At 51.6% G+C, this 206,440-nt stretch overlaps 5 protein-coding genes across 19 annotated transcripts; 2 read left to right on the top strand and 3 right to left on the bottom strand.

Annotated features, from left to right (window-relative positions):
* Positions 1-5,709: 5,709 nt before the first annotated feature.
* On the bottom strand, positions 5,710-18,518 carry SLC4A1 (solute carrier family 4 member 1 (Diego blood group)). The gene is given in 19 exon segments (XM_050911679.1): positions 5,710-7,292; positions 7,738-7,911; positions 8,152-8,321; positions 8,409-8,662; positions 8,778-8,944; positions 9,066-9,155; positions 9,422-9,589; positions 10,361-10,555; positions 11,149-11,297; positions 11,520-11,784; positions 11,786-12,037; positions 12,683-12,867; positions 13,433-13,508; positions 14,379-14,520; positions 14,741-14,876; positions 14,958-15,135; positions 15,347-15,420; positions 18,046-18,142; positions 18,270-18,518. Coding segments are annotated over 19 exon segments (2,871 nt in total). The 5' UTR covers positions 18,288-18,518; the 3' UTR covers positions 5,710-7,211.
* Positions 18,519-23,275: 4,757 nt separating this feature from the next.
* On the top strand, positions 23,276-29,212 carry RUNDC3A (RUN domain containing 3A). Of its 2 annotated transcripts, none has more exons than XM_050911767.1 (11): positions 23,276-23,382; positions 25,227-25,342; positions 25,544-25,677; positions 26,699-26,784; positions 26,919-27,008; positions 27,119-27,199; positions 27,324-27,489; positions 27,709-27,866; positions 28,316-28,453; positions 28,627-28,733; positions 28,986-29,212. In XM_050911767.1, the coding sequence occupies exons 1-11, from the start codon at positions 23,276-23,278 to the stop codon at positions 29,126-29,128; spliced, it is 1,326 nt and encodes a 441-aa protein (XP_050767724.1). In that variant the 3' UTR covers positions 29,129-29,212. The 2 variants fall into 2 exon arrangements, with proteins under 2 accessions (XP_050767724.1, XP_050767722.1); XM_050911765.1 differs by having other exon boundaries at positions 25,514-25,677.
* A 1,016-nt stretch (positions 29,213-30,228) lies between these two features.
* LOC127026486 (probable mitochondrial glutathione transporter SLC25A39) lies at positions 30,229-37,248 on the bottom strand. Of its 3 annotated transcripts, none has more exons than XM_050911775.1 (12): positions 37,212-37,248; positions 34,357-34,465; positions 34,221-34,280; positions 33,535-33,579; positions 32,702-32,811; positions 32,498-32,565; positions 32,241-32,365; positions 31,882-32,055; positions 31,619-31,728; positions 31,358-31,439; positions 31,175-31,255; positions 30,229-31,099 (listed from the first exon to the last, which is right to left on the bottom strand). In XM_050911775.1, exons 2-12 carry the CDS (start codon positions 34,451-34,453, stop codon positions 30,981-30,983), a joined length of 1,071 nt encoding a protein of 356 aa, XP_050767732.1. In that variant the 5' UTR covers positions 34,454-34,465; positions 37,212-37,248; the 3' UTR covers positions 30,229-30,980. The 3 variants fall into 3 exon arrangements, with proteins under 3 accessions (XP_050767732.1, XP_050767731.1, XP_050767733.1); XM_050911774.1 differs by lacking the exon at positions 37,212-37,248 and adding an exon at positions 36,928-36,973; XM_050911776.1 differs by lacking the exons at positions 33,535-33,579; positions 37,212-37,248 and adding an exon at positions 36,928-36,973.
* Positions 37,249-44,204: 6,956 nt separating this feature from the next.
* On the top strand, positions 44,205-97,296 carry MAPT (microtubule associated protein tau). 8 transcript variants are annotated; one of them, XM_050911756.1, is made up of 15 exons: positions 44,205-44,266; positions 68,611-68,699; positions 70,084-70,170; positions 71,581-71,667; positions 73,290-73,355; positions 80,082-80,137; positions 81,372-81,551; positions 82,810-82,942; positions 83,589-83,639; positions 84,202-84,365; positions 87,684-87,776; positions 91,711-91,792; positions 92,424-92,536; positions 94,597-94,743; positions 95,244-97,296. In XM_050911756.1, exons 2-15 carry the CDS (start codon positions 68,627-68,629, stop codon positions 95,457-95,459), a joined length of 1,548 nt encoding a protein of 515 aa, XP_050767713.1. In that variant the 5' UTR covers positions 44,205-44,266; positions 68,611-68,626; the 3' UTR covers positions 95,460-97,296. The 8 variants fall into 8 exon arrangements, with proteins under 8 accessions (XP_050767713.1, XP_050767711.1, XP_050767715.1 ...); XM_050911754.1 differs by having other exon boundaries at positions 84,100-84,365; XM_050911758.1 differs by lacking the exon at positions 81,372-81,551 and having other exon boundaries at positions 84,100-84,365.
* A 4,078-nt stretch (positions 97,297-101,374) lies between these two features.
* KANSL1 (KAT8 regulatory NSL complex subunit 1) lies at positions 101,375-202,543 on the bottom strand. Of its 5 annotated transcripts, XM_050911735.1 has the most exons (16): positions 202,489-202,543; positions 202,242-202,401; positions 181,644-183,030; positions 131,090-131,231; positions 125,845-125,949; positions 120,559-120,674; positions 118,872-119,067; positions 115,665-115,830; positions 111,202-111,387; positions 110,624-110,785; positions 110,147-110,298; positions 107,607-107,725; positions 106,298-106,355; positions 105,613-105,725; positions 102,826-103,072; positions 101,375-102,349 (listed from the first exon to the last, which is right to left on the bottom strand). In XM_050911735.1, exons 3-16 carry the CDS (start codon positions 182,945-182,947, stop codon positions 102,077-102,079), a joined length of 3,339 nt encoding a protein of 1,112 aa, XP_050767692.1. In that variant the 5' UTR covers positions 182,948-183,030; positions 202,242-202,401; positions 202,489-202,543; the 3' UTR covers positions 101,375-102,076. The 5 variants fall into 5 exon arrangements, with proteins under 5 accessions (XP_050767692.1, XP_050767696.1, XP_050767695.1 ...); XM_050911739.1 differs by lacking the exon at positions 110,624-110,785; XM_050911738.1 differs by lacking the exon at positions 125,845-125,949.
* Positions 202,544-206,440: the final 3,897 nt, after the last annotated feature.

Here is a 206,440-nt window from a genome sequence, read left to right as displayed (position 1 = left end):
AGCAGGAGGAGGAGGAGGCGGGGGAGGAAGGGGCCGGGCCGTCGGGCGGAGGCGGGGAGCCCGCACATGCCCTGCGCCGCCGGCCAGCTCCAGTCTCCTCCTCCGCCAGGCAGCAGGAACCGGGTGGGACCGAGCGCGGGCGGCCCCGGCGGCGCCTCCCCGGCCCCCTCCCGCCCCCGGTTCCCACCCGGGCGCCAGCGAGCCGAGCTCCGCCGCCTTTCCCCCCTCCACCCCCCCACCCCACCCCACCCCTCCCCGCAACACCCGGGCAGACAATGGAGGCGAGTCCGGGGGCCGGCGGAGCGGAGAGGGGTGCTCCCCGGCCCCTCTCCGCTCCCCCGGCCCCCGGAGCGATGCGATGCGATGCGCCGCGGCTTCCTTCCCCCCCCCCCCCCGCGGCTTCCCCATCCGCCATCCCCCCCCATCGTTACCGGCCGGCGCGGCCGCTCTCCGCCGCGGCACACAATGGCCGGGCTGCGCCCGCCTCCGCCCGCCGCTCCTTCCCCTCCACCCGTGCAGCCGGCGCGGTTATAAAGCCGAGACAAACCCACCTCTCCGGGCTGCAAGGGGGAGGAGGAGGAGAGGAGAGAAGGAGGAGGAGGAGGTGGTGGTGGTGGAAGGAGGAGGAGGAGGAGGAGGGGGGGGGGGAGCTCTAGCCGAGCCGCCGCAGCCCCAGCCCCGCGCCGGAGCCGCTGGGGGAAGAAGAAGAAGAAGGAGGAGGAGGAGGAGGGGGAAGGGGGGGCGGGGATGCCCGGCTGGGGGCGGCCGGGCAGCTGCAGCGAGCCGGGCGAGGGCAGCGCGACCTCCCCGCACCGACCCCCGGGGAGCGGCTCCTACCCAATCCTTCCCCCCCCCCCTCCTTTCCCCACCACCGCCGCCCCCTCCTCTCCTCCCCACCCCCCCTACCACCCCCCCCTTCCCGCGACCCCTCCTCGAGCCCAGAAACACCCACCCACCCTGCGGGGGGCTGGAGCCCCGCTCCCGGTCCGGAGGGAAGAAAGGAAGAAAGAAGGGGGGAAGAAAGGCGGAAAAAAAAAGGGGGGGGGAAGGAAGGGGGGGAAAAAAATATATATATTAAAAAAAAAGAGAATAAGGGGGGGGGGAATAAAGCGCGGAGGTGGGGGGGTGGGGGGGGGAGCGGACGAGCCCGGGCACGCACCCGCCGGAGCGCGGCGCCGAGCTCCCCGCCGCGGCGCGGGACTCACCCGGGCTGGGGAAAAACAACCGCCCAGCGCTGGAAGCCTGCCCCCGAAATCCAGCTGCGGCAGCCGGGGAGGGAGGGAGGGCGAGCGGGAAGGAGGGAGGGAGCGAGGAGGAGGAGAGGGAAGGGAAGGGAAAGGAGGGAGAAGAGGAGGAGGAGGGCGGGGGGGGGGGCACACCGAGGCCGCCGAGCCGTGCGCTCCCCCCCGCCCCGAGCCCCAGCGCGGTGCCCCCCGCCGGCGCGGAGCGGGCCGGAGCGGGCGGGCGGGAGAGCCCCGGCGGCGGCTTCCTGCCCGCGGGGCCTGCGCGAAAACGAGCCTCTTTTTGTTTCCTTTATATTAAAAAAAAAAAAAAATATATATATAATTCCCCCCCCTCCCCCCAAAAAAACCCCCTAAAAATCCCCCTTTGGCGGGCGCGAAACCCCCTTTCCCGGCGGAGCGGCGGCGGCGCCTTACCGAGCCCGGTGCGCGGCGGCGGCGGCGGCAGCGGGAGCCCGGGGAGGAACAAAGCGCCTCCTCCAGCCCCGCCGGCGGAGCGGCGCGGCGGCGAATGGCGAGCCCGGGCGGCGCGGCACGGCACGGCGCGGCACGGCGCGGCTCCCCCGGCGCAGGCACGTACCTGCGGGCCCGCGGCTTTGGGGGGCCGCGGCTCGGCGGGGCCGGGGCTCGCTCGGCGGAGGCCGGGGCGGGGAAGCGGCGGTTGAACGGCGGCCAGCTCTGCAGCGCTGGCCCCGGGCGTGGACGCGCTCCAGTCCCCGCAGAGACGATCGCGCTTTCCCCCGCCTCCATGGCGCTGCGTTTTCTCTTCCAATCAGCCGGGCTCTGAGCGCCGGGGTCCGCCGCCAGCCTCCGCCGCTCCCCAAGCGGCACCGCCGGCCGCCGCCGCCGCCCCGCGCTCCCGCCGCTTTCGCCGTGTTTTTTATTGCTCTTTGCTTTTGCAACACTGTGGCGAGAAGAAAAAGAGGAGGAGGAGGAGGAGGAAGGAGAGAGGAGGGAAGGGGGGGGGAAAGGGAGGAAAAAAAAAAAAAAAATCTCCTTACATGTGCAACAATCCTCGCCCGGCGTTTGCATAAAAAAAAAAAAAAAAAAAGGGAGAGAAAAAAAAAGGGGGGGGGGGAAGCGGAGGGGGGGGGGGGGAAGCCGAGCCGAGCCGCCTCCCGCCCTGGTGGGTCCCCTCCGACACGGCGGGGAGCGGCGGGGCCGCGCTCCCTGCCCGCCCCGCGGCCCCGGGCAGCCCCGGAGCGCCGGGACACGGCCGCGGTGGGGGATTTCCCCGGCGGGGCGGGCGAGGGGCAGTTTCCTCCCCTCCCTCCGCTCCCCTCTCCCTTTCTCCTCTCTCTCTCTCTTAATTTTTTTTTAATGCAATTTCTCCAACTCCACCTTTGTTGTGCTGGGCGTCATTCCCCGCAGCCAATCCCGGCCGGGCAGCTGCCTGCAAATTACCGGCCATCCCAAGCTGCCTGCAAATTACGGGCCATCCCAGGCTGCCTGCACACTACCGGCCACCCCGGGCTGCCTGCACGGTACCGGCCGCCCCGCTTGCCGCTCACACGCAACCGGCCGACCGGGGCCGGCTGCGCGCTATGGCCACAGGCCACCCGCACGCCATGGCTGCTCCAGGCCGCCGGCACGTTCCCGGCCGCCTGCGCGCTACCAGCGAGCTCCGGCCATCTGCACGCTACCGGCCGCCTGCGCGCTACCGGCGAGCTCCGGCCATCTGCACGCTACCAGCCGCCTGCGCGCTACCGGCGAGCTCCGGCCATCTGCACGCTACCGGCTGCCTGCGCGCTACCGGCGAGCTCCAGCCATCTGCACGCTACCGGTTGCCTGCACGCTACCGGCCAGGCCGGTGCGGGCAGCTCCGGTAGGCACCTGCCACAAGACAGTGGGGAGCGGGAGGCAGCGGGGAACCCCCCCACCCCCCCAGGGATGGAGGATGAGGCCTGGGAACGCGGGGTCAGGCCCCGGGGCTGCCCGGCTTGGCTGGCTGCGGGTGTCTCCCCGGCTGGCTGCACGGGAACGGCCAAAATCCGGGGGATTTTCACCCCTGTTTATATGGAAAAGGAAAAAAAACCCCAAACAACCCAAAATCCCCAAATGGGGTGCGGTTGGCCCCCCAGACTGATTTGGGGGTGCAGGGGTGGTGATGGGGGAAAGCCTGGCTGCGCATGTGGCTTATTTGGGCCTTATCCCCAAGCGAAGGATCGGACGGATGGACGGACGGCCCCTCCGCCACGTCCCACGGTCCTGCCTCCAGCCGGCACGGCCGCCAAGGTGTGCCAAGCCGCGCCAGCCAGCTTCGGCACCGAGCAGTTAATCCCTCCAGTGAAAGCTTGGGGAAAAAAAAAAAAAAAAATTATTTATTCTGCATGGAAAGGGCCCTCGGCTGAGCTGTTTTCCCTGGCCTAAATTAGGTGAAATGTCACTGTTTTGCAAGAGGGAAAAATTGCAAGAGAAAAAAAGAAACCAACAAAATATTTAGAGACAATGAGGCCAAACACGTGAAAATCAACATTTTTAACTTCTTTTTTTTTTTTTTAAACCAAAAAAGCCATTTTGGATGGGGCATGCAAACACGCTGCGGCCCTGACGGCAGCTCAGATCCCCCCTGCGATGCGGTTGTGTGGCTTTTGCCACCGAGGAGGGACACCGGAGCCCTGGAAATCGGCCACAAACCCTGCAGCAGGTGGGCCAGAAACGGGGACTCCTCAAATACGCACCCCAAACGCTCCCCTGCTTGTTCTGTGCCCTCCCCAGGACTTGCTTCTTACCGAGGGAGTTTTTAAATTGCTCTTATTTCTGTAGATGAGTATTTTTTGCAAATAAAGGTGCAGTAAGATGGCGCAGCTGCAGCCTTTTTGGGTTTTTTTGTTTGCATTTTCGCTTGTTTAGTCCACAAACAGTAACAGAAAGCTTTCTGCTGCACACCCGGAGGAGATCCAGGGCTGTCGCTGGTATGCCGTGGCCCTGCCTGCGACGGCAGAAGTGCAGGCAGCACAGCCGAGGGCAGCTCGGCCGCCTGATGTCACGAAGCACCCTGTGATGCTGCGGGCACCCTGCACCCCACCGGCACCCTGCCAGCACCAGGGCTCTCCCCTTCCAGGGATGATGCTACAACGTGACCCAGCTCTCCAGCTCTGTGCTCCCCTACTCCTCGTTAGCAAACCTATTATCTAGGATTTTTTTTTTCCCCCTTGCCATGCACACCCTGCCACGAGCCACCGCTGCGGGTCCCCACCACAAACCAGCCCCCAACCATGGTTCGCTGGGCTAAGTCAAGCTCAAATGAGAGCTTGACCTAAATCCCCTCCCTAAACCAAGCCGGATTCTGTAACAGTGACCTCGCTGACATCTCCCGGAGAATAAAAAGCTCTTCCCGGGTGGAAAGCAAGAAGGACGGGGTGCAGGCAGGCTGCCCCAGCTGCAGGCAGATGCCTTCCTCCATCACCGGCGTGGCAGCACCAGCTTTCAGAGGCAGGGATTGCAGGAACGGGTCCGGCCGGCAGCAGCGGCATGCAGAGCCCTCCTGATGGCACGCGGCATGGCATGCCCACGTGAGCCTGGCAGAAGGACAGGCAGCTGCCAGATCTGTAGGCCTTGGGCTATAAAACACCGGCCGTGTACCTTCATCTCCAGAAAACGAGGGCTAGCGGCTATGCCAGGCTCAGAAAAAGCTGGTGACCACGATGGGATTTATCCCAGCCCCACAGAGAGCCTTTGGGGTCACAGGCAGGAGCAGTCGCAGATGCTGACCCTGATGTCTGCCCCATAGAAATGCTCGGGGCAAATGGGTCCATCCCTTCCCACGGCCCTATTTACAGGCCTGGGCCACGGGCAGGTGTCTTCCATGGGGGCAGCAGCCCTGCTGATTGCTCTCGTTAATGAGATTACAGGTAATTGGGGTCAATTTAGTGCCAGCGTGGTCTGGAGGCAGGGGCTGGGGTCTGCTCTGTGGGGTGTTACAACATCCCTGGGCAGGCGGCTCAGCGTGTGTGTCCCCCCCCCCCCCCCCGGAGCGGGCACAGCCGTGGGTGTGTGGCCGGCAGCAATAGGGCAGCACCCTGGGTGCAGGAGGGGTGAGGGGGGGGCTGAGCATCCCGGGATGGCTGCAGGGAGCATCCCGGGATGGCTGCAGGGAGCATCCTGGGATGGCTGCAGCGAGCGTCCTGGGATGCCAGGATGCAGCAAGCATCCCGGGATGGCTGTGAGGAGCATCCTGGGATGGCTGCAGTGAGCACCCCAGGATCCCGGGATGCAGCGAGCATCCCAGGATGCCATGGCAAGCATCTTGGTACAGCTGCACTGAGCGTCTCGGGGCGGTGGGGACAGACACCTCCAAAGGACGCTGCTGCTTTTATTTACGAGGGGGGCAATTAAATAAGGTGACACCCCCCCCAGCAAATGCCCAACCAGAAAGAAAAATCCCACTTCCTTTCTGACGTTATTAATTTCTTTATTAAAGCCTGATACGGAGGTGGGTGGGGAAGGGAAGAAAAAAAAAACCCCAAAGCTTGCAACATTGTTTATTTCGGACACATAATTAATAAAACTAAACGAACCTAAACAGGAGGCAGCGCAGCCCCGGGCACGGCTGCCCTCCCTCCGCCGTCCCCCACGCTGATTTTGGGGTGCCCCTCGCTCCGATTTATGCAAAAAGGAACAAATTCGCAGCCTGATCGGGTGCGCTGTGCCCTGGCTGGATCCGGCCCTTGGCTCTGAGCAGGGCAGGATCGGCCCCACCAGAAGGAGGGGGATGCTTGGCCAGTTTGGGAGCAATCCCGGCGGGAAGGGGGCAAGATGTGGTCAGCAATCAAGGGAAAAATCAAGAAAAAAACTACATGGATTTAACTGAAATGCTAAAAAAATAAAGAGGAATGATACTAATACTAATTCATCAGTTAAACGACGCTGCTGGACTGGTCCGTAGAGTTTAGGCCCTGACCAGGATCCTTTAAAATAAGCCTTTCTAGAAAATTGTAAATTTTTATATAGTTTCTCTCTAGTATATACACACACACGCACACGGCCCCCGCCGTGGGCAGGAGCACAATCAGCCTTTAGAATAAATTACAAACTCCCCCAATCGCTAGCATCAAATATACAGATCACTCCTTGCAGCTGCTTTTTTTTTTTCCTAATTTTTTTTTTTTCTTTTTTTAAGGTGCTTTTTTGGCCTTTTTTGGGGATTTTCGTTTGGTTCTGAGTGAATCCTACCTGCGGAAGCGTCAGCGTAATTTTTTTGGGGGTGCTTTTAGCATGATTATCTTCATGGCAAATATATAAACCCCCTTCGCTGGACTATTTACATCCCGACCCCGGGAGATGCTGTGAGCGGCCGCGAGCGCAGCGGAGCAGCCGGGATGCTCTCGCCGAAGCAAACGATGCAGAAAGGGGGGGGAAAAGGGTTCTGTGGGGCGAAGGATCTGTCCCAGCTCATGTTTGTTAGCACTGAAAGTTCCTATGGGGAAGCGGGGCCGGGCAGGGGGGGACTCCCTGGGGGAGGCAGCGAGGCTGGGGGGAACGGAGGGGACCCCATCCCGCTGCGTCTCCATCCCCGTTGTGTTGCCCCATCCCTGCCTTCCTCCTCCCTCCAGGCTCGGGCATCTTCCTCCGGCTCCTTCCCATGCTCGGCGCCCGGTCACAGCCCCGGGGTGGCCTTGGGGATGGGACAGTGGCACGGGGCACGGGCCATCCCGCCCTGCCACGGGGTGGGGGGTGGCCCGTGGGTGTCCCCCCCCCCCAGCCCAGGCAGCCTCTTCCCCAGCGGGTAGCAAAGTGCGGGCGAGATCACGCCATCCAAAATATTGTAAAAAAAAGGGGAAAAAAAGGGGGAAAAAAGGGGAAAAAAATAAAAATGCTCCGTTCACAGGGTGCGGAGGTGGGGGACCGGGGCTCTGGGGCCGTGTCCCCAAGTTGTCCTCCATCGCCCAGCGGCCCTGGGACGGCAGCAGCGGAGCTATAAGCGGGGCGGGGGGGGGGGGGGCCGGGGGGGCGCGGGGCAGCGAGCCCTTAGCTGGGCATCTGCACCTCGTCGTACACGTCCATGCCCTCCGTCTCTTCGAAGGTCACCGTGGCGTCGTCCGCGTCCAGCTGGAGGGACGGGAGAGGGTGTTAGGTGGGACGGGGACGGGGACAAGGATGAGGATGGGGACAGGGAGGGGATGAGGATGGGGACAGGGCAGGGACGGGGACGGGGACAAGGATGGGGATGGGGACAAGGATGGGGATGGGGACAGGGAGGGGATGAGGATGGGGACAGGGGCAGGGACGGGGACAAGGATGGGGATGGGGACAAGGATGGGGATGGGGACAGGGAGGGGATGAGGATGGGGACAGGGGCAGGGACGGGGATGGGGACACAGATGGGGATGGGGACAAGGATGGGGATGGGGACAGGGAGGGGATGAGGATGGGGACAGGGGCAGGGACAGGGATGGGGACACAGATGGGGATGAGGATGAGGACAGGGATGGGGATGGCCACAGGGACGGGGACAGCACTGCGGCGGCTCCCAGCCCGTGCTGGGGCTACGTACGCATTTGAGCTCGATGTCCCGGAAGATCTTGGGCAGCAGGAAGCGCCGCAGGGGCACGGTGAGGATGAGGATGAAGGGCAGCGCCAGTGAGGCCTGGGTGGACTTCACCGCCCACAGCACCACGAGGACAACGATCTGGGTGAAGGTGAAGAGGTGCATCCGCCAAGTCTTCACCTGCGGGACAAGGAACCCAGCGGGGTCAGGGTGGTGGGTCCAGCATCCCGCACTCTTCCCGGGGTGCTGGGTGCTGGGAGGGGCAGGACTGGTGGCCCAAAGAGCCCAGTGAAGGTCAGCACTGAAGGAGGAGGCTCTTTGGGGAGCCCCAAGCAATTGCAGGCAGCACCGCGGGGTGCAGCAGCCCGGGACACCCCCAAGCCCATGGCCACCCGGCCGAGTGACACAGGGCTCACTCACCCGGGTGACGTAGGGCTCGCTGGGGTGGTATTTGGGTGGCATCAGCAAGAGCAGGATGCGGTCGAAGAGCTGGATGCCGAAGAGGGAGGTGACGCCCATGTAGAGGAAGATGCCGAAGAGCACGGCCAGCGGGATGTACTTCAGGATGGGCTCCAAGAGGATGGAGACGCCTGCGGTGGCGAAGGAGAGGTTGGGGAGAGCCTCCGGGGGCACCCAGCCCTCGCTGCCCGGGTTGGGGGGGCATCTCCCCAGCTCACCGATGAGCACGGCCACCAACAAGCCGCTGACACGCTGTTCCTTGACCTCCAAGATCTGGGACTTCTCGCCGGGAGCGGTGGTCTTGCTCATGACGGTGAGGGCGTTGGCGTGGGTGATGGTGCGGACGGTGGTGGCGCTGAGCCAGGGCATGCCGAAGAGGGCGGCCAGCCCCCCCATGGCCACGATCAGCAGCAGGTCCAGGTGGAAGCCGGAGCCCTTCACCAGCTTTCTCTCGGGCTTGCTGACGATGAGGCTGCCGGGGACAGAGCGGGGAAGAGTCGGTGGTGGGAGGTCCCCTTCCATCCCTGTCCTGCCAGGCACCCCGCAGCCCTCCCCTCCCTCCCCGTATCCCCCCCCCTGGTCCTCACGTGGTGATCTGCGTCTCCAGGAAGATGAGGATGAAGACCAGGAGGGCGGGCACCACAGAGGCGAACATCATCCAGATGGGGAAGGTGTTGTTCTTCCCCATGGGGTTGATAAACCAGCTCCGGGCAGACGCGTTGGTGACCTCCAGCCCTTTGGGGACATTCAGTTTCTGGATGGGAGCAGAGATGGAGGAGTGAGGGGACGGGGCACAGGGACGAGCACCCGGCTCCACGTCCCCTTGTTGGGGACACCCGTCCCTCCCCAACCCTGCCCTCCCGCCGCTCCCGGACCTGCGTGTATGTGTCCTTGATGAAGAAGTCGATCAGCGCCATGATGAAGATGGAAATGGGCACCCCGAAGTCCCCGATCAAACGCCGGGCCTGTGGGGACACCGTGACTGCGTTAAACCCGCCTGCGTCCCCACCCAGCCGAGGGGGTCCCCTCCTGCTGCGCCCCCCGCCAGCAGCGAGCTCTAGCAAACACCTCTGCAGGAGCATGCAATGAGTTTGCACGGTCTCAGCCAGCCCTTTCCAGGAAACCGCACCCGCCGAGCCCCCGATTTGCCCCCAGCGCTGCCCCCAGGTCCAGTGGGGTGTGGGGGGATGCTGCCGTGCTCTCCCCCCCCCCCCCCCCCCGCCATCCTCACCCTGCCAGGCAGGAAAGCGCTGTTCTTGAACTTGCGGAGGAAGAAGGCCAGGAAGAAGGTGCCAGCCATGAGGACGAGGGACAGCAACGCCGTGTTGGGCTCCGGCACTTTGGGGTGGACCGTGGACTGCACGTTGTAATGCCGCTTTAGCGGGTGATCTTTGAAGATCTGGGGAGAGAAGGGGAGAGGGTCAGGGAGGATGGGATCTGCGTTAGCGGGTAGGGATGGGGGATCCCCCTGCGCCCCTCCTGCCATGCCGGGAGCCCCACGGGTGCGTGGGTGCAGGGTGCATGCTAGGATGAGCGGCAAGGCTGGGAGCTTGGCACACGGTGAGCGGGGGGATTATATTTAGGCTTGGTTTTCTCCATGCTCCTTCAGAAACGGGGCCGGAGCAGGGGCTGGGTGGCACGGTGGGGACGGACGAGCATGGCCCTGCTGCAGACCATGCGTCACCCAGGGTGGTTGGGGCTGTGCCGAGCTCGTAGAGGGGTGCACGGGGGCATCTCGGTGTGATGGGGGTCCAGGGTGTGATGGGGCATCTGTCCTGCCTGTCACCTCTCCAGCACCAGAGATGTCCCTGTGGGCACCCAGTGCGCGGGGTGACACCGTCCCATTGCTACCGGCCAGCCGGGAAGGGTCTGAGCCAGGGGATGGGGGAAGAAATGAGGGCTCTCCAGGCAGTTCCTGGGCAAGGACCATGTTTGCTGCAGCCCAGGTGGGACATCTGCCTGGGCTTCACCTCCCTGCCCCAAAATCCCCCTGCAGAGAGAAGCACGAGCTGGGAAACACCTGGGAAGGGGGAGAAAACACTGGGAGATGGGCTGCATCCCTCACCCGCATCCCTCGCCCAGCTCCCACCGTTTCTATGGAAACCTCGGTGATGACCACAATCTGCAGCCCCCTCCCTCTTCCCCACCACGGGACCCCCGCGCCCCTCACCGTGACGAGCTTGGAGAAGGTCTCGTAGATGAAGATGAGGGAGATGAGGAAGGAGAAGATCTCCTGGGTGTAGCGGGACAGGTAGCGCACCAGGAAGCTGGCCTCGCAGGCCACCACCACCAGCACCAGCAGGATCAGCCAGAAGCCGATCCAGACCCGGCCCACGATGTACTCCATGTCAAACTGGTTGCAGAACTGGGGAGCCAGAGGGCACAGCCTTGTCAGCCCCCCCGGAGCCCCTGGCGTGGGCACCTAGGTGGGCTGGAGCCCGGGATCCCACGGTGGCCCTGCACCTCCTGCCTGGGGGCTGGGGGGTGCCGGGATGGGGATAGTGGTACCTCGGTGTGGCAGGACCCCTGCGGGATCACCCGCCCGGCAGCACCCCAATAGCAGCACCTGCCTGGCATCACCCATGCGGTGTCACCCATGTGGTGTCAGCTATTTGGCATCACCCACATGGTGTCATCCACCTCGCATCAGCCCTGTGCCATCACCCGGACGGCTCTACCTGCATGATATCACCCACGTGCCATCGCCCACGTGCCGTCACCCATGCAGCATCACCCATGTGCCATCCCACCAGTGCCATCCTGCATGTGGCATCACCCCTGTGCCACCCCCCATGCGCCATCACCCACATGAACATCCCCTCGTGGCAGCACCCCTGTGCCATCACCCACGTGGCAGCACCCTGTGCCTCTGCCAGGGCTGGTGGGGACACCACGAGCCCGCTGTGGGGACCACCGGCGGTGGGCAGGGTGCACCCAGGGGGGCAGGGTGGCACCCACCGAGTAGAAGGCTTCCTCGAAGACGAGGAGGGGCCCCGAGAAGCCAACGACGAGCAGGGGCTGGGCGCTGAGGATGCTGAAGAGGATGCACTGCACGCAGGTGGAGATGAGCAGCTCCGACACCCCCATCATACCCTTGGTCTTCTCACCTGGCGGGGAGCAGAGCCGGTGGGTGCTGGGGGGGGGACGACCGCGCTGTGTCCCCCCATCCCACGCTCCTCGGCACCAAGATTTGGGGGTGCAATAACCACCCCCGGGAGCATCCCCAGGGGATGGTGCTGCAGGCGGTGGCACCCTGCTCCCCCAGCCCCATGCCCAGCTGGGGGACATCCCCGTCCCTCAGTGTGGCCCCAGCCTGTCCCCTCCATTACTCAGCAAGCCTCCAAAGGTGACAGCAGGTGACAGCGCCGCGAAGTAGATGAAGATGACGGCGGCCAGGCACTGGGGGTTCAGGGCGTCCTTGATGTCGCTGAGATATTTGGGGTACCGGCGGCGGATGTCCCGCACCAGCCCCCCAAAAGGTCGCCCCGTCCTACGCAGGGGGTCGTCCTCCTCCGGCACCTCCTGCCCTGGGGACACAAGCAGGCTGCCATGGGGGGACCCTACGTGCAAAGGGGGGGTCCCGCCAGCCATGGGGCCAGGGGATCCCAGGGGGGGCCGGGGTGGTCCCCGCCATACTCAGGTCTTCTAGGAAGCTCTTGCCCGGCGCCTTCTCGGGGGGCTGGTAGCGGCGGCGGAGCAGCTCGTGCTGCAGCGGCACCAGGCTGCGGAGGAGCTGCTCGTCCGGGGTCTCGGTGGGTGGCACGACGATGCTGGCCTCCAGGAAGTCCTCCACCCCCCGCAGCAGGTCCTGGCGGCTCTCGGCCAGGTAGGCGTCCCGACGAAAGACCTGCGGGGTGGCCCAGGGACAGGCAGTCAGCCTTCTCTGGCACCCTTGGGTGCTGCTGGGCACCCACCCGGCCCCTGAGCATCCCCGTGGGGATGGGGCTTCGTGGGTACGTGGGGACATGAGGACATGGGACATGGGGGCATGAGGATGAGGGGGGCATGGGGACACAGGGGCTTGGGGACAGGGGACATGGGACCACAGGGGCATGGGGACATGGCGATAAGGGGGGACATGGGGACATGGGGGACTTAGGACCACAGGAGCATGGGGACATGGTTGCTTGGACACATGGGGACAAGGGGACATTTGACCTCAGGGGCATGGGTACATGGGGACACAGGCGCATGGGGACATGGGAGCATGGGGACACAGGGACACAGAAGTGTGGGGACAGGGATGCGTATGGACATAGGGACAGGGGTGCATGAGGACACGGAGACCCAGAAGGATGAGGACACAGGTGCACGGGGACAAGGGGACACGGTGGCATGGGGACACAGGGACGGACCCAGCACAGGGGGATGAGCCCTGTTAGAGGGTGCAGCACCAGCGCTGGGGACTTCAGGGTGCTCAGGGGGACCGGCACCCTGGACGGCAGTGCTGGTGGCGGTGGCAGTGCCGGTGGCAATGGCGGGCGAGCCGTACCCTCTCGGACATCATGGTGGCGACGGCGCGGCCGATGTCGTGGTAGCTGACGTGGGGGGTGTCGGGGCCCAGGACCACGAAGAGGAAGCGGACGGGTAGGGGCACGTCAAGGACGGCATCCAGTGACACCGCGTCCTTCAGGCGCACGAAGGCCAGCGTCGGCTGCTCCAGGAAGGCTGCACAGCCTGGGGGAGGTTGGGACGGGACGGGGGTCACGGAGGGCCAGGCACAGGGACACGGGGCACAGGGACATGGGGACACAGGAGCACAGAGACATGGGGCCATCGAAACATGGGGACATCAGGATATGGAGACAAGGTGACACAGAGGCATGGGGATGTGGAGGGACAAAGGGAATAGGGTAGGGGCACAAAGACACGAGGACACTGAGGCACAGGGACACACGGACACGGAGGCACAGGGACATGGGGACATGGGGATAGGTGGGCATGGGAGCACAGGGACATTGGGGCATGGGGACACGGGGGCACAGGGGAGTGGAGAAATGGGACATGAGGACAAGGGACGTGGGGACACAGGGCCCAGAGCGCAGCACTGAGCGGCAGCAGGCGGTGGCGAGGGCTGAAGACGGGGAGAGTCAAAAAAGGTGCAAGAAATGCAGCGAGTGAGCAAGCGGGCAGCGACGGGCAGACGCCAAAGCTCCCCCTGGGCACCCCGGCCCCGCACCCACTGTCCTGACCCCACACCCACCACCCTGACCCTGCACCCACCTCCCTGCTGACCACTCACCCACGAGGACCAGCGTGGCCTCGGCATCCTCAGGGACCTTCGCAAGGAGCTGGGATCTAGTGGCCCCGCTCGGGCTCTGTTGCAGGCAGACGAGTGGCAGGAATCAGCCAGCCATCCTTGGTGGCCATCCCCTGCATGTCCCCCTCTGTCCCCTGTGTCTCCCCCTCCATCCCCTGCATGTCCCCTGCCATCCCCTGTGTGTCCCCTCTGTCCCCTGTGTCTCCCCCTCCATCCCCTGCATGTCCCCCTCTGTCCCCTGTGTTTCCCCTCCATCCCCTGCATCTCCCCCTCCATCCCCTGCATGTCCCCTGCCATCCCCTGCGTGTCCCCCCTCTGTCCCCTGCAAGCCCGGCTCCCTCGCCACCACCTCTGCATCATCCCACGGCAATGCCTCCCCTGCGTGCACATATGCACATGTATGTGCGTGCATGTGCACCCGTGTGTGTGCATGCGCCTGCAAGTGTGAAGGTATGTGCGTTCATGTGCATGCACGCGCCTGCATGCGCCTGCACAAGTGTGCATGTGCGTGCATGCGTGTGTGTGCAAGTGCATCTGTGCATATGTGTGTGAGGGCAATAGAAAGCGGCGTGCGTGGGAGTTTGGGGGGGTGTTTGTGCCCGTGCACTTGTGCATGCTCGTGCCTGTGTGAGTGCATGCGGATAGGCGTGCAAGTGTGCACGAGTGTGTGTCAGTGGGTGCGTGCACTCCCCAGGGATGCACAGCATGGGGGTCCCTGCAAGAGACTCCACACCGCTTGTTGTGCAACTGTCTGGTGTGTGCACCCGTGTGTGCCAAGGTGTGTGTGCACACATCCGTGTGTGCGTGTCCACCTCACGTGCATCTCCCAGCAGCCCTCCCCACACCCAGGCTGGACCCAGCACCCCTGACCCTGCACCCCAATGCCCCCCTGCCCCCCCGTTGCAGCCCCCCCCCCGCCCCGGCTCGCCTGCTCGGCCCTGGCCAGCCCGTGCATCTCCATGGGCTGCTGCTCCTGCAGCAGCGGCTGCTCCGTCTCTGCCTGGCCCGTGCCCGAGCGCTGCAGCTGCGCCGGCCGCAGGGTCCTGACCGACTCGGCCTTGTTGGGGTGTCTAGAGCAGCCGAGGGGGTGGTGTCAGACAGGCCAGTGCCACTGACCCCCCCCAAAACCCCATAAGACAGCCCCAGCCCCGGGGGTGCACGGGGACCCCCAAACTGGGCTGGGAAGCAAAGCCAAAGCGCAGAGGGACTTTTCCATCCCGTGCCAGGCTCCGGTGGGACTCGCTGGGGCTGGATCCAGCCCGGACACTGGGGTCCCCCCCCCGGACGTACTTGTGCTGCAGCAGCAGCGTCCTCAGGATGTCCTCATGGTCCTGCGGCTTGATCTGCCCCTCGTAGATCATCTGGTCGATGAGGATGTGGGCGATGGCTGCCAGTGAGTTGGCCGCCACGTCAAGGAGCACAGCACCTGCAGGGACAGCACCGTCACCACCCGGCCGGCCAGTGCGGGGTCCCCGCTGCCATCCCAGCCCCAGTCGGTTGTCCCCACCTTTGGCCAAAGCCCGTCGGATCTCCAGGAGGCTGCGGTAGGTCAGGAAGGAGAGATGGGGCTGGCCCCAGTGCCCGTCTTCCTCGAAGTCCTCCTCCAGCTTGAACCAGTGGCCGGCCTCCATCCAGCACAGCTCCTTCGTGCTGTCCATGACCAGCTCGTGCAGCTCCACATAGCCCTGGAGGCAGAGCCGGGGAGCGGGGGTGTGTGTCAGGGTCCCCCCGCTGCACCAGGGACCCCCAGGAGACCCAGAGCTGTGGCTCCTGTGCCAGCATCCCCCCATGCCCTAGTGTCCCCAGGGCTTGGTGTGAGGTTGGTCCCCGAGTGGCCACAGTCTGCCTGCCCCCAGGAATGGGGAGTGAATGGGGGTCCCCGGGGGCAGCACCCACCTCATGGGTCTCCCGCTGGGACACGGGCCTCCTGCTCCCCGCCGCCTCCAGGTCCACATCGGTCACCGACGAAACTGCGAGCGGAGCCACCAACGCATTAGCTGGTCCCTGCCCCAGCCCGGACCTCCCTGGGATCTGTTGGAGGTGTCTCCCTCCCATGCTCCCATCCCAGACCTGGTTGGGGTTGCCTGGATGTGTCCCCTGCTCCGTCACCCCCACCCCAGACCCCGTTGGGACTCGCTGGACATGTCCCCCTCCCATTGCCCCATCCCAAGACCCAGCTGGGGTTTGCTGGATACGTCCCCACCTCTATAATCCCCATCCTTAAACCCAGTTGGGGTTTGCTGGATGTGTCCCTCCGTCACCCCCCACCCTGCCGGTGCCCACCTCCAGCCCCTCGCATCCCCGCAGCCCAGCTCCTGGGGCAGGGTGACAGTCTGGGGACATCACCGGGGCCGCGGTGAGAGCAGGACTCGTGGTCACACTCCGCCCCACCACCCTGCCACTGCCACAACCCTGACCCCAGCACCGAGCACTGCCCCTTGAACTGGGATGGGGACAGCACATCCCCGGCCAGCCAGACCCCAGGAGCTCGAGGTGTCCCCGTCCCCATCCCCCGTCTACCTGCAGCCCCCCTCCTGCGCTCCCCACGGCCCCGTAGGCTCCAGCCCTATAAAGCGGGGGCCAAGCCCCACGCCCCGCAGCCGCCCTGTGTGCACCGTAAATCCCGGAGCACTTTGCCTTTGCTGACAGTAAACACTAGCACGGCTCCCGCCCGCCCGTGGCCACCCCGGTGCCGGGGACAGGCTCACCCCGGCACCCTCCACCCCCGCTGGGGACCACCGTGGTCCCCTCGCTGCCCCCAGCCAGGTCACCTGCTGGGGTGATGCCGCAAGAGCCGCATCCCGCTCTGCCGGCTGAAGGATGCTGCGCCCACGCGAGCAGGGATGGGGCACGTCGTGTGTGTCCCCCCCCGGTGTCCCCGACAGCGCTGGCCACGGCACGTGGGCACGAGCCTGTCCTCGTCCCGGCCTGCTGCCGCCACCACCAAGCCGCCCGGCGCCAGCCGGCGTTCAGCCCCAAGTGGTTCTTGTCCTCACCCCAAACAAAGACTTTATTTATCCTCAATCAGCGAGCGATTACGGGCAAGCGGCAGCGGTCACCCCGCGGTGTGCCCTGACACCCGGGTGATGGTCACCCCGCGGAGGGCAGGGACGGGGGCGGCAAAGCTGGGGCAGGCGGCGCGACGGAGGGCTGGGGGGTGGGGTGGGGGGGAATGCCGGGGCTGGGCTTCGTTCCCCGGTGCCCCCACGGTCACTCACGCTGCCCTCCGCCACGGTGGCTCGCCTGTCCCGGGGGGCCCCGGCCGCACGCCTCCTCCCATCCAGGTCATAGCATCCCCGGCGGCTGGGCAAATACTGGCTGCAAAACACACACCGCCGGGATGGGGAGGGGGGGGGGGTCAGCACCGGGCACCCATGGGCACCGATGCCAGCCAGGCAAGTGGGGCAGCTTCTGGCCCCCTCCTCGATTTGGGGGACTCACCGCAGGGGCGTCAGCTCCTCGGCTCTGGCCCTCCACGCGTGCAAGGGGGACCCAGTGCCGGCGCCAGCCCCTGCGCAGAACAGGCGGCAGCGTTACCCTCCGACCTGTGTCACCCGGACAGAGCCCCGAGGGTCTGGATGCTGGGAGTCGGCCCTGCCCAAGCACCCCCTCGGGGTGGCAGCTCCGAATCCACTGAGCTTCAGGCAAGGGGATGCTCCGGGGCACACAGACCCCCCCAAACTCCCCTCACCTCCCTCCCCAGGGGCTCTCAGTCGTGGCCTCAAGGACCCCGGGTGTCCCCGAGCTCGGCCTCGTCTCGGGCACCCACGGCCCTCGCGCTGGAGGTGGCACCTCAGCGGCTCCGGGGCTTCGGCAAAGGGTGTCGCTGCCTTTGGGTGATGCGATCCCGAGGGCTGCGCATCCCTGCCTGACCGCCCCGGGCTCCGAGCAATCCCCACTGCCTGTGCAACGCTGGCACCCGTGCAACACGTCTGTGCAACGCTGGCACCCGTGCAACACGTCTGTGCAACGCCGGCACCCGTGCAACACGTCTGTGCAACGCTGGCACCCGTGCAACACGTCTGTGAAACGCTGGAACCCGTGCAATGCTGGCACCCATGCAATGCTGGTGCCCATGCAACACTGGCACTCATGCAGCATGTCTGTGCAACGCTCGTGCCCATGCAACACACCTGTGCCATGCCGGCACCCATGCAACGCAGTGCCGATGCAACATGGGTGCCCATGCAACGCTGGCACCCATGCAACACTGGTGCCCATGCACTGCTGGCACCTATACAACGCCGGCACCCATGCGATGCCGGTGCCCGTGCAACACTCCTGTGCCATGCTGGTACCCATGCATAGCTGGCACCCACGAAACGCTGGTGCCCATGCAACATGCAACCTTGAACCACCAGTGCCCCTGCAATGCTGGCACCCACCCGGTGCCGGTTCCCGTGCAATGCTGGTGCCTGTGCGGTGCCATCACCCATGCAACACCGTCACCCATGCAACACCGTCACCCATGCAACGCTGTCACCTCTGCAACGCTGGTGCCCGTACGACACTGGTGCCCGTGCAATGCCATCCCCCATGCAACGCCGGTGCCCACACATGCCCGGTGTCCCTCAGCACCCAAGGGAGCCACTCACTGCTTGTCCCCTCCAGCGATAGGTGGGAGACCTTTATGCCGGGGTCCTCATAGCCCTCGGGGTCCAGGCTCCTCCTCATCCTCTCCTCGTAGGCCTCCTGCAGGACAGAGAGAAGGGGGCTCAGCGGGGACCGGCACCCCCAGCACCTCGCTGGGGCTGTGCCGGGGGTGGGAGCCGGCCGGGGCGCAGCAGCAGAGCCGGGGCTCGGGGCCGGGTCTCCCTACCTGGCCGGGCCCCTCCATGGCTCCGGGCTCGGCCCCCGCTGCCGCTTGGCTGCGTCCCGGCAATCAGCCCGGCGGCACCATAACCTGGTGCTCTGCGGCGTCCGGGCGGGTGTGGGGGAAAGGGAGAGAAAATATGTTAGGAGAGGCCGGGGCAGCGCTCGGTGCCCCTCGGGATGTGGGGTTTGTCCCCCGGGATGGGGCTGAGGCCAGATGCCGGGGCTGTTCCCACAGTCCCCCCCTGTGTGACCCGCTCCCCACGGGCCGGGAGGTCCCGGGGCCGGGAGTCCCCGGGGAAGTGGTGCCCTGCCCTGCTGCCGTCCGGGATGGGAACCGACGTCAGGCGATGGCAGAGCCCCGGCAGCTTCCCACCAGGGACGTGGCATCCCGCCCCAGCCCACCCGTGCCCACGCATGCCAGCCGGTCCTGCCGTGTCCTGCGCCTGGGGGTCAGGTCCCCTATGGACCCCATCACGTGGGCTGGGTCCCACGCGACCCTTCACATGTGAGTGGGGTCCCATATAGACCCGCGCACATAGGTGGGGTCCCACATAGAGCCATGCACCGGGGCTGGGGTCCCACACTGCACTGCCCGGGGCCCCCCAGCAAGCCCCCCCCAGCCCCTGGCAGAGCGCTGGGGTGAGAAAGGGGAAACTGAGGCACAGCTGGGCTCACGGGGACATCGCAAAGCAGAACGGCGCAAGCAACCCCACAGCACCCCAGGGTGAGCAGCCGGGGGGGGGGGGCCCTGCTGCCCCCTCCTCACTCAGCACCCAAAGCCTCTGCAGCCCCCTGGGTGGTGGGTGGGTGCCTGGAGGTGGGAAGGTGCAGCCTGTGCCTGCACCCCCCCCCCCTGCACCCCGCTGTCCCTGTCCCCCCCCATGGGCTGCCCCCCCGCCCCCCCCCCGCAGCTGCCCCGGGGCCATGCTGGGGGACAACCGCCAGGGGGCGCCCTGCCCCCGCACGCCGCCCCCCCCCCTCCCCCCCCCCCCGCCCCCCCGCCCCGGGGCAGCCCCGGAGGGACCCAAGCGTCCGGGCCCCCCCATCCCCCGTGACCCCCCACTCCCCGTGACCCCCCACCTGCCCCCCAGCCCAGAACCTCCAGGGGGGGGTCCTGCCCCAGGACCCCCAGCCCCCCCCCCCGCCCAGCCCCCCCCGTGGGGACCCCCCAGGTTGGGGGGACAGGGATCCCGGCTGCCCCCCGTCACCCCAGCCCAGGGACCCCACATGGGGGGTTTACGGGGGGGGCTGCAAGATCAGGGCATGGGGGGCTTTGGGGGGGGGACCAGCCCCCCTAGATCTCACCAGGGTGATGCAGGAGCTCGCTCCCGGCTGGGGAGCCACAAGAGCCAGGGTGGGATCACGGAGATCCCGCTGGGGCCACGGGATCCCCGATGGGGCGCGGGAGCCGCGGCGGGGCCACGGGAACCATGGTCAGGCCACGGGAATCACGGCCGGCTCCGGACCCGGCCTCCTCCTTCCTGCCCCGCCTGGCCCCGTAGCGCCAGCGGCCCCCGGCCCCCCAGGCCGGCCTGTCCCGGGGCCCCCCCGGGTCCCCCCCAGCCCCGCCGGTGACTCTTGCATCAGCCCGGTGTGCCGGGCTGCGCCCCGCTGATAACGCCCAGCCGGTGTCGGCCCCCGCCCCGCTCCCCCCGCTGCCCCCCGCATTGCCCCGGGGCCCAGGCGGCGCCCCGAGGCCGGGGTGAGGGGCTGGGGGACCCGCGGGGCACTGGGGCACCTTGCAGCCAGGTCACCCGAACCTGCCGAATCCATCCCTGTGCCACCTTGCACCATATAGAGCCCATATGTCCCATACCGTGTGTGTGCGACATAGAGCCCACGCCTCCAACCCCAGACGTCTCGCGCGCACAATATAGAGCACCTCCTGTACGATACACCCCATGTGCACAGTATAGAGCCCACACCTCCCACATCATGTGCATGGTATAGAGTCCATACCTCCTACACCATACACCCCATGTGTGCAATATAGAGCCTGTATCTCCTACACCACATAGCCAATGTGCTCCGTATAGAGCCCATACCTCCCACACCATGTGGCTAGCATGACTCAGGACTGGACTCATGCCTCCTACACCATATATCCAGCACGGCTCAGTATGGAGCCCATACCTCCCAAAGCACGCATCGCAACACGCTCAGCATGGAGCCCATACCTGCCACACCATCCACGCAGTGCGGCTTGGTGCAGGACCTCCCTCCCACAGCAGGTACTCAGTATGGAGCCCATACATCCCATGCCATCCATGCAGTGTGGCTGGGATCCCTCATGCAGCAGGTACCCAACGTGGCTCAGTATGGAGCCCATACATCCCATGCCATCCATGCAGTGTGGCTGGGATCCCTCATGCAGCAGGTACCCAACGTGGCTCAGTATGGAGCCCATACATCCCATGCCATCCATGCAGTGTGGCTGGGATCGCTCATGCAGCAGGTACCCAACGTGGCTCAGTATGGAGCCCATACATCCCATGCCATCCATGCAGTGTGGCTGGGATCCCTCATGCAGCAGGTACCCAACGTGGCTCAGTATGGAGCCCATACATCCCACGCCATCCGTGCAGCGTGGCTCAGCTCCGTCCCGCAGCGGGTACCACTGTGGCTCAGTATGGAGCCCATACCCTCCTGGCCCACAGCATCTCCCACCCCAGCACACCTACAGACCCCACCCCACGCCGGGGGCACCCCAAGGTGCTCCCCCAGCCCCGCCTGGCCCCGCCGTCCCCCCGCCCACCCCATCCTCCACTCCCTGCACCCAGGGACACCCCAAGGTGCTGCCGCCGCCCGTGACCCCGCACCTACCCCTGGGGTGGCTCCGCGACGCCCCTGCCCTCGCTGCCAGTCCCTGCCTGGGCTCTGCCTGCTGCTGCCCGCGGAGAAAGAGCCGTGCGGCACGGGGGAGCGCACCCAAATGCCCTGAGTCACGCTCACCTCCCTAATCTCCCCCCCCTCGGGCTCACCCGGCCCCCCCGGGGCCCCCCGTAAACAAGGTTATCGGGACGCAACATCTTGCGGCGTCGAGGCTGCGCCCTGCCTCCTGCCTGCCCGCTGCTTGCCCGCGCCCCATGGCCCTCCCCAGCCGCTCACCCTGCCCCGACTCGGCCGTGCCGTGCTCCCGGTGCCCCCCGCTATCTTGTTTACGAGGCTCCGGGTTTCCCTGCGGGGAATCCCCGGGAACCCTCTGGCTGAATCCCTCCTTCATGCAAGGTTGGGGTTTTCTCTTTTTTTTAAAAAAAAAAAAAAAAAAAAGGGGGGTTCCTGGGGAGGTTCCCCCCGGGGGAGGAGGTGCGAGGTGCCGGCAGGGCCCGGCGGGGACGGGGACGTGGCCGGGCTTCCGTCTGTCCCCTGGGATCGCTGTCCCCGGGGTGCACTGCGGGGAGGTGGTGGGACAGGCACGGCTGCTTCGGTGCAAGGCGAGGGGTGTGCGCGTGCACGCCTGTTTGTGTGTGTGTGCATGCGTGAGTGCACGTTTGTGTGTGCACGCGTGTGTGTGTGCATGCACGCACGTGCATGCAGCTGTGCATCCATGCACGTGCGTGCATGCTCAAGTGCGCATGCGTGTATTTGCACACCTGTCTGCATGCGCACGCGCATGCACGTCTATGCATACACATATATGCACGTGTGTGCATGCACGTGCGTGTGTCTCTACAGTTGCAACCTTCCTAAAGGGCTCCTGACCCCCAGCCCCAAATCCCAGGGTGCAGGGAAGGGGACAAGGGTGAGGTGGGCAAGCCTTGCCCGTGCACACGCACACACGCACACACGCACAAGCACACACCAGCCACCCCAGTGCTCGGGGACACCCGCAGGGACGTCCCAGCTGCTGGAGCATGGCTCGTGCCCCAGCCGTGGGGCCAGGACGGCGCTGCCCCCCTGTGCCGGCCCTGGCTGGGGGGGACCATCCAAACTGGGGGCCGCGGGCTGTCCCACACGTTGGGGACCCGGTGGCACCCGCTGCGGGGCCGCGGGGCCGGGAGGTGCGATAGCTGCGGGCTGGGTGCTGCGATAACGGCCCCCAGCCTTATCGGGGTGCTGCCAAGGACTCCCCTCCCTGCAGCAGCCCTGGCCATTTTGGGGGGTCTCTCCCCCCCGGGGCACCCCGCTGCCCCCCGACTGGGTGCTATGGGCTGGGTCCTCTTTGCAGGGACAGAGGAGGGTGTGGGGCACCCCGGGGAGCACAGAGAGGGGGGATGTGTCCCCATGGGCCGTGGCCGGGGGGGTTGCCTCTCTCCTCGGGGTGACTCTGATTTATCTGGGTGCTGGGAGGGGGGGACGTGGGTGCCTGTGGTATTCCCCCCCCCCCCCCCCGATCTCCCTGTCACATCAATGGGGAAACTGAGGCATGGTGCAAAAGTAGGGTGCTGGGAGCATTGTGGGGCTCCCCCCCCCGGCACAGCCAGCCCCTCGGGGGCTCACCCCCCCCCCCCCAGCTTGGGGGTCCCACGCACCCCACAGACCCTGTGGGGAGAGGTGATGCTCAGCATCCTCCCAAAGCAGGGATCCAGGGCAGGGAGGGGGGCAGCCGAGCTCAGCCCTGGGGGGGGGGCAAAGGGTCCCCCCCAATTACTCCGGGGGCTGCCCAGGGTCCGGTCGGAGCCTGTGTCCCCCCCCCCCCCACCGGTGGCACGTCATGGCGAGGGGCTGGGCCCTGCAGGGAGGAGGGCCCCCCCCTTGGGGACCGCTGCCCCCCAGCTTCATCCCCCCCCTTTATTCCCCCCCCAGGGGACAGATTTGGGGGGGCCAGAGGCGGGGAGAGCACCAGGCCCCGCATCCCTTTATTTTTTGGGGGGGGGGGGGGGGGGAGCGGCGCACGGCCCGTTGGCGTGGGCATCGCCGGGGGGGGGGGGGGGACGGGACGACGACGGCGGAGCAAAGCCTGCGCGGTGCGGGGGGCCGTGGCGGTGGCGCGGGGGGTGGGTGGGGGGGCCCCCACGGGAGAAGGGGCATCGCCCGTGGCCGTGGCCCTGCCGGCTCGCCCCGCTCTGGATGGAAGCGAGCTGCGTGCAGGCTGCCATGGCTCTGGGGCTCTCCTCCAAGAAAGCCTCCTCCAGAAACATCGCCGTGGAGAGGAAAAACCTCATCACCGTCTGCAGGTGGGGGCTGGCCTGGCTGGGGGGGGGGGCACCCGAAAATAGAGGGGGGGGGTCTAGGGTGGGGAGAGGGGCGAGAGAGAGGACCACTGCTGCTGGGAGTAGGGGGGGGGGGGGGGATGGGGAGGGGGTGGGGAGGAGGGAGGGGGGGTTCATCCTCCCCCCCCCCCCCGCGGCCCCTTCACCCTGGGGGGGATTTTTTGTTGTTGCTGCAGTCGCTTTTTGGGGGGGGGGGGGGGATTCAGATTTGGAGGGGGGAGGGGGAAGGAGGAGAAGGATGGGGATGCAGGGAAAGGGGGGCCGGGGGGCTGCGGGGCTGCGGGTGGTGGGGTCGGGGCGGTGGGGCTGGAGGGGCTCCGGGGGGGCGATGGGGGGGCTGGGGACACAACGACAACATGGAGGCTCCCGGTGCTGGTGATGCTGGGGGCAGCTGGCGCGGGGGGGGGGTGTGTGTGTGCAGGGCGGGGGTGGAGGGTGCGGGGGGGGGGGGGGGGCTGGAGGCAGCAGGGCCCGGGGGGGGGGGGGCTGGGGCCGGGGACCCCCCTGCGGATGGGGGGCCGAGGAAGTGACGTCAGGGCCCACTCCGGGCGGCGGGGATGGAAGGATGAAGGCGGCGGGGATGGAGGATGAGGGTTGTCATGGCGACGCCCAGCTGGACCGGCAGGGGAGGAGGGGTGGTGGTACAGGGATGGGGTGGTGGGGACAGGGGTGGTGGGGCTGGTGGTCCCTGCCTGTCCCCAGCCCGCAAGTGGGGGGATGGGGTGACGCTCCCCCCCGGCCCCGGTTAGGGGCTGCTTGCGCTGGGCTGTGACAGGAGCCTGGCCCCGGGGCTGCTGGGGGGGATGTGGGGGGCACCGAGCCTTGGGGTCACTGTGCCAGGGACCTCCAGGTCCTGCTCTTGGGGTCTGGGGACCCCAGGGCTCTTCGCCATGGCACGGGGCACCTCCAGACCCCACTGTCATGACATGGGGACCCCCAGGGCTCCTTGCCATGGCACGGGGCACCTCCAGACCCTGGTGTCATGACATAGGGATCCCCTGAATCTCCTCGCCATGGCACAGGGCACCTCCAGACCCCGCTGTCATGACATGGGGACCCCCAGGGCTCCTTGCCATGGCACGGGGCACCTCCAGACCCCGCTGTCATGACATGGACACCCCCAGGGCTCCTTGCCATGGCACAGGGCACCTCCAGACCCCGCTGTCATGACATGGAGGCACCCAGGGCTCCTTGCCATGGCATGGGGCACCTCCAGACCTCTCATCCTGACACCAGGATGTCTCCAGACCTCACTGCCGTGCCACGAGGCACCTCCAGACCCCACTGCCATGATGAGACACCCTCCACCTGCTGTGGAGGTGGACATGGGGATCCCCAGTCTCACCCTCCCCACGTGTGGCCGTGACCCACAGACGGGGCGATCTGCCCCCCCGTGCAAACACCTGCCCTGTCCCCCGCTGTCCTGCCGGGCTCAGCGGTTTTCATGTCTTCAGCATCTCTGTCCGCCGAGCACGAGCAGCCGGGCGGAAGGGGAAGCCATCACCGCCCGCGCACGGCCGGGGAGGAAGGGGGCCTTTGTTTGCCCTTCCTGGCCGCTTGCACAGCAGGGGAGCGGCGGCCGCCCCGGCGGGCTCCCCGGGGACGCGGGGACAGGGGGGGTCAGCGAGCCGCAGCCCGCAGCTCAGCCCGCCGCCCTCTTCCCACTGCCAGGCTCAAAAGCCAAAGTCTCCAAAAGCATTTTGCTCTGTTGCTAAACCTAACGTGCACTGGGTGCTGGGTGCAGGGTGCTCGATGCTGGGTGCAGGGTGCCCATCCCCTCCCACCCTTGATGCCCGTCCCCCCGCCAGGTTCTCGGTGAAGACCCTGCTGGAGAAATACACGGCAGAGCCCATCGACGACTCCTCCGAGGAGTTCGTTAACTTTGCCGCCATCCTCGAACAGATCCTCAGCCACCGCTTTAAAGGTAACAGTGGCCCGCAGGGACACGTGCCCGTGCAGCCCCTGGCACGTCCCCATCCCCATCCCTGTGCCGCATGGTGGATGGGGATGCATGCGTGCACGTGCTGGCACCAGGGAGCATGTCCGGGCTCTGGCTTGGGGCTTTCCGGGCCGATGGGGTTTGCCGGCACGGCAGCCCCCGATCGCAGCCCCTCGGTCCCCGCAGGCCCCGTCAGTTGGTTCAGCTCGGATGGGCAGCGCGGGTTTTGGGACTACATCCGCCTGGCCTGCAGCAAGGTCCCCAACAACTGCGTCAGCAGCATCGAGAACATGGAGAACATCAGCACCTCCAGGGCCAAGGTCAGGAAGGTGCCACCCCAGCCCTGTCCCTGTCTCTATCCCTGTCCCCGTCCCCATTCCTACTCCTGCCCCTGTTTCCATTCACACCCTGTCCCTGGCACATGGACCCATCCCTATCCCTATCCTCGTCCCATCCCCATCCTATCTCCATCCTCATCCTCATCCCCATCCCATCCCCATCCCATTCCCATCCTCATCCCCATCCCATCCCCATCTCCAATCCATCCCCATCCCATCCCACCCCATCCTCATCCCCATCCCCATCTCCAGTCCGTCCCCATCCTCATCCCCATCCTCATTGTCATCACATCCCCATCCCCATCTCCATCCCATCCCATCCCCATCCTCATCCCTGTTCCCATCTCCAATCCATCCCCATCCCCATGATCCCCATCCCCATCTCCATCCCATCCCATCCCCATCCTCATCCCTGTTCCCATCTCCCCATCCCCATCCTCATTGTCATCACATCCCCATGATCCCCATCCCCATCTCCATCCCATCCCATCCCCATCCTCATCCCTGTTCCCATCTCCCCATCCCCATCCTCATCGTCATCACATCCCCATCATCTCCATCCCCATCTCCATCCCATCCCATCCCCATCCTCATCCCTGTTCCCATCTCCAATCCATCCCCATCCTCATCCTCATCACATCCCCATCCCCATCATCTCCATTCCCATCTCCATCCCATCCCATCCCATCCCCATCCTCATCCCTATTCCCATCCCCTCTGTGCCCCCGTCCCCATCCCCTCTGCCCTCCCTGCCCTCCTGCAGCCCCATCTCACCCCATAGGACCCCACAGGGTCACTGGGCTGAAACAGAAGCTGTGGGTCCCCACGCGGGGATAACGGGGCCGAAAGCAGCTCCCGGGTGGGGACCACCCACCTGCCGGTGCCCAGAGCCCCGGGGGGGGGCAGGCGGGAGCGTGGGGGGGGGCAGCTGAGGGTGGCACCCGATGAGCAGCCGATGGTGGCACCCATCCTCAGGGCTGCCCCGCGGGGCGGTGCCTTGCAGGGCCGGGCCTGGATCCGCGTGGCGTTGATGGAGAAGCGCATGTCCGAGTACATCTCCACGGCGCTGCGGGACACGCGGACCACCAGGTGAGCAGCCCGCGGCACGGCCGGCCACGCGCACGCCGGGAGGGCTTAGCCCCGGGAGGGCTAAGGGTGTGCGGGTGCTGCGGTGTGTTTTGGGGTGCCGGTGGGCGCACGCGCAGCCGCATTTTTCCCCGCAGGCGGTTTTACGACGACGGGGCCATCATGCTGCGGGAGGAGTCCACGGTGCTCACGGGGATGCTCATCGGGCTCAGCGCCATCGACTTCAGGTAGGGGCGGGCGGCACGGCGGGACGTGGGCACCCTGCCCCGACTGGCCCCCCCCGCCGGCCCCCCCGGGGCTGCCCTGATCCTCTGCTCCTTCTCCTGCCGCCGCTCAGCTTCTGCCTGAAGGGCGAGGTGATGGACGGTAAAACGCCCGTGGTCATCGACTACACGCCCTACCTGAAGTTCACACAGAGGTAAGAGCTGGGGTGCCCTCCCTGGGGTGGGGACCCCCACCGCCTCTCCCCTGGTACCCCGGTGGGGCTCAGCTGGGCTCCCCCTGCCGCGGTGCCGTCCCCACTGAGCCCCTGTACGCCCCAGCTACGACTACCTGAGCGAGGAGGAGGAGCGGGGCAGCGTGGAGAGCAGCACGAGTGAGGACAGCTCCCCCGAACACCCCTACCTGCCCCTGGTCACCGACGAGGACAGCTGGTACAACAAGTGGCGCAAGATGGAGCAGAAATTTCGCATCGTTTATGCCCAAAAGGTAGCGGGAGCCGGGATGGGGCTGTCTGGGTGCCAACCCCCCTGGGATGCTCTATCCCCCCACTGCATCCCCGCTCCTGCAGCCCAGTGGTACCCACAACCCTTCATCCCGCTGCTGCGGTGACCCAGCCCTCTCCTTGTCACCCTGGGTGGCCCTGGGGACGTGGGGGGGGGGTCCGGTGGGGGGCAACGGGGTGCTGCTGACAGTGGTCTCACGCAGGGGTACCTGGAGGAGCTGGTGCGGCTGCGGGAGTCGCAGCTGAAGGACCTGGAGGCGGAGAACAAGCGGCTGAAGCTGCGCCTGGAGGAGGTGATGGTGCAGAACCAGCTGGAGAAGAGGGAGCTGGAGGGCGTCATCCTGGAGCTGCAGGAGCAGCTGTGAGTGGGCACCCGCCGCTGCTGCCGGGCCTGGCCGGGCGCGGTGGGTGGGGGGGGTCCCTGGTGCCTGGGTGCTCCATGGGCTCTGGGTGGGTGGGGGGTCCCCAGTGCCCCACTGACCCTGAGGGGCAGGGTGAGTGATGGTCCCCGGCACCCCATATGCCCTGTGGGGTGTGATGGGTTCCCAGTGCCTGGGTGCCCCATATGCCCCGTGGGACACAGTGGGTCCCCAGTGTCCCATGTGCCCCGCAGGATGTGATGGGTGGCAGGTCCCCAGTACCCAGGTGCCCCATATGCCCTGTGGGACATGGAGGGTGCCCAGTGTCCCCCATATGTCCTGTCGGACGTGGTGGGTCCCCAATGCCCCATATGTCCTGTGGGCCACGTCACCCACGAGGTCCCCGGCACTTGCGGCCGTGCCGGGTGCTGAGCACCCACCTTTGCCGCAGGACGGGGCTGATCCCCTGTGAGAACCCGCAGCTGGCCCAGCTCTCCAAGGAGATGGTGACACCCCTGGTGAACCAGTGGCCCTCGCTGGGGACGCTCAACGGCAACGAGAGTGGCTCGGACAGCAAGCTCTACAGGAGGTAACCCCCCGGCAGGGGCAGAGCCGCCCCAACCTGCGCCCAGTGCCCTATCCCACCCCGGGGGGGGGGTCTGCCCCGGGCAGGGGACAGGGAGAAGGGCTGGCCCTGGCTGGCAGGGCTGTCCCGGCCCTGGGGGCTGCGGCGCGGGGGGGCTCAGCGCCGTCCCTCCGCAGGCACAGCTTCGTGAGCACCGACCAGCTCTCGGCCGAGAACAGCCTCAGCTCCGACTCCCAGCGCCTGGGCGAGGGCAAGCGCGAAGGCGAGCCCTGGGGGCCCTTGGGTAAGACCCCCCCCCCCCACTGTAGGGTGCCCCACGGGCCTCAGCACGTCCCCCAACACACACCCAGGCGCCTGGACCCCCTTTGGCCCCCCAGCAGCCATCCTCCTCGTGCCGGGGATGCTATCCCAACAGTGCAAGGACACCTAGGTCCCTCCCAGAGAGGTGGTCCCCCTCTCCGTCCCCCCGCGGCAGGGCTGGGGTGCGAGGCCGCAGCCCCCCCCGCAACGCCGGCATCCCACTCTGTGCCCGCAGGGAAGGACCCCACGCCCTCCATGCTGGGGCTCTGCGGCTCCCTGGCCTCCCTGCCCAGCTGCAAGTCCCTGGCCAGCCTCAAGTCCAACGAGTGCCTGGTGAGCGACAGCACCGAAGCCAGCCCGACCCGCAGCCCCAGCTGAGACCCCCGGCCCCCTCGCCGCCTCACGGCCCGGCCGCCCGACCCAGCATCGCGGCAGAGGACTGACCTCATCCCCCCCCCGCCTCGCCACCCCGGGACCGACGAGGGACTCGCCGAACTCACCGGGGAGGCTGGGGATGGGCGGCCCCCTCCCCATCTTGACACCCCACCCTGGCTGCGCCTCGGACCCCCCAGCCCAGTCCCTGGCTGGAGACATGGACCCGTTGGGATGGGGGATGCTGGACTGGGACCCACGCGAGCTGGGGATGGGGGATGAACTGTGCCACGGGGGGGGGGGACACACTGGGAGCGACCGCTGCTGGGGAAGCAAGGGAGGGGGGGGTCAGGGCCAAAACCCCTCCAGGGGTGAGGGTCCGGGCACAGCCCGGGTGTCTGTCCTGCTCAGCCCACGGGCACCGCTCTTCCCTTGGGCGCCCACCCGGGCTTTGCCTGCCCTCTAGTGCCCAGCCTCCCCCCGGCCCCCCCCTCGCACCCAGGCACTGCGGGGGGGGGGGGGCTGGCCCGTCCCTCCCTTTGGGGACCAGCTGTCCCTCCTTGCAGCAGCATCCCCACAACAGGGATAACCCCCCCACCCCCCTCATTCCCATCCTCGCCTGGGTTTCGGGTTGTTTTGGGTGATTTTGGTTTTTAATTCAGCCCCATCTGCCTTGTTGGAGCAAAAGGAATCAATAAACGCAGCAAAGCGAGCTGGCCTCTGTGAGCTCCCCCCTCCCAGCAGGGAGAGGGAAAGGGGGGAAAAGACCCCTTGTGTCCCCAGCCACGAGGTCCTGTCCTAGGCAGGGACATGAGGGGGGTCCCATGAGCCTCTTCCAGCCCCCCCCCACCAGACCACCAGGGCAGGGAGAGCACCTTTGGGACACAGCAGGTCACCTAAGGATGGGGCACCCCTTGCCCCATCAACAGTGGATTGCTGCTGGAGGTAGCAGGGAGGTCCTGGGGTCTCCTTACCCCTAAATAAAAGCCCAGCAAGGACCTGGTTGATGACAGCATCGTGCCCACATGGCAGGGACACGGCTGTCACCCATGGGGATACCTTCCGCAGCCCCAGCATGCAGGGAGCAGAGAAAGAAATCCCTGCCCTAAGAGACAAATAATATTTTATTTAAGAAAATAAGAGAAATTCCCCCCTGGAGTCCCGGGGCAAGCTGGGGCAGCACCCACAGCGGGCACAATGCTGGGGCAGGCCCTCGCAGTGAAGGGACAGGGCACAGGCAGAGGTTTGCCAGAATGCCTGCCAGCTCCCCCCCCCCGGAGCAGCAGCGAGGTCTGTCCCCACACAGGGTCCAAGCCCAGGATCTGGCAGGGGACAGGGACACCCTGAGTGGGAGGAGAGGTCCGGAGGCAGGGAGAGGGTCCTGATGTGTCCCCATGCCATGCAGAGCCAGCAAGGGGACGCTGTGCGTGACTGATGGCGAAGAGGGGCAGACCCTGGCTGGAGCAGGGCTGGGGGGGCCCAGGCAGGCACGCAGAGAAGCCCCCCCAAGGGTTTGGTCCTCAACAGAGCTCCCATCTCCTGCTCTGCCGAGTCTCCCAGGGCACCCCATTTTCGCCAGAGCGTCTGTGAATCCAGCAGCAGCATCTGTCCAACCTCGAGGGGGGGGGACTCCACATCAGCAGGCACAGACGTCCCCCAGTGCGGCTGGGGATGGAGAGCGGGGCCGGGCTGGCCCTGCCTCCGTGCGTGGGCAGCAGGGAGGCAGAGTGCAGCACGAAGGCACTTGGGCTTTGCACAGCCGAGTGCGGTTCGCTGCTCCCGGGGGCACCTCGCCGGGAGCAGGGTTGGCACTGTCCCCCGAGGCACCGGCCACATCCAGCCCTGCCCCAGCCCCGGCTCACAACCCACGCAGCCGCCGCTCCTGGTTCAGCTTCTGGAAGAAGGTCTTGCCAAATTCGTAGGTGCTGATCATGATGGCGCAGGCGGGTGCCACCTTAATGACACGGGGCAGGAAGCCTGCAAGGACAACCCCGTTAGCCCCTCGGTGACACCAGGGCACCGGTAAACCCCAGCCCAGGGGCACGTCCTTACCTGCAAACAGCCCCCGGGTGCCAGACTCGGCACGGATGCGCCGCATGAGCAGCCAGGTGGAGGAAGACTTGGAGGCTGCGACTGCAGGGAGAGAGGAGCGGGTGAGGGTCCGGGGATGCCCACGTACCACTGGCGAGTCCTGGTTGCCCCCCCAGGCACCCACCCGGAGCCCGGCCAGCTCACCTGGGTGCACCTCGCTGTTTCCCAGCTCAATCTGCCGCTGGGTCTTCACCACGTCGAAGGGCAGCGTCAGCACTGCAGCCACCTGCGGGGCCAGCAGCCGGGCGGTGAGCTGGGACCTCGCCGTCCCTGCCCAGTGCCAGCTCTGCCGTCACCTCCTGCCGCCGTCCCAGCCCCATCCCTTGCTCCCAACAGGAGCCATTCCCCCCCACTCACGGCTGAGCGAGCCCCAGCACGGTGCAGACCCCAGGGCCCCAAACTCACCGTCCCGGAGATGGCCCCGGATGCAAAGCTGATCATGAACGTGGCCTCATCCAGCCGGGCCTGCCCGCAGAGCCATTCCCTCACCAGCTCATAGTTAAACCAGTAGAGAGCTGGGAGGAGATAAGAAAACACCAGTGCTACAACAAGGCACCCCCAGACACACCAAGCTCCCCCCTCCCCACGCGCAGGGCTGCCCTGGCCCATGCTTGTGTCCCCCCCCATCTCCCAGTGCCACTGCTCAGCCCGTCCTCCCGCAGCCATACCCGAGAAGGGGACATCTCGCAGCACGGTGGGTCCCCAGCCCCTCCACAGGGACAGCCAGCCGTCCTGAGCCACCGCCGACTGGATGCAGACACCCAGCTCCCGGTAGCTGAGCTGCCGGGACTGCATCTTGGTGCGGATGAGCTCCAAGGGGCTGATGACCGTCACAGCACCCACTGCAATGGAGGAGACATCGGGCGTCAGTCCCGTCCGCTCCAGCAGCCGTCCCGGAGCCATCAGAGCACCATGCCAGGAGAGCCAGGTGCCCAATGTGGGCACCAACAGCCAAGAGACCCACTGCGCTCTCCTGCAAGGACACAGGGTGGGCACGGGGGGACCCCCGGAGAGGAGGGGTACTCACGCCTGGCGAGGGCCCCGGCCAGCAAGGGGATGTGGTGCCCCCGGCTTCCCGTCCGAGCGTGCAGGTAGTCCCGGAGCTGGTCGTAGGTGGTGAAATAAATGACGGTGGCTGGCACAGCCATGACCCTGCCGAGGAGGAGGGGTGTCAGGGGCATGTGTGCCCTCGCCGGGGGCTGGCAGGAGGCTTGGGGCTGATGCCTGTGTGCCCAGGCAGATGTTAGCACCCAGACTTCCCCCCTAGGCAGGGTCCAAACTCACAGGGTGGGGGGCAAGCCGCTCCACAGAGACCTGACGCCCTCGTAGCGTGTGATCTTCACGAAGGCATCCTGGGGAGAGAGCAGAGCACCAGGGAGCGGGGTTGGGGAGGGGAGACGGGCAAGCACCCCCCCCCAGCAAACACCCTGACCCCCCCTCTGGGACAGGGAGGCTCCTGCCCACCCTGCCTGTGCCCGCAGCCCCTACCAGCGTGCCGGTGAAGTGGGTCGGGGCCTTGTACCAGGCGGTGCAGCCGTTGCCGTTCTGGCAGACGTACAGATGGTCCATGAGCCCGTTGCAGTAGAGGAAGCACTTCCCTGGGGTGGGAGGCAACAGCATCACCGTTAGACAGGAGACCCTTCCCCGCAGCCCCGTGCCCAGCCCATTTGATCCCCAAAACAATCATCTCTTCCAGGAGAGAGCCGAGCCCTCAGTGGCTGAGCCTGGTGGGGACCAGCCCCAGACCAAGGCCAGAAGAGGGATAACCCTCCAGCAAGGGTCTGACCACGGCCTGACCCACGGGGTGCGAGGACGGGGGCACGACAGGAGCCATTGCCAGCGGCAGGAAAGGTTTATGCCTCACTCGGCATCAGCTCCGCTGCCCTGGCACAGTGGAGATGCCATCGTAGGGAGCCAGCATGGCCTCTCCACTGTGCTCTCGGGCCAGGCACGGGGATGCCAGGGAGCAGGGAGCAAGCAGGGCAGCGGAGATCCAAGGGGACTTTGACGTAGCAACGAGACAGAGTGACAAGACAAGGCAAGGACAGGGGGACCACAGACAGCCAGGCCTGTTGCACAACAGACCCCCAGCAGACTCCCCGGGCAAGGACCCAGCGGGGACGTTGCACGGCCAGCCCCAAAGCGGGGCTGCAGGAGCAGCTGCGGGGCTGGGGACGATCGCAGCCCCCACACCGGAGAGGGATGTCCTCTCAGCCAGAGGAGCCCGAGCCGCCACCAGCGGGGAAACAAACCAGGGTCAAGGCTTGGGAAAGCGAAGCCGCTGGTGGCAGGAGCTGCCCGGAGCCCCCGGGCGTACTCACATGTGGCCTGCTGAGTGCCCCAGGGCACAGACTGCACTGGCAACGCTGAAACACACAACGGGGACATGCTGAATGACGACACGGGGGACATGCCACCTCCCCGGGCTAGGGCACACGCGTGTGCCGCAGCTCGGAGCTGGGCAGTGGGAGAGCTCCGTGGGTGAAGGGGCTGGATACCCCCGCAGCCACTTCCCAAGCAGTCCCTGTTGTCACCAAACCAGTCCCTTGGGACCAGCCCCAGCCCGCTGACCCCACAGGGAGGGGGGCAGAGCCCATGGGGTCTTTCCTGCCCCACGGAAGCTGTGGGGAGCAGCACAGAGACAGGCACAAAGGCAGCGGGGGAAAGAGCAAGCAGCCGGAGTGGGCTGAGCCCCACCGCCCCGCTCCCCAGCGGGCAGGGGGCTGCCGGGCACAGCGCTGACCCCACTCGGTGTCGGCACGGGGCTGCGCAGGGGGAAGGACGGAGCCAAGCATCGGCCCAGCTCCCCCAGCAGGGCCCCCCGAGCCCGTCAGGACGAGGGGCCCATGGTAACCTGCCACCTCGCGATGGCCCCACGCTCAGGAGCCGAGACATCCCCGCCACCGGCTCTGCCAACCAAGACATCCACGTGGGCTGCTCGCTGGCTGAGTGGGGTGGGGGGGGGATGACTGGGCAGAGACCCCCATCCCGCCCCGAGCGGGGTTACCTTTGGAGAAGGGGGTCCTCTGGGCCTGCAGCCGGATCTTCACCACGTCCAGCGGTGTCACTGCAACGACACCATCCTTTAGCCATGCCGCACCGCGCCAGCCCCCCGGCGCCCACCCGTTCCCTGTGGTCCTCACCGAAGAGGGAGGTGAGGATGGCCCCCGTCCCCGAGGCCAGCATCTGCTGCAGCGGCGTGATGCCCCCGCCGGGGCTCGGCAACATCTTCTCAGCCATGGCGCTGGCCCCCTGCAACACACGTCGGGGGGGGGGGTGGTGCTTGAGGCCAGGGGTGCTCGCCGGGGGGGGGTGTCCCTGCCCCGGGACAAGTGATGGCTCCCCAGGGAGCCCCCCCAGCATCCCCACTCCACCGGTGCGAGGACAGGCGTCCAACGTCTGGCTGCGCTATCGGCATGGCACAGGGCAGGCGCGGCCCCCCCCCCGTAATCGTGCTGCCCTGGGGGGGGGGACAGGGACCACTCCTGGGGCTGGCTCAGCCCCGATAACACCCCCCCCCTCAGCCCCCCCGCTGGCAGTGGGCCCAGCCTCGCTGGAGAGGTGGGGACAGTCCAGGCCAGCCTTCTGCGTCCTCGGGGAGGGAGGATCATCCCCTCCCCGTGCTTGGAAAATTAAGGGGCAGGAAGGAACAAAGTCCAAAGACCAGCCACGCCACGACAGCCCCCCCGGGCCCGGCTGAGACGGCAGCGGAGCCCAACGCAGCCATGGGGGAAATCCCCCTTGCACAGGGCGTGCAAGCTTGCAACAAGCACTCCAAAAAGCGTTCGCACGTCCAAAACCTCCTCCCACCCCTCCACCCCGAGGCTTGGCAAGGCTGCGGCCCCCGGGGCCAGCGTCTCTGCCCTCGGGAAGCGGGGGATATCGCACCCTTCCTGCGGGAGGAGGACGTGGAGAAGTGAGCCTAAGCGTGCCGTGCACACTCCGGACCAGCTGCTCCCCCTCGCCGCAGCCCGGGGATGGTCCTCACACCGGGACCGGGCCGTGGCTACGGCCGGCTTCCAGGCCTCGGGAACCCATGGGTTTTTTTTAAAGGCAGGGAATGCAGCAAAAAAAAAAAAACCAAAACCCTTCACCATCTGACTCAGCAATTTGCAAGGTCAAAGAAGTCATAAATCTCTCAATTACAGGCTTTGGACTTGTTAGGTGCCCAAGGCTGCGAGCAGGGACAGGTCTATCCTGGAGCTGCACACGCCAGCCCCACCGGGAGAGCTGGGTGCTGTTTGTGGGGTGGGCACGGGTCCCGCACGGGTCCCATTGTGCCCGTCACGGGACGGCGGCGAGGCGGCGCAGCGCCCTGGCACGCTCCCCGCGGACCACGCAGCCGTTGCAAAACCGTGCCGTGGGCAGGGCGTTCGCCCCAGCGCCGGATCCTTCCCTCTGATCCAGCCCTTCACGTAAACTCTTACGCAAGCAGGGAGAAAATCTCTCGCTCACAGCACTGCAACACCTGAACAGCTTAAAACACGCTATTTATACATGCCACAACACGGCCCTCTCCCCTTCTGTAGGAGGGAGCGGAGCACCTCCAGGGCACCGGTGAGGGCTTCCCGGCTGCATCCAAGCTCCCTTCTCAGCTGAGAACCGCTCCCTTTTCCATCCAGGAAAAAATAAGCCCCTAAAACCATGACCCAGACCCCACTGCTTGGTTTGGAGCGCTGGTGGGTCTGGGTACAGCACTGTGATGCTCGGTACAAAGACGGGGGGAAAAAAGCAATGCATGTTAAGATGATAAAGGCAAGAAACTCCAGGGGACACGAGGAGCTCAGCAGCCTCTTCCCACGCAGGAAGGGCCCAGCTGGGTGTTCGAGCTCCGAGCAAGAGGGAATGCCGACGGAAACCCTGCGGGCAGAACCCTCCGGTGCTTCCCAGCACCTGGGCTGCTCCAGCCTGGGGCTGCGAAGCTGTGTCGTTGTCATCCTCCCCCTGCGCCGTCCCTGGAAGCGCCTGAACAGCACCAGGGCCCTCATCCTGCCTGGGCGCACCCCCGCCTGTGCTGCCCTGGCTCGGGCAGGACCCGGGCGCTGCCCAAACAGGCAGGGACGGCTGCCAGCCCTTCTGGGGAGGGCTCGACCGCAGGACACACTGCAGCCCCCCCCCCCCACCCTGCGGGTGGGCTGAGGGACAAACTGTCCTCCCAGGGAGCACGGGGATGGGTGCTGTGGTGTCCCCTAGGGTGCACAGGCACCCAGCCTGGCCGCCCGCTGCCCCGTGGAACCCCCCACGGACAGAGGCACCACCCCCTCCCATCCTGGAGCTTGCACCTCTACCTGGGGTCTGCAGCCCCCCTCCAAGGTTTGTATCCCCTCCCTCAGGGCTCGTAGCCCCCCAGCCCAGGGCTGTACCCCCTCTGCCAGGGTTTGCAGCCCCCCCGTGCACACGACCCCCCCCTCCCCGGGCGCTGCACCCCCTCTCTCGGGGTCTGCAGCCCCCCCCCCCCCCCCCGGCACTTGACACCCCCCCAGGCTTTGCACCCTCTGTCCTGGGGTTTGCCCCCCCGCCCCCCCCCGGGGCCCCGCTCCCCCCTCCCCTCCCAGCAAGGCCGGGAGCCCGGGGGGGCCCCGCGGCCGCCTCTGACCCCAGCACAGCCGCACAACCCCGGTACCGGGGGAAACTGAGGCAGCGGCCCCGCGTGCCTGGCCGCGAGGGGGAGTCACGGGGGGGGGGGGGATCATCACCGGGGGGCCCCGCCCCACCTGTTCATTCCAGCCACGTGCGGCGTTTCCCTCCGCCGGCACCGGGAGGGGGCGGGCGGCGGCGCCTTTAAGGAGCCCCATGGGCGCTCCGCGCCCCACCGCCGCGCGCCGGCCCGCGCGCCACTTCCGCCCGCGCCGGCAAGCCCGCGCACGCGCCCTGCGGCCCGCGCGCCCCTGCGCCCCCTGCCGGGCCGGGCGGCTGGCTGCATCCGCAAGGGCAGGCGCGTACCGGGGAGCGCCTTGCACACTCACCGTGCTGGCAGAGGGGCGCCTTGCACACTCACCGCACCAGAAGCCTTGGGGCTGTCACGCTCACCATCCCGGGGCCAGCGGGGTTTGCACACCCGCCATGCCGGAGGCAGGCGGCACTCAGCGCTCCCTCCGGCGCCGCTGCCTGCAGTGCGTGCAGGGGCAGGTTGGGACACGGGACTCGGCCGGGGCCCAGCGCGCAGGAGCTGCCCCGTTACGCGCAGGGTGCCACGCTGCTTCCCACAGCACCGAGCCAGGGTCTGCGCTGCTCCACTGACTGCTAACGAGGAACAAAGCCCGTTAGTTCCCTCCCAGGCAAAGCTGGCCCAGGCACAGCAAGCACACAGCATCTTCCCCTTCCTTCTGCAGTCTGTCAGCTCAGCTCCGCTGTGACCCAGCGAAGGGGGTGGATGTTGTCCAGCACTGGAAGTTAGAGAGGCCAGACCCTCACGCACACAGCCTGGGTGCCAGACATGGCTGCAGAGGATTTGGGGTTTGCCTGAGCATAGGCAGCAGCATGGCGGGTGCAGCGCAAACCTCACCCCATGAGCAGAGAGGCAGCTTCTGCGTGTGGAGCAGCCATGGCTGGGGCTGCAGTGAGGATGCTGCAGGGCAGGTGCTTCTGCAGCCTGATCTTACTGGTACCAGGACTAGCAAGGAGGAACCAGCTCCTCCAGGGTGCTGCTGAAGGGAAAGTGAGGCACCAAGAGCCAGCTCCCACCCCACTCTCCCTTGTGAGGCCGAAGGGGAAGAGGTGGGGGCCAGCTGAGGCCTTTTAACCCCAAACAGGCTGAGGAGGTGGGGGCGTTGGGGCCTATATAATGCTGGCTGCAAGAGCCCCTGGGGAGGTGGGTTGTGGGTTGGTGTGTGTGTGTTGGGGGGGGGAAACTGGGGGTTAGGGCCTAAAAAAGGGAAATGTGGTATGTTAAGACTTGGGGTGGTTTTTTTGATATTTTGCTGTGTGTTAGCTAGCTGGAAAATCTCTTTTATTTGAAGGGCTACAGGTTATCTCTTGTGTTTCTAGCCCTTCTACTTGAGAGTGGCTTTATTCATGAATAAGCATGAGAAGAGGGTTTTTAAGTCCCTTTTCTGGCTTTAGATGATGTAGTTAAAAATGTGTTTTTATACTTAGGGGTGTACCCCTCAAAATGGGCTGCTGTAGTGTCTGGTAGTGGCAGTGGCTCATGTCTCTGTCAACAGGTACAAACACTGGAGCCTTCTCTGTTACTTCTACCTGGTCCTGTAAGAGTTGTGGCTTAACTTAGGGACCTGCCTTATCTGGGAGGCTAAAATCCTATCTCTGCTTAAGGTAGTTGTTAAATTTTGGTCTTTGTACAGTATTGGAAGTGCTAGTGTTTCCTGTAGAGAGTCCCAAGTCTTTTTGTGCAAAGAAGTGAGCTCTCTGAGGTGGTCTGATTTCTGTTGGCATTTTAATCTAGAGAAGAGGCTTTAAGCTTGCTTGTTTGTGGGCTGGTGGGAGAGTAGCAGAGCCGTGCTGAAGGGTGTCCTTGCACCCTGCCCGATGAAGATGTTGCCTGATGCTGTAATGTGAGCTGATAACAGCAGATGGCTCTCAAAGCCCCTCTGAAACCTGGATGGACGCTTCCAAGGAGCACAGGCTCTGGCCTGGCCCTGTACGGCCCCAGCAGGTAACAAGCGGTGGCTGACTGTGGGTGCCTGGGGCAGAGGAACTGGGACGAGAGCACAGTGGTGCTCCAGCTGGTGTGTCCTCCTGGTAACCTGCAGGCTAGAGGTTCCTGGTGACTCTGTATTTGTGTGCATGCGATAACCTCACTGCAAAACCTGTTAGTGGTGCTATATAATGCAATCCTCTAGCTTACTTTAGAGTAGGGTTGAACTCTTGCCCTGACTTAAACTCAAGGACTAAAGACTGCACTGGTGCCTACACCCCTCTCCGCTCCTCCGTGGGTGCCATCCTGTGGCAAGAACGGGAAAGACTTCAAGGACAGGCAATCTACAGATGGCCACCACCAGCAGACTCTGCCTGGGGTAAGCAGCAGCAGTTTAGGGCTTCAGAGTCTGCAGACACAGTGGTATTTGGTAAGTAGCCTGTCTCACCCCGGAGTGATGTTCCCTGTCTCTCTGCAGAACTGGCAGAGCTGTGGTGGCTGCTCTTCTCCAGCAATAAAGTCCCTTCTGGCTGCTGGCATCTCTGAAGTTTGTCAGCGAAGGGGGCAGCTAACGCCAGGAGCAGTGATCAGGCTTCAGCCCTGCGAGCTGCTGGTGGCATCTGGGCAGAGGCTGTAAGCACCCCGGGTTTGTGCTTGAGGGAGAGGAGCTGCTGGGGCTGTTAGCCTGGGTGCACAGACACAAAGGGGATCCCAAATTCTCTGCAAGCGCTTGCTGCCCTTCTGTGATACCAGGTCCAAGCGAGTCTTGACTTTATGTGACGTGAGGCCAGGAACCTAATAATTCCCACAAGGTCATGTAAGTGAATACATCCTGTAACTCCCTAATGAGTCAACTCTGCCTCTTACAGATACACAGGGTTTAAATGATCTGGAGAGCGTCTTGTAGCAGCCAACTTAGAAATAGAATAATGATTAATTAAAAAAAATATCCTTGGGGTATTGGGTCTTAGATTTTCTATTTGTGGGTGTTGGGCTCTGCATGCCTTCCACACTGCTCAACCAAAAAGAAAAAAGAATAGTCTTTTTCCAGCTGGGGTGGGGGCAAGAGGGAAGTGTATAAGATGGTGTGAGTGCCTCAGTCTTAATTTGTCAGGTCTCTCCATTTGCTAAAGTGATCAGAGGGCAAGTGGTGAATTTGTTTTTCCTGTGCTCAGTGCAGCTGAGAGGCGAGGACCTTGCTGGCTGGCTCTTTCTGCTGAGTCATGGCCTGCTTGCTGCCTGCGCCATCCTAACACCGAGGGTGTTTCTGTCTCTGATTTACATCTTTACAGTCCTGCTGGCCTTGGCAGGGGTTATAGGGGTGTATCATGCTCCGATTGCCTGTGAAAATGAAATGTAAGTTGACTTCAGTTGGAGAGAACTGTGTCTGAGTTGCAAATATGTGTGTTTGGTTTCAATTTGTGAGGAACGGAGCCAGCTGAGCTCTAATCCCCTCTTGAGCCGCAAAGTTACATGTGGAGTTAGAGCTGCTGGGGGAGGTTTGCGTGAGTCTTGTTCTGGTCTGCTCAGTGCAGGCCTGGGTAATGCCCGCTGTTACTAACAGCGTACAAGCATGGCTGGGAAAACCGCTTGTGTAATGCCCAGCTCCCTGCTGCGATCTCCATGGAGAGGCTTCAAAGCATGGCGAGCTTATGAAACCCAGCTGGCTCCCTGGTCCGATGCCATGTCCGCATTAGCGGCTGTGCCCTGGGAAGCCAGCCTGAGGGCTGCGTCTGCCTGGGGCTTCCTTATTTAGGAAGGGGTCATCCTGTGGTCTATCAGCATGCAATAGCATCTGGAATTGCTTCAGAAAGATCAATCCTGTCTCCTTGCTGGAAATAATTTTGAAAGCGATTAGCCCATTTCCTTTTTTTAGGTGAACTTTAAGGGCCAGATTGCAAAAGGGATCTGAGTAGTACTGTAATGGAATTAAGCTAGTGCAGAATTTGAGTATTTATTTCAGCTAGGATCATTATGGTTTTGCAAAAGCCATCCTTAAGCTGAATTAAGTGACTGAAATGAAGCAGCTTGTGGACAGATGAGGCCCTGGGGACATCAGACTTAAAACAACTATCACCCAGAATTCATAACACAGCTGCAGTTCTGCAGGTCAATTCCCACTGGAGGTGAGATCTGAGAAATCCGTGTCCTACCTTCTGTAGCACCTGCCAGGGAAAACCTTGATACAGTTGTGAAACAGGTTACAAAACTCACCTGTGAGGAAAATGAGCCTTGTCTTATGGATGAAGAAACAGGTATGGAAGATAAAGGCTTAATGCTTTCCTCCCTAAAGGTTTCCTTTATAATTAGATGTTAAAAATAGTGTCTTGTTTCCACCTAGCAGCAGTATGGGCCAAAAGGAATGGAGGGGAAGAAAGAGCCTGGACTGAGTTAGAATGGTGGGATAAACTCATGATTCTTTTTCCTATAAACAAAACCACCCTATGAACATGAAGTGGCCAGAAGAGCTCTGTGCAGTAATTAAAGTCTACATTAGCTGTCAGCCTGCTGTGCGTACAGGTAAGAAATCTGCCTACAGAGTGTTTCTCTGCAGTTCCTCTTGGGCAGTGCAAGATCTGTTGATTACCGTGAGCTCATTCCACTTGGGGCTCGGAGCACTCAGCTGTACTTTGGGAGACTGCGCCAGCCATTCCCGTAACGCTCGGTATTGCTGCAGCAGCATCCTGCATCCATCCAGTGCAAAACAGTGTGTGCCTGCCGGTGCAGGGAGCGGAGGTGGAGGGCTGCTGTACCTGAGATGTAGTACAAAATGAGTGTCTTGCTGCACAGTGGGGCTTTGCATCAAAGGCATGGATCTGCAGCAAGCTAGAGCTGTGTGTGTGTTAAGATGTGGGGAGTGAGGGCACCTGAACAAGGAAGGGAGTCTTCTCCCAGTTGCCTCCCCTCTGACATGGACATTCAGCCCATGTTTTTGGCCCTGCAGGGTGTTGGTGAGGAGGAGAAGCTGTATGTAGATTAGATTATTTCTTTGCAGTAATCTTGTTTGCCAAGAAGATCCATGTGCTTCTATTTCTCTAAACACAGATGGAATTAAACAGCAAGATGCTGGGTCTTTGCTCATTGTGCCTGTTCTAAATAGGACTGCTTATGAGTCTCTTAGCATTTTATTTTCGAGTACTGTGCTGCCAGGCTTCTGTGGCTGTGCCCTGGGCCAGGACAGGAAGGTGCTCGCTTGTGTGATTGCAGTCTTCAGGACTGTGGGGGAATCATTGCCATTTTACTTGAGGCTGGCAGTACTGTGGTCCATCAGCTGACGCATTTAATTCTTGACTAGCCTTTGCCAACAGATCTTCTTAATGGCCAGAATGTGGTAAGAGTGGCTGTGCCTGAACATCAGCTAGGACTGGCTGATGATGCTTCCCAGGCCATGATTTCTTGGATCCAAAAGGGACTCGGTGCCTGGTGAGCTGAGAACTCAGGCAGGCAAAGCTGAGCTTTGAGATGACTTTAGAAAGCCAGGTGCTATCATCCTGAGTACTTTGTGTTAAGAAATGAGGGTGGGGAGTCCCTTTTGGTTTTGTCGTCTTTAGATGAAGAAATAGTCCTGTTAGAGGATGCTCAGCTGTTTCGCAGTCAGTCTTGTGTTCCTGGTACATCTGTACTGCCTGTAGGAAGAGCTGCTGTTCCAGAATTGGACTCTAGCTGCTTGCACTGGAAGTTCAAATTCGGCTTGTTCTGTGTTGTCTCGCAAGGATGGATCCCCTTGTAGCACTGTAGTATTTATTTTACAATTCCCAAAGCAGTGGTATTTTTTTGAGAGAAGATGTGTCTACCCTGGGAAAATTGTGCATCTAATTTATAGTGGGTACTTTTTAGCCAGTTTAAAAATGGGTGGAAAAGAGCTATTCCCCTGGTTTTAGATGCCTCACCTGTTTCTATTGACCTGAAAAAAACCTATCTCAGTGCTGCATGTTCATAAAGCCAGATTTTTTCTCTCATATGACTGTACTTTGTGCTTCTGCAGTTATTGATACTGTAGTAAGAGAAGGACTTTGACTCTCCACAGGACTGCAAGACACCTCGAGACCTTTATTCCAAGCAGAGATGGACTGTTCCCAACCCAGTCTGCTTTTGTAAACCTCTGGTGCTGCAGGGTCCACATCTGTTTCTCTTTTTCCCTATTGAGCTTTCCCTGTCACCATCTCTGCCAGAAGCCTGTTCTTGGACTGGATACTTGCCCTTGATTTGCACCTGAATGTTTCTCAGGAAAACCTGGAGCCTGTCTGACAGAAGATCCCTCCTGCAGTTTCTCCACTAAATCCAATTACCAGGGATAGTAGCCCTGTAATGCAAGGCAGCAATTCCACTGAGGGGTCTCCACTGTGTCCATAATGTTCCTGAGCAGAGCATCTCATTGCCTTTCCAGATGAAGCAGGCAAGGTGGAGAGGGATCTTTTGGGAGTATGCCTTGTTTCTTCAGCCTTCCCTCCACTTTCCAGTGCTTCAGGCTGGGTTGTGGGTTCTGTATTGGGTGGTGAGAGAACCCCAGTGCCCCTTTACACCACTGCCTGCCTCAGGGTGATTCATGTCACCTGGTGACTCCTTCCCCCAGGTGTCTGCTGAACCAGATGCAAATTGAAGCTGCCCACCACTGTTCCTCCATGCATGCTGTGGGATCCCAGTGCCTATCCATTGTACACGTAGTTGGAGGTGTGTGGGTAATGGCAGCAGAGCTGCCTGCCTTGGGTAGAAGGCTCCTTCCCTTTGTTAGTGTGGAGCTTACAAGTGGATGAAATTAAACCTGGATGGCTGCATGCTGTAGCTCCTGTCAGGGGCTGGTGAGGAAGGTAAGGGGATGCTGTTAGCAGCTAGTGAGCTGTTAGTATTTTCCTCTCCTTCCATTTTGGGGACAGCGGCTGACAGCACAGCTGGGCCCGAGGTGGTGAATCCAGCCCCTGCAGCAGGTGTCTGTATGGGATGCCTGGCTAAACGCAGGCCGTGCAGAAAACAGGAGCCAGGGCTGGGAGAGGCGGTGTCTCCCATCACCCCTGGGCTGTGACCGGCAGTGCCGGCCGGGCGGAGGCCGGTGTGGGGCCGCAGGACACCCCGCGCCAGCCCCGGCTCTGCCGCCCCTCAGCGCCGAGCACAAAATGGCGCCGGGGGCGGTTAGAGAGGGGGGGGCCGCGCGCGAGCGCCCCCTCCTGGGCGGGGCCGCGCGCGCCCGCTTCCCGCAGACAAAAGACCGCGGAGGCCCTGCCCGCCCGCCGCCCTGCGCACCGCGCATGCGCCGACCTCAGCTGGGGAGAGCGCTCCTGGGAGGGGGGGTACGAGCCGCGCGGCGCATGCGCGCTGCCGCCCGCCCCCCCCCCCCCGCCGGCTCGGCGAAGGTTCCGGAGCTCGCGCGCGCCCCCCGCCCCTCCCCGCCCCCGGCCCGCCCCGCCCGCGCCGCCGCTGTCACTCGCCGCCCGGCTCCGGTGCGGACTCCCCTGCAGCGGCAGGTAGGGGCACGGCCTCCGGCCGGCGGGAGGGAGGGGGACGTGTGGGAAGGGGTGCTGCACGGCCGGACCCCTCTCTCCCCGGTCTACCGGCGCTGCGTTTCGCTGTCCCCATGCCGAAAGCGTGAAACGGGTGGAGAAGGGGGGGGAGGAGAGAGGGAGAAAAAAAAAAAAAAATCCATACCCAACCATTTCAGCCCAAAAAATCGCCGCGGAGGGGCGTGTCACCCCCGGTGCCGGTTTACCCGGGGGGCCGCCTCGGCAGCCCGCTCGCTGCAGCAGTGCGAGGGGCGTCCCCTGCGGCAGCGCTGCCGCCCGGCTGCAGGTGCGCGGCGGGGCGGGGTGGCCGGTGGGGAGAGAGGGTGGTGGTGGGGGAGGATTCCCCCCCCCCCCCTCTTTTTTCCTCCGGTTTTTTGCCCCGTTCCCTGCGGCAGGTGGGGCCGGGGGCTGTGCCGGCGGGGCTGCGGCAGGAGGGGCGGGCAGCGCCTTCCCGCCCCGGCGCGGTGCCATCTTCTGCAGCCGCCCTCGGGGATGGGGGGGAGGCGGGGGGGGGCAGGTGTAATTAAAAGAGATAAATTAATCAATAACAGAAAACCATGAGGAAAAGGCATTTCAGAAAACGGAGCTGTCCACGCCCAGCCTGAAATTTGGGGGTGGCAAGCGTTATTGAGGTCATGGCACCCCGGAGTTGCCTTGCTTTGTTGCATCCCCCAGATGCCCGGCCAAGGGATTCCAGTATTTGATGTTAACAGCGCCAAGGTGGGTTCCTGTGCTGTTAAACCCCGGGTGTTTTCCAGCCAGGCTGGGGATGCTGGTGCCGAGCCCTGTGGATTTGGGGCTGGGGTGGTGCTGCTTGGTGTAACTGGTGGTGTTGGCAGTCCCGGGATGTGCCTTGCACCTCGCAGGTATCCCTATGTTGTGCTGAAATTGCCCCCTTGTCCCTTTCATTAGCCTCTTTCCATGCTGCCTGTTCTTTCTTGTCCTAAAATCGCACCAGGTGGGGTGTGGGGCTGGCCCCCTTCCTGGGGTTTGCCTTTTTTTCCTTTTGCTGCTGGGTATTTCTTTGTTTTAAGTCTTAACTTCGCAGGTGTGAAAAGGGAAGTTTTCTTGCCAGGTGTTTCCAGGCGCGCTGCATGGCACATCTGCCCTCCTGGCTTGGAGCAATTAAACCCGTAAGGAGTAGAAGCAGCTTACTTCAGGAGAGGGATGGAGATTTCTGCCTGCATCCCTGTTTGCCGTGTTAGCACAAGGGAGGGTTCGGTTAGGGAAGATGATTTTTTTTTTTTTTTTTTTAACACCTACAAATGCAATCCTGTTGTTCATTCGCAGAGGGCAGCTGCCATCACTTTAAAGGGAGTTTCTTCTTCCATTTGCTGGTGGTACCACCATGCGAGGTGCAGCTCCATTTGCAGCGAGAGGCTGGTCTTGCTTAGAAACAGGCTTGCTGGAACGAGCAGCTGAGATGAGCTAAGCTGTCACTTCAGCAATTTGTATGCAGCATATTCCTGAGCTGTCCTGTGCTTATCTGCATGGATCTGGGCAGATGTCTAATGTGTCTGAATGAGTGGAACAAAATTCACTACTGAGAATCATTAATTTGTTCTGTCGAGCAATGGCTGCTCTCTTACATCCGATGAAGGGTTTTTGCCTTTGCTGCCAGTACCTCAGATCTGGAGTGTTTAATGGTTTTCCTTGTGCAGTTCAGGTTTTTTGCATTTTTTTTTTTTTTCTCAAGGTGGTCAATCAAAACAGGTCTCAGTTGGGCGTTTACAGGCTGGTCTTGAGAGAAGGATAATTAGAATCTCATTCTCTCTAGAAATGAGAAATAGTCTAACCCAGTTACACTTTCTTCCCTCTTGATATGCAGAATGCTTGGTTTTTACCCCAAGATGTCCAATTTAAGGAGAAGAGCAAGGTGGTGGCTGACTTACCTGTAGTGCACAGAGGTTTTCCAGGCAGATAATTCACACCTGATAGAAGTATTGCATTTTCCCATTCTTGCTCTAGATAGAGTAATGGTGTTTGGAAGGAGGTGTAAGGCTGTGGCTTACTTCCCTGTGCCATCCCCCGGTGTTAGCAGAGGTACCTCATGCTACTGAATGCCCGTGGAAATGAAGGCTTGTGTTCAGGGCTTTGGAATTAAGATGCAGGTGGGGTTTGTTTTTTGAGACCCAGCTCTTGTGCTCTGGGGAAATGCGATGCCAGTCCCACAGGTTGGTTGCTTGGGTCTCCATCCTCCATAAGGCTTGATTGCAGCATGAGAGGATCCTAGGACAGTTGAGTCTTGAACACATAGAGCGTAAAATGAAACACTTGGTGAGCTCTGTTTGGTTTAAAAGGTTATTAGGCCATTAGTGTGTGCATGGAGGTGTCCAGTGCTGTGGGTCTGTCTTCATCTTGCCCAGCAAGATGGCCAGAAGTTGACCCTTGAGAAACTTGAACTAAACGAGCTCTGCCTGTTTTAATGAGTGAAGGTGCGAAGCATGGTTGTCATTGTTTGAAGCCTTTAAATGAAGACTCTGTTTCTTTCTAAAAGAGGACCATATGTTCAGCCCTGCTCTGGGACAGCTCGCTGCTGATCTGCAGCTTTCAGGTGAACTTGTTGCAAAGGTCCCATCTGACATGAACGTGAGACACCTCAAGATGTTGTGGTCTCTGCCTGGGAGAGCAAGGCTGTTAGCTACTGTGGAAGGGGCAGGTGGCATCACAGATAAGATACGGACAATTATCCTTCATCAGCTGGGATTAGCTGAGATGAGGACAGAAGTGACAGGACCTCTGTGTGCCCTGTGGGGAGCTCCCATGGAGAGGAGATGGGTCCAGTCCCTTCAGGTGACAAGTACAATAGTATGGGCTTTGTGCCTCTCCTCCCTCCCTCCCTCCCTCCCTCCCTCATTACTGGCCCTTTTCAAGTACTGTGTTAAGTATTTACGGTCAGGCTTCTAATTTAGTCTTCCTCACCCTGCATCAGTTCCTCTGGGTCGCCTTGCTGCCCGCTGCTTCCAGCCTCTTCCTTCCCAAGGCATTTCGTTCAAAATGTCCCATTCCCTCTGTGCTTAATAAACGGCAGTTTCAGCAGGACCCAGCTGGACCAAGTAAACATACTTATCTGTCCTGAGCAAGGAGCGCTGCAGCTTTCTCACTTCCCGAAAGCCATGGGGAAGTCTGCTCCCCTGGCCAGGAGAGCAGTCCTCATAGGATAAAAATCAGGGAAATGTGACACTGCAACTGCTCTTTCCATGTTGAGGCTGAGCCTGGTGTATCTAGTCAGGGACACTTGTAGCATGCCAGTAAGGTGGTGTCGTGGTTTAACCCCAGCCAGCAGCTAAGCACCACGCAGCCGCTCCCTCACTCCCCCACCCCCAGCTCCCAGTGGGATGGGGAGGAGAATCGGGAAAGAAGGTAAAACTCGTGGGTTGAGATAAGAACGGTTTAATAACTAAAGTAAAATATAATACTAACAATAATAATAAATATAATAATAATTGTAATGAAAAGGAATATAACAAAAAAAAGAAGAGGGGAAAAAAAGGAAAAAAAAAGTGATGCACAGTGCAATTGCTCACCACCCGCTGACCGATGCCAGAGCTGCGATCCACCCTTCCCGGCCAACTCCCCCCAGTTTATATACCAGGCATGACGTTCCATGGTATGGAATACCCCTTTGGCCAGTTCGGGTCAGCTGCCCCGGCCGTGCTCCCTCCCAGCTTCTTGCACACCTGCTTGCTGGCAGAGCACGGGAAACTGGAAAGTCCTTGACTTAAGTGCTACTTAGCAACAACTAAAACATCAGTGTGTTATCAACAGTATTCTCACACTAAATCCAAAACACAGCACTATACCAGCTACTAAGAAGAACATTAACTCTGTCCCAGCGGAAACCAGGATAGGTGGGTGTCTTAATCTTCTGCCTTTCATGTTCCTCTGCTTCATTTCGAAGAACCATGTTCTTCATTGCATCCTTGTTGATCTATGTTGCATCATTGTGTTTTTTCAGGGTTTTGCCAGCCATGGGATTTGGAAGTGTTTGGGTACCACCTGGCTCCTTGCATATTTGCTGGGGCTTAGCTGAGTGGTTCTTACAGTGTAGTAGTGGGGAGCAGAGCAAATCGCGCCTTCATGACGTTTATATCCTCATTTGGAAGTTTGGCTTTGCAGCATCATGAGGCTGTTCGAAATGGCTGGGGAAAGCCACGTTGAAAATGCTTTTGAGATGGTGTCTCTGCCGTTTCTTCTGAAAGCCTGTGTTCATCAGCATGGGAGTAACAAATTGTCCTGACACTTACAGCAACACAGCCGTAACTGCTTTGCCCGTCGGAGCGTCTGTGTGTGCCTGTGCGGGTGTTTGGCATTGCCGTTTGAGATGCCGGTGCTGGGGTGTGTCCACATCCAGACTTTCAGACAAATCCCTTTTGTTGCGAAGCGTTGAAAATTGGATCATGAAGCAGTGTCTCAGGGGAAGTGCTGAGGGTGGCCATTCCCTTTTTTTCCCAATAGGAATGTTATGCAAAAGCTGGAAGAAAGCTGTAGATTTGAGTTTGTCTTGAGCAGAATAAGCTTATTTTGCCAGCCCAGCGCACTGATGAGGCTTGGTTGTTGTCTCTGCATCTTTTGAGGGAGTGCTGCTAATTTAGCTGTAGCAATGCTCTGACACTTGATGAATTAGTCAAGAAAGAATCAGGGCGCTGGCTTCCACCCAGCTCCCAGTATTTTCCAGTTTGCTTAGCCTGCTGGTTGATGAGGTCAATTGGCTAGTAGGTTGGCTTATTGCTTCCTAGGCTGTGCGCTCGCTGTGGGGCTGGACCGTGAGAGTTGGAAGCTCGTAGTGAAGTGTCCTGGACTTGTGACAGACTTGTGGGTCCTTCATCTAGGTGATGCTGAGACAGTGTGTGGCATGTCAGAGCTGTCTCTGGAGCTGCTGGAACATGGCACAGGTTTAGGAGGGTCGTGGCTCTGCACGCAGGTAAAGCAACCATCCCCTGAACAACAGGGTCGTGTGTTGTGCTTTCTGGGTATATGGCTTGCTGTAAGATCTGCAGACCTATGTAGTCTGTGAAGAAGCGCTGTGAGCCCTTTCTTGCAAAAGCAAAATGGACCTCTCTACCTGTATTAGAACAGCTGAGGCTGTTAAACAAAATCAGAGATGATTGTTTCCCTTGTGTGCCTGCCCCGTAGCCAGGTGGAGGGGGAACCCCAGACTCAGCATCTTGGCTATTCCCAGCCTCTGTTCAGAGAAGCACTAGCTGATGTCTTGGGAGAAGGACCGCAGCTCTCAGGGGATCTCTCACTAGTACTGCAGTCGCATCGGAGCTGGGCTGGCTTTTTAGGATTTTCTGCCCATCCAGTGTAATCTCTGCTTTCTACCTCAGGAGCTTTGCTTGCTTAACTGTGGTGTTTAGACTCCAGAAGTGGGCTGGCATGGTGTCTGGGGCTCACCCCAAGGGCAAGCCCTTGCAGTTGGGGGTGCTCATCAATAAAGTAGGCAGTGCTGTAATGCATGGGTTGCTGGCAGGGCTCTGCATACCTGTGGAGACAGAAAAGAAAGGAAGTAATTGCAGGAGTAACTTGAGCTGGATTGCTCATCCTTGCCGAGCAGTGCAGGGATGTTCCCGCTCATCTCAAACCAGTCCTGAGAAGAGAATTAGGGTGAGTGATCCTGGGCAGACGCGAGTGGGCTGTTTGGTGGCAGGCAGCCCTGCCAAAACCTTGCAGAGCACCAGGCTGGCTCAGCCTTGCCAGAGGTGCAGCCCTCAGTTTGGATCACTGATCCTTCTCGGAGATCCACAAGTGGTGTAGTGTCTGCTCTGTGCAGCATCGCTCCTGCCTGGCTCTTTAGCGTGAACAGCCCTCAATCCCAAGCTGTCTTTGCAGATCACCCCAGGATGTGGTGGATATAGCAGAGAATTGTGGCCCTTCAGGTAACCCCTTGTGTGGTTTTTGAGGTGAGGCGTGAGGACTGAACGAATCTCTGAATCTGTTCTTGCAGCAGGATGAATCTCTTCCATCTGCAAGTTGAAGCTTTGTTTCTCACTGAAATCTGCTGGTTGTAGGCTGTTTTTTAAAGCGCCTGTGGAAAGCATATGCAGTTTATACTGGAGTCTGGAGGAGATGTATCTGTGCCTTCAGACTTGAGTGGATTTTCTTTGCAAGTCTAATGAGCCTTCATGCTCCTCAGAAATCAATCCACTGATTTTTCCCTTTCCCTTCCAAGCAGTCTGATTAGTAAAGGCAGTTATTACATGTGGTGTGGCTCCTGTTTTCAGTGACTTTTCTTTAAATATCTAAGGAAAGGGAGCACCAAGGGATACCTTCTGTTAAGCTAAAAGGATTATCGCTGCAGTTGGGCTAATTATTTCCATCTTTGCAGCCTCCCCACTGTACCTGCCCTGACCTCTCTTCCTAGAGCAGATCTGGTATCACTATCTGTCCATCTTTGCCTCTGTGCCCTCCCTCAGCACTCTTCTTGAATTGCTTCAGAGCGGTTGGTGGGATTGCACCATTAGAGCCCTGGGAAGGCGGGTGGATTTGTCTGAGCTGTGCTGTTCGGCTGGTCGGTGTGTGTGTTGCTCCAGGTGAGCTGTGGCTCGGCTGTCTGTGATGATGCTCTCGGGCACATGGGAAGGATGAAGGCTGATGGGGGTTATTGCAGGATGAGGTGCAGTCTTAAGGGACAGATTATACAAGTCCAGAGGAAGGACTGTATTAAACTCTGCTGTTCATGGAGAAACTTCAGCATGTACAAGAGAGGTGATGAAACCACTTGTATTCCTGATTTTGAATAGTGTGTGTGTGACTTTGAGTGCTGTGTGCTACAGAGTAGCAGGGCTTTCTGCCACTTGTCAGCATTTCACTTTACGACTCCCCATCAACTCCTGTCCCAGGCTGTCTGCCTGGAAGTGCCTGATGTAATTTCAGATGGATTTCGTCAGTGTGTCAAGTCACTTGCTGCAGAATGAAATTCCTTGAGGTGTTTGTAAATGGCTCAAAAAATCTCAAGAAGCCTCTCCCATGATCCGTGAACACATCCAGCTCAGCAATGTACATGTTTGTGCTGGCCTGGAGATCTGTTTTTGAGCCATCAACTGTCTTCCATACATTGGAAAAAAGTGTTTGCTGGGATGCCCTTTTGAAGTTGAAATTGGAGAAGTAGGGGGTTGTTCAGAGTGGTGAAATTCTTCCCTGCCTAAGAAACATTTAATCTTTCATTTGATCAAGGCTTGACTTCAGTCCTGGGTGTGTTGGCTTGGTCTTACCATGAAGGTGTGTGTGTCTTGCTCACAAGCAGCTTTGCTCCTTCTTTCTCTCAAATGTCACTTCATGTGAGCTTCCTGGTGCAGGGAACACATCTGGCCAGCTGTGCACGTTCTCAGTTGAGCTGAGGGCAGAGCGGGTCTGTCAAAGTCAAGATACGAGGCAAAGTGATGGGCAAGGAATGTTTGTTTTGGCTGGCTGCTGTGGCTTCGCATATCCAGGTAGCAGGGTGAGCCTTTGGCAGAGGGTGAAGGGGATTATTCTCCAGTGGCGGGTGGTGAGCGCAGGGACCACGTGAGCTCTCATCAGGCTGAGATGCAGCAAGATGTGAGTGGAAGGGGGACAAGAAGGGGGCCAGAGAGATGGAGTAAAGCTGGCTGAGGGTTGAGGGGATATGTGCATACTGTCTTCTCCCTGGGACCCTGTCCTGGGAAGGGGCTGTTGGTCCTCGATGACTGGAGGTATGGTAGTGGGAAGGCTTTGGGAGTGGCGATCAGCAGCATGTCTGCATGACAGTGTCAGAACTGTGTGTCCAGGCTGAAAACTTGCTTGCACTGGGCTTATAGGGGACAAAATGTTCCTGTCCTGGTTTGCAGGGCTCAAGGTGAGTGTGTTCATTGTGTCGTTAGTTTGAGGACACAGTGATGACAGAAGGGGTGTGCCGGAAGAGACTTTCCCAAGAGAAGGGATAATCCAGCGGGATGAGCTTCCTGGAGGTTGGTTTGTAGCTCTAGCCTTTTGTGAACGCTCAGGGTTATGTGTCAGTGCAGGCTGGCAGGAGGAACCTCTGTATAAAAACGCAACTTTTATCTGAAAGTGTACTTCACTTTGGTATGATCAGAAGTAAAGGAAACCTAAGATTTGTAAATGTGGCTCATGTTCCTTTCCTAACGCTGACCCACCTTGTACAAAGTGCTGACTAGCTCCATGCGGGTGCTGAGTATTTTATTACCCTCCCACTGCAGATCCTGGATGTGATGGGGTAAGAGTTGCTGGGACTGAATTACCTTTGTGGTTTAAGGTGAGACCTGTGATGAAGCTGGCTTGTGTGATTGTGTTACAGAAGTGGAGCTTCACGTGCTCTCTGCTGGTAGCTGTAGCTTGTGGTGTCAGACATCAGGTGTTAGTGAGCCCAAAGCTGGGATTTAATCCGAAGTCAGAATTGCCTTTTGTGGTTCATTTTCAGCTCTTTGAATTCAAGGGCGGACTTTACCCTAAGCAAATTCTGCCCTCTGAAGTTACTTCTTCATATGTGGTTTTACCTACTGCCTCATCAGCATGACAAACTATGCTGCCCTGGAGCTAGCTGGAGGGGTTTGTAGAAGTAGCTTTTAACAATGGACATCTCCAAATTGGACAGAAAACTACATGCTTTTCCCTTGGCATCTTCCGGTGTAATAATGGAGAGCCTAGCAGGCATATGCAAGCAGAAGTAATAAATGTTGCTGTTGGGTACAAAAAGGAAAGCAGGTAAAAAGTCCAGCTAAAGATCTACCGCTCGAGCTGTGGTGTTGCCTGTAGTCACTGTCCATCAGTAAGCAAGAGAACAGATTCAGAAAGGATGGGACTAAAATGAGGGTATTGGACCTATCCTGTGACAAAGGGAGTGACTCGGGCTTGCAAAGAGGAGACTTGCAGGGGTTGTGGTGGTGGATGGGTGATATGAAAAGGGCAACTGAGCTGAAGAAAGGAGTCTACCACGATGCTCCCAGGTTTTGTTCTCATCCTGAGCAGTGTGTGCATCTTGGGCACCTGCCAAATCGAGGCACCATGTGCACATGTGGGCGTGCTGTCCTGTCTCCTTTCCTTTCTCATCAATCTTTCCTGTTCCTGACTTTCCCTTCCATTTTAAATCTTGCCCAGCAGACCCAGATCCATGTTCTTCTGCAGTGCTCCTGGGAGCCTCTTCGCTGAGGCAGTTGGTGCTTGCCTGGCCCTTGCCTTGGGCAAGAGCTCGGCAACTGGACTTGCTGACAGCAAGATGGGGGCCCAGCTCCCTGCAGGATGTTCTGGGATTCCAGCATTGGTGATCTCTCGTCTGCAGCCCTGCTGAGCTGTCATCACTGCATCCTTATTTTATGGTTTTGTAGCCTACTTTGCCTGAGTTTTGCCTTTCCCCTATTTTAGTGTTAGCTGAATTACCTTGCCAGCTCCTCCCTTCCCCCAGGTTCCTCCAGGCGAGAGGGGAAGAGCCATGAATACTGTTTAATGTGAAGGCACTTATTAATACTTAATCTCTCAAATATGTCACTGCTTTTATTGTGTCTAATAATAGGGTTTATTGTCATGGCTGTCTGAGGTCCATGCTCAGCTCCAAAGCATGTTTCATTAGTTACTGTTGCTCATGTACTCACCTTATGGAGGGGTTGACTCCGTGGGTTGGTTTGCTCTATCAACATCCAAGAGCCTCTTGGTGCTTAGAGTGCTTAAATGGAAGAATCCGGTACTGTCGCTGTAGCAGTGTTTGTGTGCAGATGAAAGGCACCTGACCAATGCTCGTGGCAAAATAGCTTGAAATGGCCTGGGTGAAATACTAGAAAGTCCTTGTTAGCAAGAGGGAGCTGGGCATCCCTGGGTGATGCTGAAGGGAGAGCAGTGTGTGTAAAATAAGTTTTGGAACTGAGTAAGGATTGCAAGGCATTAAAGTCCTGTAGTCTGCGGAGAGAGAAATGCACTGAACGCTTCCCATCTGTGAAAATGGGCCGTTCTGTAAGACGGGTAAAGCTGTTGGGCTGCAGTGGGGTTAGCTTTGCTGCTGCCTCAGCTCAGTGTGAGAAGAGAAGCCAGCGTCTCCCGCCGGCAGTAGACTGCTCTCTGCCTCCCTCGATAAGGAATGACAAAGCGCTGTGGCTCTAGGTGTGGTCAGAGCCTCTTCAAATTGTCTGTCTGTCTCTCTATTCATGCACGGCAATAAAAAGAAGCGCTACTGAAATACTGGCAACCCTGTTTATTCCAGCCTTTGTATTAGTGATTTAGAGAGCCTGTGACCTTACCGAACATGAATGAATCCCTCGTAACCTGAGACCAGGAGCAATATTATTTTAAGCAAGAAGTAAGGCTCTGAAGCAGGCTGTCCTTTTATACATATCATGTGTGTGACAGCAGAGCTGCGTTTAGAGCTGAAAGGGGATAAAATCTCTGAGGAGACTGATTGCACCTCATTTATTTTTAACAAATGTACTGGGGAAGATTGAGCCTGAATTCCTAGACTTGGGGCGGTCTTAAATTTGGACAATTTCCACTCTTCATCCCTGTGGAAAGGAAGATGGGCACCAACTGGGCTTCCAGCTAATTCCTGGGGAGGATGAAATGCACATGGATTCTGATTTTTTTTTTTTTTTTATTTTTATTTAAACTTGCTCCTCCTTTAGCCTTTGGGTTGGGAGGGGAAATAATGGTTTTACAACTCTTTGGCTGAATTTATGGTCTGGATTCCCATGTGGATTGTCACTATTCACGCTGCCTGCATCTGCTTTTGTTGCAAATCTGCTCATCGGCTCGATAAAACTAGAATCAAAGCAAGACAGATTGTTACCTGATTGTCATCCTGAGTGGCCCAAACTGGGCGAAGACCAGCTGGAGAGAGACATCCGAGTGCTCAGTAGGGATGTGTTTTGTGTATAAAGGGTTTTATTTGCTGTTCCTCCTTACCCGAAAATCCTTGTTTGTCTTGTGCCTCAGCATGGTTCAAACTATGCTCCCTCATTATGAAAAATAAGGTGCAAATGCAGCTTCTGTTGGATTTTTAGTGTTTTGGAAGCAAGAGCTCTGGCTCTCAAATTCTGTTAACTTGTGCTGGGCGTTAGGAGTCACTACCGTCTCCCACCGCACCTCTCACTTGCTGTTTGTGGCATAGTGTGTGAAACTCGGAGCTAAAACAGGCACCAGCACCCTTGGCTGCACGGTGGCCACCCATGAGCAGTCTGAACAGCCACTCCCTGTGACCGGGGCAGCAACTTCCCTGTGCTCAGTGAGGTGTGAACCTGTTGGGGTGCCCACCCATTTCCCCATCGCTCACTGACTTGGTTGGCGTGTCCCAGTCCCTCTGTGTCAGGAGTTGAACGATGCGCTCATCCCTAGGTTGTGCTCTCCTGCTGATGTTTTTTTCTTGAGCTCCTCCAGATTAGGATTTTTTTCTGCATTTATCTCTTTACTGCCCCTTCTGATACAGATTTAATAAAAAAATGCTGCTTTTAGTTTTTAATAAATACTGTTGTGAACATTTTGAGGGAACAGTGTTTTTTTTTTTTTCTGCCATTATGCAATAACATGACAAGGGAGATGTAAGCATAGCAGAAATGCTTGATGAATGTCCTATTGTTTGTGTCTTTCGGCCTTAAAGACATTCAGGAAACACACTCTGACTTTTGACCTCATCTGAAGTCTCTTAGTCATGAAAAGCAAAAATAATGCAGAAAAGCTAGACAGAAGCTAAAATTGTCTTCTCTGAGCCCTGTCTTGTTGCATAGTGACTGCTGGGGTGAGGACAAGTCCTGCTAAAGCCCTGAAAGCTTGTGAGATCTGGCATGTTTGTTTCTTTCTATGGTAAGAAACCAGTGTGTCAAGAATGCATGACTCTCTCCTTCCCCTGTATTTATAGAGGGACTGTCCTGATAAGGCATCCTGCTGCATTCCAGTGCTGTCAGTCATCTTTGGGATGCTGGAACTGGACACTATGGGGCCAAAGAGTATTTGGTGCCCAGTTTGGGTATCAAGTGGCTAAAAGTAATGGCTTGGTGAAATAAGCACTGTGGACAAACTGTGTGGTGATGGTTTGTCATAGGAGTGCGCAGAGACCTGTGTTGCTACTGCAGCGGTAAGCTGTGATTTTTCAGGCAAGCTGGTAATGCCTGTTCCTGCATGTATGTGTCTCGGATGCTTCCCTTGGGCTTCTCACCGCTGCTGAGGGCAGTGAGCGTCGCTGCTTAACCCAACTTCTGGACACCCTGTCCGTCCCCTCCCTGTTCCTTGTGGCAGTAGGGCAAGTCTCTCTGCTGTAGCACACCGGACACCGCTTCTGCATTGGCAATCTTTGCAGCCAGGAGCTCTGCGGGCTTGGATCCTGTAGAAGTAAAATAGTGCTCCCTGGGAAAACTCACCTGACTTGGCTTCTTCCCTGGGACAGGCTTTCTGTTGCTGCAAGTGCGATGCCAGCCATGGTGGCGTGGCAGTAGCTGGAGCAGATGGTGCTGTTGTCATCGTTTTAATTTCTATCCGTGTGTTGAAACAGCTCAAAATAACTAAAGAAATGAAGGCCCAATCCGAGAATATACCTTGAACGTTTTCCTTGCCCTGAGAAAATCTCCTGCAACATTGGTGTCCATAGCACTTTCCTGGTTCTGTCGCATCCACTCTGACTAGGATCACTCGCATTTGTGGGCTAGAGCTGTGGCATGAAGAATCTTTTATATTTAATATCTTCATTACTGTGGCAGCATTGAATATTCAGAGAACTTCTGTCAGGGTGCAGCAAATGTTGTCAGCACTGTGAAATCAAAGAAAGAGGAGCAGCTGAGATCAAAGTAAGCAATAAACGCATACCTTGTGTCTCGACAGCGTCTTTTTCAAGTCGGAGGCAAAACCTGGAGGGGCTCAAGGTGCAGCTGGATGGTGGCTGGTGCTGGCATGGCACTGGCCTCCCACGCTTTCCCCCTCTGCTACGTTGGTGCTCCAAAGCTGGGGTGAGATGACCCATAGCACTACTGTCACGCAGAACTTCTGCTTGTGAGGGGTTCAGTTTCTGCTGGTTTAGCGCCTTGAACCACCTCCCAGTGGCGTGTTGGAGCAGTGCTGGTGGTGTAAGGAGTAAGGACCAAGCAGTGTGATCTGAGCCTGGCTTGTTGAATTGCAGTCTTGCTTTGCCCAGTTTTGAGGTAGGGGCCTTGCTCTTTGGCTCTTTCCACAAGCAAAACTTTGCTGCTCTGAGGCCAAGGTATCTACTTTTTTCACCACGTATTTTGGGCCATTCCTGTGGTGCTGCACCAGTAACATGCACACATGTTACTGGTTTGGTTAAGGTGGAAGGTGATACCAAGTACCCAAATCTTCAAGTCCATTTGCAGGTGTAAATGAAGTTTCCTTCTCATAAAATTCTCTTAATTTATAAGGCTTCTAGTTGCACTTTGATCTCTTCTCAGCATCATTTGAGCCTAGCACCAAATGCAGCAGCATCGTCTGCCTTTGCACATAGAGAGGTAGGGGAAGGAAGCTGGTGTGCAGCTTGCTCACTGCTTGCGCTGAGGCCAGCTGGCTAGAGCAGCTCCTGGGAAGTGCAGGATGTGGCCCTTCCCAGCAGAGGAAGGCTTAATCCTGCTTGTGTGTCCCTGAGGGCCCTGGCTCTGTGCACTGCAGCAAAGGTGGCTGTTTTCTCCTGCAGCACAGAAAGAAAAGATTCATGGGGCTGGTAGGAAGGCAGCTGAGTACTGTAGGGGGTTTCTGTCTTTGCAGTAGACTCTGCAATTTTTGCTCTTAAATGCAGAACATTTAACTTAAGTCTTCAATGCAGAGTGTGCTGATGGTGTGTGCACTCTGCAGATGGCTCAGGGCTTGTATTTGATCCCATGTTTACACCAGGTTTCAGACATTTCTCTAGCCTGTGGCTCTGGTGCACCAAATGGATGCTGTTGTACCTGTGCCACTATAAAAGCCTGCGGAGAAAGGAAATTAGCAGAGCTTCGGTTCTCGCACTGGCAGTCGTCTCTGCTGGGTCCTACAGCACATGGCTGTGCTGCAAAGCAGTAGGTTGTAAAATGGAGACGGTGCGGGAGAGCTCGCGTGAAGATGAACAGCAGAGCTGCTTTCAAGGAGTCGCTGTTCAGTAACCTGCTAGAAACACCTTTATCTTGTGCTTCGGTTGATCACGTCGCACACCTCCTAGGTGGAGTGAGCGCCTGTCTGAGAGCTCGGCTCCACGCTGTCTCGTCAGCCAGCATGGGTATTTTCACCCTCCTGTTTGTTTGAGGGTGTTTGGTGTCCGGCTGGCTAATAAAGAGTGACTTTTGGGGTATTTCTCAGCTCTTCGATTGACTGAATTGCATTTGAGGAGCTCTGTCTGGGAACCCAAGACAGGTGTGACAGTGCTCAGTGTCCTCCCAAATTGGCTGTGTTCACGAAAATGAGGGTGATCCTGTATCTGTCAGCCTTTCCCTGCCCTGGGATGTGGTGTGGTATGCACTGGAGCACGAAATAAGTCCTGTCAGTTTGTTTCTGACCTCATATTAATGAAGAAAATTGTGATAACCATGAGAAACTGCTGGCCATGCTAATAGTCCTGCTTGTGGTAGATTGCAAGTGTCCACAGACCAGATGAGCCCTGCCAGGCTCCTTTTACCACTGACTGCTGTGTGAAAGGGACCTTCCTCGACTGCTTATCATGGGAACATCCTTTATAATTGTTCCACGTGAGCAACAGAGAGGAGTGTGGCAGCCGTCAGTTAGTGGGATGGATGTCTGTTTTTCTTTCTTCAGGCAGTGCAGTCTCTCAGGAAAGCAATTTCTTCCTTCTCGTGGTGTAATTTGCTAGCCAAGGTAAAGGAGACTTTTGATGGGGCAGAACGCTGTCGTGCCATCAACTGTCCTAATTCATTAAGACTCCAGCAGCATTTTTGGGAACTTTTCTTTCCTCTTTTCCCTCTCCCCATCCAGGCACACATAAACATTACTTTTCTGCTATTGTTGGAAGGTAGCATGCTAAGAACACATTGACTTGTGTTTCCTTCCCTGCTGGATTCTTTTCGGTGGCAGCGGGCAGGCTGGGGGAGCAGCTCCTCCGAGCAACCAGTGAGACTGTCCGAGGACTTTGCTGTACTGCCATGCATAGCAGTTCAGCCACATCTCAGCATGCAGCGCAGCCTTTGAAAGGCAGTGCAGGGGAAAGACTAGGCTTCCACCATTTTCTGTTAAGTGAATAATGACTTGGTACAAGCCTGAATGCTGGTGAGCCCGCCTTAAAACCTGCAGCAGCTGCTCTGATTTCCAGCGGGTTGGGCTGAGCCTGGGATGGGAAGAGTCAAAGAGAATTAGCTGGTAAATAAGATCTCCTGCCTTCTCTGATCCGCTCTACATGTTCAACTGCTTAAAGGCTTCCCAAGCAAGCAGGATTTTGGGGGAGGAAGAATTTATCCACCCATAGACCATCTCATGGCTCTGTGAAATGCATGACTGCAAAATACTCTAGCAGGGGGTTGGGAGGAAATCCGAAGGTAGCCTAGTAAATCCCTGCCAAAGAGGCTTCTCTTCCTTCTATTCACAAAGAGCCTGCTGAAGAGACAGGGCAAGCTTTAAAACTACTGTTGCTTCCTTTTTTGCTGCCGTGTAAGCCCCTCTGATGAGAGCTTTAATCTAGCTAAAGTTAGTGGACTTAGAGACAGCCTGATCTTTGCATCATAGTATGGAATGAGAAGGGTGATCCAGAGTGCTGACACCTCCCTGGGCAGTGGTTGCCCTTAAACGCCCTCCTGTAAGCTCACAGAGAAAGCTGGGGTGGGACGGCCTGCTGTAGCAATATTGCAAAAGGTTGGTTTTGACTTGGTCAGATAAGCCAGACAAAAAGCAAAAAAGAAGGGTAAGAAGGGGTAAAAGATCAAGGAAGGAAGATAATAATAGCGGCAATAGAGGCTGCAGGTTGACACAGAGGTGAAGATGGAGCCTTGCTGCCCTTATGTCCCTGTAGTGTCCATCAGGAGCTTCCTCTGGTTTCTCTACTCAAGTGCTGCTCCAGAGAGCCCTGCCTGAAGGAGAGCAGTGCAGGTGGGAGCACACAGGTTGTGGTGTCTGTGGGAGCCTGGCTTCTACTCTGGTTTGTCCCCAGCCTGCTCCATGACAAGCCTTTTCACCTCTGTTCCCCTTGCAGGGAAGATGGGAATAACGATACGTCTTCGGTAAACCACCTTGTGCTTCTGTCAGTAGCAATTGATGCAAGATTTAGGATTAATATTCCTACGTTGCGGAACACTTGTGTATGTTCCCTCAAGCGATTCCCAGTGCATTGCTGTTCCTGTAAGAGGCCACATTTGCGGTGCCCTTTTATTTAGGCAGAGAAGAGACATGCAGATAAAACCATTTCCCATCTCCTTAGTCCAGCTACTCTTGCAGCTCAGGCCGTGGGCTGGAGTTGTGTGCCTGGATAATCTGGTCTCCTAATTGCTGTCCTGCTTGGAGGCAGCTGCTGAGCTGGGCGTAAGCTGATTTGGGATGGCAAATTCTGTTAGTTTAATTCTCAGCAGCACTGAGGAACTTGTCAGCACGTGAGTATCCCTTGGCTTTTCTCTAGCCACAAGCGTGCCCTGGAGACCTTTGCCAGCTGGTAACCCCCAGCAGTTAGCTTGCAGAGCTCTTGGCTGTGGAGAGGTTAGATTTGTAAGAGCTATTTACTGATGGTTCCCTGAGTTCTTGTGTCTTTGAACCCAGCTTTTCTATTCCCTTTTGATGCTGTTTGTACAGAATCATGGCATCTCGTGCATGGGGCTTCCTTGCCCTGTTACCACCCTCACCTTTCCCCATCTCCTTTCCAGACTTGGTAATATGCCGTTAGCTGGTGTGGGAGTTGTTTATTGCCTGGTCTGAGTAACCTCTGGGTCCCAAATGGGTGTGCGTGAAGCCAGCGTGACCACCCTTGCTGTGATGAGACTCCTGTGCCTCAAAGCTGTTCTGCTGTGAACCCAAACCCATCTCAGGTCTGCATGGAAGGTGTCTAGCCCCCAGAGAAAGGTGTCAAAAATTCCAGGTCCCCAAGGAGTCACTTAAAATATGACATGGAAAGATGTGGAAAAAAAATGAAGAAAGATGCATTTTTGAGACTATTTCTTTTGCAACTCCCTCCTATTGCTCTAAGAGGCATTTGTCTTTGAACCTGAAGGAAGTTTTTCTAGCCTCTTGACTAGATAACTTGAAACGCCATGTAATTTCTCAGCTCACTGCATATTAGGCAGTGCCTGCGATTAATGAGATCACCGTCCATATTCTTTCCTCTGTCAGCTTCTCGGAAAAACAGTACTTGGAGAAGTACACAAAGGAGATGAAAAGGAAGTTGCTTATGAATTATGAACAGCCTTTCAGGCTGATGTTATTTCATGGGGCTGTCACTCCGTTTTAATTAAGTAATTCAGATGGAATGATGCTTTTTTCAAAACCCTGTTTGTGTTTGATCACCTTTCAGAGGTAACACCTAGATAGCTCATGTTTGTTGAAATTTCATTTTCAAGTAACAAGAGTGGGTGCTTACTGCCCTTACTGATTAAATAACAGAGAAGGAAGACACTGCTGCGGCTGAGCACAAGACACGGTAGCCAAGAGGCTTTACTCTGCCCGTATCTGGAAATTAACTGGGTGATTGCTTGGACATTTTGTGGCCGATGTGAAAGATGGAGCTGTGTGGTTGGACCCAGTGATGAGTACCAAAGTGTGCAAATCCAGCCAGTATCTCTCAAAGCATCGCACTCACCTTCTGCTGAAATTTCTCATTCCTCTGTTTTCTTACTAGTGTGTGGCTAGTAACCTCTGCACCTAGCCGCAAACAGATCTGCCAACGCCTAGTTTATTTTGGGATTTGTGCATATGTAAATTGAGCCATTAGTTCCCAGACTCGTGATCCCTGGAGCTGCACAGTTTGAATTGCTGCAGATCGAAACTCTACCGCTTCCTCTGTGATCGGGGATAATCCCACGGCCGTTCAGAAACGGTGGCTGTCGGATTGTGTCCCATTGATCCTTGGGCTGCGGTTGTAGCCCTGCGTGTTGCTGGGCCCATGGGTGACTGGGGTGCAGCTGCTGACCCACTTTCCTTGGATGGGCATCGTGGGAGCACTCATCTCCTGGCACCAGAAGGGTTGCGGGGATGCGTTTTCGTGCTTCTTTGTGACAGTGCTAATGATGTCGTCTGGCACAGATTACGCAAGGCTGAGTGCCACCGAAGCACAGCTGTGTGGTCCCCGGCATCTGCTTTCTTCCCCCTCCGCCACTGGGCCACTCTCAATAGGGTACGTTGTTTTCAGCCCTGGTTTTATTTACCTTTCATTGCGGAGAAACCTTTTGCCAAGGGATTAAGACTTTGGGCTGCCCGACTTAATTTGGGATCTAAATCTTCCCAGGCGGAGAGTGCTGGAGGCTTTGTGCGTGGTTTGCTGGTGGTTAGCCTGAGCGGCAGCGGAACGAGGGCTCTGCTGTGTCTTTGTGCTGGTGGTGATGTGTCCTGACTGCGCTCCAGAAAGATGTCTGGGGTGCCTGTTCGCTGGCTGTGCAGGAATTGCTGCTGCAGACTGAGCGTGGGGCTGTGTAGTGCCATGTGGCCTCATGGTCTGCAGCGCAGAGGGGTCACCAGCCAGGAGAAACGTGCTGCTTTACAGGAGAAATTTCTTTCCAGCACCTGGGGCTGGTTTATGCCCTATAAACAGGGCTTAAATGTGTTCTAGCCAGGAACTTCTCATGTGTTTTGTTCATTTATTGATTTAATTTTCTTTTTTAATCCTGGTTTGCATAGGCCTTCCCCGTTCTCCATCCCTCTTTATGAAATAGTATTTGTAGCCGTTGTTACAGTTCCTCTTGGAGGAAGGATGCAGAAGTAGTTTCATTTGGACCAGTTTTCACATGTGTGGGTTGTGCTGGGGCGGGAGGTTGCCATGAATTGAGCAGTTGGCTTTACTCGAAACAGTGCCACCCCAGCTGTGCTCTAGTAGCTTTTACTTCTGCTGACAGACCAGACCAAGCTATTTTATTGATGCTTTCAAGCCTAACAAGCTATTTAGAAAATAAATTTGCAGAATAGGCAGTGGAAGAAGAGCAGTGCTTTCATTTCTGGCTCAGTTCTCCTGGGCACGAATGCAGGACGGTGCCAGGGATGTGGCTCTGGTGTCTTGACTCACGATCATTGCATCTTGCAAATGAAGCAAGGTCAGGCTGGCCGCAGGCAGGCACAGAGACCTTTGTGGGTTGGACAAAAGGGTTTTGCAGGCAGTATGGGAGCCGTTGCATAAAGCTGGTAGGCTTTACTGTCAGGTCTCTGCAACCTCCTGTGAAAGGAGTGATGGTGCTTTCAGTATCCTTACCAAACTCCACAAGGAAAATTATATTTTTTTCCTCTTTAAATGTCTTGTGGACCTTGAGCTAATAGCTTTCACTTCCTGACCTAAACTTCAGTGCTGTCGACGGCTGTTAAAGGTTTGCATCATTTCACTTAAGGCTTTTCCTTACTGGATATGTGGTCCTGCATGCTTTGGGCTCTTTGGGGTGTAAATTGCTATTTTGGCTTTTAGCCCCTAACATTTTGTACAACACAGGCCTGCAGGGACTGTTCTGGGGCTAGCTTCAGCCATGAAATGCTGATGAAATGCTGTTCAAATGCTGTGAGAGTTGCTCCTTGTTACCACAATGTTGCGCTTAGCTGGCTGAGTTGTGAAGCGCATCTGGAGTCGCCCAGTGAATGCCACAGGCCGCCCTGCGCTCCCTCTGCTCTGCCGAAGGATCCATGCACACCTCCAGCCCACCCCGGTTCCAGCAAATTGGAATATCTGCTCCTCTCCAGGTTACACCGGTCTGAGGGTGGGGATGGCAATATTCAACTCTCAAACCAGTTGGAGTCTTGGAGGCCACTGTTTTGTAATCCTTTATCATTGGGAAAGCAACTCCAAGTCTGGGAGTGAAATATGCTGTGTGCCAGCCTGCATCTCATCTTAACACTGATGCAAATGGCAAAGCAATTGCATTTGGTGGCAGGAGATGGCCAGGCTCTCACCAGTTAAACTCACCTCTTGGACAAACTGGGTTTATGCTCAGGGCCCTAACTAGGTTGCACATACAGAGCAAACACCAGAGGTACTGGTGGGCTGAGCCTACGCTGCCAGAAATGAGCCTGTTTCTTCTGCTCCTGGGAACAAAAACTTTGCCCCCCATTTGCCTCCTTGTGTGCCTTGTTGCGCAGCTCAAAATGACTGCTCGATACGCCTCTTCTCTCCAAAGGCGGGCTGCGGGTTTGAAAAATGTGAGGTTTGGAGGAGCTGTTAATTATGGGATAGGCTGTTGCTTTTTAGATAGTGTCCCTGGTTAACAAGAATAGTTCTGCTGGAAGTGGATAAGATTCTTAGGAGGGTTTGTGTTTTATCTGTCATGCAGAGGGTGCTGCCGAAGTTTATCTCTGTGCAGCTATCCTTGGCGTAATTATTCATTACTGAACCATTTCTTCAAGGTGGGGCTGGTTTTACAGTTTTTAGAACATTTTTTCCCCTTAATGTTATCTCTTCCCCCAAGAGGGATTTTCCCCTTCCCCATTTGAAAAACAAATAGAATTATCATTATAGACTTTTTTCAAAATTCAAAGCAGTTTTTCAAATGGGCAATTTTCAGACCATATTTGTTTAAAAAGTCTAATGTAAAATACGCAGTTTTAACTTATGTTTAAATACCTTATGTTTAAATTCTCTTTAGTCATGTGACTTTATTACCTGAGTGAAAACCCAAAGCAAAGCTGAGACTTTCCCTCTAGAATAAGAAGGAGTTTGCATATAGGCAATTCAGTTTTGCTTCTTGGTTTCAACAGGACCAATCTGTCCCAAAACCGTGTGCATCATCAGTACGGTTTTGAGTGAGCAATGCTTTTAGCTGACGTCTACAATGGATGAAAAAGAAAGAGGGAGAGAATGAAGTTCAGCATCCATCGGAGAGGCATATAATGTCTTTATAGATGATGTTCCTGGTGAATAGGACTGTATGATTATATGGCCTGTGTATTTCAAATTCTGCTGGGAAAGCTTTGCAGCTTAGAGATAATGGTGGTGGCGGCTCACTCGTACTTACCCATTGAATCGCTTTGTGCGCTTAATGTCATTTATTTGCTTATCTGGTGCTGATGAAATTTCATCAGCCCTATTGTAATGGGTTTAAATCTCAGCCCTGCCAGGCCTCGGAGGGCAAGCTGTAGGAAATGCTTCCCGAGCCGCACGGGAGGGGCAGCGCTTGTGAGAAAGGCATCTGTTGAGTGGGCATTTCTTCAGCTAAAAGCAAGATGCTGTGGGAACCATGTGGGAGCTGGATCCCCCTCCCTGCCCCTTGGCTCATGTCAGTTTGAGGAGTTTTTGTTGTTCTCCACCACTGACTGCTGCACACAGTGGCTCAGGCGCAGAGTGACTCTGCTCCTCTGCCTGCTGTGCTGCAGACACAGTGGGAGGACATTGTGCTTCATCTGCTGGGAGATGCTTCTGCTCTCCATAGCAAACCGGGCATCGGCCCCCAAAATCACTGTGTCCAAATGAATGAGCATCCAGGGCATTTTGTAAGCTGCAGCCAGGTTTCAGGTGCTCTCAGGGTCCCATTGAGTGGTTTTCTGATGGATCTTTGTGGCTTTTGGTCATGCTTTTTTCCTTGTAACAGAAAAGGCAGCTCTTTCTCTCGTCTGAAAAATTAATGGCTACATCCTCCTGAGCCCATCTCCAGTCCTTTAGCTCCAAGACGGCTGAATCCTGCCATGCATGGAGCTCAGTGGGAACGGGGGCTGTCTCTGCCCGGCTGTGAGCAGCACAGCGTTAAAAGCCTTCTTGCAAAGCTCAGACAGACAGCAAGATCGTCAGCTTCTCTGAAAAACACCCGGCTGCTGCTTTGTGCTGAAAAGCCCTGGCACTGGCAGGTCAGCGGGAAGTGAGGCGACAGTCAGCCCTGCGACCAGGCGGCCTCGCACGCCCGCCAGCAGATCCACCGACCTTTGCTGAATCATGGCTCACTGCTGCTGTGCCAGGGTTGCACAGATGCTAAATGCTCTATTCAGGGGAAAAGTGGAAGATCTTTGGCTGGGTCGGATGCTGTCCATGGAGCCAGCAGATGAGCCTCCGGCGGGGTATGCGAGCTCACTAGCTGTTAAGCTAGGAGTCCTTTCTGGATGGTGTCCCAGGAAATTCTTGTCCAGAGGCAAGAAAGGACTAAATGTATCTTTCCAGGGAGACTGAGGGAGACACTAATCGCTCTTCTCCAAAAAACGGGTGGGAGGAAGAGAGAAAAAGAGGCAGAATAAGGAAACAGTAAGCCTCATTTAAATCCAGCGCAGCAGATTTGTGAGTGGTTTGCCTCTGGATCTGCAGTTGGGAAGCAAAGATGTTAGTATCTGTAGATGTTTAGTGAACTGAGCTGGGCTGGGAGGACTGTTAGGGACCACCAGTTGTGAGTCAGGTAGGAACTGCTTCTCCCATCCACGTTTTCCTACCAACAGACAGGGCAGTGCATGGGGAAAACTGCTGTACCGAGTCCTGTGTGCGCGTTTGGGGCAGAGAGGTCACTCTTCTGTACATGCATACACACAAACACACACACAAGCAGCACATTTGTGTGTCATTTTACACTCATGTTCATACCGAAGATGCTTTTGTGGCCTGTACACTAGGTTAACATTATATTTTAGTATTTCAGTGCTAAGTAGACCTGTAAATAATATCAAGTGGTGGCCAGATGAGACCAGGATATAATCAATATGCTCCTTTGAGCTCTGGGAGGAGGGCAGCCATATGTCCAAATAATTAGGGCCCACCATTTTGGGGGCAAAAATTAAGTACTTAATTCTTTCCTATTTTATACCTCCATGTTTATGGGTGATTTCCTTTCAGGGCGACTTCTTGAACTTACTTGGTGCAGTTCTATCAAATCGCTTTGTAGCTGTCTAAGGGAAAAATTAAATTGCATAGTCATCTTGCTAAGGCTTAAAAAAAACCTGGATGAGAGATCTGGTTACTAGCATTGGAGTTTCTCTTGCATAGTTCCATATATCCAGTTAATTTATTGCCAGCAAACAAAACCACATGAGTTTGCTTCCTTGCTGCTGGTAACCTGAGCTTCATTGCTGGATTCGTTCGCTCCTGATGGTCATGGAAAACGTGCGATTACACTAATAGCTGGTTATTAATCACTGCCATTGGCTGTAGTTATATCAGCTGTTAGGAAGTCAGCTAAAAGCAATGTCTGTGCAACCAGCAAGGAGAATAAGGAGAAACACGGTCCCCGCTTGACAAAAGCGGGTAATGTTTGTTGGCAACTTTATTTCCTTTTGCAGATAGATGCACGTTAGAAAAATAACTCACAGAATTTTAGCAGCTTTCTAATTCCACTCCGGTGTCCAGACCTATTTACTGTGCCTTGCTCTGTACCACGGTGTTGGCTTTCTGAGCACTGCAAGAAGGATTCAGGGTTAAGCAGCCGTTGTGCTGTCCTCTCAGACCCACAACCAAGTGAGACCCTCTTCTCTAAGAGTGCCTGGTCCAAATCCATCTCTGGAGAGTCCTGGTTTACCCCTGTATGTCACTTTTGGGTTGCTTTTAAGATGATCAGTGTATCGTTACAGCTGTGTATCCCTGCTGGGTGTATCCACAGGGGTAGAAGGCATCCCTTCCTACAGCAGCGTCACACCTTGCCAGCAGACACTTCTGTTGAGAGACTGATTAAATTGGCAAAGGCAGAGTTTGGAGCATGCAGCAGGAGTACGTCTGCTCTAAGCATGCTGCTCTCGGTGATCACCTGTGACAAAACGGTGGCCGAGCAGTGTCCTGTGTGCACCAGGATGGTCATTTTGCTTGGGACATCTTAAATACCTGTGGAATTTTGATGTTGCAGCTGGGCAGAAGTTGCCTATATTGTTGTGACCTCCTGTGCTGAGAGCTTGGTGCAGCTCTGCCAAAGAGTGGTGTCTGGCTGGGGCAGCCCTTTTAGATCCCAGTTTGGCATGTTAGCACTCCCTTCCCGCTGTCCTCCTCCATTTGATGACTGTGGACAAAACATGCTCCTGGTGGATGTGGAGGCACTACCGTTAGATGCTCTGGGGAGTATTTCAGCACTGGTGTGAAACCCAATAGGTAACGTGTATCTTGAGCTGTGACCTTCCCTGAGCACAGCGGTGTGATTTCAGGGCTCATCAGGAAAAGGGAACAAAGTAGATATCTTCTTACAGTGGCTGAAAAGATGGTTGGCTGTTGTTGGCTGATTGCTTGCAATAGGATGTTTAATGCTGCTGGAATTTGGCTGACAAACCAAAATTGTCTCGTGGAGCAGTAGATGGGAGCGCACCAACTGGGCTCCAGATGAAGGCGCGTTGTGTCAGGTTTTGCCTAATGGGTGTTTGTTTTTACTCTCCAGGTAACTTTGCTGAGAGATGGCGGAGCAGCGTCAGGACGTCACCATGATGGAGGATCACGCAGCTGGCCAGGAGAAGCATATCCCATCAGGTGAGCACCTCCAGGAGGAGACGGTGTAAAGGACCTGCCTTGCCCACTGCTGAGAGAATGACCTAAGTGGGGAGAGCAGGGCCTGCGTGCGAGGGGTCCTTGGGGATGGCCAGGAGATGGTATGTGTGTCTGGAAGGTTACCGTGGATGAGCTGGCTGCAGCCAGTGCACAGTGGGTAGCCCACAAGATGCTCTGATGTTCATAATCATAGGAAAATGCTGCTGTTTAATATCATTGCCCAGCAAGAGCAGAACAACCCCTAGTATCCAGACTAGTGATGATCTTATTGCTGCAGCTTTGCAAATGTGTGTTTCTGTGTTCACTCCTTAGTTCGCTATAAAAATGCAGCACTGCTTTTATTTGGCGACACAGCTCAAGGATGCTGCTTGCTGCCTGCTTTTCTCACCTGCACAGGGAGATGGGGGGAACTGAACAGAGAGCTCTGGGAGAGGGGCCATGCAAGAGTCTTTCGCCCCATATTTCAGACCTGCATTTCTCAAGAAGCCTTTCCTTTCTCATTCCACCGTGCTCCACAATTGAGCTTGGAAACCCACATAACGCCCGCAGTCCTGGTGGGACTCACTCCCGGCTATGCTCCATATAAACATCATCTTAATTTTCTTTTCTTGAGGTGCTTTGGACACACCTTACACCAGAGAAATGGATTGCCTCTGTCCTGGAGAGAATCCATAGCATCCATTCATCCCGGGTTCTGTAATGCATTTCAGTCTGATAGCTCCTCTCAGCTTGTAGCCTCAGCTTCGCACATCACAGGTTCCCAGGGATTTTGCTTGTCCTAGTTTGAATCTTCTTTTCCAAGTCATTTTCTCCAGTTCTCATTATTTTATTTGCCCAGACTCCTTGCAGAGAGGAGACTTGTTCCTCTTGCCCTGCTCTTCCAAAAGATGACTTTTGCAACCAAGTCTTCGCACAATACGTTGTGTGCTACACCAAGCCCTTTACAAAGACTTGCTGGTTTGCAATGATTAGAATTAATGCGTCATGGAAGTGTTCAGCAGCCTGCTCTAGGAGGGAGACTAATGGCTCCAGAAATGGCAGAGAGGACAACAGTGACTCAGAAGTTGTACATCTTTTCTGATTACGTTGCTAAGATCTCCTTTCCTGCTTGTGCCATGCTTCGCTGTTTCTAGCTGTCCGGTTCACTGGGCTTTTCTTTTGCTGATGGGTTTCCGCTTGTTCCTTTTGGTGATGACACTGGTGCTTTTGGTTGGCATTTTTACGCTTTGCTTGCTTATTAGTTAAGGTGTTTTATCCTCTCCAATTATAGTTTCCTGCTGCTGTGGATCTGGGCAATCAGAGTTCGTAACGCACAGGCCATAATTCATAGCCAAGGACTTGTTCTAAGTATTTGAATGTTTTCCAGGCTATCCCCTTCAGATACCAGTCGATGATGGATCGGATGAGCCTGTTTCTGAAACATCTGACGCTAAGAGCACCCCAACTACGGAAGGTGGGAGCTCTTTGACTTACTGCTTTGAAACCATGATGGATGGGGTCGTGGTAAACCTTGCCGAAAGACTCGCCGTGCTGTGTTCTGGTGGGGTTTCTCAGGAGGAGTGTCTGCACTCTTGGACAAATGCTCTTCATTAATCTGATCACAAGTGATGTTTGCCACTCTGCAGAATGAGATAACGAGCTTTAAAGGTGGAGAGTGGGTTGGAAGGCAAGAGAAGGTGAAGTGTTTATTATAGTTCAGGAAGTTGCTTGCGGTTTGTTTCCTGAAGACTTTTTACACAGTGACTGTGAGCTCCCGTTAGCTCAGCACAGCCGGGAGCAATCCCATGTTGTGTGCTCCCAGGGCCAGAGGTTTGCATCGTTGTACTCCCCCAAGATACCGACAGCACGTCCTGGTCGCTGTGTTCCCTTTCAGAGTTAGCTGTACCTCATAGCGCTTTTTTTGCCCCCTCTGTATTTATATGTTCATTAGTACAGCATGATTCATGCTGGAATGATGAGATGGGCAGAGTCTATACATAAAACAAAACTTTGTGCTGATGTAAAGGTCATATTGGTAGGACTCAGGGCATGTGTGTGCTGCTCCAGAGTGTTATCTGAATGCCATGTTTGTAGAAAGAATCTCATTCCGAAGTGGTCTAGAGACTTGTTCACCGTTTTAATTAACTGCACTTTTTGTGTTCCTCTGGCTGCTTTAATCCCAAGTATCTGCCTCTTGGAGACTTCAGGTAAAGGCATTAGTTTGCAAAATTTATCTAAAAGAAAGGTGGACAGAGATGCTGACCAGTTCCAGCCCCGTCCCGCTGGAGGTGTGGGCCAACTGATCATCTGTGAAGCAGCTCTGTTGCTGTGTATGTGGCTCAAGAAATCAGTACGTAAAAGCTGGCTGGTGCAGAAGGGGATGTTGTCCCTCTTTCCAGTTAGATCGGGACTGTCATGATGAGCAGACATCCCTCTGGTAGATGGAGCCAGGTATCTGTCTGTCTAAGAGCTGCCCAGAGTGCGACGCAGTTGCGGTGCTCGGATGGTTTATGAAGGTATCCGATGGGAGCTGTTCTTTCCTGCTCCAGACCATTGATGTCCCCGTGCAGATAGCATTGCCATGCATGCAAATCAGGCACTAGTGGCTGTCTTTAGCTGTGCGTTTTCAGACAGCGTTTATGGTAAAGCCTTCAGCTGCATAAGGAGTACGCTGGAGACGCGTGGTTTGTGTGGCAGAGGGGACAGCTCATGGCATCCCTGCAGTACTGGCTTTGCTATGTCATGCTTGGCTGTCTCCCTCCACAAGCACTGTCTCAAGGGAGGGAGTTGGGTGCTTTTCTGAGGAAAAAGTTCTTCAGGCATGTCCTGGCCTCCACAGGGTTTTGCCACTCAACAGCTATGTGAAAGCTGCGTTGTTTTTCAGATGCCACAGCACCTTTAGTGGAGGAAGGAGACCACGAGGATCAGGGTGGTGTCGAACAGCACGGGGAGATCCCAGAAGGAACCACAGGTGAGGGAGACCAAGGTGCAGTTTCATCTCTTGATGCAGACAGAGCAGAGAGCTGGACTGGTTAGTGCTTAAAAATAACACTGCAAAACCTCTCGCAGGCATGCTTTGCTCCTGGTGCGTGCTTCTTTCTTCTCCACGGCCTGCAGAAATAATTCCTAGCTTACTATTGTCCTCTTGCCTTCCCCATCCTGGGGGAAACTCGCAGCCTTTTCTTCTTTCTTTCTCAGCTCCACATCTGACAATCTTTCTATCTGGTGTCTCTGTGGTGGCTTTGCCTCCCATCTTCAGGCTAAGCGCTTACCTGCAGATCCCGGTCATCTCTGCCCCTCTGCCAGCAGCCCCGCTTTGCTGGCAAGGCGAGGCGGTCACCGCAGGACCTTGCTGCTTGTCTCACTGGCGCTCTCGCTCAGCCCAGCCCATGCGGTTGTCTTTGAAACGGCAGGTGAAAACCAGGCCACTGCAGCAGTTCTGTGGCTACTGGCGCATTTTAAGGATAATGCAGAGGAAGTGAAGTGGCTAATTCAGCCTGAATGCTCTGTGGGGAATCACTGCACCTGGGCCTGGTTTTCCAGGGAGGGATGAGGGTCTTTGAGAGGCAGAGTAAGAAGGGAGTGAGCTGCAGCAGTGCTGTGTGTGTACAAGAGGGCAGGAGCTCCTGGGAGAATCAGGTCTGTATGTGAAAAATGAGTATGTGGCCCCTGTGCGCTAGCCCTGGAAGCATCAGGCAGGACCTGAGAAAGGTAGTGGGTGGAAATGGGCTTCTGCCAATGCCTGAACACTGAAACAAGCCCACAGCACACTCCCTCGGGCAGCCAAATTGTCTATCCTGCATCCAGTCCCCAGGCTGCTGGTGGAGCCCTGGTCTGAAATGCAGAGTGGCTCGCCTGCTAGCAAGGATGCGCAGTCTCTGGTTCAAGATCTGACTGTACCAGGGAGCCAGGAAGAAGCAGTGTGTCCTGAACTCTGGAAAAAAATGGGGAAAACAGAGAAGGTCCTAGTTTGACTGTAGAACTGTGACATACAAATATAATTGATTAAACTGGTTTGGAAGTAGTCATATAATAAATTGAAAAAATTCTGACAGAGACAAACCATCATTGCTGTGAAGAAAATTGTGCTTCTCTAGTGTACCAGTATTCCTGAAGTGTCAGATTTATATCAGACTCAGATTTACTGGTGTCAGATAGCCTCAGCAGAGTTCATTACAGTAAGCTACGTAGTAGACACCAAGAAGGTAGGGCTCAGGTAAGAGACGCTCATGTGAGTGCTGCCAGCAATGTAAACACTAGGTGGGGGTAGAAGAGGGGATATAAATCCACAAGTTTCCCTGCTGCTTAACAGCCTGTTTTCTGCACCTCTGCCTGAAGGAGCTTGTACTAACCTGCTACCCAGGATGTGTGAGTTGGTGAAACGCTCCTCCAGTCTGGTGCAGCACAAGCTGAATAAATCTAGCTAGATCCATTGTCGTCATGGGTTGATTTCCTTTCTGATACTGCCCTGCTCATAATACAGCGCTGATGGGCAGAATCAGCAGGGAGGTAAATAAATTCTCCAGACACACACCTAAACTTCATTCTTTTTTTGATCATGTTTTTCCCATTCTTTGTCTGAACTGGGACCAGCTGAAGAGGCAGGCATAGGAGCCACCCCCAACCTGGAGGACCATGCTGCAGGAGATGCCGCTCAAGGTTAGTGAATCATCTGTGACTGAGGTCCAGTTACTGCTGCCCACATGTGCCGCTGGTTGCTAGTGGCTTGGGAATTTTCTTCTGTAATGCAGATGCTCTGCACTGTATGAGCAGTTGTGCAGTTCTCCCTCTTCCTGACAGGGGAGGGTCATACATGCTTTGAATGTTCCAACATACTCATTTCAGGGAACTGCAGCTTTTCATGCACCAAATTTCTCTCTCAGATGGCTGAAGCCCTGGTGCTGGTTTGTCCAGTTGCAAAACAGGGCATCCTCCAGGCTAGAAAAGGTAATAAACAGAGCCGGGATGGTGCAGCTAGCCAGGAGGAACTGCTCAGCATTGAACAGAGTCAGTTTTGGGCCGTGCATGTCACACATGAAATAAGTGAATTGTTTAACTCCAGTTACTATGTCTCTTTGTAATGTCAAACATGTCTCAAACCTACTCACTGATGCCCTGACTTTAACATTAAGGGTGTTTTTTTCTCATCGCAGTCTTAGGGAATGTGACTGACGAAGCCAGGCACAGTGAGCCGTGAGCGTTTTTAGAGCATTAATTGTGCGTCTGCTCAGATGAGCCAAGAAATTATCCAGGGACCTCTTGGCTATCTGGAAAGCCTCTCTTGACTCTGCTCAGTTCAGACTTGATGGAAAACTTCAGGATGGGATTTTCCCAAAGCACCCAGTGCTACCTTAATTCTGTGCCCAATGGGGCAGACTTATGGGTTCAAACTCACTTTGATATTGCTGTCTTGCTAGCACTAACACACCATAGCGCTAATTTGACGCGCTGTTTAAAATCTTAGTTAAACTCCATTTTGTAAGGTAGTTTTCTGCGCAGTAGACATAACAAATTCCTCCAGTTGCTTGGGCAGCGTCTTTCCTCCTCATGGCTGCATTAGTGCATTTACAGACATCCATGTCTTTTAAAGAAGTAAATAGGTCTTTGCCTTCTCAGCTCAGGGCAGAATTCAGGTCGTCTTTGCTTTCCACACACAGATGAGCACAGTTATGTGCAGTCTGCTCCCTGCAATTAAAATAAAACCTTTGCTTGCCTCTCCAGTGGTTCTTGGACTAGCAACTCTTCTGTATTTAAAATTGTGGTGCCACTAGAAAAAAGAAATCAAGACTGTTAGCAGGAGGGGGGTGAAGTTCTCTCTTCTGTCTGCCCTGTTCAGTCTGGTTCTAGCTGCTGTTTCTCACCAGATTTTTAATAAGACCTTTCTGTACTGTCCTGGGATCTTTCAGCTGTCAGATATGGGGACATACAGCTAGGTAGAGCTCTGATATAACCTGTATATGACATTTCTAGGTTCTTATGTAAATTGTTATTTCTCTGAAAGTGGACTTGTAATAATGCGCTGCTTCCTTCTAATGGTTCTCTTTGATGCGGAGGAGAATGCGATTATCCATACACACACAGAGTCTTGGATATCTTGTTACTAGCTACCTTCATTTTTCATGTTGTGGGATTTGAAAAAATGATCTTTGCAGTGACGATGGAGCATGTTAAAATGCCTTTGGAGTCTCAGGTGGAGAAGCGTCTTCTGATTCCCAGTTTTCGCTCTGCTGGCATTCTGCCAGCTCCTGACCTTGTGCTGCAGGTTTGCCTCAGAACCCCCAACAGGTCCTGGAGGATGGAAGTACAGCTAATGAACTGACTGTCCACATCTCTGCACCAGCGGTCGTTAATGGTCATGCTGTTTGTTTGCAGAAGAAATGAGCCAGGACGGTCTTCTGGCTACTGCATAAACACCCTTCAAATCCCTGTGGTTATAAGAGGTGTCTCTTGGTGCCACATTTCAAATATTACCTGCCAGTAGGTGCCAATTCAGGATTTCTCTTAAACCACAATTTCCGAGGTCTTTGTGTGGTAGTTTCACCTAACCATCATGGTTAAAGTGGGGAGAACGTTGATAAAAGACCGAGTCAGTCTTGACTACTTCTTTTCTTGTTTTAATCTTGTTTGTTAATCTAACAAAGCAACAATTGAAATCTCAGTACTGAAGTGCTCTGACCTAGGCTTTTTAGTTTATCCAATCAGTGCTCAAAAAGACCAAAGAGTATTTGAAGCTGGACAAATTCATAATATAAGATAGCACATTCTTACTAGGGCAGTTGACTTTAAAGCAATTGACATATGTTCAGGGTGAATTCTCCATTGCTCAGTGCATCTTTGCTTCAGTTGAATGAATTTCTAACAGAAAAACTCCAACTCAACCAGAATATATGGCTTAATGCAGCGATTGTTGGATGAAATTGTAAAGGTCTGTGTCATGCATGAGATCAGCGATAGAACATAATTCTCTCTTTTACCCCCCGCCCCCCCCCCCCCCCCCCCCCCCCCCCAAAAAAAAAAAGATCTGTGTCTCTGTGACCTTAAGTTTTGGGTCTTAAATGTCACACTTTCTACTCTGCCCAAATGGTGGCGGCAGTGCTGGAGCTCTGATAGCCTGAGCGGGTGCACAGTCCAAAATTGCTGTGGCTGTGTGGCTACAGCCACATTTTTACTTACAGTCCTTTCCACTGAGGCTGTCTGCTCCACTGGCTGTTAAAATATACAGCAATAAGAGAGAAGACATAGGAGTGCTCTTCCCCAAGCTCATTAGCAATAGAAATGTTATGGAGAGCAAAGCAGAGATGGTTTGAGCTCTGGGAAGATGTAACTGGTGCCGTGTTTGCATGAACATTTCCTGCAAGGGAGGAGAGGACTTGAAGGGATTTTGTAAGCCTGTGAAAGAGGGGAGGGTGTCTGGCCCGTTTTGTTCAGGCCCTTGAGGCAAGAAGAAGAGATCACTGACCAGCAAACTGACGGTCCAGTGGTGGTGTTAGATTAGAAAATGGCTGTATTCTTGGCTTCTGAAAACCTCTACAGCTAAACCAGCTCATAGACGATGGGAGTGGCAGATGTTGGCCTTTATGGCACATGCTTGGGATACCCCAGCCACCTCCAAGACCGGGTCCAGGGAGGAGTCTGGTCTCCCACCCGCTGTGGCTGTCGCTGTTCCTGATTCCCACGGGGATCAGAGTTTCTTTAAAGGCAAAAGCCACTGTAGAAGTGAGTGGTCTGTTCAATGGGGCGATGTGGGACTTGCTTTTTTCCTCTAGATTGATAGTAGAAATCCTTAGTCTCTCTTGAGCATTACATGTCTGACTACTTACTTGACATGCCTGTGCTAATTGTTTGCCCATGCTTCGTACTCTGCGTCTTCAACTCCAGGGAGCCAAGCTCTCCGAAGCTACAGCCTGGCCCTCAGGAGCGTGTGGGAGATGCAATAAAAAGAGAAAGCCAGCCCACAAAGCAGGTAGCTGGGGTTCTTCAGCAGCCTCTTCTGTCGCATGAAACGAAGGCTACAACAGCAGCTCCCACCAGAATCGAGGTCACCATCCCGATACCCCTGGATATGTACCAAGACTCCAGAGCATCTGAAGACAACAATGAGTTGTGGGATCATCGAGGCAGAGAAGGCATTGGTGTGGATCCAGCGCTGGGAACAGAGCTAGGGCGTGATGTGCGCACTGAGGGGTTGGCAGGAGCAGGCGGCACAGATGACTCCCATATTAAAGGTGGGCCATCTCCTTTATATACCAGAGCTCCGTTAAAAGAAGATGCCAGTGGACAGGAAAGAGATGAGGACCGTGATATTGATGAAACTTCTGCACAGGATTTGCTTTCCGTGGTGGGACAGCATGTTTCACCAGGACCTGAAATAGGCTTGTGTCCAGCAACAGCCAAGGAAGCTCTTGAAGAATATGCCTTTGAAGAAGACAAGTCCAAAGATGTCCTCAGAGACATACCAAGAGAGGCACTTCTTGTTGAAACTGAATCACATAAAGCAGGAGAGGACCAAGAGGAGAGGAGACAGCCATTGAGGGGGGAAGAAGAGACAGATGTCACCACATCAGAGCCTTCTGAAATCATCTCCCAAAAAGAAGGAGAGCCCAGGGAGGGAGAAGATTCTGGACCCTTGCTAGAAACAGCCAAACTCCCCGTTGAGTTAAAAGATGATGTGGAAGACAAAGATGCTCCTTTGGAAGAGGCTGTGCCAGATACAGGAGAACGCCGGACGCCCAAGAAGAAACCTTCTGCCCACCTTGCAGATAAAGCTGTCAGTCACGTCCCTCTCCTAAAAGGTGTGTGCAACATTTGCCTGCCCTGAGCTCACATTGCCGGTGGCTTGCTCACAACAAGGCTGCCTGAACTAGTACTTCAGCTTGCTGCCACCTCGAATCCTGCTGCTTGGGAAACGGCCTGGACCTTTGCTGTGAACTGATCTACAAAGCGCCGCTGCTTCTCCCTCCCCCTCCTTCCCTCTTTAGTTTAATCCTGGATGTCCTGGCATATTTGCCAGACCCTTACGCTTCGGTTTTGCGTCCCTTGCATGGTGCTGGCGCGTCCCCAATCATGCTTTGTTCACCTATTTTTGTTTTGATTTCCTTGGATCTTTGGGGTGGGCACCTTAACTCACGCCTGGCACCTTCCCAGAGAAGATGAAGACCGGATGGATGTTGTTCTGGCATGTTGGAGTGGGGCTAACCCGGCGCACGCTGCAGCTTGTTCCAGCAAGACACGTGCCATCTGGTTTGCATGTATCCGCTGTCCGGTCCGATAACTCTTTGTATTGGCTTTCCGAAAGAGGAGGGAGGAGGAAAAAGGCAAGTGAGATGGCAGGTCTAACCATGGAAAAGGCCCCACATTGGTTCTGTTTCTTGTACTTTTCCCTTAAATATCCACTACTGACTGCTGTTGGAGGCAAGGTCTGCAGCTAGCTGGACCTTTGCCTGCTGCAGGGCATGTCCGATGCTCTTAACAAAGCATCCTGCTCTGATCGCGGTTCTGAACGGCGTGTCCCTGGGTGATCCAACGCGATGGCTGTATTTGGGGCGTTCTGCGGGAGCTGCCTGTGTGTGTGGAGGCCTGGCTCTTGGGTGCATCTAACAGCGTGTGTGTCTCTAGGATAGGCTAGGCTGGGAGGGCAGCCAGACCCTGGAGCTGCTGTGTTCATGCAGCAATCTCAGTCTCAGCCGTCTTGGGTGAAGGTCTGACTTCACCGCTGAATGCACGAGCATCCCTGCCAACAGAGCAGCTCTTAGACCTTTTCTTTCTCCAAGGGCTATTTTCCACGTTTACTGGGGGTCAGAGGGATGTCACTAGGGGCCCTGCTCGGTGGCCAAATGCAGGTTTTGCAGTGAGTTGTGTTAATAAGCTGGGGCAGCAGGACACACGTTAAAACCCGATGGTGTCTCACCGTGTTGAACCTCAGCTCTGGCTGTCCAGGGTCTGGCCTGGGTGAAGCTCTGCCTTTCACCCCAGTGCCGCATCCGAAAAGCTGGCTTGGCTGCTTCCATTAGCCTGGAAATGCTGCTCTGGTTTGCAGCAGAGAGAATGTGCTCTTTGCTGCGCGGGGTTCGTGAAGAAATTGTTGATGTAGCTTTTTCCATTGGAGCTAAAGCTCATAACATATTTCTTGTTGTTCACTACCTAATAAGCCAGCGGGAAGCTTCGCACACGTGCTGCAGGGCATTGGCATGGCTTGCTATCGCTCGCATCGGAGCCTGAAAATGATGGCGGGTTGGGGATGCATTGCACAGAGTCAACCAGTTTCTCATTCAATAGGAGGAATTTCTTTAATTATTTAATGGTCTTTTCCTTCAAAGACAGAGATACTTTGTGGCTGTTCAGCTCTAGCCTTGCTCCAGTCTGCAGTTTAACTGAATTTGGGAAGGGTAGTGCATCCAGCAGCTCTGGGAGTGGCTGCTGGGATGGGTCAGTGCTGGATTAACAACATTGTTCATGTCACTGGGAAAGGGCTGACCCCCCAGGACAAGTTTCCAAAACACTGGGGAGAATATCAGCAGCTTTTCCTCCCAGATTAGGGAGGAATTAGCTGAGGACGGGGAAAAGGGGCTTTATTATGAGTGCCTTATAGTACAAACATTGCTTCCTCCCTGTTTCTAATCTCCTAATTAGCGATGCTGCAGTCTGTTGTGCTTGTAGACTAATGGGACAAAACACTGAAATATTGTCAGAGTCACTGTAAGCTTGATACGAATCAAGTAGGACAACAGCTAAAACCTTAAGACCCTGCAGGGTCTGACCCAGATAGAAGGCACACTGTCTGCTGGGGAGGCAGAAAGCAGTGTGTCAGGAGAGATGGGAATTAACAGCGGCCAGGTATAAAAATGCTTTGCAAAGCTGACACACTGAACAACTACTGAACTAACAATTTTAAATGAGATCACAGGCAAGCTGGTGCTGCTAGGATTGAGGCATCCTTCAATTTTAGTCTTTATTTATATGATTGTTAGAACCAATGGGTGTTTTGGAGAGGGAGACTCATGTTTAGGGAGACTCATGTTTAGGATTGAAGAAAACTGTTCTGTCCTAAACTGAACAGATGCTACTGGAACTGAGTGCAAATCTGGGCAAAATGGTCTCGTACTAACCTTGTTGTGTGTGTCTGATGCTCCAGTGATGACTAATACACTGTTGCCTGTGCACAGGATAATCTGTTAACCCAGAAAGAATGTGTTTACGATGTGGAAGTATTTCTGCAAGAAATGAGTGACTTTGTAATATTTCTAAGAATAGTATTTAATTTAAAGGAGAGCAGGAACATGGAACACCCACCCAGCATGCATGTTGCTGTAGCACAGGCATTATCATCTCTCTAGAGTTTACTGACCAGTCCCAAGAAGTGTAACTGTGTGTGTTACCATTTGTCAGGTCGTGTTGACAGGAAAGACAAGGAAGGGACTGAAGCTGAGGAAAAGAAACCGAAGGTAAGCTAAAAAATAAAAGCAGAGGTGACATGAACCTACTAAGTGCTGTGCATGTTCCTGACTCCCTCTCCTGCTCTCTTGGACTGCAGTTGGGCCTCTTAGGAAACCTTGCCATTATCTTCCATTCTTCCGTCTGTCTTTCAAGAGTGTTTTTATTTTTTCCTTCCCTCACCCCGGTTTGGATGGTGCAATCCATGGTGATCTTTGAGGGCGAGGAAGCGAACCAAATCTAAAATAAACATGTGGCTCATGGGGTTGGGTGAGTGGTTAGATAAATCATTTTCTCAGCCCGAGACCGGAAAGCAGAGAGCTGGCTTTGCAGGGCCAAACTGGTGCAAAAGCAAACTCAAAACTGGATTGGGCTGTATTGGGTGCAAGCAGCATAACAGTGAAAAGAGCAAGACATGTAATTAAAAAATTAAATTAAATAATCTAGGCCTTGCAGATGCTGTGTTCTGGGTGAGGAGCAGAGTTTAATAGTAGGTAAATTCCAGAAGTTTAAAGGTACCTGTCACACTGCTAATTTGGAGGAGGTTCAGTTCAGCTGGCCATTAGCCTGGCTGGTGCCTGGGCAAGATAATGGACAAGCTGATGGACAATTTAGTGGGTGAAGAATTAAAGGTGGGGAATATAATTATTTTCAAACAATGTGAAATCGGGTCTAGGGAGGTCTGGCAGGGTTGTATCAGGCTAGGCATTTGACATGATACCAAGCAATCGTCTAGATAAAAACAGCGATCCATTATTGACAAAGCGGATATGGTGGGGTTGAGAGACCTGGGAGCAGTCACCTGCATCTCCCAGAAATGCTGGTGTTATTAGTGCTGTACCTGCAGCATCTTTGCCAGTGGAGCACATAGAGAGTTTGGGAGTAAATAGAGCAGTTCAGATGGTAAAACGTGCCACTAGTATGGAGGGCGGCGGCAAGGGCAGGCTGTCACGGGATAACGCTTTCCCCAGAAAGGGGCTTGGGTGTTTCTGCACCCTGTGGGAGGAATAGAGCTGAGGTATCCCATACTTGCCGGTGCAGCCATGGGATCCCAGCAGTGCCCTGGGCCCCACAGCTCTTGCCCAGCTCTGCACTGCAGGGAGAGGGCAGTACCAGCCATTGCCTGTCCCACACCCAGTTCTGTATTGCACCTTCTAATCCTATTTAATGTCGATGATCCCCTTTTGTTTCCATCCCATACTGATTTTTTTTTTGTTCCAATTTTATTTTGTTTCCATGTTTAAGAAATCCTCACCTTCCACTGCCAAACCCCCAGGCGATAGACCCTCCATCCCCCCCCAACGACACACCTCCTCTAGCACAACCCCTTCGAAAACACCCTCCAGCCCTGCTTCCATCTCTAAACGAGTCTCTTCTGTCACATCCCGACCTGCCAGTACAGGAGTGCAAGAAACAAAAGCCAAGGTAAGGAAATGGGATGTGAGAGAGGCAAAGCTGCCTTGGGGAATACCTTAAGGCATTCCTGACAGGTCTGATTGATAGTGCGTGGCTGGGCAGTCTCTCCGTGTGCCATTCGGTAGAGGTGGGATGTGCTTCCCCTTCACCTTCAGTGGCTGCGGCCAGACTTGGCTCCAGTTTTGGTGTTTGAAGCAACTGGGTCCGTCTCACCAGCACGTAGGCCTCTTGCTCTGCTTTACAGCAAAAATATCTCATTGCTGCAGGGTGTTACCTGGTCTCCCTGAGTCACTTCCAGGTCCCTTTATGCTCTTTCGTGCTCTTCTTTGTTTTGCAGCTTTATGCTGTGTTTTATGCGTTGGCTGTAAACAGCAGATGTATTTGAAATGTGCTGGAGCCAGATCTGCCAGGTGCTGCACAGGGAATAGGAAATGCACACACATCTGTGGCTTATTCTGCAATGTAAAAAGTAGCTTGGAGTTTCCCTTTGTGGTGTTTAGTCATACAAATACACCCGTGGTGAGGGAAAGAGCAGAGATTGCAGGTCGCAGACAATGGGGTATGGTTTTACCGTGATAGGGATTGCGATGGCTCTGCTCTGGTTCCCTGCTACCTTGGGACCAGTCAGCTTGTAAATTGTCACTTGCATGTTTTTCACGAGCTGTTGTACACAGACCAGCATTAGAAAGCAATAGATTTGGGGAGGCTTTTCTGCAGGATCAGAAGACAATAAATAGCATATTGCTATTTACGTGCCATTACAGATGATGTACATGTAACCGTAGTGTATTACAGGTGAGGATAAAGGAGGTGCTTCTCTGTGTTTGGAGTCTGGCACTGTACTCCTGAATGGAGCCTCTGGTCTAGTCAATGCATTTATTTATCTTCTGTACAAAATTTTAGCAGGACAGGGGAAACAAAACGATGAAATTTAGAGAAAGACAAAGGAGTTGAACATACTTTTTAACCAGCCCTGAGCGTGCAGTGAATAATGTACTTGAAGCTAAGGGCTCACATGGGAAGGCGGCACAGCCACTCTGCCAGCCCCAGAGTGACTGTGCAGCAGTTGTGGCAGGCGCCGTGACGGGAGACGGGGTGCGAACAGGCACGTCGCAGATGCCTGCATGTGGGGAAACCTGTGGGAGCTCCTGCGGGCTGTCAGGGTAGGAAGCAGGAGGGTCTCGTGTGGCTCTGATCCATGAGGGGTGATAGCCCATCCCTGGACAGATCTCCCCTGCATCAGCCTTTCCCCCCTTGCATCCCCAAGGGCCCGGAGATGAGAGGTGGCACGAAGACGGCCACGCCGCGGTCTGCAGCTGGGCAGGCTCAGAGGAACTCGACCAATGCCACGCGCATCCCAGCAAAGACACCCACGGCCCCCAAGACACCTCCCAGCTCCGGTAAGTGATGGCGAGAGCGGCGTGCTGCTGCCTTCCCACGGTGTCTCTGACTCTAGAGGCTCTGCTTTGGTGGTCTCCCAGGCTCTCCATGCAATTATGCGGGGGTAGTGAACAAATTTGCTCCAGTGCAGGCTGGGGTCATGCACAGCGCTAAGCCAAGGGCACGGCCAGCAGGCTGAGGTCTGCGTGGTGATTCGGAGTTGCTCAGCCTTGTCACGGGGCTGTGGGTGCAGAGCTAGGGACTGTTCCTCTGAAGTGAGCCTTTCTGGATGCTGCTTTATCTGCTCCGTTCATAGAGATGCGAGTGTGTAGGAGAGAGCAGTTGCTTTATCCCTTTGGGATTTCCTCCAATTTGGAAGATTTAGGCAGCTCCATTTTTTTAATCCATCTATTCCTTTTCTCTTGACAATATTTCACAAAGACCAGGGGCAAGAGGATCAATTCTTCGATTGCAGGAATGGAGATTAGCCCGTTATTCTCAGAGAAGAAAACCCCAGAAAGCATCAGGCATTGTGAATTTCCATTAAAACGGTGCATTTCACTGAATATATGTATTTTTCATACTTAACCAGAGCTGCATAAAACCTTAAATCAATTAAATTTCCAGCTTCATTATGTTTAAGCATCTTTCTCATTCATTAAACAGGCAGAAAGGAGCAGAAAAAACCACCTCCTGCAGCAGCAAAGTCTGAGAAAGGTGATGTTTAAGGGTTTTCTTTTCTTCTTCCATTTCTTTTCAGACGGGGACAGTTCTAAACTGCTCAGTGATCAGCCTTATTTAATTACATAAAATAATTTTGTAAGAGTGCTTCCAAATTTCTAATAGAAAAGTGGTTTTGTTTGAGTGTCTTTTGTCTGTAATTTGTCATGCATGCTAATGCCACGCTCGGGTGGGGAGTCTTACCAATGATCCAGACAATGAAGACCATCTTCCTTCTGAGATACTAGGAAATGGCCTTTAATCACAGTTTTCACTTCAAACTGAAGTAGAAGAAAGTGCATCCATCTCCCCCCCTGCTGATGGTCTGCACTAGGAGTAGCGGGTGGGCCTTGGGACCAGGCAGATCAGCCCCATGAAGGCAGGCAGTGAGTGGGGAAGGGATTGCGTACCCAGATTGCTTATCCTGTGCTTGCCTTCCTCTGTCTGCAAACTTCAGGTGAGCAGCCAAAGTCTGGAGACAGAAGCGGTTACAGCAGTCCCGGCTCCCCCGGGACTCCAGGCAGCCGTTCCCGCACTCCCTCTCTGCCCACCCCACCAGCCAGGGAGCCCAAGAAGGTGGCAGTGGTTCGCACACCACCGAAATCTCCTGCATCTGCCAAGAGCCGCATCCAGCCGTCAGCCGCACCCATGCCTGATCTGAAAAATGTGAAGTCCAAAATTGGCTCGACTGAAAACCTGAAGCACCAGCCCGGAGGTGGCAAGGTAAATGTGGACTCTGCTTTCCAGGGGCCTGTCTGCAGGGACAGCGGGTGCTTGATGCTGCGGCTGGGAGAGGAGAGCCTTCCCTGGAGCAGCAGCAGCAGCCCAGCTGGGGCCAGAGATGCAGCAGTGGGCAGCCATACTTCAGCTGATCTCCAGCCTGATTCTGATTTTGGAGTTTTTTGGGCCGATTGGGTTGGGTGCTTGTCCTGAAATTGCTTGCCTGGCTTAGTGCAATACAGCTGTCCCGCAGAGAGGACTGCAGAGAGCTTGTGATGTGGCTTTCATGGGGTGGTACGTCAACGTATGGACTGGCTGCTAGGGGAATGACATTCCCTCGTGGTGTCCAGTTTAGAGAGAGCAAATTGTGACCTGCAGCCCTAAAGAGTTGCAGGATGAGGGTTGTGTTTCTGAATCCTATACTGTGTGATCTGGAGCAGCCCCTTCAACACTGCCTCCATTTCTTCGTTAGCAAGCAGACAGGATGGTCTCCTCCCTGCGAGGGTCCCAGGCTCGGCACTTTTTTCAGAACGTTGTGATTTTGGATCCAGCTCTGTTGGCAAGGTTTTGGATTGTGTTCTGCGATCAGGTGCTGTCTTGCTACATGATGCAGTGTGGCACGGCCAGAACTGGTGGCACTATTATCCTTTCAACCACTAGTACTTTTCACTCGCAGAGATGCTGTTTCATGAGCAGCAAAGTGAACTCTGTGCTCCAGGTGCTTGGGAATGAGCGTCTCATGTTAAATTTTGCAAGCCCAGCAGAGGAGAGTTTGGGTGAAAGAGTGGTGTGAGCTAATTCATCCGTGCAGTCCCAAGAGCAGCAGTGTGCAGTTACACGGATCCAGCTGTGGTGTTGGCTGCTCAGCACCCATCTGAGCCTCTCTGCGCTGCTCCATTGCACTGTGTGGGCATGTCCTGAGGCTTTTATAAAATCCTCCTTGCTGCATGGGTGGAGACATGAAAGCACCTGGTTCCTCTGACTGGTCAAGGCCCGGTGGCTCTCACACAGATGTTAAATGACGGAACTGCACATCTGATGGCCAGTGCAGTCAGGAGTCCCCGTGTGCTTGTGCTTGCCTGCCCCGGGGGTGATCGCTGCCTTGCAGACCTTGCTCTAGCTAGGCTACAAGGTAACAAATCTTCCCCAAGTGCGGTGGGTGCCATTTTGTGCGACTAGGTAGCTCTGTGGCTCTGAATGTTCAACTTCGGCATGGGGGGAGGCTTTGAGATGGCTTCTCTTCACCATCTTAAATACCAGTGTGCTTTTCCATTTCCTTATGTGCATTTTTCGCTGGCGATTTACTGGACAATGCACATTTTGCTTTGTACTGGGAGGGCTCTGGAGCCTGGGCAGGGCTGCTCTGGCCATCGGTCATGACCAGAGCAGCACGTGTCCTTCCAGCTGCCCGTGTCCCGGGGCCTCAGCCCTCCTGCCCACTTAGCACAAGGCGTAAGTTTTTCCTGCTGCCCCCACAAAACACTGCTCTTCAGGGATTTTAGAAGGAACCCTTCCATTTACTGTAAATCGGTTAAATTGTTTGCTCGTTCTTTTTAATCCAGCTTTTATGAGGTTTTTTTTCTCTGTCTGCTTCTCCGTCAGGCAACATGTTTATTGTTGTCACTGAAAGAGTAGGAACAGCTGAATGTGGGACAAATCATTGCTCTTTGCAGGGGAGAATGGCTGGATGCTCTGTTGGGGATTTTGTAGGACATGAGGCTGCTCTTAGCAGAACGGTTGCAGCTGGAGCAGAAGGGGCTGATCCCACAAGTTTGATTTTAGGGTGGCCAGAAGATGGGTCTGGAGCCTGCTCTCCGTGCAGATTTCAGGCCCCCAGGTACATGGGGCACACATGCCAGGAGTCACCCAGGCCACATCTCTTCCAGTATTTCTGCATTGTCTGAGCACTTTTGTTGTTGCTGGATCACTGAATACTGCTCTGGCAAAGCCTGGTCTAGCAGAACTGGGTCCTAATTTGCAGGATTAGACATGAACTTGGAAAATGACGCTGGGGGCACGTGTCAGCCTTGGTGCTTCTCATGCTAAAGAACCAGGGTATAGCGAGGAGCTCTTGCAGCAGCAGGCCGGGGACATGCTGAAATGGAGGGCGAGGTTGGCTGCTCAGCCAGCTTCGTGGACGTTGTCATCCAGGGACTGCATGTGCAGTGTGATGTGACGCTGCTCTCTTGCAGCATGCTGTGTCTCTTTCCCCCTCATGAGGGTTGTGCTTCAGACAGGCTTTCTCCTGAGGGAGCACAAGCCTGTGTGCCTGCTGGTTTTTACCTGCATTTACCTCTGGTTTATACCTGCATAGGTTGTAAAGCCAATCCAATCCACGTAGGGGAAGGAGCAGGGACTGTCTTCATCTTTGTCTTGTCTGGAATAGCTGCTCCTATCCATGGGGTCACTCCAGCATAGCTGCCCTTATAAAACCCAAATAGGGAAAACAAGCCCTAAAGGGAAACAGCTTAATTAATTAGTCCAAAAATCTGTGTGTGTGGGGAGAGGGCAGACAGGCCTTGGGACTGGAGGGTGAGGTTAGCATGGTACGTGGCACCAAGCCATTTCCAGCCTCTCTCCCACCCGAGATGGCGTTAGGAATATGCAATAGAGCAGGCTGCCTTTGGGGTTGGTCTGTGCTGCCCCTTTCATCTCATCTATACAGGAGTTAAGAAAACTGCAGGCAGGGGACTGCATCCCTGGCAGCATTTGCTTTTTCTCTTTGTAACTGCAGAGGGAGTTTGAGCCCTGCACAGCGCAGAGCTCAGGCATCCTCTCCCAGACCGTGCTGGACACACAACTCCTCTCCAGCCTGCTGCCCCGGCCAGCTGCACCAGTTTGCCCAGTTTGCTCAAGCTGCTGAAACGTGAGGCCATGTCTATCTGTCCTAGAGAGGGGGCATGCTGCCTGGCACAGGAGGTGGGGCTGAGCAGGCGTTTTTCTCTCAGCTCCATCCTTCCTCCTTCCACTGGCTCTGCAGAAGCTGAGTCTCAGAGCACTGGTGCCTTCCAGCGTGTTTGCTGCCCAGCAAGTTCCCCATTTTGTTCAGTGAAAGAAAACGGGGTGAGCTGGCTTTTTTGGTAGTGTTTCTGGCCTGGAAAGCAGGGCTGCCTTGCTAGCCAGATGTATCCAATCTCTAGCTATAACCTGCCCACCTCCATCTTCAGTTTCCAACCCGTGAGTAGACAAATCTGTGCAGCAAGCCAGAGATTCTCCTTTGCTCTTGGCACTGGAAGGCAGGTTCCTGGTTTTAGTGATATAACGCATGGTCAAGCTGCAGATGGTCATGTTGTTTCTCACACTCTTTTCTGGCTACCAAAGGTGCAGATTATTAATAAGAAGCTGGACTTTAGCAGCGTTCAATCCAAGTGTGGCTCAAAGGATAATATCAAACACATCCCAGGAGGAGGCAGTGTGAGTACCTTCACACTTTCAATGCACTATAATAGTTCTTATTATAAGTGGCATGTTGTATACACTAAACCGCCAATGCTATCTGCAGCGACCCTGCCGTCAGATAGCTATTGGTGAAGTGCAATGACTCTTTTCTGGCTACCAAAGGTGCAGATTGTTAATAAGAAGTTGGACTTTAGCAGCGTTCAATCCAGGTGTGGCTCAAAGGATAATATCAAACACATCCCGGAGGAGGCAGTGTGAGTACCTTCACACTTTGAATGCACTGTAATAATCCTTATTATTAGTGGCATGTTGTATACACTAAATTGCCAATGCTATCTGCAGCAACCCTGCCGTCAGATAGTGATTGGTGACGTGCTGTCATTTAACCCCATTAACCCAAAAGACATGGTTAGATGAACCCTAACAAGTCCTGTACATGCCTGACATGGACAGAACTAACTGACCCGTGTAGAAACCATGTCTGTAACAAAACATCCCGTTAACTCGAAGGTTTTCCACTACCTGGAAGGCTTAATGCCTCATTGTCTGCAGGATGGGTGGCCTCTAGCAGACAGTGATGTAGTTGCTGATGCAGTAGATGGATAGATTTATAAGCAAACGTAGTCCTCGTTGCTTAATGTACTGCTAAATTGCACATGACTCTGTACAACACGTGAAAGCGCAGGTTCCTGCCTATTCCCATCAGGCAAGTATGATCCATGCAAATATTAAGCTTCTCCTTGCTAATGAATGTGTCCGGAGTGCCCATGGAGGCTGAGCCTAAAGTAATATTGAGTTAATTGATTTGAATGCTGGCATTTCCAGCGATTCCCAGATAAATAGCTGGACTCAGCTTTCAGTTACTGTGCCAGAAACCTGGAGAAACTCCACAGAGGTTGGTGGATTTACACCAGTCTCTCTGGAGACAGTTTGGGTCCAGGAAAGCTAACGAACCAAGGAAGGCGCATCACTGAGACCCCAAACAGTGCGACCCAGGGTCTGTGGTTGCCTGCTCTGCAGCCACCTGAGGAAGCTATCTGGTGCCTCTCAGATGTTCCCGATGGATTTTCTTTGTGCTGTTTTTGATCTCTGTGGATGCCCTCCCTGAGAAACTGAGCACTGCAGAGGGCTTGGCACATAAGCATTGGGACATAACTGGGTTTGCAACCTCCGCCTTAAGTTTGATGTCATTCTGCATTTATTTAACGGGCCAGAGGAGCTGCTTTGCGGAGGTCAGACCTCTGTGAAGCACGTTCCATGCTTGTTCTGCTCTTTCTTACCCCAGGGTCCTGCACTGGCTGGACTACCTGGTGCGTGGTGGACCACTTGTTACGCCAGGAGTTAGTGTTCGTCACGAATCATCTGTGCTGTGGCTGATAATTAGCTTCAGCACAGGGTGGTGAGCTCATCCTTTTCTCCACTGAGAGCTCATACCATGGGCAAGAGTTTGCAGCTGCAGTGGCTGCAGTGGATTAAGAATTATCTGGATTTTTGGCTGGAGGTTGTCATCCCTCCCCACGCTCTGCCAGCAGTGAAAATCGTGTGATCACTGCCTGGCTGCGTTGACACGGAAAGCAGCAGCTTAGCTCTGGGTGCGGGCGCTCGGAGCAAAGCCGTGTGCTGACGTGGCCAGAGCGTGGCTGCACAGGCTGTCCTGGCGGCAGAGCTGTGCCTTGGGGCTCCTCTGATAGAGGGGCAGCAAGAGACCACGAGGGTTCGATGGCCGTCATGTCTTAATCCTCCACGACGCTGTCAGCAGTGACTGCCTGCCCAGCCATTGCTGCTTCAAGAGGAATGAACTGTTGCTACAGTAACCTGGGGTTGGTATCTTTTTTTGTTTTTTAAGCCAGTGGACGCTCTGACAAGGTGATGCATTAGGCAAAAGTTGACCTCAGCATTGCTGATGCTGAGAGGTGGGATCCCCAGGTCTCTGGCACTGGTTTCCCAGGCAAGCAACTCTGTGCCCCTTTTCCTTTCTTGCTAAAATGGGGAGGACCCTTCTCTGCTCCCCAGCAGGATGGTAAGGGTTAATGGAGTCCTGTCTGTAAAAAAAAAAGAGAACTGGAATGAGAGCAGAAAGTGTTTCAATCGCTGATTGCTTGCTCTGGAGATGGGAGGTCTTTCAGTCCCCGGACCGGTGGTGCCCGAATTGCTCATAGGCCCTTCGGGATCATGGCTGGGATTAGAAAGGCGCCAGCTGTCCTTCTGGGGTCTGTTTCCTGCCTTCTGACTGAATCTACCTCTCCTCCTGCCCGGTGCATTAAACGTGTGATCTTTCCCCAACGCTGTCTTCATGTCTGTGTCTGCGATGTGCTCCCAGACCCTAGGGTTGCTTTTCTCCCCTCCCTCTGTCTCCACTCTCTGTCAAATGTGCCTTTTGGTATGCATGAGCATCGGAGACAAGGCAGGCCCGCGTGCGTGGTGCTGGCTCCGTGCTGGTGGGACGGTGGCACCGAGCCTCTGTTCCCCCCCTCCTTTTCCTGGCTGCATGATGGAGGGGGGAGTGTTTTTCAGTGGTGTGCACAACCACGGTCCAGCACCTAGCTCTGAGGGCGACGGGGCCGGTGGACATGGGGTCAACATGAGAACTGAAGGATGCACCTTCACCCCGGGGTTTTTGAGTCAGCACAGGGCGCTCAGGTGTGTGGGAGAGCGGTGGCTACGGTGAATCCTTTGTGCTGGTTTTTGGCCACGTGGGTCCAGAGGCTGCCTGGCTGCTTGGAGGAGTCAGCTCCTCTGCAAGGGTCCCTTTGGTGCTGGCACATCCTTCCCGAGATTTGTGAGAGCAGCACGCCCACCATGGTGCTTCGTGAAAACGCAGAGAGCAGCATAACGCTCCTCTTGAAATCCAGGCTATTACTGAGAGCCGGACGCTTCCCGGTGACTAGGAACCAACCTTGAGATGTTGATGATCCGATTTCTCCTGCACAGCCCCACTAACTACAGCAATAGCTGATTCACACACAGGTGTGAGTCCAAAAACAGGGTCCAAGGTACCTTCTGGGCGTATGGGGATGTTTTCTCACCCCCTTGTCTCCTGCTCCTGATGTAGCTGGTGTGTATGTGCTGTGGTTTGCCGTCCCTGACACGCCTGATGGTCCCAGACCTCTCCAGTCGTTGCTGTTTTCCAGTGTGATGTTTAACTGCTAACGTAACCACTAAACAGCTCCACGTTAACCGTTCCTTGTGTGTACGTCTCGTGTAACCTGATTGTCCACGCGCAAGAGGCCGCCGGCCCCACGCCCGGGCACGCCGCAGCGCCGTGGCCGGTCTTTGAATGGGGCGGTTTAAGTGGAATTGCTGGAGCCCATGTTCAGAGATGTAATGGGTAAAACAAATGAAAAACAGAGCATAATATAATGAAATACTGTTGTGGTTCAATATATTGTAATTGCCATTTTAATTTATATTATGTGAACTCCTGCCAGATATTTAGACTTTGTTTTGCCTTTTTTTTAACCCTTATTTCCGTTACAGCATTTTTCAGAAATGCATATTTTGGTCACTCTTTTAAAAGTTCTGTGCACATTGATCATTTCTGTTCTTTCAGTTTTTGTGGACATAAGCTTTATGTTTTACACCAGAAAAGGTATTTATTTTTTACGTTTTCTCTCTGGTATATCTCCTCCTTTTGGATGATGTGTATGCAAATCTTAATTAATTACCACTCCACTTTCTCTCTCACTTAAGCACTTTAAAATTGCCTCTACTTCCCCCCTCTGTGGAGAGGTGATCTTGTGCATGCTGACATGTTAAGAGAGGCTACTGCACACGGGCATTAATGATCTCCCATTTCTGATGACAGTTTCTTTTGTATTAATCTTGCTGGGGTTTAAGCTGTCCTTTCCCTTGAATCCAGATCAGGTGCCGGTGTGTGTTGTGCCTCCCCCTCCCCAGGCTGCCCGTGGTGGCAACAAGCTCATTGCCTTTTCCTTTCTCGTACGGACAGGTTCAAATCGTTTACAAGCCAGTTGACCTGAGCCACGTGACATCCAAATGTGGTTCCCTGGGCAACATCCATCACAAACCAGGTACCCTTTGACTCTGCAGCATCCGGCAGCACCGGGTGCTGGTCCTTGGGAGCTCGCAGGCTGCGTCGTGGTCTGCATCTGGAGACGGGGAGAGGGTTGGGGTAGTGCAGGGAGCGAGGGGAGGCACGTGGAACAGTGACCGGAGCATCAGAGCGAGCCCTGGGGTGCTGGACACTCTTCCCACCTCCGTCACTGCCAGACCCTCTTCCAGTCTGCCTGACCACTCGGTAGCAGGGGAGGGATCTGGTGTGATCCGTGGACACCCTCGTCTGTGCCAACACATCACTGTAAATGGGAAGTATTTAGGAATAAATAGGGGGGACTGCTGGTGTTTAGGGGAGTAAGGTTAGCTCCCTGCCCTGGGTTCTGTAAAACATTGAGATGTCTGTCAGCTCTGCACAGCATCCTTTGGAAAGTCTCTTTACCCTGGTTCCCATTTGCCCTGGCTCCTGGGTTTCCCAAATCACCATGGGGTCCCTCTTGCTGCCGTTTTCCTGGTCCTCACCCTCTGCTCAGCCTCAGAGAGCTTTGGTTGAGCCGCCTCGGAGCGGCAGCTCAGACCTCAGCACTTTCTCTCCAGCCTGCCCTGGCTGGTACAAGAGCTAACCCAGCTCGTGCTCTTCTCTTCCAGGCGGTGGCCAGGTGGAGGTGAAATCTGAGAAACTGGACTTCAAAGATAAGGTGCAATCGAAAATCGGGTCCTTAGATAACATCAGCCACGTCCCTGGAGGAGGAAATAAAAAGGTAAAGGGGCACTAGGTCGAGAACAGGCATGCTGTTCCTCTGCAAGCGTCTGTCTGCCCTGTGAGCAGGCAAGCAAGCAAAGAGCGGTTGAAGTCTGGACTCGGAGAAGGTCCTGCTCACCCAGCTCATCTTTAGACCACACGGCCTCTCCTCTCTGCTTGCCAGGCAGCACTTCTTCCCCAGCGTTTGAAACGATTTGCTGCCGATGTTGTAGCGTGGGGTGGTCTGTGCACACTTGTCCTTCAGAGGACAAAAAGCGCCCTGCCCGGGGAACAGGCTGCTCAGCCGCTGCCCAAACAGCCAGCTTGCTTTCCTGCCAGCGGCTTGCTGCAGGCGGGCAGAGCCGAGGGCTCCTGGGCTGCATTTGCCAACCTGGAGGACATTTGCTGGAGCACGGCTGTGGCAGAGCTGCGAGGACGGCAGTCTCTGTCCTCTTCCTGGCCCATGGCCACCCGAATGAGCGTGAGTGTAAGCGGTATCCTCTCCTGTGGTTTCCTGCTCTTTCTGCTGTTCTTTGAAGTTAGCGCAGAAACATGTTTGTGTCTCAAACCTTTCACATTAAGGGAGGCCAGCGTCGGCAACTGCTTTTGCACTCTGCGTTGCCAGTTCTTCCCAGCAGTGTGGCACAAAGCTGGCAGCTCAGGGTGCTGCATAGGTGTTCGTTCCCCAGTGAAAGTGGAGCATTAAAGGCTTAGCTTTATTTAGAAGAGGTGACTTTGCAGTAGGCTGTCACTTCAGAAGAAAGATGATCTCTTCTTACTTCAAGTACGTTTGGGGGGATTTAAATTGAAAGACAAAAGCCAATCAGGTCAGGTGAAATTCTGAACTTGGGGTGAGCCATTCCTGCCAGAGGCTTTGATGATGACTTCACAGTAAGTCTTAGCTAAGTAAAACACCTCTACGACCTCGCTTGAAGGACAGCCAGGTCCCTTGCAGGCAGGGGAGCAGGGAGATCAGGTAAGCACAGAGTTGAGACTCCAGCCTGGTGACACGCATGGTTGAATTTCTCCAGGGAAAAGTGGTTTTTGTCTTGCTTGTTTTTCAAACACTTTTTTCTGAATGGGAGGGGAAAGTTCTCTTTCGGCTCCTGTATTTTGGCACTTTGTTCTTGGCCACGTTTTCTCTGTGCACCTCCCAGCTCTTCATCTCCCAGCGGTGCGCTGGCCTCTGACTGAGGGATCGCTTGACTTCCTTACCCTTCTCTCACTGCTGCTACGCATCAGACTGCCCTGTGCTTCACTAAGCCCATTTTCATCGTTTTTATGATTACAGTGATGATTCTTTCATATCCTGGCGCATTCACTGGGCCATAGCTTGAAGAACTTGCCCTTTGGAGGGGGAATTTATTTGCAAGGCTGTGACCCAGCAGTGGCATCACCTGCCTCAGCCTTCCTGTGTGGCAGTTGCCCGTACCCTGCCTAAATCCACGCCTGGAGGAGGTTGTTGCTGTAACTTGGGTTCAGATACTGCCTCAGATTGCTTCCCTTGCCCAGCCCATTCCCATTCGCACCTCGGCACCAGGGACCATCCTCGGGCAGTGCTGCTCTGAGCTGGGACGCTCTGTTCGCAGGGAGGGAACAGGACACAGTTGAGCCCCATCAAGCCCTCCACGTAGAGCGGCTGTGGGCAGCTCCGCTGCCCCTTCCCCAGCCTTTCCCGTGGCCCCAGTCCCCTCCTTGCTCTGTGACACAGAAGATCCAGATTTGGACACATGGTCCACAGCTTTTCAGGCTGAACGCTGGTTCGTGTGCCACTCTTGCATTGGGTCTCCCGTGGGGAGCCGGGGTGCTCTCTGCTCTGCCAAAGTACCTGTGCCGGCAGCATCTGCTCGCCTTGGCTGCACATGGAAAGCTTTCCTCCCCGTCTCCCAGGGCAGCTGCTGTTCTTCCTGTGAGTCAGTGAATGGCCCTGTTTTTCAGATCTTTTTTCTCCCCAATTTTCTATTTCTTTTCTTTATTTTTTTGTCTTTTTCCTTCTGGTTGACATTTATTGGATCTTGTTTTTTGTTGCTGATGCGTTCTTTGCACCCCACCGCCCTGGGCGGGTTTCTTCACCTGTAGAGAGAGAAAGGCAAGGAAGACAAGACCCGTCCCCAGGCTGCTCGGACCCCGAGCCCAGACCCCGCTGGGCTCCAGGCCCTGGTGCTGGAGCCGCCCACCCCCCGGAGAGCCAGCTCCCAGCCTTGCGCTCGGCTGGGGAGGGCACCAGTAAGTAGCAAACCCCATCCACTTCACCTCCCCTCCCTGGCCCTCGCGCTCGCAGGGAGAGAGGGGTTTTGGCTCGTGGGAGCAGCGTTTTGTCCCCAGCCGGGCCGTGGGTTAAGGGGCAGCCTTAGGCGCCATGCGGGGATCCCACCCCCTCCGTAAATCCCTGCCAGGGGACTGGGAGCAGCCCAGGTTGTGCTGTCTGAGTCCTGTGCCTGGGACCCACCGCCACACCGGGCCTGGGCGCTTGGGAAGGATTTGGCAGCATCCCGAGATGCTCCAGTCCTGCCATCCCCTCCGGTTGTGCCCGTTCCCTGTGTGGGCTACTGGAAGGGACGTGCCTGAGGACTGGGAGCACTGGGGGCATCAGGCCAATGATGAACTGACCTTTCCTCCCAGCTGCACTCCAGCAGTGACCGAGCGGACAGTTTGCAGGTAAAAAACAGCCTCTCGGGATGCTGTCCCACATCGTCCCCGCTCACTGCCCTCTCCTCTCGTTGCAGATTGAGACTCATAAGCTGACTTTCCGTGAGAACGCCAAAGCCAAGACCGACCACGGCGCCGAAATCGTCTACAAGTCCCCCACCATCTCCGGAGATGCCTCCCCACGCCGCCTTAGCAACGTCTCCTCCACCGGCAGCATCAATATGGTGGACTCCCCCCAGCTCGCCACGCTAGCCGACGAAGTGTCCGCTTCGCTGGCCAAGCAGGGCTTGTGATCGGAGCACGGCGGGCAAAGATGAGAGAAGACAAGGGAGAAAAAAAGAAAAAAAAGAAAAGAAAAATAATAATCTGGCCTTCTTCCTCTGTTCCTTTTACAGCTGCTTCCCCATCCCCTAACTGGTTAATGATTTAACCTGCTTTTACTGTTCATTCAGCTCTAGCTCCAGGACTTCAAAATCAGTGACACTATGAGGTACAAAACCTCCTCTCCCCCTGCTCCTCGGAGCGCACAGCCCATGCCCGTCCCCCGCTCCCTCCCTCGTCCCCCTGCGAGGTCCCTCGCTGTCCCAGCCCTGGCAGGGACGTTCACCGCCCCCGGGAAAGCGGGGAGGGGGATAGAGGGGGCAGCCACAGCACCGAGCACCCCACACCGCCGCGCAGGGCAGCGGGAGGTCCTCACGGGGAGGGGATGTGACCTTCCCACGCTCGTTACCCTAACGATGCCTGGGCTGGAGGCAGCACAGGTAGTGGGTGCTGCAGCCAGGGACTGCAGGGAGGTGCCCTCCCTTTCTGCGTTAAATTTGCCTGCTGATTTGGAAGAAACCTTTTGTTTTTACCTCCGAAAGCCGAGATGTGTATGAAGATAACTGCCAGGTATCCCCTAAACCCGCTCTCAGCTCCGGCAGCTGGAGTACTGGCGAGGCCGGGGTATCCCATTGCGGAAGGGGCCCCGGATGGCCGTTCCCCTCTCCGTGGCTGTGCTGGAACCGCTGAGTGGATGAGTAGAGGCTTTTCCCCATTCCTTTGGCAGCCCCTCGTGTCGTAGAGTAGATTTGTCTGTATATGCTTGGACCGTGCCAGGGTGATTGTTTTCATAAACGAGCATGTGTTTAAAAAAAAAATGCTGTAAGTAGTTTTGAGCTGCCCCGCGCCGGCTCCGCTGCAGCCCAGCGAGGCGGGCTCGAGGGGGAAACTTTGCCCAGCTCCGGGTTGCACCCAGACCCGGCACCGATGGGGCAGCCCGGCACCGCATGTCTGCCGGGCGCGTGGGTGGACGCAGAGCCGCTGCCCTGCTCCCTGGGGAGGGCCGGGGGCTGCGGGGGGCTGCGTCGGGGCTTCCCGGCTCTGCGCTGCTCCCCTGGGGCTGTGCACCTCCCAGGGCCCCCGGGGATGTCGTTATGAGGGGCACTCGCAGCTCCAGGGCTGGGGTGGCCCCTGGATTTGGGCACAGCCTGTAACATTTTTGGGTTGTTCTTTTTTTTTTTTTTTTTTCCCTGCAAGGTCAGCTAAGAGATCGCGGAAGTGGCAGCTCCATGGCTCTGCTGTTCTCGTGCCGTTGGCAGCGGTAGGAGACAACCGGGAGGACGCGAGGGGAAGGCGCGGGGGCCGTTTTAGCTGGTGCGTGGTGGCAGCTCCCCCGGGTCCCAACCTGCGCTCAGGGGCCAGAGGCTGCTCCCTGGCACTGACCCCCCCCAGGGCGCTCTCCTGCTTTGAGTTTGCAGCATGTCACCCCTCACGGCGTCTCCTTCACACAGCACTAACCACCCCCAGCAGCACACAGGGGAACAGAGCCGATTTCTTTCTTTCTTTTGCTGCTTTTGTTCCTGGGGCAACCTAGGGAGCGTGAGGGGGTGGCCCGGGGCTGTGCTGCACCCATGGCCGTCCCCACGCGCCCCTTCCTTCTACAACCAAAGAGGCTGAGATGCGATCAGTGCAGCTCAGTGTGCGTCCTCCCTCCCTGTCTCCCCCCCGAGAGGCACCAGCCGGGCCGTGGGGGTATTGCTGGCAGTGGGGGTGAGGGCGGAGGGGTGCTCCGTGGGGCCGCAGACCGTGCACCCCGAGGGCCGTGCTGCAGGGAAAGCCATGCTTTCCCAGCAAGGGGCCAAAATCCTGCTCTGGCTGGGAGGGCGGGGGGGTCTCACTGGGGCACAGGGCTCTGCTCGTCCTTGGGATGGCGGCTGGGTGCCACCGCGGCTGTTTCAGCAGCTGTTAATGGGGGCAGAGCAGCGGTTCCTCCCCGGACAGGACCCACTCCCATCCTTAGCGGGAGCCGATGAACCTGCCACGCTGCTGCCGCCTTTGCACACCCTGCGCGGGCTCCACCGGGTTTTTCCGTGCAGTGCTGGGCTCCTGCCGCTGCTGTAGGCGGGCTGGGCAGCTGCCTATGCTGGAGGCCGGTCCAGTGCCGGAGGAGGACGGTTGTGTCTGGGGGGATGGCGGTTTGGAGGAGGGGGGTCCAACCCTTGTCTCTGCAGCCCCAGGAGCTGCTTTACTGCTGGGGAGAGGCTGATCCAGCAGCAACACAAACAGATCAAGCGCAAGCCCACGTCCAGCTTGTCACTCGCTCCGTTTCAGTTGACTCTATGATTGTAAGACTCTGTACTCCAGTCTGTGACTATCTTTGTATCGGTGTAGGATGTAGGAGCCGCTGCGGTATTTTTGTCCTCTGTAAAACGAGCAAGTGGGAGAACCACCGAACGCCAGTCAGTCACCCTTTTAACCCTTTGTGGCTGCAGGACAGCGCGTAGCTGAGCTTGCCCATCCTGGCCCTGCCCCGTGCCACCCCCCCCGGCCCCTCCATGCAGCTCCCGAGGGACACCAACGCCCCGGGCCAGGGGCGTCCTTAGCGTGCGGCGAGCTCCAGTGAGCAGCCCCTTCCCGCTGCGAGTGTCCTCAGCTGAGCACGCGTCCCCAGCCCCGTCTGCCATCCTCCTCACACCCCCGTCCTCCCCGCGGGGGCTGCCGCGGCTCCCCCCAGGACAGCCCTTTCCATCCACCGCGTCTCCCGCTGTCCCCTTCCAGCAGCCCGAGCCACGTCCCCAGCCCCGACCGCGCGTTCAGACCCAGGCCTGAGGGTTACCATGAGCAGCTGCACAGACTGACCCATGGCTTTTCCTTTACTCCACACACATCTTGGTCTGAAAAGGGTTAAAACCGGCACTGATTCAAAAAACCGTGTTTCTGCACTCAAAATATGCTTGTTAAATGAACTTCTGGTGTCAGACTGCCGGTGGTGCTGGCAGCCCCGTGTTCCCCGCGGTGCGCTGGGGAGGGGAGGGAAGGTTTGATCTCAGTGTATCATTCTAGCTTAGCTTCTGTCTGTGAATGTCCATAGTGTATCGTGCGTTTTAACAACTGGTTTACACTGTTGCCGTAAAAGTGAATTTGGAAATAAAGTCATTACTACGATAAACGCCGCCTTTTCCGCAACGGGGGGAGGGAGCCGGGGGGAGCAGGAGGGAGCTGGGAGCCAGCACACGAGGGCTTTCTCCAGCACCCAGGCTGGGGCTGGGTTTTGGCCCACCGAGGGTCCGTCCTCTCCCCTCCGCAAAGCGGCACGCGCTGGGATTGCCGATCCCCCGGCAGCCGCGCCAGCGCACGGCAGCTGCAGGACCAGCTGCGGGGCGCGGTGAAGATCGGCAGGGACCGTGTTTGTCTCTTTCCAAGTACCGGCCAGCACTGCAGCCCAGGCTGTAGCTTCACCAGCTCCCCTTCCCAGCACGCAGGGAGGCCGCGCTTCTTCCTGCTGCGAACTGGGGTGCAGGAAAGGGAGGCCCTGCCCAGTGGGCAGCGCAGGCAGGGCAGGCAGCGCAGGCAGGGCACAGGCCCTGCAGCCAGGAAGTGCAAGTGTTATTTTTGGCTCATTGTGTGGACAGGACATTTTCTCAGCTGTGGAGCGCAACTGAACACAGCTCTGCCCCCACCGCACCGGTGAGCACCGGGGCCGTTCAGAGGCTGCTTCGAATCGCAGCAGCGCCTTCCCCAGTTCCAGCCCCCCTCCAGCCCATTACAGCTGCAGCTCTTGCAGCCCAAGACCCCCGGTTACCGGCACCGCGGCGGCCGTGAAGCAGTGCCACCATCCCTTTGCTCCGCACCTTCCCCAGGACTCAGTCGCCTTGTGCAGGCCAGAGAAGTTTCCAGCACAGCGCAGCTGCTTGTGCGGCCGCAGCCGCCACCGTTTGCTTTTCAGATCGGGTTTTTCCTCCCCTGTTAATGACGTAACGAACCGGGTGATGCCCAGGTTGCTGCCTCCTACTTCTTTGATCATCTGGCTAATGATCACCCAGCACCTTCCTGCTTCCCATCCACTCGGGTAACGAGGCACAAAGTATAACTCTTATCTTGGAAATGTAGGAGCACCCAAGGAAGTCGCCTCCCACCACTCGCCTCTTGCAAACATTCAACGTCCACAGCAAAACCCGCCACGAGGGCAAACAATTTGCGCCAACGGTACCTGGGCGCGAATCAGCAGCAACCGGTTAAGCCTGAAAATGGAAAATAAAACCCTCGCCCACCCGCGGAGGTTTGAGCGAGCAACACGAGGCAGAGCTCGCTTCTCGTGAGCTCTCCCAGGGAAGCGCCACCGAGCCCCGGCCCCGCTCCATCACACATCCCAGTGCAAAGCCCAGATCCGGAGATCCCGCAGAACAATTCCTCTTTTCACTAGCTGACAATAACTGCCGGGAAATGATGTTATAAAGGAAAAAAAAAAAAGAGGCCATGGAAACGCGGGGCGGGAGGGAAGCGGCCGAGCCGCCCGAGACCCGGCTGAGCGCGCAGAAGGGCCCCTTCCACTTCCCAACCCAGCGTTTCACAAACACACTTTGCATAGCGTATTCTGTTTTAATTTTTTTTTTAATCTTTTCTTCTTTTTTTTTTTTTATAAGCACCCTTGTGCTTTGCCAACAGAATCAAGACATTAACAAAGATCAGCTTCTCGGAAGAAAAGCATTTCTATATAACAAGGACATTACACAGCTCAAAGCAGGAAAAGAAAATATTTACAAAATACAAGGTGGTTTTTTTTGTGGTTTTTATAACGCTAAAAGGGTTATTCAGAATTTTCAACCTTATAAATAGAAAAGCACTTATGCAGAGGGATATGGTAGCATTGTTGGTTTTTTTTTAAAGAAACGATGACAAATCCTTTAAACTAGAACAGAACCAAAAAACACTAGATAATGTTGAAAATTGTGAAAACCCCAACCATTAAGCAGTTTAGCTACTATTTCTTTACGATTACAAAATGGAAAAAAAAAAAAAAATGTCCTTTGTATTTTTTTTTCCTTTTTTTTTTGGTGATGTGATTATACATAAGACAGGCACAATGCTAGCAACAGGACAGGGACCAATAGCCACACCGTTGGGATCAGAAAGCATTACAGATGGGAACGGTGTGCGGGATCCGGGAGTCACTGCGGGTGCGGAAGGGCCGGGGGGGGGGGGGCAAGGGAGGGGGAGGAAGGGGGGGAGGGAGGGGAGGAACAGCAGCGAACTCGGTTTCAAAATAAAATACCTGTCAGGAGGTGGCACGTCGGACCGACGACTGCAAATGAAACAGAACGGACACCTGGTCTCGGACCGTGTGTGGAGTGGAGCGAAGCAGTGGTGACAGATCCCGATCCCCCCAGCACCTCAGCGCGGCGGGAGCCCCCCCGCCCGCCCCCGGCCCTCCTTCCCTCTCTTCTCTCCCCTTTTCTGAGACCAAACCCACCTACGGGGACCACCCTGGCACCCCGACCTGCCGCATCCCGCTCCTGGCACGGGACGCTCCCTCTGCCGCCCGCCGCCGTCGGCGGCTCCTCGGTGCCGCGGCCCAGAGCTGCCCTCACCCCAGCTTTCCAGCCCTGCGGGGGGGGGACGGGGACGGACGGACAGGGGACGGGGACGTGAGAGCAGAGCTCAAGCGTCAGTCGCAGACCCCGCGTTTCCCAGCTGAAAGCTGCTGCTGGCCTCTGCCGACGGCCGCGTCCCCAACGGCGTCCCTTCAAGTGCGTCGTGACTTCTGCTCCTGCTCGAAGCATCCGACCGCACCGGGCTGGGGACTCTCCCCTCCCTGCCTCCGACCCAGAAGAAACACGCGAGCTGTGAACAAGGTTGCTTCCGAAATCCCACTCCTCCCACGCGGAGCTGTGCGTGAAGCGGCTAAAAGGGTCCTTCCTTCCCCCCCCCCCCCCCCCCCGCCCCCGACGGGCAGGGCAGCCAGACCTCGGCACAGCAAACGGCTGCTCCCAAACCAGGGGAGAAGGAAGGAGGAGGTGGCGGGCGGCCCCGGGGGCAGAGGGGAGATCGGGGAGGTGCAGAGTCACCCCGCGGGATACCTGGAACTACAACCTAGGGGAGGAAAAGGCCGGAGGGTGGAAGTGCAGGGTGGGCACTTGCCACGTGAGGACAGACAGACAGCTAGTGAAGGTTGCAATCCCAAGACATCACTTTTCACCACTAATTTCACTCCACTAAAACCTTTCAGGGAGGGGGGTAGCGGGTTAAGAGAAAAGGACACCCTTTTGCTTGAGAAAAAACTATCCCCGAAGTCTGCTAGTCAGCTAAATCCTGTGCTCTAGTTTTATACACCTAAGAGGGGAGGGGAGGAAAGAGGGAGGGGGGTCTGGTGGGCTGCTCCCCTCCCGAGGCTTCACTCCGCTGGGAGGAATCTGGGGGCTCTCATTCGTGTGACAAGGAAACATGGAGAAGGAAGGAAAAAAAAAAAAAAAGAAACCAAAACAAAAAAAAAAAAGAAAGAAAACAAAAAACAGTTTCTAAACTCCTTAAATTCACTAAAAACTGTGAAAATTCCCGGCAGGATGTTTGAATATCAAACGCAGATTTTGGAAGCTTTAATGCCAAGAGTTAGTTCTGTGTGTTGGTTTTGCTCATGTCTTCCCGTATGTCTCTATCTGTGCGCTGGCCGCTGAACTGCTGCGGAGGCAGAGGAGGAGGAGGAGGAGGAGGAGGAGGAGGAGGAGGGTGTCGCCAGGGGGGTTCGGCTCTTGAGGCTGGCCAGGTTGGGCAAAGCAGAAGTGCCATCGGTCTCCCGGGAGGATTTACTGCCCGACGTGCGCCGGGTACAGCGCGACAACCGGTCTTGGGGGTCAGATTGGTCCTCGCACTCTGTCCTGGGATCGTACGAGAGTGGGAAGGTGCGTCGCTCCCAGGGCTGCACAGCCTACAGGGAAGAGACACCAGGCTATGGAAAATCCTCCGGAAAAGCTCTTCTGCTCCCTCTCCATGCGCGACTCCGGCTGCCTGCAACGGCGGTCGGAGCAGGCAGCTCCGTGGTGCCGTGCCAGCCACGGACTTAGCTCAGCCTCATTAACGGAGCACGGAAAGCTTTAGCACACGTGGTGAGGATGCGGCAGCCTCCCAACTGAACCAACTAGCTGGAAGAGCATCCTGCTGCCCATGCCGAATGGCACCACGCTCTCCATCCTGTCTGGCCGAGCGTTCGGACAGAATTTCCCACGTGCAGGTTTTCCAGGCTGCCTCCCCGCAACGAGGGGGATAAAACAGCCGAGTCGGAGCGTCAGATTTACCTCCGTGCGTCTGCAGCAGTGGCTGCAGCGACAGGCAGCGCTCGGCCCTTCCCACCAGCCTCCAGGAACCAAACTAGAGCAAAGGGCCACGAGCGGAGCCAGCACCCACCTGCTCATCAAGGCCGGCCTCCGGCGTGGAGCAACGGGTGTCCTCGCTGGACAGAAGCCGCATGGAGTCGCGGGAGAGGGGGGTGAGGGGGGCAGAGAGCAGTTCGGGGCTGATGGGGCTGCGCGGTGAGTGGGTGTGGGACAGCTCCGAATGGGGGTGGCAGTTGCCCACGTCAGGGGATGCCGGCTGGGGAGTCGAGGGGTTCCCCAGCTGGGGGGTCGTCCGTCCGTCTGTCGATCTGTAAGACCTGAGACAGGAACACAATTGAGAGCCCGGTTTCAGTCCCAGCTGCGCTCCCACCGATACCGGGGCCCAGGCCGCTCGCTGCCACACGATGCCACGCTACGATCCTTTCCACCGCCCCCTCCTCGGCAGCAGCCGTAGGATGGGCAACGCCGCGGGGATTCGGCACACGCAAGCAGGGAATGCTGCAGCCCAGAGGTTAGACTCATCCAGGCTCATCTTTGTCCCATCTCCACTGTCTCGATGCAGCTTTGCAACACCGACGCTGCTCTCCTAAGGTTACGTGTCCCACACATCTCCTACGCTGCGAGTGCTGCATAAATACCACGATGAGAAGCCACCCTATGAAATCAGACACTTCAAAATCGGTTTCTCCAAGTGTTTCCACCATCCACACGCCACGTGACACCAGGCAGTTCAAGAACCAAGCATAGTGAATCAGTAACGCTGAAAATGCTGCAAGTTCAACAGTTGGGCGTAGGAGGAGCACTGTAAAACCCCTAGACTTCAGAAGATTTAAACCAAGAATTAAGAAAGTTTGAGCACCTACACAGATTCCCAGATAAAAGACCCACAAGCTGCAAACAGAGAAACCTAACTGGAGTCCCCACATCTGTGTGCAACTCTTCAAGATGAACTGCAACAGCAAGTGGCAATCAAGGCCTGCCAAGGATCAGATTCCAAAATCTACTCTGGCCAAAGCGTTCATCAGAACATACAAACCCAGCCCCAATTAGACTAACAAAACAGCTACACTTGCAGCAAGCTAGATGGAGTCAATGTGCTGAGTCAAGATGCAATTTAAAAGCTGCTACAGGAAAAAAACAAATCATTCTGTTACATACACGAGGCAGGAAGACCACAAGACACTCAGCAGATCTGCTGGAGCAGGTCACAGAGAGAATGACATTTAAGGGAAACTAAGCGAGTTTACCCCAGCGTTTACTGGTATTACCTGGCCCAGGTACTCCACAGGCAGGGAGCAAGGTACTGGCTGAATCACAGCAACAAGAAGTTACCAGGCCGTGAGGGGATCCAACAATTTCTAAGGAAAGCCTAAAGCAGCCGCAGAGAACAACCCCAGGATGGGAACTGAGGGACTGAGCAAGGATCCTGCTGAGGAGGAGCTCGGGACATGGCGAACGCCAAGCTGAACTCGGCCAAGTCACCCTCAGCACAAACGCAGCAAACCACGTCCCGGGTTGCACTGAGGAACGTGGCCAGCGGAGCAGGGACGCTTACATCCCCATCTCTCCCTGCTGGGGAGCTGCACTGGGATTCCCCAGCTCTGGGGGAATCTCCATCCTTGGAAGCGTTCATGCCATGGCCAGACAAAGCCATGGCCAACCTGGTCTTCTGCTGGCAACAGCCCTGCAGGAGGCTGGGCCAGAGACCTCTGCAAGTCCCTTCCCACCAGCGTTCCTAAGCGTATGAGACGAAGTTTGAATTCACCTCAGTGACCAAGCCAGGACCTCAACACAGCATCTTTCACCAACACCCTTATAAAAGGGTCTTTAGAGAAACAAAGTTACGGTGAAGTGCTATCAGATGTGAGAAACTGGCTGAAGAAGTTTGCAAAGAAACACCAAAATGTCCCACACTCCGCCAGCACGTGGAAATGCAGCTGCAGATGAAACAAGGCAGCAGCAGCACAAGTGGGAGTGTGACAAATGCTTTGCATTTGCAGAAGTTCTTGCAGAAATAACCTTGTACCATCGCGCACACTCGACAGGGCTAGACTGAAACCACAACCAGACTAAGACGACCGGGTGCATGTTTGCATGCAGCTGTAGTTCAGGAAGCATTTCTGCCCAAGCGCAGAGTGGTTCAAAACCAAACAAGGCATTGGAAATCAAATGGAGAAGAGCCAATCTCTTCTTATGCAGGTTTATGATGAGATCAACAGCTGGAAACTGTGCTGTTTTAGACACCCACTCACAAAAAGACACTGCAGAAAGGGAATCAAGTGTCAAGTGATCAGAGGAACATAAGGACACGTATATAAAAGGAGCAGAGAAACGGCATTGCTGAAGCAATCGAGCAGAGATGCGATAGACAGCATAACGCTGAGAACAACCACTGTTCCTTGCTCCTGCACGAAGGATGCCCATCTCAGCCCTTTTGTTTTTCTCTGGACTCCTGAGCTGATGTACCAGCCTCCACGCTTCTAGAGCGGTGAAAGTGCTTGAGAAAGCAGAATCCAAACAGGATCCAATCCAATCCAAGTCCGCAACTTAACTGGTGTGTAACTTCACCCCCACCTAAGCAGACTACGCCCCATTCCTACATGGGCTCCTCAAAGCTGCTCTTGTGGACGGTGATCAAACTTTCCAACACCAGCACAAGCTTTTAACCATTTTTATGGATCAGCCAATCTAATAAAGCCTCCACAACCTGCTCCCAAGAGCATCCCACTCTGTTGGGAACGACACATCGGCCAAGAGAAACCCACTGCATCCTCTCTGCACTCGAGTGCTGTCGGTGCGCTGGAGCAGCCCCTGCCAGTGCCGAGGCGGTGCGGAGGAACCGTGCCGGCAGGCGTACCTGCTGCCCCGCCGCTGCGGGGGCATGCTCGTGCTCCAAAGCCACCGGGCCCGCTCCATCTCTTCACATTTGCCATGCCGAGCAGCGAAGGCCGAATCAGACAAGTCCTCGATCTGGAAAGGGAAGGGTAACAGGGCTCGGTCAGAGCTTTCTTATATTAAACACGCATCTACGTGCAGTTTTTCCAGCATTAGCTACAACGTGAATTTAAGTAAATGTTTATGTCCGGAGGGAGGCAGATGCTATCAGTGAGTGCGAGAGTACCTTGTTAAACTGAGTCTGCATTGCTTAGGAAGAGATTAAGAACCAAAGGAAAGCCACTTATCCCAGAATGAAAGCACTTGCACAGAGGTTTAAGGAAATGCCATCATTATCAGTTTAGCTAAAATAATAACTAGTGGCGTGACTGGTCGTGATTTCTTGATTAGACTATTCCACAAAAAGACTGCTGCCCAGAGAGGTCTCCTGACGGCAATGAGACCTCAGATTCAGCTGTACCCAGCCAGTTAATCCAACTTCTGCCTTATCACGCCTTTCCTGAAAAGGAACCAACACCAGCCTGGTTTCTGCAAGGCCAATTGTGCCATTTTGCTGCAAAAAAGGAAGAGTCCACTCCCTTCCGTGGACACTGTTCAGCCGCTACCAACCCCATCCCACATTAACTCGGAAATAAAATTCTTCTTACCTCCTCACTGTCTTCATCAGAGCTTGCTTTCAGAGCGCTGATATCCACTTCACGCCAGCTGCAAGGCACAACAGAGGGCAGTCAATCACAGGCACAGCCAAGCACAGCAGCACATGTCCCGCATGCACTAACACTGTCTTTTGGGAAAGGAAAAATACAAGCCTGCCACGATGAGCAACATACTTAGGCTCAGTTTTAAGCCAAGCGGCCACATTTGTCTACCAAAATCCCTCCTGTGGTATCAGAGAGGGGTTTCTCCCCTTCCCCTGTTAGCCTGCTCCATTTTGAGCACGTCTTTTTGCAGTGGGTTCGCACCCACTGAGCGCAAGGCTGGGGGACAGGCAGAAGACATCATTCCACGTTGGGAGGGTCAGGAATGGAGAGCAAGGCTACCAGCGTCCTCCCGCTGCAGCCCTTCCTTTCTGCCTCCCTGCCCAGCTCCTGGCGCTGGTCTGGCAGCGCAGCTGAAGCCTGCCAAGGGCAGAGGAAGCAGAGCAGATGCTGCACCATTTCCTCCTCTTCCTCTGGCTCATCAACAGGCTCCCTCCCTGCCCTGCTCTGAAACGGGCCTGGGAAGAGCATGTGGGACCAGGAGGAAGAAAGAGGTAAGTTGGGAAAGAGGCCTGGAAAACTGGGAGGGAAAAGGAGGACTGGAAACTGGGCAGTTTGGATGAAGAAGCTGCACCAGTGCTGCAGCATGTCAGCACGCTCCCACCGAGCAGTCAGATGCAAAAACCAGCAACTGATCTCATCCATGGTGTTAATCCAAGAACATCCAAACAAGGGGCTGACAGCTCACGTCCTTGCACTCAGCTTGGGCAGAGAAAACTTCTGATTCCTACCACTGCCCAGGCATGGGAGTGCTTCTCCTGGCTGGTGTGACCCAAGGCCATGGCCCTCCTCCTGCACTGCAACGTTAAGCCAGCCCAGGCACCCACCGCCCAGCCCGGACACGTGCAGAGCTGGGAAACCACCAGGAGCTTTGGCTCAAGGTACTCGGCAGCTTTGCAGCGGGACAGAGGACAACCAGGATGACTTTAGGTTGGACAAAGAGACCTGAGCAGGGCAGCTGGCTTTCATGCACGAGGGACACTCAGAAAACATATTCCCTAACTTAGCAAGTCTCCGTCAATGGTATGATTAGAAGTTTTCCAAACTTTCTCTTATTTCCAAGGAAGAAGAAAGCCCCTTTCCTCACCAGCACTGGCAGCCACTGGGAGCAAAGCCCTAGGCCAGAGCTGACAAGACAGTTGCACGGTAAAAGCCTGGCACATAACAACCCCGCGGGAGCCGGGGATCAGGCACGTACCTGGGTGTGAGGATCTCTTTGTACTGCAGTTTCTCCACACGAGTCGTTGCAGCAACGGACATTGGGATGACAATGTTGTTAATATCGAATGAACTTTCGCCTCTCCTCCTCCTTGGCTGCTGTAACATGAAGACAAGAACCACGTGAGAAAGGGCTGTAGGTTTTGTCACGTTAAGTCATTGATGGAAAAAGGACGTGGCCTCTTACGAAATGGCCTCGTATGACCTATGGAGACTCCACAACCAACAGCAATTTGCATCAGAATGGAGTTCACCTACTGCTTGCTGGAAGTCCTCTTCCCAACCAAAAATCCTTAGTTTGGAGGGTACAAACAAGGGCAAGGGCTGCAGTGGTCCTGCAGGCACTGCAGCAAGGTGAGCAAGGGCTGCTGAGCTCCAGCCACCACCTCCACACTGGCACCAGCCGCTGCACAGCCAGGTGGTCAGGAGATTGATCCGGCTGATAAACCGAGCCAGCAAGAAGAAAAGTCTCCCATATAATCCAATTCCCTACTGCCAACGTAAAGAAAGTAGTGAGACCATCAGGAAAGAGGGAAGAACCATCCTGTTTGGAAACAGCCCCCCTGCTCACGTCCCTGCAGGGGTGTGGACCCACCACAGGTGACACTGTGACAGGAGGAACGTGAAGCAGTCAGACAGGAGTTCATCTCGAGTTTTGACAGCTGTACTAAGAGCCTAACAGCTTCCATCGGTATTGTGCTTTTGACTGGAATAGATTTTCTAAGACAGAAATAAGCTCCACACTTATCTACTTAAACCTGGCTGAACGCTGGGTGCTCTCCTACCATCTGTCTATCCAAAAACCTCACCCAAACCTGTGACAGCAGCACTGACGGTACAGTGACACGAATCCTCATGGATCGGCTTGATACACAAACGGCCCATCTTCCTAACGGAGTCACCTGCAATTTACCATGTTCTCCATCTCCTTTGATCCCCGCAGCTTTCAGTGTAAAAACATGTGGGAACAACAACTGCCAGGGACCTGCCACGGCCAAACCCCAGGACTCGCGTGAAGCTGGCTGCGGATGGAGTGGGTGGGCAACTACTGCCACAGCGGCAGGGAAATCCCAACATGTCACTGTCAACATGAGGCTTGACCCATCGGTTGGGGAGCACATGCAAACCCGCGCCAGAGGGGGATGCGCGAACCCAGGACCCCGTCCCTTAGGCCCAGAGACCAGACCCCAGCGCCGGCAATGCTCTGCAGGACTCGGCTGCTGAAGGGAAGACACTTCATCGTGTTTTTCTGAACGAGCTTGCAAAAAAGCAGCAGAAAAAGCAGGAAGAGAAGACCAAGACATGTGTGTGAAGCACAAGGAAACGTCATCTTGACACGCCAGAGCTGCTGAGAAGAGCTGTCCTCTTCTCCAAAACACCTAGCACATTCAAGCCAAACTACCACTGCTTGCTGGGTTCTGCAGACACTCCGTTCCATCGCAGGGTACTTCACTGATGTCACAGCTGATGATGCAACAGCAAACTCCGCAGTGAAGGAACACAGCTGGGACCTGGCAGCCCCAGAGCAACAAGCTTGGAGCAAGGACAAGGGCACACAAGGTTGAGCTGGAAGTGGTGTCCACAGCTCTGCCATGGACAGATGCCTCTTAACCACCCTGGTTTCACTATCAGGGTTCAAGGAAACCCTGTTATCCCTTGGTCACATCCAGCTTAGGTTGTGGCACAAACTACCAACTGGAGTGGCCAGACAGAGGCCGGGTTCTTCACTGGGACACTTAAGAGTTCAGCAGAATTCAGTCCTTTAATCAAGGGCTTCTGTTAACGTGGGTCAGGCGGTGGGAGGATGGATGACGTCTGGCGGAAGGAGCTGTGTCATCGATCTGTCCCAGAGCACAGTGGGAGGGAGTTACGGTCCTGCTCACTGACAGCTTTTAGACACAGCTTCATCAGGGTCCCAAATCCTGTCATCCTGTAGCATTTTGGGAGGCTGAGCGTCTCTCAGAAGACAGCACGAGTTAAGCAACTGCTGAAGCGTGTGTATAGGTGAAAGTTAAGATCTCAACCACCACTGCTGTACCACTGCCCTGTGACTCAGCCCCAACCCCATTTACAGCCCAGTGCCACCGAGGCGATTAAGGCAAAGCTATCTCAGTGGAAGCACCACTGTACCAGCAGCCGCACACTGCTGGTGCTCAGCTCTTCTACTCCTCTTCCTGGCATCCCCAGACAACTTCAGAAACCAAAACCCGGACGTGGAGCAAAGCCAGGGGACTATCGAGAACAGGAACATTTACCAGCACTTACCGAGCTGACAGTGAACCTGTAATTGCAGCTGACTGGCTCTCTGCACAGCCAACATCAATCCAGGAACCCCAGCAGACCCAAAGTCAGAGTGAAGAAGAGGGCCAGCAACCCTACCGTCAGCTGAACCAATGGGTCCAGCATGGTAAGAGAAATACTAAGCACTCTCAAGCCTAAGATGCCTGAACTGCTCAAAAGCTGAGACCCCATGATGGAGCTGAGCTCAGAAACCTCTCCAGAAAGGCACTAGATACTTACAGCTGTGCTGGAGGTGCCCTGTGAACTCGTGCTGGCAGGAGCGGAGCCTTCCGAGGAGGTGGACAGTTGCCGTGCTATAGGGCTGTGAGGTGTAGGGGTCGCAGCAGCTGACAAGTAACTTGGGCCACCGACGTCCGTGTGATGCTTCAACACTACACAAGGAGGGTGGGAGAAAATGAAGAATGACATTAACAAAAAAACCAAAGGGAGGTGGTGGTGGATAGAAAAGGACCATGTGCACCAGAAACGGCCAGTGCTGAGGAGCACTTTGCATGAAAGAGAAGCACCTTCTGATGGCGGCTGCCAGCTTGAGAGGCCCTGGGGGAAGAAGCAGTTAGAGCACACGAGGCATTGCTGCGGTGGCGACAAGGCCCAGAAGCAGTGCGTTCCCCCCTTCTCCGAGGCTGAAGAGGGAGAGAGGCTGGATATGCAGCAAAGCCCAAGCTCCCCCCGAGAGACCTGGCCGTGGGAGCCTACCTTCACTCCTCTCAGATGAGCAGTCTCGCAATCGCTTTTTGTCATAGGCAGGAGGCTGGACAAGCGAGCGCTCTGGCGCTCTCTCGGCCTTGGACACGGCCGTAAAATCGTCTAAAGGCGGCCTGTGTGCCTTGTCTGGTTGGATTTTTTGATGTGAGCGCTCTGAGGAGGGGAACAGAGAAAGAGCTATGAAACGCCTGTTTTCACCTCTCTTTCTGTTGGCACAGGAGACTCGGGCAGAGTTTACCAGCTCCATAAATCCAGACAGGTTGGGCTCAACACCATCAGGGCGCTGGAGAGATGTGCTCAGAGCAGAACAAGCTGTAGTACTGCCCGTGCCAGCGTGAGCACAGCCTCAGACTGATCAAGAAGAGCTCCCTACAAACGGAGACCAGCCTGAACTTCACAACCTGCACACACTTCCCCTTCAGCCCTGGCCTGCAATACCATGGCCTCATTCCTGAGAGCTGAATTTGAAGGCTATCCTCCTCCTCCTCTCTCCTGCCAGATTGCACGGCTGTCGGGTAAAAAAACCAGGCAACGTTTCTGCATGCGGCAGAGGCAGGGAGGACACTTACTGGCTGCAGTGAAGAAGGAATTCACCAGCTTGTGGCGGTCCTTGCGAGCAGGGTCAGACAGGCTGCTGGTAGGCATGGGGGCTCTGTGCTTGAGCGAGAGCTTTTTGGGAGGTTTAATTTTCTCATAGGGTTTGTTCTGCCACTGAGATTTCAACATGCTCTGGAAGTGCAGGCTCGTCGGTACATCTGCAGAGGGATACAAAACACGGCATTCAAATTAACAAAATTATGCCCCAGAAAGCTGCGGTACCATAATCTTCTCCCAGTTCCCCAATAAGAACAGCCCTCGACAAACATACAGGCATTGACCATAAAACCCAGGCTTGCGTACGCCTTTCTCACGTTCAGGGAGGACCTGCAATGTTAGGACCCAACATTTCTAATCTGAAGCTCTTTGAGAGAAGGACATTCCTACAGGATTCACAGCCCAAGTATATCCCGGCAGGAGAACAAAGCCTTTGTCAGAAAAACCATACATCTTTACCACTGAAGGTATCTCATGTACTGCCAACACTCAATTCTGCTATCTCAGATCTGACTTCCAAGAATCTGAGATATCTCAGCACATCAAATCTACAGAGGTACGGGCTGGAAGAGAGAAATTCAGCTTAAATCCTCAATTTCAGGTCAAGTCAAAAGCCAACCAAGTACTGTATGACATTAATCTGCCTGATGTGGCACCTCAATCATCTCACGAAAGTTGTATAAGTGAGCACACTTCAGAGGCTCAAAGAGCCAAAGCACTGCTGCTTGCCGGGAGCTCCCCAGGCAGTGCCGGGTCACGCAGCCATCTGCAAGCAGGCAGACTCACGGGTAATTATCTGGGTAACCGATGCATTTCAAGCCTGAGGTTTCTGTGCATACCACAGATCACGGTAATCCAGAGTACGTGTCCCTATTTAATCCTGCCGTCTCACAACGAACACAAGTATGCTGTACTGCTGTGAAATCCGGCAGACGCTACTTTTGCTCACATTCCTCAAGCTTTGTTTCTCCCGAGTCCCATACAAAGGTGCACTCCTGATCTTAGCCGAAAGACAGAACACTAATAAGATTATTCAGTGTATTTCTTGTGCAGATAGGCTAAGGTAGACTATAAAAACCATTAACTGGAGTAGCAAACTACTCCAGCCTCAGGAGTCCCACAAATAAGCCTTCCTTTCATACTCATAGCTTCAAACTTCAGATTTGATCACCAAATACTGCTGCCTAAGTCTCCTCCAAGACCCAGCTCTCTTTTATATGCCTGAGGGCCAAAATCCTAGTTCAGAAAAGCATTAAAAGCTTTAGGGTTAACAGGAGAACTACTGAGACATGAATTTATCTTCTCCAACTACACCCGTAAGATATTATATACCAGCATTTGTGGTTTGACATGCCACCCATCTGCTCTCCTCCCCCAGTACAGACCAGCAGACCATCGCCAGCAGGACACACAGCCCGATGCAAACTCACGCTGCCACAATTAGGAGTTAAAAGCACTAAGATGAGCATCAGTAGTACAAACATTCCTCCCCCACATCTCTCAAGCTCACATGACATTTTCACAGGGACTTTGAAGCAACCCTGAGCAGAGATGAACCTTCCCAGGCCCTGCACAAGGAATAAAGCTCCTCACTCTGCGCCTGCAGAGGGGACGTGGAGGCAATTCGGAGCTGCCGTGGGATTTAGAAACTGCATCTAGACAATCTCAGAGGGCAAGTGGCAGAGATTCAAGCCCTGGCAGTAGTCTCAACGGTTGGTATCTGAACCCCTCCTCAGTATTTCCCCAGCAGATCCAGGGACTGGAAAGCCCCAGCAGATCCAGGCAGGCAAACAGGATGGAGAGAGCTGGCAGAGCATGGGCTGGAGTCGGCTGTTATTAATAGGGGGAACTTGACTCTCAGGAGGAAGCCAGGACAGCTGCATTTCAAGTACCTTGATGGTTAAAGCTCTGGTTTAGCCCCATCCATTTGCTAAGGAAGGGTTATCCCAGTGCAATGGCAGCTCTTTGGCCACCACTACTGGTTTGCGGAGACATGTCCCAAAGAACAGAGAGGGGCCAAGCCAGTCCTTTAAGGACGCTGCCAGCAAGGCTGCAACATCACTGCGTTGAAGTGGTCTGACTTTGGGAAAATGGCCTCTTCTCTGTTAATTTTTTGCTTTCTCCTGAAAATTCATCCCATCCCAGCAGCCCGCACGTCTGTGGAAGGAGGAGACAGGTCAGAGGGAGGGGAAAAATGCAAGACACAACATTGTCAGCAGAAAATGAGTTATTTGCTGGCTTGTCACTGTCCTGCTGTCAGCACTGGTTGCACCAGAGTCTGTGCAGCAAGTGACACCATCACTCCTTCTCCTCCTCCTCCTCAGCTGAGTGGTGCAGGCCTCCCGGGGACCAGCAGATGGCAACCACACTGAGCCTGAGAGCCCTGGCTCTCATCCTCCCCACCAAGGTTATTACATCATCTGAAAATTCCCAGCGAGAAATCAGATGAACAAGAAAAAAAAACCTGAAAGGGGACAAAGCGCTTACGAAATGCAAGTGCAACGGGTTAAAAGCCGTGATGCCTGCGCCCCGCTTGCCAGAAGAATAAATGATCTTTTTCCTCCTGCGGGCGCCTGGCAATTTTACCCTTGGCAAACTGCACCGGAGAACCCCGGCTGCTGGCACAGGAGGAGCCCCAGAGAGACGGGCTCAAAGTGAAAGTCAGCACATGCTCACAGCTCTAAGGCCAGGCTCCATCTAACAACCTCACAAGCTCCTCCAGAGTCTTAACTGAGCCTCTGCCCATCGACCCAGCTAGCTGGCTTTCAAGGTGAGCCCCAAAAATAATCATGGGGGAGCACCAACAGCAACCTGGATTAATAGTCACAGGCATGGAGACACCAGGCAGAGCAATTTCCCTACCTGAACACGCTACCTGGCTTTATGTTTGGATAGAAAAGTATCCCCATCCCCAAAAAGCAACCCTAGCAAAACTACACTAAGCATTAGTGAATAATCAAAGTTAATCTGAGGGAGGGAGGGGGAGAATGAGTATTTCTGTATAGGTGTTTTAAGCTTTACACCATATAGTTTTAAAAACAAAGTTTTTAGTCTCATGTAGCCAGAATGGATCTTTTACCATGGGAGCTGGCTGCAGCTGACCCTAAGAAAACGGAAAGTGAATACTGGACGAGATAATTTGCCTGGTGGCCATGCTGCAATAGTACACAACAGCTTTTCTCACCGCTTCCTAGGATATTCGATTTAACAGTATAGACAGAGGATTACAAGTGCTGTGAAATCAGGAAATAAATTTCTGCTTCAGTAGTCCAGTGCGTTCAGTTCCTTTAGCATTCCTTAATAGAGATGTTTCTTTGGGGGGGGGGGGGTGGGGGGTGTGAGGATTTAGTTTTTAAAAATAGCACCAATTTACTATTTTAGTCTGTTTTAAATATAGTGCTAGTGAAAGATGCTAGATTAATTGTTCCCAGACACTCCATGCATTTCCTACTGTCACATGAAGTTTGTGCAAAGTTGGAATTTAAACCCTAACACACATATTAGCCCAGTGTCTTAACCTGGACCAACCACTTTACATCCTCACAAGAAGCAGGGACACACACCTTCCTCCCAGCATTACCAGCGGTGTTTTACACTTCGAGCAGCCAGGTACTCCTACCAAGGAAAGGAACCGCTATGATCTATTTACTGCCTGGCTCTCCTGATAAAAGTAGCAGTTCCTATCATTTGTGGTCCTGTATTCTGTGATCAGAGGAAAAAGATGACAGATGGACACCAATCTCATGCAAGCCAATAGTTTTTGGTCAAAGAACAGGCTTGTATTTAATTTGGCAGCTTAGGAAGCAAAAGACTCTGGAAACTACTTCTTTTCCCTTGGGAAAAGTCCCTACACACGAAATCTGTGAATACCCCCCAGCCAGGGTTGGTTAGTTATTACTCTTAATGAAGATTAAGAGTAACACTGGGAAATGAGTGTCTTAACGGGAACATCCCTTCTTACTGTACCCTCTGAACCATGGAAGATCATTTACAATTCCTTACAAGGTCAAAAAAATTTCCTGTGACTTAAACTAATCCACAAATAATTTCATACAGATGAATAAACTCTGCGGAAGCAAACACTTCTCAAGTGGTTTAGAGCAACAAAGTCACCAGCCTAAGACCCAGGTCCCAGTACAGACTCCCAGGCACTGCTTGGTTTCTCCACCCCAAGCAAGGCTCCAGGTCAGGTTCCCATGTTCATAGCAGAGCAGACTTCAGGTGTAATGCTTTCCCAGACCCTTCCACTCCAGTAAATGCTCTGCTCCTAAAAATACTTACAGATGAACAAGCTTGGTCGTACCCAAGCAGATCTGCACTTCCTCTGGAAGCCCAGGATGGAGGAGCAAGCTCTGGAGCACCTCCAAGCACCCCTTGTAACCCATCTCAGGACCCAGTTTGACAATACCCCTGGCAGTTTCGTGGGTGCTGTGCTTACCATCTGGGAATGACAGGACAGGATGAATACATGAGTCCAGTTGGGAGAGGCGCTCCAGCAAAGGGGCATCATACTGGATTTCCAGAGTCGTCGAGCTTCGAGTGCCACACAGAGCACATGAAGGGTTCACATCACAGCTACATCGCACCAGGCTATTACGATGGACCTGGAAAGGGGACAGAGAATAGTGTCAACATATCAGAGGTCAATGTGTCTACGGGCTCTCGTCACACGTTCCCCTTTGACAGCTCATGAAAAACATCCTAAAGTCTGCTGCTTGTTTTTTTTAGTATCTTGTATAAAACCTGTTCATTTCGTCTGGACTCATAAAAGGACGCTTTCACTTTGCACAAACACAACTGAAAACTACTACTCACCAGCACAGACAGTTTAACATCTTCTAAATTTGACTAAAAGTGTTTAATTTTATCTAGGTTGAAACCTCATTTATAAAAAAACCATGAGGCAGCACAACTCAGTTGTCAGAGAGGGGAAAAAAGCCTTTTTGAGTTCAGGTGGGTCAGAGAGCCATCACTATATGCCAAGAGCTGACACTTACAGGGACATCTTTACAGAGTGAAAAAGGGTGTTTTTCAACCTTGTTTCTTAAACCAGGACAGACTTTCAATTCACAGATTTATAGACCTTATATAGACTTCATTTATATGAAACCACTGTAGGTAGATGCACAACTGGATGTAAATCCCATACAGAGACAGCAGCCTATGAGTCCCCATCAAAATGGAAGGATGTATCAAACTGGATCCTACAGAAGTCTGTTCTGAGTCTAGTATTATTCAAATCAGTTCCATTAATGACTTCAATGATGGAAGAGATAATATCCTTAAGCCTTAGCAAATAACACTAGAACTGGGAAGGGCTGCAAGCACCTTGAAAGAAAGAGCTGGAAACCCACTCACAGTTACAAATTAAGAGAAATGATCTAAAATAAATCAAATATAATTCACTGAGGGCAAAAACAACAAGTGGACGCTTCAGTGCCCAGTGAAGAGGAGGAAGAGGTAACTGAGCAGCAGTTCTGCCCAGAGATCTGGTGGTTGTTATGGATCAGAAAATGAGCATGAATCAGCAGTGTCGTACCATTACTGAGAATTAACACGCCACAGGGCTTTATAAACAGGATGGCTGTGCAAGACACATGAGGTAATCCCGCCACTCTGCTCAGCATTGCTAACATGAGCTGGAGGGCTGCACCCAGTTTTGGGCACATATTTCAAAAAATGTGTGCACCAAACGGAGAGGAAAACAACAAAAAAATTCCAAGATCCAAAAAAATATGTCCTATGCGCAAAAACAGAAAGACCCCGTGGCGTGTTTAGTGTAGAGGTGACCACATTAAGAATTACCACACCAACTTTCACACTTCAGGGAGAGCTTCTGAAGTGACGAGGGGAGCTGACCAGTTGACACCAGGACTTGGACTACTGGTAATGACTTTAAATGGCAGCCAAGGCAGCTTATATTACAAAGTTTGGTTTTGCTGTCTGAAAAACAAGACTAGCTAAGCACTCAAATAGCTTGCCTATGGAGGTTTAGACAAACCGTCTGGCACGGTATGAGGATAAAGCAGTCTGCTCTGGGGCATGGGGATGCTGTGGGTGACTGCAGGAGATCCCTTCCCGTCCTGTTTCACAAGACCAGTCCTGTTTCCAACCCAATGCAGGCTACAGACCCACTCAACCTTTAAGCCGCTTTTCTTTCCTACAGGACATCTCCTAACTTAAAAATTTCAAGCGATGTTGTATTCAGATTTTGTAAAACAATAGGCACAGTTATGGATGATCTCTATTGAAACAGTGAACTCTCCTGGTTGTAATTTCTGGTCGCAGCAATCCACAACCGCTTTGTGCTAGACAGGAGAGTGTGGTCAACTGGACATGGTATTTCTGGACCATGACCTAGCCATCACTCAGCTTTCTCTCGAATAACTGGAGGAGTCCACAGAAATCCTCTGCTATCTGGCACATCTTCCATCCTTTGGAACTGCTCTTCTAAACCATCCCTGATTATCAAACGTATTTGATGACTACAGTCAAGATCTAACACAGAATTAACAGCCACTTCTTGAAACGCTGAGTGCACAAGTCAGCATCACCTATGAGATAGTTCATGAACTTCCCAATCACTGAAGATCTTGCAAGCAGTCACTGCAGAGCTCTACCAGAAATACCCCAGATAAAACTGCAAGTGAGTAATCAGTTAAAGCTAACTCAGCTGAGTGAGAATCTATTTTGCTCAGAAAAACGTTGCTTTTTGAAGTTCTCTTTAAAACTCCAGCACCCGCAGAGTGAAAACCCCCGAACCCTTGCGGTAAAGTTTGACTTGAAACACTTTGACTCAAAGGTAAGTGGATTTTTGCCATCTATGGTTCTGCAATCATGAGAGCTGCATGCACAAAAAAGGTCCTTATTCCCTCAATTTCTAACTATCTATCCTCCAACTGACAGTTTGTGGCATTCCTAAGAGAAATTACAAAGAATGAAGCACGGCCTTTCCTCCTACAGGGAACAAACTGTATTTCCACTGAACTGAACTCTGCATAAGGGCAAGGGAAGACTACGTGGAAAGGAGTATAACATAAAAAAATAAATGAAAACAAACCCAAGAACAGAGTCACACCATTCAGTGATTTCCAAACTTAAGCAGCGGAAGCGAACACAATCACCTCGGCAGGCCTTTTGCAAGACATCCCACATATGCCTAGTCAGACAACTGTAGTTTTTCTTTGAGCAAGTAGCAGCGAGTTCCTGGGGCTGTGTTAATTCCTGTGCTCAGAGTTAAGGCTTCCTGATACTTGACTTTTCAGAGCTTCTTTTGACTGCTCAGACTGCCATATTGAACTACCCAGCCTAACATTTACCTCAGGCTAGTTGGTTTTAGAAGAGAAAACCCACATCAGAGTTCAGCATCTCCCCTCCCCAGTGACAGCTAATAAAACTCTTCAACAAATTAAAAGCTTCTCCTTCGTTTCTCCTTTGCTTCTCCAACAGCCTTTGAAGCCTCACTGTCCTCCTCTTCCTCCTCATTATTTTTCCCCTCTTAATAACCACAAACATTCCCAAAACAGGGAGACCTCTTCATGCAAAGAGCAAAAGCACACTGGACAAACACATCAGTACCTCACCAGGCTCTTTGGTGTGGAGCTTTAGCTATATACTGCATCAAAAAAACCCAAAGAGCACTAACCTTTTTGGAAAGGGGCATAATGCTGCTAGGTCGAACAAGCCGTCGCTTCTTACAGCTCAGTACTGGGCGAGTGCGAGCTGCTACACACGTTCCATCCGAAGATGAAGAAACCATGTTCAGTCGTTGCTTTTTATGCAAGAGCTCCTCAGCTTCCTGGCCATCTCCCTGAGCATGTTCTGCCAGGCCAGGCTGAAGACTGCCCCAGAAGAGAAGAGAGTAAGATAGATACTGTTATTCATTCAACCATCCCACGTTACCCGGCAGTACCAGCCAGGTTCACGACTCAGACCTGAGCAAACACTCTAAACTGAGTTTAAAGCGTTGCAGTTTCACGAGGCAATAGCTTTTATTAAGGCAACTCTAATTTTTGCTTTTTGGTCACTTTCCACACTCTCCTACCACTGAACCTTTGACAATACACCTTTGGAAGTTCTGAACAAAAAACAGCATGTAAAGCTGGACACAGGGCAAGACCAAAAGCCACTCGAGCCCTGAACAGCTTTCATCCTAGAATTCAGCTTCCCTTAAAATTACAGTTCAAGGTATCTTAATACAACAGGTTCTCATGAGGCTAAATGCCAGAGAGCACAAGACAGAGAACATACGATTTTCTAGAAAAAATATTTAACCTCGATGTAAACTTGATTCTGATTAATATTTGAGAACTATACCTCTAACCACTCTCAGCAGTGACACCAGAAAGGTGCAGTGTTAACATTAACCTTTCTGTTTCACGTACAAAGGACTTTCCTGTCCACACGCAGTAACCCTGCCCTACCGTGGCATCAGTACACCATGCCACCTACCAAATACCAGCACAGCTCCTCATCTATGAAACCTTTTCATGTATATTTTACAAGTGTTTCATTTCTAAAAATGCAAAACATTAAAGCCCTGTGGTCTAAGGCTCTGCAGTTCAAAGGCTACAGGCATATAAAGGGCTCTGTTATAGCCTGCAGTGTTTCAGCTGTAGCAATGAGTTAGTTGATCGGTGCTTTCTACGCTTGCTCACACTGCACCGGTGGAGCATCCATCTGTCCTCAAGGTACTAAGCAAGTGCAACGGTGCTGGCAACGCTTCTCTAGCCACTATCAGAACTTCGAAGCACCATGTGTTCAAGCATTTTCCAGTGGTTCAACCCTGAAATCATCCTGTAGCACAGGAGAATTTCTTTCACTTGTTTTCATTTACCCCCTTAAAGAGTTTCTCAACAAAAACAGCCTGGAGAAACAAAGAATTTAGAAAGTCTTACTCCCAACATCAATGGGATTTGGGTTCCTCAGTATCTCCAGAAAAGCGGGCCAGTGGTTACAGATACTTCTGCAAAATAATTGCAAGCGGGCCACTAGTACCTTTGAATCATACAATTTGCAAGTGTATTAAAAATACCCATAAAGAAACAGTTTTGAACATGCTCATTGCATGGCTGCCTGCAGGGCTTGTTCATGTAAACACAGCTCAGTTTAATACCATTTTCAGAAAAACAATGCAGCAAAAAACCTCAAGCAAGCAATCTCCTCCAAAATGTTTCCAAGCATGATCTACTACCATACTTTTTTCAAAAAGAGATCATTTATACCATTACCAACCCAGTTACTACCAACCAGCATGTTACAGGCTGGTTTCCAATGGGACTTTGTCAAGATCATAAAAATCAAACTCTTCCCATAATATGCAAGCAGCTTACGTATTAATAACTCCATTGACGGGTCTTGGTGCTCCACAGGGCTTGGCGGGATGGGATTCAGGAGTATTTGCAGCAGAAATACCCAAGTTCTCTAGTGGCTGGGATCCAGAAACACTCTAAGGAAGGATGAGAAAGATTGTAAATTAATAAAAAAAGCTTCTTAAATAGCCACAACTTTCTTATTCCCAGTTTCTAGTTGAGGATGTAGCCATGCGTTTCCACACAGGACTTCAAAACAAGGGTTCAGAAGTCACTATGTGAACAGGAGACCGGAGACGTAAGGACTTCTTAGGGAGCAGCTCTGGCAAGAGGATGGATACATGACAGCACTTTCAATGCAAGAACCAAAGGACTTCAATTCCCCTCAGGCAACCACGGAGGAGCATGAAAGGCTGAGGTCTTTAAGGAGATTTTAGCATTTTGTCTCAATAGTGCAAACAAGTTCATAACCACCTGCAAACCTCACAGGCGTCTTCTGAAGTTTGATGTTGCGCTCTAAGCCACACGGCTGCAAGTTCTTGTCTAAGCACTTTCGGGGAAAACAGGAGGAGAGGGAGAGGAGAACAGACTTGCAAAACTGAATTTGCATTTTAACTAAATACCTGTGCAAACATGGTCCAAATAGAACTTTAAAAAGTATCTTAAATGAGTACGTACACAAGCTGTGGTTTTTGGATATAAGCAGGCCAACTCTATAAAGCTAAAACTGCCTGATAAACACAAAGCTGGAAACACCTTTTTGGCAGAGGAAAAGTAAGTAAAAACTAAGCTAAAGACACAGAGCTCCCCAAGTCCCTTCTGCCTTAGGTCTGAAATACAAACCACCTCGCTCTGCAGTGAGCAGCAGTTGCTGTGTGGCTGCAGCACTGAACGTTGCACATCTCCCACTGCCCTGCGAGTGGCCTCAACGGGGGGAGGATGACTGTCACCGCAGCTTCCAAGGACACACTGGCTTTGTACCTCCTGCCAGTGACTTTCCTGCTCTCCACCCCAGCAAGTGCCAGCGCGGTCCAGCATGTTCATACCCCTGGCACTCATTGCCCCCAGTCTCATCCTTGCAGCCCCTTTTTTTTGTTTTCAGACATACTCCTCCTCCTCGGATTAAACTTCATTTCTTCCTTCGTGCAGCACTTCCTACACTGCCAATGTCTCTCTAGCTGGGTTTCCCCCTTCGCACACCCAAGGGCGGTGGCGCGGTTCAAGTACTAGCAGAAAAGACGAAAGAAAAGGTCTGACTTATCTACATAGATGGCCAGCCAGCCAGCCCCCTGCTTGTCACATACTCCATAGCCAAAGCATCGGTATTGCATTGATTAAAATCTTCCCTGCAATCACTCCACCAACTCAATGAACAGCTAAAATCAGACTACGGCTGGACTAACAGTTTCCAGAATAGCAGAGACCTGACTCACCAAGGGAAGAGCAATTTCTAACAACACAGACAACTTCTGCCTGTTGCCTGTTTGAGGAACTTTGCTGGGTTTTCTACACTTCTGCTAAAAAAGGCGTTTCTCCCGGGGCAGGGAGCAGAGACAGGATCAGACCGACAGGCTCGTCTCTGACATTTGGTCCGAGCGCACAGACATAGGGGCAAGATCAGATCGCACCAGAAGCGTTAAGGCAAGCACAACGCGGCACCCCAGCGAGGTGAAGTCAGTGCAGGAGCTGAACGTTTTCCCTCTGGTTTCCAGAGGCTTGGCAAGGCTGAGCCTTCACATGACACCTCCGCCGGAGGCACCCACGGTTCAGGAGGGCGGGTACACATGACTCATAAGCTCTTTTGAAATAGGGTATTTATTTTCTTCTCCAGAAAGGGTCTTAAAGGAGGAACCTCTTCTCCAAGAGCTGTCTCCGGCTCAGTGGTTCAAGATAGGAATAGAGGGTGACCCCTCTGCTTCCTGCGGAGGAGCTGGAAAGCATCAATCCAAAGTCAATTTATCAGAAACAGCCCAGGCTCACCTTATCACACTGAAGATGGGTGTACCCTAACAAGGCTCTGACATGAGCAACGGGGGAACGAGCAGGACTGCAAGAGCCGACATCTCCAGCGTTCAGAGCAGAGGCAGAGCTCTTGCACCAGCTCCTCCTGCATGCACCTCCCAACGCCATGCCTTCCTCCGGGGCTGGCTGGGCAGCCAGGCTGGGATCCAGAGGAGTGTTCATCACACCAGGATCACATCGATGCTCCAGCCTGGGCTCTTGTCTGTGTTTTGGGTATGCCTGGGGTCTGGAAGCCCAGGTCTTTAGGATCCCTAGGACTCTTAGAGGGGGTGTCAAAGATCCAGTTTTAGCACACCTGCTTGTTGCACATGAAACGAGGAGCCTGCAGACTACCAGGGGCTCTCACGGTAGTAAAGAAGCTGTGTGCTGCCAGGTAGTCGTGACCCAACACTAGGAATATCCCCTGTATTCCCCAAAAAACCCAAACAAAACCAGACAGGTTCAGACCTTCACCTATTACTAGATACAAACCCCTAACGCAGGGAAAAGCCTTACCAAGACACTCCATCAATATCTTTTCTCATTTACTATTAAAAATTTTAAGTGCACCCCCCTCGCTAGACTAGCAATACAAGCAATGAACCAATATCAACAGCCATGTTATTTCTTCAGGGCTTTGCATTATTCCTGTCTTCAGGCAAAAATATTTATTAACATACTGAGCTTCCAGTTCCCAACAGACATTCCCAGGCCTTCTTTGCAAAGCCCTTCCCTCCACTGACAACAGGATTAGTTCCTCCTAGGGATTATCAGCCACATCCCACATATCAAGCTGATGCCTGAGGACACATATCCTGCATTCACGCCAGCCAAGGGAGGTAGCCATGAGTGGATGAGATCCAAAGAGGAGCTGGGGATGAGACAGGATGGATTCCTCCCCTTACTCCACATTGCAGACCTGTCTCTTACTCTGCCAGTTTGGAAAAAAATTTTAAAAAACCAAAAAAAAAACCCCAAAACCAAAACTGTGCCTAATTCTAAGCAGCCCAAAGAGTGCCAAAAAGATAAGCACCTCTCCAGGACAGGCCCAAGAGATACCCTTCCAGTAAGTGTCCTAACTCAACAGGAATGGTCTCTGGGCTAATGTCTGGCTTGGAGCAGATCAAGGCTCTGACTCAACACCCCACCCTTATGAGCAAGTCTAATTAAGCACAAACCCTCCAGCAGCAAGGTGTAGAAGCTGGGTGCCTGGAGGCAGCGCTTCTGGTGGCTGACACCTCCAGCACTGCTGCAGGGAAGCTGGCAGCGTGGAGCGATGTGCGCGTCCACCAGCAGCCACGTGTAGAAGGGCAATAAAAAGTCCTTTTCAGGCGGAGTTACCCTCCAAGATAGCAAGCATGGCTGCAGGAGTAGCCACAAGAAGGTGCCAAGTAGGAACCTGCAGCCCGCTTTACACCGAAAATGTTGTTCTTCACTGCTCTCAGTATCTATTATTTGTGTCACTGTTACCTCCAAGACCTGCAAGAGAGATCAGATCTCCATCGCGCAAACACTGCAGTAATAAAAGTCTCTGTCTGAAGAGCTCATACCCAAGTGAAAGAGATGAGAAAAGGGACAGTGCAGGAAATGAGTAAACACAGCAACAGTGAGATGGCTGTGAGCAGCAAAACCAGACAGCACTGGCCAAGCAAGCATTTTCTTTCCCATATGTCAGAAATCGACAGACATCTTCTATTCTATACATACAGAGACGATGTCTAAGACAATCTAAAAAAGGACAATGTGATGATTTTGTAAGTATATGGAAAACATCTTTAATATGCAGGGACAAAGTCAGGTGGGACACAGTCCTTCTATCTGCAGATTCCCAGGTTGAAAATACACTCATGTCAGATAAACATCCTGATTTAAACAGATAAGGAAGAAAATATTCTTCCTATCACTGTTAAATTTGATCATTTATCTCCGTTATCAGCCTGCCATTTACAGATTAGCTCCCAAATAACAGCCAATTCATCAGTGCAGGAGCAGGCTATTTCTGAAGCAAATCGGAGCACGCTGTCACTGTGCTTGTTTATTATTCTCCAAGCGCTTTTTGGGTTAAAGCATGACAAGGGGGGGGGGCCACATGACAGACGGACATCACTGTTCAAAACCAGACACTGCGTAATGCTTGTGATTCAATCACGATCTGTAGCAGCCCCTGTCATCCTGGCTCTCCAGCCTCCCGTCGCTCCTCCAGCGTGGCTCTGTTTTCATCTGAAGCACCATCTACTATTTCAGTCGTGAGCAAAACCTGTTCATTGTACCGAATTACACAGCAGAGTTTTGGGCTCAGCTAATCTGCTAATTAAAGACTTAAATTCCAAACACACATCTGAAAGCCAGTGTCAAGCGAGGAGACATTTTATTACAATCACTCATAATAACCCCTTTGCGGTCCAGCGTTAATCAAAAATTTCACAGTATTTCAGATTATCATTCAGTATCAGGAAAACTCTGACAAAGTCTTGCCAGCGATAGGAGAAAACACTCAAAGTACAATTTTACGGTCACTTCTAGTTAAGTTTTTTATCTCTATCAACTACACTGAATATTGGTCTATGAAACTCAAGCACTCCCATTGCAGTGAAGCTCCGTTTCTCCCCAAATGCGGCATTAGGACAGAAAAGGAGGAGCGCTGCATCTCGGTAGCAGGAATTTGAGCCACGTAGCGACCACCCTTCTCTTAGTACTACACCAAGACTTCAAAATCCTCCATTTTAATACGTCAGTGTGTCCCACAGGATCAAAAGTAATCACAGTCAGGCTGAACAGTACAATCAAGCTTTTAGTCTGTGGCCTACATTTCTGCATTAAATAATAAATACCTGGCACTCCGTATAGTTTCCAGTGCATCTCACTGAAATCATTAGTTCCCTTTCCAAGGGGTAACACTCAGGCAGATATTAATAGCCACATCTTTAGAAGCCTTTGCTAATTGTGCTGCTCTCAGTTTGAGGCACTTTTTTGCTAGAGGGAAAGGATTAGTTAGGATTTTTAAGCTTCACAAAATGCTAATGCATATTACAAAGGTACCCTGAGGAACTCTCTTCTAAAGGGTGTTTAAATCCTATCGTTTATTAGCCCCAAAATAATCTGGGAGGGGGCGAGCTACACAGACCAACAGATCAGCAAGTCCCACCTGAAGTCCCACAGAGAGATGCTTCTGCAGAAGGCCAGTCCCATGCCAGACATGCGGTTCGAGCATCTCTCTCCAGCACAGCTTAAAGGATCAACCTTCCCTACCCAAAATTCATGAACATGAAGTATCTGGACCCAGTCACCTCTGCTGCTGGCACTTACCAGCCGGTCAGCCCCAGGCTCCAGCTTAACTTCAGCACTAATGGGACGGGATGCATCATCTACTGCAGGATCAGGGGGAGATGCTTCACCAAGAACTATCAGCCCCTGGAAGAGAGGGAAGGGAACAGGAATTAACTGCGGGTCCTTCGGCCTCATCAGGGAAACTGTGCATCTACCGTCCCCCAGAAACTACAACTGCTGCACAGCAAAGCTTGCATTCCCACTGCATTTTTCAGACATGATGCCAAACCGAATCCCCTGCTGCCTGGATTTTCCTGACATCTAAGCTGAACTCAGAGGGGGAAGGACAGTGGCTGAAGCCAGATCACATGCCTTCAGCCCATTAATAGTAGATAGTGAGCTCCCTCTCGGGCAAAACTGCTGAAACGCTGCTGCCGTCCCACTTCCCACCCCTTCCCCTCCTCCCGCACGCGAGGAGGTTCAGCGAGCTGCATGCCAGCAAAACCAAAGAGAACATTTTGCTGTAGCGCAGAGCAGGAAACGACTGCTTTCATAGTACAAAGTGGAACTCGCCACCACAGCCAAGCAAACAATTTTGAGTGGGTGCCAAAAATCTACAGTCAAACTTGTTACTCTGAGCAGATTTTTTTAAAGAAGTGATATTCACAAAATTCAATAAGGAAAGAAAAACACTGATAAACAAGCCATTGCTATAAACCTAGCGGGACAAAGCACAGTAGCAGAGCACTGTTTTATCAGGCTTAACATATGTTGTCCTGTTTATGTTTTACTCTATGTGAAGCCTACTCTAAAGGCAGAACTGCTTTCCCTCTGAACAACACAAAGTAAAATAAAATCATTATAATTATGCATTTTCTGAGCTACGTTATAACAAAGCAGGCTAAAATGTGCAAGGGATTAGAGAGTTGGTGGAACCTACAGGCCATGACTATAGTCCAGGACAAAAACAAGCCAGAACAAGTTTGTGATCGGTCAAACAAGGAGCTATGGAAAGGGCTGCCCCAATTAAGTACAGGCGGATCAGTCATCTGAAAACAATTTCAGAGGTTGCATGGTGTGTCACAAGAAAGCGAGCCTCGAAGGGAACCCAGAGAGGTTATTTGGAGAGAGGAGAGCGCTACAAGGCTTCCCTCAAAGTCCACAAAGTCAAATCTTACATATAACTGTGCGTTAACAACTGATGCCATGGCACGTGGCCACTGAAGTCTCTTATAAGGCTGATCTTATGCCTTGATACAATCTTCTATACAACAGATTGGTGGCTTTCCAGAAAGATAGTGGTAGCCCATAGTTCAGCGATACTTTATTTAAAAACAGTTCATAAACTAAATACAACTGTACATGGCCTCTGACCAGCAATGAGGAAGTAGCCAGCTTCTAGAATAAACACGATGATGATTTTCTAGAGTTTTCTGACATCCCAGAAGGATGTTTAGTGGATGAGAGAGGCTGGAAGTCTAAACTCAATGAAATACTGCTGTGCTTTTCCTCTACTCTTGAAAGATCCCTCTCTGAAAGTACCCCATCACATTTCGCCATTGCTTCTAGAAACATCCTCAGGCATGCTTCAGCAAAGAGGTCGGTCATCTGCAGATGTCAGGTGTAGGTGAAAAAGGGAGAAGCTGGGACTGAATGCAAAATTGGAACCAAGGAAACTGCCTCCCTTTGACACTCTGGAAAGGACTTAGGCTTCTCATTTACTCACTCAGAGACTGAGATAGGGAAGCATGGGCATCAGGAACAGAAACAGCCACCAAGGACTTCTGCCTTCAGTTTAAAGGAAGAGGATGAAGGGGGCTGCTCCATGACTCAGGAAGGAACAGTAATTAATTCTATATACTGCGGGTATTTTTTTAGCAGTATGTCCCTTTACTGGTGACTTTGAAGCAGAGGCAACGCTTAACGCAGCCTTCCCTGTGACAGTCACAAATTTGTTTTTTGTGCCCTCAAACAGAAGCTGCACTGCCTGAACTTACTGTGCATGCCAGTCGTCCTCTCCCAGCTCCTAGCCCACAAGACAGCCTTTACGGACCTACAGACCTGCAGGTTGGACGGCATCCTCCTCCTGAGGGCTTGTGCCCTCTGCTTTGCTTTAAATCTCTGTTATTTATACACTTCTGAATAATAGAGAGGAATTAGAAGGGTAACACCAAATTTCCAACTCCCTTTCAGGAAAGGGAAAGGAGCAGCGCATCTGAATTATTCCAAGGTCACACAATACTTGCTTTTCACCAGCATTCTCCAAAACAAAGAAAAAAGGAAGACCCTCTCCAATATTTATGGGCAAGTTTGCTGCTTCTTTACTCCCATTTTTATCACTAATCATGGTATTAATGAGAAGTCAGTCGTACAGGTCTCAGATAGAAACAGATATAGAGATAGATGTCGGATGTCTCACAGTCCTGTCAGCAGCTTCTGCCAAGGGACTAATGGGTGAGGAAGAGGACTGACACACATTAAGACACATCAGAAAGAGACTGAGTGTCCTAAACAGCCCCGCAGAGGGACAGTAGCATCTCTTATCATGCCCTAAGCCGGGCATACCACTGCAGACACAGGAAACTCATGTGAGAGCTGCAAATTCTTCCAGCAAGAGGCTCCTCCTAACTCCCATCCTACCCTTCCCATCACCCATTTCTCTTGACTCAGCAGCTCCGACCAGAGCACAGCCCTCCCCACTGGACAGGCTGCACACAGATCAAACCAAAAGCTCGAAGGGAACACAGTGAACCCATCTCAGATGGTCTGGGAACAAGTCGAACCTGGGTCTGCAGAGACAATGTGCAAAACAACCCCGTCTTTACGGAGTTTCTGTCAGTGTATTTCAACCAAGTCCGCCACTGCACAAAATTCCTGCAGGGGCCCTTCATCTTAATTTACCTCTTATTCCATCTAAGAGTGAAACTTGTAAGAGACATAGAAAGAGAGAAAAAATGCTGTTTGTTCCTTTCCAAACATGGAGCATCTGCCACCCACACATGCAGGGAGGTGCAAAGACTCTGCGTGGGGGGAGACACACCAGCATCGTGCCACACCCCATCTCAAAAAGCCCCAACAAAGCACATTTGTGAAAAGAAACAAAACCACCTTATTACCTTCATGGACATCCAGTCCCCTAAATTAACTGTACATGCTCTTCAGAACCAACACAAAATCGAAGGCACAACAGCCTGCTATTTTTAAGCACCAGAAAACACAGTACTTTACAACTAACTTTGAACACATGCTCACTGATTTGTTGTTTTCCTCCGCATCTCACCAGGCTCCGACTGAGCCGATCCAAATGTGCTGAAAACACAATTACTGCTAAGACACCCAGGCAAACAGAACGTTATTTTCAACTGCCTGGTCCTTCTCTTGCTTTGATTTGACAAAGCAACGCATCCTTCTTGAAAGGTACACTGGGATGTAAACCTTAACATATAAAGGTAATTAACCTGAAAAAAGAATAAAATAGAATAGCAACTTTGAATTCCTGCAGCAGCTACATTTTAATCTCCTTATATAAGCTAGAGTTATGTTGATAGAAAAAACAAGGTGTCTCCAAATTCTTTAACTGTTGTCCTTGTACAGTCTGAAGCCAAATCCATTCCAACAAGACTCTCATATTACTGAAACATGCACTCGTTTCTCTAGTCGCCTATACTTGTCCCAAGCTGCTTTTATGAATCCTACTCTGAGTTTTTCATTGATGAAAACAGAAGATGTCTTACAAGGCATCCTTGAGCTCAATGACACCAAGACAACGACCACTGGGTGCAAGCGGTGATCTCCATGAAGTCCTATTAGAAAGATGGGGTATTTGATACTCGCTTTCTTGTTCAGGCAGAACAGCCACTACCAAATCCTCAACATCTGAACTCTTCTGCCACTGTAAGTGGCATGCTTTATCTTGAATTCATGTATCGGGTTATCACAGTTGAAGAGTTTTTGTTTGAACAAATCAAAAAAGATGACATCCTGTTTTCTGAAACCTCAGATGTACTTTTCAACTTTGACACAATACCGTGATGTTCTCCTTTCAGACCTAGAGACTGCAACCTTAGATAAAAACATACGGGATGCTTGTAGCCATTATCAGGCCATTTCACGAGTCTGTCAAGTTGTCATCATCTGGTGAAAGCACTGAATCTTCCACTTCATTAGATGAGTTTTCTCATTTCTTCCATTGCTTAACTTTTAGCATATAAATGTTTAGCTATTTTGTATTTTATACTTAGAAACCATCTTGCATGATCGGCTTTAAGACAGAAGGAAGACGATTCTTTCTGAAACTGGTTCATTAATTTGACATACAGTCCGCTTCCCAGAAGCCTTTTTGCTCTAATCTTGGTAATGCATTCCGTTCAGCAAGCCATGCTCTTCCACCTAGTCATTTATAGCCCTCACTCACTCAATTATCCTGTTTTTCTACATAGCTGCATAAAAGTCCAGTCTCCCTCCCCTGCCTATGCTTTCTATCCGCCTGGAAGCCTCTCTCCCTGCCACCCCCAGAGCACCACACATCTTGGGAAAAGCGTTTGCTGGACTCTGAATTCCTGAGGATCTGTAAGTTGATGCAATACTATGAGCCTTCTTGCCACAAACTCCAGACATTCCTCCCTCCAAGGCCTGACATTTAGATGTGCATGCCTGAACAAGTCTGGATAACAATTCCTTCCTCATCCCTTCTCTGCTCTCCCCCATTCTCCCGCCATCTGAGAGCAAGTCTGAAAAAAATAATTTCTTCCACAGAGAAAGGTCAGCACCTAGAAACAGTCTTTTTTTATGATACAGACTCAATTTTAAGCCTGTACCATGTGATAGCATTTGAAGCTAACTTCCTCCACAGTCCCCTCCTTTCCCCAGTAAGTCTCTTGTTAAGTTGTTCCTTATCCCCATTTTCAGCTACTCGCAAAAAGAAAGAATGGGAAGGTTTAAAAAGGAAAAAAAAAAAAAATCAAAGAAGAGAAAGGCTCAAACGATGGGGAACAGCAACACGCGTGCAAAAGCAATAGTTTTGTTCAGTACCCAAAGACTGACTTTAAAGTAAGGTATTGCTCTCTTCATGTTACCATATTGAACCAGGGAAAAGAATTACACTCAGCCCATGCCAAATAGCATTACAATTAGTCACAACTGTGCAATACGCTTTTTGAGAGATGCAGGGGGAAAAAAAAGCATCAGACTTTGCATACGCACTCCCCACTGCATCAGAAGAGAGAGCCATTAGGAGGCAGACAAAGCAACATCACACATATCCAAACGCGCTCCTGGTCCTCACCTTATTGGCTCTAATCTGCTTGTAAATGTCCGTTTGCTGCCGGATTCGGTATTCCAGGTCCGAGACGTGGGCTTGGAGCCAATTCCAGCGACTGACGATGGCTGCACGGTCTGCTGCCCATCTCCACTCTGCCCTTCGCCTCCTGGAAAAACAGAGAGGGGAAGGGGGGATTATTTTGAGTGTGATTTTAATTACACAGTCCACAAAAAACCCTAGCAGAACTGACAGATAGATCAAAAGCTACATACTGAATGGCATGACTGATACCATCTAGCCACTGCTAATAATTACCAACCAAACTACAGACGTGCTGTAAAAGCCATGCCTCCGCAGAGCAATATTAAAACAACTTTTGGTACCCAGTGATTGAAGTCCTGCCTATGCAAGCGTTAAGATTTTATTCCACGCTTAGCTGAACCAGCAGCTCCAGTCCTACCTGGGCGCATCTGCCAGACCCACTTTTCCAAGTCTTGGAGAAAACAAAACCCATCTGCCCTCCCTTCCTCGACATAGCCTCTTTAAAAAAAGACCTCTCTCATCAGTCACAAAATACGCCTGAACACCAGCACATACGACGTGGCCACAATTAAAACTCAGTGGCAAGTTTCATAACACACCATCATTTGGTTTGAAGAGTAACCGCTGTTTGGAGATGAGCAACAGTGCTAACAGTGCCTTGCACAAGCTGCTCCCCTGCAACGAGGTGTTGCAAAGGAAAGCAGGCAAGAGTAAACTTTATTTCTGCATCTGATGGCTTGACTGAGCAAACAAAGAAGCCAGGAAAAAACATCAGAAAATTACCAAATGAACGACTCCTCCAGGGCTCAGAGGCGCGATGAGAGAGAAGGCAAGCACGTGTGGGTGCATGGGGGAACCCACACACTTTGCAACTCTTGACTGATTTCCTACCTTCTTTATCTCTGCTGCGAACACAAAGTACGGTTCTGCAGGAGCATAAATATGCTTTCACTAGTGCATGGACTACACCATTGCATTTTACGGTCAACTGTTACAAAACCACCCTCACTCTTTATTACCGCACTCCAGGGCAGAAAGGAACACAAAGACGGGAAGGTACGTATAAATCCACGGCTCCCCTCTCTCACATTAAAAGCCGTAACATTATGAAAATATACCCTAAGCATCCTGATTCCGGTGGATAAATATTAAGGCTACCCAGAAAGGAAGAAAACCACAACATGGTGCAGAAACAAAGCATCAGCAGAAAGTGCATGCACAAATCCAGTGCCACTGCACAAAGCCTTTGCCACATCTGGATGTTTGGCAGTTAAGAAATTACTCACAAAATAATTCCCTTTGCCTATCTCTCCCTCCTTCTGTAGTATTTTTGAACCCAGCAAGAGCACACGGGGCAGGGGAGCCACAGCAATGTCCAGATTTTTCTTCCAAAATACAACCAAGAAGTCTCCTGCTGAGCTTAACCTGTTTCAAAGCTGAAACCAGCCATTATAGCAAAAGCAAAACATGGTAAATGAGATTTACTACTGAAGCAGCCCCAGCTGCAGAGATGGTAAGCAACAGCAATAATCAAGTTCTTAGAAAAATCTACACCTCCTATGCATCTGCCCTTATTTAGGCGTACTGCTACCAAATGCACTTGCCTAAAAAAAAAAAAAAAAAAAAAAGCATCAGGGTTATTACAAGTTTCAAATCAACTAATAGAAATACCCTGAAAAGGAGGAGTTGGTTCCTTCAAACTGCAAGCGAAACCCACAAATTTAGAACAAGACACGTTCTCCATATTCTTGCTGGACCTCCCGGCTGCGTGGGCGATGTCGCTTCAGTGCCAACTCAGATGAGGCCAGATTTCCACCAAAACGGGCAATTGTATCTGCTGCCTACAGTCCTCCCAGCCCTCTCCAAGACCATTTTCAAAGCACTTTTAGGAGCTTAAGTCCTTCTCTCTGGAATATTTCCCTGTGTAAAGTGCCTGCTCTATTTTGATCAATGCTGTCCTTGTATTTGGTGGAAATGTTAGTATTTATTGTAGATGGATGCCACAGCAAGGCCAGATCTTAATCCTCCATCAGTTACACCGAGGATACAGCCAGCAGAGCCTGAGACAAAAGGCGGCCAAGGCAGCTGAGCACCGGGGCTGGGTAAAGGTCTGACATACCCTACCAGCAAGGCAGAGTGACCACAGGGTTAATCTGGTTTACAATGGGCTGAGCAGTTGCCAACACCACCCCAGCATCACCCGATCACGCAGCTCTAATCCAGCTCTCTGGCCCAGTCACGCTTTTCTCTGTTCCAAGAAGGGTAACGCCTTGCAAGCTTTACGCTCCCTCCTCCCCACAAGGGATCTCCAGTCTGAGCCTAAATGGCACGCAATCCCCTCCACGACACCGGAGGGTAGAAAAGTGGTGTTTGGGAAGCAGATCTCCCTTATCTCGCAGACACATTTCTCTGAGCATCACTGGAAAAGCGGCGCTGCTCTGACTCAATCACTCGCAAGGTTGACAACGTTTTCATGTCGTAGTTCCCCACAAGACTTTCCAGAACACATTACCTCTCTGCCAGCCAAGTTTCAGTGAAATTCTACCATACTCTCATTTCAGAAGCTAAGAACAATTTTACTGGAGAAGAGTTCATCTTTTTTTATAGCTTAAAACCAGGAAAGACCTCTGCAATGGCTGTGCCTGCTTTTATGGCATCTTCAGCATCTGTGGATGCAACAGACTATCCGGACCCCTAGAAAGTTTAGGACTCTAAGCCAGATCTCAGCAGACTTCAGATTGCTCTCTGGGGATCCACATAGCATTGGGAATTGTTTTTAGAAATATCAAAAGCTGCTGAGAGCACCTCCAAACTGCTAGCTCCCTTGCTTGCCTCTGCAACATTACAAAGCACCTATGCCTGCTGGAACAATACTAGCCTGTTCCGTTAAAACATCTCATTCTTTTGCTCAGATTATACAGAATTGAGATTAAGTATAAAAAACACCTTACGCCCATTTAGAATCCTAAGTGACATGGCAGCGTAAGCAGCAGCAGACCTGCTCTTCACCTTAAAATCAGGACACATCCTACCCTAGAGAACCCCACTGGATTTAAACCAAAAATAAACCAAGAAAGCGAAACACAGTAACGTATACTTCATCCTCTGACACCCTGTGGCATAAGTGGAGGAGGGGAAGGTACATAATGATGGCTCAGCCACACTTTCCAAAACAGTATTGAGCGTAGTGTGGTCCTCTATATTTAGAATTAAGCCTTTTTCAGAGCCTGTTCAATTACACCCTTTGCTGCAATGTGCTGTCAGTAACATATATGTGCTGTCAGTAACATATATGTGTTTTCCTCATGTACATCAGCTTTTGGATAACAAGCTATGTAGCTTCTTTAGCTTTAATCTCTATACAAATATTTTGCAAGAACAATTATTTTCTTGACTAGCACTAGAAAGCAGCAACCATGCACAAAATAGAGCATCTGAAGTCGCTGCACTCACCACCGACAGTCACCTGAAAACTCAACCGGACACCCCGCTCTGGGGGAAGGGAAACCCACTTCCTTTCTTTCTAAACATTAGGGACTTTAATGTGACAATTAATAAGAGAGTTTATTGCACTTGCCCGAAACAGGTTTTGGATTAAGCTGAACAAGACGACTGAAGAGACGGCCAGATGGCTGCTGAGAGTGGTGCCGCTGCAAGAGGGCTGCATGGCTCGTCTTGAGAGTGGTCTTGTGCTTCCAGAGGCAAAGCTGGCGCGGGGAGTAACATGAGCAGTGGCAAAGCAGTTAAATCCCGCATCCTCCAAGAGAAACCATTCATCGTGCTGCTGCACGGGTGTGCTCTGTGAGATTGCAAGTGCTTGCACAAAACAGGTTACGGAGGATGGCATAGGACAGCCCCTCCAGCTGGGACAAGAGGGTAAGCTCATGAAACAGCACAGAAAATGAATTATTCAGGAGCCTGATCCTTTTAAAAAATAATTTCCCAGGTAAACTCATTCCCCTTCTGCAGGCACTGGTGTGTGCAGGAGAGAGGCCTCAGCAGATGACACGACGGGAGCGACAGCCGCCCCTCGCCTGCGTGCGCCCAGTTGGCGTGGCACTCAGCTTGACCGACAAGGACAGCGTCCTGCAAACTTAAGCAGACGGTGCTTATTGTAAATAGTGCATGCGCGCAGAATTAGCAGCCTTACGTCTCCTCACGCGGAGGGAACCCACACATGCCCGGAAGGTGCCCGAGAGGGCCGGGAGGCTGGGACGGAGGAGGAAGAACAAGCAGGGAGCCGAGCCAAGCTCAGCCCGCAGGGTTATAAAGACAATGAGAGGCTGTGGGGCTTCACGGGAAGGGGGCGAGGGAAGAACAGGATCCCTCTTCCCCATCCGTGGCAGAAGACCTCAAATCCTGCCCTTTGTGGCTGCAGCCTCAAACTGGTGCCGACAGCTCCTGCCCCACGGTGCTGAGCTCCCAGACATGCTGCACTGTGCCTGCCTCTTCAGCAGAAACACACAGCCTTTAGGAAACTACAGGAAGAAACTTTATCAACATGACAAATTCTCAGAGGTAAACACTTCTTCCTAAAAAACAGCGGTTAGTTTAATATGACTGCAGAAGGGCAGGGGGAAAAAAAATAAATCCCGTGTTACACCAGCCCAAGTCCTTGGGATGGGCTCCAGTCCTTCCCTAAGTAAAAAACCAGGCAATTGTGGGTTAAAATCAGTTATCCTAAATGGCAAAGTCAACTCCAGAAAACAAAATCCACCAGCCAGGTGCTCCTGCCAGGCAGCAGTGTCCCCGTTTCAGAGGCGGAAGAGCCAACGGGACAGAAATGTGACTCGCTGCCGCTGGCCCAGCGAGCTGCCAAGGGGCAGGGCAGGCGCTGCTGTCCTCGGGCAGGGCAGCCAGCCCCACGCACCACAGAGCTTGGCTTCAGCTATTTCAGGAAGGGGGGTGTGCTCTCATTTTATTTTTTTTTTAAATAAGCAATATAAATACAGCCCTGTCAATGAACACGGCAACACCTCAGTCAATGCATTTCCACCGGTACAACCAGTGCTACACCCGGTTCAGCCATCTCAGCAGTCGTGGTGCTGTAAAAGCTGTACAAGCTCCATATAGATAAGCCCTCCCTAACACAACCTCCACCTGTGAAACGTGCTTAAACCAAGCCTATGTATAAAAATCAAGTCCAAGCTGTCCACAAAGCACTGCTGGGTGAAGATGCACAGGCATCTTTCCACTTCCAAGGAATGGCACACCCATGCCCTCCTCCCACGAGCAGGTTTTACATATTGCCTTAGAGGAAATGCAGGCCCATTGGAGTTCCCTGCTGCGGGCTGGTTTTGTACCAGCAAGTCTTACAAGACACACATTCATTTTGCTTCTTCTGGACCTCAGAGAAGCTGCGTTGCCTCCCTCCACCACACGACCGGTGGTGAGAAGCCCTTGCCAGCTGTCAGTCCGTCTTGCTTTCTGCTGAGTCCATGCAGCTGAATGCCAATGGGGTGGACAGACGGCACCAAACTGAAGGAATTAGAGATTAGCAGAATTATTTTTCACCAGGAGACTGCCCTACTAAAGGCCCAGCTGCAAAGTGAGCAAAGCAGATCCACCAGCTGCTGCTAAACCATCCTGATAATGACACGGAGCAGTATAGACAAATGAAGTTAGAAGATTTCAGATTGGAAAGTTACAGGCTGGAAGGGAACTACGTATCAGAACCACTTCTAGGAGTCAGCAGTAATGAATGAGAAACAGCCGCCAGGGTCTGGAGTGAGATTGTTTCTGCCACCCAGAGCACTTCAGCAAACCCAAATCATCTTGATGTTAAATGAGGAATAACAGGTCGTGCTGGAAGAAAAAGAGTCGACGCCATGAAGAGAGAGAAATGCGACACACAGAAACACTGAAAAACTTTACACACAGCCAAGCAGCCTGCGCAGTGAAATAGCAATGGGAGAGATTCACCGTGAACCAGAAAACGCTTTCGGCAATGAAGCACAAGCCTGTGGTGAGCTGTACGGCGCTGCCAGCTCTGCTGCACCACAGCCACCCTGCCTGCGTGCCGGGCAGAGGGCAGGGGAGCCGGCACACCCCGGGGCACGCGGTGGATCTGAAAGTCCTTGGCCATGACACTGCTGGCCTCTCCCTTCCAGTGCAGATACAGATTAATGCTGCAACACGAGGCAATAAGCTGCAGTGTTCCAGGCACTTTCCCCTCCTCCACTATTTACTGGCATATACTCAGGGGCTTTTCTGTCCCCTGAAATGCAGTCACCTACCAATGCAGAGGCTGCTCTGTATTTACTCTCCGCCTTCCCATGCAACTTTCAATGGAAGAAATCACCAAAGATCTCCAGGTTTGGTTCAAAGCCCCAGATTTCAAGACCTTCTCCCAAAAGACTCACAACCTCAGCCTCTCTCACCCACCAGAGGCAAACTGGAAAGGCATTACCTAACTTCATGTAGGAGGCTTACCATGGCATTAGGACAGACTCCAAGAGGTACAGGATAGGACATTTCTTGAATAAGACAATTAAGTATCTGTCCACCAAATGAGGTTGCAGTACTGGGAATCAGGAGATGCTTGCCAGATGACCCACAACTGGGGCCCCACTTTGACAATCCTGAATGTGCCGTGCTGTGGGGAGAAGGATTTAGTCTCTAACACCTGGCTGAGACACAGCTGGGTCAACGTTTCACTATCTGGGGGAGAAGGAAGGGAGAGGAGATTGTAAAACAACGTCCCATGGAGCTTCCTCTGCAAGACTGTCTGCACAGAGCTGGTTCTTCATGGAGGTCTCCATCCTGATCCACTCTTGTGCTCTATGGCCAAATTCTCCTTTTCTTGGGTAGTGCGATCCCACCCCCCACGCTGACTTGCTAGAGACCCACCCCAGCACACCACATCCTTTCCCACCAAAGGCATGGCCCACGCTGAAAACCTGGGATTGTTCCGGAGCCGCTGTCCATGTTCATCCCTTGTGGGTCTACCAGGCTTCAGCTCTGTCGGGGGGGTTGTCAAAAAAGTAGGCTGGGTGCTACTGGTTTGCCATGAACTGCTCTAACATCCCAGCTGGTTGGCTCTCGATTGATAACAACCTGCTTTTGGCCTCATATGGCCCTTCACACACTGGTCCTCTCTCCGAGGAACCAAGAAAAAATACACGTGCAAGATCTCATCATCAGTTACACACATCTCTCAGACTGCACCAGCCAATTTGCAACTGCAGGAAGCCACAGTCCCATCCCAAATTCTGATTCTGCTCCAAAATCTCTGCACAAGCTGCCTTCCTCTTCCCAGCCCTGTACTCAGCTCCACATCCCACCACTGCCAAAATGCTCAGAGGTGCACTTCGTGCCTTCCTGAGAGCTGCCCAAGTACCAGCACTCGATGCAATTCACTGTTCTTAACTAGAAGAGGGATCTTGCCGCCAGCTACAGCAAACAAAAACGGGGCACACCAGAGCTAAGCTCCCATTTCCACCTGGGATCTTCAGCAGGGACAAAACCTGCCAACAGACCACAAAAGTGCTTTCAAATATGACCATTTATGACATTCAGCTGTCAACTCTATTAAAGGGCAAATCATCCATATTAATTCTGCATGCTTTCCTTGCATTACCTACCACAAGGTAGCAGCCTCAGGGCAAAGTTTAGTAGTGCGAATGCAATGCAACGCTTCATGTCCATACTGGTACAATGCCTACTCCTGAACAATAGTGAGGTGCCAAGAGACATCTCATGGTTAAATCAACTGTTGATTCACCGGAAACCGAAAAACATTAGCATCAAAACTGCGTTAAAAAAAGTTCCCCATTCCCTTTCTCTGCTCATCTTCTGAGGGGCTCACATGCCAGTACTGAAAATAAAGTAAAATATCAGGACACTTGCTGTTAGAGTCCATGCTAGGGACAGCATTACCAATGCTTACGCACTCTGGAAATTCAGAACAAGCCCAAGTAAAAAGCCATGCGCTCTGCTCACATATACAATTCTGACAAGAAAAATCTAAGCGTCATCCCCCAAGCACTACTTTTCAACTTTGCAACTACTTTGCAACTTTTTCAATTGCTCTCATGATCTTTAATTGTGCCTCACTAAAGGAAGAAAGAGATTTGCACCCAACTCAGCTGCTATTTTTCCAGTTTGCTCCTGTCCCCATATAGTCTTCAAATTCATTCCTCTGCCCTAACCCTCTACAACAGACCACCAAGCTTTTATACTTTTTTTTTTTTTTTAAAGACCAGTGCAAACCCAGATCTATGGGTGGAGCAAGAGTTAAACTCTGCCAAATACACTTGCATGATACTCCAAGGGAGAAAGAGAAAACCCCACAAGCCCTCAAGAACAATCTCATTAGCTGATCATAACATTTCTGCCTGCAAAGAAGCCAAAGTGAACAATTTGTTCAGCTGAACACCCGCCCCCGCCCTGTGGACAGAAACATCAGCTTCCGAAGGGCTCTTCTATTCACAGCATGTGCTCGACACTAATCTAAATCTAGTTCAAACCTCAACTCGGTTCATTCATTCCCGTATTCAGAAAAACCGAAGACCTCTAGAGGCTGGGAGTAAAGAGTTATTTCCACCGTTCCTCACTGAAAAACCCCCACCGCTCGGGGGAAATTTGTGAACACAAATCCTAAGGCATTTTGCTGCTGAGTAGGGCTAAGCAAGGATGGCAGGCTTCTGCCCAAGAGAGAGGGCAGCGCTGGCCGGCTGCCAGCAGCCCAGGGGCCATGCATAATTTGCATTCAAATAAAGCAGATCACAACTGCCCTCCTTTTTGATGATGAGGAATCATCCAAACCACTCCACCGGCCACAGCATGCAATGCTTTGTCTACAGAGCAACCATCACTCGGCTCAGGATATGAAAGGTTTGTTTTGGCATCTCTAGTTCATTTCTATTAAAAAAGAAAAAAAGAAAAAAAAAAAAAGAAAAAAAAAGAAAAAAGAAAAAAAATTGGCCCAGGCCAGCCGTTAAAAGATGCCTGAACTCCTGCACAGAAATTATGGCAGGACAAGACTGCACAGCCTGTGGCAACTGTGCACAGCAGAATCCAAATTTCTAATACTCCAGTTGCAGAATCGGTGTCTAGCCCATGGCCCAACACCGGTATGGAGCCGCAGGTCCCAGCAGCCCCTCAACCCGAGACGATACTCCATACTAGACTTCATTTCTTGTCTTCTCCCCTCTCGCTGCTGCAGCCAAAGCCTTTGCCCCAGGCCACACTCTCATGGCAGTTTCTCTCCCCAGAATATCCCCAAATCCCGTCCTAGCGGAAGGTAAGTGCAGCCCAAGGATCCAAGAAAACCCTTGGACGGGTACAAAAACTCTATCCACAAACAGACCTACAGATGGGGAAACAAGAGAGGGAAACGAAAAATACCAAAGTGAAACAACTGCTGGGGGGGGGGGGGGGCGGGGGGGCGCGCACGGGGGGGGCAGGGGGACACCACCCCCCCCCCACCCTGCTCATTGCACGGAAAAAACCAAAGCTACCAAACCACCTTTCTCAGCCTTCCTGCTTACTAACAGATTTTACTGTGATTCAGGACAATTTAAACTACTTTAGAAGCTGCGTAGCAAAGATATACTTGAATCCACTCTTTGAGAAAGAAGTTTTCCCCTGAAATAAAATGTCAGGGGATTATTTATGTTGTTGAACAACATCATCACCATCTACATACCCCCGTATCAGGCTTATCTTAACGAGACTTATACTTCTGAAGTGCAAATGGTTTCAGAAAATGTTCTCAGAAAAGGAAGTAAAAAACAGGCCACCCTACTAAACTATTCTTCCCTTAAATGTAATACTTTGAAAAATAATATATGCCACGTAAGAGGAATCCCAGCAAGCAGGCAGGGAACAAGCCAGCAAATTCTACAGAGACACACACAGAGCAAACAAACTGTACTCCATTTCTCATCGGGAAACCGAAAATCATCATTTTATTTACCTCCTGTTTTTAGCTCAGAACAACACTGCTGGCTGGTGAAACACCAGCCGCATCACCTGCCGAAACTTGTAACTTTAGTTCTCATGCACCCCTGTGCCATGTTCAGGGTCTGGCTGTGCTGCAGAAATGGAGTTAACAGCTGAAACCAGAGCAGTTCAAGAACACTATCATCTGAAGGTGAAATGCCATGCCGCCCCAGGCATCGCACAAGGCACATCGGCTCATGTGCCGATGATACAATATTTCATGCCAATGTGCAATAACTTGGAGCCCACCACCTCCCGGGTTTGGATCCTGCAGTGGTGAGCCGGCAGCACGGTGGCACGCAGCGGTGACTCACGACGTGTCGGTGATGCTGAGTCACTCGCCTTGTCTGTGCTGGCCCTTTCTCAGTCCCATCCACAATCCCAATGGAAACCCATGAACCTCGAGAGGAACACACGGCAGCTTTCACCAAAGCCTGGAAATGGCAGAATGGTCTCTCAAAAAAGTCGAGTGGATCCCTTGATAGGTTTTGGTTTTAAGAACTGGAAGGATGCAATAAACATCTGTTTGGATGGTGATCCTAAAGTACTCATTAAGGCCATCAGCAAAAGGATCTGTGGGATTTCAGACACCAGCTCCCAAGCAGGGTCTGCACGTGATGTCAGGATGTTTTGTCCACACAACAGCAGCTCCGCCACAGTTCCCTCTGTTGTGCCCATCTCACCTACAGCCAAGCCAACAGGAACCAAACCACAGCCGGGTTTAACTCCGTGCCGGCAGGTATGAGAACAGATCCCAAGGTCCCAAGGGACAGAAATATTTAACACTCCTGTCCCCTGTGCCAACCCAACAGCATGACTTCGGTAACACCCAACAGGGTGACACAAAGAGGACACCTTCCAAACAAGGACATGGGAGCCAGTCGCTAAGACAACAGGCAGAGAGTGGTAAGCGATAAGGGGTGATGCTTTCCCGGCAGAGCTTCCCATCTCCACTCGGCCCTGCCCAGCAGGAAAACCCTTGCACAGCAGACCCCACAGCGATTTGGACTGTGCCACAGCTGCCTGGGACAGGCATTTAGGCACCTTCCTACCATTTTTCAGAACTTGCCTTCCTCTGCCTCAGTTGACCTGCAGCAAAAGCTGCAGTCACTCCTTGCTCTTACCGGGCAAGGAAGTCCAGGCAGAGGCCACCAATGGCTCAGTGCTGATCTTCAGCAGGAGTCTCCTGTAAGCACGGCGTAGATGAAAAATGTGCACTCTCTACCTTGTCAACCTCCACTCAGCTTCCTTCCACTAATGGGTGAATCCACAGGGATATGGAAATGTGAGGGGGAAATACGGAGACTAGAAACCACCACTTCAGCGCCAGAGAGGATTCCAAGCTTTTCCTGGTTCGGGGTTTTGGTTTCATTATTGTTTTTCATAAGCTTTAAGGCAAAACATTGTGCCACCTTACTAGTGTTTTTCTTAGCACCTCCATCTCGTTCACTCCCAAAGACTACTGCGGAGAAGATCTTCCCAAAGCGCTCAACTCCTCAAGCCAACACCCATACACAGATGCAGCTCCAGCCCTCTGCTCCCAAAAAGCTCATTTCACCCAGTTCCCATGAAGCTCTTGCTCTCCTCTGCTGCCATATTGCTACCCCCCAGGTTTGCTTAACTTCTTCAGCTATCTCAAGCTGTCACCTGTTTAAAAGAAGAAGAAAAAAAAAAGTCCTGATTTTCCATGAAGCCCCCAGAAAGACCCCTAATCATAAGGGCTCTGTGACGTGGTGTATCCATTAACTTTAAAGAGATTTCAACAAAATGACCATCATACCCTTATGATTTCACTTTCTGTTGAGTTCTTGACCAAGGCATAAATTTAGCAGCACGTCAATCAGTCAGAAGCAACACAGCACGGCCCAGCAGAAGGCTCTGCTCAGACTCAGAACTGGACTTCAGATTTTTTTTTTTTTCTTTCTTAGTTTCCTGAATGCTTTTAAGATCTTTGCTGAAATTCTTCACGCTGGTTGCCAGGGCTAGGTTTGAACTTTTGCCATATTTCAAATCCAAGTGCCCCAGATCTTTACGCTATGACATTTATGCAATGCCCCAAGCATTTATTCAGCTGACTGTCTGAAAAACAGCCATTCCAAGCTTTAGCTGCTCTTCAGCCCTTAACAGCAACAATTGTTCTGTGACAATAGCCTAAAATTCTGATTTTATTCTTTCAGCTATGCCAACATAAGTACTTTGGCCCATGTCTGAATCCTGTTTCAGCACCCATGAACTACAGAGCAAGGTGTGTGGAAAGAAAGGGAAGGTAGGGGAGCAAGCTGGGGACAGGAGGTGGGAATCAGAAGATCGTGGACACGAAGAGCTGGCTGTTATGCCAGCAAAACCGACTCTCCAGATGCACAGCAGAGCAGCCAGCTGAAAAATACCACGTTTCTAAGAGAATTTATTGGATCACTTTTTCAATACTGTTCTCCACATGCTCACAAGCAACTATGCAGGCACAGCAGCCAGTAGAATAGCTACTACTGCCAATGTGTAGAATTTGCCTGATCATCATCGTACCAGAAAATGCAAGGCAGTTTGTTACCCCCTGCAGCTAAATCCAGGAACAAGAAGGTAAGACTATACCATGCACGAAAGGTGTTTGTAACTGAACAACAAAGTTTGCTCCAACTGCAATGCACTTTCAATTCATTGGGAATTTTTCCCTTAAAGCTCTGATTAATATGCCATCCTCAACAATACAAGCTAAGTACCAAGATGCTCACCTTTCCCCCCAAAATGCCTAAATAGGATTGCTCAAGCTCACAACCAACTTCTTCCAGGAGCTTATCCTCCTTTTCGGCAATAAGGCCCTTCATCAATATTATAATTTTGCTTACAACAGCTTCCTAACAGGTCTGGGTTGCACAGGACAGTACAATCGTTACCTTTTTTAGACCCATATTTTTCATTAGAAGTTATACTTCTTCCATTAGAAAGCAGAAAGTGGCAGAAGCACTAAGCCAATGGAAATTTTGCTCTTCGTTTTCTTCTCCTCTTCATATTAAAGGTGAGATTTCATTACGAGATTTACAACCTTCCTTTGACAAAGCCAGTAGCTAGGGACCAGCGACTCCTGTTCACTAAGAAGAGGATACAGTACATGAGAAGAGGCTGGTTTTACCATCTTCACTAATGCATCGTGAGCACAACCAGCGACAACTACAACAAACCATTTTCTTGAATTTCTTTAAAATAAGAGGTCCTGAAATACTTGACAAATTGCACACATTGCAGCTCCATCCTAAAACTCTGCTTGCTGCCAAAGCACCAGAGAAGCACACGCAGGCGGATATACTGGCAAAGACCACAAGCCAAGCATCCCCCAACACAACCCTGTAGAAAACCAGCATCCTCTCTAGAAAACACTATAAAATAAATAAAAGCTGCTGGGACACCCTCAGTCAAAAAACACCTCATGGGCTGGGACAGCCTGGGCTTGCAGCAGCAGCAGTCAACATTTTCCAGGAAGGTATGCTTGAGCAAACAAGCCACTTCCCAGCTCCTGGTCTCCTTCAACCAGCAACAAGATACCACCTCACACTTGGCAGCACAGGATGATTTGACTTTTTGGATTGCTGCAAACCAAGCTTCCCTGAAATTAATGCAGTTAAAACATCAAAGAAGAGAAGGAAGGGGGTGTTCGGTGTCTTAAATTCTTCAAACAAAAGTAAGCGCACAACAGAGAGGAGACAATTACAGCACAGAGTAAACCGTTTGAAAACTTATTACACTTGTTCAACAGCATAGCCCTTTGTATGTGTGCCAATAGAGTAGTTTGGTGTCAAAGTGGGGGAGCACTCACTATAGACCATTAGTGGCACAATCCCTGGGGAAACAAGAATAGAGACTATGCAAATCAGGATCTATTGTTAAAAGGGAAAATTTATTTCACATTCCTGAGCAGCAGTGTTCCTGGAGCATAACAATTGGTGAGGCCCTTCTGCTGAGTACTGCACATTTTTATGCTCCACAGTAAATCAATATTCCATAATACAGAAACTATGTTAAATTATTGCCAGTGCAAGGACAGCAGCTCAGAGCTCCAGTTGGTGAACAGCATTAATACAACACCGTGTCAGAACAGGACTTATTTGGGACATGCTTTTCATCGTTCAGAAGAGTTTACTGAAGGCAGAATTTATGGAATTATTCTCCAGGACGTTAAAACCTTCCAGCTCACACCATAAAGAGAACAGCACCGGCAAAGGCAGTTTCCTGATCGTGCTGCCCTCTATTTGGTCTAAACAAGTGCAACTACAGTCAGCTCAGTGTTGCAAAGCTTTCCACTCAGGCAGCACCAGCAAAACAATCTCACAATGAGATATCCAAGAAAAACTGTAGTTAATCTTGAAGGGAGAACTCCTTGGATCCCCACGCCCCAGCTCTCCTTGCAAGAGAAGATGACTACTCCTTCAGTATTTATCAAACTTCCCAGCAATGGAGCTGGTAAGGACTCACTACAGACTAACGCGGGATGCAGACATCTGCCCAAACTGTGTTCAGCTAAGCAACTTCTGATCCCCATCAATCCAAGCAGGATTGAAGTGAGCAGTCCAACAAATAAAACATGCTTTCATTTTCCTCTTGGTTTAGCTTGCAGGAGATAGAGTCTTCCTCTTCTCCCCCACCCACTGCACCCAGTAAGTACCGACAGACATAAGGAGTGAGTAGCACTGGATGGTCCAGTCTTTCCAGGAATGAAAATGCTGCTTCAGTCTCTTCACTTTCTATTATGCAGCTGTTAAGACCTGAGGTCAAAGGGTGTTTTGTCATGGATCATAGCGAGGGGGGTGTTTTTTGTTTAACTCCACAGGTTTTGCAGCCCAAGATCAAAATGAAACCTCAGGATAAGTGATTACACTGAAGCAGGCTTCTTCTCCAGGCCTGCGAAATTTCTGCACGACTGAGATGACCTCACTCTCCTTATCTGCTCTTTAATGTCCTTGGAGGAAAAGGAGAGCGCTATGGAAACACACGTCTCAAAATGTACAATTCCAACATGAAGTTTGTGTTCATAAATACAGCTCTGAGAATCACAAAATCAAGTGCTGCTCTGTACCTGAAGCACAAAAGCCCTAAACCCTTTTCACAAAAGCCGCCTCTTAAAAAGTTTTTTTTCCAGTCTTCCTCACTGCTCATTAGAGCAAGCACGTGTTTAAGCTCACACAGAGGTAGAAGTCAAGAAAAAACACATTTGTTTGGACCATGTAGTGATATTAGGACAATATAGGTAGAAGCTAAGAAGGATTTCCAGCCGAAGCAGAAGTTATCATCAATGTCAAATATGGCTGAAATGGTCTGGGATGGGCAGGGAGTAATGACGAACTAATGGATTTTAGGGAACATTGAAACAGCGAACAGAGGCAGCATCGATGCATAGCAGCATCAGTGGTATGAATTCACTCATCAGGTGCAGTCCCAAGGCTCCCCAAGCTCCCTGCCTTCCAGGGGAGAAGCAAGAAGCAATCTGCTTCCCAATCCCATCCGGGAGAGCTGTGCTGCAGGAGGCAGAGGGAGCAATCTGCATGTGTGCAATCGCATCTCATGCCCACTCACTCATGGGCTTGCCCTGATTTCCAAGCCTTCAATCTGAGTTGCTTCAGAGTTGTAGGAAAAACGAAAATACGTTTTTCTGGCCTGAAGCACAGGGAGATCATCCCTGCTCAAAGTAATAGAAGCACCAGGCCTTTTAGGAAGAGAGAACACCCACTGAATAAAGCTGCACATATTCCCTCTGTAGTTGCAGTGCTCTGCTCCTCCGCGGCTCACTGCGCAGAGGAGTCTGCAATACATGTACCTACACAGGCATGCCCTAACACGGTCCCCCAGCAGACAAAGATCGCCTCTTTAGTCTAAAATAGAGCGAGGATAAAGCTACACATCAATATTAAACCTGAAGGTCATTTAGTCAAGGGAAGGGGCAGACATGCTATTTCTGGCATCGATCCAAGAGAAGTTTCCTCTCTCAACCCAAAGAGCCCTTCCAGTTAACACAGAAATAATACATTTCTGGCCTCCAAGCCCTTTATCTAAGAAATGGGATAAAATAATCCTGGCTAAAGGACTACTATACAGTACAGGAGCATGAAAAAGTCCAGAGAGAAACGGAAAGAGAGACGGAGAACGACAGGAGACTAATGTGAATCACGCTATGTTCAGTTTTGCCTGGAGCCATAGAGAAACACGGCACAAAGCAGTCATGGAGCACTGGGGTGGCATGGGCATGGAGAAGGGCATCTGCTTCTGGCTACGTAACTGTGGACAAGCAGCAGTAGAGACAGAGGATCAGAAGGCATAAATTAAGGAATTAGCAACTACGTTCCACAGCAAAGGACACAGAAAGGTTTCATGGAACTGGATCAAATCCGAGACCAGGATCCCAGTAAGGATGCAGGGGTAGCTGCTAGGTTTGGGGTAGATAAATTGGGGGCACAAGCAGAGCTGTCCTGGAGGGGTGGCTGAGGACGGCCAAAATGCAGCATACTCGGAGGCTGCAAAAATTGAGTTTCATTTCCATTAGGAGCAGGAAGGCACAATCTGCATTGTTCGGCCACGTGAAACCCCTTTTGTAACAGATGCTCCGGCATACAAAGGACTGAAGAAGCACAGGATTCCACCATCAAATGGGAGACACAAAAGAGCATCTCTGCTTTCCAAGAAAGGACCGAGCTCTGACCGGGTCGACGAACCTTCCAGAAGAGCAACTCTGGCCACTAATGAATGTCACTAATGAAGGGTTTTCAGGGAACTTCTCATCTCATTTGCATGCAACAAACCCACACATCATGTCACTTCCCTCCACTAGCGCTTTCCACAGTTTTCACACCAGCGGATGCCTGTCAACATCCGTGAATTTCTTGGGCATTCCTGGCTCCTTTATCAAGTTTTCCATCAAAAAGCTCATTTAATGAATCTGCAAATCCCTCTGCATGGTCCCACAGAGCACAGTTTAAGAACCACTATTTCAGCCCTTACTATCTTCTGAACGTGTTTGCCAGCAGCAATTAAAAACCAGCTATTTCTGCGATAGTAAGTTGCCGATTTAACTAGTACAAAAGTCTGCTTCAAGCCAGACCAAAGCCAGGCAGTGCCTTGTAGCTGTTTTGTGCATCACACACCAGGGTGATGCAGTACCATACCACGGGAAGAAGTGTCACTGCTGAGCTGTGATCCGTCTTTTCCGTTGAAGTAACTATAAAACAGAGTCATCACCAGCTTCAGTGGGAGCTGGCAAGTTCAGGAGAGCAGGTCATATTGGCCGTACATGCACCTAACCAATAACATATGTACTCTGTGTCAGAGAAACTTTCATTTTGGCCTGCAAAGCTGTTCAGGACAGCCAGGACAGCAGAAAGAAGGAGTATTTCACTGAACACAGACCCGAGTGCAGGATCAGACCCGCCTCTGCCAGGCTGCAGAGGTGGTGAGGGCTGTCCTGTACACCCCCGGCAAGCGGCATGGCATGGCAGAGATAAGAGGTGGCACACGCTTCAGCTGCAAAACCAAATCTGGATGATCTGCTAGGAAATGATCGAGACAAAAAGGACCGAACGCTCCACTTGGCAAGCCATCTGAGGGCTGCGAACTGAGTCATGTCGGTCGACATCCTCTCCTCCACCCTGGCTGCATGTACTGCCTTTTGGTACAAGGACAAAACGCACTCGGCACAAGCGGCTGGGAGTGAAAAGGCTCGTTGCTTGAGCTCCACCTGTCCCCTGGACAGAGGACTTCAGTCTCAATGCTGTCAAGCCTCCATCCTTCAACACAACTCAATGCACTGTAAAACAAGGACCTCCCCCCAAACATAGTTTTATCCACAGGAGGCCTCTGCTACTCGCTGTGGACTGACAAAGGCCTTAATGTTTAAACTTACAGATACCCTATTTATTTTCCTGAAAAGAGTATGGGGTAATTCAAACGCTGAGAGCGCATGCATGCCTTAGAGGAGGAAGGAAGCAGGATCTGAATAAGTCCGCAGAGCTCTTTTCTGCAGGGCTCAGAGCTAGCGATGCTAACAAACGCTGGAATTCCTATGTGAACCATCCAAACTGTTTGCTGAATGAGGCCCCCGAATTGCCGTGAGAGCCTGCAGAGGAGAAACCTGCTGCCGCTCCGTGGTGCCCCGTTCTCAAGGGCTCCTCAGTGTCGCATGTCCCGGCGGTGGCAGCTCGCCGGCCGAGCGCCCGTGGCGGCTGCGTGTGGTTGCAGCAGCAGCTACAAGTGCCGTGTCCACCCCGGTGAAAGGAGCAGTTAGGACGTGCCAAATACAGGCGGCCACACTGGGCCAGTTCGGATGCATGTGGTTGGACAGATAAGCAACAAAGTAAGTGGGTTGCTCTTTAATCAGGTTGCTATTTAGATGGCTGTGATATTGGCTTCAAAAGTAACATCCAGCTAAAAGCGGCATGAGAATGTAGAATGAACAGTTTACACAAGGTCTCGATTTTGCTTCATCATCCCAGAGTTGCACCAGATTTCAGATGTAAGTTTTCCTTTAGATAAAGTTTCTGCAATCATCATTTATAGCATGTTTACATCTTCAACACAGAAACAACCATTATGCAAACGTGAGAAAAAACTGGCTACACAAGCTTCTTCACACCAAGCGTCACCAAGGGGTGAGGTGGACATCAGTACAGGCTAAAGCAGATGTGACACTTAAGTGCTGCCTGTTCTCTCCCCAAACCTGCCTCTCACAATGTTCAGAAAATCCACTTAGTTTCAGTCCAGTACTTCAGACAAAGGAATTCCACGATACAAGCTTCAGTTCAACAACTAAAGTATAAATTCCCCCCACCCTTCTGTTCAGACCATACAGATTGCATAGCCAGAGCAAAACAGACCACCAGCACATCCCAGACTCCACACAAAACAAAACACTCCTATGTTTCTCCTAGCCTTGCTGCAGCTTTTCATGACCACCAAAAAACTGCTACCATAACACTACCAGAAAAAAAAAACCAAACCCACAGTTTTTAGCTTAGTATATAACAAAAGTTTCATATGAAACACAGCTTTTATTTCAAGTACATATATGCACATACAAACCTTTAACTCACATTCACTCTGGAGTGCTCAGAAAGGCACAGAAATGAATGATGTGATTTCTAAGTGCTTTGAACACTAGCTTAAAAGTTAACGGGCTGGAGAGCCAACTCCTGGGTTTTCTCTCTGGTTCTTCTGGTAAGACCAGTGTGTCCCACTAAATGCCATATATATTTTTGTTACCATCTCCCTCTCAACTCTTGCTGTGCTGGGCAAGACTCTGCTTTACCCTAGATACGCGGACCACACGCAATTATTCCATTTATCGTGCACAGCTTAAAGTACAAACCTCTTGCTGATATGCGATTTTGATCCAAACTCCTTAGATGTCACTTCCTCAATTCATGACCCGTTTGCATCTCTAAAAAATACTTTTTCTCTGTTACCAAATGATTATTACGTCTCTAGTCGTGTTTTGGGCAGGGGAGACAGGCTTCAGATGATAAACTCTGGATAATGCAGAGTCTCCAAATACATGAAGTCACAAGTGTTTAGCCACATTTCTTCTACAGAGCCGAAAGGCATCAGCCCACGAGATTTACAGAACACGTGAACTATCACTGAGAGCAGAGATACGGAATTAACCCCAGGTAGACTCCAAGGAGGAAATTCACATCTGACCAGGAAGAAAAACGAAGAACGGACAAAAAGTAAAAAAGGCAAGAAGTTGACAGCAGAGTATATGTCTGCATATCCATGGTGAACTATGTGGGACTCTAATACTTGAACTTACTTACTCTATCACACAGGAAAACCTTCCCTTAGGGAGTAGGACACTACAGATGTACCACTACAGAATCCTGACCGATGGCCGACATCCATCTTCTGCAACGTGGCAGAGCAGTGGTGGGCAGGAAGAAGGTCTTACAGTTTAAGAGGCCCAAAGCTGGGACTCCAGTCCTGAATCTGCTAATTCTCTGCTCCATCACAGATTTGCCTTTTGATCCTGGACACATTACTTGACATCTTTTTCTCATCTATAACATGGCCAGAGGAGTTCTGGCTCACCTTCAAGAGTAGCTGTTATCTATGGTGTGTTTATTGTCCCAGGCAGAAGATTGCTTCAGACTGGAATAGATTTAGTATCACAGAAGAAATTCCACTGCAACCATCAATTTACTACCTTCTTTCTTTTAATTAATTAAACACATGCCAAAAAAGTTCCCTCTGATCAAGACAGTGCACCCTCCCAAGCAGAGTGGAGGTCGGCGAGAAAAAGCAGAACAAAGGGAGGTTTTTCACCTTGTGTCATCACTAATCATATGGCTGTCCTCTCCAACTGCAAGGACTGGAGCTTGCAGGCAAGTACACCTCTTCTGGAGCAAAATACGTATCTATCTATCTATATATATATACACACACACACACGTTGAGAAGTGATTGTTATATGGACTTTATTTCATTTTTTGAAATAAAAGAAAAAGGGAGGGGGTCAGCAGCAGGTTAACAATCCACTCCTTGTAGTAACTCGTAGGCGAGAGCTATTGTTTGGGCTTTTTATTAGTTCAGCTACACGAGGCACCTTCTATGCAAATCTGGGGAGCGGGAATGTGCAGCCGTTCGTATGTCACGACTGGTTACATGCTCCCGGACGCTTTCTCGGTCTCTCCCTGCAGCTCAGGTTCTTCCCAGAGACGCTTTCGCTATTTCATAAAGCTGGGGAAAGGACACGCTTTGTTCAGCAATTCTTTTTGTCCCCTTGTGCTCCATTTTCTTTCCTCAATGTCTCAACGAAAAAAAAAACCAAAACAAAACTAAAAAGCTCTAGCTATTCCTTCCCTTTAGTAATCTTGAATATGTTTATTAGCACGCCTGATCTACAAAAGAAAACACACCATCTGATCTACAGCAGCCTACACCAAGGGGGTTTTGCCCCCCCCCCCCCCCCCCCCCTTTTTTTTTTGAATCCACCCTTCCTCCAAAGCTCTGATTTCACAGTGACCTTGCCAGCTTGTGCATCGGAGACTGGCCAATAATTAGTTTCAAAGGAAGTGGCAAAATTTCCTAGATACGTTTGCCGAGAAAGCCCCTACACAGCAGTGACATGGAAGTCCAGTAAGTTTTCAAAATCCTGCCATCCCTTCGCAGCCACCTCTGCCTATGTAACACTCAATTATGGGAAAAATGAATGAAACACGTTATTTGGAAGCAAATGCATATAAATGTGTGAACAGAGATCCTTAACCTCAGATCCATCACAGGCAAGGCAGATCTCTTCCCTACCATGCAGGCAGGAGACTGAAAGGCAGTCGCTTTATCAGCACTGCTCTGCCCTCCTCCCTCTCCCTCTGTTTCTTCCTTTGCTATCTCGAGCAGAAAAGTATGGACAATATAATACCCTTTCCAGAACAAATCCAACCATACTGCATTGTTCCCTATGTGTATCGCACCACGCAACCCCAATCATATTAAGTTTTTTCAACTACTTACACAAAGCATGAAAATAGCCCAAACTCAAACGCACTCCCTCCCTGCTACATGGGACGCGAGGTCCCGCACTGGAGGACGCCAAGTGTATTAAGCTCCTACTTTACCATGAACACTTTGCTACAGAGCGATCTGGGGGATTGTTGGCAATTTACTGTTTTTTCTGGAATATGTGATGAAGAGCAAAAAAGGAGGCACGTCAATGCTGGTTGCTACTGCAGTACCGTGTCTCATCACAACGTTGTGTGCTAAAAGCAATCTTACTGCTTCCAGAATCCGCTGTTGGACTTCTGCGGAGTTTGAGACCAGCTGCAGCAGATCCGAGCCTTAATCCTTAAACGTGAGAAAGGCGAGAACCCGGATTGCAGGGGACGACTGGCTGCTGCTGCCGCCCACCGACAGGTGTGGACTCGGGAACCTGGACTCGTGACAGAGCCTCAATGCTCCCCTTCATGCCAGGCATTTCTGGGACAATGAAATCACTGTCCAAAGCTTCGTAAATAAAGTTCCTCTTTGTGAAAGTTGAACTCCGGCAAGCAAGCGCTGCAACTCAAACCCGACCCCACCTCCTGCCAGGACTCGGACAGACAAATCCCAACCTCCAAGGCTTATGCTGCTGCTGTGCCCTGCCTTGCCACTGCCAGAAAATTCTCTGCACACCCCTGGTTTGAAACCAACAGCATGTAAATTTAAAAGGAGACCAGAGATACCCCACCAAATCTGATGGGTGGTCGTTGGACCTGACAAATTTGACAAAGAGGAAGAGGAAGTAAGTCTGGTCACAATTCAAACACTCCTCTGCAACCATTGCATAAAGGGGTTGTGCAAACATATTTCATAAATAGGTCAGAGAAATGAGAAAGCAAATGACAGACAGATGGCATGGCAAAAGGAGACAAGGAAGAAGAAGGGGGCAAGAGCATCTAAGCCAAGAAAGAAGCATCCAAGTAATTCTTCAATGAAATCCCGGTTCGGTTTCACAGCCCCATGCTCCAAAGTTGACAAGTAGTAAATATGAAGTGGAAAGTCCGTTTTACTTTGGGCGGAGGCCCCATACATGGAAATCACATCTCCAAGCACAAGACGCTGTTCACCTCCCAGCAACTGAAATTCAGAGGTGTCAACATCTTCCTGGGAATGGGGCCAAAGTGCACATATAATTATGGTCTAAAGGACAGCATAGATTTAGGGCACACTACCTTCAATCTTCAGTAAAACTCCCGCTGGCATCAATATAACCTTTGTGCAAACTTTACAAGACAACTATCACCTGTGTGCATTAAAGGAAATTATTATGCCAGCACATTTAGCTATCTGTCAGAAAAAGGGAGGCCTCGGTGCTTAATCTCATCTTCCGACATAATCCCAACACATCCCTCTCATTGCAGAACCAAGCACGTCAGAACTGCAACACCATTTCAGTATCTTCTGTAAACATTTGGCTTTTTCAAGTCTAAAGCTCCATCTATGTAAAAAAACCCAAATCATTCTTTTTCTTTTTAGTGTTTAATTGTTTAAAGATAACTCTCTTCAAAAAAATGTTTGGTACTCCACAGCTTCTTGACCAAGCCATCAGCGTGCTTCTCACACACACAGAGCAGACAAACCACATCCTACATGATGAGCAACTGAAAGGGAAGACCAGGAACAGGAGGCATTTTGAGTAGCTTCTGCAGAAACAAAAACCTAAATAAACCTTGACTGAAGGAGCAAAAAGTAGTAAGACGCATCACTGCCAGCAAGATGGCTTACCTGTACTGACAGCAAATGAAAGCATGAAAAGACACTTAACACTTCTGACCATATTTAGCAGACACAAAAGAATATAGGCCAGAATTACAGTATTGGGATTTTTTTTTTAAAGAAGGGGAGAAAGATGCTTTTGGATCATTGAGGAAAGACACTGTTGGAATTAGAACACCACTATGAAGCCTTGTTTTTTAAAAAAAAAAAAAAAAAAAAGTCAAATGATCCATCCACAGGCCAGAAAATTTTAAGTAAAGCCACAATGACAACAGACTTAAAAAGCCATCACATCTCGTATTCAAATCTGAGCTCTCTTCAGATGGCAAGAGGCAACAAGATCACATCCACAAGTACCTACATTTGCTACATGGCTTCCCAACCCAACAGGCAAGGGAGGAAACAAGAACTGATGGCTACAAAATCAACCTAAGCAAATTCAAGCCAGAAGTAAAGAGTGTTTTTGAAAACCCGTTCTAGCTCAAGCAAACAGGAATTTACTCAGCTAAATCACACAGTCTCTACGATGATCTCTTCTTACATAAATAATCTCATCTGGCCTTATGATCTAAGGCTACAGAAAAAAAAGTATTCTTGACACCATTTCTCTAAGCTTTCTTTCCTTCTTTTCCTGCCAGTTCTCTCAGTATCATTTTGTCTCCTTCCAGCAGCTTTTCTGTCCCACTGCCCAACGCATTGCACTGCTCCATCCACCTCAGTCTTGTCCTGCTCTTCTAAGGCCAGCAGCTGGAAGATCAAGATGCACTGTCCAAACACACTGTGTGCTCATTCAGGGAGCATTCACGCAGAAAATATTTTCAGTCCTAGCAATGTGTCCCAACCATCAGTACCCAGCAAGTACTAAAAGTATTAAAACATTCAGCCTTGCTAACTTTGATGTGGTATTTTTGAGGGACAGAGCCAAGTGTTTGGATCACTTCATGGAATCAGCTCCATCGTGGAGGCTTTAATCCAAGGATTTCATTCTAGCTTCCATTAAATTCTCCCCTAAAAGGTTCACAGAGTGTTGAGATGCCCTCAACTCTGTCATGCACATCAATGAAATGAGAATTTGAAAGATGGCTGGACAAGAATCAAGAACAGCAAATTCTGGTTACCACAGGTTGCCTAAAGGCACTTATAGAAAATAAAAGTTACTCAGATGGCAAGGATCCAGCAGAAAGCACTGACATCAGATCCAATGCATGCCACCTTCTTCAAAGAAAGCCTGAAATGAAGAAAACCAGCAGGCAAGACTCCATTCCTTATGTAAACTTACTACTTGCCTCAATTCCTACTCCATCATCCATTTTCAGCGGCTAGCGGAGAGCAGAAGTGGATACCTTAGTCTGGCAAACCAGTCTCTAAGAGAGCACAGCTCAGCTCTGCATCGGTCATCATGCACGCACCTGGCAGCAAGGGAGGTTTGCTACCAAAACACCTACCCTTTAAGCAAGAGATGCTCAGGCACAGTCAGAAGGTGCACCTACCTCTCTAAACTGGAAATCCTGCTGGAAGGGGATGTGATCTGGGTGGAGCTTACACCTGCTTCACACATTATTAAGAGGACAATAAAGAAACTAATTATGTTTGGGAAGTCACTATTTATACCATGTTGGTGAACGTGTTCCTGGGACAGCTTCAAGCAGGTCTCTAAGCTGCATGTCAGGGTTACAGTCCTACAGCCACCTGCATGGGGCATCCTAAAATACCTGGGCTGGGTTAGACTTGAAATACAACTGAGTTCAAATGTACCTAGGTCCTTAAAAGCAATCCTCCAGCAGCTGATTGCGAAATTGGAAACATCATTCAAAGACCTTTATCAGAAGAGACAGAGACCAGGGTCATGTAACCTGTGGCTGTCTGATTTATTACAGGTGATCTGAGCAGGGAGAAATTCAAATACGTAATCAGAAAACAGGGAGGTGGAACAAGCACCTCTTCCTGCAACTACTCCTAATAAGCAATCCCAGTGCTTCACCATAGCTATAGTCATCCTCCCAAAGTCCCAGTCAAAACTAAGTGAATCATATACCAAGAAAAGAGCAAACAACAGAAAGTGTCCCAGCTCCAATTCACTGGAGAATCTGATTACTCAGATTGTCCTGCAGTTAATGGAAACAGAGGCATGATGTGACAGAGGTGACACAGCCAGACTCTGCTGGACTCTTCCTACAAAATCAGTGTTCAGTTTTTCCTCCAGCACACACAGAAGAACAACCTATCACAAGCATCTGTCTCCCTTTCTGCTGCTCAGACTGTTGACAAAACCAATAGCCTTTTAAAATGTATTTAGTAATAACAGAACATTTTTTTAAAAGAAAAATTAAGCCTCTCTATTGATTTCATATAGCAGGAAAAGAACAGGCTGCACCCATTTGCAACTGTTATTACAGAAAACATATGTAAAACCAGAAAAAGCATTATCTAATTGCAGCGGTATAGCATCCCTACATCTGATCACCAGACACTTTGCGTCAGGCTTTACTCAAAGGTACAGAAAGTGGGACAAAGGTAGGGGGGAAGGAGGGCGTTAATAAATGTCAGAATTCATTATGCAGCAATTCTGTTCAACCACCTACTATTCAAAGATGAAGAGTGCTGACCATGTTTATTTTCATCTTTCCAAGCCTTCACAAGCTCCTGCAAAACCTGTCCATGTCTTGAGACAAAAGTGGATAAATCCTGGGGCAGTGAATAAAACCTGTGATCCTTCTTTCCACATTTCAATGCTTCTCCTGGTTATATTCTTCTTTTATAGGACAACATCCCTCACTTCAAGACTGAGAAACCATAATTGCTTCAAAACAGCAAAGAATCCTGGAGTAACTATTCTAGACTTCACAACGCTGGTTGGAATAGTCCTCAGTGAATACAGCTTCAAAAAAAACACCCTATGCCCTCTTCCTCTTTCAAGTCTCTAAAATAAGGCTTAAGAGGAAATCTGCCAAGACACCGAAGAATAAGGCCACCTGTTCTGCTAAGTGAACTAAAAGAAGCAACAATAACCCACTAGCAAAAGCACAAAGATAAAGGTTTTTAAAGCTTCACTGCAACGCCGAGTGAGCCAGGAACAGTTCTCAAGGACTTAACACCCTGTAACGTGTCCTCTTGTCCCTGCAAATGAAAGCATCTCTAAGCTATCCAATTCCCCTACGCACAAAATAACGGTGCGGCCTCCAGAGGTCTCGACAGAAGTACTTGCAGAGTAATTGTGTTTACTTCAACTATTTTGCTTACCAAATTCAGTCCTTTGGCTGATTGAGATTAAGTAATTACCAGTGGTACAGCAACAAAGGTAGGACAGCTTCATGGTTTCTGGAACATGGTATTATGCCAGAAAAGTAGTCAGACCCCGTCCCCGAGTAGAGTGAGTGGAAGCAAGAGCTCACTGCTGCCTCGTCGTTTTACTAGAAATGACATCAGTTACATCGGCCCAATTACGACCTACATGAAAATTTAAAGACTCTCACCAGAAGAATCAATTCGGTGCTCCGCTCGAAGCGGTAGCTGCGATGTGGTCACTGGGTTTCTGGTCAGATCAGTAAAGTGATTCATATTCAAAAGCAATTTGAGTTTTCCTCCCCTACCCAGAGGAACCATCAGCAGCTATTTTTAGCACTCTTTGCCAGCCCATCCTGCGATGTGCTCCCAGTCAATGTATATAACACTACAGAGCCTGCACAGAGCAGTGCACATAGCAGCCTGCTTTCAAACCGAACTGTTAGCTAAAAGAAAGTTTAAAGCTTAACTGCTAGGTTAGTTAATGTTTGTGTAGTGCTTTCAAGATGAAAACACTACATGTGCTAAGCATTATCATCAAGTCTAAGGAGAGCAGACTTGGCTCTAGTAGACATACTAGAATTACATACACACAAATTAAAATGTTTGGATCCCTTCCAGAGCAGATCATTTTGAATTTGTCTTTCTGCCTGTCAGTACACAGCTACACGAATGTCTGCTTTTTGTAGACATGGTACAGAAATCCACACAGCCAAGTTCCAACCCTAAAACTAAATGAAATAATATCAAAACCCATTCCTGCATGGCAGAAGATTATCCTTAAAACCAGCAAAAAAGCAGCTTAACTTTTGTCATAGGATACCTGCAGAGCTTGAAGTCTCAACTTTGTGGCCCATAAAGTTTTTCTGACCTTCACAGTGAGAGAGCACACCCCTTCCATGAGAAACTTTAGTGAAAGAAAAGCTCTAAAAGGTTTAACCAAAATATTACATATAAATATTAAATATTTATATAAATATTTATGTCTGGTAAGTTCCAAAATGAGGTTCAGACAAGAAGCAATCAAAGCAGCTTACAAGCTTAGACAAAAAGCGTGGCAGCTTGATGGAAAGCTACAGTAAGGCAGCTTTCTTCAACAGAATACCCAAGCCCAGGTCTCACACCCTGTACCTGAAAAAGCCTCTGAGTATTGTGCAGGGAGTTTCTGGAACAGAGTTTATTCTTTAATCAAAAGTTTATTTTCCTCCAGATCTTGTAGTACATCACTGAGTACTTGCATATCGAAAGCCTTTACAAAATTCCTAGGACTTCACATTTTTCTTATGCTTAATGAAAAACAGCCTGGCCAGAGCTGTGAATATTGTCCTTGTTACTGTGATTTGTAAGTCCCAAGATACTGGACTGCTGCTCCTAGTGCCTGGCAGTCGGACCGTCTACAGCACTCGAGAGCATCCTGCAAACGAGACGCCAGGCTGAGGCCGCTCATGCAGTTAACACTTCGCCACTCTTGTTTTCCTGTGCATTTTGTGCAGGGAAGTAAACAAACAATACTATCCCAGGGTACCGATAGAGAAGGCAGAAAATAGGAGGGATGCATTTGTCAGATGGAACAAACAGGTTGCTTCTGACATGAATGCAAGAGGGTAGGAGGGGACTGCAAGCTTCAGGGGTAAAAAGAAGAATCATGTTTTGCTGCTTTGTAGGAGGGGAGTTCTGTCCCGTCCCCCCCTCTCCCCCACACACCTTTTTTTTTTAATAAATAAGGTAGGAAAGGAATGTCTTTAACAAAAGGTGCAGTATGGCAATCACTTTGCCCCACCACAGAGGGCCCCCCTCCGTTTGCTCCATCCTTATCGGACGCAGCAGGGCAGAGCCCAGCCTTAACTGCAACCACAGCCTTGCTGGGAAGATTCCCGCTGCGAGCAGCAGAGCTCAGACCAACTCACTGCAGAGAAAGGAGCACGAAAAAAAAAAATGTTTGCTGACTAATGATGACCAGCTGGAGAAGCAAGGCAGCAGTCTGGGATGAGCTGGACTCCAAACTTCACTGCTGGAGGCCTCAGCCCTTGCAGAGAGGCTGGGACTGCAAGCAGGCAGTGTTGGACCAGCCGTGCCTGGGCCAGCGGCGCAGGGAGCATGAGACAAGCCAGGTAAGCGTGGGCAGGTTCGGCTGGAGCACCGGTATCCTCTGCAGACTGACAAGCTAAACACACTCTGCAACATGCCTGGCACCTACAGCTCTGCAAATAACATACAATATGATCAAATGCAGAACTAACCTTGGTCTAAGAGCACAACGGTCAGAGCATGAACACAAGGAGTGACATGCTAAATGAGACAAGCAAATCCTGGAACACATTTCAAACACTAGTCAAGAGAACATCCAGAATAGAAAAATGTGACCTTAAAGAGGAAACTTCTTACTGAACACCATCAACTAGAGTCTGCCTTAATTTAACTACCTGTTCCAACAGGGAGGGACATTAATCAATTACCATGCTTTACTCTTCCTATCGTCTTCTCAGGTATTTTTAATATGTATGGGATATATACATAAAAATAAAGATATGCTAGCTCTGCTGGAGTTTATCATTATATCTACAATAAGAATAGTCCCTTAAGTTTCAACTTAAAATATCGGAACACAAAAAATACAAGCCCAGTTTTTATGTGACAAGTATTTTGCCGATTACAGAACCTTTTTAACACACTCCCAGTTCTCAAATAAACTAATCACCAGACAATGCCCAGCAAGGCAGCTCAGAGCAGCTTCAGCCCTTGCCAGGGCCATGGAAGCCGTGTGAAGGATGCACCACAGGCACTGAAACAGCAGCAGCAACAGTCTCTCAAGCAGAAGCTGAGCAGTTTTCTCGGAATAAGAGAGGTCGAAATCCACCATCAGGATTTATCTGTGCCAGGAGGACAAGAGGCTGCTGTGTGCAATTGCCCAATGGTTTTATGTATTAATCTGTTCAAGAGAAGGATTACATTTAACATTAGAAAACAGCAATATCTGCACATCCCCATGCCAACTTTCAGCCTCTGAAATTCCACTCTCAGGCCAGAGCCTCTCGACTGCTCAGAGGAGTATGGGAGCTTGAGCAACTCAGCATAGATTAAGCAAGGCAGAGCATGACTTGCATTACGTGACGTACAGTACCTGCCTCTTGCACTCTCCCATCCTAAAGCAACATAAAGACCTTCTCCCCGCATGAAAAATGCAACAGGGCAAGAACATGCACAGCCACTACTGAGCAGCTGGCGGGCTGCAACTTACATTCCAATTTATCTCACCACAAGTGTTTCACATGTTTGAATCCCAAGTTCATGATTCAAGCCTTTACTACTGACAGAGGGAGCCATCCTTAACCTAATGAGAACAAGAAGATGTTCAAGTATTTGCAATCACAACAAAAATACGCAGTTGCTGAGGCCATAAACCACAGCTGCAAGAGTTACCGAGATATTAACACTAATTTTCCTGAAGAGGAGGAAAGGGTGTGTACCAGTGAAGAACACAGCAGCTTTTCTACTTTTTCACATACACCTCACTATGCAAGACAGACTTAATGGTTTGAGCATCCAAGTGCTCGTGATACCATTTAAGCATAATTCTCTACAAAACAGCTTCACTACAGACTCTTTGGTGTTTAAGAGGGGAAGAGCTGTGAAGTAAAATCTTCCCCACGCAGTAAGAATGCAAATATCATGAAGTCTCTCTTCCATATGGATTCTCAACTGTCTAATAAGGAAATCAAAAAGCACCCATTAAAGCTTTTCTTCTTTGTTTTCAGAGTAACTGGAACAGAAGCAGGAGACTGGCTCTACCCAACAGCTCCCAATACTGCTGGGGAAAGAAGGTGAACGTATAGCTTTAGGATATTTGGCAAGACACGAGCAGGAAATAAAAGCAATTTATTTCAAGAATGATCACAAGCACTTTCAGCCATAAGAAATCATCCTCCCAACAGCAGCATCCAAATCATGTGCTTAGTGCTTCCTGCAGAAGACAAATTCACACTGTATGCATGAGCACGCTCCTCCACACAGAAAGGATACGCTACAAGTTTAAGGGGTGTTTTAAATTAGCCATATACACATGATTTAAGACTCACTCAAGAGGTTTTCCCAAAAGAACACAAACCACGGAGTTCATGACACTCTCAGAAACGAGCATCAGCTATTTGAAGTTCGCCGTGTAGCGCGACCACCAGAGGATCAGAGCAGCACCGGGACGGGCTCACTGCTGGTTTAAATCTTCCCTGCTCTGTTGTTCTTATGCAATAGGGCTCCAAAGGGTCCCAGCCTCGAGGTCAGGAAGGAAGCCAACATCTGATCAAACAGCGTATTAACCCCCCTCTTTCTTCCAAGGGCTTTTAATTCCAACATAGGCTCAAAAAGTGTCTTTTGGTACATTCAGCTGTGCTGTTCTGCAGCACACGAGAAAGCTATCGCTACTGCAAAGGAAGGACACTCAAAAACCAAGCTAAAACCTGACAAGAATTTCATAAATGTACCAAAGTTGTTTCAGTGACCAAGCAGCCTGAGAATGTGGATGGCGAGAGCGCAGATCTGAGAGTGCAAACAAAGGGCATCCTGTGTGCTCTGCTATACAGAGGTTTGACACCAGAAGGGTGTTCAGATCAAGCATCGTGAGCCTTCAATACCTTTCCCCAAGGTGCTGTTCCTTATCTTTCAGGAGGAGAAACATTAGACCCGAGTCAAATGCAGAGGAAAACCGTAGTGTCGAGTGAAAGGAGCTTAATCCGTGCCAGGAATTCTTAGGAGGTTTGGGTCTCAAGGAGGGGTTTGTTAAACTAAATTCATTGCTGTTGAACTCCAGCAGCCCAACACACCATGTACTTCCCAACTCTGCAGTAAGCTTTTTGAAAAAGGGAGATGGAGAGGATACACATGCACAAATCCCCACATGGAAACTCAACCGCTATAAAGGGAGACGATGTTTTGTTACATCTTCCAAGAATTCTGTCTCCCAGGACCTGTAATAAAAAACTTCACAAAACCACTCAACTGCCACTGACGCCCTCCTCCCACAAAATCCCACGTGCAGTACACCTTGGTCTTTCTCAACTACCAACTGCACCCAGATTCAGAGATTCCCAGGCAAAGGAATGGGTAAATCATCAACTTCAGCTGAACGCCCTCCAGAAAATACCACGGATGCAATGGTTTTATTAACTTGGATTTTGACAGGCAACATTTCTCTGCATCAAGATCTTTGCTTTGGTCTCCTAGGAATCAGAGATGTCCAGTCTTTAAGTGTCTTTTTGCCCAAAGTTGGAGCACAGGTACGTGGCAGAGATAGCATCTGAGACCAAGAAGAGGACTGACTAGATGAATTTTTGGGTTTGTTATACGTCTCCCAAAAGGATGCAAAAGAACTAGTTCTCTCCCAAACATCAGAGCAGTAACAGAAAAAAGGATTAAAAAAATGGACAGAATTTTAGTAGAAGAAATTTTAGTAGAAGAACATGTTACTAACTGGAACATATTTTAGTGACTGCAATAAAGAATTTCAGAGCTACAGTCTGGGTGATCTTATTTTAAAAGGTATACAACTTCAAAGCACTGAGATATGTTCTGCCATGAAGCAGCACTGAACTTGGCTGGCTTCCCTCCTCTCTCCAAACAGCAACAAAGGAATACTGTTCTTCACCAGCAGACAGAAAATACTAGCACATATTTTCAGGGAGACACCTGTTAAGACTAGAAAAGCTCATGCTGAGTACAGCAGAGGTGGCCACGGCGGCCCAACGAACCCCAGAGTTTCACGAGGCCAAGGGAAGAGGACAACACAGCGCTCGAGGCTCCAGATGCCACCATGCTCGCTTCTTTTTGATCTGAACAGTTGCCTGCTCTGTCTCAACTCGACATAAATAGTTATAAGACAGCATACATGCTTCATGTTCACCAGGGAAGAGTTACAAAAGGATGTTTAGCCGCATTTCGTAGATAAAAATCTACCTCCCAGAGTAGCACTTTCTCCTTATTTCTCTAAGGAAAAAAATAAAATGCTGCAAAGCCCACTTGGGCTTTGGTCCAGAATTATCTATACTTATTTTACTTCAAAAAGAAATCTCTGCAAGGAAACTATGCCGACTATTCCTGCTAACAGACTGCAAAAGCCTCATCCTTGAGGAGCTTGGACAGTAGGCATGCTTGTTACAACTGCAACTTGAGACACAGAAGACATACAGGCAATATATCCTCTTCTATTTACAAGTGCAATACCATATACCTTCATAGTCTCCAGTTTGGAGGAGGAAAGGGGGGGTGGGGGGAGAGTAAGGCCCACGGGAGCTAAAAAGCAGCAGCAGTTACTGATTTTGAGAAAAGCTTTCCTCCTCAGAGTCACCAGTACAGACTGATACACGGGGATCCAGACTTTGACCTTCATAAGGCAGCAAAGAACTCATGATTTATATCCTTTGATATACAACCAGAACTTACAAGAAAAAGCTGCAAGAAGTCTATTCTGTCTTATAAATGAAGTCCTAGACAAACTGGTAACTGCACTCAGTTTAGTTTATTAAGAACAAATTTATTTGCAACCCCTTAATTCCATTTGAAGTCTTATTAAGCAAAGCTTACAGGCTGTTTTCTTCTTATTGACAAGTCCCATCTTTAAAAGCTACTTAAATAACAGCTCCATGCTTTTGCCATAGCAAGTTACAAAACTAAGATAAAATACCAGCAGTTGCAGAAGCTAGACTGAATGCTCTGCTAGACTGATCTGCTGCAGAAGCTTGTCCCCAAAAGCAAGGCAACAAGCTGACATTTGGAGCTACAAGGTCCAATATTCAAATGCTGTAGGAATTGAAAGGACAAGCTCAACAGTAAGAGAATAAAAAAGGTCTTAAGTGATTCCACCTTCAACTTTCTCACAAGTTTGACCAACAATCAAATAGCCCCTATCCCCACATACACTGAACACAGAGCTGTTTCACTCTAAGAGACGTCCATGTTAAAAACCATATGCAACCGTTAACAGGTTTTCCGGACAGCACGAAATACCATTCCGTCAGCAACTTTACATAGAGATTGCAAAGTCCTGAGAATCTCTCGGACAAAGGCCATCATCTTCAGGCCTGTGTGCAAAATGTTGTTAAAAAACAAATTCACACAGGACCAGATGCTCCACTGGCTAAGCAAATTTTGGGTAAACTCAGTTTTGAGGTTGGGTTTTATTTTTCTTTGGTGGTGGTGGAGGTTAACAGGTCTACCTTCAACTTCTAACAGCAACATTAGAGGTGGCTCAGCTGAGATGCCAAGGCAGAACGAGCTGCAGCAAGGGTGTGTGTTTTATAACGTGCTAATTCTGACGGCAGCGCTTATCAGACAAGTGATGGTGAAGCGACAATTAAAAGAAACCTCAATGCATTTCTGAAAACTTCAAGTTACAAATAAGGAACACCCAAAACGTCAAAGACTACTGAACTCTCCTCTAGCAGGCTACCAAACCAAGAACTTAGCCATGTTTAAGTATTTTGCATACCGTTACCCACATGAACTTACAACAAGTTTTAGAAGGGATGTTAACCTCATGTTTCAAAATTTAAAAGCACCTCTAACCAACATGAGTGAAACCTGCAACAAAGAGTAGATCCTCCTACTTAGTTTTTATACTGTCTTTTAAAGCACACAAAAGTGGCTACAGGAACAGAGTTACACGGTGCAATAAAGTTATCGACGTGTAGAGAAAAAGCAAGACTGAGTTTTGGATTTGAAGAAATAAAGCAGGTGGCATTTTTGGTGACTTGGCTGTACTATGAGCAACTTGTCACGCACATCAAGATTTCATATTCAAATTCTCAAAACATGCTTGCTTTTACCTATTAACCTATTCCTCACTTCTGCTCTTCCTAAAACCTAGTTTAATAAAATTATATTCTGATTACACCGAAAAAGAGACTTCAGATTTCCTCCTCAGAGCCAATAAATTGAACCGTATCTGTAACTAAGGCAATCAGAGCAAGGGCCTCAAAAGCAAAGTGCTGGGATATAAGTAAACAGAGAGACTTCTTCTAAAAAGTTTCTTGTGCACCAGGCACACATTGTGTACATACACACACACTCCAAAATGCTTAGACATCTTTCAAGGCTTTCACAACTCACTATAAATTCATACAAGTCATTCACAATTCCCTATAGTTTAAAAAACACAAGCAGCTAAAAAAGGATTGTACGTCAACATGTGAAAGAGAAAACAAGACCATTTTTACTTTAGAACAGTCAGATTCAGCTACTCTTTGGTAAACGTACTGGCAATCGCATTTATTTCTGTGACTCAGGGTTTCCGCAGCCTGTTTCTGATCCCAGTGCTACCTGAATTATCCTTCAGCACGTCTCAGCTTTTTGTTGGCCTGTTTACACATCTTTATGTGGCCACAGGTCTTCAACTCGTTAAGTTGCCAGTGATTAACACAATCCTGCAAAAGAGCAGAATGCTTCTGATTCTTTATAAAAAAGCTACACAGAATGCACTATTAATTTAATCTCGTTTAGATACAGAAATAGTCCTCATTTCATTCTACAAGTGCAAGATGCCTTCTACTATGTCAAGGCAGCGAGCAAGAAATCAAAATAATGAGTTCACAGCCACATTTCTGGTTTTCACATACACTGAAATTCCACAGACTGAAAGAATAAACTGCCGTCTTGAGCAATTAAGCAGCATTTCCTATCCGCAAAAGTATATTCTCCTCTGGTGTCACTAAACATTGCACTGATTTCAAACAACTCAGCTGCTCTTAAGTAAAAAAATCCTCTTTCTTGCTGGCAAGGTGAATTACTGGAAGGCTCCTTCCTTGTCAAGGACAATGCGGGTTTGTATCAAGCAGACGTGGCAGGTTTGCCACTGCTACGCAACTCCTCCCTGTTGTTAATGCAAACAGGGGAGTCCCTAAAGCACAACACTGGGAGTAAGGGGCTGGATGGGGAGAAGAGGCAACCACGGACAAGCTGGAAAAGATGACCCCAACACCGCACCACCTGGGGAGAGGACAGACGACAGCCCAGGGGAAATGTCCCCCTGTCACCGCAGGCATGTTTTTCGGCTCTTCTCCCTCCCTGAACAAACACAGCCCTATGAACTGTACCTCTGCAAATTAATAACCCCATCAAGTTTTTGCAGCCTCAGGAACCCAACACCAGCAGCTCTATGAGATTCATTTCCCTGCCGGAGCTTCGAGCAATGTAGTTGCTCGTGGGCAAGCGCCTGTATCGCAACACGAACGATGATCCCTGTTGCCAGACTCGGCAGATACCCAGCTCAGCAATCTACAGAGCAGGAGGAAAGGGAGATGCTCTTCTGTAAGATCTACAGAAGATCAGAAAATACAGGGTACAAGGTGGAAAGAGATGCCACAGGAACAAGAACTGGTGAGAAAATACCAAGAACTGAATTATTTTAGGCTAAAAGAGATGTATCTTAACTGTATCGGTAAGAAAAAGGGTAATTATGCTCCCATTTCACCCGTATTTCCCAGAGCCAAATCAAAATGCTCCGTCTGTACCACTCCCATCCCTCCAAAAGTGGTTCATGTCACACACGCTGTTGGCTGCTCCACCAGAAATTTATTTTTCTTGGATAGATTTTCCCCAACCCTTTCAATCAGGTTCAGCCAAGACACACTCTCTACTTCAGGACTTTTGAAAAGGACTAGATAATGTTTACTTCATGCCAAGACACCAGGCATGCGACAGAAAAAAAGTCTCTGTAGAGAAAAGCAAGCCAGTTTCCACCTTCTGAGCAAACTCCCCTGCAGTTCAAATACCACATTTTTGGAAGGATCTCATGCTCAGACTAATTTTATTTGCATCCTGCGTGAAGCCTGCAACAAATATCCAGCAATTTAATAAAGAGTTGGAAAGGGAGAAGAGAGAGATGAATATTGGTCTGTTTCTTTAATTTGGATCCTTTGCAATCAACCGTATGTTATTTAATATCGGGCTCTGATTTGCAAGAATAGATTCTTCTAGAAGATGGGATATTTTTAGAAGATGTTTTGATTGGCAGCATTGAAACATCTCATACAAGAGGCAGAGCTTCCATCATTACCCCAACCCTCCTCAGTTTCTCAAAAAATCATGAGATCAGTCTCATCAGGAGATTTTTTTTATTAGATGTGTTTACTTCAGGAAGGTTTTCTTATTCTTTGGGGGGGGGGTGTGTGTGTGTGTGAATGGAGCATTACTTACCTTACAGTCACTACTTTCCAGGAGTTATGCTTTTATAGAAGTCAATACTAGATATTCTATTTTTTATTTACAAGCAAAAGCAAAGCACGTCACAGTCACATGTCTAGAAGCCAGGACAAGAGCCAAAAAAACCTGAGCTGTGGCAACTTTCAGTCAAGCAATCCATGAGCAAAGGCAACAAATGAAAATAGTTCATAGTACTACGTCATCTTCCAGACCTTAATGCTTAATAAAATGTAAAAAGGTTCACGCAAAGCAAAGAACAGAATACAGATTCTCAATCTATTGAGATTTCTAAAATCTGCTGCAAACAATGTTGTCAGGCTGACAGCAGCTTCAACAACCCAAAGTCTGATGCATGATCACGCTATGAACACTCACCATCATAGCGAATTGTACTGGGCTGAACCTGAGACTTTGCCGCTTTAGGACAACACTCCTCTTCTGACTCATGTCAACGTTATTTGCACATGTCAGAAGAAAGCGTAAAACACATGGTACATTTTCAAATGCATTCAAAAACTTTGAAGCCAAGCATTTCACAACAAAAGCCAACACAAAAGTAATTGTATCAGAAACAAAGAGCCATCACTGCAAGTCGATTACTACATAGCCTCAAAGGGTCCAAAGGGCCAAGCAGGCTGAACAGCCAAACTATTACGCATTTTCGCTTCCCCAGACCTAGAGGATTCCCAGCTTTGGAAGAGATACGACAAATTTTTTTCATTAGCATAGCTGGAACGAGCTATGGTAAGAACCAGAACCATAGTGCAGCCATTGTACTTCAGTACTGTCATCTCACTCAAAGGGCGAGGAAGTTCACAACAACTACTAGAGACGATGGGATGTTTTAACCTAAAAAAAAAAAAAAAAAAACCAGACAGACCTTGGTACAAAGGGAGAATGTCCCTCTGAAATTATCGTACAATCTCTTGCAATAAATGCCAGGACTTTAAAAGTGATACTAGCCAGCACTAAGCTAACAGGCAATTACAATGATTAAAAAAGGGGTGTACCTAAGTGAGATTTTTTGCATGTTTTTTTATATTCTCCAAGACATTTCTGTGAAGCGAGAGACGACACTTTTCTGTTCAGCTCTCTACCCTAATGTGTGTCAAAAACTGATCAGCGGTACGATGGAGATGATTAATCCTTGAGGAAGTCGGGCAGCTGCTGTTCTCCACGGCAGAGAGGAGGAGGAGGGGTGATACCTATTTGTTCCACTGCATTGTACGAGACAACAGCATAAGCCACAGTTAAGTAGATCACAAATTATCAGAACCTCCTTTATCTCACCAAGCATCAGCTAAACAAATAAAGCAAGATGCTTTTGGACAAGTTACTCTCAGAAATGAAGTGAAACACAAGAGAGCTCCTTTACTTCAATTAATACTCCCATTTGTACCAGGTCAGCAGGCCTCAAGGGCAGCAAGGACAGGTGCACACACATCCCAGTATTTCTCATCCGAACAAAATCCCCAATCACTGGGCCATAAGCATCCAACTCACTTTAAAACTCCAGTCAATCTCTACAGGACCAGGGCAGGAGGGAAGGGAGAAAAGGCTTCACCAGATATGTATTCTTGGAAATTTTGTTTTCAGTCTCTCAAAACTGGAAGGAAGATTACAGAGTTTTCTCCCAGGCCTAATAAGTTTAAGTGAAAACAAGTATTTTTCCACTAAGACTACTACAGCAAGACCCAGAACAGGAAGATTACTTTATGTACTAGTTTGACTAATTAAGAAATTCAAACACCTACATCAGGGGGGGCGGGGGGCGCACAGGAATCCTCCTAGAAAGCTCCAAAAGGAGATGGGAAAAAAGTTTAAATGTTTGCCTTATATAATTGAAAGTAGCCAAGTGCTCTGGATGCAGATGGTTGTTAACAAGCAGACAAGAAATAGATAAAAGCGATTTTGAGGAATGCCGCCACATCAGAGCAAAACAATAAAGAGAGGATTCCTATGGTAGATTCACCGAGTAACACTCAGCTACAGCAACAGACTCTCATTAGTGGGGACCACTTCGTTACTGCTATGAGAGACTGCGGAGGTTACCTCCCCAACACTGAAGTCCTGCAGTCATTGCTTGCTCCAAGCATCACAACTGAAAGCTTCTGGGAATTTACGACCAAAGCCTTCACAGACATGACAACAATGGAGAAAAAACCCACAAAATTTTCTACACATCTTATCCTCTCTAGGAGTTGCATCACTGAGCACCACGAAGTTTTCAGATACCATCTTTTCAAGTTGTGAGAAGGATGGAAAAAGGAAGGAACAAAGAGGAAAGCGGGGTGCAAGGCAACTAGAGTTCCTGTGCACCCCAACCACTGACCCGAGTAGTGTGCAAACCTTGGTCCAGAAGAAGCTCTGCTGCAGAAATTACCAAAGGACATAAAGTAGAGGAGATGGCAAATACGCAACTACTGCCCATGAGGCAGAGGGAAAGAGCAAAAGGGAAAGAAATTCATATACACACAGGGGAAAAATTCATATGCACATAGAGAACTCAAGCAAACACAGTTGACACTTTTCACTAGGTCTTCATTCAGCCACCAAAAGGCTTAATCAAGTCACTTTTCCTTTAATTTATCATAGAAGAGTGCCTTGTCCTAGCATACAAACTCACTTGCTCAAGCACAAGAAAACACAGGTAAAATAAGCAACTCAATTTGCAGAGCGGCTAATCTGATTAGGGCTTACCTGTACCCAGCCTGAAGAGGCATTTGGTTTCAGGAGTTTAACATAACCAAAGCATGCCTGGTAACAGCAAGCAAAGGAGGGAAAAAAAAAGGCAGATCTGTGCCATGACAACTAGGATGGGTTACAAAAGCTTTCTCTCTACAGAGAATACTATTTTGAAAATAAATGCTACTTCAACAGCCAGCACACAGGAGAATTAGCTGCAAAAATAACTAGAATTCCTTATATTAAAAAGACCTGAACATTAATACAAGAGGAGAGCTAATGCAGGAGTGAGAGGAGGGGCACTAGGGCACATTTGACAAGTCAAAGATTCACACAAAAGAGTGAACAAGTACAGAACCGCTGTAACTGGAGACAGATGTAATTTCAGCCCGTTAGTAAGAATTCAAAGAACGGCTCATGTTCATAAAAAAGCAGCTGGAAAAAAAAAAAAAAAACCACAAACAGCAAAGTTACACACTTCATAAGCCAGTTTAAGATCTAATACACAAGACAATGTCAATCAAAGCCTTCAGGTAAGATTTTTCTACAAGTATCACTTACTAAAATAGGTTTAAATAACTAAGAGTTAAGTTATTTTGGGCTTCCTGCCCATTTCCAGAGGCAGGGAGAGGGGGATGGTAGGGGGGAGTGAGCGAGGGCTGAATATGGAAAGCTGTCTTTAGGCACAATATGAATCATCACACTGAAGAATTTTCTTTAAGTGGCTGGCTACTACTCAAACAGATTTATTTTATTTAAAACGGTAATGCTTTGACCAATATGTGAACAACGAACCTTGGAGAAGTCATTAGATGACACTCAGGTGCATATATTACGATGAAAAATACTTGAAAATTAATCTGTATCAATTTAATCTGCCTTGACATAGGAAAAGTGGTTAATGCCTTGAAAGATTTCCTAATGTGGTTGTTTCTTCAAATTATTTTCTGCTGTCTCAGTATAAACAGCGTCTTCCCTTTGACTTTCAGAAATTTCTGCAAATGGCAGAAGAGCTACCTACAACATAGAAGGAGCAGAGAGAGAATAATTTTCTTGTTTTAGTCGGAGACAGTAAAAAGCCAATACCACAAAATGTTGCATACATGGAGCAAGAGCCCTGCAAGTGTTCTGCATTCAAAATGCAGATCCACAGAAGGCTAATTGTCTCATTTTTTTGAAATAGCCAGCACTGGAATAGCAGAAGTCACATGGAGAAGGGCTCCAATTCACACCAAAATAGGCAGATTTAGCTGCTGCAACTTTTATTCATGCTACTGTCCCAGCCTAGGAATAGTAATGGCTGCTAAACAGAAATATTCTCCCCTTGGCCACTGGGATGTGAGCCTCCAGCAGAGAAAAAAGCCACTAGGAACATGGAGAGCCATTACCTCTTCATATCAAACCACCCAGATCAGGAATTGGGACCACAGGAGTTAAATTTTGTCAGAAGCTGCCAAAGCCACGCCGAGCCAAGATCACTGAGCACCAAAGCACCTTCAAAGCTGCCTGTCTCTTGCTCAGCTCTCACCTCTGGATCAGACCCCTGCCCTGCTCCATGTGCGGACACAGAGGGGTACTCTGTTTTCCTCTGTGCTGACACCCGCAGCACCCAGGGCAGGACAGGACCTGAAGTAATGGCAAGGAGCAGAGAGGCTGCAGGTGAACTACAAGCATCGTGCCCCAGCTGCAAAGCTGTTGCGCCATCCCTTCTGAAGAGGGTGCAGGAAAAGTACACAAGGCATGCACAGGCCACCAGCGGCCGCCGCACCTACCTCTGAATCCATTAACCTCCTTCTCAAGCACTTTTAAGGCCAGGCACTCTGGGTGACAGCAGCACACAGTGCTTTTGCCACCTAGAATGCAGAAGCAAGTAGAAAAAAAGCCAGGGTGCAAAGCACTGCGTTTATTTATAATTTGATATCTGTTCCTGCAACGCAACGTGTATCTTTACTCAGCATAACATAGCGAGAACTGACTTCCACAGGCACATACAGCTCCTATGAGTGAAACTGCTCATCCTACCAGATCGCTCAGTGCCTGCAAGCACATGGAGAAGGAGCAGCAGCATTTGCAACATCCAGAGGCCCAGGAATGAACCAGAACTGAGTGCTGCTGCAGTAAAAGGAGGTGTCCTCTCCAAAGCTAAATGGGCAGAAGAAACGTGTTAACTACTACTCAGCGATGCAGACAGAGGACAAGGGCAGGGCAGAACCAGCTGTCACTATGCCCAAGCTTCACAATTACAACAGAGAAAAATCAGAAAGCGGCCGTGCAGAGCCTGGGAAGGAACCGTCTGTAACCTCCGGCCAGCAGTCAGCTGCATCCAGAGGGCACTAACCATCGCAGGGAGCAGCTCACGGCAGCTTCCCGGTCACAAGCTATGGGGGCAAGGCCAGAAGCTCAGAAGACTTAATATCTAACTTAATAATGGAAAGATTAAATATCTAACTTGATAACCGAAAACCATAGATAACATACATGGAAGTGAGACATTCATGCACTGATGTTCAAGCTAATCCGGAAAACAGGAATTTCTTGCCAGGTTCCTACAAGTGATTTAATTGCAAAGTCATCTAAAACTGCAGTGCCTTTTACTGCCCTCCACTGCCTCTGTTCACCTAATTGGGTGGAAATACGGGGCTAGGTGCATGGCTGCTAACCCACAACTCAAACTTACACCCGCTTAAATATGTGCACACAAACATCCCTCTCTAAACGCTTTTTCTCCAAGAAACCATTTTTGCGATTTTTGCCTATTGCATCTACATAAAACCCCTTTGTTTCTTACTCAAGAGTGGATTGGATTTGATAATGCAATATAACATCACCAGCCCTGAAACAGCAAAAGCTCAATACTGGTCATTAAGCAGGAGCCACCAGGGAATTCACTAAATGCAGAGTGCCTCTAAAGCTGTATGACCTACTCTGCTACAAAGGCTTCTAAATGGAGACAGCCAATTTTTAACCCAACTAACTTTACAGAGACCTCCATGAACACAAACGGGGTAGCAACTCCAAACATTTAACCAAGTATCATAGAAGAAGATGAGCTCCAACTCTACACGGACTGGGATGAAAAGTACTTCTGAGACAAAATATTTTTCACCTGGACCTGGAGAATGAGTGACAGCAGAGTATTTCCAAAAAGTTTTACCTCTAGTATCCGAGAGGAAAGACTTTGTGGCAAGCATTCCCCAGATGACTGAAGTTCCCTTATTTTCTGTTTGCTGGCCAAGACAAGTTCAATCTACAGGCAGCTGCTCACTCTGGACAATGCATCAAATCACTTTCCTCTACCTAGCATCAATTTTTCTGCTCCCAACAGAAAATAAAATTAGACTTCCCTCCTATTCACACTGCCTTCCATTAATATTTTAAAGTCCTCCCTTATACAAATAAAATCCCTGCAACATTTCTTACAGCATCGTTATGTGTTACTATGGAAACTGCTAAAATGTCACAAATACAAAAGCTAAAGCTCTGCTGCATAAGGAGTACCCTGATCCTGCTTATTTCCTTCTTTTGGTAATTTGATGACCAAATGTTTTGAGCCTAATAAAAAAAAAGTCACCATTATAGCGGAGGGTGTTTGGTTTTGGGGTTTTTTTTTGTTTTGTTTTGGGTTTTTTGCATTGCTTTAAGTTACTGAACATTTTATTAAGCAAGCAGCCAAATGAAGTCACAGCTCACAAATCCACCCTGTCGGGAGGCACTTTTTAAGAAGTGAAACGACACTCAAAACTATCTGACAAACTCAGTGCTGTACAGTGCTGCAAGGAGACACCTGAAACTGCAGTGAGATCTGTGTCAAAAACTACCCCTTTCTCCCACTCCCCCTGACTGTGCCACTACATAAGTGAGCGACAACTGAAATTATGTATTTTACACAGTAAGGATGCACGTATTTAACAGATAAAAGGGAGCTATAACTCTTTAAAATGGGCTAAATATCTCTGAGAATTAAACACTTCTGGAAAGAGCATGCTTATGCTCATTCATAAGACAGCACAAATTAATCGCTGCAGAAGCGTCACGAGATGTGCCAGCCAAACTCTGCCACCACTATCACGGGGAACATCTCGTTTTGCAGTTAAGACATCATGGTTGCACATGAGCACCAGGGAGAAAACAGCCATCTGCCAAGTGGTTCACCTTCACTAACCTGACGGCTTACAACTAACAGAAGAGCTTTAAATACATCACCGTGATGACCTCCCTGCTTGGGTAAAATAACCAGCCACGGACAACTGCTGGAACAAGTGTGTTTTGGCACAAAGTTGAAGGCTGGTTTGGGGGCGAGGCAGGCAATAGGAGAGCCACCTTCAACATGACTAATTTGCAGCAAAATTTTTCCAAGACATCCCATCCTCATAACAAAACCAGTGAATTTAAGGTCTCAACAGCACAAGTCTCTGACTGCACACAAGTCTCTGACTGTCCCCTTTTAAATATTCTCTTCCACCAAAGTATCATCCCCCCTGACCGCTGATGTGATGCAATTTAATGAAAAAGCATGTTCTACACGGAAACCCCAAGCACCATTACCAAATCCTTAACTCGGCGCGCCCGTGCCAGGTACCCTTCCCATAAATAGCTTGTTCAGTGCTGAGGTCAAAGCTGGAGCAGGCATTCCAGAAACTAACCTTATCCCAGAGAAGGTCGGGGGTGGGGGTTGGGGGTGGTGTAAGAGCTGGATGTTACTTAAGCAAACCATTTCATTACATCAAGGACCAGCACATCAGCAAGTCTTTTCAATGCAGAAAGCCACAACCAGAGGATGTTGGAGACAACTCTGAGTGCAGCGGAGAATCGAACCATCCCCAGTTCCCATCTCAATCCAGAGACACGAAGGGCAACTGCAACAGACCCAACTGCAATTCAAGTTTCTCTTTCCACTTCCCAGCTGAATTACTAGTCAATACAGAGGCCTTCACCTATTTGTATTTTTAAGTCCTTCCTTTCATTCAGAAATCCAGCAAGTAAAACCTAAGCCAATTTTTTAAGTTCTCTTCTACCTAAAGCGTTTTATCCAAGGATGGCCCAGCAAAGCCATCCAGCTCTCCAAGCCTTTGAAATGAGACACTTGCAAAACGCACCATATCCAGGGTGTGCCCAAAACACGCTCCGTGGAAAAATCTGTTGGGGTAGTGCCAGTTTAGCAAGGAAAACATTTTCCCCCAGCTGGAAGTCTAGCACAGCGCTGCTGCCGAGCTAGTGCAACCAGAACATATCTGCTGGAGGAGAGAACAAAGGAGGGGGGGGAAAGAGCCCATGTTACTGCATAATGAAAATCAAAATCTTTCAGGAAGAAAAACACATCTGTAAAGTACACTTTTACAATCTCTTTAAGGAAGTCCACATTTGCCATTGCTTCAGCTTTAATCATAGTCATATAGTAATTTTTTATCTCGTGTCAGTATTAACAAGAATAAAAACACAGCTCTAAACTGCAGCTGCTTACAGATGCTGGTGTAACGCAATACAAAAGTCTTTTCCCCATCCCCCACACTGGTATATTAGACTTTAATATTAGAGATCAGCTCTAAATGGGGCCTCTTTCCCTTGCTCAAGCACTAATTTCAATTTCACATGAGACTGTAGGAAAGCAGACAAGTTACCACACTAGGTTTTTAATGCCAGTTCACATTCACAAACTTCGTCACAAACATTTTTTTCTGCTGCTTCAGATGCTGTGACAGACTTTTTCCAATGAAAAGTAATGTAAATATTTATGCAACCCTATCCAAAGTGTCACCCACAAGTCCTAAAAAATCTGAACTAGAGCCCATTCTTACTCGCTGCCCCACTGGGTAAGGGCTATAGAGACAAAGCGTAGTTTATTGGTAGTGCCAGACACCAAATCATTTCCAGTCCTCCGCATTATCTTTCATACACCAGCCCAGCGCAGCCCCGCAGCCCAAGAAACAGGCAGAGAAGATCTGACTCCGAACAGAACAACCCAAAACCCTGCAAGAGCACTAAAAGCATCTGCAAGAAAGATGCAGAAAGATGTTTTGTCTGCATTCAACACCCCACACACCAAATTCAAATGCTTTCCTGCACCACAGCACCCGACTCCACCGTTATTCTTCATACACACGACCCAACAGCGAGCGCTGGTTCCCTTCTGCTCCCCCTGAAACAACTGTGACTTCATCCTAGACAGATTAAATTTAAACCAATGCATCAAACTGCCCGTAGGATGAAAACCAACAACACTGCCTTAACCGAGTTCTGTGGATGGCAACGTATCTACACCGAAAACACCTAACCTCCCTTCCATACTCCAGTAAGGTCTGCATGAGGATCAAGGCTCGAATAGAAGTCACAAATAACTTATTAGACATCCATTGTATCTATAAAAGGTGTACTATGACCAACATTTCTTGGAGAAATAACTGACTCGTTTTTCTTAAGATCTTTCTCAAGCAGTGTTCTCATTTGCCCTCTTTTCTTAAAAGCAAGAGGGACTTGCAGAGTGTCCTACTTACTCTGGATACCTGATTAAGCATTTTTGAACAATGAACTGCTCTCTGCTATTCTGCTTTCAAATGCAAAGCAAGAACATGTTCAGGATTTGCTCTCTTTCTCTCTTCCCAACTGAAAGATGCTTGAGGGACATCTCTCTTGACCAACCTATTGCTGCTGAGCAGCATGTGGATTACAAGCAATTCAGGTACAACACATGCAAGTTGTCATAAATAGCTGAAAAATAGAAGGTTAAGCACTGTGCTGTTGTCAGTACCTACAAGCACAGCTAGAAGTCAAGAACAAGAAAAACACCACAAAAAGCCAAGCTGGTAACTGAAAAAGTCATAAAGAGTAGAGACAAACTTTCAGGATTGCTCTGCATAAATCAGAGTTAGTGAAATGTGTTTGTGACCAGTAGGAAAAGTTTCCTTAGTCCCCACAGCGTGGGATTTGCCATCTGAATTACAGCTCCATGAAGTCACAGATTTGAGAAACGCTATTTAATAGCCCTTGAGATACAGGCTTCCTTATCATCCTCTCGCTTAAAAAATAGAATCAAGGGAGAAAAATCAGAATTTCTAAATCCTATTTCTCAGTGAACTGATATACCAACTGCAACTACCCCTCAACCGCCCACTGATGCAAGTGCCACACGCATCCCTCTCTAACACAGGACTTTGAAATTAGTGCTGACAAAAGTACTTCTTAGTGAGAAATCTTCATTACTATTCAAAGTCCAGCAATTCTGAAATCCAGGCAGCATGATGTGATGCTGCACCAGGAGTCAACACACGGGCTCCAAGGCTATGAAATGATTCACCGCAACAACGAAGAGCAGAAGGTGCTCGGATTTCCCACCAGTAAATGGGGATAATTGAAGTGTGCTTAGGCATCACGGCCACAGGCATTGTAACAACCACAACTGAACACACTGTAGGTACTGTCTGACCCTCGTAAAAGGTGGTGTGAGAAGTTAGTCACTAGGAACTTCAGTTCACTCTCAGCAGCTTAATGTAACTGCCATCAAAACAGTGACTCTCCAGATAAGAAACCCGAACTAAAAGATGAGTTCCAATTAAATATTTGTTTTTACTACCTTTTCAGAATTTTTTTTTGATGGTACACAGACTGACGTTGGGGACTGCAGAGACTAAATCACACCACTCACCAGCTAATGACTACATTGCTGCTCGACATAGGTAACTAATCAGTCAAAAATAATTGAGAAATTCTGATTAAACTAGTCTACAGTGAAATGCAAGACGACCAAAGAAACCGACCGGCCTGAGAAAAGCAACTCCTATAAAGACGCACAAGCCACATGAAATATTTCCTACTTATACGTATTAGTACAGGGCCACAGAAACACCAGGCCTTTGATTACTTGCTAAACCATCGCTTGGCCACATAAGCCAGAGCCCAGCCAGCAGCCCTCCAGCACTGGGAGGAATTCGCATGCCCTGCTCCGAGCGACCTTTCACAAACAGCAGTTCCTGATCCTACCACGCTGACAACAGCATTTGGGCCCTTTCAAAGTAGCACAGGTTTCGCAGTCGCAGACGGCTGCTGCCTATGGTCACACCCAGCCAAAGAAGTTCAGTATGATTCTCCACAGGGGAGGCTCCAACCTGCCTTCGTCACCACCAAGCAGAGGCAAAGCTTCTCTTGATCCTAACTCTGCCACCGCACACACTTTTGAAGCGACACGTAAGAGGATCTTAGCTGTGAAGCAAAGAGTTGTGTATTATTAATCTGAGAGAAAATGAAATGCAACACGGTGGTCCTTGACCCACATAAACCTACAAATGCATCATGAACCAACCCTGTCTGCATGCGCTTTCTTTCCCCATCAGCTGCATGAGAATCAAGAGCGCCTTGTTAAACCAAGCCCATAGCTGGCAGGGCTTCCCAACAAAGGTGTAACGAATACCTCCCTGCTTTGTTTATGCATTACATGATGGCCTGGTTATGCACCTGAATGAGACAGCACCTTCCTGGGCAGCAGGTCTATGAGTGCTTTAAAAGGACCTACCAAGTTCTGATACCTGCCTAATGCTATTGGAAAGATGCAATTCCTCAGGGAGATGCTGCTTTATAGCCAAGATCAGGTGGGCCAGAACAGTACAAATGCTTCAAAGTCTGTCCTTGACCAGATACTGATTCTGGAATGACACCATGCCAGAAAAACTCAAAGGTCAGCTCTTATCTAAGCATGATGTAAACACATTTTTATTTCTTTTGCAGGCTTCTACTTGAATCCCAGAGGCAGTCAGTGACATGGCCACTTACTGCAAGCAAGCTACAAGACACACCGTCAGTAGCGTAACTCTCATGAAAGATCTAGAAGCAAGCAAGCAGTTTCTTGGGGGAAGGTAGGGGCACCCAGGAGCAATACAGAGCCGAGGAACACTGATTGAGGGATGAAACAGAAGTTTTTACACTCATTAAGATATTCTGTCTCACTACCAAAATTAAAATAATCAGGTTAAAAGTCTTCGCTCTAATAAGTAAATTCAGCAAGCTGCAAAATCCAGCCATACTTGAGCAATCCTGCAAAAAGCCTTCACTGTTCTGTGCTCACACAAACATAAAACAATGGATCTGTACAATAAGCTGGCCCAAGGCAGCTTCCCAGTGGAAAAGTCAGCTCTTCCCCTTCCTGTCTCTTAGTGCTACTTCGAAAAGAATGATATTTAGATGTACTCAGATGCTCGTACCAGCTCTTAAGGTTGACTTCAGGAGTTTCGCTAACAAGCACAAATGTGCATTCAGCCTCAACTTCAGTAATGCCAGAGCTTGTGAGACCCAATGTCAAAGCACTCATGCCAACAGGACAGTCAACGCTGGGAAGACTAATTACTAAATACCCACAGGCATAAGCTTTAAACGAGGTTTGGTGGGCCTGGCCTAGATGCCAGTATGCATACACACCAGCTTCTGAACCTACAGACAACAGAAGGATCATTCTTTTTATTAGCTTTAACATCTTTGGCTTTTTAAGAGTACTCAGGAGGTTGGGGAATGTAAAGGCATGACTAACACAAAGGGCAGAAAAGTCAGCAAAGAATTTCACGCATCATGTCTCTGAATACCACACTTCCTCTTGGGATTAAGATGAGTGGCAAAGAAATTTCACTTTGCTAGACAACACGTGAATCTATGAAACCCACAATATGGGAAATTTAATATTACTTTGGACAGAATTTTAATCAAATGTCTCCTCTAATAACTATTACAATACTTACAAATGCAATTTTACTACTAATCCCAACAGTAAGTTTGTGTACATAAATAGTACAGGAATAAAGTTATTAAACTCTCTTTTCTAACAGCACAAGAACGCCTTTATGTCCAGCCAGCAGGGATCACATGCTCAGCTACTAGCTTTGCACTGGGAGAAAGCCGAACTCATGCCACATTTAAGACTTCACATACAGAAATTCATCCTATGCTAACATCCCAAAACATGATGTGACATTTAGCTGGAATATTCAAGAGCTGTAACATCTGTTTATCAGCACTCATCCATATGAGTGTGTTTTTGGAGGATGCTGAAGTTACCAAGCACACACACTGTTCACGTCCACCTACCTAGTTCAGTAAAACTTGTGTCACGCAGCACTCGACCAGCCACTAACATTACTTTGGACAACAGGTATCAAAATACGTTATTTCTCCACAGAGATCTGAACAAACCCAGAATAGCGCAGGTATGCAAAAGTCCTGGTGACTATTTCCAGCCTTGATTGGAAAGCCGTCCGCATTCCAAACAGGACCCCTGTGACTGCTGCAGGGAGCTTTTTGTCGACTGTAACTATACTTCACAGACTGAGGTTTAAGTTCAATAGGTCCACTGAGGTGAAAGAGATCATCTACTGATGCAAGCAAGACTTTACACAGACTAGACACAGAATATGGCCTTTTAAGAGATTTGTGCAAAATACTGTGATATGCACTCCTAGGGAAAATTCTTGGGTTTGGAAGAAAAATTTCCCTTCTTCCTTGACCTGTCCCAAGACCTTTTGCCTTGACAAGGATCTTCCTCCTCCACACACAAACTGACACCTAATACTTACGCAAACAGCATCCAGTTAACAACATAATTATGAGGCTGTTGTCATCATTTAATGCAACTCTCAGACAAGAAGAAAATTCCCAACAATAATTTCCCAGATTCAAGAAGAGAACACACTCATGTCACATTTCCACTAGCACTTGAACCAAATCCTTTCAGAGGCTTTTTTCCCAGGCAGTTCGTTTAACAAATAAATAAATAAATAAAAAATTTCCCCAGTCACAAGTATGCTGTCAGCTGCAAAGATTCAGGCTGGCCTTACTTTAAATAATTGGTTTACAACAAAGATTCCCATCGTAAAAAGACAAACATTTCATTTCAGGGGACAGGTCCAACACATCATGGAGAGAACTGTTTATAGTCTTCTGGGTTTGTATCTGCAGCATGCTTGCACCACTCCAGCCAGCCAGTATTTCTGGGACTTGCTGCTCCACAAGAACACCAATGACTACCGACCGTATGCATGAAGAATTTTATCTTCAATGTTGCATGTGCTGCCTGAACTAGGAAGTGTGCTGCAAATCACACCACGCTAGTTTTAACAATTACTTCTTTGATCTAAGCCCATCAAAGAAGAAGTGTTCCTACAAAAATCAGGTTTTCCATCCGCCACTTTTCACCTCGCTCTCCCCCCCCCCCAGAGGAAAGCAAAGCATGACTGCTACTTACAGTGGTACGTGGGGTTGTTCTGGGTCTGCTTTGGTCAGTTCCTCCTCTTCAACGTCAGACTCTCCTCCTGAGCTGCTGTCAGTGACATCCGAGTCAAACGCTTGTTCGCTGGATCTCAAGTTGGCCATACCACTGGCCGTGAATCTCTCCAGTTCTTCCGATATTGAATCGCTCTTCAAGAAGCTGCTTAGGCCTTCTGAAGTAACTGTCTCACTCGCAGCCTTCCTCAAGGCTGCTTCTGCTTTTCTGGTCAACATCAGCTGGCTCCGATGCCTCAGGGGGTCCAAAGTCGGAAGCTTGCTCAGAGTTTTCTCCAAGAAGCCACCCAACTGCTGCTGGATGTGTCTCTCCACCTGCTTTGCCTGCACCACCTGCAAGCGTTTCTGCAGCCTGCGGGCACGGTTCTCGATGTCTGCCTGCCGTCGCAGCAATGCCCTCGTCCTCATCTCGGAGTCGAGAGCACTGTGGTGACCAGCCAACAGAGAAGGTTTCTGCTCCTCCAACTTACTGCTCCCAAAGTCAGAGTGACTAGCAACACCGGGCAACCTAGTCTCTCCACTGCCACCCTCGAGCACCCGCTGTTGCTCCGTGGAATTAAGGGAAGATTTGTTTGCAGTGCTATTATTGCTAAATGGAGTTGTGTGCTCTGCATCAAGGCTTCTATGTGGAAGAGTGCAATTGGTCAACCCGGTCTTCAAGTCCCCCAATTCAGAACCTCCTGCATTATAGTCAACACCCTGGAGGACAGCAGAAGGAGGAGCACACTTCCCACCATTCAGAGAACTAGAGTTTTCATGGTCTGAATTGGTACTTTTGGCCAATTTCTTGGCCAAGCCGTTTACAGGCGCTTGCGGGAGAGGTGGCTGGCTATTAGTACTCATTGTTTTTAGATTCTCCAAAGTGAATTCCAACACTGGTTGCCTCCCCAACAGATCGCTTGTTTTCAAGAAGGACTGAGATAAGAGAGAGTGAGATTTAAGGACTGTCTGCTTGTTGAAGACTCCTTGCAGCTTCAGAGGCTCTTTTGAAGAAACAGATGTTACATCCGAGCAGAGATAAGAGGCCACTAGCGGCTGCAGCTTGCCCAGCTCTTCCTTCGTAGGGTTGTTTCGGAAATCTAAACTGGGATCCTCCGGAGCAATGGCTTTCCTTTTGGTGCCGTTGGCAGCCAGGAGGATGTTGTTGGCGTTGCCGTTGCTCTCGGCACTGCCAGGCGACAAGGTGGAGGACGGGGGAGCCAGCTTGAATCGGATGTGGTGAGCTTCAGCTGCTGCGTCAGTGAGAGCGGGCGCCATCGCAGCCATTCAGCACAGAGAGACGGGAAGTCCAGCCTCTCCCGGTGCCGAGGCCAGCTCCACTGCCTCCCACTGCCTCTCCTGAGGGCAGCCTACAGAAGGGAAGGGAAAAGAGAAAGTTAGGCATTGCACTTATAGAAGAAGGAAGAAAAAAAAAAAAAAAAAGACGGACAACAGCAGCGAGACTTATCAACTCAACGTTCTTGGTAAAGCCACACAAGCTCCACGTTCAGCACAGCATCCTCCCTCTGTGACCATCAGCCCTGCGCTCAGTGGAGCCATCCGGGCACCAGGCAGCTAAAAACAGAAGTAGCACCATGCAAGCTGGTCCTCGGGATCTCCCAGAGCTAGCGCCCGCCTGTTAACTACTATTCTCATCTTTCAGTCCATCCACCAAGCACACCAGCATCCTTCCAGGCCTTCATGAAAGATCTGGCCCTGGTTACACCTATTCCTCAATGCCAGCAGCTCAACCAACTTCATCTTTAAAATCCTTGAGCTACATCTATAGAACAACTTTCACTGCTTCTACTGCCAGCTCAGGTGCGTTAAAAATGACAAATTAGAACTATCACATGTAACAGAGACAGGCCTTGAGGGGAATAAATCTCCATGTGCTTAAACTCCCAGCAGCTAAAGAAACCCCACCACCCCACATCCACTGGCAACCGCACCGCTTCCCTGAAAGCCTTGGATTTGAAGTCCTTTCCCTGGTGTATATGAAACCTACTTTCCCAGAAGTACATTTCCGAATAAGCCAGGTGATTTCCAGTGTTAGCTATTCCCATTTCTCTTTCAAGAACATGGATAAAGATTAACCCACACACACACCATGACAGAGCAGTTCTACACTCTGACTGTAACAGCAAGCCATGGCTTAACTCAACTAGATCAAACAAGTTAAGAGAAGTAACCAAAGACTCTTCATTCATGCACACTGCAACCATTTCCCACCCACCTTTAAGTTTCTGGTCATTTACGTACTTTCTTTACCACTAGAAGTGTCAGTGATTTTTAATGCCTTTTATTAAACTGCATTCGCATAACCCACAGCACAGGCTGTGCTAACAGTGCAACAGTTACTTTATTTTCCTTTTGCTGCAAAATTTATCTAGCACCTTCATAAGCTATTTCAATGTCAATGTAATAATAAAAAGTTGCCCTGATCTCTTGCCTGATATGCCAATCCTCTAATTTCACATAAATTTGCATAAGCTTGTTGTAGCTGTTCATTAACGCACCCCAATGACCAAATTAATATACCATTTCACAGGAAAAGCGAGGACTATCTGAAGTTTGAATATGTTGAATGAGCAAAATTTAACAGCCAGTTTTGTTTCCAGCTTCATTCAGCTGCACCACAGTTGCTCCCCAGTGTCAGACCAGGTGCTTCCCCATAACAGGGACCACAGACAGACATTAGGGCTGAAAAACACTAAGTACTAAAACCTGAATTTTTGTGAAAAGTCAGAGACGAGTTAGAGAAACAAACCCACAACGCCATGAAGGGAAGGCCCACAGGACAAGCTCAAATTTATCTGCTCTGTTTGGTTTCCAGTGAGCATGTACATTGGCCAACTGGCAGGCTCCTCACCAGGTCTACAATTCAGACTATCCGCAGTCTTGCTAACTAACTCTCTCGCCAAACCCAGTTAGGTGACACAGAGGAAGAAGACACAGAAGAAAGAATACACTCACAGAGGAACTGATTAAAAAAAAAAATTTTGAAGCTATTGTAACAGAAGTACTAGAGATGGGTTCAGACTTCAGAAGTGCCCTGTTGACAGAATTTAGCATATTTTGTTATCAACTATACCTTGTCCTTACTGAAAAAAAGGATACCGCATGCCTAAAAATTTCCTGCACACTCACTGAAAATTGCTTTTAGTCACCATTTGGGTCCATAAAGACTGAACATGACTATTCAAGGGGAGAAGGAAAAAAAAAAATTTAAAAAAGGAACTTGCAGGGAACTTTCTACTTGTAGCTAAGACGCCCTTGGGAGAGGAGGGAGGAAGACTGTCAGAATGAAGGACTTCCCCACTCCAGCCTCCAAGACCTTCACTACAGAGACATGTACACTTGGAATGACTGTTCTAACGGGCGCTCTCAGTTCTGCAGAAACATGTTGGTCTGTCTTCCAAAGGAAGACTGGATCATTGTGGAAGACCACAATTACCACCACAGCACTGCAAGATATCAAGAGCAGCTTAGGAAATACCCACACTGCAAAAAAGCAGAAAAACTTGCACTTAGTGCTGAATGCAATGATTCTTCATGAACATATTTGCACTATATTGCAGCCATTTAGGATTTTACCTAGGCTGAAGAGTATTTTAGAGCAAATTCGTAGGTCATCAACTTCAGTTAAATTAACAGAAGTAGAAAACGGAAGCAAAACTTTCATACTGCCTTTTCCTCCAGGTTAGCAAACTCACTTTAAAAAGAAAATCCTCCTACTAAGCTACTCCAACCCTCCTTGGCTTCACTTGTAGTTGGGTGGACAGCATTCAAAATACTTTGGAAGCCTGGAAAGCCTCCCTTAAGAATAAGGCTTTGTTCCAGTAGCTTAAAGATGACCTCCAAAAGTTATTGGGTGTATCTTTTTTATTTCATTTAAGTCCTTATAAACTATCTGCGTGCTAGACAGCACTGGGTTTTCTAACACTGAATTAGATCTCTACTCTTACAAGCAACCCTTGGAAAAAACATTAAGGAACATTTGTAAGCATGTTCCCCCTGCTCTGTTTATAAGTTTTGGTTGTTATTAAAGCCATATTACACAGTAATTTCTTTCTAACAGGGAATTGGAGGGAAGAGGGTGGAAAGGCAGCTCTCTGAGGGGACCACAGGAGGGAGGAATAAAGAAAAGGAAAGGTCATTCACATGTACACAGTCTGAGGAACTTTCAGAGTGTTCTGAGAATTTAGACAGTAATTCCAAGAATTATCCTGAATCTTTTGTCTGCCTCTGGGACTCAAACCATGCTGGCAAGTTCTACCCAAACTGCTATCTCCCATCAACATTAGTAGATTGATGTGAGCACCCATGGGTCCCTTTTTTCAGCATTTCTCCGCCAAGGGTCTACGACTCCCAGCACCTGCGCTGACATGCACGTGACCAAGAGGCTTCTCCTCCTGCAGATGTCCTGCTAGTAGACAACTGTCAGACTAACTGGATTACCGCTCCAGTTCCACCACCACAGCGTGTCTGCTGCAGTACAGCAGCCATGGCACAACATCTTGTGCTGGACTTCACTTGGGAAGATCCACAAGGAGCTTCTTCTGAAAGGCCAACATGGCGTTTACAACGTGTCTTAGGATAATACTCAAAATCCACACGCATGTTCTTCATTTTCGCTTTAAAACTAGAGCACTGCCAGAGCAGTTAGCATTAATTAACAGAGGAAAGATGAAAGGCTCTAGTAAGCAGGTGAAAACAGGGTAACCGTAACTCGCCCATCTTCCCTCACTTCCTGAGGAGTGCACACGAGGCCACCAAGGGAGGAAAGTCGCCAGGCCTACTCAGGTGGCTTCACCCACAATTCCACGTCAACTACACCAACATTCAAACTCTTCCCTCTTCTCTGTGTTTAAAAAGTGGTAAGAGCAGGAATAACGTCAAGGCAACGACAGGACGTTAGAAAAGGCACGAGGAATGGGCCCAGTCACACTATATCCCGGAGCAGCTATCGGGTCACAACGCCCCTGAAAATAATCCTTCAGCATGCTGACTTATTCAAGACCGTCTGCTTTTAAAACCCAATTTTACAACCAGACCTTGAAAGGAGAACTGGGCTTCCAAGCACATGATTTTGTGCAACATGTCAGAAAATAAGCCCAAAATGAATACAGGAAGTTTCTGCCATCTGAAATCTTTGTGACAAGAGTTTCAGGGGGAGAAACCAGGCACCTGTGCTTCCAGTGAAGTTCATGAGAAGACCAGGGGAGCTCTGAGTCCTGGACACAGGAGGAATCAATAGCCTCTCCTTTGCATACCCATCTAGACACTCATTCCAGTCTCTCTCCTGAAGGGCTCTCCATGCCCTCCCACCAGCAGGTCTCCTCACGGACACGAGTCCCCCCATGGCCGTGCTTCTCAGGCCACCGAGCCCTGCACCCGCCTGGCTACATTACCTCTGCCTTCGATCCCTCCCAGCACTGTTTGGTGACACACACAACTACCTTATGTATTTATTTTCCCTGAATTACAGTTTAAACCCTTGACGTTATACCCAAAATTCCTGCACACACTGTCTAGTTTCATCACGTGCCAAATCGCACCGGGACTACTCTTTATAGTTGCTGCGAGGCCTCCTTACTTCCCCAGATCCGCTCCTACGAGGCACTTGCCCAAACCCACCTGGGCACATTCCCCCTTTTCCTACAACTTGCAGAAGAAATGAAGACAGAAGAGGTTATGGGTTGGTCACGCAGAGACTTAAGTTCAACACGCATGTAAAGGACAAATAACCTCTGTGTTAGATGCAAGCCTCCCCCCAACTGACTACACGACCACCCACAAACTCCTTCACCTCCAAAGCTCTGTCCTACCCAACAAAAAGGTTTTGCAGAGGATATGTACACGAAGGTGCTGTTGCATTAGAAGCAGTAAAGGCAAAGCTACCCTGAAGGAAGTGAGTATTGTACCAATTCCCACTTCCCCTCTCCTCCCCCACTATGAATCAAGAGTGCAGCCAACTCTTGAATTCATGTGGTTACAAACGTCTTTTAGAAAAAAAAAAAAACACAACAAAATTGCTAGAATAAAATCCCTATACACTTCATTTTGCAACCGAAATACATCATCTATGCTTCTAACCTCAGCAGTCAGACTAACTTAAAATGTAGGTACTCAACACACAAGCTAACACCCTGCGCCCTAGAAATATTTTCCACATCAAAAATGTACACCTACCAAAAGTTACACCTATTATGCACAGCAGATCCTCTACATGCCTTCTGTTATCACCTTTCAACATTTTATAGTTGTAAGACAGATGTTTACCAATTTAGAGAGAGATTTACATGAGAAGTAACTCTCAAAGCTTTAATTAAGGAAACGTGACAGGCAAGTACAGTATGATAAACTTATTGATAAGCCAGCTATCACGTGCAGTTTGGCAGACTGTACGCTTATAATGACCTACATTTGGGAAACAGGCTTTTTTTTTTTTTAGTATTAATGAAAAAAAGGTTAAGAACATACATAAGAAGCACAGATTTTTACAATATATACACAAGTACCTTCTACATATATTAACACTACAGACTCACACCTAATCTCTCTGGGAAAAATAAGAATTTTAATATTAAGAACATCCCAGGGAACGGTACTTATGCACTGGAGCAAATAAGAAAGATATTACTGAGCTCCGCTTTTATAGCCTTTGTTTCGGACCAGAAGCCCTCAAGATTAAAATAAAAGCTGCTGGTTTCCACTTGCTGGTCCACACGACTGGCAGCGTCTTTTGGTCAACTCTAGAAACAGCAACATGAGGCCTCCTTCTTCAAGAATAATTTTCTTTTATGCCTGTGAATTCTCATTGGATATAAATAAAACAAATCAATTACATAATCTGAGGTAGAGAAGGTTTTATCAATATGATGTCAGAAAGAAAAACGAAAGCCACAAAGCAAGATTAACTGTCATTTCCCCAATCAAAAGTCTGGAAATTTGAATAATTACAAGCAAGAATGCCTTCACCTGGAAAATGAAGTGGCTGGAGATAAAAATACCCATTGCTGTTAAGTCACTCGTCAGAACAAAGTTGCTGTTTACAGTCAAATAAAAAGAAATGTGGTTTAAAAAACAATAATGGGACATTTGCACAAAGAAGCAGTCTGACAGAGACCAAAAAAAAAAAAAAAAAAGGCTTTAATTGTGAAATCCGGGTCTCCCCCCATCCAGTATCAGAGAGATTTTGTTTTTCTTTCGCATAATCTGGGCAAGTTGCCCAGGAAATATGAAAACCTGAACTCAGGACTCAGGGAGCAAGTTAAACAAAAAACAGAATTGCCTTTTAATTTTAAAGACACATTTTCATTCACTAGGTGCGGTTACACCAACCTTTGCTCAAAAGCATGAGATTGTTACCAAAACTTTTACAACCCCCCTGCCCCACCCATGGCACCACCTTAATACTTCATATTTTAAAACAAGGCATAGACTGTCACTACAAAAAGTCTTTCAGAGTGCCTTGTGTTAACTGGCCATGTCCTCAAGAGGCAATAACAGAACAGAGAGGAGCAGAATTAAGTGCCTCCAATCACTAGATACCTGCCCAACCTGGTAGGCTCATCTCCAGCTGAGTTTAAATACCTTATTTTGAATAGAGTTCATAACACAGTTCTCCAGGATGCGTATGCTCAGCTAACTGCAAATCTCAGCTTTTATTGCTCCTCGGATCTCAGAGGAGAGAGAACAATCCACAAAGACTGCCGTGGCAGCAACTAAAAACAAGATGCCATGAACTCCAGAACAGAGATACTCGTTTAATAGAAGGTGATGTTCAATCACACATCACAGGTTCCTTTTTACGGGCCATAATTACAGCCTGAACTCAGTTTGCTGTTTCTCATTTAGTGTAAGGCAACTTCACGGTAACCTTTCCCATCATAACCTCTGTCGCTGCAGACCTCAACAGGAAGTTATAAAGATGTCAAGAGAGAGGACTCCCAACGTTTGATAGAGCTGAAAATGAGAAATCTTTAAGGTCCATCTTCCGCTAACGTCTCTGAGGCCCGAAGCAGCTCCCGATACAGAAGTATATATTTCAATTAAACTTTTTTTTAAATAGCTAGGTTTTTTTTAAAATATTTGTCTTTCTACCAAATTTGCAAAAATTAAGTTTGCAGCAAGAGATTAACTAAGGAACAGATGAAGATGCGGCCTGTTCAGGCTGCCAGCTACTCCCATTTCCTCTCTTCAGATGCGATTTTGTTATCCTTTTTCCTCATTTTATTAGATAAACAGCACAGTTTCATCACTAAATTCAGATACTATGCTGTCAAAACTCTGTCCTCCAGAATTAAGTCTTCACAGCTATTAGCATATCCCATTTCGCTGTTTGTCTCATTCTCTGAACTGAGTTATACTTTGGCAGTCATCTGCTAACAGCGGTTCATGGTAGGGGGAGATACATACTTATCTTCTAACTTTCTTTGAAACCTGAACAGGACCTTATCCAAACTATCCTCTTCCAAAAACACGGGTCTGAACTCAGGCCGAAGGGAACACGCACCGGGTTTAATGGAATTATGTTTACTCAAGTCCTGCATCACCAGGACTCTTGCTGATTTGAGTATGACAACTCCTCGCCCAGCTGAGAAAAAACAGAAAGCCTTTATTCCAATTTAAACGATTTGTTACAGAAAACTGCATCCCTGAAGACACAGCTAAACTTATATTAACAAGGAAGGATTCTCAAACCAAGCGGCATGCTGAAGTCTTTGCTGCTTTTCATTCCAGACAGACATTGTATTCCTGGAAGTTGTGAGCAGGGACACGGTATTTATAAAAATGCAGCAACGGAAACGGTGCTTCTCAGATCACCTGCCGTTCTGACTGCCCAAATGCTAAGAGGCTCTTTTTAATGAAATGATAAACACTTTGAAGACAGGCATGCGTGCAGAACTTACTTACTATTTGGTCTAATCAGTGTGTGATCCACCAGAGACACTTCCGCTGAATTAAATTCCCATTTAGGCATAAATTGGCCCACCTGTTTCCCACACAGTCCAGTAAAAAACAAAACAAAAAAATGCAAAATCAGGTGCTGTTAAATGGGGGTGGGCAGAGCTATCACTGGTGTACTCTCAAAAAAGAGTTCCAGAAAAATATCATTTTCCAGAAAAGGAAAATTATACGGGGGGGGGGGTGTGCGGGGAATGCCCACAAATCAAAATATGTGCTGCTCGCCTTTTCTCCTCCCTCCCCAAGCTTCACCCTTTCCCTGCCTTGGTAGGGCCTAAGAAGTCCTCAGGTCTTATCTTTACTTCGCTATACATTAAGTCTTATCCTCCCTGGAAAAGTCTTTTGAGGTTCCTAAGGACACACACCACTCGCTGCCTGAGCAGAAAAAGGGTGGAGTGCTGAAACTCCAGAGACAGTCTTTGTTCGGAGTGTTCATTAGATAATGGCAGTTGCGTTCACAAAAACACAGTTATAAACAGAGCAAAAGGAAGTGACTTTGGTCAAAGAACTGCTCAGTTTTCACCCCTGACTTGCATGATGTCAGAATTTCACCAGTTCTCCAGTTACCGGATGATGTCTGAGAGCAAATGAGACTCAAATACAGCATTAAAAAAAAATAAAAGGAAAAAGAGGGGGGGAAAAAAAAGCATAAGAGCAACACACAGCCACATCTGCCTGGTCATCTGCTGCTTTATCACCTCTGAAGAGGGAACACAAGCCATCCTCATTGCTAAATCATTACAAATCAGCTATAACAGTATCACAACCAAGTTCCACAATTAACTGCTCCTGCAGCATATCAATCCATTAAGCCCTACACAGCTGTGCTACCTTGGCAATGTGGCTACAAAAAAAAAAAAAAAAAAAAAAAAAACAACCATACCCATCCCTCCCGCGCCAAAAAACATGCCGCCCGTATCTCGTCCCTGACGGTGGCCGATAGCGGACACCTTGGGAAGGAAAAGCGAGCGGCCCCGGGGATCCTGGTCCCACCGGCAGATCGGGGGTTTCCCCAGCTTCACCTTTACAGCCCCTGGGTCGACTCTGCTTCATCTCCCCCTTCGCCGATTTAAAAGGCTGCTGACTTCTCAATTAAAGAAATAATATAACCAGATCGAACGGCGTTGCTACCCACACTGTTCCCATGCCAGAATCAAAATTCAAGAGGACTACGCTAAAGCAGGGGAAGAGCATCAGAGGTTCCTCCATGAAAACAAAGGCTATAAAAAGGACAAATATGGTTTTAAAGAGAAAACGCTGATATACAAACAGATCCCTGGATTTGTAACTACGGCAGAGGTTTAGTCACACACACACATACACACACAGACACGTAACACCTTAACTGCCCCCCCAAAGCGTTTGATATCCCTGTCGTCAGCGGGACCGTACCACAGCTGAAGTACTCTCCTACTTTCCTACCTCCGAGAAACGGGCTTTTACCTCGCCTTATTTTTAGAGGCACAAATCACACTGTACACAACACATGACATGATGTAACCGCGAACACAGACATGGCCCAAACCAGTTCAAAATATAATGGTCAGTCAAAACAAATAAAAAACCTGCAGTTCCTCCCATATCCTGACCGGTTTCATGGAAAACTACAGTTTGTCATTCAAGTGCATTTTACGTAACAGGCAATATAATCTATATCATGCCTGCGTTTTGATCCACCTGTACACAAATTTAACGAGCGGAGAGATGACATCTCAGTTTGTAAGGAGGGTCTGCTTTTTTTGTAGAAAATAAGACTAGTTTCCAATAAATTTGGCCACCGTATTTTTCCTTTTACGTGACCCCCGTTTATACCCAAAAGGATGGAAATTTCTCTGTAATCAAGCACTGGAAGATGCTAATCCCGTGATGGAAGTAAACACACGTACCGATCACGGAAAGCGTTTCAGGATAGCCGTGCTCTTCCAGCTTGTTTTGAGAAAAATAATTCTGGATCGGCAGGGCCAGTTCGAAAAAAATAAAATGAAAAATAAGCAACCGGAAAGTAAATACAGGAAAATGGCTTAGCAGCTCAAACCCACATGAAAAATTACGCTATTGTATACCCCGAGAGAAGGGGAAAGCGCACCGTGACACATCCACGGCTCCCGCACGCAGACACTGGTGACAGCGCCGGGAGCCCACCGGGATTACCGGAGACCTCTACGTTCATATTTTCCATGGGGATGTGGGGACGGAGGAGCTGCTCCCCTCCACGCGTTTTGCAAGATTGAGGTTATGCAATTTAATTTTTTTTTTCTGTTTACTTTTAAAACTTCGCGTGTGCCCCCCCCCCCCCCCCCGCAGGTTAGGGAATGGTGATCCCCCGTCGTCGTCGCGTCCCCCCCCCGCCCCGGTCCCTTTACCCTCACCGGGGGGAGCGGGGCCGGGCTCCGCCGCCGCGGGGCCGCCGGCCACGTGAGGGGCCCCAGCCCGGCCCGGCCCGGCGGGACCCCGCCGCCCACCCGGGCGCCTCCGGGCCGGGGATTTCAATTTAAAGTGGCGCCATCCCCACCCCCACCCCGCCCGAAGGAGCCGCAGCACCGGGGGCGGCGGGGAGCGGTCCGGCGGGTCAGCCCGCCCCCGGTTCCCCCGCCGCGACCCCCGCACTTTCCCCACCACCGGGACCGGGGGAGGGGGGATGGGGAGGAATGGCGGGGGGGGGTGGCGGGGGTGCCGCCTCCCGCCAGGCGGAGAAGTTGGGGCGCGGCGGCCGCCCCGCAGCGGGGCCCGGCGGGGCGCGGCGGCGCTAACAAAGGGGCGGCGGGGGAGGCGCGGGGCGGCGGGCGCGGAGCGGAGCGGGGCGAGCGGCACCTACCACGTGACGAGCGGCGAGCGCGGTCCGGGCGGGCTCGGCCCCCCACAAAATGGGCGCAGTTTGCAAACAAGCCCCGGCCGAGGGGCAGCCGCGGCGCCGCAACCGGGGCGGGCGCCGCCAGCCCCGGCCGCAGCCCCGGCGCCCCCCCGCCCGCTCGGGCCGACCCCGGCGGCAGGGGGATGGGCTCGCCCGTCTCCCTCGGCGGGCGCAGAGCGGCGGCCGCAGTCCGGGCTGGGGCGGGGGGGACGGGGGGGGGGGGGGGAGCGGCCCCCCCACCCCCGGCTCGGAGCGCTGGGCGGCGGCGGCGGGGCGGGCCCGGCGGGCGGCGGGGCGCGGCGGAGCGGGCGCTGCGGCGCTTTTCTTCTCCCCCCGCTCCCCCCCGCTCCGGGCGAGCGCGGCGGCGGCGCGGCTCGGAAAATGGCGGCCGGGCTCCTTCTCTGCCCTCCCCCTCCCGTCAGCCGGAGAATGCACCGGGGGGGGGGGGGGGGAGGAGGAGGAGGAGGGGGAGGGCGCCGCAGCGCCCCCGCCGGCCGCCGCGCGCACCGCGCCCGCCGCCCGCCTGCAGCCAGGGGGCCCCGCCGAGCTCCCGCCGCCGCCGCGCCGCAGCGCCGGGCGCCCGCCGCGCGGAGGAGCTGCAGTGCGGGAGGGGCGCCCCCCGCCGCCGCCGGGGAGGGGACGGGGGGGGGGGCGGAGGGAGGACGGGGGCGGGGCGGACCCGCCGCCTATTGTCCGGCCGCCGCGTACGCCGCTGCGGGCGGCTGCTTCTTTGCCGCCGCCCGCCAGGGGGCGCTCGCCCCGCAGCGCGCAGGCGCGCCCGGCCCCGCTCAAGGGCAGGGTTCCGCGGGGGGGGGGGGGGGGGGGGGGGGGCGGCGCGCGCGGGGCATGCCGGGAGATGTAGTCCGACACCCGCCCCGCCACGTGCCGCCGTCCCGCCGCGGGGTCTGGCCCCCCCCCCGCAGCACCCCCGCCAGCGCAGGGCGGGGGGGGGGGGGGCAAGCCCACTCCCTGCAGAAACTGTCACTGGTTTAAGCATTTCTCTCCCCCCCCCCCAGCATTTCCCGTTTTTCCATCCAAAACCCGCTCCCTGCAGAAAAACTTTCACCGTTTTAAGTGGTTTCCCCCCCCAAAACCAACACATCTCGCTCTTCCATCTCCACCTGCAGGCCCAGGAGCTTTTTACAGGCTCATTTTGCATTCCCCCTGCCAGGCTCTTCAGTTTTATTCCCCAAAATTCTCCCTAAAAATTCCACTAAAATCCCTAAATCCAGAGCACCCAAAACCGCCCAAAGCCAGCCCAGCTTTGGGAGGCGTTACTGCAAAATACAGTCCTGGCCACAGGCTGCACCACCTCCCGCCGTATCAGTCCCCTCGAGGGCTCCCGGTTCCTGCGCTCGCAGATGGAGGTCTGCGTGCTCCCAGCAGCTCTGCACATGGGGATCTGCAGCCCCTGATGTCAAAGGCTACAAACAGGCTTTTTAGCAAATGCCATAAGGAGACGCAGGTTTGGAAACCTCAAGAGTATGATCTGTAGCTGAGCAGAAGAGGGTTTCTCATACCACCATAAGGATACTTTCTCCCCCTCCTCAACAAACTCCACCTCACTACATGCGCAGGACACACCGAGAGGAAGCCGAGCAGGAAAGAATTAGTTTGAGACTGCAGAAGCCATTTCACCTCTTTGACCTTCAGTTTTGCCACTTGCACGAGGCTGACACCGATCTGTCCCCCAGCACAGCTGAAGCCAACACGTGCACGTTCCCCTGACACACTCGGGGTGCCACAAAACGGTTCAATATTGCTGCCAGGCAAAGGCACGCTCCCCCCTCAGGCGGGTCTACATGTCGATTTTGATTTGCTATCTATTGCAGCCAGCACACTACTTTCCCCTTACTATAGTTATGCTGCCTCTACAGTAGGAATGCAGTTATGCCAATGAAAAAGTGCTTTATACCATCATTTGTCTGCAAAGGGAAAAAACTACAGCAGTGTATGCTGTTATACACCATCAGAGAGGAGTACTTGCCCTAGGGAGTTGGGTTTAGAGCAAAAAATAAAAGTTGTACTGTCTCGACTGCAGAATTAGGTAAGACCTATGAATACAGTTTCTGTAGTCAGTATGGGCAATCCTGATCTGGATTATGCAGCACACGCAGACAAGTTTCTTTCCTCCTCTTGCTTCAAATCCCACCGCCACACAAGGGGAAAAGCAACGCTCCCCTCCTTTAAAAAGCATTTGGAGATACAGAGTCAAGATACTACTATTGCTCTTTAAAATCCAACATATTGCTTAACAAACCATGCCATGGAACTGTCATTACAGCCGTTTTTTTGGATCAGGAAATCCACGGGCAACACATTTCATCATTTTTTCCTAAGGGCCTGTGTGGCCACCTACGCTCGCGGCCAAGCTACCCCAAGAGCCCAGATACCAACTGTATCTCTGCTGACCAACACAAACACTCAAAACTCAGCTCATACTTAAGTGGTTTTCAAGAAAAGTGTCCCACTAAGGACAGCAGAGACACCAATGCTGGTTTTTATGCCCTAGCAGGGAGTTGCAGACAACCAGCTCTGCTCCTGTGCACGCTGTCCCTTGCAGTCACAGTCCTCCCCTCCTAGATGGGCATCCCCCGTCCCAACGCACCAGTTACCCAGCCTCAGCAATTTCATGCAGAACCTTGAAAAATGAGTCTAGGGACCTTCAACTGGGCTTTAAGTCAGTGATGAAACAGTGCCAAGGAGGACATCAGGACAGTGTGTTATCAGCAACCCCATAACCAGCACAGAACGGGGTCACACAGAGAATATATTCTATTCTTAAGGGTAACAGAAATAGTGTTTCTGAAAGACAGTCGCACGATGATCTCAGCAGCTTCATGCTTTCTCCTGATCTGTTCCTCCCCACCACACTTTAGGACACCAGGACACAGGACCCTACAACAGCATACATACCTTTTTTTTTTTTTTTTTTTTAAATATACCTAGAATTCAGTTCAGCTAAAAAGCAGAAGTAGCAACACATGCATTTATCTACTGGAACAGAAGAGAGAAGGCAGTTCATTGTGGAGGAAGTTTAAAAAAAAAAAATTCCTGTGCAATAAAGTTTCTAATCTTTTGTTCATTCTGCACTGCAGAATTTTCTGGTAACTGAGGCAAGCCTAACCAAGAGCCGAGATCTCTAGCTTGACAGTCTGGTACAGATCTGGATCTTCCTGCAGCACAGACATATCTACAGATCTGGATCTTCCTGCAGCACAGACATATCTACAGCTTTCATCAGCCAACCTGATCTGGAGATGATGTAGCAAAAATTGCTGTGCAGTCTAAAATAATACAACTTTGGCCTCTGACACATACCTTTTTATAGCCCTTCCAGCCTCCATTTTCCATTCAAAGCAGTGCCGCAACAACTCCTCCAGGTCACCTCGCTACTCCTGTACCAGCCACCCTCGCCCACGAGTCCCTCGCACAGCTTCATTACTACTGTCGAGATGCCCCACATGAACAAGAGGAGCTCTCCCCAGTGAATCCATATTTTCACAGCATCATCCTTTAAGTCTTTCTTTGAAGTCACCCTCTTCTGCAAAGCGCCAAGAACACACAAATCACAGGGTTCAATATATGGCGAGTGTTATGTACTCAACTGCTCATACCTGAGCGTTACCTCGTCTTTCCCACACACGTTCGTTGCCTCTACCTATTAATCCTCACGACTTGCTTTGATTGTACCTGCCTCAGAAATTTAGCAGTCTCTATACAATAAGTATATGCATAGTTCTACATAGTTATATTAACAAATATGCTAGGACACACGAAGGGAGACTTTTGAGCCTGCAAAGATGCTAGATCAGTTTGAGAAACATCCTGAAGGTAGAGAAGGCAATGGCCACCAAAGAAGACAGTGATGAGACTCCCTACAGATACAACCACAACTTTTGCATATTCATTTGCAACCTCATTAGATATCCTAACAAAAAGCAGCAAACTCAAATGTCAGTAGCCACAGAGGCTTCAGAATATGCAAAACCTGTCTGGTTTAAAGCTAAATATAGATAAGCTGTAGCAACAACAAGAGACCTTTGCAGTGATCATTGTTCTTCCGATACTCTTCTTCAACATTAGAGAAAGTGTCCACTGACATTAAGAAAGGCACTCCTTAGCCGTGACGGACACAGCACATCCCAGCCAGCTATTCTGAAAATGCTCACTAAAAAGGAAAGAAAAAGAGCAAAGTCCTTAAACACAGAGTAGAGCCACATGAAGGTAAATAGTGCAGAAGCTGGTAGAGCTCAGCAACCCTGATACTGCCCTGATCAGGGAGGTCTCTATTCTACTAACGTATCCTAAGGTCGAGCCACAAACCTGCATCTTCCTTGGGGACTTCTAGATCGATGGATGAAGTTTTAGTTTGCTTGATATAAACAGGAAATTGATATACTACTCACTAAAAAAGCCAAGCGATCCACATAAGATGGAACACTGCTTGTTCAAAAACCCCCTTGATGATTTAGATCAAGTTATTTGATACAGACATTCAGAACTTCAAGGACAACACACATTGCTTGTTCTCATATTGGAGACTCTAGTCTATGGAACACCGGTACCTCTCAAGGTCACAGCTCTATTGTTACCCAGGCAAGGGGAGAAATTATTTTAATCTGCTGTGAAGTTAAGGGGCATTTGTTATTATGACATAGTAATAAGCTATTTTGAATCAATATATTGTTTCCACTGTGAAATGTATTTCTATGGTTTCCATAGGAATGAGTGGCTGGGAACGTAAGACTATTTAACGAAGGTAACAAACAAACTTCACCACTGTATTTTTGAGTCCCTGCCAAAGATGTTGGTCTCGTGACGCCAAAAAGTACTCGAATATTCCACACTGTTGCATCAGACTGATGCACATTGTACAGAAGAGCCTGACTTCCCAAAGTCCTTGTGGGAACTTCTGTTTGTACCTGTTTGGGGAATACAGCGAAGTACTTCCCAAAGAAGAACAGCAGGCTGCGTACTCACAATAAAGCACTCTGAATTTCAAGCCGTTAGTCCAGCTGGGGACTGATAGCTGGGTTTTATCAACTTGCAGAGGGTAAAGCATCCAAATCTACATTTAGTTGTAACCCCATATCATGTCGGTCCCCATGAATTGCCAACAATATTATCACGTTGGCTGAGATCCATCCAAAACACATGTATGAAACTGCACAAGAGGTGCAAGAGTAAGCCTCAGATCCCACCAGTTTTCTTGGGTATTTGCTTAAGAAACACCATGACAGCAGTAATCAAGGCAATACTTCTTTATGGAAATCAGTATGCTTTGTGCAGAGTACACTATATGATCCCAGACATTTAATGATGCGAGTAGTAAAATAAAATACAAATGAATAGCAGAATAAGTAACTTTTTAAAAGTTGCATTCCTTCCATTTCAGGTTATAGGTAGTTATATCATGGGGGGCAGGGGAAGGAAAGGAGAGGGAAACGTGACCCTGCACTAACCATGTAAAAGCCCATGTCTTATAAAACCGCGAGACATAGGCTAATTGAGTTTTAGGGGGCAACGCTTTCAAATCTCAACACTGGAATACACCTTATGGGTTTTGTGTAGTTACAGCACAGACATTTCACACTTGTGTTCCCACTGCTAGGGGTAATAGTCAGTTCCGCTGTACCACAGACAAACAGATTAAGGAGTTTTCATGTAAATAAAAGTTAGAAGAATTAGTTAGGAACCCAGCAACTGATAACAAGCATGGGTATGCTACCAGCGGTACAGGGCTGAGAGGGAGACTGGATTTATACCTGCTGCGCAACACAACCCTTCCTCCATCTTCCAGTTGGAAAGTCTTGATGTAGCCGTGGCTAAGGCTCACAGAACGTCTTCACAGATTTGACTTGCACCAAATCCTGCACCTAACACTCCCCCTCGTGAGTCAAGAGCAAACCTGAGACCTCCCAAGGCCAGCCTCCAGTCACTGCTGACACTGGGATGCAAAAGCTCTCCCTCTGGGAGGGGAGCAAGCAAGATTGCTTGCCACAAGCAAGATTAACACTAGTTTTAAGAGTCTCTGTTCGTTAATTCATGTTATAGTCGTCTTTTTCACATGGCTTTTCTCAGATCCACTAACAGGAGAATTAGTTTCTATTTCTGCTGCAGGGCACTTGGAACAATTCTATTGCTGTTTGGATTTCCAGACTCAGGGAAAAAATTACCACTCTATTGGTAGCTGCTTATAATTCAGTTTAATCCTAAACCGGAGCAGCAGTTTAACCAGACCGAAACATAGCCAATAACCAGGATATTAGATTATTTACTCTTTCGGTCACGGTCAAGAGTCACCTAGCATCTTGAGATCAGATCTGTGCTCCGAGAGCTTCTGTTCCAGAGATAACACAACCTGCAAGTCTCTGAGCCCCGAGTTTCAGGGCTTCACGCAAATTCCTCAGTCCCGGCCAAATCCACCTGCCTTCAAACCCTCAGCAACGCCGACAGACATCGGAGATCGTAGGTGGAAAAAGTCAAGTCCCTACATGCTCTCCTTATTAACGATACTTCCTATGACAAGTCTAGCGCACAAGAATCGGTGCCCAGACGACCGCAGAGAAATAGCAATGAGAGGAATAAGGCAGCGAGTCCCCCATTTCTGCGACCACCACCACAGCGCAGAGCTTTGGAGCAGCACAGTCTGCAGACTTTTTCCTGTGCCCGTTAGATGTGAAGGACCGGGCAGACCTTCCTGCTCCTCTGCTCTGAGGAACCCTCCCTCCCCTTTGAGGAGCTGCAGGTAAAGAGCTTTATAAAACTTAAGGGCTACAATGGAGTTGCTCTCTTCTATGACGAAAAAGCATTGCAAACTGTGACAACAATATTAGGCTCTAGAGTTTGAGCCCAAGTCAGGGATACAGGATACAAAAGCACTCAAATAGGTACTAATCAGAGGTTTAAAGCAATTGGCACAGGAACAGATGACACACTCATACATTCAAAAAAACAAGGTCCAACTAGATCCTCACCACAAGAAGTGAACGCCTCTAAGCAAAAATGCCGAGCGGACGTGACGGCCCGACACAACGACGGTCTGCACATCCTCCTCGGTACGCCCTCCAGCAGACTTTCGTGTGACCCACTGCCACAGGCTCACCCCCTTCCCCTCGGCTCCTGCCAGCTCGAGGGAAGCAGAAGGGATGTTATCCCCCCACGTGCCCATCCCTGACCCACTCCGTTGGAGAAAGCGGGTGCCTTCAGTGCCCTCCCAAATCCAAAGCCAGGGTTCTCTCTCCAGCGGCCAGGCAGCACGGCACGGGCATGACCTGCAGCTTTCCCAGCCATCAACACAAAGATGACACTGTCTCTCCATTTCACAATGGCTTAAGCGCTCTTAAATTTTACTTTTTTACTCCTCCAAGTTTTCCAGACTGAAGCACGAGGCTAACAAGCTCACGTTTGGAATCGGAACGTTTTGTTAGAGCAACACCACCGCCGACTGCTGCAGACCCTCATTAGTTGGCATACACGCTGAAATCACAACATCCTACGGCTACGCAAGTACCCACACGGGTGTCAAGCTCCGCACAGCCACATGCTAAACCCACGGTTAGCCAACACATCAGTGCGCGGCACTCTGGAAATAAGGACCTCTTTCCAGAGAAGCTATCTGCTGACTTCCTACCAGTTTCAGCAGGAACTGTAGGAACACAGACTTCCAAGAAATTTAGTGATAACCTCCAAAACCTGTAACAGGGAGTTTTAATTCCTTTTTTAAATCCCACATAACAACTTACTGTTATTACGTGTACAAAGAATAAGAGCCTTCACTGTTGTGTTAGCCAACTGGAGATCAGATACCAGAGCAGATTTGTCTAAGGTCAGTGTGAAAGGATTGAGTAAAGATTTTTGGTTTTCCCATTACAGGAGAATTTGTCTAAACTCAGCCTCCATAATTGGCCTAAAGTCAGGCTGCTTTGGCTTGAAGATTTATGAAAAGAGGGAAATATCCTTCCCTTTAGCACTTCCCTTCAGGTTTTATTCAGCTTCACAGAATTTGATAGCTGTACCTAAGTGTTTAGGGGACAATTCTTAACCTGTAATAACATTAGCAAGGTAAGAGATGACTTTTCAAAACAAGCATCAGCAAACCCTCGCCGCCCTCCGCTCCAGACCCAGAAGCACTACGGCCGCTTTGCACGTGGAGAAGCCAGAGGCACGGAAACGTGAGCACGAAAACCCACGTTTAGACCTTCGGTTTTCACGGGAGAAAGCTGAGACCATTCTCACAGGTACACACAAAACTCTGTTGATATTTTAAGTACACGTATAAGCCAGATTAGATCAGCAAGTAAAAAGGACCTGATTGATGTGAACCTGGGGTTTAAGGATGCGTGCAATAAGGGGGAAGAAAAGTCGGAGATCTTTCTTTTTCTGGGCAAGTCACACCTTGATGTCTCAACGCTGTTGCATACAAGGACAGGTAATACCAGGAAATACATACGCACGCTCCCAAGAGGAGGCTACACATCTCTTCACTACGTACGGGCATCGGAACCGTTTTGGAGAGAGAAACGCCATGTACACACACGGGATGAATCCACGTTTTCAGGCGTATTCCCGAACCTCCATTTTAAAGTTACGCATTTGCCAAGAAACTATGTGCAGGGCTCCAGACTCATCCCGCACCATCAGGAACTAAAACACCGCCTGCAAACGCAACTCGACGTGTCCGACCCGGCCGGCGCGGTGGTACGCAAAACCCAAAGCTTGGCCTCGCCAGGCGGGAAGAGGGACAGACCGTACCTTGCCGGGCATCTTGGCCAGGCCCATCCTCGCCACCTGCGGTCCAGGCGGTCAGCCGGCAGCGCGGGGAGGGCCTCCGGATCCTTCCAGCCTCTGCCGACGCCTGGTAGGTATGCAAGTTTCTTATTTATTTATTGGAGGAGATGGAAAAATCCGGGACCTGGGGAAAGAAAGGGCTGTCAGCAGAGAGGGGGGGGCACAGCCAGCACGACACATGCGACCCCAGCTCTTCCGTACCCCCCTTTACCTCCATCCCGCCCCGGGCCGGCCGGTGGGGATGGGGCCCGGCAGCGCCCGCAGGCCGGGCCGGGGGTGCGGGGGGCCGGGGGGCTGCCACCCCCGGATCCTTCTAGAAGCCCCCCCAGGCCCAGCCTCGCTTCCCCGGGCTAAAATGGAGGCCCGGGGAGGGAGGCGCGGGGGGGGGGGGGGGGGGGTCCCCGCTCCGCACGGAGCCGGCCCGGCCCGGCCCCCCCGGGCAGCGCGGCGGGGCGGAGCTCTCCCCGGCGCCCCGGGCCCTGCGGCCGGCCCGCCCCCCCTCGTCCCCCCCCCCACGGCGGCGAGCTCCGGCCCCCAACTCCCCGGGCGGCCGCGGGAGGAGCCGCCCGCCCCCCCCCCAGCCCCGCCGCGGCCCGGCCCCCGCAGCCAAGTTGCGGGACGGCGGGGAGGGGGGGGCGGCGCGACTTGGCCTGGCGCTGCCCGCGAGCGGTGAGGGGGGGCGGCGGGCTCCGCGGCGGGCTCCGCTCCGTGCCAGCCCGCCCCGCGCCCCCCCGCCGCCGCGGCCCCCCCCCCCGAGCCGCCCCGCACCGGCGGCGCCTCACCCCGCACCTACCTGCGCCGCTCAACCAGCCTTGAAGTGGGGACCTTCCGCCCTCCCCCGCCCCCATTGGCTGCGCGCGGGGCATGGGCCCGCCCCATTGGCCGCCGACGCGTCAGTCAGCGCGGGAGGGGCGGGGCGGGCGGTGATTGATGCGATGCCGCGGCTCGCCCCCTGCCCGGCACCCCCCGCACCCCACCCCCACCCCACCCACCCCACCCCCCCCGCGTCCCCGGGACCCCCCGCCCGGTGCTGCCCCCCCCCCACCTCCCGCACCCCGCGCTGCCCCCCCCCGCAGGCCCGGCCCGGCCCGGCCGGGAGGCCCCGGGCGCTGGGCCGCCTCCCGGGGCAGCCACGGGTGCGTCCGGGCCGCGGGACCGGCGGGCGGGGGGCGGCGGCGGTCATCACCGCGGGGGCGGCTCGGGGGTGAGGAGGGGTGTCCGGCGGGCGACGGGGCACGACTGCCCCTCAGGTGGTACCGGATCGTGAGCCACGGGGGATGCGGGGTGTCCCGCGGGCCACAGGCCACTCATGACCCACGGGTGGCACGGGACTCGCGTCCCACGGGTATCGAGGCACGCCGCCACGCAGGCGACACCGGGATCCTGTCCCATGGGTGACAAGGGTTCCTGTCCCACGGGTGACACTGGGCCCGTGTCCCACAGATGACACCAGGCCCACATCCCACAGGTGACACAGGGCCTATGTCCTATATATGACGCTGGGCCTATGTCCCACAGGTGACACGGGCTTCTGTCCCATGAGTGACACCAGGCTTGTGTCCCATAGGTGACATGGGCTCCCATCCCACAGGTGACAGCAGGGTCCTGTCCCACAGTTGACGCAGGCCCCTGCCCCACGGGTGACACCGGGGCTGCAGGAGGGCCAGCATCGCTGCCCCGTGCCCCCCGCCCGTGGCCATGCCCGGGCTGGCCCCGAGCCACTTTGCGGCTCCCATGGGCCAGCTGACCGACGCGACGCAGCAGCAGCTCCCTCGGGTCCCTCGTGAGCCACGCGCTGCTGAACTCGGGCTCATCTTCAGCGTCACCTTCTTCTCCCAGACAAGGAAAACCCTTCCACTGGCTTCTCCTTCTGCCTGCTCATGTGGGGAGACACAACGGCGGTGCTTGTCGTTCAGTTGCTTCCACTGTTGCTTTTTTTTTTGTCTTTTAGCTTTTATCCCGGCGACGGGCTGGGTTTAATTCCAATAAAAGGCGTGACTCCACGTCCTGCAGGCTGAGAACAAGACAAGCTCCTTCACTTTTCGCTTGATGGTCCTTCTGTGCAACAAGAGTCGCTGTTTCCTTTTGGGACAGCGGAGCTGAGGAGAGGATGTTTGAGATGCTCCAAATACGTCAACGTCACAGATGACACCCTGATCCTCAACGCCCCGCTCCGCCCAGGAATCCCCGGGCTGTTGTGTACCATCATAAAACATCCCCAACATCTGAGCAAAGGTGAGTTCTGCTGGATGGATCAAAAGAGGGAATTCCCATTTCTGGCTCCGTGACCAAGCCGAGCTGTGTTGGGTTTTAGCCGTGGTTTCTTGCCGCTGCGCCTCCCCGAAGTCCAGGTAGGTCCATCCACTGGACGATGCCGATGGAGGGAGAGACACCGCTACGCCCAGAGGCTTTACGCGGGATTAGCTGAGCTTTGGTAACTCATCCGGCGTGGGGAGGCAGGAGACTTCCTTCTCTGTCAGAGGATTCCCACGCACGCGTTGTTAGATACGGGCAGTCTTTTCATCTTCAGCAGGTATTTTCAGTTTTAGGACCAAAACGAATTTTTCACCACCACTTCTGGTGCCGGGAGGATGCAGGGGGAACTTCTGGCTCTACTCAAGGTAGCGGCCAAACTCCTCTATATTTAAATTAAAGTTTGTAGATGCCCTATGCAGAGCAGCCGCATTCACTGTCTCCCACGCAGACACCGTCCTCTGCCTCTCCTTCCCCAGGGAAGGTGGGTTTTGTATGGTGGTTGCAACCAGGCTGTTTTTCCTGGTTATTCAGGAAAATCCAGAGTACGGCCGTATTCTGCAGGCGATGGCCAGCGATGCAGCAGATTGCCTTCCCAAAGTCCTTAAAAGCGGGTGCAGCAGATGTGCCGCTCACCCAGGGCAACGGGTCTGAGAGAGAAACACCCACCAGAAAGTGCCTCTTCTAAATCTGTTGGGACCCACGAGAAACCAAAAGAGGCAGAAAGTGGCAAACTAATCCTCTTGTCTTCTTAAGCTCGCTCTCCAAACGTTTCGACAACAAAGAATTTCTGTTGTTCCACACATATGTGGATATGAACTGCTGGATTTTGGAACAGGAGGAGATTTTTAACTGATAAAATGTCTGAATGTAAAGATTGTCAGAAAGGAACTTGCGGCTCCTTTCTGGACGTGGTTTTCTGGGGTATTTTTGATGGAACTGACCTTTGAAAGTGGTTTTTTTTTCCCATCTGGGAGGCGTTTCTGATACTTCCCTTACTGGTACCATTAGGATATTTGAAATCCTTCCCACCTTTTAAGGCCAAATCAAATAGTCTGAGCCAGGAGAGCAGGTCCCAGATGAGAACAGGTCGGAGCATCACACGAGGCGGGGGGGGGGGGGGGCAGGACCCCCGACCCCCGGACCAGAAATGCAGCCAGAGCCACGGATGAGATGTATGGGCACCGGTGGATGCAGAAGCCATCAGTGTCCGTGTTCGCCTGCGCCGCGAGGCTGCAGAGGCACAGGGGTTGGCCCTGCTGAGCATCGCGCCTGCTGAAACGCTGAGAAACCCAGAAAAGCCCCAAATTGGCCCAATCCTGGGTGAACGTGACGGTTGGCTCTGGAGAGGGGACGGTCACCCCGCCGTGCCCGCTCCCTCATTTCTCATCAGTCTCACATCTCTGTTGCAGCTGCCACAGCAGCTCCTCGGTCTCCTTCACCCTCATCCGTCCCGTTTCCACCTCCACGGGCTGTTCTGGGTCCGGCGTTCCTGATCCGTGGCTTTGCTCCATGACTCTGCCCAGCTGGATGCAAGGACACAGAGGCTGGAGAGGCATTTGCTGTCTGGGTCCGGTGCTGCGACCCCAGGGAAGGGACCGGGTCCCCTCCCGTCCCTGCTTACCCGGCTGCCTGCCGCTGTGGGATTTCAAAGCAAGGAACATCTCCCAGGGTTTCTATAGCAGCTGGACCCAAACTAACTGAGAAATCAGGTGCTTCACAAATACTGATTTGAAAAGCAGATAGGCGAAAGAAGCAGAGGAAGTCTTATTCTCTGTGTTAATATAATTTTAAACCCCGCTCCTCTGAGGATGGGGAATACAGGGCTTCCTGCCTTAGAAACCCTGTTCTTCTGCTCCATTTAAAAAAAAAAAAAAAAAAAAAAAGGAACCAGTGCCTGCTCCTGGACC

Source organism: Gymnogyps californianus, chromosome 28, assembly GCF_018139145.2.
Source record: "Gymnogyps californianus isolate 813 chromosome 28, ASM1813914v2, whole genome shotgun sequence".
Lineage (NCBI taxonomy): Eukaryota > Metazoa > Chordata > Aves > Accipitriformes > Cathartidae > Gymnogyps > Gymnogyps californianus.
Note: the sequence above shows the minus strand (reverse complement) of the source record. Positions and strands in the feature narration are given on the sequence as shown.

What these genes read in the sequence shown, in the direction of transcription:
- RUNDC3A (XM_050911765.1), top strand. Translation starts at nt 23,276, where the DNA reads ATGGAAGCGAGCTGCGTGCAGGCTGCCATGGCTCTGGGGCTCTCCTCC. An exon ending in TCAGCACCTCCAGGGCCAAG is followed by an intron (nt 25,678 to 26,698) that starts GTCAGGAAGGTG and finishes GGTGCCTTGCAG; the next exon opens with GGCCGGGCCTGGATCCGCGT. An exon ending in TACCTGAAGTTCACACAGAG is followed by an intron (nt 27,200 to 27,323) that starts GTAAGAGCTGGG and finishes TGTACGCCCCAG; the next exon opens with CTACGACTACCTGAGCGAGG.
- LOC127026486 (XM_050911775.1), bottom strand. Translation starts at nt 34,453, where the DNA reads ATGGCTGAGAAGATGTTGCCGAGCCCCGGCGGGGGCATCACGCCGCTG. An exon ending in CATCCTCACCTCCCTCTTCG is followed by an intron (nt 34,281 to 34,356) that starts GTGAGGACCACA and finishes GTGTCGTTGCAG; the next exon opens with TGACACCGCTGGACGTGGTG. An exon ending in GGCCGGGGCCCTCGCCAGGC is followed by an intron (nt 32,056 to 32,240) that starts GTGAGTACCCCT and finishes CCTCCATTGCAG; the next exon opens with TGGGTGCTGTGACGGTCATC.
- MAPT (XM_050911754.1), top strand. Translation starts at nt 68,627, where the DNA reads ATGGCGGAGCAGCGTCAGGACGTCACCATGATGGAGGATCACGCAGCT. An exon ending in CAACATCCATCACAAACCAG is followed by an intron (nt 91,793 to 92,423) that starts GTACCCTTTGAC and finishes CTTCTCTTCCAG; the next exon opens with GCGGTGGCCAGGTGGAGGTG. An exon ending in CTCGGCTGGGGAGGGCACCA is followed by an intron (nt 94,744 to 95,243) that starts GTAAGTAGCAAA and finishes CTCTCGTTGCAG; the next exon opens with ATTGAGACTCATAAGCTGAC.
- KANSL1 (XM_050911735.1), bottom strand. Translation starts at nt 182,947, where the DNA reads ATGGCTGCGATGGCGCCCGCTCTCACTGACGCAGCAGCTGAAGCTCAC. An exon ending in GAACAACCCCACGTACCACT is followed by an intron (nt 131,232 to 181,643) that starts GTAAGTAGCAGT and finishes CTGTTTTTCCAG; the next exon opens with GAGGCGAAGGGCAGAGTGGA. An exon ending in GTCAATGGAGTTATTAATAC is followed by an intron (nt 119,068 to 120,558) that starts GTAAGCTGCTTG and finishes CTTCTGGGGCAG; the next exon opens with TCTTCAGCCTGGCCTGGCAG.